General features: G+C 47.5%; 1 protein-coding gene across 9 annotated transcripts; it reads left to right on the top strand.

Annotated features, from left to right (window-relative positions):
• Positions 1 to 57,732: 57,732 nt before the first annotated feature.
• Positions 57,733 to 239,930, top strand: LOC149124832 (rho GTPase-activating protein 20-like). 9 transcript variants are annotated; one of them, XM_089301897.1, is made up of 23 exons: positions 57,733 to 57,899; positions 58,104 to 58,268; positions 159,213 to 159,383; positions 168,613 to 170,563; positions 188,189 to 188,377; positions 189,564 to 189,716; positions 191,463 to 191,657; positions 193,659 to 193,751; positions 195,083 to 195,202; positions 195,966 to 196,014; positions 201,724 to 201,888; positions 205,604 to 205,747; positions 208,208 to 208,249; positions 209,441 to 209,525; positions 215,940 to 216,017; positions 218,172 to 218,238; positions 223,456 to 223,635; positions 227,439 to 227,575; positions 228,802 to 228,963; positions 232,714 to 232,820; positions 233,611 to 233,806; positions 234,147 to 234,297; positions 235,199 to 239,930. In XM_089301897.1, exons 9-23 carry the CDS (start codon positions 195,097 to 195,099, stop codon positions 235,222 to 235,224), a joined length of 1,695 nt encoding a protein of 564 aa, XP_089158023.1. In that variant the 5' UTR covers positions 57,733 to 57,899; positions 58,104 to 58,268; positions 159,213 to 159,383; positions 168,613 to 170,563; positions 188,189 to 188,377; positions 189,564 to 189,716; positions 191,463 to 191,657; positions 193,659 to 193,751; positions 195,083 to 195,096; the 3' UTR covers positions 235,225 to 239,930. The 9 variants fall into 9 exon arrangements, with proteins under 9 accessions (XP_089158023.1, XP_089158024.1, XP_089158019.1 ...); XM_089301893.1 differs by lacking the exons at positions 57,733 to 57,899; positions 58,104 to 58,268; positions 235,199 to 239,930 and adding an exon at positions 153,553 to 153,840 and having other exon boundaries at positions 234,147 to 235,157; XM_089301898.1 differs by lacking the exons at positions 57,733 to 57,899; positions 58,104 to 58,268; positions 168,613 to 170,563; ... (1 more) ...; positions 195,966 to 196,014; positions 235,199 to 239,930 and adding exons at positions 143,408 to 143,691; positions 144,171 to 144,264 and having other exon boundaries at positions 159,213 to 159,364; positions 188,266 to 188,377; positions 234,147 to 235,153.
• The last annotated feature ends 47,301 nt before the right edge of the window (positions 239,931 to 287,231 follow it).

The raw sequence follows: 287,231 nt of genomic DNA, 5'->3' as shown, positions 1-287,231 counted from the left end.
TCTAAAATCAGCTATAAAAATTCAATGAAGAAGTTTTACTTGAACCTATTAAGTCCTTTTTTCTGGAATGTTTATCAGCAATACTATCAGGTATTTGAAATTTCTTGTTTTCTCCACAATGTTGACCCAAAAGATCATCTTTGAGATGGAAAAGGCAATGTCATTTCTATGTCTATACACAAATTCATAATTAAAAATTCAAAGAAATTAGTTACTTAAGATTAGTAATGTGAAACGCATTGTTTTTACTATCCCAGGAGAAGCTGCCTATGAACACCTTTAGATGCAAAAGAAAAATAAGATGAACTTTGACTTATTTAAGAAAATCTCAAGTGATCAGTTTTAATATATGTATATATATTAGCTAAGATAGAGATTGTTTTAATAATAGTTTCATAACTTGAAATCTTTCTGTAGCTATTAGCCATCCAGAAAGACCAAGCATTATTCTTTTAAAAGTACTATAATAGCTACTGTCTACTTCAAATGCTTATCAGAATGCTTATGGTATCAGAATATTTGTTTCTAGTTATTTTAGGTAATTCTCTCAGCAGATTCTGCTGTCTTTAATTAATATTCTTATCGAGCAAAATAAGACAAAATGTAAAGATAGACTTATCTAAGGGGTGAAGAATAAGCAGAGCTAAATGAGCTGCCACTGGAAGGGGAGAAGGCAGCACGAATGGACCCGGTTCATACACAGTGATTCCGGCTCGGGTCTCAGCTGATTCCGACATTAGCATATTTGGTTGTGAGTTGTGTTTCAGAGCCATTTCCATGAAGAGTTCATTGCACAGCTTGGGAAGGTTTGTGGGCAGCATCAGGCTCCTTAAGGTGGAAGGTTCTCCAGGTTGCTGAAGGTGGCTGTGCGGAAAAGGATTTGATTCATCCTGCAAAGCTCCAGAGGACAAAACCAGCATCAGGAACTGGAAGGTCCAGAGAGCGAGCATGCAGGAGAGCCGAAGCACAGACTCTTTCAGTCAGAGCTATTGAAAGACAGAGAGGCGGTGAGGGGGGCCGGCGCTGTGGCCTAGCAGCTAAAGCTGCCACATGCAGCAACGGCATCCCATATGGGCCCTGGTTCAAGTCCCGGCTGCTCCACTTCCAATCCAGCTCACAGCTATGGCCTGGGAAAGCAGTAAAAGATGGCCCTAGTCCTTGGGCCCCTGCACCCATGTGGGAGACCCAGAAGAAGCTCCTGGCTCCTGGCTTTGGATCAGCCCAAGTCCAGCCATTGCAGCCATCTGGGGAGTGAACCAGCGGATGGAAGATCTCTCTTTCTCTCTCTCTCTGCTTCTGTCTCTCTGTAACTCTGCCTTTCAAATAAATAAATAAATCCTTTAAAAAAAAAAAAAAGAAGGAAAGAAAGACGGCTGCTGGGAAGCCTTTAGTTCCCCCACAAGCAGAAAGCTAAGAGGCACGCCCTAAAGTTGACAGGACAACCTCTGAAACATCTCGTTAACTCTATCAGAGAAGGGCCTACAACTCCTGTTTGACTGACTGTTGGGACTGAAGTGTCTAAGGTGGTCCTATATGTAACAGTTCTCAATAAAGGTCAGCTGACATTTTTTTCTTTTCTCTGAAACAGTGAGAAAACAGTTCACCAGACACCTAAGACGTGATTACAAAAGTAGTGGAAAAACACTCGTCTATTGCTACCAACCAACTCTGTGCCCACGAATGAACAGCTCATCCATGCAAAACTAAGTACATAAGAGGATGAGTAAAAGTGATGTCATCAGAACCTGTGTGGGTGGAAAACGTCAGTTAGAGCGTGGACAGATGCATTATAACAAGCAGATAAAGAGGTCACAGTGTTAACCACCTGCGACAAAACCAACAATGTAAACACTGTGAACCATCTCTTCCCAGAAGATCCTTGGAGCATTGTGTTTAAAGGGTTATTTGTTGGTTTGAAAGGTAGAGTTACAGAGAAGCAGAGAGAGAGAGAGAGAGAGAGAGAGAGAGAGAGAGAATATTACTCTTAAATAGATAGTAAAAAAAAAAAAAAAAACACAAAGCCTTGAGTTCTTCTCCTATGGTTGGTTATTCCAACCAATTTAAGCACTCAGTGACACGGGATCATTTTCAGGGCAGTTAAATGGCCTCAGATGTGAGACTCATTCTGTGTGCCAAACTGCATGACCAAAACCAGTATCTGCTAACGCATATAAAATCCGAGGCAGGGAGAATATTATAGAGTTTCCTGAAATATAACCCTAAAATGCTCCAGACTATTCAGAATGCAGTGTTTTGCTCATCTCATTTCTAAATTCTATATTTAAATTTTAAATATACATTAAATAATTATGCATGGCTTTATATTTTTAATGCACTTATGAATAAATTCTGAGTAATCATGGATCCTCATAGAGTATGAGTATCATATTTTGTTTGTGGCTTCCTCATTAAAGTACTTTCAAGATTTTTTACTGACTGCAATTATTCTAATTTTATCTGCCACTCAGTCTCATCCATTTTCTGCTTTTCTTATTTATTTCTCTGGAGACTAAGATGAGACCTTTAGAGAAATTTGTTTCTATGAAGAGAATAAAGTAGTAACGTGAAAGGCAAAATCTACCATAAGTTCAAGTAGATAACTAAACAGATAAACTTAGGCCCTAACAGAGACCTGAGATTTCTGAACATACAATACTTTTTATTAGTTTCTACTGTGTTCCAACTGTCCCTCCCCTTAGGGGTCCACTAATGGATCTCTATTACTTAAACATTCTACAGCCATTCAAAATTTAAAATATTGAAATATTTTGCTAAATAAAATATAAGGCACCTGACTTCAATGAAGAAATAGAGAATTACTATATTCCTAAATATTAACTAATATTTAATTTCATGTGCCTCCAAAGTAAACATTAACACCAACATAAAATTTTATGCTGAACATTGTCATTGTTTTTGCTAATAAGTTTGTGATTATTTTTTAGAAAACTTTTATTTATTTATTTATTTTTGAAAGGCAGAGTTAGACAGTGAGAGAGAGAGAGAGAGAGAGAGAGAAAGAAAGGTCTTCCTTTTTCCGTTGGTTCACCCCCCCAAATGGCTGCCATGGCCGGCACACTGCGCTGATCGGAAGCCAAGAGCCAGGTGTTTCTCCTGGTCTCCCATGTGGGTGCAGGGCCCAAGCACTTGGGCCATCCTCCACTGCACTCCAGGGCAACAACAGAGAGCTAGACTGGAAGAGGAGCAACTGGGACAGAATCCGGCGCCCCAACCGGGACTAGAACCTGGGGTGCTGGCGCCGCAGGCAGAGGATTAGCCTAGTGAGCCTCGGCGCCAGCCTAGAAAACTTTTATTTAATGAATATAAATTTCATAGGTGCAGCTTTTGGATTATGGCGGTTGAGATTCTTTTAAAACCATATAAGATTCCAACCTGGATGGCTTAAGATACCTTGTCAAAAAGATCCTTACTGAAGCATTTCTTTGTGAAAAACAAAAACAAAAACAAAAACAAAACAAAACAAAACAAAAACAAACAAACAAACAAACAAACAAAAAAAAAACAAAGAACTGTCTGCTTTCAAACTTGATGATAAAAATCATTGAAAATATCAGTCTTGGCTGGCGCCGCGGCTCACTAGGCTAATCCTCCGCCTAGCGGCGCCGGCACACCGGGTTCTAGTCCCGGTCGGGGCGCCAGATTCTGTCCCGGTTGTCCCTCTTCCAAGCCAGCCCTCTGCTGTGGCCAGGGAGTGCAGTGGAGGATGGCCCAGGTGCTTGGGCCCTGCACCCCATAGGAGACCAGGAAAAGCACCTGGCTCCTGGCTCCTGCCATCGGATCAGCGCGGTGCGCCAGCCGCAGCGCGCCGGCCGCGGCGGCCATTGGAGGGTGAACCAACGGCAAAGGAAGACCTTTCTCTCTGTCTCTCTCTCTCACTGTCCACTCTGCCTGTCAAAAAAAAAAAAAAAATCAGTCTTATTTTAAAAGATTTTCTAATGGCTTAACAACTCAGAAAAAGATAAATGACCATACCCAAAGCTTAGCAAGAGAAAAGAATTTATTTTCTGGGCAGGCCATTTGGTGCAGCAGTTAAGTCATCTCTTGGGACAGTCACAACTCATATCAGAGTACCAGGTTCACATCCCACCCCTCTGCTGTCAATCTAACTTACAGTTAATGTGAACTCTAGGAGGCAGTAGATGATGATTTCGTTGGGTCCCTACTACCAACATAGGAAACCTAGATTGAGTTTTTGGCTCCTGGTTTCAGCCTGGCCCAGGCTGTTGCAGGCATTTGAGGAATGAACCAGCAGATGGAAGATCTCTCTCTCTCTCTGTTTATCTCTTTCTTTCAAATAAAATGGAGATAAATAAAACCTTTAAAAACAATGTATTTAAAATGATCAGAAAAATTCCATGTGAACTTGCATAAAGCCAAGCCAAACAAACATAAACAAAAGCCTATATAGTTCTATCCATATAGATACTTTCACCATGTATTTCAATTTCAAGATTAAGAAATGCTGTTATTTTCTTCCAACAATGTCTCTTCAAGAATTTCATGGAAAATGCATGTTATGAAAAAATTATACAAGGATTTCAAAAATTTTTGCACCAAAATAATCTTTTTATTTTTTTGACAGGCAGAGTTAGACAGTGAGAGAGAGACAGAGAGAAAGGTCTTCCTTCCATTGGTTCACCCCCCAAATGGCTGCCACGGCCGGCGCTGCACCGATCCAAAGCCAGGAGCCAGGTGCTTCTCCTGGTCTCCCATGGGGTGCAGGGCCCAAGCACTTGGGCCATCCTCCACTGCCTTCCCGAGCCACAGCAGAGAGCTGGCCTGGAAGAGGGGCAACCGGGACAGAATCCGGAGCCCCAACCGGGACTAGAACCCGGGGTGCTGGTGCCACAAGGCGGAGGATTAGCCTAGTGAGCCGCAGCGCCAGCCTGACCCCCATCTCTTTCTATGTATAGTATATCCCATACTATAATCAACTCAAAATGAATCAAAGACTTAAATATCAGACCTGAAACTATGGAAATACTAGAAGAAAACAAGAGAAACACTTCAAAATGCCAAGCAATTTATTGAATGAGACCCCTAAAAGCAAAGGCAACAAAAGCGAAAAGTAGACAAACGTGATTATATAAAACTAAGAAGTTTCACAGCAAAGTAAAAACAGACTGGGAGCCAGAGATGTGGCATAGCCAATAAAGCCTTTGCCTGCAATGCCGGCATCACATATGGGTACCAGTTCATATCCCGGCTGCCTCCCTTCCAGTCCAGTTCCCTGCTAATGGCCTGGGAAAAGTAACAGAAGATGGCCCAAGTATTTGTGTTCTTGCCACCCAGGTGGGAGACCCTAAAGAAACTCCTGGCTCCTGAATTTGGTCTGGCTCAGTCCTGGCTGTTGCAGCTACCTGGGGAGTAAACCAGTGGACGGAAGATTTCTCTCTCTCTCTCTCTGTTCTCCCTTTCTATAATTCTTTCAAATAAATAAATAAATCTTTTTTTAAAATCAACAAAGAGACAACTGACAGAAAGGAAACAGTTGCATATTAGTCATCTGACAAAGTATTGATATCCAGAATATATAATAAACTCAAATAACAACAAAAATAAAAAATCCAGTTCAGAAATGAGCAAAAGGAGACGGGCATTGAGAGCAGCAGGTTAAGCCATGGCTTGGGCCCTCTGAATCCCATATTGAGTGCCTGGGATGAAGTCGCACCTCTGCTTCCAATCCAGCTGCCTGACAATACTGTGCGCCGTGGGAGGCAGCAGGTAATGGTTCAAGTCCCTGCCACCCATGTGGGAGACCTGGATGGAGTTCCTGGGTCCTGGCTGTACCCTGCCCAGCCCTGGCTGTTGAAGATGATTGGGGAGGAGATTGAAGATCTATTTCCCTTCCTCTCTGTCTACCATTCTGCCTTTCAAATAAATTTTAAAATAAGTAAATAAAATAAAAGAAGAAATGGGCAAAAGATATAAATATTTCCCAAAAGAAGAAAGATCAGTGGCCCATAAATAGATGCAAAAATGCTTAATACCACTAGCCACAAGGAAATGCAAAACAAAGCTAGGTGTAATCTCGTTCCTGCTGGAATAGCTAATATCAGAAAAAGACAAAAACTAACAAGTGCTGGTGAGTGTGTGAGAAAAGTGGGCCTTTGTACACTGTGGGTAGGAATGTAAATTAGTAAATCATTATAGAAAACAGCATGGAGTTCCCTAAAACAGCTTTACCTCTTCTGGTTGTATATATGAAGGAAATGAAATTCGTGTAAGAAACAGGTACCAGCTGCAATCTGATGAAATCTTTGCTTAATATATACTGAATCGGTTTTCTGTATATAAAGATAATTGAAAATGAATCTTGATGTGAATGGAATGGGAGAGGGAGCAGGAGATGGGAGGGGTGCGAGTGGGAGGGAAATTATGGGGGGGGGAAGCCAATGTAATCCATAAACTGTACTTTGGAAATTTATATTTACTAAATAAAAAATAAATAAATCCTTTTTTAAATAAATAAATAAATAGCGAAGAAAGGAGAAGGAGAAGGAGGAGAAGGAGAAGGAGGAGGAGGAGGAGGAGAAGAAAGAGGAAGAGAAGGAAAAGGAGGAGGAAGAGGAGGAGAAGGAGGAGGAGGAAGAGGAGGAGAAGGAGGAGGAAAAGGAGGAGGAGGAGGAGGAAGAGGAGGAGGAGGAGGAGGAAAAGGAGGAGGAGGAGGAAGAGGAGGAGGAGGAGGAGGAGAAGGAGGAGGAGGAAGAGAAGGAGGAGGAGGAGGAGGAAAAGGAGGAGGAGGAAGAGGAGGAGGAGTAGGAGGAAAAGGAGGAGGAGGAGGAGGAAGAGGAGGAGGAGGAGGAGGAGGAAAAGGAGGAGGAGGAAGAGGAGGAGGAGTAGGAGGAAAAGGAGGAGGAGGAGGAGGAAGAGGAGGAGGAGGAGGAGGAAAAGGAGGAGGAGGAGGAGGAAGAGGAGGAGGAGGAGGAGGAGGAGGAGGAGGAGGAGGAAGAGGAGGAGGAGGAGGAGGAAAAGGAGGAGGAGGAGGAGGAAGAGGAGGAGGAGGAGGAGGAGGAGGAAAAGGAGGAGGAGGAGGAGGAAGAGGAGGAGAAGGAGGAGGAGAAGGAGGAGGAGGAAGAGAAGGAGGAGGAGGAGGAGGAGGAAAAGGAGGAGGAGGAAGAGGAGGAGGAGGAGGAGGAAAAGTAGGAGGAGGAGGAAGAAGAGGAGGAGGAGGAGGAGGAAAAGGAGGAGGAGGAGGAGGAAGAGGAGGAGAAGGAGGAGGAGAAGGAGGAGGAGGAGGAGGAGGAGGAGGAGGAGGAGGAGGAGGAGGAGGAGAAGGAGAAGGAGAAGGAGAAGGAGAAGGAGAAGGAGAAGGAGAAGGAGAAGGAGAAGGAGAAGGAGAAGGAGAAGGAGAAGGCGAAGGCGAAGGCGAAGGCGAAGGCGAAGGCGAAGGCGAAGGCGAAGGCGAAGGCGAAGGCGAAGGCGAAGGCGGGAACCAGTACCAGCACAAGCACGTCCCCTGCAGTATGACTCACCACAGCCAAGATAAGGAGTCGACCTGGGTGTCTACCAGGGATGGGTGGGTAATGACAACGTGACAGACGCACACAGTAGAATATTGCTGAGCTATCAAAAAGAATGGAATTCTGACATCTGCAACGAAGTAGATGGAACTGGAGCTCACTGCATTAAGTGAAATAATACAGACACAGAAAGACAAGTACTGCATATTCGCCCTCCTATGCAGAAATCAAAACGTCAATCTGCACTTATTCTTTTAAGAAAGAGATATATTTATTTATTTGAAAGGCAGAAATACACAGGGCGGGGCCGGGGCGGGGGGGGGGGGAGAATGAGTCTTCCATCTGCTGGTTTACTTCCCAAATGGCTACAATTGCAGGAGCTGGGCCAGTCCAAAGCCAGGAGCCAGGAGCTTCTTTGGGGTCTCCTACATGGGTGCAGGGGCCCAAGCACTGGGGCCATCTTCCACTACTTTCCCAGGCACATTAGCAGGCAGCTGGATTAGAAGTGGAGCTGCTGGGACTTGAACCGACGCCTATATGGGATGCCAACAAGGCAGGTGGCAGCTTATTAACCTTCTACATCACAGCACCAGCCCTGAAATTAGATTTTCATAGCTGGTGGGACTAGTAATTCAATGTAGGAAATTTTTCTGTTATCTTCTCCATAATTCCTATACATTCGTTATTTCAAACAAAGATGAAATAATCTTTTTCATTTCAAAAACACATAAGCCTGTGGGATCTCATTAAATGAAAATATCAATTTTTGTAGAATTTCTGTTTTCACAAATTTTAAGTCTTCTTCTGAATTCAATTTCCATTTATTCAAGTTCTGTCAATAACATACATCCTTCTTCACATAGGAGTTGCACCTTTTTTGTTAACTCTGTTTCTAGTTATACAATTGTGAAAGAACATTTTTCCACTTCTATATATAATTTATTGTTAGTACTATTTTTAAAAGCTGTTAACTTTTCTGTTGTGTCTTTTATTTTTTTCAAGTTCAAGGAAAATTCCAAAATCAGCCAAAAGAAGATAGGAGCAAAGATTTAAAAAGCTAAAAGAAAAAAATTAATATTATTAAGAATTATGAAAAACAGTATAAAAGATAAATAACACAATAATACAAAACAATAGAATAACTCTGTCATGCCTAAGAAAAAAAGAGAGAAATAAAATAAATTTATATACTATTAAAAAAGGAAACAGGACCATAGATATGGAAGTCAGGATACATTTTTCTTATCATTATTAAACAAGAACCCAAAGTATGGAAAGCATTCAACTTCCAATTTTGAGGAATTCAGTTCTGCTACAAGAGAACCTCGCCACAGCACAGGATGCAGCCCCCCCTTGTGAGAAGTCTCCCTCTGCAGAGAAAACTGGGGGGCAAAGAGGCCAAGGAGAGAGGCTAAGCCTGGGGTAGCAGGAACTCTGGGGCTTAGGAGGGTCAAGTCCAATGAAGGACAGTGGAACCAGGGGCAACAATGGCTGTCTCCATGCCCCATCTTGGCCATTGCCACCCCCAGTTTGCCACCTCAGTGTGGCTGTATCTGCTCCTAATTAGCTACAGAAAGTCCAGTACCTCTCCTGGTGGTTAAAAATCCAAGTTCTGACATCAGGCAGGTCAGATTTCTAACTGCCTCCCAACACTTGCTTGCTGTGAGACTCTGGGCAAGCCATGCATCCTCAGCTTCTTCAACTCTAATGTGACTCAGGGTCATAGCTTCTTTACAGGTGTTATGAGTGGAGAGCCCACAGAATGTCCCAGCTGAAGACTCTCTGTGTCCAGCCAGGCTGCTATCACCATATACCATTTTTGGGGTAGCTTATAAACAGCACACATTCACTGCTCACGGCCCAGATCAAGGCACTAGCAGATTCGGTGTTGGCTGAGGGTCCCCCTTCTGGTTTACAATTGGTGCTCTCTAGCCATGTCACCACATCATGGTAGAGGCAAGGAAGCTCTCTGGGGTCTCCTTTGTAAGACCACTAACCCCACTCAAAAGGGCTCCACCCTCATGATCCAATCACTGCCCAAAGGCCCCTATGTTAGCAAGCCAGGTAATTAGGTTTTCAACACATTTTGTGTTGGGAGAAGACAAATGAGTATGATAGCAAAACCCTAACCCATAGTTCCTCAAAACGTGACTATATCCGGTGAGAAGGCTGTTAAAGATGTAATCAACATACAGTGATGCCGTCCAGAGGGGTGTTAAACCAATCTGACTGGAGCTTTTAAAGGAGGAGGAAATTGGAACACAGAAAGTGATGCCCAGGCACAGAGAAAAGATGTAGGGACGCAGACAGAGGGCAGCTGTCCACAAACCAAAAAGAGAGTCCCCAGGAGAAACCAGACCTGCCAACACCTTGACCTTAAACTCCAGAACTGTAAGAAAACAAACTCCTGTTGTTTAAGCCACCCAGTCTACGGTATTTGTTATGGTAGCCTTAAGAAATTAATAAAATAGAGTTTGGGGAAGATTTTTTTAAACCTACTAAAAGAACTTAGACTAGTGGCTGGCATTTAATCAATCTTAAATTTATTTATTAAAGATTGAATTTTATTTACTAAATATTTATTGAAGTCATGTATTAAATAATAGATTTACTTAATAAATAAATGCCCAATAAAATTAGCTATTTGAAACGGCATTGGGATTGGAGGAGGGGAAGGGAGAGAAGAAGAGAGGAGCCACTGAGAATGGAATTTACTGTGTTCCTTGTGCTGGCTTTTCTGTTGACAACACCACTAATTTCTATTGCTTGCTCCTTCTTATGATCCCCAAGGAGCCCCCAAAATGATCTAAACCCCAGGGATGCTCATGTTTTTCTAGCCAGGCCCTTTTAATTGGCCTTGAGTATCTTTGGTGGGCCAGGCCCCAGGGTTACAACAGGGCCAACCATGTCAACATAGACCTGGATCTTACTTTCTTGAAACAAAGCCTTCCAGTTCTTGGGCTCTGCATTCTGGGTTGGCCGCACAACTTCAAGGTTTCACTGTTCCTCCTCATGGTGACCCAAAGGACTCTCCCAGAGCTGTGATGACGATGACACAGCATCACAATTGGGGCACACTGAAGGTTGCCTCACTTGCATTTTCACCAGAATGATACAAGAATATTTTTACAAAGTCTGCCTGTTCCTCAACACCATCACTGCCCACTAGAGCTTTGTTCAAGGGTGTCCATTTTCTGTATCTTTGACATTTGAGTACTTGCGATGCTGTCAGTGTGACCAAGGGACTGGATTTTTAGTTACATTTAATTTCAAGTAATTTAAACAGATGCATGTGGCTGCCACAGTTCTAACCCTTTATGTTTATGCATTTTTTGGTTATAATCTGGAAATTTGGAATTTAGCACTTTTATACAAATTGTCTGTGTGAGAGTCAAGTTTGAGGAATTCCAGTAGGAAATTTGGAAGTAGCACTGTGGGCACACCAGCATGAGCTGCAATTACATTTTGGAAAGAAAACTCATTGTTTTGCTGTAAGAAACAACTTTCCTTAGGGGAAAAATCAGAAGAGACTGCCAAACTATAAATGCTATTTAATCAACAGGAATTACAAAATGAATGGTGTCTTTTATAGAAAATATGGAATGCCTTCCTTACTCCCCATTATCAGTGGAAGAGATGACCAATCATGATGAGAAGCATTGACAGGGGTTACCTGAAATGCATCTGCATTCACAATCTAGGGCCGCAACATTAAAACTGGAGCAACAGTGGTCATTTTGGTCTGGTCAAAATGCCCACACATCCTCAAACGATGGCCCAAAATTGTCAACGGCCTCAGAGAAAACGCAAAATAAGAGGAGTTATAAAGGAAAGCCCAAATATGATGGAATAAGTAATTGGAAGAAACTCAAACTGAGATGGCATGGGAAAATGCCCCACTGTGAGAGTCATCATTATTGGTTCTAGAACACTACTAGGAAAATGGGGTTACCTGGCCTACAGGCTGGCTTGAGAGAGTTCCAAAAACTCAAGGACTGCACCTGCTCCAGAGGCAGCTGCAGCAGAACATTCGATTCATGGCCCCCTCCTGTAGCAAAATGGAGCTACATCACAGGAGTGCCAAGGCCGCCAAGTGCTGCCAAGCTGGCCTCTGCGTTAAGGAGATACATACGAGCCACCTCTTCTACATCCACAATCCCCAAAGTTTCTTTATGCTGAGTCATTGAAAACAACTTTACTATTCACCAGATTACCAAGCAAAGCAGGACTCGTGAGAGCATGAAGGGTCTCGGTGTTCTGAGATGCAGGAAATAGGTATAGCCTGGACCATCCTCTGCACAGAAGGACATGTGGTTACCTAGCAACACGGGGCATCTGGCAGCAAGGTTCAGGGGCACAGTCAGAGATGTCTCAGTCCCTTGTCCCCCTCTTTGTTACCCTTTGGATGTGTGTTTGCACTGATGAGTTCACCACCCAGTGACATCCTGCTGTAGCATTTTATTCTTTTATTATTGGGATGAGGTTGTCAGAGCTGAATGCATAAGATTTATGTCCTAATGAGATTTGCTGATGTCGTACATGAAAGAAGGAGCACACCCGTGTGTCCAGCCAACAGAGAAGGCCCAAGTCTTGGAGGGAACCTTCCAGTGCTCATCAGCCAGTGCCTGGCTGATGCCTCCCATCAGTGCCTCATATATCACGGAGGGAGACTCTGCAAGGAAAATATTTCCAGATCACAGAGACAGCAGCAGCAGTCGCATTTTCCAGCTGACTCCTTAGAGTTCTTGCAGCCTGGACGCTCACATGTGGCTCAGCGGGGAGTGTATAGGGAGGAAGTCTTATAAAGTGGACACGGCTTAAAGACACAAATTATTACAGGAGTTTACTCTTGTGTATTCCCACGATGCTCACAAGAATCATGACATCAAGTGGCATTTCTCCAAATCCTGAAAATCAGGACACTGCTCTAGAAATCATAGCTTAAAAGTACGGAGTGAATCACTGGGGGGATTCTGAAGCTTTTTTGGGGTTAATTTCTGCTGCAAATGAATACCTCGTATACATTTCTATGTTGTGAACACCTATACTGATCTAACTTCTAGATTATTAAATAGACACAGTTATTTTCTGTGAAGATGAAGACAAACTTCAAAACCACCATTCTCCCTGCCTCCCAGTGATTCCCCACTGGCAGAACACTGGGAGCCTTTTGATTAAAGGCTTCACAGTATGTTGAAAACTTGGAGGAGATTCGTAGAGAGTGGAAACAGAAAACACACACACGTCCGTGAGCAAGAACGGCTGGTATAGAAGTCTTACATGAAGCTGTGCAAGTATAACTGAATAACTGCATTATACAAATGACAGGCCTTGAGCAAGGTGTTAAAATTTTAAAAATCTGAAAATCAGAGAAGTAAACCCTATAAGCAAGTGACTTGCATTTTGCTCACTCGTTGGGTTAATGAGTTAACCTGGGGAGTGCTTTAGTTCCCCTCATATTTCCATAGGTTCCCCCATCACCTTCAACAATCTTTTATCTAGAAGATTTTCTTATTCTTTTTAAAAATGTTTGTTATTTGTTTTCATTTTATTTGAAAGGAAGAGAGACAGAGAGATCTTCCATCCTCTAGATCATTCCTCAAATGCAACAGTCAGGGCTCAGCCAGGCTGAAGACAGGAACCCAGAAGTCAGTTCAGCTCTCCCATGTGGATAGCAGAGACCCAAATACCCTGCTGCCTCCAAGGGCACACATTAGCAAGAAGCTGGAACCAAGCAGAGGAGCCAAGACCCAAACCAGGAACTTAGCTATGGGTTGTTGGTGTCCCAAGCAGCATATTAGTCACTGCACACAAAACAGCTACCCCCTCTTACTCTTTCTTCTATTGATACTACCTAGATTTGATGTCAGCCGCTCCTCTTTTCTGATCAAACTGCTGCCCCAACCTCAATCTTTTCAAATATAGAAATTTCTAGCAGCAATTGAAAACACACAACATCTCCTTAGTAATGGTATCCTGCTTTTATCACTAGTCTTTCTGATATCTGATGTGTAAGAAACACAGAAAGAATCTCTTGTCACAGAGATGAAAGTTTGAAACTGCAGGAAATCTTTAAAGTGATATGAGTCACATTTTACAAAAATTGCTCCAACAGACTTCTGCCACAACATATTGTTTCTTTTATGTGGATAAATTAGCAGTAGAAAGCACAGATGGCTGTTCTATGAATAATTTATATCTAGCAATTTAACTAGGAAGTGAATTTCTGTTGATTTATAAGTCAAAATGATAAACAACCAAGACATGGTCTATTATCCATCCCTCAGTTAATTCTACCCTTTGCCCCTCCTCTTCTACCTCCCATCTCCTTTCACATGATCTTTTTGCTGCCTTACCAAATTTTACACTTGGTTCAACCTAAGGTCATTTTCTGGCAACTACCAAAAAATGTGGGGTTTGTTTGTTTGTACTATTGTTGTTGTTAATATTGGGTGGGTTGGTGGGTTGCTGGTTGTTTTTTCCGAATAGGATGCTAGACCATTTATCCAAAAGCAACTTCAACGAGCAAAATCAAATATTTCCCATTATTCCCCTTTTTCTAAGTCAGAATTCTACGAGGCAGATTGTCTGAAGGCTTGAGCCTCTTCGTGACTACAAATCAGACACCTCTCAAAACAACACTTGTTTTTTTTTTTTTTTTTTAAGATTTATTTATGTGAAGGCAGAGTTAGAGAGAAAGAGAGAGAGAGCGCGCGTGCACTTCCATCCACTGCTTCACTCCCCAAATGACCTGCAACAGCCAGGTCTGGACCATGCTGAAGCCAGGAGTCAGGAGCTTCTTCTGGGTCTCCCACGTGGGTGCAGGGGCCCAAGCACTTGGGCCATTTCTGCTGCCTTCCCAGGCACATTAACAGGGAGCTGAATGGGAAGTGGAGCAGCCGGGACTCAAGCCAATGCCCATATGGGATGCCAGTACTGCAAAAAACAGCTTAACCCACTGCACCACAGTGTCTGTCCTAACACTCAGGCTTTTAAAATACTGGGGCTGGTGCTGTGACGCTGCATGTTAACGCCCTGGCCTGAAGCGCCGGCATCCCATATGAGTGCCAGTTCTAGTCCTGGCTGATCCTCTTCCGATCCAGCTCTCTGCTATGGTCTGGGATAGCAGTAGAAGATGGCCCAAGTCCTTGGGCACCTGCATCCATGTGAGAGACCTAGAAGAAGCTCCTGGCTTCAGATTGGCATAGCACCAGCTATTGCAGCCAACTGGGGAGTGAACCAGTGGATGGAAGACCTCGTTCTCTGTCTCTACTTCTCTCTCTGTAACTCTGTCTTTCAAATAAATAAATAAATCTTTAAAAAAAATACAAGGACTGGGAGATTGGATTAAGGTGGAAGAGTAAGGAGGGAGCCTACTGCTACAGTCTAGAAGGTAGTTTTTAAAAACATGGCATGCAGTGTCAGGGAAAAGTTAGGGAGAAAACAGGAGAGGAAATGACACAAATTGGAGTAACACAGTGGACCTACGTGGAGGGCGTAGATACCCACAGCTCAGGAGCCCAGCAGCCAAGAGCTTCCACACCAGCATTGGAAAGTGAGGTGAGACCAGACTGTAGCAGCCCAAACCACTGGCAATAAAGCTGCAGGAAGAGCATGGAGGGAATCCAGCTTGGAGCCCTGTGGGAGATAATGTAACTGCCAAATTAGAGGAGAAAAGGGGGGACATGTTTCTCTCCACCTGATCACCCTGCAATGCTGTCCCCATAACAAGCTGATAGACAGTGGGTGCCATTTTGGACATACGTAACAGCTGTGCCAGCTTCTGTCTGTGCCCAGCAGCCAGACAAGTGGAAAACTCCTGAGTCTGGTGGGGTGAACTAACAAGGGACTGGGTGCTTGTGACTGTGGGAGGCTTGCGTGCCAGGACTGTGAAAACACTGAGGCTGGGTGGGAGGGCTCAGGGTGTGGCTGGGACTTTGGGCAGTCACTGTGGGAGGCTCCACATGCTCAGAGCTCCCTGGTTTCCTGGTGAGGGACATTGCTGCAGAATCTGTGCTCCCACCAAGGATTGCACAGATCCTTTGTGTGGTCCTTGTGGCAGTGCAGATGAATATTCTACCCACTGGGGGTAGCATCCAGGCACTGGTCTCCTTTGAGGAGAGGGGGTGAGCAGAGTTTATGCCAACAGAGCAGAACAAACCTCCCCTCTGATAAAAGTTAGAAAAAAAAGAGATTTACCAGGCCCCACTTGGGTGTATCACCTTAGACACTGCCTTCACCCTGGAACCCCAAACGGAGCTCCCTGGCCACACCCACCTCAAACCTCTAGGTATTCACTGTAAAAATAAATAAATAAAAACCACTCCACTGATTCACAGAGGCATAATCCAAAGATAAAACCTGCCACAGTGAAAAAACAAAGAAGAAACCAACGAGTATCTCCACAAATGCCAAATAATAAATGCACCAATTCAAGAAACAAGAATATGGAAAACAACATGATGCCCCCAAAACAATACAACACTTCAATATCAGATTGTGAAGATGAAGATTGAAGAAATGGCAGCAATGGAATTCAAAAAATTGATCATAGGATTACTTAGAAGTAATCAGAAGCAAATGCACAGACTAATGGAATCCTTACATGATGCGAAAGAAAATTTCTCCCACAAAATTATGATTTTTTTTTTGACAGGCAGAGTTAGACAGTGAGAGAGAGAGACAGAGAGAAAGGTCTTCCTTCCGTTGGTTCACCCCCCCCAATGGCTGCTATGGCTGGCGCGCTGCTGCCGGAGTGCTGCGCCAATCCGAAGCCAGGAGCCAGGTGCTTCTCCTGGTCTCCCATGCAGGTGCACGGCCCAAGGACCTGGGCCATCCTCCACTGCCTTCCCGGGCCACAGCAGAGAGCTGGCCTGGAAGAGGAGCAACTGGGACAGAATCTGATGCCCCAACCAGGACTAGAACCTTGGGTGCTGGTGCCACAGGCAGAGGATTAGCCCAGTGAGCCATGGCGTCAGCCCCAAAATTCAGATCTTTAAGAGAAATCAAGGGGCCGGCGCCATGGCTCACTTGGTTAATCTTCTGCCTGCAGTGTTGGCATCCCATATGGGCACCAGGTTCTAGTCAAGGTTGCTCCTCTTCCAGTCCAGCTCTCTGCTGTGGCACCGGGAGGGCAGGGGAGGATGGAGGGCAGTGGAGGATGGCCCAAGTGCTTGGGCCCTGCACCAGCATGGGAGATGAGGAGGAAGCACCTGGCTCCTGGCTCCACAGCGACCACTTGGGGAGTGAACCAACGGAAGGAAGACCTTTCTCTCTGTCTCTCTCTTTCACTGTCTATAACTCTACCTGTCAAAAAAAAGTTTAAAAAAAAAGAGAAATCAAAATGAAATACTAGAAATGAAAAATTCAATAGAACCAATACAAAATGAAGTGGAAAGCCTTAACAACAGAATCAATGAAGCAGAAGAAAGAATTATCCAACACAGAAGACACACACAGGAAATTATACAGTTAGATGAAAAACATGAAAAAGAAACTAGAAAATAAACAACACTGTAGGAATCTAGAGGATACTATCAAATGACCCAATATATTGGTCCTAGGAGTTCCTGAAGGTGTAGAAAGTGAGAAATGATTAGAAGGCTGTTTTAGTGAAATAATAACAGAAAACTTCCCTAATTTGGAGAAATGAAGGGCATCCAAGTAAAGGAAGCACATAGAACTCCTAATAGATATGACCAGAAAAGATCTTCACCATGACACACTGTAATCAAACTCCCCACAGTAAAACAAATAAAAGATTCTAAAATGTGCACAAGAGAAATGCCATTCACCATGGATTAAAGATCTGACTCTATGACCCAATACCATCAAATTATTAGAGAACATCAGAGAAACCCTGCAAGATACTGGCACAGGCAAAACACTTCTTGGAAAAGACCCCAGAAGCACAAGCAATCAAAGCCAAAATTAACAAATGGGATCACATCAATTTGAAAAGCTTCTGTATGCAAAAGAAACACTCAGGAGAGTGAAGAGGCAACCAAAAGATCGAGAGAAATTATTTGGAAACTATGCAGCTGATAAAGAACTGAAATTAACTTCAAGATACAATGACTTTGAACAGCCATTGTCTGGACTGTTGAGCAACAGTTTTTTGTGTGTGTGTACTAATTGTTGAACTCTTTACTTAGTGTAGAGTTGGTCTTCTGTGTACAAAGTTATACAAAAATGGATCTTAGTGGAGAATGGGACTGCAAATGGAAGAGGAAGGGGAAGGAGGAGGAGGGATGGGAGTGGGAGTGGGAGCGACTCTGGTGGGAAGAATCACTGTATTCCTGAAGTTGTACTCATGAAATGCATTAAGCTTGTATTCCTTAAATAAAAAGTTTATTGGAGGGGAAAACACACACAAGGACTCATCAGTCAGGATTGCTTTGCCTCACTCTGCATTTGTACCAGGCTGCTGGACTTCAACGACCAGCATTTACTAAGGATCTTTACCTCTGTTTTTGGCCACTGGTACCCATCCTTTGAGAAAGCACTTCCTGAAAATCTCTCATAAACTCCACCATTCACGAATCCCAAGAAATCCAAAATCAATTCCATGTACTCTCCCAGTCACACATACTGGCATACACCCTAACAATTTTAATACATGTTACCCTTAAAGCCAGGATGAACCCACCGACCTCAATAGAATATTGCATCTTTTTAAAACCAATTCCACAAGAGTACTTCCTGAGAAATCATGAGAAAATTGAATTAGAAAATAAATTTATTTGGTGCAAAAAATTTGAAATCCCCAGATAGTTTTTTCATACTATGCATTTCCATGAACTTTTTGAAGATCCCTTTTATGTCTGGAGGTCAAAATTGTTGCACCAAAATCAGTATCTTTTAATTCAATTTTCTACAAATTTTTTGAAATACCTTTTTATTTTAGCAATTTTGTGACACTTGCCATGTTTTAAATTACCCGTTTAACTTCCTCACCAATTTGCAGGCTCCATTGGCACAGGGGCTATAATTGCACTGTTCATTATTAGTCTTATTAGTCTCCTCAAAGTGACAACCACACAGAAGACACTCAGTAAAAACCTACTGATGAACTGAATCGGTGGATGGGGACATGATTCAGCACCATGGTGTCCCCAATGATGAACTGAATCAGTGGAAGGGGACATGATTCAGCACCATGTTCTCTCCAATGATGAACTGAATCAGTGGGAGGGGACATGATTCAGCATCATGGTGTCCCCAGTGATGAACCGAATCAGTAGAAGGGGACATGATTCAGCACCATGGTGTCTCCAATGATGAACCGAATCAGGGGAAGGGGACATGATTCAGCACCATGGTGTCCCCAAGGAAGGACAAGTGTACAGTTGTTTCCATGACTCCTGCCTCAGAGGCTTCTTTGAACTCCCAATTAAACCTGTGCTTTTTCTAGGCCAAAACATGTGGGGTGGGGTATGGGAAGGGGTGAACAGGTATTTGTCACAGAGAGTAAGCCACCACTCAGGGACACCCACACTCCATTTCAGAGTGCCTGGGTTCGAGATCTGGTTCCACTCTCCATCCCAGCTTCCCACCAACGTGCACCCTGGGAGGCTTAAGTACGTAGGTCCCTGCCACCCACATGAGAGCCCTGGATTAAGTTCCTGGCCTCTGGATTTGGCTTTCCCTAGTAAACCAACAGGTGGGACACTTTCTCTCTCTCTCTCTCTTTCTCTCCTTCCCTCCCTCCCACTTTATCTCCCACCCCCAAACTGCAATAAGTATCTTAGAGTGATTCACAGCCCCCCAGCCTCTCCCTGGTTCACACTTCGCCCTCAAGCTGTAGCAAACCATTTGTCCCTTGTCATCCACACCTTGCTCTGTCTCACTTCCACTGCGCTGCATCATGTTCCTTCCCCGAGAGAGGCCCTGTTCCCCTTCTTCCCCCAGAAAAGGTTACCCGTCTTCCGGAGCTCAGCTCAGACATCAGCTCCTCCAGGAAACCTTCCCAGAATTCTCTCCATATTCCACTCTTTGCTCCCGGATGGTCCCATGGCTTTCCTCCACGATACCCAAGGCATGATGCTAACTATCATGGCAGATATTGGGTCGCTGTGAATCTGTATGTTGGCCTGTCCTTTTTCAGACAGAATGGCCTCATGAGTCAGAGCCATGCTCTCCCCTTTCATCTTTGTATCTCCAGGGTCCAACAGACAGCCTGAAATACTAACAAGTGCCTGGCCCAAAGGGTTTCTATTTAATGTTTTCCCTACCCCCAGGCCCTTAGAAAATTATAAACTCAGGTGAGATTCAGGACCTAGGTGCCAGCAGAATAGAGCTGACTCATCCAGGAGCCAGGTCCTAAATAAAGATGCCTGAAAATGGTACTTCAATGACATCTGAAGCAGACATGTGAAGCTTTTGCTGGACTGGAATCAATTTCCCCTTGTTGAGTGACTACATTGTGACTTCCTCACCCTTGGTCCATATGACCCAGGACTACCCGACCAATATTCTCCTCATCTCTGACCATAACAGCTGTTTCAGAACCAAGCATGTGATGCACACCACACCAATAAAACTCAACTAAGGATGTTCATGGGAACATATTCTTCTAGGAGAAATGCTTGCGTGAGAAAGGAGTTGGTAACACAGAGAACCGGAGTCCTCAAGGCCAAGGCCTTCAAGAACTCCACTCTGGATCTAGCCATGCCTTCAGCTAGTTCTTTCCCGGCAGTTTTCATTTCTGTAGAATGTCTGTCACTTGCTATAAGAATTCCAACACAATGTCCAACTTACATTATCACTTGAGCTATGAAACTCCATCACTAGTCCCACTTTGAACTCCAAAAGTAGTAGAGAGAGGCTGGCATTGTGGGCTAAGCCACCACTTGGATGCCCACATCCTGTATCAGAGTGCTGGTTCAAATCCTGTCTACCCACTCTGGAAAAAAAAAAAAATCTAAATGAAAGATCTCTGTGAGTGACATCCCAGTGGAAAGAACAGGTCTTCAAAGAAGGAGGTACCTTTCTCTGAAGGGAGAGAACTGCCACTTTGAATATGACCTTGTATAAATAAGATAAGAGTCAGTGAACTCAAAAGGCTTCCATAGCCTTGGAAACTCATGACTGGAGCATAGGGAGATTACTGATGCCATAAACAGGAGTGTCAATTTGTAAAGTCAACAACAGGAGTCACTGTGCACTTACTCCTCATGTAGGATCTCTGTCCTTAATGTGCTGTACATTGAGATTGAATGCTATAATGAGTACTCAAACAGTATTTTTCACTTTGTGTTTCTATGTGGGTGCAAACTGTTGAAATCTTTACTTAATGTATACTAAACTGATCTTCTGTATATAAAAAGAATTGAAAATGAATCTTGATAAGAATGGAAGGGGAGAGAGAGCGGGAAAGGGGAGGGTTGCAGGTGGGAGGGAAGTCATTGGTGGGGGGAGCCAATGTAATCCATAAGCTGTACTTTGGAAATCTATATTCATTAAATAAAAGTTAAAAAAAACCTATATGTATGAGATACATGATTTTGTTCCATTTATATAAATAAAAATTTGAATAAAAAAGTATGTATATTACAGTAAATAAATTTAAAAAGAAAAAAAAATCCTGTCTACTGATCTTCCAATACAGCTTCCTGCTAATGAACCTAGGAAAGCAGCAGAATATGGCCCAAGTACTTAGACCCCTGCCACCCACATGGGAGACCTGAATGAATTCTTGGTTCTTGGTTTCAGCCCAGCCCAGCCCTGGCTGTTGTAGCCATCTGTGGAGTGAACCAGCAGATGGAAGATCCCACTCTATCTCTCTCTATCACTCTGTCTTTCAAATAAATAAATGAATCTTATTTTTAAAAAGTAGTACTGAATAATAACTAGTGAAGGTTTCAATTTTTCCTGAAGTCTAAACAAACTGTATTTTTAATCCCTGAATTTCTCTAGAGAACTACTTCACTTGAAGTACAAAACAGGACCATTCTATAAATTTTTAAAATTATTTTACATTGGCAGTCTCTAAAACAGACTAAATAGGAAACTGGCCAGGCCCTGCACAAGTCTGGTCCAATACTACGTAATGTTATTCTCTAAACGTGTTATGATAAGAAACAGACGAAATGTCTGGGACATTTCAAGCAAAATAAAAGCATCAGACACTACCCTGAGGGATGAAGTTACAAAACTCCCAGATACAAGGTGGGGCCTTTTGTGATGTGTGTAACTATAGGCACCTGTACCACAAAGTCTTCAGAACCCACTGGCTTAATATCTTTCCTCTTTGACATCCCTGTACAGAGGGATGGGGGCCTAGACTAGGGGCAGAGCAGGGTCTCTCATCTCAGGTTAGGAAAGCAGTCAGTAGTTGAATTGGTTTACTCAGAAAACAAGCTGGTAATGCTTAGGCTACTGGTAAACTGTAGAGAAATAAAGATAGTAATTCTGGTACACCACGCCTATAGCACACACAGGTTAAGGAAATCAAGTAGAAAAAATAACATATTTATATCGTGCTTTTCAAGTGTTTTCAATATGTTATTTTCTTATTTGATCATCACCGTCCTTCCACAGGCCTGTGATGGTACAGACCTGGAATTAATAATCGGACCAGAGAGACAAGAAAGGTAAAACCAAGGGGCATGACTTGTTCAAGATCACTTTGCTGGCAAGCTGCAGTACCAGAATCCAGATTTTGATCTTCCTGTCCCCAAAATAGATACTCTTGCTGTACCAGGTTGTTGTTCTGAAAATGCCAAGTGTCCACACAACTGGAAAGCAATTACTTTGGCTCTACACAAAGTGTCCTGTTTACTTGTGAGATACAAATACTAACTTCTACCATATGTTGCACTACATAACCAAGGCTACAAAACCAAAGAACACAGTGGAAACTTAGGTTTCAGAAAAAGTCACAGAGCTCATTTCACTTTGGAAGAAAGAATATCACATGAGAGAACACAACTGTTTTCTTTCGAGGACAAAAGCCAGGTGGCCAGCTTAATTCTTACGACAATTGGGGAAAAAAAAAAAAAAAAACACGAAGTAGGTGATAAATAGATCTCTTCTGGACACACTGAAAGGGACAAAAAGAAGTGGGACATTTTGTACCTGTGGATATAGGTTAGCAGTGTAGATAACCATAGGGCTTGCAAAATTAGGACAGATGGTCTGAAGCAGATTATTAAAGCTTTCTCTTTAGTCCAAAGATTTATTTGAAAACAGAGTTTTCTGTGTCTAAAATGATTCTGCAAACCACGGTCCATGGTTCAACCATCTGCTTTTCTGAATAAAGTTTTATTGGGTCACAACTACACCAGTACATAAGTTCTTAAGGTTTGAACAAAAAATTTAACAATCATAACTTTTCCCATTGATTATTAAGGTTACTCTGCACAGTTCCTATGTGACAAAGTTGTTTCTACGGTCGCACATTGTCATGCAGAGCAGAATTTGCTTATATAAATATATATAAGCATAAATCTGGCTTCTAAACCACTTACAAAAATGTTTTTTCAATTGCAATTGTGACCCACTAAGTGGATGAGGAAATCAATTTAGTGATGCAAAGAGGAATTTTTTAAAATAAATTAGGAAAAATAAGGAAAGGGGAGGGAAGGAGGAGAAGTAGAAGAAAAAAGAGACAAAGGGAAAGATCAAAGTGCAGCTTTGTGAGGACTTGTACCCAGTGTGTGTGTGTGTGTGTGTGTGTGTTGGGGAATGCTGTGAAATAAAATGTATTTTTTGCACAAAGGCACCAAAGTAAGTTTGAAAGTCACTGAGCTAAGAATTGTGTACACACAAAGAGGCTCAAGGACTGAGCCCTAGAGTCCCTAAAATCTTGAGTTTGGGTGGTGAGGAGAAACTATCAGAGAAAGCAGAGAACCAGCCAAGAGGTAGGAAGAGAACCTGGAAACCAAGTGAACCCCTGTTTCAAGAAGGAAGAATGACCAACAGGGTCCATTAGAACCCAGGTACTGTAGTGAGAACTGTAAGCACTCTCTTAGAATGACGATGATGCTAGTGATAAAAAAAGAAACCTGTAATATCCTAAATTCAATTATAACAGCAGGAGGACAGAGGAAGAAGAGTTAAGAGAGCACCTCTGGGCAATCCGGAAGGATGTATGAGTAAGCTGAAACCTTGATTTAAGTCCATCTGGGCCAACCAATGTCAATCTCAAGAGTTCTGGTTTAACAACACTCTTTAATGGAATAGTAAGAGCAAAAGCCCTGTTGGGATTGATTCAAGTCAGGAAGGAAAGTGCAAACTCAGAAACAAAGGATGCAGTAGTATAATGACACATCAGTACTTCACATGTATAAGATATATAACAAATTAAATAAATGTCAGAACACTTAGTGTAATTGGGCAGAAAACCTGAGGGTTCTTGTCTAGCAAAATATGTTACTATTACAAAATATGTTACTATTAAGGTGTAAATTATGTTCTGCTTCCTTTCTATACCTTTTTATGGAATCCCAGAACTAAAATGGTGCATAAGAGGTCACACAATTTATATCTAAGAATCACACTCAGTTACTATATGGAAACTTTTTCTATTTTCCAGAATTTTAGTACTGTTTTAAATCGTGTTTATAATGATTTTCCAATGTTTAAGTAACCTAGAACATGCTCCATTAATAAATTAATTTCACATCTGCTCTTATAAACCCCATTTCAAGCTTTCATTCTTTCCCCTGCTGCTTCTCTACACTCTTGTCCAAGATCTGCTTTCTTTTGCAGCCTGAGAGACATTAGTATTTCAACTCTCTCAAAAAAGCCACCATGTGCAAAATCATGATTCCCTTTCATTTCATTGAAGCTATAAAATTTACTGAAACTATTGCTTTTCTGCCTTTTTCCTATAGTTTTGGCGACCACCTGTGAAGATCCTTTGTTATCACACACTCAGCTACCAGGTGCTAATGCAGCTCCTGTTTCTGCTGATGGCCTGGCTCCTGGCTGATTCTCTCTTCCTTGCTTCCAGGATCTCACCTCCATTAAGAGTTTATTGAATGCAGTGTTGCACACAACATGTCCCAGGTGTCTGCTGTGTCCCATATTAGTGTTCAGCATTCCATCGAGCTGTTTGGATGCTAGAAGTCAGACAGCAAAAGGAAGAGATAACCTGACATTTGGTATTAGAATGAGGCACATGAAATGTGTAGGTCATGACGCATGGTCAAACACAAGGTGGTTTTCAAAAGACTCATGGAAAATGCATATTATGAAAAAAACTATACAAGGATCTCATTTTTTTTTCAGCATCAAAATAAACATATATTTAAATTCCATTTTCCACGAACTTTTTGGAGTCCCTCATACAGGCAGTTTCATGTGGTTCAGCCATAAGTTCTTGAAAAATCTGCATGTCCTCCATGGCTGTTCATTGAACACTTTCTGTAATTCACCTCGATTTGCGAACTTCCAACAAACTGTTTCTTTAATACTGCCTTTCACATCACACATAAAATTTATAGCTTAAATGTGTGCTAAATGCTTACTATACAAGGCACTGGATTCAATATTGAAAATTCACAGTTGGAAACTCGGATGTGACCTTGGATCTTTACTACCTGGCAAGGGACTAAATGTTAGAACAATCCCAAAAATATTTATTGAATTAAAATTGAAATAAAAGTTATGAAAAACCATATGGAAGTACTGCAAAGAGTTTATGGAAAATGAAATTAGAAGAAATGCTTATTTTGATTCAAAATAATTTTGAGGGGCTGGCGCTGTGGCATAATAGCTTAAGCCTCCTATTATGCCAGTATCCCATATTGGCGCCAGTTCAAGTCCTGGCTTCTCCATTTCCAATCCAGTTCCCTGTTGATGGCCTAGGAAAGCAGTGGAATATGGCCCAAGTGCTTGGGCCCTGTACCCATGTGGGAGACCTGGAAGAAGCTCCTGGCTCCTGGCTTCGAATCAGCCCAGCTCCTGTGTTACAGCCATTTGGGCAGTGAACCATCGGATGGAAGACCTCTCTCTCTGTCTCTGCCCCCTCCCCATAACTCTGCCTCACAAATAAAAAAATAAACCTTTAAAAAATAGTTTTTAAATCCACACATAGCTCTATCATAATTCATATTTTCCATGAACTTTTTGAAAACTTCTCATAAGCACGGATTTCAAAAAAATTTTGCACCCAAATAAGCTTATCTTTTAATACCATTTCTATGAACTTTTAAAAGTACCCTCACAACAGAAAGAACCTAAGTCAGTCTAAAAGGGTGGGGAAGGTTTCCCTAAGAAAGTGACTTTTAAGTTGAGAACAGAAGGTTGAGTGGGAGTTCAGAAAAGGAAATTTTCAGGAAGAAGAAAAAACAGCCCTAAGTCAGGTAGGAACTCTCGAAGAACTGAAGCACACAAGGCCACCAGGACAAGCGCAAAGTGGACAAGAAAGGAGGGCTCAAGAGAAGCAGGATGAGGGAGGCAGCCCTTACCAGTGTATGCCCTGCAGCCGTGAGAAGGAGCCACACAATTCGGCTTGAAGTAACAGCCTGATGGACTCACTGGCGTTTCGGAAGGTTCACTACCTACAATGCAGAGCAAGGACCCCCAGCAAACTATGGCCAGGGCAACAAACGCCTCTTTGGAAAATCAAGTTTCTCTGAAACCGCACCACACCTGTTTGTGAGACATTGGCCATGGCTGCTGTCTCCAGGTGGCAGGACTGTGTAGTTGATACTTACACAGCTAGAAGGATGGGGAGCCTTTAAAAAAAAATCAAGGGAATGCATATTATGAGAAAAGCACACATGGATTTCACACATTTTTGCACCACAGTGAGCTTGGCTTTTAATTCTATTTTCCATGAATGTGTTGAAGTCCCCTCGTGTCTGTGATTTGTTCCTTCACAGAAAATGTTTGGTGACCGCTGGTGAGGATAATGACTCAGAGAGCCCAACAAGGTGAGGAGGGGAAGTAGAGACATCGCGGGAGTCCAAGCAGGAAACACTGTCAGGAGAAGCAGCAGGCAGATGTGAGAAAATGCATGACATACAAGAGGACTTTTTAAAGTCCATAAGAAAAGAATGGAATGAAAGGGTGCAAAAACAATGAAAACCCATGCATGGTTTTTTTCATAACAACCGTTTTTCCATAAACATTTTAAAGAACCCTGTGGACTTGCCAGGCCTTGGTGATGGCTGGTGTGAGAAAGATGCGCCCAGAATAATGATCTGATGTTTTGGGAGAAGCATCTGGAGTTTTGGGGGGGACTTCTTAGGCAGTACAGAACCAAAGAATGAACAGGTTTAGGAGGACAGAGCAGGAACTGGTAATGAACTTTAGAAAAAGCCACCTGGAACATATTTATTACAAGGAGGCATAACTCGAATTCACATTCCATTCTCCAAAATTTGCCTATTGAAATTATTTTATTAAAAGGTTTTCCAAAATTTCTGCAGTTCATTTCAGCTCCTCCTGCTGTGTTTTCTTGCCCACACATCTGTTATCTAAGCCCAGCACAAATGGCCGGGCACATAGCTATGCTCACAAAACATTCCAAGGGTCAGAAGAGACCACACAAATCTTCCTCCACCACTCAGCTTTTTGGGTTTTCAGTACTTAAAGTATGTTTCGGGGGCAGACATGTGACCTAACAGGATGCCAGTTAGGGTGCCTGAACCTCATATAAAAGTGCCTGAGTTTGGAGCCAGCGATGTGGCACAGTGAGTTAGGCTGCCTCCTGCCACACCAACACCCTGCATGGGCCCCAGTTCGAGTCTCTGCTGTTCCATTTCCAGGTCAGCTGCCCGCTAACATGCCTGGGAAAGAAGCAGAGGATGGCCCAAGTGCTTGGGGCCCTACACTCACTCGGGTGACCTGGATGAAGCTCCTGGGACCTGGCTTCTGCTGGCACAGCCCTAACAACTGCAGACATTTAAGGAGTGAACCACGGGATGCTAGACCCCCCCATAACTCTCATTTTTAAATAAATTAAGTAAGTCTTTAAAAAAGTAAAAGTTCTTGAGTTTGAGTCCTGGTTCTAATCCCTGATTCCAGCCAGTGCAGGCCCTAGGAGGCAGGCTCATGAGGTACACAGAATCCTGGATAAGATGATCATAGATTTATCATCAAAAACTTTGGAGGACATAGGGGATGATGCATTTAAAGCAGGAGAAGAAAAAACTGTTAATCAAGAATCCTATAGACAGCAAAAAATACAACTTCCTCACCCTAAATTTCCCTCATAGTATGTACAGGTTAAGCATCCCTCAAAAATCTGAAAAATCCAAAATCCAGAATGCTCCAAAATCTAAAACATTCTGAGGCTAACATGACATCATAAGTGGAAAATTCCACACCGGACCGCATGTGACGGGTCACAGTTAAAAATGCAAGCCCAGGGCCCTGCATTGTGGTGCGGTGGGGTCAGGTGTTGTCTGTGATGCCAGTTCCCATCCTGGAGCGCCAGTTCAAGTGCCAGGTGTTCTGCTTCCAGTCCAGGTCCCTGCTAAGGCACCGTGGAAGGCAGCAGAAAATGGCCCAAGTGTTGGGCGCCTGCCACCCACATGGGAGACCCAGATGGGGCTCCTGGCTCCTGGCTTCAGCCTAGCCCAGCTCCGACCTTTGCAAGCAGTTAGGGTTGAACTAGAAGAAGGAAGATCTCTCTCTCTCTCTCCCCCTCTCTCTGTCACTCTGCTTTTCAAATAAATAAATAAATAAATATTTCTTAAATGCAAGTGCACCAAAAATATTATATCAAATTACCATTAGGCTATTTGTATAAGATGTAAATGAAGAATAAATGGATTTAGTGTTTAGATTTGGGTCCCATCCCTAAGATATCTCATTAGGTATACGCAAATATTCCAAAAGCAAAATTCCAAAATATTCTGGTCCTCAATATTTTTAAAAAGTGATACTCAACTTGTATCCTTAAATAACTTTTTTTACATTTCTTTTAAAGCATATTTCATAATAAATAAAAATCACATTCATATAGATTTACATTTTTTTTTAAATTCCAACACAGGATGAAAACTGTGTATTTTACTACCACACAGTTCCAACCATCAATCATATAATAAATTCCAGAAAGCCCTTCTCATCTTCCTTTTGGGATTTGTGCCAGAAACAGTGAGGCTTAAATTTTAGCTGACAACACTTTGAGTGTGTTACCTTCAAAGTGTCACAGGACCCTGTGGAGTACATCCATGAACATCATTCTGAAATCCCACACAAGCACTTACATTTGGAAAATCAAGCCAAAACCACATTTTTATGTTACTTTGTCACATGTTGTTTGGCACAACTTTAAAAAAAAATGTGTGCGTACTCCCCAAAGTGACATTTTCCTCAGGGAACAAGAAGGTCTTGTAGTAAGTATGACTAACATTACTTCTTCCAAAAACAGTCGACACATGCTATCCATTTGGCCACATATGGTTACTTGCAAGAAGTGATTTAAAAAAAAAAAAAATGAAAACTGCCTTCAGGCTACGTGATTTCTATAGCCATTAAAATTGGCCAAAAATAAACAAGATTACAATCAATCCACTTCACAGCACAGTAACAATAATGGCATTATTTTTATGTTTCTCAATATTTCCGTTCAGTTTTCAAACAATCAGACATTCTCTAGGTACATGGACATTACCTGCAAAAAAGACTCCCAACACCTTCATGGCTAGGCTCATGCCAACAGAGGACATGACACACCTGAGGATTACGCATTCATCATAAAGTTCTTCTTACCTAACAGTTAGTCATGTATACAGCATGGAAAAGTAGTCCAAACACACAGGAAAAACAAGCAGGACTTAAGATGTCTCCTGGCTAGGTGTGCTTGCTTGATATTCTGTATAGGTGCATTTAATCTTTCCTATAAATTTGAAGTATTTGCAACATGAAAGAAGCTTAATAATTCTGAGAACACTAGAGGTCTTCAAAAAGTTCATGAAAAATGCATTTGATAAAAAGAAAAAAAAAACTAAGCACAGATTTCAAAATGGGTTGTAACAAAATAAAGTGATCTTTTACTCCCACTTTCCTAGAACTCTTTGGACGCCCTTTCATATATTTAAAGAACGTGGGGAGAGTGCTGGTCTCGCAGGTAAGCTGCCAGCTGGCATCCCCACACCCTATGTCACCGTACCTAGGTTCAATACCCAGCCCGACTCCTGCCTCCAGCTTCCTGCTCATGCACACCCTGGGAGGCAGCCATGATGGCTCAAGTACTTGGGTCTCTGATGCACATGTTCGAGACCTGGATTGAGTTCTGGGCTCCTGGCTTTGGCATGGCCTAGCCTTGGCTGTTGAAGGCATTTGGAGAATGAACCAGCAGATGGGAGTTCCATCCCCCCATCCCAATAAATACATTAAAAATGTTAAAAGTATCTTCCTAATATACTTTCTCTGAAAATACTGTTGTATAAACTTGGATTTCCAAAAATATTACAATAAGCGATTCTAGAAGTTATTAAACTAATTGCTCCCAAGGAACCATAACTCCCTGAGTGCACATCCTTGTGTAGTCCCCTCTGGCCCACTGGTAAGGCCACTAGCATCAACAGTGAAGCCCCCAAATCAGCCAGCTTCCAAATGAACTCAGGCAAGATTAGCAGAACTGGCCAGCTGAGCCAAGCCCAAATTGCTGACCAATGAATTATGACAAAAAAAATCAAAGTATTGTTCTTTTAAGCCACTGAGTATTTGGGGTTAATTTATTATGTAGCAATAGACAACTAATGCCTGATACAGGACAGAAGAGGTACAGGATTGGCTAGAAGAAAGAGTAAAGATTGATGTGATAGGCTGAGAAATGGCTCCTCGGCAGGTATCCACAGCCTCATCCTGAATACAGTGAACATTACACAGCAAAAACAAAAGGGTCTTCACAGATGTAATGAAGTTAAAGACCTTGAGATGAGGGGCTCTCCTGGGTTATCTGAGTGTGCCCTAACTAAACACATGTATCTGTTAAGAGGGAGATCACACAGGCAGAGAAGGCAACAGGACACAAAGACAAGAAATGACAGCAGCCACCAGCAGCTGGAAGAGCCGAGGGAGGAGCAGCCTTGACAACATCTGTAGAAGAGGACTTCAGGAAGTTTTGGAAAGTGGGATTAAGCCAGCGCCATGGCTCACTAGGCTAATCCTCCACCTGCAACGCCGCCACACCGGGTTCTAGTCCCGGTTGGGGCACTGGATTCTGTCCCGGTTGCCCCTCTTCCAGGCCAGCTCTCTGCTGTGGCCCGGGAGTGCAGTGGAGGATGGCCCAAGTCCTTGGGCCCTGCACCCCATGGAGACCAGGAGAAGCACCTGGCTCCTGCCATTGGATCAGCGCGGTGTGCCGGCCGCGGCAGCCATTGGAGCGTGAACCAACGGCAAAAGGAAGACCTTTCTCTCTGTCTCTCTCTCTCTCCCTGTCCACTCCGCCTGTCAAAAAAAAAAAAAAAAAAAAAGAATAAGAAAAAAGACAAGTTAGAAACTCTCATTCTTAGTCGTGCCTACGTGGAGTAAGTGTTTATCATAAAATTCATTGGTATTTAATGATTCTGTGAATTTCATTAAATGCTGTTACTTGAAGTAAATATTACTTTATATTTTCAAAAATTACAACTTAAATCTGGAGGTGAACTAAGAAAAGAAGAAACTGTCAATAATAATCCTACTAAAGAGAAGGAGGCTTTATTACAGGCAAAATGTAAGAGTTTAAATGAAGATGGCGGCAGTGATAATGTGTAAGAGAGTGAATGTCATTAAAATTTCAGAAGAGATGATGGTGTTCATAATAAGGTGATGACAAAGATGGAGGTAAAAGAAGAAAGGGAATGATGGCAGTATTTTGATGTCATTAATAAAAATCACATTGAAAGAGAGAAGTCCAAAAACAGCCAATGATATTGAAGGAGAAGAACAAAGTCAGAGGACTGACTTTAAGGTTTACTGTAAGGATACAGTTGTAATTATAGCACGGTGTGAATGAACAAATAAGAAATAAATGAGTGGAAAAGAATGGACAACTCAGAAATACACACATGAAAACAATCAACTCATTTTCGGCCAAAGAGCAAAGGAATAGAGTGCAGGAAGCATAATATTTTCGATAAATTTGCTGCAACAACTGGAAATCTACATGTGAAAAAGTTAGTCTAGATACAGACCTTATAGCTTCCACAAAAATGGATCATAGATTAAAACATGAAATGCAAAACCCATTAATTTCTTCAGGATAATATGGGAAAAATTTATGCAATCTTGGGTTTGGCAATGACTATATAGATACAATACCAAATGCATGGCCCATGAGAAAAGAATCCGTAAGTTGAAATTCATTAGTTTTGCTCTGCATAAAGACACAGTTGAGAGAAAGAAAAGACAAACTAGCTACTGGAAGAAAATAATTGCAAAATATATATCTGATAAAAAAAACTACTATACAAAATACACAAAGAGTTCTTAACACCTAATAATAAAAAAGCAAAAAATATAATTTTAAAAATATGAAGATATGAACAGACAACTCCCAAGATATATATATATATATATATATATATATATATATATAGCACATAAGCATGTGAAAAGATGTTTAATGTGCTATTTCATTAGGGAATTACAAATTAAAAAACAAAATACCACCACACACCTATTAGAATTACAAAACTAGAAAACAAAGACATCACCCAGTGCTATTAAGGATGTGGAGCAATAGTGACTCTCATTCATTGTTGGTGGGAATGTCAAATGGTTACAGTATGATGATTTCTTACAAAATAAATATAGTATACTATCCAGCAATCACTGCCATGGTATTACCAAAGTGGGCACCCAAAAACCTGCACACACATGTTTGTAGACGTGTTATACATAATTACAAAAACCTGAAACCAGCCAAAAAAGGCATTGAATAGGTGAATGGAAAAACAAACTATGGAACATGCAAATGACAGAGTCTTACTGTGTAGTAAAGAGAAATGAACCATCTACAAAAGACATGGATGAGATATTTATATATGTGTGTGTGTGTGTATACATATATATATATAGTAAGATTCTCTCTCCCTCCAAATGAAAGAAATGATGTAAAAAGTCTACAGACTGTATGATTCCAACTATATGACATTCTGAAAAGGCAAAACTATGAAGACGGCAAAAAGATCAGTGATTGCTAGGGATTAATAGAAAGAGCACAGAGCATTTTGGGGGTGTGAAATTCTTTCATAATTCTCTAATGGTGTGTGTGTGCTGCTGTATACTTGTCCAGTCCATAAAAGGCACAACATAAAGAATTCTAATGTAAACCACAGACCCCAGTCAGTAGTATATCAATATTGTCTCATCAATTTTAACAAATGTAGTACATGAAGGCAAGATGTTAGTTGTAGGGGAAATCAGGGAGAGTTGAGAGGGAATATATAACTTTCTGCTCAACTTTTCTGTAAATGTAAAACTCCTAAAAAATAAAGTCATTAATTTCAGAGAAAAATTTTCAAGTATAACATAATGATCTTAGTGTGACATAAGTTGTGTAGGTACATGTGTTTTACTTGGAGGAAATATAGGATTGGTAGATATGTCTAAGAAACACAAGAAATGGATGTACCTGTAGAAGAAGAAAAATAGCAGTCTTTGTCAGGAGTCTAAGAAGCATCAGCAGTTAGGAACAGGTGGAGGAGCCAGCAAAGAAGCAAGGGGTGGGGATGAAGTTTAGTGGAAGTCAAGAAGAAACAGAACAGGTTGCTTTATAAAGCAACTTTCAATTCTGTTCTGTTCAAATGCTGCATAAATATAAATTAGTTTGTGACTATTGGGAAACAATGTGAAACACAGGCTATTTTTAGGAAAGCAGAAAGGATGTAAGCCAATTTTTAATTAGTTGAATAAAGCAAAGGGTTTGAGAAATAAAATTGCAAGTGCGGGATCATAATTGGAAATTATGATTAAGAGACAGAGGAAGGCCAATCACTGTTCTGTTGACTCATTCTGAAAATTGCAAGGCAACTTTTGCTTTGCAGGACCTAAAAGAGGGGATTCAGATTTTGAGATGAGCTTTGCTGTTTTTGTTGCTTTTGTTGACATACCATATATCTAGCTGATGGTATTCTGGGGAATGTTGAGATGGCCAATGTAATACTCCCCTTGCCGTGGAGATTTATCAGAAAGCAAACAGCGACAAAGGATATACTCTTTAAGAGGTAAGATGACCTGCTTACAATGTACCCATCCCCTCATATACTGAGATTTTCCTGCGGTGAGAACATTTGAAATTTACTCTTGAAGCAATTTTGAATTTATAATACTGTTATTAGTTCTATTCACCACATTGTACTATAGTCTCAAAAAATCTTCCCCTTGTCTAAGCCTTGGTTTTTCAGTCACAGTTGGAGACTTTATCAATACAAGAAAGCACACAATGTTTGGGTTAACAAATATTCAAACATGGACATATAGAATACAACTACATACATTTACATATATCTAGTAATTACTATTAAGGAAATATGTATTATATTCAAATACATATTGAACACCCACAAAATTTGATCTTATAGTAGGCCATAAAAAATCACCCCCAGTCATAATCTATGTAATATGAACCAAAGCTTTTTAAAAAGGGAAACTAAATATAAAAATAAATTCTCCATTTGCATGTTAAAAAGCAAATATTCAAATAACTCATTAAGTTAATAGAGAACTAATACAGAACTTAACATGACTGAGGGACAGGTAATTGGGGCAGTGGTGAAGACGCTCTGTGGGACACCAGCACCCCGTATCTGAGGGCCTGGGTTTAAGTTCCAGCTTCACCTCCAGTTCCAGCTTCCTGAATGCACACTCAGGGAAGCAGGGGGACAGGGCTCCAGTACGTGGGTCCCTGCTACATGAGAGAGCTGTGTGAGTTCTTTGCTGGGCTTTGGCCCAGCCTAGCTTCAGCTGTTGCGGGTATCTGTGGAGTGAACCAGCATACGGGCAATATCTATGTCTCTCACTCTTCGCTCTATCTCTTTTACTTTATCTCTCCCACTTCCTATATTTTAAATGAATAAGAATAACTAAATAAAATATGTGTATATTTATGGAGCACATTGTGATTTTTATATATGTATGAATTAAGAAAAGAGTCATTCAGACTAATTAGCATATCCATTCATTGCATTTTGTGGTGAGAAGGTTAAAAACCTATTTTAGGAATTTTGGAACCTGCATCAGGTTATTATTAGCTGTGGTCACCAGACAGTGCAATAGATCACTAAAACTTCCTCCTCTAGGCTACCCTTTGGTCAGTATCTTCCCTTTTCTCACTCCCATTCCCAGCACCAGGAAACCATCAGCCTCCTTTCCACTCTCCGCTTCTAGGTATTTAGCTTTTCTAGATTCTATGTGTAAGTGAAATCATACAGTAATTTTTCAATTCAGATCATGTAAACATTTTATCCTTTTTGGTCAAATACTTATTTTCATTCCCTATAGTTGAGATAAACATATTTGTATTATTAACATGATTCTTTCAACAGGTCTTCAAAGAAGGAGGTATCTTTCTCTGAAGGGAGGAAAGAACTTCCACTTTGACTATGACCTCATCTAAATAAGATAAGAGTCAGTGAACTCAAAAGGCTTCCATAGCCTTGGAAACTCATGACTGGAGCATAGGGAGATTACTGATGCCATAAACAGGAGTGTCAATTTGTAAAGTCAACAACAGGAGTCACTGTGCACTTACTCCTCATGTAGGATCTCTGTCCTTAATGTGCTGTACATTGAGATTTACTGCTATAATGAGTACTCAAACAGTATTTTTCACTTTGTGTTTCTATGTGGGTGCAAACTGTTGAAATCTTTACTTAATGTATACTAAACTGATCTTCTGTATATAAAAAGAATTGAAAATGAATCTTGATAAGAATGGAAGGGGAGAGAGAGTGGGAAAGGGGAGGGTTGTGGGTGGGAGGGAAGTCATCAGGGGTGGGGGGAAGCCAATGTAGTCCATAAGCTGTACTTTGGAAATCTATATTCATTAAATAAAAGTTAAAAAAATGGTTCTTTCAAAATATGCAGTTATTTGTCTGATCATGGTCAAATTCGGGACATTCTTCTTTTTTTGTTTGTTTTTCTTAATTAGTTTACCTTGTAGTTCTTCATTTTATCTAAGCATATGTTAAAGCTACTTATCAGTTCCTTTCTTTCAAAATTAATATTTTTGGATTTTTCTGAATTGTTTCGGTGGGTTTTTGTTTCATTTTATTTTTAAATAATTTTTTCAAGATAAATCTTCAATGATTATAAACCATGTTTCACAAAGATATCTATTAAGATCAAGTGCCTCTCTCTCTTTCTTCTTTTTAAATATGTATTGAACAACTGCCCATTCTCTCCTCCCCAGCCCTCTAGAAACCATTAAGAAAGTCTCCACCTCCATGAATGTGACATGATAGATAACTCACATATAGTGGAGTCAAAGTAATTTATTCTGTTATTGGCTTATTTTGTTTTTCCTAATATCCTCCAGGTTCATGCACCATGTCATGAATGGTCAGATAACTTTTCTGTTTAAAAGCTGAATACCATTCTACTGTATATACACTATATGCATTTTTCAAAATTCACTTATCTGTCAATGGACATTTGCTTTTTTCCATATCTTGGCTCTCATGAATAATGCTATCAGGAGCAGAGGAGTCCAGATCTCTCTGTGAGATCCTGATTTCAATTCTTTTGGATGTGTGTCCAGTGAAAATATATTTCAACTTTGAATTTTCTTGAGGTATGTTCCATACCTGATGAATCATTTTGCATCTCTTTCAAGATTTATTTTTTATCTATCTCTCTATCTATGTATTTATGTATTTAAAAGGCAGAGTTACAGAGAGAAAGGGAGAGACAGAAATTTTCCATCCACTGGTTCTTACCCCAAAGAGCAACAATATCCGCAGCTGGGTTTGGCCAAAGCCAAGACCCAGGGACACCATCCGGACCTTCCCTATCAGTGGAAGGGCCTCAAGTACTTTAGTCACAGGTAACTTAGCAGGAAACTGCATTGGAAAGAGAGTAGCCAAGAAATGAATCAGTGCACTGATATGGGATGCCGGCACTGCAAGCTGCAGCTTAATCCACCAAGCCACAAGACTGGCTGCCCCTCCACCCCCCACCCATTGTACATCCACACCAACAATGTATAATGGTAAGGATTCCAATTTCTCCACATCCTTGTTAATACTTACTATTATTTTTCTTTTATAGTAGCCATAATAGATAGTGAACTATTAATTCATAGATGTTAATAGATGTGAGGTACTATCCCACTTTTTTTTTAATTTGAATTTCTCTGGTAATTAATAGTGTTGCGCACTTTTTCATATAACTGTTGGCCATTTATGTGTTCCAATCTTTCGTCCATTGTTAAAAGGGTTAGTTGTTTGGCTATTGAGTTGTGGGAGAAACAATATTTTAGAAATTAACTCTTTATCAGATAAATGATTTGCGAACATTCCAAGTTACCTTTTCATTTTGTTGATTGTTTTGTTTGTTGTACAATTTTGAATATGGGAAAACATAGATAGCCCAGAAATAAGCCTATGCATGTACAACCAACTGATCTTTGACAAGAGTTCCAAGAATATGCAACAGAGAAAGGATAGTTTCTTCAATAATGGTTTAGGAAAACTGTTAAACATGTTTTTAAAAAAGTAAATTGGGGCCCCAGCATCACACCAGGCACAGAAATCAACTCAAGATGGATCAAGGACTTAACTAAGAATTTAAAAGCCTGAAACTATAAAACTCTTAAAGGAAAACATTGGGGAAAACTTCTTGACATTGGTCTTGGAAATGATTTCTTGGATATGACATTAAAAGCACAGGTGATAAAAGCGAAAATTGACATGTGGGACTACCTCAAACTAAAAAGCTTTAGCACTGTGATAGATCTCTTCCTTTGACATACATTTTTACTTAGCTCTAAACATTTTGCAGATAGTTTAACAGCTTTGTGGACTTTGTTTGACAATCTAATTTTACTGAGATTCTAGTAATAGGGGAACCTCACAGATTTAAAAAGCTGGGAACCTCTAGTCCACAAAATGAAGTAATTACAAACTGCAATGCAGCTTCAGCCTTAGCAAAACTATGAACCATAACTCCATATGTTTATAAACTTTCTGGTAACAGTTCTCTGTCTATTTTTTTAAGATTTATTTATTTATTTGACAGGTAGAGTTACAGACAGTGAGAGAGAGAGAGACAGAGAGAAAGATCTTCCTTCCATTAGTTCACTCCCCAAATAGCCACTATGGCTGGCGCTGCACCGATCCGAAGCCAGGAGCCAGGAGCTTCTTTCTGGTCTCCCATGTGGGTGCAGGGGCCCAAGGACTTGGCCCATCCTCCACTGCCATCCTGGGTCACAGCAGAGAGCTGGACTGGAAGAGGAGCAACCAGGACTAGAACCCAGCGCCCATATGGGATGCCATGCCACAGGCGGAGGATTAACCAAGTGAGCCACGGCGCCGGCCCTCTCTGTCAATTGTAGGATCAAGCTGTTCTTGGAAGTTGTTGTGGCAGATGGTCTCAAGGTGCTGACCAATACTTGAAATAATAGGTAATAGGATACAAAAAAAAGCAATAAGTAATCAGAATTTTTAGGTTTCAGAGGAGGGGGATGGACAATAAACTGCTTGGCAGAGGAAAGCAACTTGGAGGATAATAAACAAGCCATTTTCTCCAAGGGAGAAGACAGTACTAGTCATCCTGACTAATGCAACCCTTCAGTCCTCTGGGGAAGAACTGGAGTGCTGGAATTCCTGATGGATGGATGCTGTTAAGCAGTAACCACTGTGTTTCCCTTTTGCAACTGGGAATTTGTATATATTCTGTTCCTCATTCATGACTGTAGACTGGATGTATTGAAGGCGGGCACAACATTTGCTAATTGATAGGCTATGAGCAACTATAAATAAGCTTGATGGAAATGATAGTGCATCACCCATAAAATGCAACTTAAAGTTGATGGAGCAAAAGGTGGGCTCATTTTTGAAGGGTTGTGTATTTTCTAAGCATGGAGAAACACACAACCAAGCGGGTACCCAGGGAATAATGGGTCATCAATCATACATACTGGTCAATATCCATTCTCACTATCTTCCTTCGTCAAAAATTATTAAGGACATGGTTAAAATTAAAGGAACACAATCCTGAGTTCTCCATACAGCTGAATGTGAGCACATGTCTAAATGTTGCCCAGTGACAGCTAACAAGAAATTTGAAGTGCAACTCCTAGGAAGGCGGGGTTTTGTGTTTGTTGTTTCAGAGTGAGAGGGAACGCCTGTCTTTGTTCTTCCCTCATTTCTATTGTTTGTCTATGGTGTCTGCAACTCCAACAGTCATCTTAGATATCACAAGAACCACTTCCTTGGAATGACTGAGAGAGCAGAAGGAAATTCAAGTTTCTGATTTATAAGGACCTCCTTAACAGACATGAGTATATCTGGTATCTATTATGTACTATTAAACCAGTTAGAAAAAGATGCTGTTACATTGATGTATATTGATATATGCTAACATTGATGTATGCTTAGTCAATTGTTTTAACTTTTGTTTTTGAACTGTTTCAGATTCTTTATTTGACCTCCTTGATTCACCATCAGCCAAGAAATATGAGCTAATACTTGAATATTATTAAAATAGTACTAATCTCCTATATACCGACTTTACTATTTAGTTTACAAGCTATTTCAATATTATATGATTTGATAAGATCATGCATATATTTATGGAAATAATTTTGATAATATTAAATATTGCCATCATCTTGATATGTGAACACTTTTAGCTTTATGTAAATGTTAAAAGCAAACACCCCATTGAATTTAATCTTATTTGATATTCGTATTTCATGCTTTCTTCTCTTTGGGTTTACCCAGTCTTAGTTCACATTTTAATTTCAACCTTTTTGAATCTCTTTCTTTTTGAAAGAGTTGATAATTTGGTCTAATTTATTGCTCAAATCTGAAGATATGTTCAAAGATGAGTTGATTCAATTTACAAGTATTTTATTTTGTATCCAATTTACTTGACATGTTATATAATTTCAGTAATATATTGTTTTATTTTCAAAACTTACTGGATTCTTCATTCCGTTTCTAAGTAATGATATAAAGAAAATCCCATTTTGAATTTTGCAGTCAGCAGGTTCAGTTGTCCTCCTACAGTTCAGATGAGACAGTCACAGTCAGGACAGGTGTGTCAGGATCCAGACACACCCTGATGCAACTGACGTCACTACTGAGGTAGGAATGAGGGATAGGGGCTTAAAACTATGCGTGACTCTCTCAGTCTTGATGTTATGCAGGGAATGACTGGGAGTAAGGGAGTAAGGGAAGGGGAGAGAGAGAGAAAGAGAGAGAGAGGTCTCCCAAATACTGGTTTGCTCCCCTACATGCCCACAAAAGCCAGAGCTGTGCCAACCCAAATCCAGGAGCCTGGAATTCAATTCAGGTCTTCCACATGGGTGGCAGGGGCCAAGTACTTGAGCATTCACTTGCTGCTTTTGAAAGAAATTAAATAAATAAAATTCTGAAATGTTTACATATGTGATATGTGGGTTCATCTGCCTCTGACCCCACAATTAGGGTCAAGTCTAAATTTTAAAAACCACCACAGAAAAATACAATTATGATGAAATATTTGGAGAGATGTTGAATATGTTCCAAAGCTTCCTCCACTCATAAATATTGAGATTATGTCAGCATATTCACTGTAACTGTGATCACTAATAAAATGACCATGAAAGTCACATGGTCTCTCTGTATCAGAAGCACAAAATCCCAAACCCCTACCATCATAGAGGCCTTCCATCTGAATCTACTAATTGGTTAAGTAATATTCACTTCACCATTTGAATATGTAAAATATTTTACATTTTCTTCACTTATTATAAATTCTTATGTAACTTGTATGTGTTGTTCTGGCTTTGGAAATATAATTGTGTATATACAGCTGCCAAAGTCATTGCTGATTGTTCTTCTACTCCTTTTATTCCAAGCAACAAATGTAATTTGCCCTCTTCTTCCATGAGTCCAGCATATGCTGATGCAGCCAACTGCACATAAAAAATATTCTTCTCCAAATTCCAGAAATTTCTGAAAAGCAGCAATTGAATGTGTCTCCCGCTGAGTGGTACACAGAATCTACATCAATGAAGTGCTGGGTAGGCACACCAGAGTGCAATCGTGCCCCTGTGCAGGCCCTTATTCTGTCTCCAGCACTTGCCACTTCAGCACTGTCTGCTTTGCATCTCATTTGTGTATTCTGGTTATACTGAGGATGGCTTGGTCTGTACTGAGCAGGTACAGAAGGTACAGAGTTTGTTTTTTTTTCTTCACATTATCCTTGAACAATACCATACAACAACTGTTCACATAGAATTCATATTGTATTAGATTTTGTAAGCAATCTGGAGATGAGTCAAAAAATACAGGAGTATATGCATGAGTTATATGAAAATACTATTTTATGTAAGCAACCTCAGGAATAAGTCTGGTGTCCATGGGAGGTCCTAGAACCAACCCCTGTGGATACTGAGACTTTCTTTTGTTTTGTTTTGATGTTTAGGGAAGAGAGACACAGAGTGAGAGAGACAGAGACAGACAAAAATGGATCTTCCATTTTCTGGTTCACTCTTCAAAAGACCATAACATCCAGGGCTGGGCAGGCCAGAAGCCAGAAGCCAAGAAGTCGATTCAGGTCTCCCATGTTGGTGACAGTGATTCAACTAACTGACCCATAAGTTGCTGCCTCCCAGGGTGCTTGTTAACAGGAAGTTGGTGTACCCTGTTTGAGACAGGACCCAAACCCTAGCACTTGGATGTGAGATGTGAGCATTCAAGAGGTATTTTAATCACTGCCCCAAATGCCCACTCCTTGTTTTAATTTAATGAACTATTTTGTTTTCTTGACCAACATGTGTGAACTCAAAGGACTCCCTGGATTTAATTGCTTTCTAGACCATTGTAGGAAAGAATCACAATGCCACAATGACAAAGAGCAGAAGAGTTATTTGTGAGAATGACAAAAATATTACAGAGCTCACCAGACAGTATCAGTAGGAAACAATATCTGCCCTGAGGTCTCACAAAGGGAACTTTTCTATTTCCTTACCTTATAGTTATAATGCTATTCAATGTTAATTGATCATTCATCTTTTCAACATGTCATAGTAAGGTATAAGGAGTTGTACAACGAATTTCAAAGGAGATGATTCTCCTTAATAGGAACAGATTTTTCCATTACATGTTTTGGGAAGACTTGTTTTACCACTGAAATAGTAATAAAAAGAGTTTGTCTTGCTCAATTGGCCCTGATGGACTATGGTGGTCTTGCCTTCCTCCCACATTGTGGTGGAAGTGCATTGACCCTAATTTTTTTTTTTTTTTGACAGGCAGAGTGGACAGTGAGAGAGAGAGAGAGACAGGGAGAAAGGTCTTCCTTTACCATTGGCCGCTCCCATGGCCGCTGTGGCCGGTGCACCATGCTGATCCGAAGGCAGGAGCCAGGTGCTTCCTCCTGGTCTCCCATGTGGGTGCAGGGTCCAAGGACCTGGGCCATCCTCCACTGCACTCTCGGGCCACAGCAGAGAGCTGGCCTGGAAGAGGGGCAACCGGGACAGAATCTGGCACCCCAACCAGGACTAGAACCCCGTGTGCCGGTGCCACAGGCAGAGGATTAAGCCTACTGAGCTGCAGCACTGCCAGACTCTAATTTTTAAACGCAAACTTGAGATTACATTTTCAGTGTTGACAATTTGAAATACCAATCATATGAGAAGTATTTGTAAAGAATTGATACATCTTCTTCTCATAAGCAAATGCATGTTTGGAAACTAACCTAAAAATAGAGATGAGGTCCAAACCCAAAACTCTCCTACTGATTTATCTTATTAGATAAAGAGAAAATTTTATATTAAGAGAAAATTTCAGAAAAGATTATACATGGGATACACAAAGGAATTTTCACCTTATCTTGAAACCACGATAAAGATAAAGGGATTTTTAATGATACATCAACCAGCACAGGAAGACCAGGATGGATGACCTCAGCTACAAATACTAATGATGAAAGACTGTTAGGGAAAGGAATATGACTCTCAAGAATATAGAAACCAAAGAAGGTAAATAGGAAAGAGAAATTAACCATAATCACATTTTTAAAAGTCTCCAGAAGACTCTGAAATGATTGGTACCAGTTATGACTTCATGTGTAGGTCAAGAGAAGAAAATTAAAACAGAACTGGCTGAAAATCTACTAAGAATCAGCAAACTGGATACAGTCTTTCCTCTATTACAATTACTCACCTCTCACTCCTGCAAGAGGCAGTGTTCTGTTTTCTGGAGAGGATAAAACAGGTGCTCTCTGGAGGAGACATCACCCATCATAGATGAGGACAAGGTTGCCTTGCACATCCACGGTCCCACAGAAATGTGTGCCTACAGAGCTAACACCTTGCCTGCCACCACAGTCCCTCTCCCAGTGCGGCAAATAAGGCTTTCACTTTCCGTGCTTCCTGGGCAAACACCCTCATCAGAGTCTGAGCATTTGCAGAGGAAGTCCCAAAGACGATCACACAGTAAATGTCCAAGTCAAATGTGATCCCTCTGGACAGAGGAGGGGATAGGTAAGCCCAGGATACACACTCAGAATGCTCAGCTAGCATGTGAACAAAAAGTGTCACCTGACACATGACAAAGCATCCAATGTGAAAGGTCAAGAGTAAGAAAAATAGACAGAAGAAAGCTAACAGGGGCTAACAAAGTCTGTGCAAATACACAAAAAATTCCAAAACTATAACTAGCATCCTTGGATATATAGGGGAAAATATTGCAAAAGCATCAGTCCAGAACAGGGTATAATACAGTTTGGGACTGTAAGAAGAAACAGAGAGTTCTTGAAAACTATGTGAGTATAGCCAAAAGGAAAATGTCAACATAATGCTTGAACATCGACTTCTCAGAAAGAAAAGGAATTGCTTCCTCTGGGAATAGCGTAAAGATGCAGAGACCAATACAAACTGTCCAAAGACTTTAAAAAGGCTCAGGATGTTACAGACACAAATGAGCAGTTCTAGAAAGAATGAAGGAAGAGCGAGAAGTCGCTCAGGAAATACTGAAGATTGTTTACTTCCTTTGCACACTCATCAGGAAAGCTACAGGATGGTGTATTCCACCAAACACGGTAAGAAAAAGGAAGCCATGAGGTTTGCAACTTAAGCTGCATACTTAAGATACTTAAGCTGGCATAATGGGAGTGTGGTAAGAGAAGACGGAGAGTGGAGGCAGGACACACACAAAAAAAGAGCAGAAAGCAAAGGGAATCTATAAGAAATACCCACTGCTGGGAGATAAAAAGTAGTGACAGACATATAATGTAGAGACATGGAAGTGAGAAGCAAAATTTTAAAAAGGCAGAAAGAGACAAAATGAAAAACAGGTGCATTAGCAGGGAGCTGGATTAGAACTGGAGCAGCAGGGACTTGAACTGGCACCCACATGGGATACTGGCATTGCAGGCGGCAGCTTTACCTGCCGAGCCACAGCACTGGCCCCCTGTGGCATCTTTTGAACAAACTTCTGTTGGAGGGACTTTCTTGGGAGCCCTGTCTATCCAAAACAGAAGCCAGAGGCACACTTTCTAGCCTCCTTGAACTTGACTTTCCCTGTCAGACAGGTCTACTTCCACAATGTCACGCACCATGAAAGACTCCGAGTGTGTTTTTCGGATAAGGAAAATAAATGTGACAAGAGTGATCAAACCTCACAGGGCAGTCCTGGGTGGATCTATGTTTTGGGAAGCTGAGCATTTAAGGTAGATTTTCTGGCTCTTCTGGATACTTGCTCATTCTCTAAAATGTTTAAATAAAGTTCTGTCCTTTTCAATCTCACTTTTGTCGGAACCTGTTGTTTGCTACCCGCATGGGAGACCAGGAGAAGCACCTGGCTCCTGGCTTCGGATCAGCACAGTGCACCAGCCACAGCGGCCATTGGAGGGTGAACCAACGGTAAAGGAAGACCTTTCTCCCTGTCTCTCTCTCTCACTGTCCACTCTGCCTGTCAAAAAAAAAAAAAAAAAATACTGGGAAAAGAGCCTCTGTAAAGGACAAAAGCGGGACTGCTGTTCTTTTCTATGTATGTTTCCCAAGTGTTCTTATGACACCATGACAAGCGGTCTGGAGCAAGACATCTGACAAGAAGGAAAGGGAAAGTCGACAGGAGCCAGAGCGCCAGGTGGGAGCACTGCTTTTTATTCTCCAGCCTCGGAAGTCACGTAGCTTTATTCCCGCCATATTCTATTTATAAGACATGAGTCACTCAATCCAAAGCATTTGCAGGTATATTTTAAAACCATCCCTCTTATATAAGTTTATTTCTTTCTAAGGGAAACAAGTGTACAATGTCATCAGGGACTCAGGTTGCTGTCTCGCTGTGCAGATCACAGGGGCTGCTGGAGCTCGAGCCTTGGAGGCCTTTATCCCCACAGCAGAGAGGAAGATACTTGGCGGAATTGTATGCCCCTTGGCTTTTAGACAAATTTCAAGGAAGTCTCAGTGAATGCTTCTATTTAAACTTCACTGGTTAGACCCATGTTGTCCCCTTAGCTACACAGGAGGCTGAGAAATAATGTCTTGTATTACTTGTGAAAATATACCCAGCTTAAACTTGGTAGTTCTATTTCAGATGGGGATGGCAAAAGAGGATTTTAGGTTAGGCACTCAGCATCCTCTTCCAAGACATAATTAGTTAATTCTTAAAATCAGTCAAGGTTCTTTCGGTTTTGGTAAACTTGGAGTAGGCCCATTCCTTCTTATTTCTCCCTCTTAAGACTGAAAAAACTCTAAATCTAATTTTAAAAATAAGCATATGAAGACTCAGAAACACAGAGAGAAGGAGCTAAACCCTCTTGGACCCTTAACCCTTGAAAATCAACATGAAGGTGAGTTTCCTGGGCTCCCAAGCATTGCTTATATATCTCAGAAAGGGCATTGCAGAAGAGTCCAACCAGCAGTGTTATCAGGAACAGGTAAAAGTCCCTAAACTGCATCTTGTTCTTTCCATCCAGAAGATCTAGAAAAACGGTCTAGGAAAAAAAAAAAAAAAAAAAAAAACATGCCTTAACAACGGAACATGTTTTAGCCAAAAACACCATACTCCAGTCCAGCAGTGGATAATGTGCAACCAATTGTCTCTTCCAATGTAAATCTGAGCCTCCGCTCCACCAGACATCAGGAGATTGAACAAGGGGTGTGAGTCTGGATGAATCAGCACTCCAGTTTCTCTCCATCCCTGGTAAAAGTGGAGTCCAGTGACCGGGCATTAACAAAGATGACTGGGATACTGCGGGGAGAAGCTAGGTACCACTGCTGTCTCCACCTCCTCCCTTGTTTCAGAGATCTTTAGGGTATCTAAACTTTCTCCATAGGATTCAGCAACAAAGGATTGTAATCAGCCTTCCATTTCTCCCTTCCCCTAGATGCCACAGAAGAGCTTAGCTGCTGTGTTTGCAAGATAGTTGTTAGCAGTAGCTGAACTTAGATCTCTACAGTCTTCGTTAAGGTAGTGCAGATAATTTTCAAATTATGATGGCTTGATTTACTGTGACAGGTTTAGGATGACATAAAAGTCAGAGGCATTCAGTAAAAGCCATACTTTAAATTTTACTCTTTTCTCAGGCTAGTGATTTGCCATATAATACTCTCCTTTAGTACTGGGCAGCAGCAGTGAACTATGGCTCCAGTCAGCCAGGTAAGCACACAGATAAATAACTAATAAATGTTTGGTTGGTTAAGTGTATTATTAGGTGAATTTTTGAATTACAATATTCTCAGTTTATTATGATATACCTAGAAGTAATACCATCATAAACGAAGGAGCATAAGTATATGCATAAATAAATGCTCCACTTTTGCCAGCAAGGGGTTGGCAATACCAACTTGGGAAGTTGAACTCATACACTTGGCATTATAGATAATTCAATGAGGGGCCTACTTAAGAAAAGAAGAAAAAGAAGACTAAATAGGAACCAGTCAAATACAGAATGAGAAATGCAACCCACATCAATACCAAAATAAAGTGGTTGTTTTAATGAGCTGACAGAAATAATTAAAAGCATTAAAATATTTCAACAAGCAGTTACAAATTCTCTTGAAATAAAAGGAAAAATATAACATCTTAGCAAAGAAATAGGGGTTGTCAAAAGAATTAGATGAAAATGTGAATATTATAAATCCAAAAAACATAAGAACTTAAATAATAATTATTTAAAATTCACTGGATGGGTCCAGGAGTAAAGTGAAGATGGCAGAGGGTAGGTTCAGTGAAACTAAGAATTACAGAGAGAAGATAAATTGAAGAGTTTATGTTCATATTATTGGAATCAAAAGAAGAACTAAAAAGAACATGCTGACAGCTGAAGAGAATAAGGGATGAAAACTTCCCAAATAAGGTGAAAAGAAAACACTCCCCCAGAAGTCAGAGACTGAACTGACATCAGACAGACTGTATCCAAAGAAATCCACCCTATACACATTCTAAACTTCAGAAAAGTACAAAGAACAACAACAACAAAAAAATCTTCAACTTAACCAGGTAGAAGCCACATCCATGGCAATGGATTTCATATCTGAAGCCATGCAGGACACAAAGAAAGAGTACATCAGTTTTCAGCTACTAAATTGGCTGTCAACAACAAATTATACATCTGCTAAATGGCCCTTTAGAATGAAAAAGAAATAAAGGCATTCTAAGGGAAGCTAAAAAAGCAAAGATCACTGGCCAACTTGCCTTTGAAATCTGACTAAGGGAAGGTTTTCTAAAGATAAAGCAAATGATAGAAAAAGAAATCTTGGAACTTCAGAAATGAAATAAGAACATCAGAATGTGAAAGGAGAAGGATATAAAAAATAAAATATTCTCATGAATTTCTTAAATCACATTCAACAATTGAAACAAAAATTATAGCATCATTTAACTTGGTGCCACATTAGACAGAGGAAATATTTAAGACATTATTTTTATAATGAACCTAAGTGGAAGTAACATAACCACATGTTGCTCAAAGAGAGAGCTTCAGCATTAATAGACTAAGTGTGTTTATTTTGGTATCTAAAGCAAGAAAAATAGATCATATCTTTGGTCATAAGATAAAGCTCAAAAAACTAAAAGGATCTGAAATCATCAAGAGTATATGCCCTGGCCATATGGAATAAGATCAAAATTAGTAACAGAAAAATGTAGGAAAATGTCCAAACATTTGGACTGACAAACATGCAGAGAAGATACAAATCAGCAGCATCAGGAATAAAACAGGAGCTGTTACTGTGGATCCTGCAGCCACTCAGAGGATAATAAGGGAGTATAACAATTAACTCCACACTCAGGAGTAAAAACTTAGAATACATGAATCAATTCCTTGAAAACCACCAACTGCCAATACTCAACCAAGATGAAATATACTTCCTGAGTAGTCCTATATCAAGTAAAGAAATTAAATTTGTTCTTACAAACCTCAACCCTCTCAAAAAAATGTTTAAAAAGAATCTGAATTCAGAGTAGAATCTGAGTTAAATTGAGCTTTCAATGTTGATTGCAACTAGCACTTGATTAGTACAGTAAATCTTTTAAATTACTGTGGCTCATTTAAAAAGAGCAAAAGTAGTCTCTATACCAAAAAAAAAAAAGTTTTCATTATTAATCTGTGTTACCCTTTATGTCTTTACGTTCTAAAAGTTGAGAAAGAGTCTGCTTGATTTACAGGGGAAAGCGAGCCCTGGAAAACATTTTACAGAGAAGAGTGAGGCATGTTAGGTTGAACTATGCTAAAAATAGATTTTAAGGGGCCAGTGTCTTGGCATAACAGGTTAAGCCCGTGCCTATGATGTTGGCAACACATATGGGTGCCGGTTGGAATCCCAACTGCTCCACTTCCAATCCAGCTCCTTGCTCAAACACCTGGGAAAGCAGTAGAAGTTGGCCTAATGTGAGAGACCCTGAAGAAGCTCCTGGCTCCTCCCTTTGGATGGGCCCAACTCCTGCCATTATGACCATCTGGGGAGTGAACCAGTGGATGGAAGATCTCTCTGTCTCTCTTTCTCCCCTTTCTCTCTGTAACTCTACCTTTCAAATAATTAAAATAAATCTTTTTAAAAAGAAGAGTATGTTTTAAGAGAAATGTGTCTTATTTTTCCCCCTGATACCATTGTTCACTTTATTTATGTCTCCATATTGGTGAAGTCTGGATGACAGAAAATAGCTACATTATGTGTAGGAAGGGCAATGTGGTGTAGTGGTGAAAATATCTTTTGGGATCTCTGCATCCCAGATCAGCTCCTAGTTCCTGCTGCCTGCTAATGCATACTCTGGGAGACAGCAGGTGATAGCTCAACAACTTGGATCCCTGCCAACCGTGTGGGAGCCCCAGATAGAATGCTGGGCTCCTGGCTTCAGTCTGACCCAACCCTTGCTACTGCAAGCATCTGGGGAGCAAAACAACAGATGAAAGGTCTATCTGTTGCTCTGCCTTTAACAAATTAATATAATAAAGCCATTTAAAAATATTTGAACAACACTTTATTTCACAGCTTTCACATCACATCTATGCTCTTCCCTCTACAAGACATGCTACCCCTACCACATTCTTTATACTTCCCTGGTTAATAATTCTTCAAGGGCCACAGGCCATGTCTCTTTAATGACCTGTTCCTTTGTTCATACAGATTCTGCTGCCTGTGTTTGGTGGGAATCTCTTTCATTTGCCAAGGGTAAAACAAGGCTCTGAGCTTCTGTCCTTCGGGAAGCAAGTTCCTCCCCCATATCAAATCCAAAGATTTGATCGGGGCTGCTGCCATCAGAGCTGCAGTGTTGGGTTATCACTGTCTGCTTATTTATGAAAGACTGGGGCTACAACCACATTAAAACCAGTGCGCTTCAGCAACAGAACAGCTGGAGCTTCTAGGGCAGAGGAAATCCCCTTTTTCTTGGGGGTGTGTGATAAGAAAAGAATCCCTGTCTGTTCCTGGATGTGAGATCTGTGAGTGCCGGGGCATTGTTTCAGGCACAACAGCTCATGGACTTCCTGGGGTGGAGCTTCATGTTGTAAAACTCTTTGAGTTGGCCAAGTGTTTGGCCCAGTGGTTAGGACACAGATGGAGACAGCTGTGTCCCATATAAGAGCTCCTGGGTTCAAAGCCCACCTCTTATTCCCGATTCCAGCTTCCCCTTGGAGCAGACCCTGGAAGGCAATACTGATGATTCAACTAGTTGGGTTGCCACCCCAACATGGGAGACCAGAATTCAGTTCCTGGCTCCTGCCTTAGGACAGGATTCATGGGTGTTTGGGGAGTAGGTTGGCACAAGGGTTCTCTCTTTGTATCTTAAATGTTTTTAAAATTGTGGTAAAAATGGATTAAAAATACATTTATTTTAATGAAATAAAAAACTGACTAAATGGGCTCATGATGGAGACATCCCTCAGCTTTGTTTGAGGTTTTTGTCTGAGGTCAACTTTTAGTTTACATATGTCAACTTACATTTTAATGTTCTTGCATTGGTTCATGAAGAAGCTTGCTCCATATGATTTCACCTTCATTCATTGTATTTCAATTATTAATTTATAGAATTGACAGAAACAAATGTCAGTTACTCTGATTTGATCAGTGCACGTTATATACATTTGTATTGAAATGTCACACAGTGCCCCATAATATAATCAATTAAAGGACAGATAAGTAAAATAGTTTAAATGTTTAAAATAATAAGAAATGCAAGAATGCTTCTTTCTGACTGCAACTGCCTCATGTGTAAGAAGCTCCACATTACCCAGGAGTATAGAAGTCAGAGAAAAAATTTCAGTGTCACTTGGGATAGCTTTTGCCCACTGAAAAACAACATTTCATAATTTCATAGAGAACCTCACATGAAGTCTGGGGACTCAGACAAAAATAAGCAAATAACAATTTTCAGAGATAAACAAAAATTTCTCTGTAGATCTTGATTTGGAAACTCTATTGCCATTTTAGAACATAACCATGCCAACCAGCATTCTGAGTAGAAGAATAAACTCATTCCACACACATTCTTAACAGAAGGAGGAGTGAGGAGTAAACTTTATGAGATTATGGAAAACCCCTCTGGTATTTAAAAAGCCATTTTAATATGCAGATTTTTTCAATAGTTTTTTGATATCAACTCTTCCAATCCATGAACATGGAAGGTGTTTTCATTTTTTGTGTCTTCTCTTTCTTTAATGTTTTATAAATTTCATTGTAGAGATCATTCACCTCCTTCATTAAATTTATTCCAGGGAATTTCAATTTTGTAGTTATTGTGAATGGTATTGATCTTAGAAGTTATTTCTCCACCATGGTATTGTCTGTCTACACAAAGTCTAGTGATTTTTGTGTGTTAATTTTATATCCTGCCACTTTATCAAACTCTTTTATGAGTTTCAGTAGTCTCTTAGTGGAGTGTTTTGGTTTCCCAATTTATAGAATCTTGTCACATGCATATAGGAATATTTTGATTTTTTTCCTTTCTAATCTGTACCCCTTTGATTTCTTTTTCTTGCCTAATGTTCTGGTAAAACTTCCAGGTCTATATTAAATAGCAATGGTGAAAAAGGGCATCCTTGTCTAGTTCCAGATACTAGTGAGAATGCTTCCAACTTTTCCCCACTCAATAAAATGTTGGTTGTAGATTTGTCATAAATTGCTTTGATTGTGTTGAGGAATGTTCCTTCTATATTCAATTTGCTTAAAGTTTTCATCATGGAAGGATGCATTTTATCAAATGCTTTCTGTGCATCTATTGAGATAATCATATGATTTTTATTCTTTAGTTTGTTAATGTGATGTATCACATGGACTGACTGGCGAATGTTGAAACATACATATATACCAGGGATAATCTCTACTTTGTTGCAGGTAAATTATCTTTCTGATGTGTTGTCTGATTGGATTAGCTAGTATTTCATTGAGGGTTTTTGCATCTATGTTCATCAAGGACATTGATCTATAGTTGTCTTTCTCTGTTGTATCTTTTTCTGGTTTAGGAATTAAGGTAATACTGTCCTCATAGAAAGAGTTTGTGAGGATTCCTGCCATTTTAATTGTCTTCAATAGCTTGAGAACTAACCCTAACCCTAACCTTAACCCTAACCCTGACCCTAACTGCGTAGGCAACAGTTGCTATAAACTTCCTTCTTAATACTGCCTTTGCTGTGTCCCATAATTTTTTTTTGTATTGTCATCCTCATTCACTTCCAGAAATTTTTTTATTTCTCTTTTGGTTTCTTCAATGACCCACTGTTCATTCAGGAGCTTGTTGTTCAGTCTCTATGTGTTTGCACGTGTTCTAGAGATTCTTGACTTGTTGATTATATCATAAAAGACGTGTAGTGTGATTTTGATTTTTTTTAATTTGATGAGATTTGCTTTATGGCCTAGCATATGGTCTATCTTAGAGAAAGTTCCATGCACTGATGGAAATAGTGTGTATTCTGCAACTGTGAGGTGAAAAGTTCTGTAGATATCAGTTGGGTCCATTTGGCCCATAGCGTTGACTAGCTCTGTTGTTTCTTTGTTGATTTTCTTTCTGGTTGATCTGTCCATTGATAAAAGTGGTTGATGAAGTCCCCCATTACTATATTGGAATCTATGTCTTATTTTAGGTCCATTAACATTTCTTTTAAATAGCCAGGCACCCTCACAGTAGGTGCATATATATTTACTATAATCACATTTTCCTGTTTAATTGTTCCCTTAATAATTACATAGTGCCCTTCTTTGTCTCTTTTAACACTTTTACATTAAATAACCTTAGTAAAAGTTTGTATATCTCTGAATAAAATTATTTTTAAAATATTCTTCATTTTTTTTGCCTTTTTCTAATCAGTACTTTTCACTCCTCAAGAAAATCTGCATAGTTATAATTGATGCTCATTATATTAAAAAGATTTTCTTTAAAAATATCTCAATTTAAAAAAATTAATTTGCTTATTGGCCACTGTCCACTATTTCTTAGTAACAATTAATTAGCCCTCTGGTTTAAATGTTAAGAATTACAGTAATTGAACTCATTGATGAAATTCTCATATTTCCTACAGCTTTTAGAGTCTGTTTACCAACTGGATGCTTTTGATGAAGCTAAATCACAGGAAGGCTAAATCAAATTAGGTATTTAACATCTTTTGAGTTTAAGTGGGGTCATTTGTAAAAATCAAAGATACATTAACACCACAAACAAAAGCATGTTAACATCCTATTCCAGTGATTCCTGTACGGTTTTTCGTTTGTATGTTTTTAAATTCTCCCAACATAAGTCTTAGTGATTACTGCTGCTTTCTACTAAGTTAAGAACAGATGACCTGTAAAACTTAAATGGGGGACAGCATTGTTACATAGCGTTAAAGCCGCCACCTGCAGTGCCAGCATCCATTATGCTCTCTCTGTGTAACCTTGCCTTTCAAATAAGTAAATAAATAAATATTTTATTTGAAAGGCAGGGTTACACAGAGAGAGAGGAGAGGCAGAGAGAGAGAGAAAGAGGGAGAGCGAGAGAGAGGGCTTTCATCTGCTGGTTCACTCCCCAGTTGGCTGCAAAGGCCAGAGCTGCATAGCTGTGGGTGTAGGAGCCCAAGAACTTGGGTCATTTTCTACTGCTTTCCCAGGCCATAGCAGAGAGGTGGATTAAAGTAGAGCAGCCAGGACTCAAGCGGGTGCCCATATGAGATGCTGGCACTGCAGGCGGCAGCTTTACCCGCTACACCACAGCACCGGCCCTTAAATAAATAAATCTTTAAAAAAAAAAAAAACTTAAATTATTTCAGCAAATTAAATTTCCAAATGAGGACACAGAATGTTCCTTCTTGATAGGTTTTTATGATGGGACTAGCAAATCTTTAATTTGATCCTGGATTTTTAATACTTGGTATTTTGCTTTATTTTTCCCTTTGTTTCATATGCTTAATTTAAGCTCATAGATGGAGTCTGTGTAAGACAACACTCTGGATAATTGACTTTTACAGATCAGATAATGTAAGTCTAGCCTTATAACAAAATGTTTCAAGTAGTGTTATTAATAAAGCTTATTTATCAAGTAGTGATGTTAGGACCCCTTATTTAGTATTAAACCACAGCTTGTGGTGATGTCAGACTCTCTGGAAGCCCCTTACTGTCCACCTCCCTTTACCTTCCAGGAGCTGGATGAAATGGGAAGATGGACATTTGCTTAACTAGCAAACATTTTTGCATGAGAATGAGGCAGCTTTAGTCAATTCCCTTCTCACAGGGCTCCTGGCTTGCTTCTGCTGACCTGGAAGGGCCTAGGGGACAGGGTCATCAGTTGAGACAGGGACTAAACTGCTCAGCGTGGAAGTGGAGTGACTTCTGTTGTAGCTTAGGAAGCTCCCTGAATTGCCCACTTGCTCTTTTCCTGATTTTAATCATAGAATGGTTCTAGCCTTTACTGAAATAAAGACAAATAAACATGCAACAGGTGAGGAAAGAAAGATACAAGAACAGCAGAACTGAAGAATGTAAGCAGGGATTGATCCACAGCTTACAGGGTGAGAGAGAGGGAAAATCAAGAAGCAGTGTGGTATGGTCATTCTCAAGAACCCTACAGAGACTCAAAGCCACCCCTGTACTCTTACCAGCCATGGGATCATGGTGGAGACTAAAATAGGCCCTGTGTGCAAAGATCCCAGCTCTGCGCTGGTCCATAGGAGCTGCAGAACCACCTGGGTTTTTCCTACATATCCTCCTGGGAGCCGGGAAACACAAGACTAGTATGCTTTTACACTGGTGGAGAAGGTAATCTGGGAAAAACAGCTAAGTGTGTGTATGTGTGTGTGCATGTGCACATATGAATTTAAAGAAATGAAATTCTATTAAAATCTTCATAAATCCAATCTCAAGGGAATTATAAATGGACCCCATGCCATTATATGCTTAGTATTTCTCTTTTTAGAATTGTGGCAAGTCTGGGCCCGGCGCCAAGGCTCGCTTGGTTGATCCTCGGCCTGCGGCACCGGCATCCCATTTGTGCGCAGGTTCTAGTCCCAGTTGCTCCTCTTCCAGTCCAGCTCTCTGCTGTGGCCCGGGAAGGCAGTGGAGGATGGCCCAAGTCCTTGGGCCTCTGCACCCATATGAGAGACCAGGAAGAGTCTCCTGGCTCCTGACTTCGGATCAGTGCAACACCGGCCATGGCGGCCATTTGACGAGTGAACCAACGGAAGTAAGACCTTTCTCTTTGTCTCTCTCACTGTCTATAATTCTACCTGTCAAAAAAAAAAAAAAAAAAAAAAGAATTGTGGCAAATCTGAAAATGAAGAGATGAAGAGCAAAAAATCTAGAGAAGAAATGGACTTAATTAAAAAGTTCCTACCAAAAGTGACTTGCACATATTCAAGAATAGATAGTTATGGACTGCCTAAATGTTTACCAGATTAAGAGTTAAAAGGATAAAGAAATAAATACAGAGGTAGAGTTCAAGCTCACAGTGGCCCCAGTATCCACTAGTTAAAATGTATACAAACCATGATTTCTGCATAAGATGATAGAAGTGACAGAGACGGGGCTGGGAACCTGAAGACTTGTGTCCTGCGGTGAGTTCTAATTTTGCTAAGCATGACAGGTACACAAGATCAAGGTCTAGACCCGCCACTTACTTTTATGGTGTCAGGATCTTAATCTACCCCCTTCCCCTGACATACCACATTCTACTTTCTGGGACTTTTTTTCTTACTATTTCTTTTCTTTTTACATTTTTTACATCTCCAGTTTCCTATAGGCTGCAAGTACAACTGGGAAGCACCTACAGAGATAACATTTCTAACCCTGCCAAGTTTTACCTCTCATGTTATTCCTCTCCTCCTATTGTGCCTTGCTGTGTTTTGCTGCTAGTAAGCTTTCAATCGATTCCCACAGAAGTGTTAACTCATAACCAAGGTGTTAACTATCCCAAGTGTCCATTATCTGAGCACCATTTAAATGTTCAAGACGGGGTCTTTGAAGACCCATTAGGTCACACAGAGAAACATGCAGAGAAGATTTCCCCATGATCAGTAGCATCCCAACACTACACTTCAGACTTTCACTCTCTACCCACATTCCCAGTCACTTTGCCTAGACAGCGGCAATGGCTTTGGTAGGAGAGGCCTGAGGATCAGTGGAGGATGACCTGGACCATCCCAGAGCCACAAAACCTCGAAGGAAATAGGCCCAGCCTACCTCTTATTGCTTCAGAATTTCATATTTGTGATTTGCTTGTACATCTTATCTACTACCAGATCTGGAGTTTAATGCTCTATGAGATGCTTCCCCACCCCCACAAGATTCAGAAAATAATTGTTATTTGTTCTTCAAAAACAAGTTTTTACACTTATCAGCAGTCCTCATGGAGCTGCCTTGTTGGAAGTTGTTAGCGAAAGTCAGATGTGAAAAGATTCAGAGAAAGCAATGAAATAAGAAGGGTCTTCTAAAAGCTTATGGAAAGTGCATAATGGAAAAACTATGCATCCTTCCAAAAAATTCTGCCTCCAAATAATTTGCATTTTCCATAAATTTTGGAAGTAAGCACATCAACGATTTGGTGGAGGAGAATATAAACATAAATATATGTGCTTCCATAATTCTCAAAGTGAATGTTAGTCTTAGATGGCATCATATATTTATGCTAAAATACATAATGGATGCTGAAGAGGGTGTGTGTGAAAGCATCGTTCCTCATCAAATATTTCATGGCAAATAGCATACCTCTTCTCGAAAGGTAGGTTATACAAGGTAGAGGCTTATTTTTAATTGAAGAAGTACTGACTTCCTCCATGCAGTAGGGCTTCACCTAAGGAACAATGTCTACGTTTTCCATGTTGGCTTCAAATGATAAAATAATAAGATTTTAAAATACAACGAACTATTCTTATTGAATTGAGAACAAAGGACTTTGTCAAATATTGGGGTGGAGAGGCAAGAGTGGGCTAAACAGGTAGGGCCAGGGCAGCAGTAGCAGTGATGGTGGAGGATGAACCTATTATTATCTTAATGAGGCACAAAGCAAGATCTCAAAGATGCTAACATACACAGCACAGCTCTGTGACCAAGCTAATATAAATGTCCTTGGAGAATTTACACATTAGTGTCCTGACAGTTATCTTGTGTGTATTTCTATCAACCAGGGATTCTGTGGGTTTCTGCTATAGATTGTGTGTGTGTGTGTGTGTGTGTGTGTGTGTTTTTCTTTCTCTAATTCATCAGAAGAGAAATAGGAAAGTTGAGGAAAACACTTCTTTTCTGAGTTGAATAGCCATTTCTTTCCTATCATGTATGCTACATTTTTAAACATCCTGGATGCGAAACTTGAAATTACTATTACTCATTGTGTTTGCTATTTTAACATATTTTGACAAATGTCACCTCACAGAACACGGGAGTAGATGGTATTGGTGCCATCCAAGTAGCTCCTGAAGTTGGGAAGCTACAGGAAACCTGTGCGGTTCTTAGCTTTGGGAGATGTAGTTTTGCCTGAAAAACCTATTAAGTCCACTCGAGATTCATAACATTATTGCAGTGTTTCAGCTTCCAGAAACCTCTGGATTTACATGGGCTATTCACTTTGCCCTAAAACTCTAAGTACCGGGAGAGTCTTGGTCGCGCTCCCCTTGCAGGGAACTGATGACTGGTTTCCTTCTGGCTTACTGGGAGATGTAGAGAAGGCAGGGAAAACTAATATGTTGTCAAAGATGGTGGGGGGGGGGGTCGTGTCGTGTCAAATGCGCGTTCAAGGGCTGCAAATGGTCTGCTTACCTCTCCCAGGGGGGACACGGGAGGCTTGTTCAGCCTTGAGTCAGGTTCTAGAACGTCCAACGCACTCGCCAAGGAACAAGAAAAAACAGCCAAACCCTAAAATCCCTCCAACCGTCTAGGCTCGTGCTCAGCCAGCTAGAAGTTCACGGCCAACTTTGTATTTCCTGAAATGAAGCAGGGCTCCCAAGCGCCTACATGTGGCCTAGCTTTCAGGGGCAGAGTCTGCCCAGGCTGGCAGGAGAGCGAGTCGCGGGGATCCTGGCTCGGCGATGCCAAGTTCGCCTCCGCTTTCCCACTCCCTGCCTTTTCTCGCTCGCACCTGCACGGTAGGGGCAACCACGGGGCGACGGGGCGCGCTCGGGGCGCCGCCGAGGACTCCGGAGCGGGAGCTCCCGCACCCGCGCGCGCCCGGCGCCGCTCGCCCGGAGGCCGGGGCTGCTGCGGGCGGGCGGGGAGGCGGGGGAGGGCGCGGGGGAAGCGCGGGGAGTCGGCGCGCGCGAGCGCGGCGCGCGGGGGGAGGCGGCTGCGGAGCGCGCGGGGCGCAGGGCGCGGAGTGGCCGGCAGGAGACGGCGGCGCGTGAGGCGGCTCCGGCAGCAGCGCCCGCCTGCATTTCCAGCGGGAGGCTGCGAGCGCAGTCCCGGCTCTCCGCAAGGTGAGGTGCGGGGAGGCGGCCGCCTGCCGGCGCGGGGCTGCTGCCCCCCGACCCCTGCGTGCTCGCGCGTGGGCGTGCGGTCTGCGGGGAGGGAGCCCCCCATGCCCCCCGCTCACCCCCAGACCCCGCTCGTCTCCTCCGCCGCGGCGCCCGCACCCCTCCGCTGACCCCGGCCCCCGCCCCCGGTTGTGTCTCCTCTCCCAGATGCTCAAGGTGTCCGCCGTGCTGTGCGTGTGTGCAGCGGCTTGGTGCAGTCAGGCTGCGGCCGGGGGGCGTTCGGACGGCGGTAATTTTCTGGATGATAAACAATGGCTCACCACCATCTCTCAGTATGACAAGGAAGTCGGACAGTGGAACAAATTCCGAGACGTGAGTGCTGCGCGCCCCCCTCACCCCACCGCCACGACCCCCGTCCCCGGGCACGGCTGGGGTGGGGGAGTGGGCTCGGGCGGAGCGGGGCCGCTCTCCGCCGCCCCGCCGGGGAGAACTTGGCGGCGCCGGGCCGGGCCGGCTGGGAGGGTGGGTGGGCGCCCAGCGCCCCCGCAGCCCCCCGAGGCTTGCAAAGTGCGGGCTGCACCTTCCCAACTTTTGAGTGCGATTCCGGGGCCCGGCAAATGCAGCGGATGCGCCGAAAGTCACCGGGGTCCATCCCCGCCGTGCGCAGAGTGGTCCAGTGAGGGATCCGCTGGGAGAGGGACAGATGTAGGGGTTGACGGACGCCCGGCTCCCCGGGGGTGGGAAGGTGGTCAGTCCGCACCGGTCGGTCGGCAGAAGTTGAACTGCCCCCTCACGCCGTAAAAATCGCCGATCCGGTCCGAGTGTCATCCAGAACCCGTTCGCCAGGCTCTGGAACCCGGGCTCATTCCGAAGGGGAAGCTGGCAGGTGGGGCGGGGGTCGGCCAGGAAAGGGTTAAACGGTGGGCTCCCCCCCCCAGCCCCAGCACCGCGGCGCTCCGTCCGTCCGGGGTTGTGCGGACCCCGCCGGGAGGCCCGCGGTGCGAACCCGGGACCGCGACGTCGCAGCCCCTCGGTCCCGCCACAGCCTGCCCCTCAGCTTGGAGCCTGGCGGCCAGGGCTGGCGGCGCGGGTCCCCTGGACGCGCCCGGCTCCGAGGTCCCAGCCCCTCCGAGGGACACCCGCAGGCCCGACCCGGAGCCGGCCCGCGCCGCGGCACTGGGCACTGGCGGGGGGTCTCCCGCGGGGTCCCGCTGCGGAGCCCCGCGCGCCTTAACTTCTCGCCTCCGCCCCGGCTCCCCCGCGACTTGGGGTCCCCCGGCCCCCCAGCCCTGCACTGGGCCAGGAAGTAGCCGACGAGCCCAGCCTGGGAGAGGGAATCCGCAGAAAATGGTCATTTTGACTTTAAGTGTAGGTGCAGCTGGTTGGTGCGTGGGCACCCAGGAGGAACAATGATGAAATACTGAATGAGGGCTCTGTCTTAGAAACAAAGCAGAGCCTAGTTTTATTGCTAACTGGATGCTCTTATAAAGAAAAAAACTCTTAGGCGTTTGTTTTGAATGTATATTAATATATATATATTAAATATATGTATATATTTACAAAAAAGCTGGAGAGTGAGATATGTATGAACCTGGAGAGAATGTGTTCAGCATGCTCTCGGGCGGGGGGAACATTGAAAATTTTTTCAGTATTAGAACAATATTTCAAATTTCAAGTTTTTTTTTTTTTTTAATTTCTTGGCTGTTTAAATTTTTTTAAAAGGGAACTTTGGGCTTTCATCTTGAAACATACTTTAAGATTTTAATGTGTTAGTGTTCTCTTACGTTGCTTCAGTTACTTTGTTGAATTATTAAGGGTGACCGGTCCACACTTGGGCAGTTTGTGAATTTGTTTGGTTTAAAGTATTGAGAAAAGTTGAGTTGTTTACTGCAGAACTTAGTACTCTACAGTTTGTGCAGCCAAACTGTATAGAGACAGACTAGTGGGTTGTTACAGCACTCATATTTTCAGATCTTCTTAAGTGATCTCTGGGGAAAATGGTATGCAAATGTAAATAAAGGACTTAGGAGATACTTGAAGCAAATACGTTTTGAAATATCTGCAATATATGTGACTATAAAAATGATTTATCTGAAACGCTTATCTCGGTTCTCAGCGTTGCCGTTTCAGTAAGACAATTTCATTTTTATGAAGATGACTTTGGAGGTGGTGGAGAAATGAAGTGCTATCATTTTCCCCCTTGAGCCACCTGTTGCTTATTATTAATATGATAGAAGGCATGCTGAGAGCCTGGCGTCTCAAATCCCACTACCGAGTAATTGATACAGAATCCATCCCAGAGTCATTAGCTTCATAATTTTTTGTGTACCTTCCAGGATGTTGTTTATCTTTTAGTTCCTTTTTAGATCAAACCAAATGATTGAAAATAGACTGCATTGCCTGTGAAACTGCCTTGAAATGTTAAACCTGAGCATTTACCTAAAATAATGGATTTATGTACTCCGTCTGTATGAAGGCAAAGAAACAAGGAAATCTGAACCTCTCTGAGAAACAGTTTAGCTGAAGTACTTTTGCTTGGTCTTGTTCCATTAAAAAAGAATAGCTACTTTCATTTAGCAATAAAAGCTTCGGAAGATGCTTCAGCATAATTAATTCTGAAATTAGTACTTACCTTTTGTTTTTTGATTACATGCAAGTTTGAGTTGTCCCTTCTTTTGAATTCTATTTGAAAAGTCTCTTGAATGTTACTTGTTAATGCAACTCATTCTTATTTTGATAGAATGATTTTTAAAAATATGGTATAATTTATATGTGATATAGATATATAAATCTGTTTATTTATAAGAAATCTTTGGGAACAAAGATAGGAAGTGTTAGGTGAGACATGGTGGATTTAGAAATTACTGCTGCTAATGTCTTATTTCTTCAGTTTCCTCAGAACAAATCACAGAGAAATAGTAAAATCAAACACAAGTCTACAATAAGTGTTGACATAGAAGAAACTTCAAACAATTTTCACCACTCCATACTAGAACCGTTCCTTGAATAAAAAGTTAACTTTAGTTTTTCTTCAAAATGCACAGTGTATAACTATATATATTACATAGACATAGTTTTTATCCTTAGGAAAATTACTAATATTCTTGGTTATTTGTGTAAAGATTGTAGTAAAGCTTTTCATCTCCCAAATTCTAGTTGAGATTTTAATCTCCATGTTTTAATAGAATTTGACTTAATCTAAAAATATAGAGAAATCAGCACATTGAAAAAGAAGTGCAGGAGGTAGAACCAGCATGGTATTTTCAAGCTATAAAGATATGATTTTTAAGATAAATCCAAAAAAGCCTTGTCAACAATTGGGATCTGTTGAGCAGATAACACTCGTTGTGTGCTACTTTCAATGATTCTAGCTCTTGTTAAGTTGTCTTAAAACCAAGAACTTGTGATTCCTCAGTGGGAGAAGTATGAGAGTACTACCGCCTTCTCCAAGGATAGGAGTGAAGGACTGTCTCGTCACATTCCTGCATACGTCTTAGAATTGAAACCATCATCATTTTGAGGAACCTGATCATTACCTCAGACGGCTCATATATTACATATTTCCAACATTTATATTTTATAAAATCTATTAAACCATGTCCTTTATCATGTAATAAATGAGTAGAAAATTTGGAAGTCAGTGAATTAATTGGCACTGTCTGATGTAATGCTGTCATCAGTCTTATTCTTATATATTTTTTACTTTCCTGAGGTACAAGTAGTAATTAAGAGTAGCAGAATAAGTAGAACAGGAGACACCCTTAAACACTGTGTGTTGGAAGCAATACTGTCACATAAAATGCTAGCAAAAGGAGCGATGATGGTCAGGCTAATTTTTAATAAATCATGTAATAAAATCAGGATTGTGGCAGTAAGTTGAAATTCAAGTAGTTCTGCATTAGATTTTTTTTTTTCAATTAAAGTACCTGGCGCTCATTTGAACTTGGTTTTAAAAAATGGTTGCCATTATTGTTGCAAAACCCTCAATCAGCTTCAATTTACATTTATTCCCTAAGTGATTTTTAGTGCTCTTTAGATATATTGAAAGCACTAATAAAGCCCTACAATTTAACTTGCAAAATTTAACCTTAATGTAAGCTAAAGAATGTGTATAACATTGTAAAACTGAAAAAATACTGGTTGGTGTGTCTCAGAGAAAGTCAAGTCACTAGAGGCCTTTTCAAAAATGCTTGATTTGAGCAGTAGTGAGTAAACCTTTTTTAAACTGAATTGAATAGAAGTAAACCTTTCTTAACTTCCTTTTTTCGTTCTCTGTGCTGTTTTCATCTGAATTCAGGTTCCTGAGGGTACAGGTCATTTAAGGGATAATAATGGCTGATAGAGAGGGACATTACCCGTCACTCCACAGAGGGCTGAAGGCTGCTGAGAGTCTATTAACTTTTACTGTTGTTGGAAAGTAAATAAAACAATTGGTTTCCATGCCTACTGCAAGGACAGCACTCTACTGCTTCCTAAGACATTAAAATTCAAACCAGGAGAATCTTCAAAGAATGTCCTCAGTATTGTTTAAGGTTGATGATGCAGCCTGATCCTGTTTCTTGAGTAGTAGCATACCCTGAGCACTGTAGAATTCTCCCTTACGCTACCTCAACAGGTGGCAGCACAGTTCACTCTTACTTTTCAAAGAATATGTGCCAAACATAAAATTAGAGGATTATTAATAATTTGGATAAGTTTAACAAAGTAACTGCTATTTTCTATAGCAGTTTCTATTTTCTAATCCTAATAATGGATACTCGATTCTTAAGAAAATGCACACTATCAGCGTTTCTTGTCATGGAACTTTGCTAACCGTGGTAATTATGTTTTATCATAGTTGAGATCATAGGCTTTTCTTGTAAATTCTTAATATTTAGTTCACTGCCTTAACATCAGTGTTTTTCTTTCTTTCTGTTGCTTTATTTATTTGTGAAACAGGGAGCTCCCATCTGCTGGTTCACTTTTCAGATACCCACAAGGGCTGGGGCTGAGCTGAGGTTGAAGGTAGTAGCCACCAACTGAATCCAGGTGTCCTCTGTGGTTGACAGGAAGCCAGTTATTTGAGCTGTCATCTGCCTGCCAGGATCCGAAATGACAGGAAGCTGGAGTTGGGAGCCAGAGCCTGGAATTAAACCCAGACACTCTGATGTGGGCTGCCTGTGTCTAGGTGCTAGGGCAAATGCCTATTCCTCTTTTGCTTCGTTGATGATAATATACCATGTGCCTAGTACTTAACAAGCTGTTGACTATCCCAAGGTGCTTCAAAAAATTCATGGAAAAAAGAATTAGAAGATACATTGATTTTTGTGCAAAAATTGAAATCCATGCATACCATTTTCTTAATATTCATTTTACCTGAATAATTTGAAAGTCCTTGATACTGTTTGTATTTGCAGGTCACAGCAAGTGAGAATATAGAATGAAATAGCATTTATATGGGACTGCTATTCATATTGTTTAAATCAGGACATTTAATCAAGTGAGAGACAGTTGACTTCTGAAGTCAAGTAATAGTCTGACAGTTGTGGGACCAGTGAGTACCCACAGTGCCAAGGGCTAGCCATTTGCAGCAACCTGAAGCATACCTTGTTGTCTGGGTCCTACTTTAGCTCTGATTGCCATATAACTTCTGCATTCCTATTTCTTTACGCTGCCATTGTCACCACTGCCATGCTCACTTGTCAGAGTGAAGATTGGCTTTGTCACGTCAGGTATCACATCACGAAGGAAGCCAGGTCAGAGGATGTACCCTTATTTGATAGTTTCTGGAGAGGGAACCTTGAAAGTGGTGGTATCACATTATGAGACTCCACTAGGGTGTTTGAACTGAATACAAAGTGTAGGAAATTTGCTGTGGGCTCAGTATCACTGAAATGATAGGGAAGTAGACAATCTTTTTAACTCCCCAGCTCTCATAACTTCTAGTGAATTAGTAGAAAAGTGCAGTGAAGTATGTTATATATTAATGTTAGCCGTCGCAAAACACACCAGACACCGGAGTAAGGGAAAGGGTTTATTGGGGAATACCCTACAGACCAGAGTGAAGGGGCAGCAAAGGAAAAAGAGAGAAAGAGAATATAAGAGAGAAACAGAGAGGAGAGGAGCTAGCAAGGAGAGAAGATAGAGCAGAGAAGAGGAGAGAGGAGAGCAGAGCCAAGAGAGAAGAACCAAGAGCCAAGAGACCAGAGGAGGAGGCTAGAGAGAGGAACCCAGAGAGAAGAGTCAAGAGATCCCGTGTGCAGGAACAGACCCTTTTAAACTTTGCCTGAGAGCGGGCAGGGAAGCAGGAGCAGCAAATCCCATTAGGATGGGGGTGGAGCCTGGCTCAGGTAGCTGGGCCATGCGGCACCTGGCTACAACTGCGCCAGTTTCCTAACAAAGTATATTGAGAAATAAATTATTCTCTGCATGTTTATGTCATATATATGTACATTTCTGTATTTGTAGGTGTATGCATAAATGTATTTGCATGGGGGTATTTTGAAATTCAGGAAAGATAAGTTTATTTTGGTAGAAAGACATTGAGATCAACATATAGGTTTTTCATAGTAGGCAATTTCCATGAACTTCTTGAAGATCCCATAGATGCCTGTGTTTTAGAAGTTTTTGCACCAAAATAAACTTTTCGATTCATTTTCCATGAACATTCTGAAGTATGCTTGTATACATGTGTGTGTCTTCCAATAGCTAACAGGTGAAATAATCTGAATATCAAGACATGCATATGTTATACTAAAGATACTATATACCAGGGGCTTCAAAAGGGGTGTGAAAAATCTGACCAAAAATGATAAAGATTTTGCATCAACTTTCGAAAGTACCGCCCTTGTAATATGCTCCTATGTGTATTATAGTTATTAAACTTAATATACTAAGTAGAAAGCAAGTGCCGCACCATCACCTAGAACGTTATGATGTGTTAGGGTTCCCTCCCGCATCCCTCGTTGGGTTTTCTGCATCCTACTTTCTGTGAGTGTGGCCTGTGTGCTTTCCTGCTTCTTACAGGAAATCAGCTTGTCTGGGATTGGATTATATCCTTCAACTTTGCAGTTGGATGTTCAAAAGGAACACTGTGTACTGTGGTAAAGCATTTATGTTCCTACTCTGACTGCTGGGTAAGACTACTGGGTTGGAAGCTTTTAGATCTCATGGTTCTGACTCGGAGTGACATTTTACCTCTTATTTTTTCATGATTGCATACTCTGGGTCAGAACTGTATTGTGTGTACTTATTTTTATAGGCTCATCATTGAATCTTCAACACATACCATCTGACCCTTCTGAGTTCCTATAGTATTTACATGTCTTTTCCTGTTTATGAAATTCCTTTCATCTTTCTGTCTGCCGGTTTTTAGAGTTGGAGACCCCCATGCAACTGTGAGCTCGCTACAGCTATAGGTTGGCTATAGGTTGGCTATAGGTTGTGGTCTCCCTTTGCTCCATACGACAGTTTAGCTAGCATTAGCACAATAACTAGCTGGGAACTTGTATTAGAAAATAGGGGCCGGTGCTGTGGCGCAGCAGATTAAAACACTGACCTGAAGTGCTGGCATCCCATATGAGTGCCGGTTCGAGACCTGGCTGCTCCTCTTCTGACCCAGCTCTCTGCTATGACCTGGGAAAGCAGTAGAAGTCCTTGGGCCCCTGCATCCGCATGGGAGACCTGGAAGAAGCTTCTGGCTCCTGGCTTCGGATTGATGCAACTCTGGCTGTTGTGGCCATTTGGCGAGTGATCCAGTGGATGGAAGACCTCTCTGTCTCTATCTCTCTCTGTAACTCTTTCAAATAAATAAAATAAATCATTTTAAAAAATGAAAATATATGTATTAAATGAAGGAACGTGATATTCAGTGCTGCCTCTCCTGTTGTCAATATATTAGAGATAGAGGAAGATCCTGCAAAAGGGAGGCCTTGAACCAGAGTGCCTTCGTTAAGATAGAGGTCATTTCCCAACCATGCAACCAACAAGAGATGGCTGACCAGGCCTGGGCTTTGAATGACTCCCTCAGCAGGGTTGTGCCTATATGGCCTTTCTATGAACAAGAAACATTTAAGAGAAAGTCCGGAGCAGGCAGCTCACCCTACAAGTGCCCTTGAACTGGTCACACAGGACTTCTACTTGTATCCCCCAGTCCTCAATTTAGTTCCATGTCTACACTTAACCACAAGGGGAAATAACAAAATTTAATCCCTGGTGGAGAAGGATTAATTTCTAAAGAAAGAAGTCAATACCTGGTACTGGGAAAGAAATATAAAGAATATATTATATTGTATATTATATATAGAGAGAGAGAATATAGAGAACTATAATGTAGTAGACAACTACTACTTTACAGGGGAACTTTAAAACATTTGCAGAAAAATGGAATTAAAAGAAAATTTTTGTGCAAATTGTTTTTGACATCCATGAAAAATTTTTTTTGATAATACCTATTTCCCAAAGACTTTCTGAAGACCACCTTGTACATATAGATTTCAAAATTTTGTATCAAAATGAATTTATCCTTTAATTCAGTTTTCCACACACATTTTGAAGTTCTGTCATATTTGATCATGCTCTATCAGTCATCTAAATATCTCTTGAAGATGTTCTCAACCTCCATCCTGTGCCTACTGATAAAATTTTTTGTAGTCAGCAAATTGCCTTGCCTTCAGTTTTTTCCTCTTAATTTCATGTGAGCCCTCTGTCCTCAGCCCATGAGAGAGGCTGAACAGGCAGGCAGCCTGCATAAAATTGGAGTGCCTGGTACCTAAGGGGGTGAGTCTAGGGGTTCAGTATGGTTGCAGGTGGTGGTGTGCTGGTTTCTAAGAGGAAGTGTTGGTCAGAACCCAGGGGTATCCGACAGGTTATCACAGGAGAGAGCCTGCCTCTGCTGACCAGCCCTGTTTTCCTCCAGGGAAAGCATTTAGCGTATCTTCTGTGAAAGTTTTTTCAGCTTTCAATGTGGGGGTCAGAGTTTCCGAATGCCCTTGTATGTCAGTAGTGTTGAGTGGGGGGAAGTAGAATTTACTTTTCACTTCCCTGAGGTGAAGGGACAGGATGCTGTCTTGCAGCCCAGGTTGTACTTCCTCTGAGAAAAGGAAAAGGGACAAATGTGCCAATTCCCATTCACTGAAATATTGCTAGAGATCATGCCATTGCCAGGTTCATGCAGCTCCTGGTATGGAAGCAAAGCAAACAGTCTGTTTAGCAGTCCCATCTCTGGGGCAGTTAGACTTGCTGAGTGGCCCTTGTGCTTTCTGTTTGTTTCTTGACATCAGAGACGGATGGCAGCTTGAATGCCGAGTCTCTGGCCTGGATCCCAGGCAGCGCTGGGGGATGACACTGGTTGACTCTTGTTGTTTTGGAGAGATCCTTGATTCCTTCCTCCTTCATACGTGTCAAAACTTTACTAATGAGCCGAGGTGCCGGCCCATTTGTGTTTTCTTACTCATTAACAGCTGTTAGGTTAGTCATTAACAGCTGTTAGGTTAGTCATTACTGGCCACTCAGAACGGTTTTCTATCTTTTGAAATGTGACATTTGGTCTTTCAAAATCATCACTTTGACTGTCTTTGTTATTTTTGAGACCAAGAGGTGGATAATGCTTTGGGATGTTTATTAGGATTTATTGTCTTTAATACAGAATCCCAGTAATTTGATGAGTTTATCTTGAAGTCAGAATAAAAGGCCTCCAGTTGACTGTCCTGGTTGACTGCCTTACTGGCCAGTAGTCACGAGGCACACTCTGCTCAAAGGGTAATGTTTGTTGTTGTAGGGACACCACTACTGGTAATAGCATGTTACTGCTATTTATACTAGTGAGCTTTCTGTGACATCTCAGCACAGTGCTAAATATCTTAGTTGGACAGGAATGGCTGTTAGAAGGAATGTTAAAATATCCTTACACTAGCTATTGTTTGGTCAGGTGTCAGTGTGCCCATCTACAGTTGTGGTTGATTTCTTTTTTTTTTTTTTTTTTTTTTCTTGATAGATTAAGCCCCTTCCACCCCCGCCCCAACTCACATGTGCACACATATTTTCAAAGCATGTAAAACCTGGAAATGGAAAAGAAATTATTTGCTTCAAATAAACATTAGGAATTCATAAATTATTATTGTATAGAATCACATGCACCTGTAATGTAAGTGAAATCCATGTGGAATGGGTTCTGAGAGTCTTCCAGTCTGTATCTAGCAGATCACTTACTCTTTCATGTTGAATATCAAAGCATGATATAATGCTATTGACTTAGAAAAATGAAGCCCTGTCATATATAAAGTAGGTTGGAATATAGCTAATGTTTTATATTTGGAAGGCCTTTCTATTCAGAATTTCATTTAAGAGATTAAATAGCATAATCATTGAACATGGATTCACTGCTTTGGAGTTTTGTAGCAAAAGAGCAAAACTAATTAGCTGCCAGACTAAGGAAAACAGAATAAATTAAAATTCAATGATTTCTATATTTTATTCTTAGTGAAGCTAAATCATTTTGAACTTTTTAATGCTAAATTTTAAACTAAGTGCGATATGAAATAAGTGGGTATATGAAATATTCTCTGACAAAAATGAAAACCAGCATTTGTAATGAGCGTTCCAGATGAATTTTGTGAGTTGATTCTCAGCAGAAGGACAAACTCATTTAGCTGGACTGAAAGAAGAGGGAGCAAAAATGTAACAAATTAATCTCATTTTCTGCAAATACATAAAACGTTACTGGGCATGTCTTCCTGAATATGGTGATATACTTACTATAGAGAGCTCCTAAAAATAGTAATTTGATGGCGCCTTAATCATAGCTCATTTTTATTTTCCTATCACCAAGCTACTTTGTGACTTTCAAAATATTTACACAGGGTGCTCTAGGCAGGGTATTCTGAAATATGAGCTCGCTAATTGCCTTGGCACATGGTATTAGCATCTGCTGAAGGATCCGTTTTGGAATATCAGGAGAATATTTATAGTCCTTTCATGGCATAGAGTAGGGAATTATAGGAAACCTTCTAGTCTTTAGCAAGGCTGTCTGAGGTGCCCTTGGCAACATCTGATATTCTCCTCAAATGTCCCTCAGGCAGCCAGAGTCATCTAAAGTGAACATTCCCTGAGGCAAAGCTTTCTAGAACATTGTTTCAACAGCATTCACCTAGTGTTACCTGAGAAACCTTTCTTGGACATAAAAATATAGGGCTGAGATCTTATACTCTTTATTGTTTTGAAGAACTACTGTATTTACTGAAATTGAGTGAATTAAAAGCCCACTCCATGCTGATAACTTGGGAAGGTTCATTTGGAAGATGTAAAATTTGAAAGCAGTCCTAGGCAAAGGTACACATTTGTTTGTAGATCAATACATTGGGCATTTTGTCCCCAGAACTCCATGTTGATGAAAATGCTAACCCAGAATTGGAGTTTGGTGTAGCAGTGAAGTCACCTCTTGGGACGCCTACATCCCATTGTGGAGTGTCGGGTTTGTGTCCCAGCTACTCTGCTTCCCATCCAGTTTCCAGCTAATGTGTGCCCTTGGAGGCAGCAGATGATGTCTCAAAGTATTTGGATCTCTGTCATCCATATGTTAGCCCCAGATGGAGGTCCTGGTTCCTGGCTCAGCCCTGGCTGAGCCCAGACTGCAGACATTTGGGGACTGAACCAGGGAAATCTGTTTCTTTGCATTTTTTTTAAAGATTGATTTATTTGAAAGTCAGAGTTACACAGAGAGAGGAAAGGCAGATAAAGAGAGGTCTTCCATCCACTGTTCACATCACAATTGGCCACAACGGCCTGAGCTGCACCGATCCGAGGCCAGGAGCCAGGAGCTTCCTCCAGGTCTCCCACACAGGTGCAGGGGCCCAAGGACTTGGGCCATTTTCCACTGCCTTTCCAGGCCACAGTAGAGAGCTAGGTCGGAAGTGGAGCAGCTGGGTCTTGAACTGGTGCTGATATGGGATGCAGGCACTACAGGTGGTGTCTTTACCTTCTATGCCACAGTGCCAGGCCCTCTGCATTTCAAATAAGATGAAAATGAATAAGCAAAAATGCTAATCCTACTTGTTAGTGTTATTGTTATTTATAATCAGAATCAAAAGAGTTCTCTTTTTAATCTACGCATTTCCTATGTAAAAGTTTTGAAAACATGTGAAAAATGCCAATAGAGAATGACATATTTAACTTACACAGCATATCAATATTGTAGGAGAAGACATCCCACCTAGTCTTTGGAGATTAAAATGTATTTGAGAAAAAGAAGTTATTGGATGCATACAGTGCTTCAAATCTTTAAAGTGACTGACAACCACAAGTAGTTTATAGGGCAATGAATGAGATCTGGAAATCTAATTGAGAACTGTTTTGTTTGCTCTGAGTATCTGGAAGCCGCCTGGCTTTTGCTGCTGGAAGTCTTGCATTTGTTCTTGGAAGGAGGCCCGTTTATTTACATGCACTGTGTGCACTGATGTTTGGCTCAGGAAAAAGATTTGCATCAGCCTCAGTGGTGACAAAAGCACCCATGGCCCAGGTGTCTTGTGTGGCTACTGCTCTGGTCCTGCAAGGAAAGTAGCATAAAGTGTCAGAACTGCACTGAAGGTTGCGTGTATTTGGCCTTGAACACAGGATCATTTTTGAGCTAACAGCGGTCCCTTGATCTCAGCTTCCTCTGCTCTGGGCTCCTGAATGACTTTCGAGTGTCCTTTGAACTCTAGTCTTGAATTCTCACAATAGGTTTTTTGTGTACAGTGCTCTTAATACGTGGTAAGTAGTTTATGATTTCTAAATGTACTTAAAATTGCTTTTAATTATTGGTCTTGGATGAAATCATTTCATTTTAACTTCTGTGCTGCTGAGGTAGACTGTGATGTTTCTTATTTGTATTTGTGCTTGAATAAAACCCTGGTGTATTGAAGTTTGTGAGTGTAACTTTTTATTTTACTTAAACAAAGTTGTATAAATACCTTTCTCCTAGATAGTGCAATAAAAATCTCAGCATCTCACTTTTCCAGAAATACAGCAATATTTGTATCACATTATAGGTCTGGAGTATGTGAAAATACCTATTTAGGACAGGCTTCTGAACTGGGCTTAAATTATCTTCATTCCCACATCCTTTCTTAAATAAACATAGGCTAAGCACTTAGAAGTCAAAATAAACTGTGTAAAGAACATATGCTAATAGAATGTGTATTATGCAAATTTGAAATAGCATGTTTTCCAAATTTTGTAATATTTTAATATATTACAATTTTTCTGAAATAGCTTTGTAAATTAAAGGAATGGCTAGTTTAGAAGTTTCAAATAGTCTCTCTCTCTCTTTTTTTTTTTTTTTTGACAGGCAGAGTGAACAGAGAGAGAAAGAGACAGAGAGAAAGGTCTTCCTTTACCGTTGGTTCACCCTCCAATGGCTGCCACGGCTGGCGCATCGTGCTGATCCAAAGCCAGGAGCCAGGTGCTTTTCCTGGTCTTCCATGGGGTGCAGAGCCCAAGCACTTGGGCCATCCTCCACTGCACTCCCAGGCCATAGCAGAGAGCTGGCCTGGAATAGGGGCAACTGGGACAGAATCTGGTGCCCGACTGGGACTAGGACCCGGTGTGCCAGCGCCGCAGGTGGAGGATTAGCCTAGTGAGCCGCGGCGCCGGCCTCAAATAGTCTCTTTAAAAAATTTTATTTTCTTTTTGGAATTCAAATGCATTAATACAGTGCAAATAAAAACCAACATTAATTTCATCTTACATTGTTTAGTCAAGTTTTAAAAATACCGACACTGGAGTAAGGCAATTTGTATGTGTATGTTTAGTTTGACAAAATGTTTATTTCTACTCTCTGATCCTATTTAAATTTACTTTTAAGTTACCCCTAATGTTGTCATTCAATCAGGAGTATTAACTTCTGCAATATAATTAATAAAAAAGTTTCTATATTTATAAAACTGACTCTTTTCCAAAGCTAATCTTCTGAGCCAAAAGTCTTTAACATTGTGGGGTACAGAAACTCAGAACTCAAGGACAGCTACGATCACTTTATCCAGAAAATGTTTAGATACACAAAACATGTTTTAAAATTCAGGTGACTCAAGGCCGGCGCTGTGGCAAAGCGGGAAAAGCCGTCACCTGCAATGCCTGCATCTTCACTTCCCATCCAGCTTTCTGCTATGGCGTGGGAAAGCAGTGGAAGATGGTCCAGCTTCTTGGGTCCCTGCTCCCCTGTGGGAGACCTGGAGGACACTCTAGGCTACTGGCAGCCATTTGGGGGAGTGAACTAGTGGAAGGAAGACCTCTCTCTCTCTCTCTGCCTCTGTAACTCTGCCTTTCAAATAAAATAAATAAATCTTAAAAAAAAAAAAACACATTCAGATGACTCATTGCTTCGCTGTGATAATCTGAAACATGGATATAGGTGCCTCTGCAAGGCAGCGATCACTGTGGAACAGAGGCTGTAGCTTGGAGCTGTGGGGATTTTTTGATGCTCTTGGGATTTTAGGAAATTTCTAATGGAAGTTGTCTTAGAGCCTTGCGTGCCTCCATTGTTCCCACTCCAGGCCCTTGCCATTCTTGTCAGGATCTCCTCTGCAGTATGTTTCAAAGCAAGACCCTTTGCTCTTCCGAGCCGCTCACTTAGACTGTGAGAAGTTACCCTCATGCTCCTGGTGACCTTCATGTTTCTAGACGATCTTCCCGTTTTTCTGTGAGCGTCGTGCTTTCAGACTTTTACCTGCCAGTGAGATCTATAGTGCTTATTGATCAAGTACGTTCTCCTACAGTGTAGCTCTCCTGTGTTGCTCCTCTGTTCAAGGCTTCCCATTCAGCATTTAATTTATTACGGAGTAGTACTGATCCCATTGCTACTGTAAGCTGCCATCCAAAAATTCCAGAGTAGAATTGCCTTGAGTGGGATAAATTGTAACCTGCACATAGTGGGACTGTTCTTATATTTTGTATAGGCATACTGGAGGGAGATTATATTCTCCTAAATATGTTAGAGTTAGTGTAAGCCCCAAGGATATTGTAACACCTACTGGGAGGAGGGCTGTCAGAGGAGTCTGAAATGAGTCAGAGAAAATAGTTCTCAGAAAACTCTGATGGTGCCCCGGAAGGAGAATAATTCCTTCCAAGTTTGGTCTAGTGCTCTGTAACATGTAGAAGAAAAAAAATCCCTGTCTCCGAGTCTGTGTTCATGCAGCAAACATCTGATTTCCATGTAGCTCAGACTCGGGGAGATCATGCACCGGGCTTTCTGACATGCTGTTTCTGCTGTCAGAACCAGGTTTTTTCCTGAGGCTTCGGGGCCGGAGGCCAGGTCCTAGGTGGTGGTAAATTTATCAAGGTAACGCCACGGTGTGAGCTCCTTGGTTGGTAGCCAGGATCTTTCTGGTGCAGACAGAGATCTCCAGGAGATTTCTGTTCAAATGTCAGCACCAAATAGCATTCGGTTTTCCTGTCCTCAAATCCAAAACCCCTTATCTACCTCCTCCAAACCATATTTACTTCCCTCTGTCCTGCATTCTTTGCCAATCAAATTGAATTCTTACCTGTATTTTTGCTACATTTTCTGCTTTCTGTGTGGCTTACTCACTATGAGCCCTTCATCCAGAAGGGAAGAGACCAAGGCCCTACTATTTATAACTTCCCTAATATTTCTCATTTTTGATGGCCCATTTCATATTCTTTTTTTCCCAAGACTCCTGCCATGATTTCCATGGTCAAATGCAACATTTCTTTTCCTTGAACCCCTGAAGCTTTTTTGAAACATTTGTGTTTGCTCAGAGGATTATGCTCCTTTTTTTCTTCATCTTCTTTCTTTTCCCCAAGAAATCTTTTATCTACAGAATACACTTCATGCTTTTCATAATGTAACATTAGGAATTGAATGGATGTTACCACCATACCTGCCCTTCCACCCATACTCCCAGCCCTCTTCCTCTTCCCTCTGCTATTCCCATTCTTATTTTTTAATAAAACCTATTTTCAATTAACTTTATACACATATGATTAACTCTATACTAAGTAAAGAGTTCAACAAATTTTATGGAAAAAAAGCTATTCCTCAATTGTCAAGACATTTGCATCTTGAAGTGTTAATTTCACTTCTATAGATTATCTTTAAGGTGCATTATTAGTTATCACAGATGAGGGGGAGCATATGGTATTTGTGGTGTCTTTTGGATCCCCTATATATAGAATCATGTTACCAGCAAATAGGGATAGTTTGGCTTCCTCCTTTCCAATTTGTATCCCTTTGATTTCTTTTCTTGCCTAACGGCTCTGGCTAAAATTTCCAGGACTATATTGAGTAGCAGTGGTAAGAGTGGGCATCTTTGTCTGATTCCAGAAGTCAGTGGGGATGCTCCAACTTTTCCCCATTCAATAGGACTCTGGCTGTGGGTTTATCATAAATTGCCTTGATTCTATTTAGGATTGTTCCTTCTATACCCAATTTGCTTAGAGTTTTCATCATGAAAGGGTATTGTATTTTGTCAAATGCTTTCTCTGCATCTATTGGGATGATAATACATTTTTTTGTTCCTTAGTTAGTTCATGTGATGTATCATATTGATTGAGTTTTGAATGCTGAACCATCTCTTGCATACCAGAGATAAATCCAACTTGGTCCAGGTAAATGATCTTTCTGATATGTTGCTGGATTCGATTGGCTAGTATTTTGTTAAGGGCTTTTGCATCTATGTATTGCATCTAAGTATTCCCTCCCTTTCAATTGTTTTGAATAACTTGAGAAGAATTGGGATGGTGAGGCCATCTGGTCCTGGACTTTTCTTTGCTAGGAGGGTCTTTATTACTGATTCAATTTCTGTCTTTGTTATTGATCTGTTTTGGTTTTCTTTGTCTTCATGACTCAATTTAGGTGCGTTGTATGTGTCTGGGAATCTATCTATTTCTTCTAGGTTTCCTGATTTGTAGCATGCAGCTCTTTGTAGTAATTTCTAATGATTCTTTTTATTTCTGTGGTGTCTGTTGTTACATTTCCTTTTTCATCTTTAATTTTATTGATTTGGGTCTTTACCCTCTTTTTTTGGTTAGTTGGGACAATGGTGTGTCAATTTGTTTATTTTTTCAAAAAAATAGCTATTCATTTGGCTGATGTTTTGTATTTTTTTGTTTCAATTTTGTTTATTTCTTCTCTAATTTAATTATTTATTTTCTCCTACTAGTTATAGGTTTGGTTTTCTGTTGTTTTTCTAGGTCCTTGAGATGCATTGATAGCTTATTTATTTGGGTACCTTTCCGATTTCTTGATGTAGGCACCAGTTTCTATAAACTTCCCTCTTATTACTGCTTTTGCTGTATCCTGTAAGTTTTGATATGTTATATTGTCATCTTCATTTGTTTCCAGTAATTTTTTGTTTTCTCTTTTGATTTCTTCTATAATGCACTGTTCATTCAGGAGCATGTAGTTCAGTCTCCATGTGTTTGCATATGTTCTGGGGTTACTGAGTTGTTTCTAGCGTCTGAGTGCAGCAGGAACACCTACCAAGCAAGTTCATGTACAGATGAGTGAACAGGGATGTGACTGGTTCTTTTCTGATTACATGTGGCATAATTTTCCTGTTGCTTATTTTCATTTTATTTGAATGCTGGAGGAGGGAGGAAGAGACAGACTCACACACACACACACACACACTGCTTGACTCCCCAAATGCCCACATCAGCTAGGGTTGTGTCAGGTGGAAGGCAGGAGCCTAGAACTCAGTCTGAGTTTTTCAGGTGGGTACAGGGATCCCAGTACTTGAGCCATCACCTGTTGTCTCCCAAAGTGCACATGAGCAGGGAACTGGAATTGGGAAACAGAGGCCCTCCAGTGTGGGATGAAGGCTACGCAAGCAGCATCTAAACCACCAAGCCAAATGTCTATCCCTGGTGTTGACAGAGATATCAAAACTCTGGTTAACACTATTAGCTGATTGCACAACATTTAATCTTATTTTCCCTTAGGGTTTTCATTGAGCCTGTCAGTTAAGGAACATATGTTCATTTCCAATTTCAGACCATCTTTCTGAGATACCTGATTTTGCAATTAAATGCTCAGCTAATATACAAGAACATTGTTTCTTTTGCCACCAAGTTTGAACTGTACTGTGGGGTTAATATAAAAGAAAAAATATTAACAAAAATTTGCCATGTCATATGTGACACATTTTTGCTCTTCCAAGCAGCCAACTCCTGATCTATAATTACTATAAAAATGTCAACGGTAGGCTGCTGGATTTCTGCCACAAGTCATCACAGACATTAGCCACCCCCAGGCAATCTTTCACAGGCAGAGAAAGGGTTGTCACTGCCTGTCTTCTTCTACCTTCAAACTTTCTAAAAATGAGAGTCTTAAGTAAGAAGCACCATTGATGACCTACTGTTAAAACTCAAAAATGATTTATTTATTCTCTGATAATATTAGAGAAAAATGAAATTTATAGACTTTCTGAAAGATGATCTGCTGAAAGGTAACTCTTTAACTTGATTTCATAATAAAACATATTTAATGTCAAGAATAATCATTTGGGAAACACCTATTAAAAAGACACAGTTTGGGGCCAGCGTAGTGGCGCAGTAGGTTAATCCTCCGTCTGGAGTGCAGGCATCCCATATGGGTGCCGGTTCTAATCCCAGCTGCTCCACTTCAAATCCAGCTCCCTGTTGTGGCCTGGGAAAGCAGCAGAATATGGTCCAAGTCCTTGGGTCCCTGCGCCCATGTGGGAGACTGGAAAGAAGCACCTGGCTCCTGGCTTTCGGTTGGCACAGCTCCAGCCATTGCAGCCATTTGGGGAGTGAACCAAAGGAAGGAAGACCTTTCTCTCTGTCCTTCCCTCTCACTGTAACTCTACCTCTCAAATAAAATAAATAAAATCTTTCAATAAAGACACAGTTTATCCGAGATATATTACATAGCTTGAAGTTTTACCATATGAATTAAGCAAAATACAGGTTTTGATTACTACAAATGCCATTGAATTCATAATTCGCCACAAAACCTTTTTCTTCTTTTTTCCTTGTAATCTTATATTGTTATACACTCAGTTTGGAGAACTTGGAGTACTAGAGTCAGACAGATGGACTTATAATCCATGATATGGACTGAACTTATTTTTAAAGGGTAATGACAACTACTATTTGTTGACATTTTATTCAACTGTATAATGCAGTAGGAACAACAAATACAATACCAGAAATCTGCTATATATTGGATGATTTCATCCTGTTATACTTTCTATTTCTTAAGACATTTTCTAAAGTTACTTCTTGGAAGGGAGCCTTAGCCAATTTAATGGACGGTACATCTATACTCATAAAATCAAAAGCAGAAATGAGGCCTTTGAGAACATAATTTGAGATCAAATCATATACTCCAATTGCTTGAATTTTACCATAGCATTTTACAAGTGTAAGATTAGAGTGTTTCAATTTTCATCATAGTGAAAAATTAAGATATTTAAATCATACCATCTTGTTACAATGCAGAAGATGACCAAATCTACCATGGAATGCTACCTTGAAGTTTACCAATTTTTACAGTGACTGCTTATGAACATTGTCATATGACATTTTATACTTACTGCTCTTTTGTAGTACTTCAAAGATTCAAGAATTAAATGCATCATTTCTTATGATTTACGAATCTGACCTTAATAATGTAAGGTAGCTGAATTTAGTTATATGAAAGCAGTTATGTTTTGATTGTTACTGAAATTGATCATGAGGAAAACGAGATTTCTGTTCTTTCATTATGATTAAATAAATATTTCTGGCAATAGTGTTTGCATTTCAAACTACAGCTCCGTTTTTTTGTTCAACACTTAGTATCAACTGATACTATAAAAAAGTCACAATAAAATAGAGATGTTCTGCTTAATATTTAATGTTTCTATGTTTTTGAGAGAGTTATTTAATAGTGTAACTTAGAATTTTTTTTCACAGCCTACCTTTAATGAACATGAATGAAACAGAATAAATATTTAATATCCTCATATAAATGACAGAAATTTTATTAACATAATTACAATGCTTGAATAAATTATGGTAGGTCTTTATGACAATGACTCCGTATAACACAGAACTGCATTTAATTAATTTCACAAATGCAGTAATAAATCTAAGTTGTAAACTGATTTTTTTAAAAAAGATTTATTATTTATTTGAAAGTCAGAATTATAGAGAGAAATGGAGAGACAGACAGAGAAACCATCCATCCACTGGTTCACTCCCCAGATGCCCACAATGGCCAGGGTTGAGCCAGGGAAAAGCCAGGGGCCTCGGGTTTCTTCCAGGTATTCCATGTGGGCGGAAGACCCAAACACTGGCCCATCTTCTGCTGCTTTTTCAGGCACATTAGCAGGGAGCTAGATCGGAAGTGGAGCATCTGGACGTGAACCAGTGTCCCCATGGGATGCCAGAGTCCCAGGTGGCATCTTTACCTACTACTATGCCACAACATTTGCCCCCAAACAGTGAATTTTATGTCAAGGGTAAACTAAAGTATTGTCATGTTTTAGTGGCTGAGTATATTTTAAACCACTATAGGAGGACAGCACTATTTCCCGAGCAAGGAGCTGAGACCTGTGGGAGCAGCATCACTACTTACTTTGCCATCAGTGAGCACAGACTGACGCCAGGCCATCTATGCAAACACCTGAGTGACTGAAGTGCGTGCCGCTGAGAGCACTGAAGTGGTTGTTCTAGAACAGCTGAAAATGCTCAGGTATAGATTAGGCTGCGGCATCATTGCTTGTAGGCAGTGGTGATAGCCAAACCAAGCATTTTAAGATGGTTCTTGGATTTATCTGGGCTAATGCTCTGTGTTTTAATTTGTGTTGCATGTTGTCACATGTCTTAAAAATAAGTTACTCATGTCATTAAATATCTTGAGTTTCTCAAGATTTCTATTACTCTAAAGATTTCTAATGAGTTTATGTAAACAAATGGGAAAAAGGTGTTTTATCAGTTTTGAAATGACTCTAGATGGATTTTGACTTGAGAGAGTTTGCTATTTTATACTGTGATCTGTTGCGTGAAGAAAGGAGTCCTTTGGTTGTTGACTGATTTACATCAAATAGTTTTCTAGGCAATGGTTGCTCTTTGTGGAAGCAATTGGGAGAGAAGAATGATTAGTTTAAGTTGAGATGGTTAAAGCTGCTTTAATACAGTTATATATCCATAGTTAAGAGGTAGTAGACTGTCTAGCTTTATTTTAAGTTAGATAAACAAAATAACAGCTTTAGTAAAAACTGGAAATAAGGATTACTCAGATTATAGTGCCTAGAAAAGGAGCAGAAAACACTTTGAACTTGCTTTTGTTGTGCATCACCAGTTTTTAAAAATGCTGTAATGTAGTATCATTGTCATTGCTTAACAAAGAAGGCAGAGTAACAGAAAATGGTGGTTGTAGATTAGTCTGATACTAGAGTAAGTGTGTTTATATTGGCTATTGTGTGGCAGCTTTAAGAACCTGTAAATAGTAATGAAACTATATGTTGAAGTCTCTGTGTTACAGAATGATCTGCATAGCCTAGCATGAGAAAGTTGTTTAATTAAACCACTGAGTCCAAGTATGCTATTGCCTGTTGTCAAAATGAAAAGGATTATATTTATTACATTTTAATGTGCGTATTTCATAATTTTATAAAGGTCATTTTTAAAATGAAATATGTTTTTTAAATGTTAGATAGACAATATGGTTTTTTGTTTGTTTTGTTTTCTGCAAACTGTCAATAAATAATTATAAAGATAAGAACAATCCTAATACGCTTTACAGAAGACAGAGCATTTAATCTATCTTAACTGTATGAAAAGCTGATTTGATTGACTGTACTAAGTTGCTTGTTAAGACTTAGTGTTAAACCTCTATTCATTAGTGGTCCATTAAAAATCCATTCAAAGCAGTCTCAAAATGCAGAGCGTATACTTGGTCTTTGACAAAAATCTAAGACAATATTAGTGGTTGGCTCATTAGATTAGATGAACAAATATTTACATTTATTTAGAGAAACATGATTTAAAATTAATTTAATTAAAAATTAAAGATAGAATTGGTCTCATTTCCTAAGATCATTATCCACATCAGACGAAGAGATGCTAAGCATCAAAGTATGGTGTCTTCATTATTGGAGGGGTTATATGTGAGGCCTGGCATGGCTCTTTAGCTCCTGAGCTACAAATAATGCTTACGTAAGAAAAACCTTCTTTTCATATAGTTTTAGAAAGAGAAACATAATAATTTCTAAGAAGCAGCAGTTTTACAGTTTGTACTATTTTCTGAGATACTGATCAAACATGAATGAATCTGGTTTTTTTTGGAGATTCTTAGAATCCGTTATTCCTGAAGAGATAGGTGCCTGGTTTTGAAAGTTCTTTTTTAAGTTCTGCATCATTAGCATCTTAAGAAAGTCAAAGCCTGAAGTTATTGATCTGATTGACTGCTGCGCTGGATTCCGTCAGCCCAAGTAAAACCAGAAAACGCTTCAACACACAGTAACAGCAAGGAACCCTATTACAGTTCATAAACATAGTGAGATGTCATTTATTTGGTTCAATACACTGTAATCTTCTGTTGAATATTGGGAGCTTAGATCTGGATGCTATAAAGAATGGCTTTTATGGTGTTATATTATCTTGGTGTAAGACCTCCTGAGTTTGAACACTGAAGAGATACTGCTGAATGAACCTGGGTGAGTTATAGTCTGTCCTAATTGTCTGACTTTGTAAAAGGGAGATGATGTTAACACCCCCGTCCTAGTATGCAGGAGTGTGATGTCTTAGTACATATGACGTTCCTAGTTCATGTTGTCATATATTAAGTGTATAATATATGTTAATAATATTTTGTTCAGATCATTACCCATAACTTATTATTTTGATTTATAATCTGTTGACCTTTTACAAAAATAATTGTTTTTTTGACAACTAAACCAAACTTAGATTAAGCATGTTGTCTGAAATTTGAAGATCTGGAATTTTTTTTAATACATTAGAAGTATATATTCAATGACTGAGAAGTATGATCAGATGTTAAGTTAAAGTAAATATATCTAAAAAAAACATTCTTTTTTATTTTTATTTTTTTTTGACAGGCAGAGTGGACAGTGAGAGAGAGAGACAGAGAGAAAGGTCTTCCTTTGCTGTTGGTTCACCCTCCAATGGCCGGCATGGCCGGCGCGCTGCAGCCAGTGCCCTGCACTGATCCGAAGCCAGGAGCCAGGGGCTTCCTCCTGGTCTCCCATGGAGGTGCCTGGAACCCGGTGTGCTGGTGCCGCTAGGCGGAGGATTAGCCTAGTGAGCCGCGCCGCCGACTAAAAGAAGCATTCTTTACTAACCTATTTGCTTGGGAGATAATTACATAACTATAATACTCAGTTATTTAGCCATTAAAAGAGAACAATACTTGTTCTTTCTAAAAATGAGAGGCCATTTGGGGGGTGAACCAATGGAAGGAAGACCTTTCTCTCTGACTCTCTCTCACTGTCTAACTCTGCTTGTCAAAAATAAAATAAAATAAAAATGAGAGAATTATTATAAACTTCAGATGATTAGATGTACCTGAAAACTGGAAGATAAATTGTTAAAATATTGTATCTTTTCAAAAACAGATGTTCATTTGTTTATAAATCTGATCTCTTTGCTAAATACAAACATTTCTATTTATAAAATCTATAGTAATCATTTTCACTAAAATACATATCAAAATGAAGGATAAATGATGTTTTATCTTAATCACATGCACTATTTATTACCTTTGCCCAAGACATACCATCTTCTCTCTGAAGAATCCTTGGAATAGTTGTAAAGGTTGACATGATGACGAATGATGAGACTGCAATGTGACAAGGGAAGCAGATAAGTACATGCAAATTACATCTGCAGGGGAGGTGATTCAGGGAAGGCCTGGCAGAGTCCATGACACTTAATCTGAGTTTTGATGGATGAGTAGAGTGTGCTGTTTGGACAACTGGAAGAAAGCAAACCTGAGAGGGATTTCCATGTGTGAAGGTAAGAGAAGTGTGCAAGGACACGGCGTGTTGAATAGCTGTACAGAAATTAAGTGTGGCATAAATGAAGATTAGATGATAGGGACTCATGGGAGATGGGACTGTAAAGTATAAGGTCTGGAATGGGAGGGCATCCTGATGCTCTCATTTGAAGGCTACAACCTGCTAAGCAGATTGTCCTTTGTAAACAGTGAAAGGTTCTTAGGATTACCGCTCATGACAGCTGCCCGAATAATTTTGATGGATGTCCATGAAATCAGAGGAGGCTCTCCCGTTCAGAACAGCTTGTGATTCCTGCTCCACTGCTCCATATGCAATATGAAATAAAAATAAGAGTGTGAAACTCCTATGAGGGATTTCAGCAAAGTTCTGTCTCCCTCCACCATGATGTCTGCTTTGCTTTGATTCTTCCAAAGTATAGAAAGTCTAAAAATCTCTATAATTTTTGTTTTCTTCTTTTAAAAAAAGATCCACTTACAAAGGGAGAAGCAGAGAAAGCTATCTTCCATCCACTGCTTCACTTCCTAGTTGGCAGATCAGATCAAAGTCAGCAGCTTCATCCAAGTCTCCCACATGGGCGGCAGGGGCCCAAGCACTTGGGCCATCTTCCACTGCTCTCCCAGGCCATTAGCAGGCAGCTGGATCAGAAGAGGAACAGCTGGGACATGAACTGGTGCCTCTGTGGGATATTGGCATCATAGGTGGTGACTTTATCCAGTGTGCCACAACACCACCTCCCTGTTTTCTTTTTTAAAAACTGTTTGGGGGTTTTTAGTTTGCTAGACTTCTCAGTTAATGTGCCATCTCAGGCCATTTGTTTCTAAATGATTGGTTTCCCAAGTAATGACTTGGGAACACATTCACATTTTGTACTCTGTCTACTTAAGGGAGAGAATGAGGACTGGAATGATGTCTTAATCCAGATAGCATTAACAGGAAATCTGCAAGAACACTGGGGTATTTTGAACATAAGGACTTGTAAAGACGTGAGAGTGTTCCTGCTAGCATCCAAAAAGAGAAAACAAGATTAATTTCTATACTTAAGATTGCAAAACTTTTCAGTGTGTACACTGTGCAGTATCTTGGAAATATCATTTTTCTTTAAAATTCATAAGCCTTTTGTACAAATGCAAAGTCTACTCATCCATCAGACCCAGATTAAGCATAATAAAACTGTCTGCTTCTATGTAAAAGTTATATTTTCAAACAGTACATGGAGAACTGATGAGTTGGAAGTTTAGAAGATACTGCTACTTTTCCGGGGACATGAACTTTCCATGACTTGTCATCTGATGTGTGTTCCCCAGTCTGAGAGGCATGCTGTCAACACTAGCTGCTTCACCTTCCTCTTCGGTTATTGAAACTAAAGTGCTGACCTTCTTCTGGCTTCAGCTGTGACTGTGCTGTTTTATGGGAAGTGAGACAGTGATTAGGACACCTGTATAGCGCTTTCACTCATCCAGTTTCATCTGTATATTAAAATGTTAAAGGAGAAAGTTAACTTCTAGTAGTCTATATGCAGAATACAAATAAATAGTTAACTAGCATATTTAATTTTTGAAAGGAATTATTGCAAACTAATATAATGTGCAGACTATTGTGTTTGACAATAAGATTGTGATGTTTTCCTTGCTAGAATACTTTGAATCTTTTTAGTTATAGCCTCTCTGGGAAAGGAGAATTTTCTGTCAATATATAAATAAAAAATAATCACTTAATTTTAATAGATAGAAGTGTGTTAAATTTAGAAGAAATTTTTCTTGTATTTTCAGAAAGACCTACTTGTATAAACAGAATGTTAAATTGGAGGCAGGCAGGCATTTGGCACAGCCGTTGTTAAGTTGCCGATTTTGCTGTCCACATCCCTTATTGGGGTGCCTGGCTACAGTCCTGGCTGCTCTGCTTCCAACCCAGCTTCCTGCCAATGCACATGCTAGGAGGCAGTGGGTGATGATTCAAGTAATTGGATCCTTGCCATCTGCATGGGAGACCTTAACTGAGTTCCAGGCTCCTTGTTCCGGCCTGGCCAAGCTCTGGCTGTTGTGTGCATTTGGAGAATGAAACAGTGGATGGACGATCTTTCTCCATCTGTTTCTTTGCCTTTCAAATAAAATGAAAATAAATTTTAAAAAACTAAGAAAATATTGAATCTCACTCAGTTGCTACTGCTACGTGTAAATACATGCTTGCATTGCCAAAAATGTACTTGATTAAAAAATGTATAAGATTTAAAAAAAAGAAAAAATATATAAATACCAGTAAGTATGAGAATTTATTTGCCCAAGATGACTTAACCAGTAGTTCTGAGAGATGTCCTGTTTCACTCTGAAGCCCAACTTCTTACTCATGTTCTTCACTGATAACTCAAATCAGGATGGATTTTCAAGTCTACAGATCCTAAAAGTAAATGACCAGAGTCTAGTACCATTTGGAGTGAAATGATAGCTCTAAAAGACAACACCTACATTTCTTGTTGTACCTCATAGAGACAAAGAACTATAAATAACAAACTGCAAGAATTGAAAAAAAAAATGTTTCCTTAGTTTTGGTTGGTTGGACATTTTCATTCCACTTATGAATCAACCGATCTCTTTGAAACTGCCCCTTCATTGTTCTCCCTCACTGTGCCAGGCAGTGGTTATTCAAAGACAAATACCTCAAGAATCCTACCTTTTTTTTTTTTACCCTGGGTCAGGAAATTTCTCATAGAAGAGGATTCCTTGAAGCGAGTATTGAGGAATAAGTATTTGCCAAAGCTTAGCAACTGGGGAGTAGAGAAGTGTTGAGTCCTAGGGAGCCCTGAATAAGAGCTTGGAAGTAGGAAAGCTTGGGAGGCCATTCACAAATCAGGCTTCCTTCCTGAATGGGTTTTCAATTCTTGGGCACACACAGAATGAAAGCAGCATGACCCAATTTTGCTAGAGGCAATTTGGAATTTAATTTTTGTTGGATAATTAAAATATGAATAATCTAAAATTTACAATTAACTGTAGGAATACATTTACTTTTATGTTAACCATTACTCAGAACATGTGTAGTATGCTTCACAACATTTAAAATAACATGTTAAAATAAATATTTTAGACAGCACTCCAGTGGGTTTGTATAGAATAATAGAGTACTCAATAAGGTTTTACATTATGCTCATCATTGATTAAAATACTTAACTTTGACATTTAAAAATTATGTATAGCTGCGTGATTTTACATACTATATGGTATAGTAGTTAGAAAATATTATTTTAAAGGTATTTCCTACATTAATTTTATAGTCTTTATTAGAAGGTCAGTGTTCTGTTAACATACATTTCTACAACCCTTTCACAATGCTATGAATTTGATGATATCAGTATTTAAATGTTTACAGTTCTTAACTTCTTTTGAGAGAGTAGAAGTTGATTGTTTGAAGTTGTAAATAAATTACTATACAAGTATAAATAGTAAATCAACAAATCTGCTGAGCCTTATTACCCATGCATTCTTGTGTAGTTTTATATCAGACAAATAAAACAGCTTGAACACGAAATCCATGAAATATTTGCACAATGACAGCTGGCCTCCCAGTTATTTAAATTTGATAATTTTTAGTCATACAGCTTGCTTGTTAGACTAAAAAACCCACCAAGAAATCAAACACAAGGACAAAACAAAAGAAATTGTGACTCAAAAGAGAAAGTTGGTATTTGTTCATAAAAATGTTTGAATTTTAAGCTTCTTACTATGTTCAGTTTATATAATATTTTATGTATGTATATGCTTATTTACTTGAAAGGAAGAGAAAGAGAGTGAGAGAAGGAGAGACAGAATATGAATGAATATGAGATAGAGATCTATCCTCTGGCTTATTCCCCAAATGGCCACAGCAGCCAGGGCCTGGCTGAAGGTAGAAAGCCATAACTCCATCCTGGTGTCCCACACAGGTGGCAAGGGCCCTAGTACTTGGAGGCCACCTTCTGTTGCTTCCCAGGTGCATAGCAGGGAGGTGGATTGTAAGTAGAGCAGCTAGGACTCAATGCAACACTCATCCATTGTGTCACTGCCAGCACTCCATGCATGTCTATTTGTTGAAGAATAGCTACATCTCCTTCTCATTGATGAACGCTTTAAACAACATAGTAATTTATTATTTTATGTTATTATGTATTGTGATAAAAATAATACATTAAATTGTTTGCAGATACTTTTATCTATTAATGATTTATACATTCAATCTGCATATGTGACACATGTAAACATACTTCTAAAAAGTCTTTCCATAATAAGTGTGCTAATTACTCTGGCTTAGTCTAATCCAGATATACATACATGAATCAAAACATCACCTTCTACTTCATGGTATGTACAATTACAGGGTGTCAATCAAAAATATAAATTTCATAAAAAGCTTTCTAGAATCATATGTAATTAATGTAAATTTTTGATGGGTAATTACCTTGAACAAATTGAAAAATCAAGAAGTTCTTCTACAGCATTTAAACTCATCTAAACTGAAATAAATCATTTTCCCTATTGGGGAACATTTTTCTTTCAAGATTTGTTTATTTGAATAGCATATTCACAGAGAGGGAGAAAAAGAGACACAGAAAGAGATAGAGAGATCATGGGTAAATTTTTTCATTAGGGTAAAGGCTAAGCTAATATTAAAATAAAAAAACTCTCAAAAATAACAGTGACAAAATTTTTCAAAGATGAATTCTCTATCATATAACAGTTCAAGCATAGTCAACCAAGGACAGTTGCAGCACAGAACGCAGGAGTCATGCCTTTCTTTCTTGCTCTGTTCTACTTCGTGGCTCCAGATGGTTGTTGTAACTCTACCAGCACATCTGGATTCCAGCTCCTGGGAAGGGGAGGGAGGGACAGTGGAGGGCAGGATTTCTCTCTAGGCCTGGTTCCATTGGGGAAATCCTACACACCAATCTCACTGGTACCTGTTTGGCAAGGATTTCTTGGCATGCATTCACTCAGAGGGGCAGGGAGATGTATGTGTCTCTACAGCTAAAATCAGAAGTTCTGTTGCTAACACAAATGAAAAATGGATATTAGTTGAAAACAAGTAGTTTCTGCTAGAGGAATGTCAGAATGTAGTTTAGAAGTCTTAGACAAAGATGTTTGCCTAAAATGTTAGTGCATCATTTAGAATAGTTTCTTTGAAAAAAAAAAAGATTTATTTATTTGAAAGTCAGAGTTACAGAGAGAGAAAGGAGAAAAGGAGATACAGAGATCCTCCATCCAGTGGTTTGCTCTCCAGATGGCTACAACAGCTGGAGCTGGGCCAGGCTGAGGCCAGGAGCAAAAACTCTGTCCAGGTCTCCCCTATAGGTTCAGGTGCCAAAGCACTTGAACCATCTGTGGCTGCTTTCCCAGGTGCATTTGCAGGTAGCTGGATGGGAAGTAGGAAGCAGAGCAGCTGGAACTCCAAACCATGTGGGATGCCCACAGTGCAGATGGCGGCTTTACCCGCTATGCCACAGTGCCAGCCCCAATTTAGAATTTTTTATACTGAAAACACCAAGTGATGTAATTGAAAGTGGTGTATACTGTAAGAACCTTTTTTTAGCTGAAACAAGGAGAGCTATGACATGATCAGTTATTAAAAATATTTATTTGTTTATTTGATAGGCAAAATGACAGAAAGGAAGATGGTAGGAGAAAGAGGGAGAGAGAAGAGAGAGGCAGGCGGTAGGGAGAGATCCATCTTCTCTATCTTCTATCTGTTGGTTCACTCCCCAAATAGTCACAACAGCCAGGGTTTGTCAAGGCCAAAGCCAGCAGCCAGAACTTCAACCAGGTCCCCCATGTGGGTGGAGGGTCTCAAGCACTTGGGCCACCATCTGCTGCCTTCCGAGGCGTAGTAAGAAGTTGGGTGGGAAGTGGAGCAAACTGGCTCTCCAGTGTGGGATGATGGAATTGAAAGTGGTGGCTTAACCCACTGCACCACTATGTCAACCCCCAAGATTGGCTACTTTGACTCAGGAATTTTATCAAGGATATACAGTTTTCCTTGATCTCCACTTGACATCCTCAGCAAGATTGTCACTTATAATTTTGTCTTCATGGTTACAAATGGCTACTGTAGCTCCAGGCAACACCTTTTCAGAAAGCCATGCCCAAATGTAGGAAGCCCATTCTTTATTTATTTACCTTTCTTTGCTCCCTTATTTTAAAATCAGATAGAAAAAATTGTTTCTGTTGTCTCCCAGATTCCTTATAGGACTGAATGAAAAACTATGAGTCACACATTTTTTGTCTTGGTTGCAGAAAGTGTTAATATATTCTAGAAAAGAAAATATTTAGGAAATTATGCTTGAATAACATTAAAAATCTCAACCACAATTAGGTTATGTAATTCATAAGCATATATATAGAAATGCATTTGATGTTTACTTACATTTCAAAAACAGTTCTAATGTGGAAGCTATTATTAAAAAGAGAAATATTTTATTTCTTTTTTTTAAAGATTTGTTTATTTGAAAGGCAGAATTACAGAGAGAGAGAGAGAGAGAGAGATCTTCCACGTACTGATTCACTCCCTAAATGGTCACAACAGGCAAGGCTGGGCCAAGCTGAAGCCAGGAGTTAGGAGCCAGGAGCTTCACCCCGCTTTCCCAGGTGGATGCAAGGGTCCAAACAGCTGGGCCATCTTCTGTTGCTTTTTCCAGACCATTGGCAGAGAGCTATATTGAAAATAGAGCAACCAACAATTGAACTGGCACCTAGATGAGATTTTGATACTGCAGGTTAATGTCTTAACTCGCTGTGAGAGTCAAACATATATTTATTAATTACCACAAATCAGGGAGAACATTGCATTTTGGGGACTGGCTTATTTCACTAAGTATAATGTTTTCAGTTGGATCCATGTTGTTGTAAATGACAGGATTTCATTTTTTTAAGCACTGTGTATAATTCCATGGCTTACATATACCATAATTTCTTTATCCAGTCTTAAGTTGACAGGTATCTGGGTTGATTCTGTACCTTAGCTATTGTGAATTGAGCTGCAGTAAATGGCCCCCAATTTGCTGCTTTAACATTGAATTCATTTTTTCAAAAACATTTTTATCTTTATTTCTATAGGGAACAAATTTCATGTTTTTCATAAAATTTTAAAATTTTCAGTTTTAATTTTCATTTTTAAGAGTGTAATGACTATTCCCACCCTAAACTCCCTCTCTCACTCTTTCCTTTCTTGTTTTTCATTTAAGTTTTACAATGACCTACTTTCTTTCCTTTTTTTTGAATAAAATAATGAATCTTATTTTGGTGCAGAAAAACTTTTGGAATCTATATAGCTTTTTTTTTTTTTTTTTTTTTTTTTTTACCTAGAAACCTTTTATTTAAAGTATATAAACTTCATGCATTTCAGATATACAAATTTAGGAACATAGTGATTCTTCCCACCCTACCCTCTCTCCCACCCCACTGCCACCCTTCTTCCTCCTCCCTCTCCTATTCCCATTCTTACTATCTGCTACAATTCACTTTCGATTAACTTTATCCACTAAGATAAACCCTATACTAAGTAAAGAGTTCAATGAATAGTATGAAAAAAAAAAAAACTGTTCCTCAACAGTTGAGACTAGGGCTGTTCAAAGTCATTGCATCTCAACGTGTCAATTTCACTTCTCTAAATTGCCTTTTAGGTTGTTTATTAATTACCACAAATCAGGGAGAACATAATAAACATATATTTATTAATTACCACAAATCAGGGAGAACATTGCATTTTGGGGACTGGCTTATTTCACTAAGTATAATGTTTTCAGTTGGATCCATGTTGTTGTAAATGACAGGATTTCATTTTTTTAAGCACTGTGTATAATTCCATGGCTTACATATACCATAATTTCTTTATCCAGTCTTAAGTTGACAGGTATCTGGGTTGATTCTGTACCTTAGCTATTGTGAATTGAGCTGCAGTAAACATGGATGTACAGAGATCTCCTTCATATGCTGGTTTCATTTCCTTTGGGCATATTCCCAGGAGAGGGATGTCTGGGTCATATGGTAGGTCTGTATTCAGATTTCTAAGGTATCTCCATACTGACAATGACTTACTTTCAATTTACTTCATAATTAGAAGTTTACTACTACATTAAATAAAAAATTCAACAAAGAGTAAATAGAGAAACCACTGTTATTCAAATAGTATAGACAGGCACTATAAACAATAATCAAATCTCAAAATGTCACTTTTGCTATATACATCACTTCTTTTGTATTCTGTGTATTAGTAACCATAAGTCAGGGAAAATATATATTTGTCTTTTGGGGACAGGCTTCCAGTTGCAACCATTTTGTTACAAAAGGCAGGATTTCATTCTTTTTTATGACTGAGTAGAATTCCATCATGTATATATACCACATTTTTGTTATTCAGTAATCAGCTGCTGCTATAAACATAGGGGTATAGACAGCTCTTTCATATGCTGATTTCATCTCCTTTGATTCCCTCCAACAGTGTATTAGGGTACCTTTTTCATATATCCTCACCAGTATTTGTTATTTTTTGATTTTGTATGATAGTCATTCCAGCTGGGGTGAGGTGAAACCTCATTGTGGTTTTGATTTGCGTTTCCCTGATGGCTAGTGATCCTGAGCATATTTGTGTGTTTGTTGGACTCAGGCCCCTGAACCCAGAGTGGAGCACCGGATACAGTCCCCGGCTTCTGCTTGGGCCCGGCCTGGCCCCGGCCTTAGTAGCCACCTGGGGGTTGAACCCCCAGAGGGACGATCCGTGAGAGAGAGCAAGAGGCAAGAGGGCTCGCGATGCCCGGTGCTCTGCTTCTCTCCCCAAGCGGCTCCAACGGCCAGCGCCGGGCCAGGCAGAAGCCAGGAGGCTTGACCTCCATTCAGGGCGCCCAGGAGGCCGGGAGGCGTGGTCCCTGGGTCACAGCCTGGAGAGGCCGCCCCGCCTGCAGCCCTGGGGCTTCGGACGCTGGACGCGGCAGGCAGCGCGGAGGTGCGTCCCGCGGTGCCATGGCGGCCGCCCATGGGGAGTGCGCCTGCGCCCGGCGCTGTGACCCGGAAGTGGCCCCTTGTGCCCCGGAAGTGGCCCCTCGTGGCCCGCGGCGCTCAGGTAGGAGTCCTCGCGGGTCCCGTCCGCTGCTGCCGGAGAGCCCGCGCGAGCCGTCGGGAGCCGGGAGCCGTCCTGGACGCTGCCGGCGGAGCCTGCGGGAGACCCAGCGCCCCCGGGGTCAGGCCGGGCTCAGAGAGGCTGCGGCCCGAGGCTGCCGCGCCGTTTCCCGGGCGCGGTTCTCTTCTTCGGCCCTTCGTGGAAGCAGCGGCCTTCGCGGGCCCCTGTGCCGCCAGCAGACCGGGCCCCCTTGGCGGTGAGTGATGCGGGGGCTGTTGGGGTTTCCCGCTGCGAGTCTTCGCTGCCGGCGTGCCTGTTGCTCTCGGGTCCCGAAGGCGCGGGTGGAGTCGTGGTCTTGCTGTGCGGACGGTCGGTCTGCAACTTTCCCCAGTGTGCGAGCAGCTGTGCCAGAGCAGAGGGGCTCCGTCTCCTCCTGGAGCGGCCCCGCGTTCCCGTCTGTTTGCGTTTTGATGGCCCAGCCGCCCTGCTCGAGACCCCCGAGACTGCTGACGGGGAGGAATAAGAGCGAAAACGCTCGTCTGTTTCCTGGTCTAGGAGGACAGTTTCCGGTTAACTGGCATTTGGTGTGATGTTAGCGCTCGGTGGGTTTTCAGTGAGAGGCCATTGTCAAGCCGAGGTTTACCTTCTGTTCCTGATTTGATGATTCCTTTTTTTTTTTTTTTTTTTAATATCGCCAAAGCGGTGGGAGTTTTTGTGAAATAGGTTTTCTGTGTCTATAGGGATACTTTGTGGGCTTTCCCCATGTTTATTCTGTTCTGTGATATATTGATTGTGTATGGTAGCCATCCTTGCATTCCTGGAGTTGCACCCAGCGTGCTAAGCTTTGGTTGTGCTTCAGGAGCGCGTTTGGTAATATTTTGTTAAGGAATGTGACAGCGCAGTCATGACAGATACGTATGTGCCGTGTTCTTTATGATGCATTTGTTTTGGATGTTGGGAAAATGTTGGTCCGAAGGGATGAGATGGAAGATTTTTCCCCTTCATCTCCTTTTTGGAAGGGTTTGCAAATCACGGGTTTTAACTATCCTTCCCACAGGAGTTCTGTGTTAATAGGCTAGGTGATGCATATAGTATCAAGTTCGATATAAACTCTAGTAGTTGGCCGTGATGTAGTATTTTATTTATAGCTATGTCTCCCCCCCCTTTTTTTTTTTATAAAGTTCTTATTTGTTTATTTGAAATTCGGAGTTACATGCAGAGAGAGAGGAAGAGAAAGTAAGTCTTTCATCTGCTGGTCCTCTCCAAATTAGCGCAATGATGGGAGCTGAGCAGATCCGGAGCCAGTATTCAGGAGCCAGGGGCCCGGTGGCAGGTTCTCAGAATGGAGCACCAGATAAAGTCCCTGGCTTCTGTTTCAGCCTGGCCCAGCCCTGGCCTTTGTAGCCACCTGGGAGGAGGGCGAACCACCAGATGGGCAATCACTGAGAGAGAGCAAGAGTGCTTGCGATGCCCCATGCACTGCTTCTCTCCCCAAGTGGCTTCAAAGGCCAGCGCCGGGCCAGGCAGAAGCCAGGAGGCAAGGACTCCATTCAGGACTCCCAGGAGGGAAGGAGGCAGGATCCAAGTACCTGGGCCATCAGCGGCTGCCTCCCTGGTTCCCAACCTGGAGTAGCGGGATTGGAATCGGCTCTTGGGCACCCCACACTGGACGTAGCAGCATGCAGATGTGTCCCATGGCGCCATGGCAGCTGCCTGTGGGGAGTGAATTTGCGCCCTGCGCTGTGACCAGGAATTGTACCCGTAGGTACATCTCCTGCTCAGCCATCCTCAGATGGAAGTCTGCTCCTCATCTGTTCCTGCCCAAAAGCCTGTTCAAGTCTTGAGGAGCCGTCCTCGATGCTGCTGGCGGAGCCTGAGTGAGACCCAGTGCCTCCGGGGTCAGGCCTGAATCAGAGACACTGCAGCCCGGGACAGCCGCATCAGTTACCTTGCCCTTCTGGAAATGTGTAGGCGCGGTCCTCTTCTTCGGCAGCTTCCGGAAGTCTACCCCTCGGGCCTCGGCTCCTGTTCCAGAGGAGCAGAAACGCTCTTTGGTGAGTTGGGCGCGATGGCCTTGCTGTCGTCACGGGGTAGGTGGGGCCTGGGGTGCAGATAGCAGGCAAGGGGTGTGCATGTGAGGGGTGGAGGGGAGAGGAGGAGGAGAGAGGCGGCCAAGGGAGATTCGGGAGGAGAGAGGAAGGGGGGAGAAGGAAAAGGTGGCGTGAAGGTGGGGTGGCGTGGAAGGAAGGGGAAGGAAGGCATGTGGGGCAGCGTCGAGGGAGGGCGAGTGTGACAGGAGTGCTGGTGGGCGGGTGGAGGCGGGGGTTGGGAGAGGAAGAACTTTTCCCACGGCCCGGGTTCCATTTTGGAGGTTTCCTGGCCCTGGCTGGAATCAGTCTTGGCCACGTCCGTGAGAAGCGGCCTTGACTCCCGGCCTCTCTTCTCTGGGTGGTTCTGAACTGTAATGTGTGTGCGGGAAAACTGGCCTGGGGCACTCGAATTAACTTGCACGTAATCCGGTGAATTTTCACAGACTGCACACAAGGACTAGACAGCAGAAGCTTAGAGAAACCCCAGGAATCCCTTTGTGCTCTGTTCCAGCCTGTCCAAGGTTCTGACACCTCATGGTAAGTACTGGATTGTTTTTTCTTTTTAAAGACTGGTGTGAAAGGCAGAGTTACTGATGAGGCAGTGGTGGAGAGAGAGTCAGTGTATGGGTTCACACCCCAGGTGGCTACCATGTCCTGGGGCTGCGCCAGGCTGAAGCAGAAGCCAGGTACTTTATCCAGGACTCCAGTGTGGGTTCGGGTGCCCAAGTCCTTGGGCCTCTTGCTCTGCTTTCCTGGGCTTGTTAGCAGCCAGCTGGATCACGAGTGCAACAACCTGGGCATTTGGGGGTGGGGGCGGGCCGAGCCGTGGCAGAGTGGATGAAGCTGCTGCCTGAAGTAGCAGCATCCCATATGGGTGGTGGTTCAAGTCCCAGCACCTCCACTTCCGTCCCAGCTTCCATTCCAGCTCTGCTGTGGCCCGGCCCAGCAGTAGAAGAGTACCCAAGTCCTTGGTCTCCTGCAACTGTTTGGGAATCCTGGAGGAAGCTGCAGGCTCCTGCTTCAAATCTGCTCAGGCTGAAAATGGAGAGAAGTGGAGAAAGTTTACAGGTGGCACTGATGGCTTGATGGAAATGAAGGCGTGAGAATGATGCTAGGGTTTGACTTGAGCTGCTGGTGAAATGGTGGGTCAGTTATTGCAGGGGAAGATAGGGGGCCAGAGCAAGAGGTTTCATGGGGAAATCAGCAGTTTGGTTTTGATACATTGAGTTTCCTGTGTGTGTGGTTGTGGTTGTGTAAGGACAGATGTTGATGGAATGGTATGACTTTTTATTTTAGACGATTGGGATAGATTTAAATCCAGAGTGAATTTCTGGGAGCAGCTATTGCAGTTATGTAGGTGACACGATGAGACTCTGAACTGGGACAGTGGCTGTGCAGGGGGAGGATGTGCAAGGTCTGTGTGAAATAGGACCAGTTGGCCTTAGTGACAGTTCAGTTGTAGCTACTGGTACAACTTAACCAATTGAACTTAGGTAACATTGGTGGTTCAGGATAACTCTTAGTTCTAATGCTTGGTGATTAGTGGTGCCGGCCTGTCAGGAGAAGGAAGAAGGGAGTGAGTGAGCTCAGCCCAGGAGGTGTGGAGTTTTCCGCCTGTGGGCTCTCGCAGGGAAGACACCTGGCAGCCTGCCTGGGCTGTGAGCATGGAAAGGGAGACTCACTGCTCCTAGGATGTCAGATGTGTGTATGATTGCTTTGGAACCTTAAGAGTTGCTGCTTTAGCTTCAGACTTAGTAATCTGGGGTTGCATTGAGAAAAACAGCATTGAAAGAAATGCTCCCAAAGGAAATTAGATATTGCATTCTAGGATCACAAAACAGTTAGTGCTTTATGATCCACTTGTTCTGCAATCTTCTACTCTAAAGAAATAAAAATGCAAACAAACATTCACGTGCAAAGATGTTTAAAGTCACCTTAGTTGTAATGAAGAATGGGATAAATGCACAGAAGGTAATCCTCCATGTTAGCATGGTCATTCTAGTGAAGGGGTTGTGGTGGCTTTTATCCTCTCCTTTTTGAATGATTGTGATTTACAGTTTTTCAAAACTGAGCATGTCTTCCTTTCTGATGAGGGAGGAAAAATGAAGTTAGGAATAATATATACATGGAAAAGAATAATATATAAGTAAGTAGCAAATTCTGCTGCATCCATAGAGTAAAATGTTAGAAAGCTATTTAGTTTTTTAAGATTGTATGGATGTAAGTAGGTATGTATGTATTTGAGAGGCAGAGTTACAGACAGTGAGAGGGAGAGACAGGGAGAAAGGCCTTCCGTCTGGTGGTTCACTCCCCAAATGGCCACAACGGCTGGAGCTGTGCCGATCCGAAGCCAGGAGCCAGGAGCTTCTTCCTGTCTCCGGCATGACTGCAGGGGCCCAAGGACTTGAGCCATCTTCCCCTGCTTTCCCAGGCCATAGCAGAGAGCTGGATTGGAAGAGGAGCAGCTGGGACTAGAACCGGCGCCCACATGGGATGCAGGCGCTGCAGGCAGAGGATTAACCCACCCACCCACAACGGCAGCCCCGAAAGCTATTTCTTTTGTTATGAAAAGTTTTTAAGTAGGTGGGTAAATGCTTATAAAGTGTTAAGGATCACCTCTTAGTTGAGCCTGTGATTATATGAGCATATACGTCTTCTGTTGGCAAGCTGGCATCAAAAGGGGTTTTCGTGGGATTGATTTTGAATACTTGTTTTCTTATTTTCCAAAATAGTTTTAAATACATTTATTTTCCTTTTTCTTTTTTAATAGATTTTTTGACCTCTCTTTTAACTTGAAAAATTTTGTTCTATTCCTGTTGATGCTACCATTTGAGAAACTACACATATGCTCTACTGTACCAACATACACACATACTTTAGTTTTTCAACTTCTATTTAATAACTATAAATTTCCAAAGCACAATGTTTGGATTATAGCGGCTTTTCCCCCAGTAACATCCATCCCACCCGCAACCATCCCATCCCCCACTCCTTCTCCCATCCCATTCTTCATCAAAATTCATTTGCAATTCTCTTCATGTATAGAAGATCAAATTAGTATATACTAAGTAAAGATTCCAACAGACTGCACCCACACAGACACACAAAGTATAGAGTACTGTTTGAGTAGTAGTTTTAGCATTCATTCACAGAGTACAACACATTAAGGACAGAGATGTTACATGGGGAGTAAGTGCACAGTGACTCCTGTTGTTGATTTAACAATGGACACTCTTATTGATGACGTCAGTAATCACCAGAGGTTCTTGTCATGAGCTGCCAAGGCTATGGAAGTTCCTCTGGAGTTCACCAACTCTGATCTTATTTAGACAAGGCCAGAGTCAAAGTGGAAGTTCTCTCCTCCCTTCAGAGAAAAGTACCTCCTTCTTTGCTGGCCTGTTCTTTCCTCTGGGATCTCACTCACAGCGTTCTTAAATTTAGGTCATTTTTTTCTTTTGCCAGAGTGTCTTGACTTCCCATGCCTGAAATACTCTCATGGGCTTTTTAGCCAGATCCGAATGCCTTAGGGGCTGATTCGGAGGCCAGAGTGCTGTTTAGGGCTTTGGCCATTCTATGAGTCTGCTGTGTATCCTGCTTCCCATGTTGGATTGTTTTCTCCTTTTTAATTCTATCAGTTAGTAGAAGCAGACAGTAGACTTGTTTATGTGATCCCTATGACATTTAATCCTCTCATTATGATCAATTATGAACTGAAACTGATCACTTTAGACTAGTAAGATGGCATTGGTACATGCCACATTGATGGGATTGAATTGGAATCCCCTGGCACGTTTCTAGCTCTACCATTAAGGGTAAGTCTGAGTGAGCATGTGCCGAACTGTACATCTCCTCCCTCTCTTATTCCCACTCTTATATTTAACAGGGATCACTTTTCAGTTGAATTTAAACACCTAAGAATAATTGTGTGTAAATTAAAGAGTTCAGCCAATGGTAATAAGTAGAACAAACAAATACTAAAAGGAATAAAGTAGTAAGGTGTTCCTGGACAGTCAGGACAAGGGCTGATCAAGTCATTGTTTCTCATCTGAGATATTTCTATCACCAAACATTTTCTACCAGTGATATTCAACCTTTTTTTTTTTTAAGATGTATTTATTTATTCATGTGAAAGGCAGAATTACAGAGAGGCAGAGGCAGAGGCAGACAGAGAGGTCTTCCATCTGCTGGTTCACTCCCCAGATGGCCACAATGGTCAGAGCTATGCCGATTCAAAGGCGGGAGCCAGGACCTTCTGGGTCTCCCATGTGGGTGCAGGGGACCAAGGACTTGAGCCATCTTTTGCTGCTTTCCCAGGCCACAGTAGAGAGCTGGATCGGAAGTGGGGCATATGGGATTCGAACCGGCACCCATATGGGATGCCGATGCTGCAGGTGGCAGCTGTATCTGCTACGCCACAGCTCCAGCCCCTCAACCTCTATCGTTTTTACCTTCAGCTTTTGGAACGTTTTCGGCCGTCATTACTTCCAATATTGCCCCTGTTCCTTCCTTTCTTCTAGTATTCCTGCTTTGTGTGTGTCATACCTTTGTAATTGTCCCATAATCTTAGGCATTCCATTAGCGTTTTCCCCATTTCTTTCTTTGGCTTTTAGTTGAGGAAGTTTTTATTGATACACACCCGCTCACAGATTGTCTTCTCTCTAGTGTCTAGTCTGATAATGAGCCCCTCCAAGACATTCTTCGTTTCTGTCTCAGTGGTTGTTTTGATCTGGCGGCCCCTTTTGATTCTTTGAGAGTTTCCATCTATCTGTTTGCATTATTCATGTGGTCTTGTATATCGTCCAATTTTTCTATTACAGTTGTTTTAATAACCCAGTCAGACAGCTCCAGAATCTTTGCCATGGTAGGGCCTGGTTTTGATGCTTGCTTTGTCTCTTCAGACTGCATTTTTCTTGCTTTAACTTTTTTTTTTTTTCTGAAAGCTGGACACAATGTATCAGGTAATAGAAAGCAAAGTAAGCAGGTCACTTAGTGTGAGGTTTATGTTCCTCTGGGTGGGAGTTAGGCTATTTAATGTTTGCTTTGCTGTAGGTATCAGAGGTTTCATTTTCCTTTGGGGCCTTTATTTTGGTGTCTCACACTCTTTTTTGGGGTTTCCCTAGAAATTCCTTCTTAAATAGAACCTGTGTCTGGTATAGATCTGGAGCCCGGGTGATGTGCTAAAGTATTGAAGGAAGAAAGCATGTATAATCTTAGGATTGAATATTTGGTTTCATTGGCCTACACCCCTAGCCTGTAGCTTTCACAATACTTTTCTAGCCTTTTTCTTTGCTCTTTTATCCCCTGTGTAAGACAGCAAGTCTTCCAGGGGCAGGAGTTGGTTAATTGCCCTTCCCCAAGGTCGATTAGGCTCTAAGGTAGAGTGGTCTCCTTGTTCTCAAGTGGAGAACATATAGGCAGGGCTATTTCAAAATGATGGCCTTTCCTCTCCCCTGCGGTCTGTATATGTATGTGTGGTGTACATGGCCCGTAATTTCTTTCTTCAGTCTTCAGGAGAGCGGCATTTTGGTTGATTGCCTATCTTTGCTGTTGTGAAATGAGCTGCAGTAAATATGACTCTTCCATATGCTGATTTCCTTTCCCTTGCGTATATTCCCCGGGGTGGAACGGCTGGTTTGTCTATATTCAGGTTTCTGAGGTTTCTCATACTGTCTCCCACAGTGGCTATACCAGTTTACATTCCCACCAACAGCGGAGCAGGCCGCCTTTCCCCCCCTGACATCCTCAAGGCTGTTGTAGTATTGCTGTGCATTTCCATGATGGCTAGTGACCCTGAGCATTTTTGCATGTGTTTGTTGGCCATTTGGATTTCCTTTCTTGAACCATGCCTGCGGAAGTCCTTGGCCCGTTTCTTGAGTGGGTGGTTTGTTTTGCTGCTGTTGAGTTTCTTGAAAACCTCTGGTAGTGAATCCTTTACCAGCTGCATACTTTGCAGATAATTTCTCCCATTCTGTTAGTTGCCTCTGCGCTTTGCCGAGTGTTTTGCTTGCAGTGCAGAAGCTTCTCAATTTGGTTTTTTGCTTTTTGTCCTCTTCTATTCCTTTCTTTAATCTGTTGTGATTCTCAGATAGTGGACATCCTTGGTTGAAATGGTCCCCAGAGCCTGTATTTTCTTTGTAGCTATGTGGACGGGATTGGTCCTAGACGTTCTTTCTGAGCCACGGCACTGTCTGCGTATACAAAGGCTGTTGATTTTCTATCCTGCCACTTTACCAAACTCTACTCTGAGTTTCGATAGTCTCTCAGTGGAGTCGTGTGGATCTCCTCTGTATGGAATCATGTCCTCTGCCAATAGTGATAGTTTGACTTCCTCCCTCCCAATTTGTATCTAACGTTGAGAAAGGAGAGAAAAAGTACCAACGTGATAACGTGCACGTAGAAAATGCCAAGAGGGACCTCAGACGCTACATTTACGTATTCTATGGTGCTTTGTGGAAGACACGGTTTGTCCTAGTTCAAGCATGCTCCATCCATTAAATGCAGGCCTAGACTGTGGAGGGCGGAGGTTGGGGAGCAGACCTGTGTTCAGTGGAGAACTCTGTAGATCACAGGTGTCTCAAGTCCCTGTGCGAGTGGGTACCCAAGTGTCTGAATAAATAAACTACATTGATTTCCTCATGCGTAAGTCATAGATAATACCACACGGAACGTTTCTAAGGTAGAAGAGAAAGAATGGGTACCAACACCTTTTTTTTTTTTTTTTTTTTTGACAGGCAGAGTGGACAGTGAGAGAGAGAGACAGAGAGAAAGGTCTTCCTTTGCCATTGGTTCACCCTCCAGTGGCCGCCGCTGATCCAAAGGCAGGAGCCAGGTACTTATCCTGGTCTCCCATGCGGGTACAGGGCCCAAGGACTCGGGCCATCCTCTACTGCACTCCTGGGCCATAGCAGAGAGCTGGCCTGGAAGAGGGAGCAACCGGGACAGAATCCGGCACCCCGACCGGGACTAGAACCTGGTGTGCTGGCGCCACTAGGTGGAGGATTAGCCTAGTGAGCTGCGTTGCCTGCCACCAACACCTTTTCTAAGAGTGAGTTAAATTCCTTTTCAAATTCTATGTTAATAGGGTAGGTAATGTATATAATATCAAATTGTAATGAACTGTAATAGTTGGCCTTGATGTAGTATTTTATTTAAAGCTATGTCTTCCTTTTCTTAATTTTTTTATTTTTTTTGAAGATCTTATTTATATGAAATTCAGGGAGGGCTGGAGGGAGGGAGAGAGAGGGGGAGAGAGAGAGAGAGAGAGAGAATCGCTATCGAGAGGTCTTCCATCTGCTGGTCTGCTACCCAATTGGCTGCAATGGGCAGGCCTGAGCGGATCTGAAGCCAGGAGCCAGGAGCCTCCCCGGGGTGTACTGCATGGGTGCAGGGGCCCAAGGATTTGGGCCCTCTTCTGCAGAGAGCTGCACCGGAAGTGGAGCAGCCGGGACTCGAACCGGCGCCCATGTGGATGCAGGCGCTGCGGGCGGTGGCTTTACCCGCTCCCCCACAGCGCCGGCCCCTCCTGGGAGCCTTTCCCCGTGGGATCCAGCTGTCTGCTGCCATGCCTGGGAAAGCAGAGGGAGACGGCCCAAGGACTCAGGCCCCTGAACCCAGAGTGGAGCACCGGATACAGTCCCGGGCTTCTGCTTCGGCCTGGCCCGGTCCCGGCCTTAGTAGCCACCTGGGGGTTGAACCCCCAGAGGGACGATCCGTCAGAGAGAGCAAGAGGCAAGAGGGCTCGCGATGCCCGGTGCTCTGCTTCTCTCCCCAAGCGGCTCCAACGGCCAGCGCCGGGCCAGGCAGAAGCCAGGAGGCTTGACCTCCATTCAGGGCGCCCAGGAGGCCGGGAGGCGTGGTCCCTGGGTCACAGCCTGGAGAGGCCGCCCCGCCTGCAGCCCTGGGGCTTCGGACGCTGGACGCGGCAGGCAGCGCGGAGGTGCGTCCCGCGGTGCCATGGCGGCCGCCCATGGGGAGTGCGCCTGCGCCCGGCGCTGTGACCCGGAAGTGGCCCCTTGTGCCCCGGAAGTGGCCCCTCGTGGCCCGCGGCGCTCAGGTAGGAGTCCTCGCGGGTCCCGTCCGCTGCTGCCGGAGAGCCCGCGCGAGCCGTCGGGAGCCGGGAGCCGTCCTGGACGCTGCCGGCGGAGCCTGCGGGAGACCCAGCGCCCCCGGGGTCAGGCCGGGCTCAGAGAGGCTGCGGCCCGAGGCTGCCGCGCCGTTTCCCGGGCGCGGTTCTCTTCTTCGGCCCTTCGTGGAAGCAGCGGCCTTCGCGGGCCCCTGTGCCGCCAGCAGACCGGGCCCCCTTGGCGGTGAGTGATGCGGGGGCTGTTGGGGTTTCCCGCTGCGAGTCTTCGCTGCCGGCGTGCCTGTTGCTCTCGGGTCCCGAAGGCGCGGGTGGAGTCGTGGTCTTGCTGTGCGGACGGTCGGTCTGCAACTTTCCCCAGTGTGCGAGCAGCTGTGCCAGAGCAGAGGGGCTCCGTCTCCTCCTGGAGCGGCCCCGCGTTCCCGTCTGTTTGCGTTTTGATGGCCCAGCCGCCCTGCTCGAGACCCCCGAGACTGCTGACGGGGAGGAATAAGAGCGAAAACGCTCGTCTGTTTCCTGGTCTAGGAGGACAGTTTCCGGTTAACTGGCATTTGGTGTGATGTTAGCGCTCGGTGGGTTTTCAGTGAGAGGCCATTGTCAAGCCGAGGTTTACCTTCTGTTCCTGATTTGATGATTCCTTTTTTTTTTTTTTTTTTAATATCGCCAAAGCGGTGGGAGTTTTTGTGAAATAGGTTTTCTGTGTCTATAGGGATACTTTGTGGGCTTTCCCCATGTTTATTCTGTTCTGTGATATATTGATTGTGTATGGTAGCCATCCTTGCATTCCTGGAGTTGCACCCAGCGTGCTAAGCTTTGGTTGTGCTTCAGGAGCGCGTTTGGTAATATTTTGTTAAGGAATGTGACAGCGCAGTCATGACAGATACGTATGTGCCGTGTTCTTTATGATGCATTTGTTTTGGATGTTGGGAAAATGTTGGTCCGAAGGGATGAGATGGAAGATTTTTCCCCTTCATCTCCTTTTTGGAAGGGTTTGCAAATCACGGGTTTTAACTATCCTTCCCACAGGAGTTCTGTGTTAATAGGCTAGGTGATGCATATAGTATCAAGTTCGATATAAACTCTAGTAGTTGGCCGTGATGTAGTATTTTATTTATAGCTATGTCTCCCCCCCCTTTTTTTTTTTTTTATAAAGTTCTTATTTGTTTATTTGAAATTCGGAGTTACATGCAGAGAGAGAGGAAGAGAAAGTAAGTCTTTCATCTGCTGGTCCTCTCCAAATTAGCGCAATGATGGGAGCTGAGCAGATCCGGAGCCAGTATTCAGGAGCCAGGGGCCCGGTGGCAGGTTCTCAGAATGGAGCACCAGATAAAGTCCCTGGCTTCTGTTTCAGCCTGGCCCAGCCCTGGCCTTTGTAGCCACCTGGGAGGAGGGCGAACCACCAGATGGGCAATCACTGAGAGAGAGCAAGAGTGCTTGCGATGCCCCATGCACTGCTTCTCTCCCCAAGTGGCTTCAAAGGCCAGCGCCGGGCCAGGCAGAAGCCAGGAGGCAAGGACTCCATTCAGGACTCCCAGGAGGGAAGGAGGCAGGATCCAAGTACCTGGGCCATCAGCGGCTGCCTCCCTGGTTCCCAACCTGGAGTAGCGGGATTGGAATCGGCTCTTGGGCACCCCACACTGGACGTAGCAGCATGCAGATGTGTCCCATGGCGCCATGGCAGCTGCCTGTGGGGAGTGAATTTGCGCCCTGCGCTGTGACCAGGAATTGTACCCGTAGGTACATCTCCTGCTCAGCCATCCTCAGATGGAAGTCTGCTCCTCATCTGTTCCTGCCCAAAAGCCTGTTCAAGTCTTGAGGAGCCGTCCTCGATGCTGCTGGCGGAGCCTGAGTGAGACCCAGTGCCTCCGGGGTCAGGCCTGAATCAGAGACACTGCAGCCCGGGACAGCCGCATCAGTTACCTTGCCCTTCTGGAAATGTGTAGGCGCGGTCCTCTTCTTCGGCAGCTTCCGGAAGTCTACCCCTCGGGCCTCGGCTCCTGTTCCAGAGGAGCAGAAACGCTCTTTGGTGAGTTGGGCGCGATGGCCTTGCTGTCGTCACGGGGTAGGTGGGGCCTGGGGTGCAGATAGCAGGCAAGGGGTGTGCATGTGAGGGGTGGAGGGGAGAGGAGGAGGAGAGAGGCGGCCAAGGGAGATTCGGGAGGAGAGAGGAAGGGGGGAGAAGGAAAAGGTGGCGTGAAGGTGGGGTGGCGTGGAAGGAAGGGGAAGGAAGGCGTGTGGGGCAGCGTCGAGGGAGGGCGAGTGTGACAGGAGTGCTGGTGGGCGGGTGGAGGCGGGGGTTGGGAGAGGAAGAACTTTTCCCACGGCCCGGGTTCCATTTTGGAGGTTTCCTGGCCCTGGCTGGAATCAGTCTTGGCCACGTCCGTGAGAAGCGGCCTTGACTCCCGGCCTCTCTTCTCTGGGTGGTTCTGAACTGTAATGTGTGTGCGGGAAAACTGGCCTGGGGCACTCGAATTAACTTGCACGTAATCCGGTGAATTTTCACAGACTGCACACAAGGACTAGACAGCAGAAGCTTAGAGAAACCCCAGGAATCCCTTTGTGCTCTGTTCCAGCCTGTCCAAGGTTCTGACACCTCATGGTAAGTACTGGATTGTTTTTTCTTTTTAAAGACTGGTGTGAAAGGCAGAGTTACTGATGAGGCAGTGGTGGAGAGAGAGTCAGTGTATGGGTTCACACCCCAGGTGGCTACCATGTCCTGGGGCTGCGCCAGGCTGAAGCAGAAGCCAGGTACTTTATCCAGGACTCCAGTGTGGGTTCGGGTGCCCAAGTCCTTGGGCCTCTTGCTCTGCTTTCCTGGGCTTGTTAGCAGCCAGCTGGATCACGAGTGCAACAACCTGGGCATTTGGGGGTGGGGGCGGGCCGAGCCGTGGCAGAGTGGATGAAGCTGCTGCCTGAAGTAGCAGCATCCCATATGGGTGGTGGTTCAAGTCCCAGCACCTCCACTTCCGTCCCAGCTTCCATTCCAGCTCTGCTGTGGCCCGGCCCAGCAGTAGAAGAGTACCCAAGTCCTTGGTCTCCTGCAACTGTTTGGGAATCCTGGAGGAAGCTGCAGGCTCCTGCTTCAAATCTGCTCAGGCTGAAAATGGAGAGAAGTGGAGAAAGTTTACAGGTGGCACTGATGGCTTGATGGAAATGAAGGCGTGAGAATGATGCTAGGGTTTGACTTGAGCTGCTGGTGAAATGGTGGGTCAGTTATTGCAGGGGAAGATAGGGGGCCAGAGCAAGAGGTTTCATGGGGAAATCAGCAGTTTGGTTTTGATACATTGAGTTTCCTGTGTGTGTGGTTGTGGTTGTGTAAGGACAGATGTTGATGGAATGGTATGACTTTTTATTTTAGACGATTGGGATAGATTTAAATCCAGAGTGAATTTCTGGGAGCAGCTATTGCAGTTATGTAGGTGACACGATGAGACTCTGAACTGGGACAGTGGCTGTGCAGGGGGAGGATGTGCAAGGTCTGTGTGAAATAGGACCAGTTGGCCTTAGTGACAGTTCAGTTGTAGCTACTGGTACAACTTAACCAATTGAACTTAGGTAACATTGGTGGTTCAGGATAACTCTTAGTTCTAATGCTTGGTGATTAGTGGTGCCGGCCTGTCAGGAGAAGGAAGAAGGGAGTGAGTGAGCTCAGCCCAGGAGGTGTGGAGTTTTCCGCCTGTGGGCTCTCGCAGGGAAGACACCTGGCAGCCTGCCTGGGCTGTGAGCATGGAAAGGGAGACTCACTGCTCCTAGGATGTCAGATGTGTGTATGATTGCTTTGGAACCTTAAGAGTTGCTGCTTTAGCTTCAGACTTAGTAATCTGGGGTTGCATTGAGAAAAACAGCATTGAAAGAAATGCTCCCAAAGGAAATTAGATATTGCATTCTAGGATCACAAAACAGTTAGTGCTTTATGATCCACTTGTTCTGCAATCTTCTACTCTAAAGAAATAAAAATGCAAACAAACATTCACGTGCAAAGATGTTTAAAGTCACCTTAGTTGTAATGAAGAATGGGATAAATGCACAGAAGGTAATCCTCCATGTTAGCATGGTCATTCTAGTGAAGGGGTTGTGGTGGCTTTTATCCTCTCCTTTTTGAATGATTGTGATTTACAGTTTTTCAAAACTGAGCATGTCTTCCTTTCTGATGAGGGAGGAAAAATGAAGTTAGGAATAATATATACATGGAAAAGAATAATATATAAGTAAGTAGCAAATTCTGCTGCATCCATAGAGTAAAATGTTAGAAAGCTATTTAGTTTTTTAAGATTGTATGGATGTAAGTAGGTATGTATGTATTTGAGAGGCAGAGTTACAGACAGTGAGAGGGAGAGACAGGGAGAAAGGCCTTCCGTCTGGTGGTTCACTCCCCAAATGGCCACAACGGCTGGAGCTGTGCCGATCCGAAGCCAGGAGCCAGGAGCTTCTTCCTGTCTCCGGCATGACTGCAGGGGCCCAAGGACTTGAGCCATCTTCCCCTGCTTTCCCAGGCCATAGCAGAGAGCTGGATTGGAAGAGGAGCAGCTGGGACTAGAACCGGCGCCCACATGGGATGCAGGCGCTGCAGGCAGAGGATTAACCCACCCACCCACAACGGCAGCCCCGAAAGCTATTTCTTTTGTTATGAAAAGTTTTTAAGTAGGTGGGTAAATGCTTATAAAGTGTTAAGGATCACCTCTTAGTTGAGCCTGTGATTATATGAGCATATACGTCTTCTGTTGGCAAGCTGGCATCAAAAGGGGTTTTCGTGGGATTGATTTTGAATACTTGTTTTCTTATTTTCCAAAATAGTTTTAAATACATTTATTTTCCTTTTTCTTTTTTAATAGATTTTTTGACCTCTCTTTTAACTTGAAAAATTTTGTTCTATTCCTGTTGATGCTACCATTTGAGAAACTACACATATGCTCTACTGTACCAACATACACACATACTTTAGTTTTTCAACTTCTATTTAATAACTATAAATTTCCAAAGCACAATGTTTGGATTATAGCGGCTTTTCCCCCAGTAACATCCATCCCACCCGCAACCATCCCATCCCCCACTCCTTCTCCCATCCCATTCTTCATCAAAATTCATTTGCAATTCTCTTCATGTATAGAAGATCAAATTAGTATATACTAAGTAAAGATTCCAACAGACTGCACCCACACAGACACACAAAGTATAGAGTACTGTTTGAGTAGTAGTTTTAGCATTCATTCACAGAGTACAACACATTAAGGACAGAGATGTTACATGGGGAGTAAGTGCACAGTGACTCCTGTTGTTGATTTAACAATGGACACTCTTATTGATGACGTCAGTAATCACCAGAGGTTCTTGTCATGAGCTGCCAAGGCTATGGAAGTTCCTCTGGAGTTCACCAACTCTGATCTTATTTAGACAAGGCCAGAGTCAAAGTGGAAGTTCTCTCCTCCCTTCAGAGAAAAGTACCTCCTTCTTTGCTGGCCTGTTCTTTCCTCTGGGATCTCACTCACAGCGTTCTTAAATTTAGGTCATTTTTTTCTTTTGCCAGAGTGTCTTGACTTCCCATGCCTGAAATACTCTCATGGGCTTTTTAGCCAGATCCGAATGCCTTAGGGGCTGATTCGGAGGCCAGAGTGCTGTTTAGGGCTTTGGCCATTCTATGAGTCTGCTGTGTATCCTGCTTCCCATGTTGGATTGTTTTCTCCTTTTTAATTCTATCAGTTAGTAGAAGCAGACAGTAGACTTGTTTATGTGATCCCTATGACATTTAATCCTCTCATTATGATCAATTATGAACTGAAACTGATCACTTTAGACTAGTAAGATGGCATTGGTACATGCCACATTGATGGGATTGAATTGGAATCCCCTGGCACGTTTCTAGCTCTACCATTAAGGGTAAGTCTGAGTGAGCATGTGCCGAACTGTACATCTCCTCCCTCTCTTATTCCCACTCTTATATTTAACAGGGATCACTTTTCAGTTGAATTTAAACACCTAAGAATAATTGTGTGTAAATTAAAGAGTTCAGCCAATGGTAATAAGTAGAACAAACAAATACTAAAAGGAATAAAGTAGTAAGGTGTTCCTGGACAGTCAGGACAAGGGCTGATCAAGTCATTGTTTCTCATCTGAGATATTTCTATCACCAAACATTTTCTACCAGTGATATTCAACCTTTTTTTTTTTTAAGATGTATTTATTTATTCATGTGAAAGGCAGAATTACAGAGAGGCAGAGGCAGAGGCAGACAGAGAGGTCTTCCATCTGCTGGTTCACTCCCCAGATGGCCACAATGGTCAGAGCTATGCCGATTCAAAGGCGGGAGCCAGGACCTTCTGGGTCTCCCATGTGGGTGCAGGGGACCAAGGACTTGAGCCATCTTTTGCTGCTTTCCCAGGCCACAGTAGAGAGCTGGATCGGAAGTGGGGCATATGGGATTCGAACCGGCACCCATATGGGATGCCGATGCTGCAGGTGGCAGCTGTATCTGCTACGCCACAGCTCCAGCCCCTCAACCTCTATCGTTTTTACCTTCAGCTTTTGGAACGTTTTCGGCCGTCATTACTTCCAATATTGCCCCTGTTCCTTCCTTTCTTCTAGTATTCCTGCTTTGTGTGTGTCATACCTTTGTAATTGTCCCATAATCTTAGGCATTCCATTAGCGTTTTCCCCATTTCTTTCTTTGGCTTTTAGTTGAGGAAGTTTTTATTGATACACACCCGCTCACAGATTGTCTTCTCTCTAGTGTCTAGTCTGATAATGAGCCCCTCCAAGACATTCTTCGTTTCTGTCTCAGTGGTTGTTTTGATCTGGCGGCCCCTTTTGATTCTTTGAGAGTTTCCATCTATCTGTTTGCATTATTCATGTGGTCTTGTATATCGTCCAATTTTTCTATTACAGTTGTTTTAATAACCCAGTCAGACAGCTCCAGAATCTTTGCCATGGTAGGGCCTGGTTTTGATGCTTGCTTTGTCTCTTCAGACTGCATTTTTCTTGCTTTAACTTTTTTTTTTTTTCTGAAAGCTGGACACAATGTATCAGGTAATAGAAAGCAAAGTAAGCAGGTCACTTAGTGTGAGGTTTATGTTCCTCTGGGTGGGAGTTAGGCTATTTAATGTTTGCTTTGCTGTAGGTATCAGAGGTTTCATTTTCCTTTGGGGCCTTTATTTTGGTGTCTCACACTCTTTTTTGGGGTTTCCCTAGAAATTCCTTCTTAAATAGAACCTGTGTCTGGTATAGATCTGGAGCCCGGGTGATGTGCTAAAGTATTGAAGGAAGAAAGCATGTATAATCTTAGGATTGAATATTTGGTTTCATTGGCCTACACCCCTAGCCTGTAGCTTTCACAATACTTTTCTAGCCTTTTTCTTTGCTCTTTTATCCCCTGTGTAAGACAGCAAGTCTTCCAGGGGCAGGAGTTGGTTAATTGCCCTTCCCCAAGGTCGATTAGGCTCTAAGGTAGAGTGGTCTCCTTGTTCTCAAGTGGAGAACATATAGGCAGGGCTATTTCAAAATGATGGCCTTTCCTCTCCCCTGCGGTCTGTATATGTATGTGTGGTGTACATGGCCCGTAATTTCTTTCTTCAGTCTTCAGGAGAGCGGCATTTTGGTTGATTGCCTATCTTTGCTGTTGTGAAATGAGCTGCAGTAAATATGACTCTTCCATATGCTGATTTCCTTTCCCTTGCGTATATTCCCCGGGGTGGAACGGCTGGTTTGTCTATATTCAGGTTTCTGAGGTTTCTCATACTGTCTCCCACAGTGGCTATACCAGTTTACATTCCCACCAACAGCGGAGCAGGCCGCCTTTCCCCCCCTGACATCCTCAAGGCTGTTGTAGTATTGCTGTGCATTTCCATGATGGCTAGTGACCCTGAGCATTTTTGCATGTGTTTGTTGGCCATTTGGATTTCCTTTCTTGAACCATGCCTGCGGAAGTCCTTGGCCCGTTTCTTGAGTGGGTGGTTTGTTTTGCTGCTGTTGAGTTTCTTGAAAACCTCTGGTAGTGAATCCTTTACCAGCTGCATACTTTGCAGATAATTTCTCCCATTCTGTTAGTTGCCTCTGCGCTTTGCCGAGTGTTTTGCTTGCAGTGCAGAAGCTTCTCAATTTGGTTTTTTGCTTTTTGTCCTCTTCTATTCCTTTCTTTAATCTGTTGTGATTCTCAGATAGTGGACATCCTTGGTTGAAATGGTCCCCAGAGCCTGTATTTTCTTTGTAGCTATGTGGACGGGATTGGTCCTAGACGTTCTTTCTGAGCCACGGCACTGTCTGCGTATACAAAGGCTGTTGATTTTCTATCCTGCCACTTTACCAAACTCTACTCTGAGTTTCGATAGTCTCTCAGTGGAGTCGTGTGGATCTCCTCTGTATGGAATCATGTCCTCTGCCAATAGTGATAGTTTGACTTCCTCCCTCCCAATTTGTATCTAACGTTGAGAAAGGAGAGAAAAAGTACCAACGTGATAACGTGCACGTAGAAAATGCCAAGAGGGACCTCAGACGCTACATTTACGTATTCTATGGTGCTTTGTGGAAGACACGGTTTGTCCTAGTTCAAGCATGCTCCATCCATTAAATGCAGGCCTAGACTGTGGAGGGCGGAGGTTGGGGAGCAGACCTGTGTTCAGTGGAGAACTCTGTAGATCACAGGTGTCTCAAGTCCCTGTGCGAGTGGGTACCCAAGTGTCTGAATAAATAAACTACATTGATTTCCTCATGCGTAAGTCATAGATAATACCACACGGAACGTTTCTAAGGTAGAAGAGAAAGAATGGGTACCAACACCTTTTTTTTTTTTTTTTTTTTGACAGGCAGAGTGGACAGTGAGAGAGAGAGACAGAGAGAAAGGTCTTCCTTTGCCATTGGTTCACCCTCCAGTGGCCGCCGCTGATCCAAAGGCAGGAGCCAGGTACTTATCCTGGTCTCCCATGCGGGTACAGGGCCCAAGGACTCGGGCCATCCTCTACTGCACTCCTGGGCCATAGCAGAGAGCTGGCCTGGAAGAGGGAGCAACCGGGACAGAATCCGGCACCCCGACCGGGACTAGAACCTGGTGTGCTGGCGCCACTAGGTGGAGGATTAGCCTAGTGAGCTGCGTTGCCTGCCACCAACACCTTTTCTAAGAGTGAGTTAAATTCCTTTTCAAATTCTATGTTAATAGGGTAGGTAATGTATATAATATCAAATTGTAATGAACTGTAATAGTTGGCCTTGATGTAGTATTTTATTTAAAGCTATGTCTTCCTTTTCTTAATTTTTTTATTTTTTTTGAAGATCTTATTTATATGAAATTCAGGGAGGGCTGGAGGGAGGGAGAGAGAGGGGGAGAGAGAGAGAGAGAGAGAGAATCGCTATCGAGAGGTCTTCCATCTGCTGGTCTGCTACCCAATTGGCTGCAATGGGCAGGCCTGAGCGGATCTGAAGCCAGGAGCCAGGAGCCTCCCCGGGGTGTACTGCATGGGTGCAGGGGCCCAAGGATTTGGGCCCTCTTCTGCAGAGAGCTGCACCGGAAGTGGAGCAGCCGGGACTCGAACCGGCGCCCATGTGGATGCAGGCGCTGCGGGCGGTGGCTTTACCCGCTCCCCCACAGCGCCGGCCCCTCCTGGGAGCCTTTCCCCGTGGGATCCAGCTGTCTGCTGCCATGCCTGGGAAAGCAGAGGGAGACGGCCCAAGGACTCAGGCCCCTGAACCCAGAGTGGAGCACCGGATACAGTCCCGGGCTTCTGCTTCGGCCTGGCCCGGTCCCGGCCTTAGTAGCCACCTGGGGGTTGAACCCCCAGAGGGACGATCCGTCAGAGAGAGCAAGAGGCAAGAGGGCTCGCGATGCCCGGTGCTCTGCTTCTCTCCCCAAGCGGCTCCAACGGCCAGCGCCGGGCCAGGCAGAAGCCAGGAGGCTTGACCTCCATTCAGGGCGCCCAGGAGGCCGGGAGGCGTGGTCCCTGGGTCACAGCCTGGAGAGGCCGCCCCGCCTGCAGCCCTGGGGCTTCGGACGCTGGACGCGGCAGGCAGCGCGGAGGTGCGTCCCGCGGTGCCATGGCGGCCGCCCATGGGGAGTGCGCCTGCGCCCGGCGCTGTGACCCGGAAGTGGCCCCTTGTGCCCCGGAAGTGGCCCCTCGTGGCCCGCGGCGCTCAGGTAGGAGTCCTCGCGGGTCCCGTCCGCTGCTGCCGGAGAGCCCGCGCGAGCCGTCGGGAGCCGGGAGCCGTCCTGGACGCTGCCGGCGGAGCCTGCGGGAGACCCAGCGCCCCCGGGGTCAGGCCGGGCTCAGAGAGGCTGCGGCCCGAGGCTGCCGCGCCGTTTCCCGGGCGCGGTTCTCTTCTTCGGCCCTTCGTGGAAGCAGCGGCCTTCGCGGGCCCCTGTGCCGCCAGCAGACCGGGCCCCCTTGGCGGTGAGTGATGCGGGGGCTGTTGGGGTTTCCCGCTGCGAGTCTTCGCTGCCGGCGTGCCTGTTGCTCTCGGGTCCCGAAGGCGCGGGTGGAGTCGTGGTCTTGCTGTGCGGACGGTCGGTCTGCAACTTTCCCCAGTGTGCGAGCAGCTGTGCCAGAGCAGAGGGGCTCCGTCTCCTCCTGGAGCGGCCCCGCGTTCCCGTCTGTTTGCGTTTTGATGGCCCAGCCGCCCTGCTCGAGACCCCCGAGACTGCTGACGGGGAGGAATAAGAGCGAAAACGCTCGTCTGTTTCCTGGTCTAGGAGGACAGTTTCCGGTTAACTGGCATTTGGTGTGATGTTAGCGCTCGGTGGGTTTTCAGTGAGAGGCCATTGTCAAGCCGAGGTTTACCTTCTGTTCCTGATTTGATGATTCCTTTTTTTTTTTTTTTTTTAATATCGCCAAAGCGGTGGGAGTTTTTGTGAAATAGGTTTTCTGTGTCTATAGGGATACTTTGTGGGCTTTCCCCATGTTTATTCTGTTCTGTGATATATTGATTGTGTATGGTAGCCATCCTTGCATTCCTGGAGTTGCACCCAGCGTGCTAAGCTTTGGTTGTGCTTCAGGAGCGCGTTTGGTAATATTTTGTTAAGGAATGTGACAGCGCAGTCATGACAGATACGTATGTGCCGTGTTCTTTATGATGCATTTGTTTTGGATGTTGGGAAAATGTTGGTCCGAAGGGATGAGATGGAAGATTTTTCCCCTTCATCTCCTTTTTGGAAGGGTTTGCAAATCACGGGTTTTAACTATCCTTCCCACAGGAGTTCTGTGTTAATAGGCTAGGTGATGCATATAGTATCAAGTTCGATATAAACTCTAGTAGTTGGCCGTGATGTAGTATTTTATTTATAGCTATGTCTCCCCCCCCTTTTTTTTTTTTTTATAAAGTTCTTATTTGTTTATTTGAAATTCGGAGTTACATGCAGAGAGAGAGGAAGAGAAAGTAAGTCTTTCATCTGCTGGTCCTCTCCAAATTAGCGCAATGATGGGAGCTGAGCAGATCCGGAGCCAGTATTCAGGAGCCAGGGGCCCGGTGGCAGGTTCTCAGAATGGAGCACCAGATAAAGTCCCTGGCTTCTGTTTCAGCCTGGCCCAGCCCTGGCCTTTGTAGCCACCTGGGAGGAGGGCGAACCACCAGATGGGCAATCACTGAGAGAGAGCAAGAGTGCTTGCGATGCCCCATGCACTGCTTCTCTCCCCAAGTGGCTTCAAAGGCCAGCGCCGGGCCAGGCAGAAGCCAGGAGGCAAGGACTCCATTCAGGACTCCCAGGAGGGAAGGAGGCAGGATCCAAGTACCTGGGCCATCAGCGGCTGCCTCCCTGGTTCCCAACCTGGAGTAGCGGGATTGGAATCGGCTCTTGGGCACCCCACACTGGACGTAGCAGCATGCAGATGTGTCCCATGGCGCCATGGCAGCTGCCTGTGGGGAGTGAATTTGCGCCCTGCGCTGTGACCAGGAATTGTACCCGTAGGTACATCTCCTGCTCAGCCATCCTCAGATGGAAGTCTGCTCCTCATCTGTTCCTGCCCAAAAGCCTGTTCAAGTCTTGAGGAGCCGTCCTCGATGCTGCTGGCGGAGCCTGAGTGAGACCCAGTGCCTCCGGGGTCAGGCCTGAATCAGAGACACTGCAGCCCGGGACAGCCGCATCAGTTACCTTGCCCTTCTGGAAATGTGTAGGCGCGGTCCTCTTCTTCGGCAGCTTCCGGAAGTCTACCCCTCGGGCCTCGGCTCCTGTTCCAGAGGAGCAGAAACGCTCTTTGGTGAGTTGGGCGCGATGGCCTTGCTGTCGTCACGGGGTAGGTGGGGCCTGGGGTGCAGATAGCAGGCAAGGGGTGTGCATGTGAGGGGTGGAGGGGAGAGGAGGAGGAGAGAGGCGGCCAAGGGAGATTCGGGAGGAGAGAGGAAGGGGGGAGAAGGAAAAGGTGGCGTGAAGGTGGGGTGGCGTGGAAGGAAGGGGAAGGAAGGCGTGTGGGGCAGCGTCGAGGGAGGGCGAGTGTGACAGGAGTGCTGGTGGGCGGGTGGAGGCGGGGGTTGGGAGAGGAAGAACTTTTCCCACGGCCCGGGTTCCATTTTGGAGGTTTCCTGGCCCTGGCTGGAATCAGTCTTGGCCACGTCCGTGAGAAGCGGCCTTGACTCCCGGCCTCTCTTCTCTGGGTGGTTCTGAACTGTAATGTGTGTGCGGGAAAACTGGCCTGGGGCACTCGAATTAACTTGCACGTAATCCGGTGAATTTTCACAGACTGCACACAAGGACTAGACAGCAGAAGCTTAGAGAAACCCCAGGAATCCCTTTGTGCTCTGTTCCAGCCTGTCCAAGGTTCTGACACCTCATGGTAAGTACTGGATTGTTTTTTCTTTTTAAAGACTGGTGTGAAAGGCAGAGTTACTGATGAGGCAGTGGTGGAGAGAGAGTCAGTGTATGGGTTCACACCCCAGGTGGCTACCATGTCCTGGGGCTGCGCCAGGCTGAAGCAGAAGCCAGGTACTTTATCCAGGACTCCAGTGTGGGTTCGGGTGCCCAAGTCCTTGGGCCTCTTGCTCTGCTTTCCTGGGCTTGTTAGCAGCCAGCTGGATCACGAGTGCAACAACCTGGGCATTTGGGGGTGGGGGCGGGCCGAGCCGTGGCAGAGTGGATGAAGCTGCTGCCTGAAGTAGCAGCATCCCATATGGGTGGTGGTTCAAGTCCCAGCACCTCCACTTCCGTCCCAGCTTCCATTCCAGCTCTGCTGTGGCCCGGCCCAGCAGTAGAAGAGTACCCAAGTCCTTGGTCTCCTGCAACTGTTTGGGAATCCTGGAGGAAGCTGCAGGCTCCTGCTTCAAATCTGCTCAGGCTGAAAATGGAGAGAAGTGGAGAAAGTTTACAGGTGGCACTGATGGCTTGATGGAAATGAAGGCGTGAGAATGATGCTAGGGTTTGACTTGAGCTGCTGGTGAAATGGTGGGTCAGTTATTGCAGGGGAAGATAGGGGGCCAGAGCAAGAGGTTTCATGGGGAAATCAGCAGTTTGGTTTTGATACATTGAGTTTCCTGTGTGTGTGGTTGTGGTTGTGTAAGGACAGATGTTGATGGAATGGTATGACTTTTTATTTTAGACGATTGGGATAGATTTAAATCCAGAGTGAATTTCTGGGAGCAGCTATTGCAGTTATGTAGGTGACACGATGAGACTCTGAACTGGGACAGTGGCTGTGCAGGGGGAGGATGTGCAAGGTCTGTGTGAAATAGGACCAGTTGGCCTTAGTGACAGTTCAGTTGTAGCTACTGGTACAACTTAACCAATTGAACTTAGGTAACATTGGTGGTTCAGGATAACTCTTAGTTCTAATGCTTGGTGATTAGTGGTGCCGGCCTGTCAGGAGAAGGAAGAAGGGAGTGAGTGAGCTCAGCCCAGGAGGTGTGGAGTTTTCCGCCTGTGGGCTCTCGCAGGGAAGACACCTGGCAGCCTGCCTGGGCTGTGAGCATGGAAAGGGAGACTCACTGCTCCTAGGATGTCAGATGTGTGTATGATTGCTTTGGAACCTTAAGAGTTGCTGCTTTAGCTTCAGACTTAGTAATCTGGGGTTGCATTGAGAAAAACAGCATTGAAAGAAATGCTCCCAAAGGAAATTAGATATTGCATTCTAGGATCACAAAACAGTTAGTGCTTTATGATCCACTTGTTCTGCAATCTTCTACTCTAAAGAAATAAAAATGCAAACAAACATTCACGTGCAAAGATGTTTAAAGTCACCTTAGTTGTAATGAAGAATGGGATAAATGCACAGAAGGTAATCCTCCATGTTAGCATGGTCATTCTAGTGAAGGGGTTGTGGTGGCTTTTATCCTCTCCTTTTTGAATGATTGTGATTTACAGTTTTTCAAAACTGAGCATGTCTTCCTTTCTGATGAGGGAGGAAAAATGAAGTTAGGAATAATATATACATGGAAAAGAATAATATATAAGTAAGTAGCAAATTCTGCTGCATCCATAGAGTAAAATGTTAGAAAGCTATTTAGTTTTTTAAGATTGTATGGATGTAAGTAGGTATGTATGTATTTGAGAGGCAGAGTTACAGACAGTGAGAGGGAGAGACAGGGAGAAAGGCCTTCCGTCTGGTGGTTCACTCCCCAAATGGCCACAACGGCTGGAGCTGTGCCGATCCGAAGCCAGGAGCCAGGAGCTTCTTCCTGTCTCCGGCATGACTGCAGGGGCCCAAGGACTTGAGCCATCTTCCCCTGCTTTCCCAGGCCATAGCAGAGAGCTGGATTGGAAGAGGAGCAGCTGGGACTAGAACCGGCGCCCACATGGGATGCAGGCGCTGCAGGCAGAGGATTAACCCACCCACCCACAACGGCAGCCCCGAAAGCTATTTCTTTTGTTATGAAAAGTTTTTAAGTAGGTGGGTAAATGCTTATAAAGTGTTAAGGATCACCTCTTAGTTGAGCCTGTGATTATATGAGCATATACGTCTTCTGTTGGCAAGCTGGCATCAAAAGGGGTTTTCGTGGGATTGATTTTGAATACTTGTTTTCTTATTTTCCAAAATAGTTTTAAATACATTTATTTTCCTTTTTCTTTTTTAATAGATTTTTTGACCTCTCTTTTAACTTGAAAAATTTTGTTCTATTCCTGTTGATGCTACCATTTGAGAAACTACACATATGCTCTACTGTACCAACATACACACATACTTTAGTTTTTCAACTTCTATTTAATAACTATAAATTTCCAAAGCACAATGTTTGGATTATAGCGGCTTTTCCCCCAGTAACATCCATCCCACCCGCAACCATCCCATCCCCCACTCCTTCTCCCATCCCATTCTTCATCAAAATTCATTTGCAATTCTCTTCATGTATAGAAGATCAAATTAGTATATACTAAGTAAAGATTCCAACAGACTGCACCCACACAGACACACAAAGTATAGAGTACTGTTTGAGTAGTAGTTTTAGCATTCATTCACAGAGTACAACACATTAAGGACAGAGATGTTACATGGGGAGTAAGTGCACAGTGACTCCTGTTGTTGATTTAACAATGGACACTCTTATTGATGACGTCAGTAATCACCAGAGGTTCTTGTCATGAGCTGCCAAGGCTATGGAAGTTCCTCTGGAGTTCACCAACTCTGATCTTATTTAGACAAGGCCAGAGTCAAAGTGGAAGTTCTCTCCTCCCTTCAGAGAAAAGTACCTCCTTCTTTGCTGGCCTGTTCTTTCCTCTGGGATCTCACTCACAGCGTTCTTAAATTTAGGTCATTTTTTTCTTTTGCCAGAGTGTCTTGACTTCCCATGCCTGAAATACTCTCATGGGCTTTTTAGCCAGATCCGAATGCCTTAGGGGCTGATTCGGAGGCCAGAGTGCTGTTTAGGGCTTTGGCCATTCTATGAGTCTGCTGTGTATCCTGCTTCCCATGTTGGATTGTTTTCTCCTTTTTAATTCTATCAGTTAGTAGAAGCAGACAGTAGACTTGTTTATGTGATCCCTATGACATTTAATCCTCTCATTATGATCAATTATGAACTGAAACTGATCACTTTAGACTAGTAAGATGGCATTGGTACATGCCACATTGATGGGATTGAATTGGAATCCCCTGGCACGTTTCTAGCTCTACCATTAAGGGTAAGTCTGAGTGAGCATGTGCCGAACTGTACATCTCCTCCCTCTCTTATTCCCACTCTTATATTTAACAGGGATCACTTTTCAGTTGAATTTAAACACCTAAGAATAATTGTGTGTAAATTAAAGAGTTCAGCCAATGGTAATAAGTAGAACAAACAAATACTAAAAGGAATAAAGTAGTAAGGTGTTCCTGGACAGTCAGGACAAGGGCTGATCAAGTCATTGTTTCTCATCTGAGATATTTCTATCACCAAACATTTTCTACCAGTGATATTCAACCTTTTTTTTTTTTAAGATGTATTTATTTATTCATGTGAAAGGCAGAATTACAGAGAGGCAGAGGCAGAGGCAGACAGAGAGGTCTTCCATCTGCTGGTTCACTCCCCAGATGGCCACAATGGTCAGAGCTATGCCGATTCAAAGGCGGGAGCCAGGACCTTCTGGGTCTCCCATGTGGGTGCAGGGGACCAAGGACTTGAGCCATCTTTTGCTGCTTTCCCAGGCCACAGTAGAGAGCTGGATCGGAAGTGGGGCATATGGGATTCGAACCGGCACCCATATGGGATGCCGATGCTGCAGGTGGCAGCTGTATCTGCTACGCCACAGCTCCAGCCCCTCAACCTCTATCGTTTTTACCTTCAGCTTTTGGAACGTTTTCGGCCGTCATTACTTCCAATATTGCCCCTGTTCCTTCCTTTCTTCTAGTATTCCTGCTTTGTGTGTGTCATACCTTTGTAATTGTCCCATAATCTTAGGCATTCCATTAGCGTTTTCCCCATTTCTTTCTTTGGCTTTTAGTTGAGGAAGTTTTTATTGATACACACCCGCTCACAGATTGTCTTCTCTCTAGTGTCTAGTCTGATAATGAGCCCCTCCAAGACATTCTTCGTTTCTGTCTCAGTGGTTGTTTTGATCTGGCGGCCCCTTTTGATTCTTTGAGAGTTTCCATCTATCTGTTTGCATTATTCATGTGGTCTTGTATATCGTCCAATTTTTCTATTACAGTTGTTTTAATAACCCAGTCAGACAGCTCCAGAATCTTTGCCATGGTAGGGCCTGGTTTTGATGCTTGCTTTGTCTCTTCAGACTGCATTTTTCTTGCTTTAACTTTTTTTTTTTTTCTGAAAGCTGGACACAATGTATCAGGTAATAGAAAGCAAAGTAAGCAGGTCACTTAGTGTGAGGTTTATGTTCCTCTGGGTGGGAGTTAGGCTATTTAATGTTTGCTTTGCTGTAGGTATCAGAGGTTTCATTTTCCTTTGGGGCCTTTATTTTGGTGTCTCACACTCTTTTTTGGGGTTTCCCTAGAAATTCCTTCTTAAATAGAACCTGTGTCTGGTATAGATCTGGAGCCCGGGTGATGTGCTAAAGTATTGAAGGAAGAAAGCATGTATAATCTTAGGATTGAATATTTGGTTTCATTGGCCTACACCCCTAGCCTGTAGCTTTCACAATACTTTTCTAGCCTTTTTCTTTGCTCTTTTATCCCCTGTGTAAGACAGCAAGTCTTCCAGGGGCAGGAGTTGGTTAATTGCCCTTCCCCAAGGTCGATTAGGCTCTAAGGTAGAGTGGTCTCCTTGTTCTCAAGTGGAGAACATATAGGCAGGGCTATTTCAAAATGATGGCCTTTCCTCTCCCCTGCGGTCTGTATATGTATGTGTGGTGTACATGGCCCGTAATTTCTTTCTTCAGTCTTCAGGAGAGCGGCATTTTGGTTGATTGCCTATCTTTGCTGTTGTGAAATGAGCTGCAGTAAATATGACTCTTCCATATGCTGATTTCCTTTCCCTTGCGTATATTCCCCGGGGTGGAACGGCTGGTTTGTCTATATTCAGGTTTCTGAGGTTTCTCATACTGTCTCCCACAGTGGCTATACCAGTTTACATTCCCACCAACAGCGGAGCAGGCCGCCTTTCCCCCCCTGACATCCTCAAGGCTGTTGTAGTATTGCTGTGCATTTCCATGATGGCTAGTGACCCTGAGCATTTTTGCATGTGTTTGTTGGCCATTTGGATTTCCTTTCTTGAACCATGCCTGCGGAAGTCCTTGGCCCGTTTCTTGAGTGGGTGGTTTGTTTTGCTGCTGTTGAGTTTCTTGAAAACCTCTGGTAGTGAATCCTTTACCAGCTGCATACTTTGCAGATAATTTCTCCCATTCTGTTAGTTGCCTCTGCGCTTTGCCGAGTGTTTTGCTTGCAGTGCAGAAGCTTCTCAATTTGGTTTTTTGCTTTTTGTCCTCTTCTATTCCTTTCTTTAATCTGTTGTGATTCTCAGATAGTGGACATCCTTGGTTGAAATGGTCCCCAGAGCCTGTATTTTCTTTGTAGCTATGTGGACGGGATTGGTCCTAGACGTTCTTTCTGAGCCACGGCACTGTCTGCGTATACAAAGGCTGTTGATTTTCTATCCTGCCACTTTACCAAACTCTACTCTGAGTTTCGATAGTCTCTCAGTGGAGTCGTGTGGATCTCCTCTGTATGGAATCATGTCCTCTGCCAATAGTGATAGTTTGACTTCCTCCCTCCCAATTTGTATCTAACGTTGAGAAAGGAGAGAAAAAGTACCAACGTGATAACGTGCACGTAGAAAATGCCAAGAGGGACCTCAGACGCTACATTTACGTATTCTATGGTGCTTTGTGGAAGACACGGTTTGTCCTAGTTCAAGCATGCTCCATCCATTAAATGCAGGCCTAGACTGTGGAGGGCGGAGGTTGGGGAGCAGACCTGTGTTCAGTGGAGAACTCTGTAGATCACAGGTGTCTCAAGTCCCTGTGCGAGTGGGTACCCAAGTGTCTGAATAAATAAACTACATTGATTTCCTCATGCGTAAGTCATAGATAATACCACACGGAACGTTTCTAAGGTAGAAGAGAAAGAATGGGTACCAACACCTTTTTTTTTTTTTTTTTTTTGACAGGCAGAGTGGACAGTGAGAGAGAGAGACAGAGAGAAAGGTCTTCCTTTGCCATTGGTTCACCCTCCAGTGGCCGCCGCTGATCCAAAGGCAGGAGCCAGGTACTTATCCTGGTCTCCCATGCGGGTACAGGGCCCAAGGACTCGGGCCATCCTCTACTGCACTCCTGGGCCATAGCAGAGAGCTGGCCTGGAAGAGGGAGCAACCGGGACAGAATCCGGCACCCCGACCGGGACTAGAACCTGGTGTGCTGGCGCCACTAGGTGGAGGATTAGCCTAGTGAGCTGCGTTGCCTGCCACCAACACCTTTTCTAAGAGTGAGTTAAATTCCTTTTCAAATTCTATGTTAATAGGGTAGGTAATGTATATAATATCAAATTGTAATGAACTGTAATAGTTGGCCTTGATGTAGTATTTTATTTAAAGCTATGTCTTCCTTTTCTTAATTTTTTTATTTTTTTTGAAGATCTTATTTATATGAAATTCAGGGAGGGCTGGAGGGAGGGAGAGAGAGGGGGAGAGAGAGAGAGAGAGAGAGAATCGCTATCGAGAGGTCTTCCATCTGCTGGTCTGCTACCCAATTGGCTGCAATGGGCAGGCCTGAGCGGATCTGAAGCCAGGAGCCAGGAGCCTCCCCGGGGTGTACTGCATGGGTGCAGGGGCCCAAGGATTTGGGCCCTCTTCTGCAGAGAGCTGCACCGGAAGTGGAGCAGCCGGGACTCGAACCGGCGCCCATGTGGATGCAGGCGCTGCGGGCGGTGGCTTTACCCGCTCCCCCACAGCGCCGGCCCCTCCTGGGAGCCTTTCCCCGTGGGATCCAGCTGTCTGCTGCCATGCCTGGGAAAGCAGAGGGAGACGGCCCAAGGACTCAGGCCCCTGAACCCAGAGTGGAGCACCGGATACAGTCCCGGGCTTCTGCTTCGGCCTGGCCCGGTCCCGGCCTTAGTAGCCACCTGGGGGTTGAACCCCCAGAGGGACGATCCGTCAGAGAGAGCAAGAGGCAAGAGGGCTCGCGATGCCCGGTGCTCTGCTTCTCTCCCCAAGCGGCTCCAACGGCCAGCGCCGGGCCAGGCAGAAGCCAGGAGGCTTGACCTCCATTCAGGGCGCCCAGGAGGCCGGGAGGCGTGGTCCCTGGGTCACAGCCTGGAGAGGCCGCCCCGCCTGCAGCCCTGGGGCTTCGGACGCTGGACGCGGCAGGCAGCGCGGAGGTGCGTCCCGCGGTGCCATGGCGGCCGCCCATGGGGAGTGCGCCTGCGCCCGGCGCTGTGACCCGGAAGTGGCCCCTTGTGCCCCGGAAGTGGCCCCTCGTGGCCCGCGGCGCTCAGGTAGGAGTCCTCGCGGGTCCCGTCCGCTGCTGCCGGAGAGCCCGCGCGAGCCGTCGGGAGCCGGGAGCCGTCCTGGACGCTGCCGGCGGAGCCTGCGGGAGACCCAGCGCCCCCGGGGTCAGGCCGGGCTCAGAGAGGCTGCGGCCCGAGGCTGCCGCGCCGTTTCCCGGGCGCGGTTCTCTTCTTCGGCCCTTCGTGGAAGCAGCGGCCTTCGCGGGCCCCTGTGCCGCCAGCAGACCGGGCCCCCTTGGCGGTGAGTGATGCGGGGGCTGTTGGGGTTTCCCGCTGCGAGTCTTCGCTGCCGGCGTGCCTGTTGCTCTCGGGTCCCGAAGGCGCGGGTGGAGTCGTGGTCTTGCTGTGCGGACGGTCGGTCTGCAACTTTCCCCAGTGTGCGAGCAGCTGTGCCAGAGCAGAGGGGCTCCGTCTCCTCCTGGAGCGGCCCCGCGTTCCCGTCTGTTTGCGTTTTGATGGCCCAGCCGCCCTGCTCGAGACCCCCGAGACTGCTGACGGGGAGGAATAAGAGCGAAAACGCTCGTCTGTTTCCTGGTCTAGGAGGACAGTTTCCGGTTAACTGGCATTTGGTGTGATGTTAGCGCTCGGTGGGTTTTCAGTGAGAGGCCATTGTCAAGCCGAGGTTTACCTTCTGTTCCTGATTTGATGATTCCTTTTTTTTTTTTTTTTTTAATATCGCCAAAGCGGTGGGAGTTTTTGTGAAATAGGTTTTCTGTGTCTATAGGGATACTTTGTGGGCTTTCCCCATGTTTATTCTGTTCTGTGATATATTGATTGTGTATGGTAGCCATCCTTGCATTCCTGGAGTTGCACCCAGCGTGCTAAGCTTTGGTTGTGCTTCAGGAGCGCGTTTGGTAATATTTTGTTAAGGAATGTGACAGCGCAGTCATGACAGATACGTATGTGCCGTGTTCTTTATGATGCATTTGTTTTGGATGTTGGGAAAATGTTGGTCCGAAGGGATGAGATGGAAGATTTTTCCCCTTCATCTCCTTTTTGGAAGGGTTTGCAAATCACGGGTTTTAACTATCCTTCCCACAGGAGTTCTGTGTTAATAGGCTAGGTGATGCATATAGTATCAAGTTCGATATAAACTCTAGTAGTTGGCCGTGATGTAGTATTTTATTTATAGCTATGTCTCCCCCCCCTTTTTTTTTTTTTTATAAAGTTCTTATTTGTTTATTTGAAATTCGGAGTTACATGCAGAGAGAGAGGAAGAGAAAGTAAGTCTTTCATCTGCTGGTCCTCTCCAAATTAGCGCAATGATGGGAGCTGAGCAGATCCGGAGCCAGTATTCAGGAGCCAGGGGCCCGGTGGCAGGTTCTCAGAATGGAGCACCAGATAAAGTCCCTGGCTTCTGTTTCAGCCTGGCCCAGCCCTGGCCTTTGTAGCCACCTGGGAGGAGGGCGAACCACCAGATGGGCAATCACTGAGAGAGAGCAAGAGTGCTTGCGATGCCCCATGCACTGCTTCTCTCCCCAAGTGGCTTCAAAGGCCAGCGCCGGGCCAGGCAGAAGCCAGGAGGCAAGGACTCCATTCAGGACTCCCAGGAGGGAAGGAGGCAGGATCCAAGTACCTGGGCCATCAGCGGCTGCCTCCCTGGTTCCCAACCTGGAGTAGCGGGATTGGAATCGGCTCTTGGGCACCCCACACTGGACGTAGCAGCATGCAGATGTGTCCCATGGCGCCATGGCAGCTGCCTGTGGGGAGTGAATTTGCGCCCTGCGCTGTGACCAGGAATTGTACCCGTAGGTACATCTCCTGCTCAGCCATCCTCAGATGGAAGTCTGCTCCTCATCTGTTCCTGCCCAAAAGCCTGTTCAAGTCTTGAGGAGCCGTCCTCGATGCTGCTGGCGGAGCCTGAGTGAGACCCAGTGCCTCCGGGGTCAGGCCTGAATCAGAGACACTGCAGCCCGGGACAGCCGCATCAGTTACCTTGCCCTTCTGGAAATGTGTAGGCGCGGTCCTCTTCTTCGGCAGCTTCCGGAAGTCTACCCCTCGGGCCTCGGCTCCTGTTCCAGAGGAGCAGAAACGCTCTTTGGTGAGTTGGGCGCGATGGCCTTGCTGTCGTCACGGGGTAGGTGGGGCCTGGGGTGCAGATAGCAGGCAAGGGGTGTGCATGTGAGGGGTGGAGGGGAGAGGAGGAGGAGAGAGGCGGCCAAGGGAGATTCGGGAGGAGAGAGGAAGGGGGGAGAAGGAAAAGGTGGCGTGAAGGTGGGGTGGCGTGGAAGGAAGGGGAAGGAAGGCGTGTGGGGCAGCGTCGAGGGAGGGCGAGTGTGACAGGAGTGCTGGTGGGCGGGTGGAGGCGGGGGTTGGGAGAGGAAGAACTTTTCCCACGGCCCGGGTTCCATTTTGGAGGTTTCCTGGCCCTGGCTGGAATCAGTCTTGGCCACGTCCGTGAGAAGCGGCCTTGACTCCCGGCCTCTCTTCTCTGGGTGGTTCTGAACTGTAATGTGTGTGCGGGAAAACTGGCCTGGGGCACTCGAATTAACTTGCACGTAATCCGGTGAATTTTCACAGACTGCACACAAGGACTAGACAGCAGAAGCTTAGAGAAACCCCAGGAATCCCTTTGTGCTCTGTTCCAGCCTGTCCAAGGTTCTGACACCTCATGGTAAGTACTGGATTGTTTTTTCTTTTTAAAGACTGGTGTGAAAGGCAGAGTTACTGATGAGGCAGTGGTGGAGAGAGAGTCAGTGTATGGGTTCACACCCCAGGTGGCTACCATGTCCTGGGGCTGCGCCAGGCTGAAGCAGAAGCCAGGTACTTTATCCAGGACTCCAGTGTGGGTTCGGGTGCCCAAGTCCTTGGGCCTCTTGCTCTGCTTTCCTGGGCTTGTTAGCAGCCAGCTGGATCACGAGTGCAACAACCTGGGCATTTGGGGGTGGGGGCGGGCCGAGCCGTGGCAGAGTGGATGAAGCTGCTGCCTGAAGTAGCAGCATCCCATATGGGTGGTGGTTCAAGTCCCAGCACCTCCACTTCCGTCCCAGCTTCCATTCCAGCTCTGCTGTGGCCCGGCCCAGCAGTAGAAGAGTACCCAAGTCCTTGGTCTCCTGCAACTGTTTGGGAATCCTGGAGGAAGCTGCAGGCTCCTGCTTCAAATCTGCTCAGGCTGAAAATGGAGAGAAGTGGAGAAAGTTTACAGGTGGCACTGATGGCTTGATGGAAATGAAGGCGTGAGAATGATGCTAGGGTTTGACTTGAGCTGCTGGTGAAATGGTGGGTCAGTTATTGCAGGGGAAGATAGGGGGCCAGAGCAAGAGGTTTCATGGGGAAATCAGCAGTTTGGTTTTGATACATTGAGTTTCCTGTGTGTGTGGTTGTGGTTGTGTAAGGACAGATGTTGATGGAATGGTATGACTTTTTATTTTAGACGATTGGGATAGATTTAAATCCAGAGTGAATTTCTGGGAGCAGCTATTGCAGTTATGTAGGTGACACGATGAGACTCTGAACTGGGACAGTGGCTGTGCAGGGGGAGGATGTGCAAGGTCTGTGTGAAATAGGACCAGTTGGCCTTAGTGACAGTTCAGTTGTAGCTACTGGTACAACTTAACCAATTGAACTTAGGTAACATTGGTGGTTCAGGATAACTCTTAGTTCTAATGCTTGGTGATTAGTGGTGCCGGCCTGTCAGGAGAAGGAAGAAGGGAGTGAGTGAGCTCAGCCCAGGAGGTGTGGAGTTTTCCGCCTGTGGGCTCTCGCAGGGAAGACACCTGGCAGCCTGCCTGGGCTGTGAGCATGGAAAGGGAGACTCACTGCTCCTAGGATGTCAGATGTGTGTATGATTGCTTTGGAACCTTAAGAGTTGCTGCTTTAGCTTCAGACTTAGTAATCTGGGGTTGCATTGAGAAAAACAGCATTGAAAGAAATGCTCCCAAAGGAAATTAGATATTGCATTCTAGGATCACAAAACAGTTAGTGCTTTATGATCCACTTGTTCTGCAATCTTCTACTCTAAAGAAATAAAAATGCAAACAAACATTCACGTGCAAAGATGTTTAAAGTCACCTTAGTTGTAATGAAGAATGGGATAAATGCACAGAAGGTAATCCTCCATGTTAGCATGGTCATTCTAGTGAAGGGGTTGTGGTGGCTTTTATCCTCTCCTTTTTGAATGATTGTGATTTACAGTTTTTCAAAACTGAGCATGTCTTCCTTTCTGATGAGGGAGGAAAAATGAAGTTAGGAATAATATATACATGGAAAAGAATAATATATAAGTAAGTAGCAAATTCTGCTGCATCCATAGAGTAAAATGTTAGAAAGCTATTTAGTTTTTTAAGATTGTATGGATGTAAGTAGGTATGTATGTATTTGAGAGGCAGAGTTACAGACAGTGAGAGGGAGAGACAGGGAGAAAGGCCTTCCGTCTGGTGGTTCACTCCCCAAATGGCCACAACGGCTGGAGCTGTGCCGATCCGAAGCCAGGAGCCAGGAGCTTCTTCCTGTCTCCGGCATGACTGCAGGGGCCCAAGGACTTGAGCCATCTTCCCCTGCTTTCCCAGGCCATAGCAGAGAGCTGGATTGGAAGAGGAGCAGCTGGGACTAGAACCGGCGCCCACATGGGATGCAGGCGCTGCAGGCAGAGGATTAACCCACCCACCCACAACGGCAGCCCCGAAAGCTATTTCTTTTGTTATGAAAAGTTTTTAAGTAGGTGGGTAAATGCTTATAAAGTGTTAAGGATCACCTCTTAGTTGAGCCTGTGATTATATGAGCATATACGTCTTCTGTTGGCAAGCTGGCATCAAAAGGGGTTTTCGTGGGATTGATTTTGAATACTTGTTTTCTTATTTTCCAAAATAGTTTTAAATACATTTATTTTCCTTTTTCTTTTTTAATAGATTTTTTGACCTCTCTTTTAACTTGAAAAATTTTGTTCTATTCCTGTTGATGCTACCATTTGAGAAACTACACATATGCTCTACTGTACCAACATACACACATACTTTAGTTTTTCAACTTCTATTTAATAACTATAAATTTCCAAAGCACAATGTTTGGATTATAGCGGCTTTTCCCCCAGTAACATCCATCCCACCCGCAACCATCCCATCCCCCACTCCTTCTCCCATCCCATTCTTCATCAAAATTCATTTGCAATTCTCTTCATGTATAGAAGATCAAATTAGTATATACTAAGTAAAGATTCCAACAGACTGCACCCACACAGACACACAAAGTATAGAGTACTGTTTGAGTAGTAGTTTTAGCATTCATTCACAGAGTACAACACATTAAGGACAGAGATGTTACATGGGGAGTAAGTGCACAGTGACTCCTGTTGTTGATTTAACAATGGACACTCTTATTGATGACGTCAGTAATCACCAGAGGTTCTTGTCATGAGCTGCCAAGGCTATGGAAGTTCCTCTGGAGTTCACCAACTCTGATCTTATTTAGACAAGGCCAGAGTCAAAGTGGAAGTTCTCTCCTCCCTTCAGAGAAAAGTACCTCCTTCTTTGCTGGCCTGTTCTTTCCTCTGGGATCTCACTCACAGCGTTCTTAAATTTAGGTCATTTTTTTCTTTTGCCAGAGTGTCTTGACTTCCCATGCCTGAAATACTCTCATGGGCTTTTTAGCCAGATCCGAATGCCTTAGGGGCTGATTCGGAGGCCAGAGTGCTGTTTAGGGCTTTGGCCATTCTATGAGTCTGCTGTGTATCCTGCTTCCCATGTTGGATTGTTTTCTCCTTTTTAATTCTATCAGTTAGTAGAAGCAGACAGTAGACTTGTTTATGTGATCCCTATGACATTTAATCCTCTCATTATGATCAATTATGAACTGAAACTGATCACTTTAGACTAGTAAGATGGCATTGGTACATGCCACATTGATGGGATTGAATTGGAATCCCCTGGCACGTTTCTAGCTCTACCATTAAGGGTAAGTCTGAGTGAGCATGTGCCGAACTGTACATCTCCTCCCTCTCTTATTCCCACTCTTATATTTAACAGGGATCACTTTTCAGTTGAATTTAAACACCTAAGAATAATTGTGTGTAAATTAAAGAGTTCAGCCAATGGTAATAAGTAGAACAAACAAATACTAAAAGGAATAAAGTAGTAAGGTGTTCCTGGACAGTCAGGACAAGGGCTGATCAAGTCATTGTTTCTCATCTGAGATATTTCTATCACCAAACATTTTCTACCAGTGATATTCAACCTTTTTTTTTTTTAAGATGTATTTATTTATTCATGTGAAAGGCAGAATTACAGAGAGGCAGAGGCAGAGGCAGACAGAGAGGTCTTCCATCTGCTGGTTCACTCCCCAGATGGCCACAATGGTCAGAGCTATGCCGATTCAAAGGCGGGAGCCAGGACCTTCTGGGTCTCCCATGTGGGTGCAGGGGACCAAGGACTTGAGCCATCTTTTGCTGCTTTCCCAGGCCACAGTAGAGAGCTGGATCGGAAGTGGGGCATATGGGATTCGAACCGGCACCCATATGGGATGCCGATGCTGCAGGTGGCAGCTGTATCTGCTACGCCACAGCTCCAGCCCCTCAACCTCTATCGTTTTTACCTTCAGCTTTTGGAACGTTTTCGGCCGTCATTACTTCCAATATTGCCCCTGTTCCTTCCTTTCTTCTAGTATTCCTGCTTTGTGTGTGTCATACCTTTGTAATTGTCCCATAATCTTAGGCATTCCATTAGCGTTTTCCCCATTTCTTTCTTTGGCTTTTAGTTGAGGAAGTTTTTATTGATACACACCCGCTCACAGATTGTCTTCTCTCTAGTGTCTAGTCTGATAATGAGCCCCTCCAAGACATTCTTCGTTTCTGTCTCAGTGGTTGTTTTGATCTGGCGGCCCCTTTTGATTCTTTGAGAGTTTCCATCTATCTGTTTGCATTATTCATGTGGTCTTGTATATCGTCCAATTTTTCTATTACAGTTGTTTTAATAACCCAGTCAGACAGCTCCAGAATCTTTGCCATGGTAGGGCCTGGTTTTGATGCTTGCTTTGTCTCTTCAGACTGCATTTTTCTTGCTTTAACTTTTTTTTTTTTTCTGAAAGCTGGACACAATGTATCAGGTAATAGAAAGCAAAGTAAGCAGGTCACTTAGTGTGAGGTTTATGTTCCTCTGGGTGGGAGTTAGGCTATTTAATGTTTGCTTTGCTGTAGGTATCAGAGGTTTCATTTTCCTTTGGGGCCTTTATTTTGGTGTCTCACACTCTTTTTTGGGGTTTCCCTAGAAATTCCTTCTTAAATAGAACCTGTGTCTGGTATAGATCTGGAGCCCGGGTGATGTGCTAAAGTATTGAAGGAAGAAAGCATGTATAATCTTAGGATTGAATATTTGGTTTCATTGGCCTACACCCCTAGCCTGTAGCTTTCACAATACTTTTCTAGCCTTTTTCTTTGCTCTTTTATCCCCTGTGTAAGACAGCAAGTCTTCCAGGGGCAGGAGTTGGTTAATTGCCCTTCCCCAAGGTCGATTAGGCTCTAAGGTAGAGTGGTCTCCTTGTTCTCAAGTGGAGAACATATAGGCAGGGCTATTTCAAAATGATGGCCTTTCCTCTCCCCTGCGGTCTGTATATGTATGTGTGGTGTACATGGCCCGTAATTTCTTTCTTCAGTCTTCAGGAGAGCGGCATTTTGGTTGATTGCCTATCTTTGCTGTTGTGAAATGAGCTGCAGTAAATATGACTCTTCCATATGCTGATTTCCTTTCCCTTGCGTATATTCCCCGGGGTGGAACGGCTGGTTTGTCTATATTCAGGTTTCTGAGGTTTCTCATACTGTCTCCCACAGTGGCTATACCAGTTTACATTCCCACCAACAGCGGAGCAGGCCGCCTTTCCCCCCCTGACATCCTCAAGGCTGTTGTAGTATTGCTGTGCATTTCCATGATGGCTAGTGACCCTGAGCATTTTTGCATGTGTTTGTTGGCCATTTGGATTTCCTTTCTTGAACCATGCCTGCGGAAGTCCTTGGCCCGTTTCTTGAGTGGGTGGTTTGTTTTGCTGCTGTTGAGTTTCTTGAAAACCTCTGGTAGTGAATCCTTTACCAGCTGCATACTTTGCAGATAATTTCTCCCATTCTGTTAGTTGCCTCTGCGCTTTGCCGAGTGTTTTGCTTGCAGTGCAGAAGCTTCTCAATTTGGTTTTTTGCTTTTTGTCCTCTTCTATTCCTTTCTTTAATCTGTTGTGATTCTCAGATAGTGGACATCCTTGGTTGAAATGGTCCCCAGAGCCTGTATTTTCTTTGTAGCTATGTGGACGGGATTGGTCCTAGACGTTCTTTCTGAGCCACGGCACTGTCTGCGTATACAAAGGCTGTTGATTTTCTATCCTGCCACTTTACCAAACTCTACTCTGAGTTTCGATAGTCTCTCAGTGGAGTCGTGTGGATCTCCTCTGTATGGAATCATGTCCTCTGCCAATAGTGATAGTTTGACTTCCTCCCTCCCAATTTGTATCTAACGTTGAGAAAGGAGAGAAAAAGTACCAACGTGATAACGTGCACGTAGAAAATGCCAAGAGGGACCTCAGACGCTACATTTACGTATTCTATGGTGCTTTGTGGAAGACACGGTTTGTCCTAGTTCAAGCATGCTCCATCCATTAAATGCAGGCCTAGACTGTGGAGGGCGGAGGTTGGGGAGCAGACCTGTGTTCAGTGGAGAACTCTGTAGATCACAGGTGTCTCAAGTCCCTGTGCGAGTGGGTACCCAAGTGTCTGAATAAATAAACTACATTGATTTCCTCATGCGTAAGTCATAGATAATACCACACGGAACGTTTCTAAGGTAGAAGAGAAAGAATGGGTACCAACACCTTTTTTTTTTTTTTTTTTTTGACAGGCAGAGTGGACAGTGAGAGAGAGAGACAGAGAGAAAGGTCTTCCTTTGCCATTGGTTCACCCTCCAGTGGCCGCCGCTGATCCAAAGGCAGGAGCCAGGTACTTATCCTGGTCTCCCATGCGGGTACAGGGCCCAAGGACTCGGGCCATCCTCTACTGCACTCCTGGGCCATAGCAGAGAGCTGGCCTGGAAGAGGGAGCAACCGGGACAGAATCCGGCACCCCGACCGGGACTAGAACCTGGTGTGCTGGCGCCACTAGGTGGAGGATTAGCCTAGTGAGCTGCGTTGCCTGCCACCAACACCTTTTCTAAGAGTGAGTTAAATTCCTTTTCAAATTCTATGTTAATAGGGTAGGTAATGTATATAATATCAAATTGTAATGAACTGTAATAGTTGGCCTTGATGTAGTATTTTATTTAAAGCTATGTCTTCCTTTTCTTAATTTTTTTATTTTTTTTGAAGATCTTATTTATATGAAATTCAGGGAGGGCTGGAGGGAGGGAGAGAGAGGGGGAGAGAGAGAGAGAGAGAGAGAATCGCTATCGAGAGGTCTTCCATCTGCTGGTCTGCTACCCAATTGGCTGCAATGGGCAGGCCTGAGCGGATCTGAAGCCAGGAGCCAGGAGCCTCCCCGGGGTGTACTGCATGGGTGCAGGGGCCCAAGGATTTGGGCCCTCTTCTGCAGAGAGCTGCACCGGAAGTGGAGCAGCCGGGACTCGAACCGGCGCCCATGTGGATGCAGGCGCTGCGGGCGGTGGCTTTACCCGCTCCCCCACAGCGCCGGCCCCTCCTGGGAGCCTTTCCCCGTGGGATCCAGCTGTCTGCTGCCATGCCTGGGAAAGCAGAGGGAGACGGCCCAAGGACTCAGGCCCCTGAACCCAGAGTGGAGCACCGGATACAGTCCCGGGCTTCTGCTTCGGCCTGGCCCGGTCCCGGCCTTAGTAGCCACCTGGGGGTTGAACCCCCAGAGGGACGATCCGTCAGAGAGAGCAAGAGGCAAGAGGGCTCGCGATGCCCGGTGCTCTGCTTCTCTCCCCAAGCGGCTCCAACGGCCAGCGCCGGGCCAGGCAGAAGCCAGGAGGCTTGACCTCCATTCAGGGCGCCCAGGAGGCCGGGAGGCGTGGTCCCTGGGTCACAGCCTGGAGAGGCCGCCCCGCCTGCAGCCCTGGGGCTTCGGACGCTGGACGCGGCAGGCAGCGCGGAGGTGCGTCCCGCGGTGCCATGGCGGCCGCCCATGGGGAGTGCGCCTGCGCCCGGCGCTGTGACCCGGAAGTGGCCCCTTGTGCCCCGGAAGTGGCCCCTCGTGGCCCGCGGCGCTCAGGTAGGAGTCCTCGCGGGTCCCGTCCGCTGCTGCCGGAGAGCCCGCGCGAGCCGTCGGGAGCCGGGAGCCGTCCTGGACGCTGCCGGCGGAGCCTGCGGGAGACCCAGCGCCCCCGGGGTCAGGCCGGGCTCAGAGAGGCTGCGGCCCGAGGCTGCCGCGCCGTTTCCCGGGCGCGGTTCTCTTCTTCGGCCCTTCGTGGAAGCAGCGGCCTTCGCGGGCCCCTGTGCCGCCAGCAGACCGGGCCCCCTTGGCGGTGAGTGATGCGGGGGCTGTTGGGGTTTCCCGCTGCGAGTCTTCGCTGCCGGCGTGCCTGTTGCTCTCGGGTCCCGAAGGCGCGGGTGGAGTCGTGGTCTTGCTGTGCGGACGGTCGGTCTGCAACTTTCCCCAGTGTGCGAGCAGCTGTGCCAGAGCAGAGGGGCTCCGTCTCCTCCTGGAGCGGCCCCGCGTTCCCGTCTGTTTGCGTTTTGATGGCCCAGCCGCCCTGCTCGAGACCCCCGAGACTGCTGACGGGGAGGAATAAGAGCGAAAACGCTCGTCTGTTTCCTGGTCTAGGAGGACAGTTTCCGGTTAACTGGCATTTGGTGTGATGTTAGCGCTCGGTGGGTTTTCAGTGAGAGGCCATTGTCAAGCCGAGGTTTACCTTCTGTTCCTGATTTGATGATTCCTTTTTTTTTTTTTTTTTTAATATCGCCAAAGCGGTGGGAGTTTTTGTGAAATAGGTTTTCTGTGTCTATAGGGATACTTTGTGGGCTTTCCCCATGTTTATTCTGTTCTGTGATATATTGATTGTGTATGGTAGCCATCCTTGCATTCCTGGAGTTGCACCCAGCGTGCTAAGCTTTGGTTGTGCTTCAGGAGCGCGTTTGGTAATATTTTGTTAAGGAATGTGACAGCGCAGTCATGACAGATACGTATGTGCCGTGTTCTTTATGATGCATTTGTTTTGGATGTTGGGAAAATGTTGGTCCGAAGGGATGAGATGGAAGATTTTTCCCCTTCATCTCCTTTTTGGAAGGGTTTGCAAATCACGGGTTTTAACTATCCTTCCCACAGGAGTTCTGTGTTAATAGGCTAGGTGATGCATATAGTATCAAGTTCGATATAAACTCTAGTAGTTGGCCGTGATGTAGTATTTTATTTATAGCTATGTCTCCCCCCCCTTTTTTTTTTTTTTATAAAGTTCTTATTTGTTTATTTGAAATTCGGAGTTACATGCAGAGAGAGAGGAAGAGAAAGTAAGTCTTTCATCTGCTGGTCCTCTCCAAATTAGCGCAATGATGGGAGCTGAGCAGATCCGGAGCCAGTATTCAGGAGCCAGGGGCCCGGTGGCAGGTTCTCAGAATGGAGCACCAGATAAAGTCCCTGGCTTCTGTTTCAGCCTGGCCCAGCCCTGGCCTTTGTAGCCACCTGGGAGGAGGGCGAACCACCAGATGGGCAATCACTGAGAGAGAGCAAGAGTGCTTGCGATGCCCCATGCACTGCTTCTCTCCCCAAGTGGCTTCAAAGGCCAGCGCCGGGCCAGGCAGAAGCCAGGAGGCAAGGACTCCATTCAGGACTCCCAGGAGGGAAGGAGGCAGGATCCAAGTACCTGGGCCATCAGCGGCTGCCTCCCTGGTTCCCAACCTGGAGTAGCGGGATTGGAATCGGCTCTTGGGCACCCCACACTGGACGTAGCAGCATGCAGATGTGTCCCATGGCGCCATGGCAGCTGCCTGTGGGGAGTGAATTTGCGCCCTGCGCTGTGACCAGGAATTGTACCCGTAGGTACATCTCCTGCTCAGCCATCCTCAGATGGAAGTCTGCTCCTCATCTGTTCCTGCCCAAAAGCCTGTTCAAGTCTTGAGGAGCCGTCCTCGATGCTGCTGGCGGAGCCTGAGTGAGACCCAGTGCCTCCGGGGTCAGGCCTGAATCAGAGACACTGCAGCCCGGGACAGCCGCATCAGTTACCTTGCCCTTCTGGAAATGTGTAGGCGCGGTCCTCTTCTTCGGCAGCTTCCGGAAGTCTACCCCTCGGGCCTCGGCTCCTGTTCCAGAGGAGCAGAAACGCTCTTTGGTGAGTTGGGCGCGATGGCCTTGCTGTCGTCACGGGGTAGGTGGGGCCTGGGGTGCAGATAGCAGGCAAGGGGTGTGCATGTGAGGGGTGGAGGGGAGAGGAGGAGGAGAGAGGCGGCCAAGGGAGATTCGGGAGGAGAGAGGAAGGGGGGAGAAGGAAAAGGTGGCGTGAAGGTGGGGTGGCGTGGAAGGAAGGGGAAGGAAGGCGTGTGGGGCAGCGTCGAGGGAGGGCGAGTGTGACAGGAGTGCTGGTGGGCGGGTGGAGGCGGGGGTTGGGAGAGGAAGAACTTTTCCCACGGCCCGGGTTCCATTTTGGAGGTTTCCTGGCCCTGGCTGGAATCAGTCTTGGCCACGTCCGTGAGAAGCGGCCTTGACTCCCGGCCTCTCTTCTCTGGGTGGTTCTGAACTGTAATGTGTGTGCGGGAAAACTGGCCTGGGGCACTCGAATTAACTTGCACGTAATCCGGTGAATTTTCACAGACTGCACACAAGGACTAGACAGCAGAAGCTTAGAGAAACCCCAGGAATCCCTTTGTGCTCTGTTCCAGCCTGTCCAAGGTTCTGACACCTCATGGTAAGTACTGGATTGTTTTTTCTTTTTAAAGACTGGTGTGAAAGGCAGAGTTACTGATGAGGCAGTGGTGGAGAGAGAGTCAGTGTATGGGTTCACACCCCAGGTGGCTACCATGTCCTGGGGCTGCGCCAGGCTGAAGCAGAAGCCAGGTACTTTATCCAGGACTCCAGTGTGGGTTCGGGTGCCCAAGTCCTTGGGCCTCTTGCTCTGCTTTCCTGGGCTTGTTAGCAGCCAGCTGGATCACGAGTGCAACAACCTGGGCATTTGGGGGTGGGGGCGGGCCGAGCCGTGGCAGAGTGGATGAAGCTGCTGCCTGAAGTAGCAGCATCCCATATGGGTGGTGGTTCAAGTCCCAGCACCTCCACTTCCGTCCCAGCTTCCATTCCAGCTCTGCTGTGGCCCGGCCCAGCAGTAGAAGAGTACCCAAGTCCTTGGTCTCCTGCAACTGTTTGGGAATCCTGGAGGAAGCTGCAGGCTCCTGCTTCAAATCTGCTCAGGCTGAAAATGGAGAGAAGTGGAGAAAGTTTACAGGTGGCACTGATGGCTTGATGGAAATGAAGGCGTGAGAATGATGCTAGGGTTTGACTTGAGCTGCTGGTGAAATGGTGGGTCAGTTATTGCAGGGGAAGATAGGGGGCCAGAGCAAGAGGTTTCATGGGGAAATCAGCAGTTTGGTTTTGATACATTGAGTTTCCTGTGTGTGTGGTTGTGGTTGTGTAAGGACAGATGTTGATGGAATGGTATGACTTTTTATTTTAGACGATTGGGATAGATTTAAATCCAGAGTGAATTTCTGGGAGCAGCTATTGCAGTTATGTAGGTGACACGATGAGACTCTGAACTGGGACAGTGGCTGTGCAGGGGGAGGATGTGCAAGGTCTGTGTGAAATAGGACCAGTTGGCCTTAGTGACAGTTCAGTTGTAGCTACTGGTACAACTTAACCAATTGAACTTAGGTAACATTGGTGGTTCAGGATAACTCTTAGTTCTAATGCTTGGTGATTAGTGGTGCCGGCCTGTCAGGAGAAGGAAGAAGGGAGTGAGTGAGCTCAGCCCAGGAGGTGTGGAGTTTTCCGCCTGTGGGCTCTCGCAGGGAAGACACCTGGCAGCCTGCCTGGGCTGTGAGCATGGAAAGGGAGACTCACTGCTCCTAGGATGTCAGATGTGTGTATGATTGCTTTGGAACCTTAAGAGTTGCTGCTTTAGCTTCAGACTTAGTAATCTGGGGTTGCATTGAGAAAAACAGCATTGAAAGAAATGCTCCCAAAGGAAATTAGATATTGCATTCTAGGATCACAAAACAGTTAGTGCTTTATGATCCACTTGTTCTGCAATCTTCTACTCTAAAGAAATAAAAATGCAAACAAACATTCACGTGCAAAGATGTTTAAAGTCACCTTAGTTGTAATGAAGAATGGGATAAATGCACAGAAGGTAATCCTCCATGTTAGCATGGTCATTCTAGTGAAGGGGTTGTGGTGGCTTTTATCCTCTCCTTTTTGAATGATTGTGATTTACAGTTTTTCAAAACTGAGCATGTCTTCCTTTCTGATGAGGGAGGAAAAATGAAGTTAGGAATAATATATACATGGAAAAGAATAATATATAAGTAAGTAGCAAATTCTGCTGCATCCATAGAGTAAAATGTTAGAAAGCTATTTAGTTTTTTAAGATTGTATGGATGTAAGTAGGTATGTATGTATTTGAGAGGCAGAGTTACAGACAGTGAGAGGGAGAGACAGGGAGAAAGGCCTTCCGTCTGGTGGTTCACTCCCCAAATGGCCACAACGGCTGGAGCTGTGCCGATCCGAAGCCAGGAGCCAGGAGCTTCTTCCTGTCTCCGGCATGACTGCAGGGGCCCAAGGACTTGAGCCATCTTCCCCTGCTTTCCCAGGCCATAGCAGAGAGCTGGATTGGAAGAGGAGCAGCTGGGACTAGAACCGGCGCCCACATGGGATGCAGGCGCTGCAGGCAGAGGATTAACCCACCCACCCACAACGGCAGCCCCGAAAGCTATTTCTTTTGTTATGAAAAGTTTTTAAGTAGGTGGGTAAATGCTTATAAAGTGTTAAGGATCACCTCTTAGTTGAGCCTGTGATTATATGAGCATATACGTCTTCTGTTGGCAAGCTGGCATCAAAAGGGGTTTTCGTGGGATTGATTTTGAATACTTGTTTTCTTATTTTCCAAAATAGTTTTAAATACATTTATTTTCCTTTTTCTTTTTTAATAGATTTTTTGACCTCTCTTTTAACTTGAAAAATTTTGTTCTATTCCTGTTGATGCTACCATTTGAGAAACTACACATATGCTCTACTGTACCAACATACACACATACTTTAGTTTTTCAACTTCTATTTAATAACTATAAATTTCCAAAGCACAATGTTTGGATTATAGCGGCTTTTCCCCCAGTAACATCCATCCCACCCGCAACCATCCCATCCCCCACTCCTTCTCCCATCCCATTCTTCATCAAAATTCATTTGCAATTCTCTTCATGTATAGAAGATCAAATTAGTATATACTAAGTAAAGATTCCAACAGACTGCACCCACACAGACACACAAAGTATAGAGTACTGTTTGAGTAGTAGTTTTAGCATTCATTCACAGAGTACAACACATTAAGGACAGAGATGTTACATGGGGAGTAAGTGCACAGTGACTCCTGTTGTTGATTTAACAATGGACACTCTTATTGATGACGTCAGTAATCACCAGAGGTTCTTGTCATGAGCTGCCAAGGCTATGGAAGTTCCTCTGGAGTTCACCAACTCTGATCTTATTTAGACAAGGCCAGAGTCAAAGTGGAAGTTCTCTCCTCCCTTCAGAGAAAAGTACCTCCTTCTTTGCTGGCCTGTTCTTTCCTCTGGGATCTCACTCACAGCGTTCTTAAATTTAGGTCATTTTTTTCTTTTGCCAGAGTGTCTTGACTTCCCATGCCTGAAATACTCTCATGGGCTTTTTAGCCAGATCCGAATGCCTTAGGGGCTGATTCGGAGGCCAGAGTGCTGTTTAGGGCTTTGGCCATTCTATGAGTCTGCTGTGTATCCTGCTTCCCATGTTGGATTGTTTTCTCCTTTTTAATTCTATCAGTTAGTAGAAGCAGACAGTAGACTTGTTTATGTGATCCCTATGACATTTAATCCTCTCATTATGATCAATTATGAACTGAAACTGATCACTTTAGACTAGTAAGATGGCATTGGTACATGCCACATTGATGGGATTGAATTGGAATCCCCTGGCACGTTTCTAGCTCTACCATTAAGGGTAAGTCTGAGTGAGCATGTGCCGAACTGTACATCTCCTCCCTCTCTTATTCCCACTCTTATATTTAACAGGGATCACTTTTCAGTTGAATTTAAACACCTAAGAATAATTGTGTGTAAATTAAAGAGTTCAGCCAATGGTAATAAGTAGAACAAACAAATACTAAAAGGAATAAAGTAGTAAGGTGTTCCTGGACAGTCAGGACAAGGGCTGATCAAGTCATTGTTTCTCATCTGAGATATTTCTATCACCAAACATTTTCTACCAGTGATATTCAACCTTTTTTTTTTTTAAGATGTATTTATTTATTCATGTGAAAGGCAGAATTACAGAGAGGCAGAGGCAGAGGCAGACAGAGAGGTCTTCCATCTGCTGGTTCACTCCCCAGATGGCCACAATGGTCAGAGCTATGCCGATTCAAAGGCGGGAGCCAGGACCTTCTGGGTCTCCCATGTGGGTGCAGGGGACCAAGGACTTGAGCCATCTTTTGCTGCTTTCCCAGGCCACAGTAGAGAGCTGGATCGGAAGTGGGGCATATGGGATTCGAACCGGCACCCATATGGGATGCCGATGCTGCAGGTGGCAGCTGTATCTGCTACGCCACAGCTCCAGCCCCTCAACCTCTATCGTTTTTACCTTCAGCTTTTGGAACGTTTTCGGCCGTCATTACTTCCAATATTGCCCCTGTTCCTTCCTTTCTTCTAGTATTCCTGCTTTGTGTGTGTCATACCTTTGTAATTGTCCCATAATCTTAGGCATTCCATTAGCGTTTTCCCCATTTCTTTCTTTGGCTTTTAGTTGAGGAAGTTTTTATTGATACACACCCGCTCACAGATTGTCTTCTCTCTAGTGTCTAGTCTGATAATGAGCCCCTCCAAGACATTCTTCGTTTCTGTCTCAGTGGTTGTTTTGATCTGGCGGCCCCTTTTGATTCTTTGAGAGTTTCCATCTATCTGTTTGCATTATTCATGTGGTCTTGTATATCGTCCAATTTTTCTATTACAGTTGTTTTAATAACCCAGTCAGACAGCTCCAGAATCTTTGCCATGGTAGGGCCTGGTTTTGATGCTTGCTTTGTCTCTTCAGACTGCATTTTTCTTGCTTTAACTTTTTTTTTTTTTCTGAAAGCTGGACACAATGTATCAGGTAATAGAAAGCAAAGTAAGCAGGTCACTTAGTGTGAGGTTTATGTTCCTCTGGGTGGGAGTTAGGCTATTTAATGTTTGCTTTGCTGTAGGTATCAGAGGTTTCATTTTCCTTTGGGGCCTTTATTTTGGTGTCTCACACTCTTTTTTGGGGTTTCCCTAGAAATTCCTTCTTAAATAGAACCTGTGTCTGGTATAGATCTGGAGCCCGGGTGATGTGCTAAAGTATTGAAGGAAGAAAGCATGTATAATCTTAGGATTGAATATTTGGTTTCATTGGCCTACACCCCTAGCCTGTAGCTTTCACAATACTTTTCTAGCCTTTTTCTTTGCTCTTTTATCCCCTGTGTAAGACAGCAAGTCTTCCAGGGGCAGGAGTTGGTTAATTGCCCTTCCCCAAGGTCGATTAGGCTCTAAGGTAGAGTGGTCTCCTTGTTCTCAAGTGGAGAACATATAGGCAGGGCTATTTCAAAATGATGGCCTTTCCTCTCCCCTGCGGTCTGTATATGTATGTGTGGTGTACATGGCCCGTAATTTCTTTCTTCAGTCTTCAGGAGAGCGGCATTTTGGTTGATTGCCTATCTTTGCTGTTGTGAAATGAGCTGCAGTAAATATGACTCTTCCATATGCTGATTTCCTTTCCCTTGCGTATATTCCCCGGGGTGGAACGGCTGGTTTGTCTATATTCAGGTTTCTGAGGTTTCTCATACTGTCTCCCACAGTGGCTATACCAGTTTACATTCCCACCAACAGCGGAGCAGGCCGCCTTTCCCCCCCTGACATCCTCAAGGCTGTTGTAGTATTGCTGTGCATTTCCATGATGGCTAGTGACCCTGAGCATTTTTGCATGTGTTTGTTGGCCATTTGGATTTCCTTTCTTGAACCATGCCTGCGGAAGTCCTTGGCCCGTTTCTTGAGTGGGTGGTTTGTTTTGCTGCTGTTGAGTTTCTTGAAAACCTCTGGTAGTGAATCCTTTACCAGCTGCATACTTTGCAGATAATTTCTCCCATTCTGTTAGTTGCCTCTGCGCTTTGCCGAGTGTTTTGCTTGCAGTGCAGAAGCTTCTCAATTTGGTTTTTTGCTTTTTGTCCTCTTCTATTCCTTTCTTTAATCTGTTGTGATTCTCAGATAGTGGACATCCTTGGTTGAAATGGTCCCCAGAGCCTGTATTTTCTTTGTAGCTATGTGGACGGGATTGGTCCTAGACGTTCTTTCTGAGCCACGGCACTGTCTGCGTATACAAAGGCTGTTGATTTTCTATCCTGCCACTTTACCAAACTCTACTCTGAGTTTCGATAGTCTCTCAGTGGAGTCGTGTGGATCTCCTCTGTATGGAATCATGTCCTCTGCCAATAGTGATAGTTTGACTTCCTCCCTCCCAATTTGTATCTAACGTTGAGAAAGGAGAGAAAAAGTACCAACGTGATAACGTGCACGTAGAAAATGCCAAGAGGGACCTCAGACGCTACATTTACGTATTCTATGGTGCTTTGTGGAAGACACGGTTTGTCCTAGTTCAAGCATGCTCCATCCATTAAATGCAGGCCTAGACTGTGGAGGGCGGAGGTTGGGGAGCAGACCTGTGTTCAGTGGAGAACTCTGTAGATCACAGGTGTCTCAAGTCCCTGTGCGAGTGGGTACCCAAGTGTCTGAATAAATAAACTACATTGATTTCCTCATGCGTAAGTCATAGATAATACCACACGGAACGTTTCTAAGGTAGAAGAGAAAGAATGGGTACCAACACCTTTTTTTTTTTTTTTTTTTTGACAGGCAGAGTGGACAGTGAGAGAGAGAGACAGAGAGAAAGGTCTTCCTTTGCCATTGGTTCACCCTCCAGTGGCCGCCGCTGATCCAAAGGCAGGAGCCAGGTACTTATCCTGGTCTCCCATGCGGGTACAGGGCCCAAGGACTCGGGCCATCCTCTACTGCACTCCTGGGCCATAGCAGAGAGCTGGCCTGGAAGAGGGAGCAACCGGGACAGAATCCGGCACCCCGACCGGGACTAGAACCTGGTGTGCTGGCGCCACTAGGTGGAGGATTAGCCTAGTGAGCTGCGTTGCCTGCCACCAACACCTTTTCTAAGAGTGAGTTAAATTCCTTTTCAAATTCTATGTTAATAGGGTAGGTAATGTATATAATATCAAATTGTAATGAACTGTAATAGTTGGCCTTGATGTAGTATTTTATTTAAAGCTATGTCTTCCTTTTCTTAATTTTTTTATTTTTTTTGAAGATCTTATTTATATGAAATTCAGGGAGGGCTGGAGGGAGGGAGAGAGAGGGGGAGAGAGAGAGAGAGAGAGAGAATCGCTATCGAGAGGTCTTCCATCTGCTGGTCTGCTACCCAATTGGCTGCAATGGGCAGGCCTGAGCGGATCTGAAGCCAGGAGCCAGGAGCCTCCCCGGGGTGTACTGCATGGGTGCAGGGGCCCAAGGATTTGGGCCCTCTTCTGCAGAGAGCTGCACCGGAAGTGGAGCAGCCGGGACTCGAACCGGCGCCCATGTGGATGCAGGCGCTGCGGGCGGTGGCTTTACCCGCTCCCCCACAGCGCCGGCCCCTCCTGGGAGCCTTTCCCCGTGGGATCCAGCTGTCTGCTGCCATGCCTGGGAAAGCAGAGGGAGACGGCCCAAGGACTCAGGCCCCTGAACCCAGAGTGGAGCACCGGATACAGTCCCGGGCTTCTGCTTCGGCCTGGCCCGGTCCCGGCCTTAGTAGCCACCTGGGGGTTGAACCCCCAGAGGGACGATCCGTCAGAGAGAGCAAGAGGCAAGAGGGCTCGCGATGCCCGGTGCTCTGCTTCTCTCCCCAAGCGGCTCCAACGGCCAGCGCCGGGCCAGGCAGAAGCCAGGAGGCTTGACCTCCATTCAGGGCGCCCAGGAGGCCGGGAGGCGTGGTCCCTGGGTCACAGCCTGGAGAGGCCGCCCCGCCTGCAGCCCTGGGGCTTCGGACGCTGGACGCGGCAGGCAGCGCGGAGGTGCGTCCCGCGGTGCCATGGCGGCCGCCCATGGGGAGTGCGCCTGCGCCCGGCGCTGTGACCCGGAAGTGGCCCCTTGTGCCCCGGAAGTGGCCCCTCGTGGCCCGCGGCGCTCAGGTAGGAGTCCTCGCGGGTCCCGTCCGCTGCTGCCGGAGAGCCCGCGCGAGCCGTCGGGAGCCGGGAGCCGTCCTGGACGCTGCCGGCGGAGCCTGCGGGAGACCCAGCGCCCCCGGGGTCAGGCCGGGCTCAGAGAGGCTGCGGCCCGAGGCTGCCGCGCCGTTTCCCGGGCGCGGTTCTCTTCTTCGGCCCTTCGTGGAAGCAGCGGCCTTCGCGGGCCCCTGTGCCGCCAGCAGACCGGGCCCCCTTGGCGGTGAGTGATGCGGGGGCTGTTGGGGTTTCCCGCTGCGAGTCTTCGCTGCCGGCGTGCCTGTTGCTCTCGGGTCCCGAAGGCGCGGGTGGAGTCGTGGTCTTGCTGTGCGGACGGTCGGTCTGCAACTTTCCCCAGTGTGCGAGCAGCTGTGCCAGAGCAGAGGGGCTCCGTCTCCTCCTGGAGCGGCCCCGCGTTCCCGTCTGTTTGCGTTTTGATGGCCCAGCCGCCCTGCTCGAGACCCCCGAGACTGCTGACGGGGAGGAATAAGAGCGAAAACGCTCGTCTGTTTCCTGGTCTAGGAGGACAGTTTCCGGTTAACTGGCATTTGGTGTGATGTTAGCGCTCGGTGGGTTTTCAGTGAGAGGCCATTGTCAAGCCGAGGTTTACCTTCTGTTCCTGATTTGATGATTCCTTTTTTTTTTTTTTTTTTAATATCGCCAAAGCGGTGGGAGTTTTTGTGAAATAGGTTTTCTGTGTCTATAGGGATACTTTGTGGGCTTTCCCCATGTTTATTCTGTTCTGTGATATATTGATTGTGTATGGTAGCCATCCTTGCATTCCTGGAGTTGCACCCAGCGTGCTAAGCTTTGGTTGTGCTTCAGGAGCGCGTTTGGTAATATTTTGTTAAGGAATGTGACAGCGCAGTCATGACAGATACGTATGTGCCGTGTTCTTTATGATGCATTTGTTTTGGATGTTGGGAAAATGTTGGTCCGAAGGGATGAGATGGAAGATTTTTCCCCTTCATCTCCTTTTTGGAAGGGTTTGCAAATCACGGGTTTTAACTATCCTTCCCACAGGAGTTCTGTGTTAATAGGCTAGGTGATGCATATAGTATCAAGTTCGATATAAACTCTAGTAGTTGGCCGTGATGTAGTATTTTATTTATAGCTATGTCTCCCCCCCCTTTTTTTTTTTTTTATAAAGTTCTTATTTGTTTATTTGAAATTCGGAGTTACATGCAGAGAGAGAGGAAGAGAAAGTAAGTCTTTCATCTGCTGGTCCTCTCCAAATTAGCGCAATGATGGGAGCTGAGCAGATCCGGAGCCAGTATTCAGGAGCCAGGGGCCCGGTGGCAGGTTCTCAGAATGGAGCACCAGATAAAGTCCCTGGCTTCTGTTTCAGCCTGGCCCAGCCCTGGCCTTTGTAGCCACCTGGGAGGAGGGCGAACCACCAGATGGGCAATCACTGAGAGAGAGCAAGAGTGCTTGCGATGCCCCATGCACTGCTTCTCTCCCCAAGTGGCTTCAAAGGCCAGCGCCGGGCCAGGCAGAAGCCAGGAGGCAAGGACTCCATTCAGGACTCCCAGGAGGGAAGGAGGCAGGATCCAAGTACCTGGGCCATCAGCGGCTGCCTCCCTGGTTCCCAACCTGGAGTAGCGGGATTGGAATCGGCTCTTGGGCACCCCACACTGGACGTAGCAGCATGCAGATGTGTCCCATGGCGCCATGGCAGCTGCCTGTGGGGAGTGAATTTGCGCCCTGCGCTGTGACCAGGAATTGTACCCGTAGGTACATCTCCTGCTCAGCCATCCTCAGATGGAAGTCTGCTCCTCATCTGTTCCTGCCCAAAAGCCTGTTCAAGTCTTGAGGAGCCGTCCTCGATGCTGCTGGCGGAGCCTGAGTGAGACCCAGTGCCTCCGGGGTCAGGCCTGAATCAGAGACACTGCAGCCCGGGACAGCCGCATCAGTTACCTTGCCCTTCTGGAAATGTGTAGGCGCGGTCCTCTTCTTCGGCAGCTTCCGGAAGTCTACCCCTCGGGCCTCGGCTCCTGTTCCAGAGGAGCAGAAACGCTCTTTGGTGAGTTGGGCGCGATGGCCTTGCTGTCGTCACGGGGTAGGTGGGGCCTGGGGTGCAGATAGCAGGCAAGGGGTGTGCATGTGAGGGGTGGAGGGGAGAGGAGGAGGAGAGAGGCGGCCAAGGGAGATTCGGGAGGAGAGAGGAAGGGGGGAGAAGGAAAAGGTGGCGTGAAGGTGGGGTGGCGTGGAAGGAAGGGGAAGGAAGGCGTGTGGGGCAGCGTCGAGGGAGGGCGAGTGTGACAGGAGTGCTGGTGGGCGGGTGGAGGCGGGGGTTGGGAGAGGAAGAACTTTTCCCACGGCCCGGGTTCCATTTTGGAGGTTTCCTGGCCCTGGCTGGAATCAGTCTTGGCCACGTCCGTGAGAAGCGGCCTTGACTCCCGGCCTCTCTTCTCTGGGTGGTTCTGAACTGTAATGTGTGTGCGGGAAAACTGGCCTGGGGCACTCGAATTAACTTGCACGTAATCCGGTGAATTTTCACAGACTGCACACAAGGACTAGACAGCAGAAGCTTAGAGAAACCCCAGGAATCCCTTTGTGCTCTGTTCCAGCCTGTCCAAGGTTCTGACACCTCATGGTAAGTACTGGATTGTTTTTTCTTTTTAAAGACTGGTGTGAAAGGCAGAGTTACTGATGAGGCAGTGGTGGAGAGAGAGTCAGTGTATGGGTTCACACCCCAGGTGGCTACCATGTCCTGGGGCTGCGCCAGGCTGAAGCAGAAGCCAGGTACTTTATCCAGGACTCCAGTGTGGGTTCGGGTGCCCAAGTCCTTGGGCCTCTTGCTCTGCTTTCCTGGGCTTGTTAGCAGCCAGCTGGATCACGAGTGCAACAACCTGGGCATTTGGGGGTGGGGGCGGGCCGAGCCGTGGCAGAGTGGATGAAGCTGCTGCCTGAAGTAGCAGCATCCCATATGGGTGGTGGTTCAAGTCCCAGCACCTCCACTTCCGTCCCAGCTTCCATTCCAGCTCTGCTGTGGCCCGGCCCAGCAGTAGAAGAGTACCCAAGTCCTTGGTCTCCTGCAACTGTTTGGGAATCCTGGAGGAAGCTGCAGGCTCCTGCTTCAAATCTGCTCAGGCTGAAAATGGAGAGAAGTGGAGAAAGTTTACAGGTGGCACTGATGGCTTGATGGAAATGAAGGCGTGAGAATGATGCTAGGGTTTGACTTGAGCTGCTGGTGAAATGGTGGGTCAGTTATTGCAGGGGAAGATAGGGGGCCAGAGCAAGAGGTTTCATGGGGAAATCAGCAGTTTGGTTTTGATACATTGAGTTTCCTGTGTGTGTGGTTGTGGTTGTGTAAGGACAGATGTTGATGGAATGGTATGACTTTTTATTTTAGACGATTGGGATAGATTTAAATCCAGAGTGAATTTCTGGGAGCAGCTATTGCAGTTATGTAGGTGACACGATGAGACTCTGAACTGGGACAGTGGCTGTGCAGGGGGAGGATGTGCAAGGTCTGTGTGAAATAGGACCAGTTGGCCTTAGTGACAGTTCAGTTGTAGCTACTGGTACAACTTAACCAATTGAACTTAGGTAACATTGGTGGTTCAGGATAACTCTTAGTTCTAATGCTTGGTGATTAGTGGTGCCGGCCTGTCAGGAGAAGGAAGAAGGGAGTGAGTGAGCTCAGCCCAGGAGGTGTGGAGTTTTCCGCCTGTGGGCTCTCGCAGGGAAGACACCTGGCAGCCTGCCTGGGCTGTGAGCATGGAAAGGGAGACTCACTGCTCCTAGGATGTCAGATGTGTGTATGATTGCTTTGGAACCTTAAGAGTTGCTGCTTTAGCTTCAGACTTAGTAATCTGGGGTTGCATTGAGAAAAACAGCATTGAAAGAAATGCTCCCAAAGGAAATTAGATATTGCATTCTAGGATCACAAAACAGTTAGTGCTTTATGATCCACTTGTTCTGCAATCTTCTACTCTAAAGAAATAAAAATGCAAACAAACATTCACGTGCAAAGATGTTTAAAGTCACCTTAGTTGTAATGAAGAATGGGATAAATGCACAGAAGGTAATCCTCCATGTTAGCATGGTCATTCTAGTGAAGGGGTTGTGGTGGCTTTTATCCTCTCCTTTTTGAATGATTGTGATTTACAGTTTTTCAAAACTGAGCATGTCTTCCTTTCTGATGAGGGAGGAAAAATGAAGTTAGGAATAATATATACATGGAAAAGAATAATATATAAGTAAGTAGCAAATTCTGCTGCATCCATAGAGTAAAATGTTAGAAAGCTATTTAGTTTTTTAAGATTGTATGGATGTAAGTAGGTATGTATGTATTTGAGAGGCAGAGTTACAGACAGTGAGAGGGAGAGACAGGGAGAAAGGCCTTCCGTCTGGTGGTTCACTCCCCAAATGGCCACAACGGCTGGAGCTGTGCCGATCCGAAGCCAGGAGCCAGGAGCTTCTTCCTGTCTCCGGCATGACTGCAGGGGCCCAAGGACTTGAGCCATCTTCCCCTGCTTTCCCAGGCCATAGCAGAGAGCTGGATTGGAAGAGGAGCAGCTGGGACTAGAACCGGCGCCCACATGGGATGCAGGCGCTGCAGGCAGAGGATTAACCCACCCACCCACAACGGCAGCCCCGAAAGCTATTTCTTTTGTTATGAAAAGTTTTTAAGTAGGTGGGTAAATGCTTATAAAGTGTTAAGGATCACCTCTTAGTTGAGCCTGTGATTATATGAGCATATACGTCTTCTGTTGGCAAGCTGGCATCAAAAGGGGTTTTCGTGGGATTGATTTTGAATACTTGTTTTCTTATTTTCCAAAATAGTTTTAAATACATTTATTTTCCTTTTTCTTTTTTAATAGATTTTTTGACCTCTCTTTTAACTTGAAAAATTTTGTTCTATTCCTGTTGATGCTACCATTTGAGAAACTACACATATGCTCTACTGTACCAACATACACACATACTTTAGTTTTTCAACTTCTATTTAATAACTATAAATTTCCAAAGCACAATGTTTGGATTATAGCGGCTTTTCCCCCAGTAACATCCATCCCACCCGCAACCATCCCATCCCCCACTCCTTCTCCCATCCCATTCTTCATCAAAATTCATTTGCAATTCTCTTCATGTATAGAAGATCAAATTAGTATATACTAAGTAAAGATTCCAACAGACTGCACCCACACAGACACACAAAGTATAGAGTACTGTTTGAGTAGTAGTTTTAGCATTCATTCACAGAGTACAACACATTAAGGACAGAGATGTTACATGGGGAGTAAGTGCACAGTGACTCCTGTTGTTGATTTAACAATGGACACTCTTATTGATGACGTCAGTAATCACCAGAGGTTCTTGTCATGAGCTGCCAAGGCTATGGAAGTTCCTCTGGAGTTCACCAACTCTGATCTTATTTAGACAAGGCCAGAGTCAAAGTGGAAGTTCTCTCCTCCCTTCAGAGAAAAGTACCTCCTTCTTTGCTGGCCTGTTCTTTCCTCTGGGATCTCACTCACAGCGTTCTTAAATTTAGGTCATTTTTTTCTTTTGCCAGAGTGTCTTGACTTCCCATGCCTGAAATACTCTCATGGGCTTTTTAGCCAGATCCGAATGCCTTAGGGGCTGATTCGGAGGCCAGAGTGCTGTTTAGGGCTTTGGCCATTCTATGAGTCTGCTGTGTATCCTGCTTCCCATGTTGGATTGTTTTCTCCTTTTTAATTCTATCAGTTAGTAGAAGCAGACAGTAGACTTGTTTATGTGATCCCTATGACATTTAATCCTCTCATTATGATCAATTATGAACTGAAACTGATCACTTTAGACTAGTAAGATGGCATTGGTACATGCCACATTGATGGGATTGAATTGGAATCCCCTGGCACGTTTCTAGCTCTACCATTAAGGGTAAGTCTGAGTGAGCATGTGCCGAACTGTACATCTCCTCCCTCTCTTATTCCCACTCTTATATTTAACAGGGATCACTTTTCAGTTGAATTTAAACACCTAAGAATAATTGTGTGTAAATTAAAGAGTTCAGCCAATGGTAATAAGTAGAACAAACAAATACTAAAAGGAATAAAGTAGTAAGGTGTTCCTGGACAGTCAGGACAAGGGCTGATCAAGTCATTGTTTCTCATCTGAGATATTTCTATCACCAAACATTTTCTACCAGTGATATTCAACCTTTTTTTTTTTTAAGATGTATTTATTTATTCATGTGAAAGGCAGAATTACAGAGAGGCAGAGGCAGAGGCAGACAGAGAGGTCTTCCATCTGCTGGTTCACTCCCCAGATGGCCACAATGGTCAGAGCTATGCCGATTCAAAGGCGGGAGCCAGGACCTTCTGGGTCTCCCATGTGGGTGCAGGGGACCAAGGACTTGAGCCATCTTTTGCTGCTTTCCCAGGCCACAGTAGAGAGCTGGATCGGAAGTGGGGCATATGGGATTCGAACCGGCACCCATATGGGATGCCGATGCTGCAGGTGGCAGCTGTATCTGCTACGCCACAGCTCCAGCCCCTCAACCTCTATCGTTTTTACCTTCAGCTTTTGGAACGTTTTCGGCCGTCATTACTTCCAATATTGCCCCTGTTCCTTCCTTTCTTCTAGTATTCCTGCTTTGTGTGTGTCATACCTTTGTAATTGTCCCATAATCTTAGGCATTCCATTAGCGTTTTCCCCATTTCTTTCTTTGGCTTTTAGTTGAGGAAGTTTTTATTGATACACACCCGCTCACAGATTGTCTTCTCTCTAGTGTCTAGTCTGATAATGAGCCCCTCCAAGACATTCTTCGTTTCTGTCTCAGTGGTTGTTTTGATCTGGCGGCCCCTTTTGATTCTTTGAGAGTTTCCATCTATCTGTTTGCATTATTCATGTGGTCTTGTATATCGTCCAATTTTTCTATTACAGTTGTTTTAATAACCCAGTCAGACAGCTCCAGAATCTTTGCCATGGTAGGGCCTGGTTTTGATGCTTGCTTTGTCTCTTCAGACTGCATTTTTCTTGCTTTAACTTTTTTTTTTTTTCTGAAAGCTGGACACAATGTATCAGGTAATAGAAAGCAAAGTAAGCAGGTCACTTAGTGTGAGGTTTATGTTCCTCTGGGTGGGAGTTAGGCTATTTAATGTTTGCTTTGCTGTAGGTATCAGAGGTTTCATTTTCCTTTGGGGCCTTTATTTTGGTGTCTCACACTCTTTTTTGGGGTTTCCCTAGAAATTCCTTCTTAAATAGAACCTGTGTCTGGTATAGATCTGGAGCCCGGGTGATGTGCTAAAGTATTGAAGGAAGAAAGCATGTATAATCTTAGGATTGAATATTTGGTTTCATTGGCCTACACCCCTAGCCTGTAGCTTTCACAATACTTTTCTAGCCTTTTTCTTTGCTCTTTTATCCCCTGTGTAAGACAGCAAGTCTTCCAGGGGCAGGAGTTGGTTAATTGCCCTTCCCCAAGGTCGATTAGGCTCTAAGGTAGAGTGGTCTCCTTGTTCTCAAGTGGAGAACATATAGGCAGGGCTATTTCAAAATGATGGCCTTTCCTCTCCCCTGCGGTCTGTATATGTATGTGTGGTGTACATGGCCCGTAATTTCTTTCTTCAGTCTTCAGGAGAGCGGCATTTTGGTTGATTGCCTATCTTTGCTGTTGTGAAATGAGCTGCAGTAAATATGACTCTTCCATATGCTGATTTCCTTTCCCTTGCGTATATTCCCCGGGGTGGAACGGCTGGTTTGTCTATATTCAGGTTTCTGAGGTTTCTCATACTGTCTCCCACAGTGGCTATACCAGTTTACATTCCCACCAACAGCGGAGCAGGCCGCCTTTCCCCCCCTGACATCCTCAAGGCTGTTGTAGTATCGCTGTGCATTTCCATGATGGCTAGTGACCCTGAGCATTTTTGCATGTGTTTGTTGGCCATTTGGATTTCCTTTCTTGAACCATGCCTGCGGAAGTCCTTGGCCCGTTTCTTGAGTGGGTGGTTTGTTTTGCTGCTGTTGAGTTTCTTGAAAACCTCTGGTAGTGAATCCTTTACCAGCTGCATACTTTGCAGATAATTTCTCCCATTCTGTTAGTTGCCTCTGCGCTTTGCCGAGTGTTTTGCTTGCAGTGCAGAAGCTTCTCAATTTGGTTTTTTGCTTTTTGTCCTCTTCTATTCCTTTCTTTAATCTGTTGTGATTCTCAGATAGTGGACATCCTTGGTTGAAATGGTCCCCAGAGCCTGTATTTTCTTTGTAGCTATGTGGACGGGATTGGTCCTAGACGTTCTTTCTGAGCCACGGCACTGTCTGCGTATACAAAGGCTGTTGATTTTCTATCCTGCCACTTTACCAAACTCTACTCTGAGTTTCGATAGTCTCTCAGTGGAGTCGTGTGGATCTCCTCTGTATGGAATCATGTCCTCTGCCAATAGTGATAGTTTGACTTCCTCCCTCCCAATTTGTATCTAACGTTGAGAAAGGAGAGAAAAAGTACCAACGTGATAACGTGCACGTAGAAAATGCCAAGAGGGACCTCAGACGCTACATTTACGTATTCTATGGTGCTTTGTGGAAGACACGGTTTGTCCTAGTTCAAGCATGCTCCATCCATTAAATGCAGGCCTAGACTGTGGAGGGCGGAGGTTGGGGAGCAGACCTGTGTTCAGTGGAGAACTCTGTAGATCACAGGTGTCTCAAGTCCCTGTGCGAGTGGGTACCCAAGTGTCTGAATAAATAAACTACATTGATTTCCTCATGCGTAAGTCATAGATAATACCACACGGAACGTTTCTAAGGTAGAAGAGAAAGAATGGGTACCAACACCTTTTTTTTTTTTTTTTTTTGACAGGCAGAGTGGACAGTGAGAGAGAGAGACAGAGAGAAAGGTCTTCCTTTGCCATTGGTTCACCCTCCAGTGGCCGCCGCTGATCCAAAGGCAGGAGCCAGGTACTTATCCTGGTCTCCCATGCGGGTACAGGGCCCAAGGACTCGGGCCATCCTCTACTGCACTCCTGGGCCATAGCAGAGAGCTGGCCTGGAAGAGGGAGCAACCGGGACAGAATCCGGCACCCCGACCGGGACTAGAACCTGGTGTGCTGGCGCCACTAGGTGGAGGATTAGCCTAGTGAGCTGCGTTGCCTGCCACCAACACCTTTTCTAAGAGTGAGTTAAATTCCTTTTCAAATTCTATGTTAATAGGGTAGGTAATGTATATAATATCAAATTGTAATGAACTGTAATAGTTGGCCTTGATGTAGTATTTTATTTAAAGCTATGTCTTCCTTTTCTTAATTTTTTTATTTTTTTTGAAGATCTTATTTATATGAAATTCAGGGAGGGCTGGAGGGAGGGAGAGAGAGGGGGAGAGAGAGAGAGAGAGAGAGAATCGCTATCGAGAGGTCTTCCATCTGCTGGTCTGCTACCCAATTGGCTGCAATGGGCAGGCCTGAGCGGATCTGAAGCCAGGAGCCAGGAGCCTCCCCGGGGTGTACTGCATGGGTGCAGGGGCCCAAGGATTTGGGCCCTCTTCTGCAGAGAGCTGCACCGGAAGTGGAGCAGCCGGGACTCGAACCGGCGCCCATGTGGATGCAGGCGCTGCGGGCGGTGGCTTTACCCGCTCCCCCACAGCGCCGGCCCCTCCTGGGAGCCTTTCCCCGTGGGATCCAGCTGTCTGCTGCCATGCCTGGGAAAGCAGAGGGAGACGGCCCAAGGACTCAGGCCCCTGAACCCAGAGTGGAGCACCGGATACAGTCCCGGGCTTCTGCTTCGGCCTGGCCCGGTCCCGGCCTTAGTAGCCACCTGGGGGTTGAACCCCCAGAGGGACGATCCGTCAGAGAGAGCAAGAGGCAAGAGGGCTCGCGATGCCCGGTGCTCTGCTTCTCTCCCCAAGCGGCTCCAACGGCCAGCGCCGGGCCAGGCAGAAGCCAGGAGGCTTGACCTCCATTCAGGGCGCCCAGGAGGCCGGGAGGCGTGGTCCCTGGGTCACAGCCTGGAGAGGCCGCCCCGCCTGCAGCCCTGGGGCTTCGGACGCTGGACGCGGCAGGCAGCGCGGAGGTGCGTCCCGCGGTGCCATGGCGGCCGCCCATGGGGAGTGCGCCTGCGCCCGGCGCTGTGACCCGGAAGTGGCCCCTTGTGCCCCGGAAGTGGCCCCTCGTGGCCCGCGGCGCTCAGGTAGGAGTCCTCGCGGGTCCCGTCCGCTGCTGCCGGAGAGCCCGCGCGAGCCGTCGGGAGCCGGGAGCCGTCCTGGACGCTGCCGGCGGAGCCTGCGGGAGACCCAGCGCCCCCGGGGTCAGGCCGGGCTCAGAGAGGCTGCGGCCCGAGGCTGCCGCGCCGTTTCCCGGGCGCGGTTCTCTTCTTCGGCCCTTCGTGGAAGCAGCGGCCTTCGCGGGCCCCTGTGCCGCCAGCAGACCGGGCCCCCTTGGCGGTGAGTGATGCGGGGGCTGTTGGGGTTTCCCGCTGCGAGTCTTCGCTGCCGGCGTGCCTGTTGCTCTCGGGTCCCGAAGGCGCGGGTGGAGTCGTGGTCTTGCTGTGCGGACGGTCGGTCTGCAACTTTCCCCAGTGTGCGAGCAGCTGTGCCAGAGCAGAGGGGCTCCGTCTCCTCCTGGAGCGGCCCCGCGTTCCCGTCTGTTTGCGTTTTGATGGCCCAGCCGCCCTGCTCGAGACCCCCGAGACTGCTGACGGGGAGGAATAAGAGCGAAAACGCTCGTCTGTTTCCTGGTCTAGGAGGACAGTTTCCGGTTAACTGGCATTTGGTGTGATGTTAGCGCTCTGTGGGTTTTCAGTGAGAGGCCATTGTCAAGCCGAGGTTTACCTTCTGTTCCTGATTTGATGATTCCTTTTTTTTTTTTTTTTTTTTTAATATCGCCAAAGCGGTGGGAGTTTTTGTGAAATAGGTTTTCTGTGTCTATAGGGATACTTTGTGGGCTTTCCCCATGTTTATTCTGTTCTGTGATATATTGATTGTGTATGGTAGCCATCCTTGCATTCCTGGAGTTGCACCCAGCGTGCTAAGCTTTGGTTGTGCTTCAGGAGCGCGTTTGGTAATATTTTGTTAAGGAATGTGACAGCGCAGTCATGACAGATACGTATGTGCCGTGTTCTTTATGATGCATTTGTTTTGGATGTTGGGAAAATGTTGGTCCGAAGGGATGAGATGGAAGATTTTTCCCCTTCGTCTCCTTTTTGGAAGGGTTTGCAAATCACGGGTTTTAACTATCCTTCCCACAGGAGTTCTGTGTTAATAGGCCAGGTGATGCATATAGTATCAAGTTCGATATAAACTCTAGTAGTTGGCCGTGATGTAGTATTTTATTTATAGCTATGTCTCCCCCCCCTTTTTTTTTTTTATATAAAGTTCTTATTTGTTTATTTGAAATTCAGAGTTATATGCAGAGTGAGAGAGAGAGAAAGAGAAAGTAAGTCTTCCATCTGCTGGTCCTCTGCAAATTGGCTCAATGATTGGGGCTGAGCAGATCCGGAGCCAGTATTCAGGAGCCAGGGGCCTGGTGGCAGGTTCTCAGAATGGGGCACCAGATAAAGTCCCTGGCTTCTGTTTCAGCCTGGCCCAGCCCTGGCCTTTGTAGCCACCTGGGAGGGGGGCGAACCACCAGATGGGCAATCACTGAGAGAGAGCAAGAGTGCTTGCGATGCCCCATGCACTGCTTCTCTCCCCAGGCGGCTTCAAAGGCCAGCGCCGGGCCAGGCAGAAGCCAGGAGGCAAGGACTCCATTCAGGACTCCCAGGAGGGAAGGAGGCAGGATCCAAGTACCTGGGCCATCAGCGGCTGCCTCCCTGGTTCCCAACCTGGAGTAGCGGGATTGGAATCGGCTCTTGGGCACCCCACACTGGACGTAGCAGCATGCAGATGTGTCCCATGGCGCCATGGCAGCTGCCTGTGGGGAGTGAATTTGCGCCCTGCGCTGTGACCAGGAATTGTACCCGTAGGTACATCTCCTGCTCAGCCATCCTCAGATGGAAGTCTGCTCCTCATCTGTTCCTGCCCAAAAGCCTGTTCAAGTCTTGAGGAGCCGTCCTCGATGCTGCTGGCGGAGCCTGAGTGAGACCCAGTGCCTCCGGGGTCAGGCCTGAATCAGAGACACTGCAGCCCGGGACAGCCGCATCAGTTACCTTGCCCTTCTGGAAATGTGTAGGCGCGGTCCTCTTCTTCGGCAGCTTCCGGAAGTCTACCCCTCGGGCCTCGGCTCCTGTTCCAGAGGAGCAGAAACGCTCTTTGGTGAGTTGGGCGCGATGGCCTTGCTGTCGTCACGGGGTAGGTGGGGCCTGGGGTGCAGATAGCAGGCAAGGGGTGTGCATGTGAGGGGTGGAGGGGAGAGGAGGAGGAGAGAGGCGGCCAAGGGAGATTCGGGAGGAGAGAGGAAGGGGGGAGAAGGAAAAGGTGGCGTGAAGGTGGGGTGGCGTGGAAGGAAGGGGAAGGAAGGCGTGTGGGGCAGCGTTGAGGGAGGGCGAGTGTGACAGGAGTGCTGGTGGGCGGGTGGAGGCGGGGGTTGGGAGAGGAAGAACTTTTCCCACGGCCCGGGTTCCGTTTTGGGGGTTTCCTGGCCCTGGCCGGAATCAGTCTTGGCCGCGTCCGTGAGAAGCGGCCTTGACTCCCGGCCTCTCTTCTCTGGGTGGTTCTGAACTGTAATGTGTGTGCGGGAACACTGGCCTGGGGCACTCGAATCAACTCGAGGTGATCATACTGCTGTGGCTTGAACCGACGTCTCTATGAGACTACCTGCCAAAGCAGTGTCTCCATCCTCAGCCTCTACCGTGGGATCTACATCTCCGTTTGCATTGCCTCTTAGACACACACTTGAGTGTCCTGCAGGTACCGCAGACTTCCTGTTCCATTCAAACCTGCTCCACACATTGCACTGATCTCTGTATTGGCGGCTCTATCTGACTTGCCTTCCAAGTTGGCAAGCTTGGCAGCACCCTCTTTACCAGCATCTGTCTCCTAGTAGTCACCGAATCTATGTCAGTGGTGGCTCAGGTCCTACACAAGCCCTCAGGCCGAGGCTGCCTGCTGCCAAGTCTCATTGCTCTCCGGATTCTTTCTTCCAGGCTTTTCTGCTTCAGGCCTGCATACCACCTGCATTTCCCTAGAAAGCACAGGGGACTGTCTGATCTTTTCTCATCTCCTCTTGCATACTTTCAAAAGCCCTAATCCCTTAGGGGGGGATTCCAAGGCCTTGTTCTCAGGTCTGTTCACAGCTTCCTTTTCCAAGCTGCACAGCCCCTGCTTCTGTCATGCCAGACTTGCCACTGCTCTGCAGATAGGCAGCCACTACTTGATGTTCCTCAGTGTTTTCAGCTTGAGAAAGTCGTAGCCATGTTTCAAAATATCCAACTCAAGGGTCTTCCTTCTCTGTGATACTTTTCTCTCATCCTCCCAGGCAGGGATACGTTTCCAGAACTTGCATAACACACTGCTTATCTTCGTAAAGCGCTTAACCCATTTTATCAGCATGTATTTGCTAAATACCTGTATCTCATAGAAGACTGTGAGCTTGTCCAGGGCAGGCCTTTTCTCTCTGCTTTCATTCCTGTAGTCCCTGGTACACAGTTGGTATTCAGCCTATGCAGGACTAACAATACACTCACTGGTGGGTGTTGGGACAGGAACTGATGGTTTATGAAGGGTCTGGTCTCAAGAACAAGGGCACGAGGGCCAAGGAAGGAGACAGCAACAGAATCAGCATTCTTGAAGCACTTTCACTTGTCAGGGTTCTTAGTGTACCATCGTCTCATTTCTAAATAACAGCACAAGGAGGGAAAGCAAGAGTTTTATTTAATTATACCACATTGTACTGTTTAATCCTCTTCAAAGCTCTGTGAGGAAGGCACTGCTGATCCCCTTTGAAATAGGAGGCTAAAGGAGGTGGGGACCTGCCCTAGGCCATATATCAAAAACAGTAAAGCCCCAGTTTAAAACCTGCTCTGCTGTGTCCCTCCTGGTGTTGGAACCCCAGGTTCCAGTAGTTCTAGAGGTGGCGTATCAGAGAGGTGTAGCTCATAAAAACCAGTGGTACTTTTCTTTTGGGCTTGTCTTTGTATGGAGCAGAACCACAGGGACTTGTCCTATGTTACTAAGGACCCTTCTTAATAACTCTGTGGCCTCATGCTGTGATTTGTTAATATAGGTCCTGTGTCCTGGTTCCCACCAGTGGTCATCTTTCTTTGAGCTATCGGAGGAGTCTGAGGTGGGCATCTTGCCACCCGGGGACTGGAACTGACTTTTGAGAGGGACCCTTAGGTATGAAAGGAGATTTGCTGGTAGGGTTAAGACCAGAGGGTTTGAGGGGTCCACAAGGTCCCTGGCGATTAGTCTTTGTTTCTTATTTCTTTATTTCAAAGGAAGAGAGAAATATTTCATCCCTTAGTTTCCTTCCCTAGTGCCCACAACAGCTGGAACTGTATCTGAAGCCAGGGCCTGGGAACTCAATCCAAGTCTCCTATGTGAGTGGCAGGGATGTAAGTACTTGAGCCTTCACCTGCTGCCTCCCAGGGTGGATTAGCAGGAAGCTGGAATCAGGACTTCAGCCAGGACTTGATCCTGGGCACTCTAACATGGGCTGTGGGGATTCCAGCAGTGGCTTAGCCACTATACCAGAAGCCATTCCTTGATTAGTCTTCCGTTCCCTCCTTCACAGGGTGGCTGGCTGCTTGGGAGGGGTTTGCATCACCACTGCTAACAGGACCTGCTGCATAATTTTGTGAGCGCCTTGTTCCTAAGGCAGGGATAAAGTGCCACTAAAGGTACTAAGTCATAAAGCTCTTTCCTTTCTCCCGCATACCTCCTTGGCTCAGCCTCATGTTCTTTGGACTCGCTTACAAACCGCAAATTCAAAGATAAAATTTTGAGGATTTTGAGTCACCACCAGCAGAGGTTTACACCCAGTGAAGGCCCTTCTGAGTACCAGCGCTGTGTGATGGCTCCTTTGTGACCATGTAGGCTGCGCCCGTGAGGTTGGCCTTGGCTGCTGAGTATAACCCATTGGCTGTGACTGTATAAGATTACATTGTATTCCAACATAAGCGGTTGCTATTTTGTATGATAATTCTGATATTTCACCATTAAAGCAATGCTGCAGGGAGCAACGTGGATTATCCATACCAGAGCATTCCTGGAACTGTTTTGATGACTTGTGTTAGTTCAGAATCACTAGGTCTTTGCTAGCATTCTGCAGTAGGCAATGGCATTGCAGGCCAGCTCTCTCCCTAGCACAAGGCTGACCGCGTTGAAATTTACACAGGTGTTGAACAGATCTCCGCACCTGCAGTGTGGAAAAGACTAGAGCAGTGCCCTCTTGTGCCTGACTGCCCTTCTTTCTGCCTCTTTGCTTTGTACATTATTAAATGTGCTCTCAAACCTCTAGGACTCACAGCTGAAAATAAAGTAGGTTGGTGGACAGTCACAGACAGCACTGTCCACTCACCAGGCCCAGGTTGTTTCTCCTTAAGCACTGTACCAGATGCCCTACTCCACCCATTAATAACTCTTGTCCTTTCCGAGTTGTTAGCTGTGTCATAAAATTTCTAGATTTCTGAGGGGTTTTGTAAATCTTAAAGTAGAAGATAAGAACTTTTGCTGCCAGTGTTTTGGCTTAGCTGGTAAAGCCGCCCCCCATGATACCAGCGTCCCATATGGACGCTGATTCAGATTCCCAGATCCACTTCCAATCCAGCTCTCTGCTAATGCACTTGGGAGGGCAGCACAAGATAGCCCCAGTGCTTGGGCTCCTGCACCCACGTGGGAAAGCCAGAAGAGGCTCCTGGCCATTGTGGCCATCTGGGGAGTGAACTAGTGTATGGAAGACCTCTCTCTTTCTCTTTTCTCTTTCTCTTTCTCTCCCTCTCTTTCTGTAACTGTGCCTTTAAAATAAATAAAATGTTTTTTTTTTTTTTTAAAAAAGAACCTTTAACCATTCAAAGAAAGCCTCAAGTAGAAAGAAGAAGAATCTTGCAGACCCACAGTACTCACTGACCTAAAATCTTGCCTGAAATTCTTGTTGAAGTTTGCTGATATTTATAATTTCTGATGATTATAATTTCTGATGATCATCAGAAATGACACATACTGACTTGTGTGAAGTGAGCTAGTAGATATTCTTGGCCTGTGTAAAAGTCACGTCTGCTAGTTTTACAAGATGTAACTGCTACGCTCCTGAGCTACTCGAGAGCTGTTGGGTAGAGATGTTATTACTGGCAGAGTCGTCACACTGCACAGCCCCCGTGGGCATCGTTACGCCCTGTGACTGGCATTTCCAGGGCTAGTGCTGTGCACACTGGGGAGGCCTTACCCACAGGTGGTGTGGTGTCTGCACAATGTCTGCATGATGGTTCTCCCTTCATTTGGATGGCTGGTAGGGTTCTGTTAGTACACAGCCCCTCAACTTGTGACTTTTCAAAATTGCTCAAGCACGCGTTTTTGAGTCACCTCGGAGGGGAACAGTTGGGGCCCTGGGGGATTGATTGCCCACTGTTCTGGAGACTAGAACAGACCTACCCTTGCCTCCTGGAACTTTCTCTGAGTTAGAAACCTCTTAGAGTTATTATAAATCCTTGAAATATTTTATTTCATGGTGTATCTTTAAGCAGAGGTATCTTACAATTAGTGCAGCAATCATAGACTTATTTTTATTATATTTTTATTAAGTAGGAGGGAGGAAAGCATTGTTGGTCAGCGCACATGGTGCTTAACGTGGAATCTGGAGGTGGAGATGGTGTTTTCTTACTTCAGAGTTTGTGATTTCCAACTCTTGCCAAGGGTAAACACTAGAATTAGGTCTAGGCTGTGGTTCTAGCTGGTATGCCTCTGTTTCAAATTTCATCTCGCTTCTGCTTGGCATCAAGATTTCCAGCTTTCCAAGGCTGGCCACAAATTCAAATCAAGTGTTTAAACCAGTAGTTAGAGGAAAAGATCCCGCAGTGGTAATGGTACTGCTAAATGAATTATTTGTTGTATATCAGACTCCTCATCACCTAGTTGAAATATCTTTGTGTTTTCTTGTTTTCTGCAATAAAAGTCATTCAGACTTACCGAAACTATACATTTGCATTCCTTCCACATGTGAGACAGTCTTTTTCTAAATCATTGGGCTTCTAAATTCCTGTGGGTAGGGGCTAGTGTTGTGCAGTGGGTCAAGCCACCACCCGTAATGCCAGCATCCCATACTTGTTTTCTTTCTGTAATCCAGTCGTTGAAAAACAAAACCACTCCCAATGCATGAGTCCTATAAAAGCAGTTTCACTTTATTTGAACACTCTAGGGAGAAAATCAGAGGAGTATGTACTGTACCTAAAGAGAAAAACTGTCAAATTTTAAATCGAATGGTGGAATAAATTCCATGGCAAAAGTGAAGCAAACAGCTGACCCGCGGCCCCACCGCACTGGAGCCTGGCCTCGCTGTCTACTTGGTACAGACAGCAGGAGCTCCGGAGAAGCCTGGAGCCACATCCCGTGTGCAAGCCTGTGTGGGCTTGGTCTTTGTTTTCTGATTGGTTGGTGCCTGAAGGGAATCCAATCAGAATTGACGCATGCTGTCGAATACCGAGTTTATAAAAAGGGTGCTCAGTGTTGCTGTTTCCCTTTTCTCTTCTTAGCATCCAGCGTCGTGGAGTTCTTTGTTGGAACATGTGCTGAGCACTGGCGCCAAGCCTTCGAACAAGGAGGTGAGCAGCCAAGAGCAACACCTGCAGGAAGGGCCGGGCTGCTGGTGTCGGAGGAGTGGCAGTAGGTTCAACAGGACCCTCAGGTTTGTCCCTCCTCGCCTGGTGAGTCTTCTTGAAATGTTTGTGCGTATCATATGCCGGCCCTGGCCACAGGCAGGGGACACTCGGGCCTTCAGGAGCCAGGGGAAAGGAAGGATAAATTGTGTATTATATTGTATGTTATAAATTGAATGCTGTATATTCAATTTGTATTATATATTATAAATTTCATGTCACATGTTCTAAATAGGCTTTACATTGTATATCGTAAAATGTGTATGTGCTCGGAGGTATCACATACGGTTCCAGAAGGAATGGGCCTACCTGGCTGAATTGTCATGCCAGGATGGGTGAACCAGCAGGTGAGTCATCTTCTGTCGGGTGGGCACTTACGATGCCCAGCGACTGCGTTAATTTCCAGGTTTCTTGTGTTATTTTCTGGATTTATAGTTCTGCTTGGTGGATAGGAGCTGAGAAAACGGATCTAGTCATCCAGAAAGGAAGTTCCTGCTCACAGGCTTTGACTCCTGTTTTTCCTAATTTGCTAAGCTAGTTTATCTCAGTTTACATGGAAGGTTCTGCAACACAGCAGTGATAGCATTGACTGGGAAACCCCCCAAAATGGTTGTATATCGATGTCATTGCCCCACTGAATTCTAATTCTGCCTCTGTGATATCCAGTGTTGCCCTAATTTTATGAAAAAGTTCTTTAGCAAGATATTGTTAGATTGTCTTAACGAATGCGGCTATATGGGGAGACATACGATGTAAACTTCACATATCCCAGTCATATTATTACATTAGCTAGGACTGTGGGGACTCTGTTTATCATCAGAGGCAAGTAGATCAGAGGATGGAACCGAAAGTTTGAGAAGGAAGCATTATTCCCTAAGTATATTTGTTGCAGGTATAAAACTATAAGGTTCTGAATAACTCAATACTGGTTCTTTTTATTTCTAAGTTAGATTTTGAAATATTGAAATCACTTGGATTATGATATTTTTCGGTCGGAGAGGAGAGGGGTATTGTTTCTGCACAGTATCCACAATGGTTGCCATGCCATTGGTTGTGAAACTTTGGTTGACGAAATGAAATCCCTGTTAGTCCGTGTGTTTAAACAACACAGAATTTCAGAATCCCTAGGTATTGTGTTTTGTGGTTTGGTTCTTATAGTATGTGGAGAATCGAGTCTTCCTTCCTGCTGGTTAGCATTCACTAGTGTTGACATCCAAGGATCATTCCTTGATTTTCATTTTAGGAGATGCTGAGCAGGGACTAATCGGTAACAACCCCTTGAGGCGAGTCATCATGGATGTTCCAGTTTCCTCATTATCCACTCTTGGTGTTCCTCTTAGTCCTGATTATTCAAATCCAGATGTTGAAATGACCCCATGTTCAGTCTAAGTGTTTGTTCTCACTGGTCTTCTCATCCTAGACAGCCTCATCTCTGTACCGTGTTTCAGGAGGGTCTTGGCTTTTTCTCCCATCATTAGCTAGACCTGTTTATGTTGCCCACGGTTTTCTCATTTTGGCTATTTTCAAACTTGATTCCTTGATTCCATAATTCTTTTCCCTCACACACAACAAACCAGGAAAAATCTGTTCTCTTGTTTTCTCATGCTCCCAGTCCACACATGTTCTCTGATAACATTCACCAGGCATCTCAAAGGCTGGCTGGTCCCCACACCCTTCTGGAAGCCACATGAATATGTGATTCTTTGGCTTTTCGCTTTTGTGTCTCAATTCCGTCACCTTTTCCACACCTCTGCTCCTGTGACCACCATAAAACTTTATCATCTCCCATAAGCCTAGCCTCTCCCTAGGCTAGCAACTACTAGTGTACTACTAACAGGAAGTTAAAATTTAGAAACTTTCTGGGGAAGTTCCAAAATTAAAGTGGTTTACGCCAAACGTCTTAAGATGCTTTCCCTGTGTTTGACTAGAATCGTATCTATGGGGGGGGGGAAACTAGATGGAGTGTTCACCTCACACAATGCCTTTGTTTTGTTGGTGAGTTATGTACACCTCAGTAATTATGAATGGGAAAACTAAAACTGACTTGCAGTTCAATGTTGCAAATATTTGGGAGTTCTGTAGTGAGAGAACAGGCATGGAGTCCAGGAAATCCTTCAATGAATTGGTATATCTGTGGTTTTCAGAGTGCTACTTTAAAGACATTTAAATTATGTTAACATTTTCTTGCAGTGTCACTGGTCGCCTACTGATGAAGCAGGCCCTGCATTTTCCATTCCATAGTTTAATTGGGCTAATTCACAACCTGCCTATAATAGTAGCTATGTTAAATGCACATAGGAATGTGCACACATTGGTGGGAGAATAGCACATAGTAATTTAGGATTCTCGTTTCACTTTTCACTTTCCTGGTTTCCTTCAGATACATTTCCTTTCATGTTGTATTTCTGAGTTTTCAGTTTGAGGGAGGTGGGGTGGGGCGACAATGCATTATGTTACTTGGATATTGTCTTAAATATTCTCTTGATGGAATTCCCGAATCTTTATTTTCAAGATATAAATCTCCTGAAATTTAGTTTAGTCAAGTTGTGAATGTTCTTTTTAAGGATTTATGTATTTGAAAGTCAGACTTCCACAGAGATAGAAGGAGAGGCAGAGAGAGAGAGAGGTCTTCCACCTGCTGGTTCACTCCCCAGTTGGCTGCAAGGGCCGGAACTGTGCCAGTGTGAAGCCAGGAGCCAGGAACCTCTTCTGGGTCTCCCACGTGGGTTCAGGGGCCCAAGGACTTGGGCCGTCTTTCACTGCTTTCCCAGGCCATAGCAGAGAGCTGGATTGGAAGTGGAGCAGCCGGGACTTGAACTGGTGCCCGTGTAGGATGCCAGCACTGCATTTGGTGGCCTCACCCGCTATGCCACAGTGCCAGCCCCAATCATGAATGTTTTAGCATCATTTCTGTCCCATGAAGCCTACCAAAACCCCACAATATTAACCTAAGTTCCTTAACTTTTATGATGCATTTTAAGTATAGGAACCTATTTTTGAATGCTTTATTTTTTCCAGCCTTTTCACAGTGTAACTGAGAAACAAAAATTCTATCTGTTCAAGGCACGTTCTCTGTGTTTCGATGTGAGTCTGATCTGCATATTGCATTTTCACACAAACCGTTCGACTCTCCTGGTACTTACAGTACACTATGAAAGGATTAGTACAATGAGGCCACTTAACAAATTTATCACTTTTACCGTGTTTTGTAACTTTTTCAAATTTTATTTCTTTATGTATTTTCCCAGACAACTTTTATTTAAGGTATACATACTTTATGCATTCAATAATTGCAGCTTTAGCAGCTGTATTTATTGGTAGCAGTAATTCTTCTACCGTACCTGCCCTCTCATTGACACTCCTATGCTTTTTTTTTTTTTGACAGGCAGAGTGGACAGTGACAGAGAGAGAGAGAGAGAGAGAAAGGTCTTCCTTTTGCCGTTGGTTCACCCTCCAATGGCCGCCGCGGCTGGCGTGCTGCGCTGATCCAATGGCAGGAGCCAGGTACTTCTCCTGGTCTCCCGTGGGGTGCAGGGCCCAAGCACTTGGGCCATCCTCCACTGCACTCCCTGGCCACAGCAGAGAGCTGGACTGGAAGAGGGGCAACCGGGACTAGAACCGGTGCCCATATGGGATGCCGGGCGTCGCAGGTGGAGGATTAACCTAGTGAGCCACGGTGCCGACCCCTGTACATTTCTTTTGAAAGGCAGGAAACAGAGAAAAGGGGAGAGAGGGATAAAGAGAGTAAGGCAGAGACAGACAGGGTGAGCGAGAGGATGAGGGATATCTCATCTCATGCATTATTTCCCTCCTCAGATGTCCTCAGTGGCAGGGCTCTGCCCCAGGTCTCCCACTTTGGCACTGGGGCCCACGTCCTTGGGTCATCTTCTAGTGCTTTCCCAGGCACGTTAGCGGGGAGGGGAATGGTAAGTGGAGCACTTGGGACCTGGTCTGGTGCTTACACGCGATGCTGGCAGTGCCGGTGGAGGCTCAGGCTTTTTTTTACACCCCAGCTCCAGCCCCATCACCATATGTTTGTATCGTTTGACTGCCCTCTCTTCAGTTTCATGCTCCCAGTTCATCACAGACACCATCCTGCTCTCTGACTGTGTTAGTTGGACTTTGTATATTCCACATGGAAGTGTGATCGTGTCGTAGTGCTTATTTCTGTGTGTCTTGTTTCCCTCATGGTCATGTCCTATAGTTCCATACTTTTAGATCCATCTGTGACAAGTAGTAATATTTCCTTTCTTTTTAAGGTTTGGCGAGGATGCCACTGTGTGTGTATCCCATTTTTCCTTATGGGTCCATCAGCAAACATTTGGATTATTTCCATATCGTGGAATTGTGAATGATGCTGAAGTGATGTGGGGATGCGGACAGTTCATTGAGATGGTGATTTTCTTTTGGATTCATGGTCAATAAAGGTTGTTCCTTTTTAAATTGTATTTGAGGAACTTCCATATTGTTTTTCATAATGGACGGTACAGTGTACATTCCCTCCAATAATGTGTGTTCGTTTTCTCTATGTTGTGCCCAATACTTGTTATCTTTTAGCTTTTTAACAGTAGCCATTTAACAGATAGGAGATAATAACCATTGTCATCTTGGTTTGCATTTTGCTGATGTTAGCAATGTTCAGAACTTTTTCACATACCCACTGGGTACATTGTATGTCTTTGCTGGAAAACATTGATTCAGTCCTTTGTCCCTTTTTAATTGTATTCTTTGCTTCTTAGTGGTGCACATTCCTTGTATTACTCCCTTGATCGCACATCTGGTTTGCTAACATTCTCTCCTATTCATTGGTTTGCCTTTTCATTTCATTGATCCTTGCTTTACTAGTTTGTTGTAGTTTCATTTCCTTATATTTGCTCATGTGCTTAATTGTTAACACATGAGCAACCACTCTTGAGGCTAATGTCAAGGATTTTTCTATTTTATAAGTTGTAAGGGTTCAGATCTTCTGTGTGGACTCTCAGTTCATTTTGAGTTGATTTTAATATGTGGTGTGACAGTGCCGTGCCACAGTTTCAGTTTTGTACATGTGGATAGCTAGGTTGCTTCTGCCTCAGATGTGGGCCCTTACGTCCAGTGACTGCATGTTTGGCAGCCCTGGTGGGCCAGGGTTCCCAGTGTCTTCCGTTGGATCCGTTTAACCAGATGCTGTGGCTGGAGTTGAGCAGGAGCTTGGCAGAAGCTGGCAGAAGCCAGGTTGGCCCTTACTGCTGGCTCGTGGTCCGAGTCCCGTGCCTCCATCCTAGCTTCAGTGCTCTGATGTTCTGTTCTATCTGTGGTACTAGGTCCCCAGGTGACACTGGGCCTCATTGCACACTGGGGTTGTTAAGTGTACACTCAGCAGACCCAGGTACCCATATCTCAGGCAGAACCAAACTGAATATCCACATACAGATATCTGAAGCTGTATTATGATGTGGCCCTTATGCCAGAGAAGACAGTGGGCTGGTTGAAGTTAGGGAGGTTGTGGGAGGCACACATGGGGGCATGTGTGGTGATTGGGGAGTAGGAGACCATGCAGTGATGGGGTCAAGACAGGGGACTGTGGCCTCCTCCTCTGGAAGCCAGGGCTATATGAGGCTATGTCAGAGTTTTTTGAAGGATGGATGTTTGGCCTAGTGGGAAAGACAATGCTCAGGATACCAGTGGCAGCAGTGATCGTTTAAGTAGTGGGATTCTTGCTACCACCTTGGAGACCATCTCCCAGCTCAGCCTGGGTCACATCAGCCCTTGTGGGCATTTGGGTAATGAACTGCTAGACGGGTGGGTATCTTTCTCTCTTTGTCTCTCCCCCTCTCCCCTTTATTGTTTCTCTGTGTTTTGCTTTTGAAACCAGTTGCGATATTAAAACGAGGTGGAAAAAATGGTTTATGGATGATGCTGTATCCTAGTGGCAGTAGATCATTGAGTCATTTCCTAAAGTCACACAGTGGGCTGTGTGTAGCTCACAGTAATCTCTGTTAGATCTTTTATTAGCAAACCAAGTACACGAGCTCAAGGCTCTAAGCGTAAAATAATGTCCAAAAAGAAATGTAGATTTGATCAGTACAAATTTTATATAAGTATTGAAATGTCACACTAGCCCATACATATGTACAACTCTTGTGGATTAAATGTAAGTAAAAATACCAACATGTTACTTGGTGTATAAGGTTAAGGGGTTTTAAATGATTAATGTCACAACTAATATTATGGTATTTGAAAATGGTTAATTAATACAAAAACATAGCCTGTAAATGACTGAATGGTTCTTTCTTGACGTGCTCAGTCAAAAGGCTATTATGCTGCATTTTAAGTTGGTGATGCATATTTATTTTAGATTGTTTCCTTTAATTAAGAAAATGGTAGTATGTTTTCACGTGTATGTGAAATTGGATAGCATCAGAGCAATACAATGAATACGAGATAAGCTTTTTTTCATAATTGAGATTTTATTGGATTTTGAGAATCACTACAGAGACATTTCAGTTTGTATACTATTCTTAACAAACCAAAAATTTAGAAAGTAAGGGCTTGTCATTCTCTTTAAATCTTTTATTATTTTTGAAATAGTGTATTTTTTTTAACTTGCCTCCTAAGAGCTTTATATTTCACTCATAAAGAGTTCAGCTAGTAAGGAAGAATATAGGCAAGGGCCATAAAAATTATCAAACAGACGAAGTCCCATCTTTAGGATCAGTTGTATACTCGAATTGATCACTTTAACTAGTAAGATGGCATTAAGTGTCAAAGGGATCACATAAATAAGACCAAGTGTCTGCTACTAGTAATAGAATTAAAAAGGAGAGAATGATCCAACATGGGAAGCAGGCCACACAGCAGACTCATAGAATGACAAATACCCTGAACAGCACTCTAGCTCAGAGTCAGCCGTTAAGGCATTCGGATCTGGCTAAAAAGCCCATGAGAGCATTCCAGGCATGGAAAGCTGAGACACTGTGGCAAAAAGTCACCCACATGAAAGATCTCTGGGAGTAAGATCCCAGGGGAAAGGAAGGGCTGTCAGAGAGGTCAGTACCTATCTCTGAAGGAAGGAGAGAACTTGCACTTTGATTATGGCCTTGTCTAAATCATGTTGGAGTTTGTGGACTCAAGAGGCTTCCATAGCCTTGGCAGCTCATGATCAAGAGCCTAGGGTGCTCACTGATGTCAAATATAAGAGTGTCAGTTGTTACATCAACAACAGGTGTCGCTGTGTACGTGCTCCCCATGTAGGACCTGTGTCCTTAAAGTGTTGTACTATGAGAATTAACGGTAAAACTAGTCCTCAAACAGTACTTTCAACTTTGTGTGTCTGTGTGGGTGCAGTCTGTTGAAATCTTTACTTTGTATAGAGTTGATCTTCTGTATGTAAAGATAATTAAAAATGAATCTCAATGAAGAATGGGATGGAAGAGGGAGTAGGAGTTGGGATGGTTTGTGGGTGGGAGGGAGGGTATGGGGGGAAGAATGACTATAATCCAAAAGGTGTCCTTACGAGATTTATATTTATTAAATCAGAGGTTTGTATAAAAATGTCAACTACACTCATACACAGTAAATTTTAAAATGATCATGAATTATTAAAATTATAGTAGCATATCATTCTTTTCTGTCTCTCTCTCTCTCTTTTTTTTTTTTTTTTTTTTGACAGGCAGAGTGGATAGAGAGAGAGGAGAGAGAAAGGTCTTCCTTTTTGCTGTTGGTTCACCCTCCAATGGCCGCCACTGCCGGCGCGCTGTGGCCGGTGCATCACGCTGATCCAAAGCCAGGAGCCAGGTGCTTCTCCTGGTCTCCCATGCAGGTGCAGGGCCCAAGCACCCGGGCCATCCTCCACTGCACTCCTGGGCCATAGCAGAGAGCTGGCCTGGAAGAGGGGCAACCGGGACAGAATCCGGCGCCTGGACCGGGACTAGAACCCATGGTGTGCTGGCGCCTCAGGTGGAGGATTAGCCTATTGAGCCACGGCACCGGCCAGCATATCATTCTTAAGAATTTGTTTGACAAAGATATGAAAGAAAGTGTGACAAAACTGTATTTGCAGCAATACTGATACACACAGGCATTATTTTCTTTTTTGTATTTTTTGTTGTTTTCTCATTTTTTAAAAGAAAATTTTAGCTCCCATATATAAAGGAGAACATCTAATATTTGTCTTTCTGTGTCTGGATAATTTCACTGAGCGTGAAGTCCTTCAGTTGCAATGATTTTGATAGAAATAACAGCGTTTTAATTTTTTTATGGTTCTGCAATATTCAGTTCTACATATATGCATCCAGTTTTGCCAGCACCATTTACTGAATAGATTGTACTTTTTTCCAATGTATAGTCTGGGCACTTTCATGAAAAATCAGTTGGCTCTCCCTGTGTGGATTAATTAATTAATTAATTTTCCATGATCATGCTGCTTTGATTGCTATAGCTTTGTAGTAAGCTTTGAAGTCTGGTATTCTGACGTGTCCAAGTTGATTTTTTTATTTTGCTAAGGATCATTTTGGCTGTTATTGATATTTTGTGATTTCTTATGGAATTTAGGATTATTTTCTCATTCTGTAAAAAAAATGTCATTGGTGTTTGATAGGAATTTCATTTAACTTGTAGGTTGCTTTATAGGTATTTTAATTATACTAATTCTTGCAATCCATGAGCAAGTTCTATTTTTTTCCATTTTGGGAGTCCTTGATGATTTATTTCTTCAATGTTTTAGAATTTTCATTGTAGATATCTTTTTACTTATTTGGGTACATTTATTCCTAAATGTTTTATTTTTGTCCCTATTATGTATGGGATTAATGTTTAAATTTCATTTTTGGCAAGTTGGTTATTAGAATATAAAGAAGCTACTGTATTTTGTATGTTGATTATGTAACCTGTGACTTTACTGAATTGGTTTTTCATCTTGAAGCATTTTTTGGTGGAGTGTTTAGATTTTTCCATGCATAACATCATGTATTCTACAATGTTGTTGAATTCAGTTATTGTTAATAGTTGTGTTGAGGAATATTTCATGTTATGAATATAAGAGCATGTCATAGAGGCTTAAAAGTTTACCTGTGGAAAATTTCTCTGTTGTTTGCCATGGGGGAATTAGAGTAGTACCTGGCAGACTTGTGGACTGACATTGCTGATGAAGTGCATGGGTTCACCCATTGGTTTATCACTGCTTTCTGTGCCCCCCCCCCCCGACTCCCAGTGAGACAGTGAGGCTTCTTACAAGGTTGTGTGCTGAGTGTTGCTGTCCGCAGCATATAAGTAACATGATCTCATGGGATCATTTCAGACATTTGTACCTGCACCTGGGTGATGCAGAGTCTTGTGTGCTGTGAGATGGTGAGTCTGGATGCACCAGATGACTGCCGGCTGCCCCTCACATGCTGCCAGGCACCACCCAGGACATGTAAGAAAGTAGTTGCCTCCTCTGCAACTGTCTCAGATGGTGAAGTGCCGTATCTCAGACACCAAGGAAGTCCACATAGAGGTACACACCTTGCTGTGGATGGAGACACAAAGCCTGCTCAAAGACTGGACAGGGACGCATTGAGAAGGGCAACCTTGCCGTGTTCCTGACAGGAAGTAGTCTATAAATCACCGGGCAACAGAGTTGGCAGCTGGCAGCTCTCACGGAACTACATCAAGATCCTGTACGACTTGTCTGGAAAGCACAAACAGATGGCGTCATGTTTGCACAGAGGGTGACCATAAACTGTCCCTTTTTCTACTGCAGTGGGTGTCCAGAGCATGTTAAACACCACACTACAGAAGGAGCCTCTATATTTCCGTGTATGGCGTATAATTAAGAAAAAAAGAGAGCTACTGAGGCTGTTAGACATTCTTCAGCGACTATGTGCAGCCCCCACTCCTGAATGGCAAAGCTGCCCGTAGGACAGTCCCATACAAGGTACCTTGGACCCAGTGGAATTATTCATTCACTTGCTTAAGCGTTATTCATTGTTTCATTGAAAGACAAGAAGACAAATTTCCCATTGGCTGGATCACTCCACTTGAGTGGCAAGGGCCCAAATATCTGAGCCATCCTCTGTTGTTTCCCAGGGTATGCATAAGCAGGAACCTGGATTTGAATGCACGACCAGGTGTTGATCCTCTGTAATTACTCTGTAATGGGATGCTGGCACCAAAGATGATGTCTTTAATTGCCATGCCAAATACAATGTATTGATGCGTTTATATTCTAATTTATTAGAATGGCAGTGTGAGATAGAGAAAAATGTTTCCATCTGTTGGCCTCAACCCCGGAGCCTGCAAACATTATGGAAGGGCTAGGCCAAAGTCGGAAGCCAAGAACTCCATCCACTTCTCTCACGGGGGTGGAAGAGACCTAAGTATCTGACCCAATGCCTGCTACCCATCAGAGTGTATATTAGCAGGAAACTGGACTGCAAGAAGATTGTACGGAAATCCAGGCACTCTGATATGGGGCGTTGATAACCCAAATGGCATCTTAACAACTCTGTCTCAGTTCCTTGGCTATTGTTATATTGTAATGATTTTTTATTTGGAAAAAAAAAAAACATTACGGAGGGAGAGATATCGGGATATTGTCCAATCCACTACCTCGCTCTCCAAATGGCTGCGTCAGCTACAGATTAGCCAAGGTGAAGCCAGGAGCAGGAACTCCATCTTCTTCTCCTACATGGGTTGCAGAGGCCTGAGATCTTCAGACAGGATCCACTGTCTTTCCTTGCACCTTAGGAGGAAGCTGGAGTGGAAGCATAGCAGCTGGGGCATGACCCAGCACTACAATATGAAATGGAAGCTTTGTTAGCTGACGCCTTACCTGCAGTTCCACAACGTCAGCATTCCCGTCGGTATTTGTAAGAGCGGTCCCACCACAGGACCAAGCAAAATTTCTGGCCCTGTTGGCGTCCACTTCAGAAGTTAATCAAGCTATGCAAACGCTACGCACCCTGGGAAATAGCAAGGTGGACACGTAGAGTGTTCACAGCCAGAGTTTCGTTCAACATCTCCCTGCAGTCCAGTGCTATGTAATCGAATGTGGTGCTCTCTGACTTGCTCTGATCCATTGTGTACATGATGGGACCTATTCTGAGCATCAACAACAAAGCCAATGGCTTTGCAGGCTGCACTGCTGCCTACTGGCTCACTTCAGGCAAGTCTCATGAGTTTCTCCAGACCCTCTGGACACCACGGATGCCTTCTAGACAGAAGACCACCAGAGATTCAACAATGGTAGGCTTCTTCTGCACACGAAGGTAAGCTGTCATCACCAGGCAACTTTATGGATGGCAACCACCGTGTAGTAGGGTCACATTATAGAGCCTTGTGGATCATTGGGCACTAACTCCTACGGCATTGTGATCTTTCCCAGTAGAGTGCATCTGCCCAGCAATATTCATTGACAGACTATGGAGAGGACATGCCCTTGGGTCGACTGCCATGGCCATCATTAAGACAGGACCCAACCTCTTCCCATGAGTCCTTGTGTTGCTTCTGCCCACTGCTCGGCTGTCATTTCTGTTCCTTGGTATGGACAGCCTAACACTTCTGTTCTTCACCTAGATCAAGCCCAAGTCTTTTGTACTGATGTGGCATGCTTGCCTAGAGCCTGGACATTTACCACACACCTCCCTATATTGTCAGCACCCTAAAATAGCCACTCAGGCAAGACAAGTGGGGAATTAGCATAGCTGTCCCTGATGTAGTAGAAGTATTGTCTGAAATACGCTGAGTCATCTATTAACCCACTCATCAAGCACCTTCTCAAAGCTGGAGGATAGGATTGGAGGCATCCTGCAGATTACCACGACCTCAAGAAGGTCATGCCTCGCTTTGAATTCGCCTTACTTGACATTACCAGGCTGCCCCTGAGAATTTTGCCATTATTGGTGTGGCAAGCATTTTATTGTGTCCGGTGGAGATTTGGGGCCATTTACTTTTTAACTTGAAGGCCAACACTGCACCTTTCTGAGACTTCTGTGGGCTGCCTCTGGTCCCCCAGGGCTCGTGGTCTGTGTTAACAGGCTCTGGCTGGCCTTCAGTTGTCATCTAGCATCCATGTTGAGGACATTGTTTCAACTGATAATCAAGAGGAGGAGGAAAAATGGGCCTCAAACATCAGCATCTGACGACTTGTGCCAGTCGGTGTGGACCTTAGTCCCATAGGAGGTGAGAGCTTGCAACCTCAAATTTTTGGTGTACGTTTTGAAAAAGGAATTCAGAAAAATTCCTCAGCAAATCCCCATATAACTCCTTCTCCTCAGTGACTCCGTTTCAACCAAGGAAGCCCAGCACATTTTCACTTTGTGATAACACCAACATCCTCACCTCTGGTGAACCCTAAGACCCACCTATCTCACCAGTCACCCACAAGGCTGCACCTTGGCGGATAGTTTGTGGTTCTGAGGCTCACATGGGTAAAGGACTTGAACTTAGCTGTGAGCTTTTAGTGACACTACTGTTTGACTCACAGAGAGTTTGGACTACCTCACTCAGCATTATGAGCTGTGTCCTGGCCTCCAGCCACTGGGAATCTCAAGTTAGATGGAAGTGGGCAGAACGTGTGATCATCCTACTGGTCCTTGAGCAGCCCACCCTTACTCAAGGCCATCTTGAAATTCACATGTCCACCAATTCTTGGGACATCACCAATTGCTAGTGGCCTTTGTGTGGCCTCAAACTGGATAGTCCATACCCTTACATTGGAGTACCCCCTTTGGTGGGACACTGTTGATATCTGTGCTACGGGCCTAACCTCACTGACCAACTCTCAGCTATTTTGATTGCCAAAATTCTACTGCCTTTTAATGTAGCAAAACCGCACTATGTATTATCTGCATCCTTGCTTTCATAGTGGAGTCTCCCTGGCTTATATTATTTGGGACATCATAGGCCTGTCGACTTGGATTTCAGCTTGTAGCTTTCCTATTGTATCCAAGTCAGTTGTGGAAGTCCCCAAGGAATGCCTGCTGTGTAGACAAAACTGTCATTCCTCTTTGTTGCACGGTTGCACTTGGAGTGGTGATTATTCACATGCTACCTGGCCAGTGGATTTTATTGACCTGCTGTAGCAAATGGCACGTGCTTCCTGTTATGTAAGCCAACACCAGACTTCTCCTTGCTTCTTTCTTCATGGCTGAAAATGTCATCAGAGTCTAAGTACGTCATCCCTGGTGCATTACACATGGGACCAAAAGTATCTGAAATACTTAGTTCCTGTCCATTTGGTGTATACACAGCGATGGAGTTTCTAGTTCATGTGAAGGTTATGTTTTTTTTTTTTTTTTTAATTTTGAAGTTAACAATAATTGTACCTACTTAAGGGCTGCTGTATGATGTTTTGGTACATGTCTGTAATGTGTCCTGATTAAAAATGGGGTGATCAGTATTTCCCTTTGTTTGTCAGTACTTATGATTGAAGTCTTGGGATTTCTTCTGTATGTTCATACAACACATACTCCGTTATCGTGAGCTATCCTCTCCATTATTCTGTGTAACATTAGGAAGTTATTTCTTTGATCTTACTCTGACTTGGTACCCATCATCCAAACTCCTTGCATTTTCCCTCCAACCTCTTACATCCTTTATTAATTATTATATATTCAGATTGGTGTATTTTAAAGATTTATTTATTTTTATTTGAAAGGCAGAGCTGCAGAGAGAGGGAGAGACAGAGAGATGTTTTCCTTCTGCTCCTTCACTACCCAAATGGCTGCAACAGCTGCAGCAGAGCAAATTCAAAGCCAGGAGCCAGGAGCTTTTTGTGGGTCTCCCAAAGTGGATGTAGGGGCCCAAGCACTAGGGCCACCTTCCATTGCTTTCTCAACCCATAACCAGAGAGCTGGTTCAGAAGAGGAGCAGCAGGGGTAAGAACCAGTGCCCACATGGGATTCTGGCACCACAGGCAGAGCCTTAACCTACCATGCCACAGCACTGGCCCCCGATTGTTTTTAGCTTGTGTTTGTGAGGGAGTGGGTACAGTATTTGTCTTTCTGTGTCTGGATTGTTTTCACTTACTTCCAGTTCCATACTTCTTGCTTCAAGTGACAGGACTTCATTCTTTTCAAATGGGCTGGATAGTATTCCATTTTGCATATATACAACAAACTCCTGACCACTTAGTCTGATGAACTCTCCGCTCATTTTGTTTGCCAAGATACTATTCCCTTTTAGTGAGACAGAAATGCAGTCTACTTTATCTGCATCCTTGCCCTCCTAGTGGGGACTGTGGTATGAGAATGAGTTTCTGCTCCCGAGCATATCTGATTTGGGGACATCTTCTGCCTGTCAATTTGGATTTCTGATTGTGGTTTTCCTATTCCATCCAACCCAGTTGGAAAAGTCCCCCAGGAATGTCTGCTTTGCAGACAAAACTTAAATCATTCCTTTTTCTCCCACGGTGGCATTTGGAGAAGTGGTTACTCTCACATGCCGTTTGGCAGGTGGGTTTTATTGGTCTGCTGTTTCAAGAGGCAAGTGATTATCGTTGTTGATGGGCACACCAGATGCTCCTTGCTTTTTCCTTCATGGCTGAAAATGTGCTTCAGACATGGGACTGTAGATGTATGAACTGCTCCCTGGTGCTTCAGACACGGAGCTATAGATACACAGAACTACTTACACTTAGTTCCTTTCTGTGGGACATGTACCCAGTGGTGGTGTTGCTGGTGCACGGTATGGTTCTGTTTTCTGAAAATTTTGACATTAGCAATAATTTCACATACCTAGGGTCTACAGGATGATGTCTCGGTGCATGTCTGCACTGTGTCCTGTTGAAAAATGGGATAATCAGCATTTCCCTTTCTTTGTCACTATTTTATGACAGAAGGCCTGGAATTTCTTTTGTGTGTTCATGTAACATATACTAGGTTATTGTGAGCTAGTCTCCTCACTGTGCTGTGTAACGATAGGAACTTATTCCATTGATCCGACTCTGATATTGTGCCCCTCATCGAAACTCCCTTCATCCGCCGCAGTGCCTGCCATCCTTTATTCATCATTATGCAGTCAGGTTCTTAGCTTGCGTATGTGAAGCGTGCACGTGTTACTTGTCTTTCTGTGTCTGGCCTTTTTCACTTAACATGATATCCTCCAGTTGCATACATTTTGCTGCAAAGGACAGGATTTCATTTTTAAATGGCTGAATAGTATTCCATTTGGTAGATACACAACAAATTCTTGATCTCTTTATCAGATGATGGATTCGTTGGTTGATTCCATAATTTGGCCGTTGTTAACAGTGCTGCAGTAATCATGGTGGAGCAGGTGTCTCTTAGATCCAGTGATTTCATGTCTTTTGGATGTATACAGAGTATTGAGATTGTCGAGTCATATGGCAGTGCTATTCTTAGTTTTTAAGAGATCTCCACGGTGTTTTCCTCAGTGCTTGTACTCATTTGGATTCCCACACTCAGTATAGGAGAGTTCTCCTTTCTCCATATCCTTGCTAGAATTTTTTACTTTTTCTTTTTGATAGGCATTCTAGCGTTATGAGGTGATATCTTTTTGGGGTTTTGATTTGCATTTCTTCTTTAAAAAAAAAAAAAGATTTACTTGAGAGGCAGAGTTACAGACAGAGAGGTAGGCACACAAAGGTCTTCCATACACTGGTTCAGTCCCCAGATGGCCACATTGGTGAGAGCTGAGCCCATCCAAAACCAGGAGCCAGGAGCTTCTTCCCAGGTGGTTGCAGGGACCCAAGCACTTTGGCCATCTTCCACTGCTTTCCCAGGCCATATGCAGAGAGCTGGATCAGAAGAACAGCCAGGACATGAACCAGTGCCCACATGGAACGCCAGCCCTGTGGGCGTAGGCTTAGCCTAGAATGCTGCAGTGTGGGCCCCTATTTTCATTTCTCTGATGGCTCGTAATAGTTTTTTTCATATATTTGTTGGTCATTTCCTTTTTTTTTTTTTCTTTTGAGAATTGTCTTTTTAGGCCCCTTGTGCCCATTTCTTAACTGTATTGGATGCTTGATTTTGAATTTGTCGAGTTCCTGATATTCTGGCTATTAATCCTTTGTTGGATAAGTAAGTAGTTTGCAAGTATTTTATCCCTTTCCATTGGTGGTTTATTCACTCTGTTACTGTTTTCTTTGCTGTACAGAAGCTTCAGAGTTTGATCTAGTTTTACTTTTGCTACCTGAACTTCTGGGGTTTTAAACAAAAAGTCATTGCCTCTGCCTCTTTTAAGAGGTGTCTCCCTATGTTGTATTCCAGCAATTTCGTATTTTCGGGTCTTTGATCCATCTGAGTTGATTTTTATATGTTGTGAAAGACAGGCATTTAATTTCATTCTTCTATATATGTCTATCTAGTATTGTCAGCACCACTTATTGAAAAGACTTCGGGATTTTCATCAAAAAATCAGGTAGCTGTTATGTATGTATGTTTGTATTTATATATTTTTTTCTCTTTTCATTGATCTTTGTATCTATTTTCATGCCAGTTTCATCCTATTTTAGTTACTATAACTTTGTGAAATCAGGTATTGTTATGCCCCCAGGTGTGTATAGGATCACTTTGACTTCTCTGGGCCTTCTCTGGTTCCATATGAATGTTAGAAGCTTTTTTTCTGACGGTTTAAAGAATGTCATTGGTATTTGGATAGGACTTGCATTGAATCTGTAGATTTCCTAGGGAATATGAAGATTTAAATGTTAATTCTTCTAATTCATGAACAGGGGATGTCTTTACATTTTCATGTGTCTGACGATTTATTTCAGCAGTGCTTTATAATTTTATTGTGATCTTTCACTTATTTGGTTGTATTTATTACTAAATATTTAATTTTTGTAGCTATTATAAATTTAGGTTTCTTTTTTCCTGTTTCCTATTTTTTATTTAAAATATACAAATTTCATATACTTCATATATAGAGGTTCAGGAAGATGGTGATACTTTCCATTCAACTCTCCATCCCACCTCCACCCTCCTTCCTTTTCCCTCTCCTCTTCCCATGCTTACTTTTTACAAAGATCTTAAACTAACCTTTTCAGAGGATCATTATTGGTGTGTAAGAATGCAACTTTTTTTTTTTTTTAACATTGATTTGGTATCCTGTGACTTATTGGTTTATCACTTCCAACATATTTTGACTGCGGTGTTTTAAGTTTTTCCGTCTAAAATCAGGTCTTCTGAAAAAACAGGTATTTTGATTTCCTCCTTCCCAATTTTCATCCTTTATTTCTTTACTTTACCTGAGTACTCTGGTGAGTACTTGAGATACTGTATTGACTAAGAATGGTCTATGTGGAGTTCTTATCTTGCTCCAAAACTCTGATGAAATATTTTCAGCTTTTTCCCATTCAGTATGATATTGGCTATTGTTTATCATTTAGCTTTGATAATTTTGAGCTATATTTCTCCTGTACCTTGTTAGTAGAATTTTTTTTTATCATTAAGGGATTTTGAATCTTGTGACGGGAGCATTCCCTGAATCTGTTGAGATGTTCATTTATTTTTTGTTGTTCGTTCTGCTGATGTGATTTCATTGATTTTTTTTTTATAGATGCTAAACCACACTTGCATTCCTGTGATAAAACATACTTCTTCATATTACATGTTGTGTGTGTGTTTGTATATATGCATATATCATACATATGTGTATATATGTATATATCATACATATGTGTATATATATATCATACGTGTGTGTGTGTGTGTGTGTATATATATATATGGTATCTTTTTGATGCATTGTTGCATTCATCACGTTTGCAAAGCCTCACAGCCTAGAAAGTGGTTGAAATAAGAAAGCTTGAAATCACTACCCATGCTTTTTCAATCCCAGAAAATCCAAAACATTTTCCCTAGGCCACAGAGTGACAGACTATACTAAAGAAAATATTCAAAACCTAATTCCAGGGACTGGCACCGTGGTGTAGTAGGCTAAACCTCCACGTGCAGCATTGACATCCCATATGGGTACCAGTGCATGTCCTTCCTACTCCTATTCCAATCGAGCTCTCTGCTATGGCCTGGGAAAGCAGTAGAAGATGGCCCAAGTGCTTGAGCCCCTGCACCCATGTGGGAGACCTGGAGGAAGCTCCTGGATCCTGGATTCAATTCGGCCCACCTTTGGCAGTTGTGGCCATTTGGGGAGGGAAGCAGTGGATTTAAAACCTTTCTCTCTGTCTTTCCCACTCTTTGTCTATAACTCTCTCAATTAACTAAATAAATCTCCCCCCCCCCAAAAAAAAATTGCTTCCAATGACAGTAAACCTTTCTGTATAGATAGAACAATGTGAAATTCCTTCTGTATGGATAAGAATAAGTTGCATGGTCTAGTTTTGTATTCATTCAATAAATGTTTCTTCATATATTTCAAACTGAACCATTAAAAATTCATAAATTGGGAATTTAAGTCAAATGAATACAGTCTCATATAAATTTCAGCCTGTCAATGGACTTCCTTGGATGCTGGAGACTGCCCCTCTGCACCTGGATTCTGGAATCCTTCGGGCGGGCACCCGTCCTTCTCTTCTCTGACTTCTCTTTCTATTTACACTCCCCAGATCATTGAGATGATAAATAGCATAGGACTCAGGGGAGATTCTCTATCTCCCTGAATTTCAGATGTCTCATCTGTAGAATTATTTTTAAGTTTTTTTTTTTTAAGGTGGAAGTAATTTAAAGTATAATGCCATGATGTACACACTAGGTGCTCCAGAAATTAAAAAAAGTATGTTTACCTCAGGAAAATAAAATTAGGTTTAACTAGGAAACTGAACGTCAAAGAAGGAAAACAAATCATCACTGAACAACAGAACAGCCATTGTAGTTTTTTTGTTTATAAGCTGGGTCCCCTTTTTGTTTTTGAAATCCTTCTTGTGATTCAGCTGACCTTTCCTTTTTTTATTTTAAGGGTTTTATTTTATTTTCAGTTAGTCTTAACAGATTCAATATAGTTCATAGATACAGTTCTTGGGAATAATAGAGGAAGGAGGAGAATGGGTGGGAGAGTGGATGGGAAGAAGGGTAGGGTGGGAGGTATCACTATGTTCCTAAATTTGTATGTGTGAAATACATGAATTTTATTTACCTTAAATGAAATCTAATGAAAATGTTAAGTGAACAAATGTCATGTATTTAATATATATGCAGACTTAGGAGCATAGTAATGTTTCTTCCTGGTCTCCCACATGGTGGGCATAGGGGCCAAAAAACCTGGGCCATTCTTTTCTGCTTTCCAAGGCACATTAGGAAGGAGCTGGATCAGAAGTGGAACAACTGCTACTCGAACCAGCACTCATATGGGGTGCCAGTGCTGCAAGTGGCAGCTTAACTCCCTACACCACAAAGCCAGGCCCAGTTCCCCTTTCATAGCAGCTGTCACAGTTACAGTTTTACATTTTTAGTGGGGTGATTGCATGAATAACCATCTCCGGTGCTCTTCTCTAGCATCAGGGTGTTCATAATGCACCCGTCATCCAGTATTTTGTGTGGTATGAACACTGTGAGTTTTTTAAGAAAGATTTTGTTTAATGAATACAAATTTCATAGGTACATCTTTAGGAATATAGCAGTTCTTGCCCCCATACCCACCCTCCCACCCCCCAGTCTCATCCCACCTCCTGCTCCTTCGCCCATGCCATTCTTCATTAATACTTTTACTTATCTTTATATACAGAAGCCCAACTCTATATTAAGTAAAGATTTCAACAGTTTACCCTAATGCACACACACGAAGTATAAAGTACTGTTTGAAGACAAGTTTTACAGTTAATTCTCATAGTACAACTCATTAAGGACAGAGGTCCTACATGGGGAGTAAGTGCACAGTGACTCCTGTAATGTTGATTTAACAGTTGACACTCGTATTGATGACATCAGTAATCACCCGAGGCTCTTGACATGAGCTGCCAAGGCTATGGAGGCATTTTGAGTCCACAAACTCTGGCAGTATTTAGACAAGGCCATAAGCAAAGTGGAAGTTCTCTCCTCCCTTCAAAGAAAAGCTCATCCTTCTTTGATGGCCTCTTCTTTACCCTGGAACCTCATTCACAGACATCCTTCATGGTGATCATTTTTTTTTTTTTTGCCACAGTATCTTGGTTTTCCATGCCTGAAATGCTCTCATGGGCCTTTCAGTCAGATCCAAATGCCTTAAGGGCTGATTCTGAGGTCAGAGTGCTGTTTAGGGCATTTGTCATTATGTGAGTCTGCTGTGTGGACTACTTTCCATGTTGGATCATTCTCTCCTTTTTAATTCTCTCTATTGTCATTAGCAGACACTTGGTCTTGTTTATGTGATTCCTTTGACACTTCATCCTATCTATATGATCAGTTACACACCTAATATGATCACTTTGATTAGTAAGGTGGCATTAGTACCACCCAGCTTCATGTGATTTGGAGTCCCATGGCAAGTTTTTAGCTTTACCCTTAGGGGTAAGTCCATGGGAACTTTTTGCTGAACTGTACATCTCTTCTCTTTCTTATTCCATTTCTTATTTTTTTTAACTGGGATCTATTTTCAAATGGATTTAAACATCTATGATTAATTCTATGTTAAGTAAAGAGCTCAACCAGTGGCATTAAGTAGAAAAAAGAGCATAGTGAAAACAATAAAAGCATAAACTATTTCTCGACAGTCAAGACAAGGGCTGTTCAAGTCATTGCTTCTCTTAGTGTCAATTTCACTTCTAGAGGTTTCCTTTTAGGTGTCCTGTTAGTTGTCACAGATCAGGGAGAAAGTGATATTTGTCCCTTTGGGACTGGCTTATTTCACTAAGTATGGTGTTTTCAAGATTCCTCCATTTTGTTTCAAATGATGGGATTTTTTTTTTTACTGCAATGTAGTATTCCATAGAGTACATATCCGTTAATTTCTCTATGCAGTTTTCCATTGATTGGCATTTAGGTTAATTCCATGTCTTAGCTATTGTGAATTGAGCTGCAATAAACATGGAGATACAGATAGCTCTTTTGTGTGATGATTTCATTTCTCTTTGGTAACTTACAAGGAGTGGGATGGCTGGGTCATATGGTAGGAATATATTCAGACTTCTGAGGTTTCTCCAAAGTGTCTTCTATAGTGGTTTTCACCAGTTTGCATTCCCACCAACAGTGGATTAGGGTACCTTTTCCCCTACATCCTCACCAGCATTTCTTGTTTGCTGATTTCTGTATGTGAGCCATTCTAACCGGGGTGAGGCAAAACCTCATTGTGGTTTTGATTTGCAGTTCCCTGATGGTTAGTGATTCTAAACATTTTTTCATGTGTCTGTTAGCCATTTGGATTTCCTCTTTTGCAAAATGTTTGTTTAAGTCCTTGGCCCATCTCTTAACTGGGTTGTTTTTTGTTGTTATGGAGTTTCTTGATCTCTTTGTAGATTCTGGTTATTAATCCTTCTTAAGTCATATAGTTTGCAAATAATTTCTCCCATTCCTTTGGTTGCCTCTACACTTTCCTGACTGTTTCTTTCGCCATACAGAAAGTTCTCAATTTGAAGTAATCTCATGTTTAATTTTGGCTTTGACTGCATGCACCTCTGGGGTATTTTCCAAGTACTCTTTGCTTGTGCCAATGTCTTGCAGGGTTTTTCCACTGTTCTCTAATAATTTGATGGTGTTGCGTCATAGATTTACATCTCCAATCCATGTTGAGTGGATTTTTGAGTAAGGGGATAAGGTAGGGGCCTTGCTTCATACTTCTGTGTATGGAAGTCGAGTTTTTCCAGCACCATTTCAGGAAGAGACTGTCCTTGCTCCTGGGATCGGTTTTTTGGCTCCTTAATCAAATATAAATTGGGTGTAGATGTGTAGATTGATTTCTGGTGTGTCTAGTCTGTGTGTTTCATTGTTCTATCCATCTGTTTTTGTACCAGTACCAGACTATTTTGATTATAACTGCCTTGGAGTATGTCTGGAAAACTGGTATTGTGATGCCTCTGGCTTTATTTTTGTTGTATAAGCTGACTTGAGCTATTTGAGGTCTCCTGTGTCTTCATATGCATTTCAGCATCATTTTTCTAGATCTGAGAAGATTGTCTTTGGTGTTTTGATCAGTATTGCATTGAATTTTTAAATTGATTTCAGAAGAATGGACATTTTGATGATATTGCCTCTACCAAACCATGAACATGGAAGGTTTTTCCATTTTTTGGTATCTTCTTCTATTTCTTTCTGTAATGTTTTGTTATTCTCATTGGAGAGATCTGTGACATCCTTGCTTATATTTATTCCAAAGTATTTGACTTTTTGTAGCTATTATGAATGGGTTCGATCTTAGAAGTTCTTTCTCAGCTGGAATTGTTTGTGTATACAAAGGCTGTTGATTTTTGTGTGTTGAATTTATATCCTGCTACTTTACCAAACTCTCCTATAAGTTCCGGTAGAGTCTTGGTGGCATTTTTTTGAATCCCCTACGTATAGAATGATGTCATCTGTAGCTAGGAAATTTTGATTTCCTCTTTTCTAATTGGTATCCGTTTGATTTCTTTTTCTTGCCTTAAGGCTCTGGCTGAAACTTCCAGGACTATATTGAGTAGCAGTGGTGAGAGTGGCCATCCCTGTCTGGTACTGCATCTCAGTGGGAATGCTTCCAAGTTTTGCCCAATTTGCTTAGAGTTTTCGTCATGAATGGCTGTTGTATTTTATCAGATGCTTTCTCTGCATCTATTGAGATAGTCATATGGTTTTTGTCAGCATTTTTCTAATGTGATGTATCACATGGATTGATTTGTGAATGTTAAGCCATCCCTGCATACCAGGGATGAATCCCAGTTGGTCTGGGTGAGTGATCTTTCTGATGTTGGATTCAATTGGCTAGAAGTTGTTGAGGATTTTTGCATGTATGTTTTTCAGGGAAATTGGCCTGTAATTCTCTTTCTCTGTTGCATCTTTTTCAGGTTTAGGAATTAAGGTGGTGCTGGTTTTGTAGAATGAATTTGGGAGGATTCCCTCTCAACTGTTTTGAATAGCTTCAGAAGAATTGCAGTTAATTCTTCTTTAAATGTGTGGTAGAATTCAGCAGTGCAGCCATCCAGTCCTGGGCTTTTCTTTGTGGGGAGGGCCTTTATTAATGATTCAACTTCTGTCTTGGTTACGAGTCTGTTTAAGTTTCCTATGTCTTCATGCCTCAATTTAGGTAGCTTATATGTGTCTAGGAATTTCTTCTACATTTCCCAGTTTGTTGGTATACAGCTCTTTGTAGTCATTTCTGATGATTTTGTTTTATTTCTGTGGTGTGTGTTGTCCATTTCCTTTTTCATCTCTAATTTTATTGAATTGGGTCTTTTTTTTTTGGTTAGTTGGGCAATGGTGTGTCAGTTTTGTTTATTTTTTTAAAAAAATTAGCTCTTCGTTTTGCTGATCTTTTAAATTTTTTAATTCAATTTTGTTGATTTCTCCTCTAATTTTTTTCTTGTTTCCTACTAGTTTTGGGTTTGGTTTACTGTTGTTTTTTCCAGATCCTTGAGATGCACGTAGCTCATTTATTTGGTGCTTTTCCAGTTTTGTGATTTCGGCAGCTATTGCTATAAACTTTGTTTTTAACACTGCTTTGCTATATCCCATAAGTTTTGATATGGTATGTTGTTGTCTTCCTTTGTTTCCAGAAATTTTTTGATTTCTCTGTTGACTTGTTGTTTGACCCACTGTTCATTCGGGAGCATGTTGTTCAGTCTCCATGTTTGTATATGCTCTAGAGATTCCTGAGTTGCTGATTTCCAGCTTCATTCCATTGTGGTCTTAGAAGACGCATGGTATGATTTTGATTTTTTTGGAATTTGCTAAAACTTCCTTTATGGCCTCATATGTGGTCAGTCCTAGAGAAAGTTTCATGCACTGCTGATAAGAATGTGTATTCTGCGACTGTAGGGCGAAAAGTTTTCTAGATCTCTGTTAGGTCCATTTGGTGTATAGCGTCGATTAAATCTGCTCTTCTCCTGTTGATGTTCTTTCTGGTTGATCTGTCCATTGCTTAAAGTGGAGTAGTGAAGTTCCCCATTACTATTGCACTGGAGTCTAAGTCTCCCTTTAAATCCTTTAACATTTCTTTTAAATAGCCAGTTGCCCTGTGATTAGGTGCATATATATTTATAGTAGTTACATGTTCCTGTTGAATTGATCCCCTAATCATTACATAGTGCCCCCCCTCTTAAAGATTTATTTATTTGATAAAAGATCTGTCTGCACTTCAGTGTTTATTGCAGCTCAATTCACAATAGCTAAAACATGGAATCATCCTAAATGCCCATCAACAGTAGACTGGCTAAAGAAATATGGAATATGTACTCTATAGAATACTATACAGCAGTAAAAAATGAAATTTGGTCATTTGAAACAGAATGGAGGAATCTAGAAAACACCATACATAGTGAAATAAGCCAGTCCCAAAGGGACAAATATCATATGTTCTCCCTGATCAGTGACAACTAACTTAGCATCTAAAAGGAAATCTGTAGAAGTGAAATGGACACTATGAGAAACAATGACTCGATCAGTGCTTGTCCTGACTGTCAAGGAAAAACTTACTGTTTTATTCCCTTTAGTATTTTTTTTTCTACTTAATACTATTGGTTGAACTCTTTCATTTACACACAAATATTCTTAGGTGTTTAAATTTAACTGAAAAGTGATCCCTGTTAAATATAAGAGTGGGAATAAGAGAGGGAAGAGATGTATAGTTTGGCACATGTTCTCTCGGACTTACCCCAATGGTAGAGCTAGAAATGTTCCATGGGATTCCCAATCAGTGCCATCAAGGTGGCATGTACCAATGCCATCTTACTAGCCAAAGTGATCAGTTTCAGTTCATAATTGATCAAAAAGATAGGATTAAATGTCAAAGGGACCACATAAACAAGACTAGTGTCATAAATAAGAGTGTCAATTGTTATATCAACAACAGGAGTCACTGTACACTTGCTCCCCATGTAGGATCTCTGTCCCTAATATGTTGTACTATGCAAATTAATGGTAAAACTAATCTTCAAACAGTACTATATACATTGTGTATCTGTGTAGGTGCAAACTGTTGAAATCTTAGTATATACCAAGTTGACCTTCTGTACATAAAAATAATTGAAAATGAATCTTGATGAAGAATGGGATAGGAGAGGGAGTGGGAGATGGGAGGAAGGTTATGGGGGGGAAAGCCGCTATAATCCAAAAGTTGTGCTTTCAGAATTTATATTTATATTTAAAAATAAAAGTTTTTAAAAAAGAAAAAAGAAGATTGATTTATTTGAAAGAGTTACATAGAGATGGCAGAGGCAGAGAGAGAGAGATCGGGAGAGAGAGAGAGATCGGGAGAGAGTGGTCAGTCAGTCTTCCATCTGCTGGTTCACTCCCCAATTGGCTACAATGACTGGAGCTGTGCTGATGGACTTGGGCCACCTTTCTCCTGCTTTCCCAGGCCATAGCAGAGAGCTGGATTGGAAGTGGAGCAGCGAGGTTTCAAACCGGTGTCCATATGGGATGCTGGCGCTTCAGACCAGGGCGTTAACCCACTGTGCCACAGCACCAAGGCTATCCTTTGTCTCTTTCAACAGTTTTTGTGTTAAAGTCTATTTTGTCTAATATTAGGATGGCTACACTACCTCCTTTTGGATTCTGTTGGCATGGCATATCTTTTTCCACCCTTACACTTTCAGTCTGCATGCATCTTTCTTGATGAGATGTGAATCTTGTAGGCAGCAAATAGATGTTTTTTTAAATCCATTCAGCCAGTCTGTGCCTTTTAATGGGGGAGTTGAGGCCATTTATATTCAAAGTGACTATTGATATGTAATCACTTTTTCCTGCCGTTTTTCCAAAAATATTCCCATTTTTTAGTTTGAATTTTCTTTGAGCTTTCACTGATTGATTTTCTTCCTTCACCTTCTTCCATAGTGATGACAGTGTTTCTGTGTGTGACTCATCCTTAAGCATTTTTTGTTGGGCTGGACAGGTGGCAACAGATTGTTTTAATTTCTCTTTGTTAGGGAAGGTCTTTATTTCATTTTCATTCATAAATGAGATCTTTTTGCAGGGTATAATATTCTGGGATGACAGTTTTTTTCTCTTAAGACTTGGACTAAGTTTCACCATTCTCTCCTAGCTTGTAGGGTTTCTGATGAGATGTCTGCTGTGAGTCTAACTGGAGATTCTCTGAAAGTAATCTGGCGTTTCTCTCATGCATGTTTTAGAATCTTCTCTTTAGGTTTTACTGTGGTGAGTTTGATTACAGTGTGTTGTGGTGAGGGTATTTTTTGGCCATGTCTATTAGATTTCCTGTATGTTCCCTGTACTTGGATGTCTTTTTATCTCTCCAGACTGGGGAGGTTTCTGTTAATATTTCCCTAAAAAGGCTTTCTAATCCTTTCTCTCTCTCCATGCCTTCAGGAACTCCTAGAACCCAAATGTGTGTGTGTGTGTGTGTGTGTGTGTGTGTTTATAGTATCCTGTATATTCCCAACCGTGTTTTTTAGGTTTCTAATTTCCTCTTCTTGTCTTTGGTTTGACTGTATTCTTTCCTGTGCTTTGTCTTCTAAGTCTTATAGTCTTTCTTCTGCTTCACCAATTCTATTGTTAAGGCTCTCAGTTGCATTTTTGTATTTGTTCTGTTGAATTCTTCGTTTCGTTTGGATTTCTCCTTCTGATCTCAATTTCATGGGAGAAATTTCCTTTCATATGCTGTATGGATTTCAGTAGTTTGTGCGTTTGCTTCTGATTATTTCTGTGTAATCTTATGATCAATTTTTTGAGCTCCGTTTCTTGCATTTCTTCCATCTCATCATCTTCACAATCTAGCATGGAAGCATTGTGTTTTTTTGGGGACTTCATGTTGTCTTCCTCCTTCTTGTTTCTTGAATTGCTGCATTTGTTGTTTGGCATTTGTGGAGATACTCATTGTTCTTTTTTTTTTTTTTTCCTTTTTTGCTCTGGTGTGTTTTATATTTGTACTGTGACTGTGTAGATAAGTGGAATGTCTGCTTTTGAATCTCTATAGAGGCTTGTAGTGGATGTGGCCTGAGAGCTCTGTTCAGTTCTCCAGGGTTAAGGGCATGCCTATGTTGACACACCCAGGTTGGGCATGATAAATCTCACTCTCTCTTTTTTATCAGAAGGGAAAGTTTTTCTGCTCAGCTGAGCTCCTCTCCTTAATGGAGTCCAGTACCTCAGCGCTAGCCCCAGTGGCTATAATATTCATCCACTCTGTCCCAAGGAGCACACAAAGGATCTGTGCAGTCCTCAGTGTAAGTTCAGATTCTCCAGCGATGTCTCTCTCCAGGTAACCAGGAAGCCCTGAGCGTGTGGAGTCTCCCAGTGTGAGTGCCCAGAGTCCCAGCCATGCTCCCTCCCACACTCCCTCAGTTTTTTTCACAGTCCCAGTACAGAAGCCTCACATAGTCACAGGCTCCTATCCCCCTGTTAGTTCTCCCCACCAGTCAGGGTCTGCACTCAACTAGTTGCTGGGCATGGACACGAGCTGGCACAGCTGTTACATATGTCCAAAATGACACCTGCTCTATCGGCTTGTTACAGGATGCCATTGTAAAGTGATTGTCCTTTTTCATTTCCCTCCTCTAGTTTAGCTGGTACACTATCCCCCATGGGGTTCCAAGCTGGGTTCCCTCTAGGTTCTTCTTGCAGCTATTTTTGCCACTGGCTTGGGCTGCTGTAGTCTGGTCTCACCCCCCCCCCCCTTTCCAATGCTGGTGTGTAGGCTCTGCTGCTGGAGACCTGAGCCTGGGCACCCACACCATCTATGTATGTCCACCATGTCCCTTTAATTTTGGTAGTGTTTCCTTTGCTGTTTTCTCCCTAACTCTTCTCTGAGACTATACTCTGTCCACTTTTTTTAAAGCTATCTTCTCCTGGGCTAGAGCAGTAGGCTCCCTCCCTACTCTGCCATCTTGGAACCCAAGACCAAGTACTGTGAATGTGAAAACCAGAGCTTGACCATGTATGGGGCAAGTTTTCTTGCTTTTGAAAGGAGATACAAAATAACAGTGGTGGAAATGTGCTGATGGTGGAATGTGGGGCATGAGAAGAGTGAACACAGAGTACCTGTGTTCAGTCCTGCCTCTGCCTCTGCTTCTAATGCAGTTTGCTGCTAATGCGCATTCTGAGAGGCATCCATTGTTGATTCAAATACTTGGACTCTGCCACCCTCCCAGGAGACTTGGCTGGAGATCCAGGCTTCTGAACTTGGCCAAGTGTAGCCACAGCTGCTGTGGGCATTTGGAGAGTGATCCTGCAGATGGAAAACCACTTTCTTTCCCTATAGATTTCAAAAATTAGAGATAATTGAACAATGTAAAGGAATATGTTGCTGTGTGTTATGGATTGGTTATCAAAGTATTCGGCTCAGGAACTGGTGGGAGTCACCTCATATATTAAAAGTGGTTGGGGTCAGGCTGGTGCCATGGCTCACTATCTAATCCTCTGCCTGCAGCACCAGCACCCGGGTTCTAGTCCTGGTTGGGGCGCCAGTCCAGTCCAGCTCTCTGCTGTGGCCCGGGAAGGCAGTGGAGGATGGCCCAAGTGCTTGGGCCCTGCACCCACGTGGGAGACCAGGAGGAAGCACCTGATCCTGGCTTCGGATCGACGCGGCGCACCAGCCGTAGCAGCCATTTGGGGGGTGAACCAACAGTAAAGGAAGACCTTTCTCTGTGTCTCTTTGACTGTTTAACTCTGCCTGTCCAAAAAAAAAGTGGTTGGGGTCCTTGAAAGATGGCACTTTGATATTGAGTGTGATCAGACTGTGATGATGAACGGTTTGGCAGGAATAAGAGTATCCTACTTTGGTAATTTCCTCCTAAATTTCCTTTTATTACCACACGAGTCCTAATTATTTGGAATTAGATTCATATGAAGTACCATTTGTTTCTCAGGTATGTTTTATGAGATATGAATTTTCTTCTGTAAACATTGCTTTGTCTCCTTTAGACTGGCAGAGGACAGTGCAGCAGCCAACACACAAAACTACAATTTGCACATGGCTAAAGTCCGTGGTTATCTTACAGCATCCTGGGCACTTGACATCCGTGAAGTGGGAATTGGGTCTCTGCAGCAGGTGCTGCTTCTTGCATTTCCTGTTCATTTCTGTAGAGAGATGGAGGAGCTCCTTTGCTTGAGGTGAGTTCACCTGGAGAGTCATCATGGCTAGAAAGGCTAGTGAGTCTGTCATTTATTTATCTAGGTAGGATACTTTTAACATAATTGCTTTTAGTCTATAGCATTGGATTTTGAACTTAACTATTCATATACGCGTGGTATACTAGATGGCCCATTTAATCAATTGTTCAGACACATTTTTACCTATAAAGGATGATTGCAGATGCTTTCCTAGATTGACATGTATCGTTATGATACTCATACTTCATTTAAATGTATGAAATTCCCAATATATTGTGTAAACTTCTGAAGGTCTCAGTCACCCTGGGTGGAGAATGCTCATGCTTCTATGAACATTATACTGTTGAGCATCATTCTAGACATACTTTGCTATGAAATCAGAGCATTCCTCTTAGTTACTTCGGGAGTCTTTGAATAACTCCGAAGATACTTTCAGTTGATTAGATAAGTGTTAATTTACATCCCCCTTCCTCTCCTAACAACAGTTTTAAAGTATGCATTATTTTGAAATAAAAAATGTTATTTGGGTTTTGCTTAACAAATGTTGGATTGCAGTGCTATTATACACCTTTAGTCTTTATGTATTTAAACACCATGCTTAATACATTGCCTTCATCAATAGTGTCATAAGGTGTATTCTTTCTGTTATCACCTATTTTTTCCAAGGTCACTTTAAAATAAATTTTAGAATGTCTATTCTAATCTCTATTCTAAATCTTATCCATTTGATAATATTTTACTATAATTTTTTTTATATTTTATTTTTTCAATTTTTTTTTAACAGGCAGAGTGGACAGTGAGAGGGAGAGAGAGAGAGAGAGAGAAGGGTTTTCCTTTACTGTTGGTTCACCCTCCAGTGGCTGCTGCGGCCGCTGCACTGCGCTGATCCGAAGCCAGGAGCCAGGTGCTTCTCCTGGTCTCCCATGCGGGTGCAGGGCCCAAGCACCCGGGCCATCCTCCACTGCCTTCCTGGGCCACAGCAGAGAGCTGGCCTGGAAGAGGAGCAACCGGGACAGAATCCAGCGCCCAGACTGGGACTAGAACCTGGTGTGCCGGCGCCGCAGGCGGAGGATTAGCCTTTTGAGCCACAGCGCCGGCCAATATTTTACTATATTAATGTCTTAATAATAGATGTTGTCCTAAGGTCTTCATGTATGTAACTCATTTAATCTTCACCTTTATTAAGCAAATGCACATCCATTCATCAAAAATGACTTATTGAGCATCTGTGAGTGTGCAGAATACTGTGTGCCAAGTGCCAGGACGAATTCAGCAAGGTCCTGGCCTCTCTGGAACTTGAGATCTGAAAAGAGGAAAATACGTGACTGAGGATCATGCAGTAAGCAAACTGGTTCATTTAATTATGCATCTTTTTCTGTTTGTAATTATGCAAGATTGTGGTTTAACCGTAATTATAGCCAAATAATTATGGTATTAACCAAGATTACGGTTCTAATCCAATTGTGTGCTTTTTAAGAATAGAGGGGAATCTCTTGCATTCCTTCATCTCATAGTGCTAAACAAATAGATATCAATATGTAATGATGGTTACAGGAATGCTTTTATGAAACACCATAACCTGAGAGTTGTTGGAATTACCTAGTGGGATTTCAGGGGGCTAGAACAGATCACCCAACAAATGGAGTTTGCTGATAAGGGAATTACTCATACACAAATGGAAGTAGCGTTGATTAGGAGCAGTCAGACATCTAGGTTTCCAAATAGCCTCAGTGAGCTCTGTTAAGACTGAAACATTCAGTTGAACTCTAGGGCTGTTCAGTACCTCTAACACTTGAAACGTGGATTCAGAAGGAAAGCAGGCATGGTGTTTTAGTAAAACATGGAGATAAAAATTCTGGTAGTCTTTTTATGAAATATGTTAAAAAATTCTTCTAGAAAGCAGAGACTGCCTGAAACATTATATGTCAATTTGGTAAACAATGGCAATAATGAGATCTTCCCCAAAACACTCCATGACACTTTAAATGTCAGTCTTTCCTGTCTATATTTGGCAAAGCAATGATCTTATTATTACTACATATATGATTAATTATAGTAGTGCATCTAGAAGTGAAGTCCAGAAAGTAATGCCCTAGAATGAAATGTTGGTCTCAGTAGTAGGAGATGGCAACCAGTCTGTTGTTTCCAGCTCCTTCTGTAGCACCGGTTTTGCTTTAGCTGAGCCATTCACCTTTAAAACAGCCCAAACTGGGTTCAGAAAGGTAGCAAAAGGAATGACAGGAAAGGCTGAAAACCTGAGAGCAAGGGCAGCTTCTGGGTTCTCATTGCAAATGTGTGGACCCTGAAAATCGTTATGAAGTAAGGGAGCTATTGACGTTAGTGAGCTTGATCATTTCAGGAAAAGTGGCAATGAAAGCTCTGTATGCCTTTTCACATCATGAGGTGTTTCACTAGGCATTCTGTGAAATGACATTTTTAAAGGTTGACATGCATTTTGTTCATTCCCTGTCAGCTAGCATCTTTAGCACAAATTCTTAGAGCTTTATATCATCTATGTGTTGCTGTACACTCTTGTGGGGTTTTCAATGTCCTATTTTATTTATTTAGTTGAAATTTAGAATGACTAAGGACAGAGGGAGAGAGAGGGATGGAGAGAGAGAGAGAGAGAGAGAGAGAGAGAGAGAGATATGTATACCTCAAAACCAGTGGTTCACTACCCAAATATCTACAATAGACAGCACTGGACCAAGTCAGATCAAGATCCTAGAACTACGGCAGGGCTTCCCACGTAAGTAGCTAGGGGCCCAAGTCCTTGGACCATAGTCCATTGCTTTTCTAGGTTCTCTAGTAAGGGGCTAGATAGAAGGGCAGCTGGATCTCAAATCAGCATTCCAATATGGAGTGTGGCATCACAAGTGGTGGTGGACTAATCCACTGCAACATCAAGCAAACTTGTCTCAACCTCCTGTGCTGGGAGGCTTCCCTTATGTAGAAGACATTTAAACCAAACGCTGAGGAGTCACGGCTGACATCCACACATTGCTCTACACAGAAAATGCAGCATTCTAAGAGTGTGGTGGGCCGCTGGTCTGGATTAGCTATCACTCAGTTTTTCTTATCATAGGTAGAGGAATGAACACCTGTTGCAGTTGAGCCCATCAACATCAGAAGTTGAGACTTAAACCACACCTGAACTTTGAGTGAGATGCTTTTCCTAGTGTTGTCAATCTGAGAAGCCAGCCTCTATGGGAAAGCTTAAGCAGAGTATACTCACCCATGAAATTTGGATTTTGCTACATTCAAACAGAGAATATCAACAGTAAGTATTTTTTGTTCTGTCTGTTTACTTTTTGAAAGTCCGAGTGATGCACATATGCATACATATACACATATATGCACACACGGAGGGGATAGAGAAAGAGAGGTAGGTAGATAGGTAGATAGATAGAGATATCAAAAATCTGTTCCCTCCTCCAAATGCCTGCAACAGCTAGGTCTGGGCCAGGCTGAAAAAAAGGATCATGGATCTACCCCCGGGTCTCCCACATGGGTAGCAATGAGCCCAAGAGCTTGGGGCATGATCCATCAGTCTCACAGGTACGTTTGCAGGGAGCTGGATTGGAAGCAGAGCAGCTGGGACTTGTACCACCATTTTGACTTGGGCATCACAAATGGTGGCTTAACCCACTGTGACACCAGGCTGACTCAATGAGTGTTTTGTTTCTCATGCAAATTTGTAGATAGCTAGAGTGGGTCTCTTTCACAGTTCTCATTCTGCCATTGGAGGGCTAGTGGCTACCCTGGACTCTTAAGATTAACTCAGAATCATTCACACTACCTTTCGCCAACGTTTCCATATTTGCCATGTCTCATGGCCAAGCCAGAGAGTACAGTTGTCTCTCTGGTCCTTGAGGATCGGTTGCACTCACCTGTGGATAATAAATTCCAAAGATACTCACATTCCTTATGTATAATGGTATATTACTTCCATTTCATCTGGTCATATATTCCTGCATACTCTAGACCAACTCTGGATGACATTATAATATCTAGTACAGTGTAAATCGTTAACTATTTTGGGGGGAGGACTGACAAGAAAAAGAATCTTTACATGTTGTTATCTTTCACTTTACTTGGGTAGCCCGAAACTTTACCTTGTAGCCTGAAACTGTCAGAGACAATATTGTGTGAGTGAATGACCATGGGTAACGTTAAGTATTTGACCTGTTTTTGACCCAGTAGTTGTCATTTGCCAGCCTTGTAACAGATCACAATTTACTCTTGGGCACCACTATTGAAGACTCCCCTAGCTCAGAGAGTTGTTGATTTCTTTCAAGTTTAAGCTCTCTTGAAAAATATCATGATTTGTTTTCATCCATACCATCTCACGTTGGAGATTTCTCCAAATTTATGTCAATTCCATATTTTTCTAAACCACAGCTTGCCATTTCTTTGAGGTATTATCTGGGAGAATTTTGATCTGAAAACTTGGGCAGGAAGGTTTTTAAAAATGTAGTATTTTGCTTAGAGTGTATAAAAAGGCTCATAGTAGAACAAGGGTTCTACACCTGTCTTGTTAATCATTTTCTCACTATATAAACATACGTGCTGAACGGAAGCTGCCTTTATAATTAGAATGCAGTGAAGCTTCTTCTGATCATTATCACGACCCTGTTTTAAAATATAGGCTCAGAGACCATTAGCATCATAGGGTACATATTCCCACAGAGACATTTTTCCCTTCTGCTTCCATTTGCAATTTCATTTCAATTGTAGTGTTTAATATTTTCCCCATGTCTTGTATGTGAAAGAACAGAATGGTGGTAGAATGCTACGCTGTAACGCCTAAATTCCCAACCAGGTGTGACTAATGCTGTCAGGTTTAAATTAAGATGAATTTCTTCAAGCTCACTAAGACTGTGATATTCAGCTTTTCGAGTAGGAAGTTCACATGGGGGATTTCTCAATTCAAGAATATTAACACACTGAGTAACACACTGCTTTGTTGTTTCTAGGTTCTTTATTTGAGTAATTTCATTTAATGTCATGCATTACTGAGGAAGCTGAACTGTGGGCTCGATGGGTGTCCCAGTTGTGCTGTAGTTTGACATTTCCATGGTCCCTCCCTTCATTCCCCAGCCAAGGAAGTTCATCTTGTGGCTTCCCAACAGCACATCCAATAAAGTGTTTCTGAACCATTTTCTTTTCACCTTTTGCATCCTTTGAGCAATTGAGTGTCCAGGACACAGGAGATTCCCTTCACATGCTTTCAAAATTTACCCATGTCTGATTGTGTGATTTCTATTTACACTTTCCTCAGGTGTTCCACTATTAGATGATTGACTAAAGAATGGAAGGAAACAGAAGACAGAAGCCTTTATCTTAATCTTTCTTTGCTTAAAGAATCCATCAGGTAAGATCTGTGACTGGTGTGAAACTGAATTTTCTATCTACTCAGAAAAGTATTCAAATGAGCATCAGATCCAGAGAGTCCTTGAGGAATTTGAGGAATTCTGTTTTGATTACTTGTAAATAATCTGTGAAATATCTGAAATTGTATTTCAAGTAATTTTGTTCACTATCACCATAATAAGCATTTATGTTGGAATAACTGTAGAATGGATACTCTCCTCTCTCTTTCAGATTTTTTATTTATATTTTGTAAAATTGGAACAGTAGGGATCCTTCCATTCTGCATCATTGAAAGCCAGCAGTATTTGCTGGTGCCTGTTTTTAAAGTGTACATAGAAAAGCTACCTTGTGTCTATGAGTGTTGACAATTGTGTTCCAGTCTGGCCAAAACCTTGTGACCCAGCAATAAGATCATAATAAACCATCTAGGTAGGAAAATGAGTTGACCTTCTGATAACCCAAGTCAACTTTTGTTACCATGTTACCTATTTTTGTCCTCTATCATTGGATCTATTTTTAAATAAGAGAAACATGGTGTATTTTCAGTTATTTGTATGAAATACATTTTCATCTATGTTTATTTGTGCCCTTTGCTATGCAACTTGTCTCCACAAAGGGACTTAACCAGATCAAAATCTTTTTTTTCAGTTGTCATTCATGTTCTGTGTTTGAAAGACAGAGAGGGTAACAAGTAGAGTTCTTCCATTTGCTGGTTCTTTGCTCAAGTTCCTGGAGTAGTGAGGGGGTAGATCAGGCTGATGCCAGGTTTAAAGAACTCAGCTCAGGTGTCCCACATTGGTGGCAGGGATCCAGGCACTTGAGCCAGCAGTCCTGCCTCCTAGAAGGAGTATATGTAGTAAGGTGGAATGGGCAGTTGATCTGGGACTTGATACTGGCACTGTGGTAGAAGATGCTGGCATCTTAACTGCTGAGCCAAACACCCGTTCTGAATCTGTGTTGTCTTAGAATATTATCTGTGTACCCAAAACCCTGCAAGTATAAACTGGACAACCCCTAATCTAAGTCCATGCAAGAATACTATCTCAAACACCCTTGAAAACTGTCTGCATATGGATATACTTGCTGGAAGCCAAGAGGTAGGTGTGTATTTCTTTGTGATAAAGCAGCTCTTCTGATACCCAGCGAGCCCCAGAGGGGGAACCATCCAGCAGAGCGGCAGAGAAACCCTATCTAGACACTGAGAGAATACTTCCAGGGTTTCTGGAGTGCTGTTTGTGGGTCAGGCAGGCATCAGGGATTGAATTATCTTATTCCATGCTTTATCTCACACTTCATCACAACACTTTGAAAGTCATTATCTTCTTTTTACAGATATAAGAACTGAGATGCGGAAATATGAAGTAGTTTGCCAAAACTCAAACATCCATAATCTATCTCCAGTCCCAATTCCAAAGACCCTACTATTTTACCATCTGCCCTTGCCTCCCAGAGGTGAGGTGACAGGAGAGGGTCCCCTGCATCAGCACACAAGCTTAGCTGCAAGAAGAATAGAATGCTATGTACATCTCATTCCAAGTTGGAGAAGTGAAGACCAGGCAGTTACAATATTTGTGTATCCAATTGCCAGTCTACTCTATGAAGACATAAGGAATGGAGTAACTAACACCCTGCTCCCTCAGCACTGTTTCAATAGGCAGTATTGTGAGAAAATCTTTTTCGTGAGACGTTGCCTTGAGTAGTTTATGAGCCCAGGGTATTATAGTCATAGCATCACTACATTTCTTCCATCATGATTTTCTTCTCTCATTCCTTTATGCATTTTTGTAGCCAAATTGTGTGTTTAATTTGTGTTTACCGTATTATCCTATCCCCCTCTACTCTGTTTCAATCAACTTGAGAAACAGACATGGGAACTAGGAGATCTGATTTAATGTGTATATTATCATCACCATTAATCGTTTCTTTAGGAAGGCTGAGTAGGATATGCTTTATCGCTTTATCCTCCATTTTGTGATTTCTTTTGCTCATTTCTATAAACTATGGGAATGATGATTAATATTGGGAGCCTGATTTTCCACTGTGATGTTGGAACTCTGCCTTGAATGAAAAGATAGAGGACAGATGCAGCTAGAAGCAGCATTTCAGGGTGCACTTAGATATTTTACAATGGTTTTGATTTGTTCAAAAATGTTCTCAAATAGTATTCATTTTATGGACTTAGTTTTGTGACAGCACTTCCAATTTGGTGTTCCAGAATTGACTCATCTCAATGAAGTACCTGCCCTGTGCCATGGTCCTGAGAGGTAAAATATGACTTCCTATTCTTGCCAGCAGAGGGCAGCAAGGAACACTGGAGCAGGTGCTTGATATCAGCTACTGAGGATGTTTCCCTTGGTGGAGGCAAAGATGAGGGTGTTCAGAGGACCAACATGAGAAAGGATAATTACAGGGATTCAGGAGGGAGACCAGAACATATGGGGAGTGTAAGGGTTCTCCCAAGGGCTCATAACTGCCAGCACAAGTAGACATCTGGAGAGTCATTGATTATAACCTTTTCTTGGTATTGACTGCTATTCCCAGCCTGTCTGATGCCAAGGTGTGGCTGGCTGCCTAAGGTAACAGGCAACTAAAAGCATATCTGGGCACTAATACAGACTGGCTGCCTGTGAGTTATCAACAAGCTGCCCACAGAGGCCGAGGGGTCCAGAAGCAGCCCTGTGAGGGTGAAGGATGAATGGGTGTGAGGGCTCACCAAATCCAGCTGCAGAAGATACTGAGGCCCCGGGTACATGCCAGGAAGATGATTCTGCAAAATATATATACATGCATATGTATATAATACCAAGGATATTTTCCCCTTGTCTTGGGGGTGGGGGGCACTGCTTAGCTATGGAAACACTGTGTGATTTAGGACTTAGAGAGTTCTCACTTTACCAACTGTTAGGTATCTGGCCCCCAGTCACACAACTTCACTGAGCTTCAGTTTCTCCACCTGTCAAATGGAATTACTAATTTTTACCCCAGAAGCTGATGTTGAGGCAAGGGGAGGCTATATATAAACTACCTTGCAAGAAGCTTGACGTTTTGTCGTTGCTCAGTGGATTTGATTGCGTGACATATTCTCCCTCCTTTCTCTTTGGCCATGGACAAACATCCATGATAGTGTTCACTATTTTGGAAAATAATGTCTCCCTGTCTTTTCTAAGCAGCCTTGGTATTAAGCAAGAATTATTCTGTGAGTTAGCTTGCTAAATTTTCTATACTGTTATCCCATTTTATAGTTGCAGCAATCCTTTGAGGTGCACTATCATCTCTGTTGTGCAGGTGGAGACACTGAGACTCTTCTAGAATAACTCCTTTTACCAGCACCCTCTACATGGCGAATGCTGAAGGAGGGGGGGTTCAAAAACTACTTAGTTTGGTTGCAGCCCTCCTGCCAGTGTTGCTACAAAACCTTCTTTCCTGTGTAGATAGTTCATCACCATTTACTTTTTTAGAGGTTTAATTTATATATGTATGTATGTATGTATATATATTTGAGAAAAGCAACTTTGAAGAACCCAAGCATAGTGCATCCTTTGTGAGCACTTAGACATTACTATAGCTTATGAGACATAGATAACATCCTCCACTTAATACATTAAAATGAAGTAAATCTTTGCAAACAAGTTTTACTATTAACTCTCATAATCCAACAATTTGAGGACAGAGGTCCTGCATGGGAAGTTAATGCACAGTGACTCCTGTTGTTAATTTCACAATTAACACCCTTATGTGTGATGTGAGAGATCACCCATTTAAACACTTAAGGGGGGAAATTGAATAAAAGAATTTTGTGTTTGTGATATGTTAAAATAACCTTATAATTGACACAGCATCACATTGATACTATCTCTCCATTTGGTATGTAGGGCCGAAAGGTCAGTGTTCAATGACAGAAGTGAAAATAGACTGCTATGGTCAGAGTTCTTCCCCCACCCACCCAGTTCTCCTGTTGAAGCCCTTACCTCCTTCTCTTTGTGTGCCATGCAAGGACACAGTGTGAAGATGGTTGTCTATAAGCCAGGAAAAGAGGCTGAGTCAGTGGGGCCCCATGCTCTTGGACTTTTCAACCTCCAAAACCGTCAGACAAGTAAACTTCTTTCTTTGACACATTACCTAGCCTAAGGGGTTTTGCTACAAGAACAGAAAATGGGTGAATCATGTATTCATTTTAATGTTGTACATATTATTTTTGTATAAAGTATTATATAATTATACTAAAATATGCAAAGAAATAATATTGCACTATAGCTTTGAAATATATTGCCGCTTGGGCAAACTGGAGGGAAGGTTGCTGAAATCTCTCTGTGTTTCTTACAACTGCATGCAAATGAACCATCATCTCAGTTTAATTTTGAAGAATTGAATGATGGTGCCAAAATCTAGAAAACCACTATATCAGTTTGAGAGTTTGTCAGTTATGGCATGAGCCTTAGAACCTTGACATCACAATGATGGGTGATCTTGACTACTGCGGAACCCACAGTCTTCAGGGACTTGTTCATGGTCTCTGTTGAATAGTGTCGACAGAGTCTAGAGTTGTAACACATGGAAAGTAATGTTGTCAGAGCTTCTGGAAGTCATCCGCCAGTCCCCAGCGCAAGGTAGCCTTTTCCTGTACTACTTGTGATCATTTAAGCAGACTGGTCACCCCAGGAGGAGTTCTGTCCTGTTTTCCTTAAAACAGAGGAAGTAATTCCTGACTTTGGTGCTGGTTTCATGAGAAGCTACTTTTGTTCTTTGGTTTAGTGCTACTGAGCTCAAAAGAGCAGGCTTTGTACTGTCAGGGGAGACACTTCCTTGGCTTCATGGCAAAGAGTTTTCTCTGAAAAGATCTCGAAAGAGGCTGTCCTGTTTATGAAAGAGTTTTGTGTTCTGCTCAGTCTAACTGGTTTTACCTATTATGGCCACAGAGCCCCATTGGTACATGGTCCCAACTCAACCAGTTATATCTAAGCCTGGGTGATGTTAAGAAATGTTTGTGGATGTGTCCAGCATTATTTCATGTTGTCTAGCACTTCTCTCCCCTCGCCTCCCAATTTGAACACTAATTTAGATAAGATAGGAAGCATTTTACTAAGTGGGAATCAATGTATCCCTATTATGTAAATTGTCATGCTAACAGGGGACCACGTTACAATGACTTCTTTACCAATCGCTGTGTCATTTTGTTTTACATGTGATAGGCTGAAAATTGCCTTGTGTTCCCTCTTCTGAAACCATGTTTTAGGAGCTTGGTGAGTGACAGCTGTGGTGTCCATCTTAGTGTTCTTTACAGAGGGCAGTGTGGTAGTTGAATGGAAATACTCTTTAGAGATGTAAACTGCTTTAGAATATCAGGGGTATGTGATTTAATTTTCCTTTGAAAAGGCAGAAGACATGCCTGTTGCTTTTACTTAGAATGAATTAGCAGCAGATATGTATGGAGAACTTCACAGTTGAAGATTGCTTTCGATATTTTACTTTAAGTTGCACTAAAACCAGGCAGATTGATACTATTGTTCCAGATTACATGTTCTCTTTTATGATACATGCTCCCTTTCATACACAGCCAGTTAGAAACAGTCAGACTCTGAAATTTTCAATAATCTTCAGTACTTTCTTTTTTTATTCTTAAAATCTATCTATTAAGGGATACAAATTTTCATAAGTGCAACTTTAGGAGTATAGTTATTCTCACTATATCAGTCCTCCCACCCACACTCCCATGCCTCATCCCCCTCACTCTCCCCTTCCCAGTTCTATTCTCCATTAAGATTCATTTTCAATTAACTTTGTACATAGAAGACCAACTCTATATTAAGGAAAGATGTCAACAATTTTCACACATACACGCACACATATGCACATACACAAACTGTTTGAAAACTGGTTTTACAGTTAACTCTCAATACAACTCATTGAGGACAGAGGTCCTGCATGGGGAGTCAGTGCACAGTGACTTCTGCTGTTAATTTTTTTTTTAACTTTTATTTAATGAATATAAATTTCCAAAGTACGATTTATGGATTACAATGGCTTCCCCCACATACCGTCCCTCCCACCCACTACCCTCCCCTTTCCCACTCCCTCTCCCCTTCCATTCACATCAAGATTCATTTTCGATTATCTTAATATACAGAAGATCAGCTTAGTATACATTAAGTAAGGATTTCAACAGTTTGCTCTCACACAGAAACATAAAGTGAAAAATAATAGATGATATTTTTTAAATGATGATGAAATCAGATCAGACCTATTGTCATGTTTAATCCCAGTGAGAGTCAAGTTGGGAGTTGATAATTTTTTTTTTTTTTTTTTACAGAGGATCAGTTTAGTATACATTAAGTAAAGATTTCAACAGTTTGCACCCCCATAAAAACACAAAGTGAAATATATTGTTTGAGTACTCGTACCAGGGGATTCCAATTCTGCTGTTAATTTAACAATGAACACTCTCATGGATGACGTCAGTGACCACCCGAGGCTCTTGAAATGAGCTGTCTAGGCTATGGAAGCCTTTTTTAATAGAAAACGTTTATTTCATAAATACAGATTTCAAAAGGAAAACTTTTGGATTATAGCGGTTTTTTCCCCTATGGACAAGGTCATAAGCAAAGTGGAAGTTCTCTCTTCCCTTTAGAGATAAGTGCACTCTTCTTTGATTGCCACTTTTTTTCCACTGGGGTCTACAGAGATCGTTCGTGTAGACTATGTTTTTGCCACAGTGTCTTGGCTTTCCATGCCTGAAATGCTCTCACAGACTTTTGATCCTCAATACTGCCAAGTGCACACCAGCAGAATCTTTCATATGCACATTTCTGCTAACTGTGTATTCCACAGAATTTCAGCTTTTTCTTTCTCATGCTCCTCAGACGTGTTGCAGCCTTCGCTTATTGCTGATTGCAAATCCGCATTCCAATTTTTAGATGCTTATGGCAATGGCACCTAGTCTCAGGAAGCAACATTCTTTTTGTTAAAATAATAGAGGTACAACAATGACCAGAAACGGAGAGATTGAAAACCACAGGAATTCCTTGTTACGGACCTGTAGGGCACAGGTTTATTTGGGATTCTCTGGGTCCACTTCATAGGGTCCTCTAAGCTTGGTCCACATGTTGGGAGATTGCTCTGGGCTAGGATCTGCTTCTGAGCTAATTCAGAACATTGTTTGAATCCCCTTACTTGTAGTTGAGGTACCTTCCTCCTCCAGCTGTCACCTGGGGGCTGACTATATCTAGTCTCATGTTTCTGTGTAGCTCCTGCCCATATGACAGATTCATTCTCCCTTGCCCTTCAACTCTTTCTGGCTTCCCCTTCTGTGCCATGTCCTGAGTCAGTGTAGATGATAATCTCTGATTTGGGGACCTCTTGGGGGTTAGTTTAGGCCTCCTAAACTAGGGAATGTACTCTCCCTATTTGAAGGTTCATCACATTCATTCTGTCTTCACAGTCTCTTTTTGCAGATAGCACAGTCATAGGCTGCAATCATTAGGGTGTGTGGCTTTTGGATGGGTTGTTTTAGAACCCTCTGTGTACCACAGACTTTGTGGAAAACATCCCTTCCATCATTCCACCAGCAGTTGTCCATGGTTACCAAGACCTCCGTGTTAGTAAGTCCAATGATGAGTCCTCAGTAACCACCTGCCTTACCTTCCATAGCGTTTGATGGGAGCGATGGCTCCCTTCTTGTTATCCTCTCAGTTCTCCACTTACCTGACACCTCTTGGTCTGAGCGGCTGTCTTCTTTGGCACTCCTGTAAGACGATACTTGCCCTAGGTTCTCCCTTGGATGTGTTCCCTGTCCAACTCTCTCAGTGCCACCTGCTCTTTGAGACCTGTAAAACCTGAAACCCCATTGGCATCTGTAGTTGGAGAGCCTTGTCTGAGGAATTGAGATGACAGTTTTATCATGTGTCACTCCTAATGACCGGCATCAAACTAGTCTGTGACCATTGACTAGCTACTCTTTGGTGTTTGCTGTTGAGCAGGGACGATGATTTTCAAGAGGCTGGGACTTCAGAGGATGCAAGTGCTTCAAAGGGACGTGAACGAAGACTACTGGTGCACGGTCCGATAAAGTTAAGAACGGGTAATAAGAAAACAAAGCATCAGGCTTTTTTGTACAAGGATGTACTGAAAATCTCGAACATTCGGTAGGTGCATATGCTGCATGCTGTCCTGATCATCGTGAAATATATTGTCTCTAACAAAATTCATTTTCATGCACTCTTTCTCAGCAAGTAGCATGTTTTTACTTTGTTTTTGCCAGTGATTTCATTCTTCACTTATTAAACAAGTAGTCATGGAAGTTTTATTCTGTATTGTGCCCCTGTAGACAGTGGAATCAAGAATGGGAGAGACAGGGTTCCCCTCTCTCTCTCTCTCTCTCTCTCTCTCTCTCTCTCTTTGAACATTTATTTATTTATTTTAAAGGAAGAGTTAGAGAGAGGTAGAGGCAGTGAGAGAAAGAGAAGGGCGGGGGAGAAAGAGACACAGAGAGAGACAGAGACAGTCTTCCATCCGCTGGTTCACTCTCCAGATGGCAGCAAATGCCGAAGCTGCACCAGTTTGAAGCCAGGATCCAGGATCCAGGATGCAGGATCCAGGAGCTTCTTCCAGATCTTCCACATGGGTACAGGCGCCCAAGGACTTGGGCCATCTTCTAATGCTTTCCCAGGCCATAGCAGAGAGCTGTATTGGATGTTGAGCAGCCGGGACTGGAACTGGCACCCACATGGCATGCTGGCACTGCAGGCAGTGGCTCTACCTGCTACGCCACAGTGCTGGTCCCAGGATTCTTCTTTCTTGAGTCTTGCCTAGAGATGATCAAACTAAGAAAGAGACAATTGAAGATTGTAGTAATGTGCATCTGATAGTAGGAAATAAACAGTGCCATGTGGAGAGTGTCAGAGAAGAGTCCCACTAGGGTGCCTCTGTGAGATGCAACATTGAAACCATTCCTCTGGTGTGAGAAGCAGCCACCTGTTCTATAGACTGGGTGTCCCGATTTGCCTGGCTGAGGGGACTGCAGGCCATCGTGTATGCAGCTTGACCCTTTGGGAGCAGGGCTTCAGCAAGGCTGATGTTTCTGGAGCTCATTGTAATTGACCAGGTCAGAGGTGAGACTGAATAAGTGCTCAGGGTTCTGGTCACAGAGGATCTTGACAGATCCCAGTAAGGGGTTGAGAAATGCCTTTGAAGGGGTTTCCTTATGGAAATGGCCATATCAGGTAAATATTGTAGTATATCATTGTGGCTGCTGGGAGATAATGGATTGGAGAGCTGGCAGCAATATAGGAGGGAGACTATGTCCTGGAGATGATAACCCAGATCACTGATACCAAGGGCCCCAACTTGGGAGGGACAGTGAAAGCAAAAGGTACAGGAGGCAGATTTGGTGTGCCGGTTGGAGATAGACACAAGTGGTCACTCCCACTGTCAGCCTTGAACACAAATGCAACCAGTACACAGCCTGGAATAAGGCAACTGCTTAATACACGTGTGCAGGGAAGGAGTAGGCAGGAATAGACTGATCTGGACATCTGCTTATCTGCTCCACCTGTGTTTTCATAATTTATGAAATATTATATAAGACAAAGACTAGTTCCACAAACAAAATCTCACCAGGAAGTGAGTAAAGAAAAATAAAAGTTGCCAGTGCTGCCCTCCCCTTGGCTTCCAGTTCTGCCCTGTCCTAGAGCAGAGAAGCAAGACTCAGGCCCAGTTTTATAAAATGCAGTCTCATCTTAGTGACAATCATATGAGGTATGTTGGATCAGGGGTGTGTTAAGCGCAATCTGTGTGTTCAGGATATCTTGTACCTCCTCTTGCCTAATCCTTGCTTTCACTATCTGAGATGGGTCTGTATTCTTGTTTTCCAACAGGCTCTGATGCTAAGAGAGCCCCAGTGGCTGCCTCAAGGTCACCACAGTAGTCGTGGGTCCATGATTTTTTTTTTTTTTTTAAGATTTATTTTATTTATTTGAAAGTCAGTTAGAGAGAGATGTAGAGACAGAGAGAGAGGTCTTCCCTCCATTGGTTCACTCCGTAGATGGCCGCAACAGCCAGAGTTGTGCCGATCTGAAGCCAGGAGCCAGGAGCTTCTTCCGGGTCTCCCACATGGGTGCAGGGGCCCAAGGACTTGGGCCATCTTCTACTGCTATCTCAGGCCATAGCAGAGAGCTGGATTGGAAGAGTAGCAGCCGGAAGTAGAACTGGCGTCCATATGGGATTCCGGTGCTTCAGCAGGCCAGGGCTTTACCCACTGTGCCACAGCGCTGGTCCTGTGAGCCCATGTTTAAAACTAGATCTCTTTATTATAGTACCGGCTCTCACCCAGCTGCCTCAACACTTTGTATTCTTTTGGATCCCATGGCAGATTTTATGACAGTTTCATTTCAATCGCTTTAAATCATAGGGAGCCCTGTGGCCAAATCCCTGAACATCCTCCTTAAGGCTTAGAGCTCTTCACGTCTACCACTCACCTGAGAGTTAGATTTGTAAATGAACAAGGCAGCATGCCAGAGGGCGAAAGTGGGGTGGACCAAACCAGTACTGAGCAATATCACTGCTGAAGCTGCGATATTGTCACCTTGTGCTCTCTGCAGAAAAAAATGGGAGGTGTTTTCTTCCCTTATGGATAAGACGTTGAGCACTTGGACTAAGGTACATTTTGTTTTGTGCTTTTATTTTGGCTGCAGTCTGTAGGACACAGTATTTTTTTAAGCCAGAATCTGTGGGGCAGATGATCTGAACCAAATCTTAAGAAGGAAATTTGAGCTGGTGTCATGGCTCATCTGGCTAATCCTCCGCCGGCGGCGCCGGCACCCCGGGTTCTAGTCCCGGTTGGGGCACCCAATTCTGTCCTGGTTGCTCCTCTTCCAGTCCAGCTCTCTGCTGTGGCCCGGGAAGGCAGTGGAGGACGGCCCGGGTGCTTGGGCCCTGCACCCGCATGGGAGACCAGGAAGAAGCACCTGCTCCTGGCTTCAGATTGGCAGAGCACCGGCCATAGCAGCCATTTTGGGGATGAACCAACGGAAGGAAGACCTTTTTCTCTCTCTCACTGTCTAACTCTGCCTTTAAAAAAAAAAAAAAAAAAAAAAAAGGAAATTTGAAAGAAGCTGTCTTTAGAGAAGGAGTGGAGAGGGTCCCCCCACCCCGCCAGGATCATTTTGAATATTTATAGCACCTTTCACGGGCTGGAGAAAATCATCAACTTAAAAATTTAGCCTGTTACGGATTTATTGAATTTTGAATCCAGCTTGCAGTTAGTTGCCTTGGCAGTGCCAGCCTCAGTGACTTCACAGGCTTTGTACAGCCCAGGGACCAGACATTCACCATCCCAGCTTTCAAGATGCAAAATTTGTATAAGAATTAAGATTCAAAGGTATTTGTAATATCTGAAACTAAGGTTATTCCGAGATTATGTATGTATAGTCTATCTCTGTGAAGAAGAAAATTTTATAAATAATTCATCCATGATTTAATCTTTGTTCAACCCCTCAGCCACTCTGTTGAAGTCAATCAGATGTGCATGACCAGAGAGTGAGTGATTCTCTTAAGATGTAACACCTTTAAAATACAGAGTATGGCCTCAAGTCCATAGTCAGCATTCAGAAACAGACCAGTCCACCTGTTGCCACTGGCTGCCGTTAATCTTGTGTGTGTGGGCCCCTTGTGGGCCAGCCTTCACTGAGCACATGATTTTGTCCAGGTCCACCTGACTCTTGCCTGTGCTGTGCACTGAGAGGGAATAGATGGATGTGAGCTTTTCTTGGTTATGGAACATGGAGGATTGGGGTTTGCTCAGGAGAGGATGTGCTCTCAGTACATTTAAGAAAAAAACATCTTGCTTGATGATCTTTTTAGGTACAGCAAAAATATTTACTACAAATATGTCATCCCTGTCAATGAAATATGGATTTCCAAATGCATTGTTGAGGAAGGTGATACCAGTGCCTCCAGGTGCCTGAATATTGGCTGGCCCATGGCGAATTATAGGGCCAAGTTCTTGTAAGTATCACTGCTGAGTCTTGTAATTTTACTTTGATATAGAAGGATATAACCCTTATTGCCTTTTCTAGCAAAGATAGAGAAATGCACCTAAATTTTCTTCCAAACTTGTTTTTTTTTGGGGGGGGGGGGATTGGTAAGCATTTTAATTTGACCCTATAATAATCTGCTGCCTCATGCTTTGACTTCCAGCCATGGCACTTGTATGACACATATTTTCCCCAAGAGGTTTTTATGTGCCAATATGTGTGGAGAGAATGAAATGGGAACTGTTGGAATGATTTGCTTTGGTCTGAAGCAATGGTTTTCCAAGGGCTCCATGAGCTACTTGGGGAGTGGGTATTTTGGATTAATAAAAATAGATTTGAGAGAGCAAGGCTCTGGGGCCCCTCTCCAATATCCTCCAGCCTCTAGGTCTAGGCTTTTGTGTGTTTCAACTAGTAGAGTAGATCAATTCAGCTTGAAAAAGTCCTTTTATTCTCCCAAAGTAATGACCTAAAGAAATAATACTTGATATACAAATTAAATTATATCCTGGGTTGCTAGAATTGCTATTTGGTGTCTTCAGTGATACGGCCACCTGAAACAAAGATTTGATTCATGCGATGTGGGTGAGTTTTCCAAGGCCCACTTTGAGGCTGGTATGAGGAAAGGAAACGGGGCTCCATTTCCTAGACATCTTGTGTGTCTGTTTTTGTGTACGCAGGTACCTTGCAACCTTTGCCTGCTGCTCTGAACAGGCACAAACCGAATGTCCTGTGTGTTTTTCACATAGACAGTTCATCCCAGGTGCTTGGTGCTCTTTTTTGCTCTCCTCCTCTCCTCACTCCCTCCAGGTCTGTCAGGTCATATTGAAGTTGATACAATGGAGATATATCCAAACTGTTAATCAACTCAGTTCTGTGATGGAACTGCTTGCAAATATTACTGAGAACAAAGCCATGCTTGTACCACTGTCTGCATGTCTTCTTTGCCATGACAAATTTTCTCCCTAGGTTCTCAGATTCTATTGCTTAATGTCTTCTTAATCTTGCAGGTGATAGGAAGCTGCCTATTTGTGGTGCCTTTGATGAGGAGTTCCACTAGACAGTTTTTTGAATGAGGGAGAAGCGTGGGCACGAGGTGGACATAGGCTATATTGGCTGTGAAGCTATGTAAACACATACAACACATTTACAACAATGCCCAGCACCGAGTACATTTGCTGTTGGCTGTTATCACTCTTATGCAAATTGGCATAAGTAACCCGTGGTGTTCAAGTCCATATGAAGGTGGAAAGCCAAGGAAATGTCCACTTTGCTGTGGAAGCATGTCCTGAGAAGGCATAGAAATGCCGCGTGGGTGAGCTCTCGCTGGTAGAAATAGGAAATGTGGCAGCCCCTGCAGAAAAACCTGTTGCTTCCGTGAGTTCAATGTAGGACGACTGAGCAGGACTGAGCAATTCCACTGTGGAATATAGGTCCAAGAAAAGTGTAAACATACATACACTCTGTTTGTTCCTAACTCTGACTTTTGGGCACAAATGTTCCTAGCAGTGTTGTTCATTAGAGCCAGAAGTTAGCAACAAATTACATGTTCATGACTGATGAATGGATAGTTATGACATGGTGTAGGATCTGGGGGTGGTGGAGAATAGCGTGTGGCTGCTTACTAGAGATTAGGGTTTACTCTCGGGATAATGAAAATATTCATGAGCAAGGTATTACAGGTGCTGCCGGCACAGGACCCAGTCATATAAATGGTCAGTTTTATTTTCCATGTAGTCAATCACTCCCCAGCTGTTTTGAATGCTAGTAAATTATAAGCCCATGTATGTTTGCGACTGCAGATCTTTTTCACTTTGGATTTCAAATACATTAATGATGTAGCAGAAAGGATATAAAACATTAGTCACCAAACACTAGGTGCTTTGACATCCTTCAGCACATCATAGCACTAAAATAATTTTCTAGGTATTTATTTGACATCTGACAATTCTGCAGCCTCTGTGAAGTACAGTGGTATGGATTTCCCCCCTAAAGTGAGCCCAGAGCATTCCATTCACATGCCCAGTCTCTTCAGTGTGACATAATCTGATCATAATGCTTTTTCCATTTGAATAGCACTTCAAGCTACAGGAGCACTCTGAGGTTTAATGACCTCCACTTTCGATGGTGGATACTGAGACTCCTGTCAGTTCAGTGACTCCTGTGATCACTGAGCTAGCATCCCATAGTTGCAATCCAGGGTTTCATTTCAAGTCAGCTTCTCCTTCCCTTGAAGAACTCTTTCCCATCGCTGTAATGTTGCTGTACAAGAGCAGACTCCACCCAGAGCCCTTGTGTGAGAGGGCACTACTTACGCCTGAGTCCCCGTCACCCACACTTGCCTGCTGGTGTGTTTGTCTGCAATGGTAGTCTTAATCAGATGGAATTAGTCTTTTATGTAGCTTACTATTTTCTCTGACTTCTCTGCTTGCAGTTCGAAGACATTTATGGAAAAATGGGAACGTCTGCTGGACAGGTATTTCTCTAGCATACACATTTTGAATCTTTCGTTTGTGATAGCAGGCATAAATCTCTGCAAGCAGTGCCCCTACATGATTCCCACTTAAAAATGCTCTTCCCACTTGAAAATACTCTTAGATGATCTTGCAATCCTTGGTTTCTCTACATGTGCTGTAAGTCATGTTCCCTCATTCACATGAATGTTCTATTCACTGTTGAAGAAGTTCAAGATGTATCTTTCATCTTTCCCTCCATACAGCCTATGGATCAGAGCTAACAATATTCCCAATATGTATTAAATGTCTATAAATGTAGCTAGTACTGAGCTACTCAGTAGCTGAGTGGATCTACTCAGTGCTCTACTGAGTGAGTCTGAAAGCACCTGTTGCTTCCTACACTTGAAGCCATGAAGGCGGTCCAGATAGGAAAACGTTGAGGGGTGGATCTGCTGCCCAAACCACACATCAAGACACTCCCTGTTATTTTCCAGGCCATGCCGTCTTTCCCAGAATTATTTTCCTACTCATCTGGTTTTGTTGTTGTTCTTGTTTTGGCTTTTTAAAGATTTATTTATTTATCTGTTTGAGAGGTAGAGTTACAGAAAGAAGGAAAGGTGGAGGGTAAGCTCTTCCATCCACTGGTTCACTCCCCAAGTGGCCGCAATGGCTAGAGCTGGGCTGATCTGAAGCTAGGAGCCAGGAGCTTTTTCCTGGTCTACTGTGGAGCTACAGGGGCCCAGGCCTTGGGCCATCTTCTACTGCTTTCGCAGGCCATAGCCAGGAGCTGGATTGGAAGAGGAGCAGCCGGGCCTGGAACCGGTGCCCATATGGGCTGCCGGTGCCACAGGCGGTGATGTTACCTCGTATGCCACAGCGATGCCACTCCTCATCTTTTGACCTTGCTGAGAAGTTCTACAAATCTAAATCTAAATAATATAAAAGTTATTTATAGATGAATATAAATATTTATATCCTGTAAGTATGCTATAGATATCTGTGCACAGAAATGCATATGTATGTCTCTGTATCAGTATATGTATTAGCTACCTCAAACAAGAGTTTCGTGTGTGTGTGTGTGTGTGTGTATATGTGTATATATAGGTACATATCAATGATGAGAAATATATAGAACATTTTGCCACATGAATTGATTTGAAGAGAAACATTAGCTAATTCATTAATTTTTGTTTCTTAATGATTTTGATTAGGTGTATAACTGAGTCGAAAGAGAAAGATCAAAAGCAGACGACAGTTCTACAGATAGAGTCAGATACCGTTAGCAACGTTCCTTATGTAAGTGTGTTTTGGACTCAACATTTTAAATTCCAATTTCCTGACTTTGACTGAAAGAGAGGTAGAGACAATGGGGATAGAGGTTTTAGGTAGAGAAACAGATAGAGATCAAGAAGTATGGGAAGAGGAACAATATAATGGAACAGAGGAGAGGAGAGAGGAGGGGATGAGAAGAAGAGGGAGGAGAGAGTGAGATTGGAGTGACAGAGAGAGATGGGAGAGTGAGAGTATTCCGAAGGGAACATGGAGAAATATATCTTCACCTACACATGCAATTTTTTTGTGTACATAAAAAAGTAAATGTTAGGTTATATGAAGCATTGGGAATCCACGATAACTCAGTGCTTATGCTTAGAAAGACTATTTCGTGTTAAATATCCACAGAGTTTCACATTTTCATAAAGTGTTTTTCCCAAGCCAGTATTCTGGGAATTAAATATTTCTCTTCATTTGTCACTACTTTCAAACAGTGTTTTTGTTTGTTCCCAGTTTTTCAATATTTATTTCATGTTAAAATATTTTTATTTATTTGGAAGGAATTTTAAAACCCTGAAATGTGTGAAAGAGTGATAGGACTATCACATCCAAATGTGCTGATTTGATGACATCTTGTCCTATTTTTGTTCCATAATTTATTTTCTCTGTCTGTCTCTTGATATGTGTCTGGATATGCTTCTTTCTGAAGGCAGTTACATATGCTGCATGCCTTTATCTTTGAATACCTGTGTATTGCCAAGATCAAGATATAGTTTAGATAAACACCATACAGTCCTCACCTGGAAATGGAACATTGGTATAAATACTATTGCCACCTGTTGTTCATTTCATGTTCCAATTGATTGTTTGCTCTAGTAATGCTCCCTTTGTGGAACAGAATCCACTCTCTGAGTTAGGTGTTGCATTGAGCTGGTTACGTCCCACACCAAAGTCTGTCAGGATTGAATTAAACTTGGAGGGGTGAACCTTTGGAGAGATCGGTGTGTGTCTTCCTCATTTTTGTATGTTGTAGGGAAGAATATCTTCAGTTGGATCACATTTGATTTCTAAAATCATGACACACTAGCGCAGATCTTCATAACGGTGACCACGATAACACTGATACGCTATTTGACTTTTTTCTTTACAGCAGCTTCAGATCACAAAACATGGTATTCACAGTGGAAAAAGCCTAGTCCAGCACAGCCATTTCCCAGCAGCTAATCAGAGCCAGGCATCTTTTATGAGCTGTTTTCCATAACCAGAGGAATTGCTTGAAGAAGTTGAAATGGAGTTCTCCTGTAGGGAGGAGCACCCTTGTCTCAAGCTGCTTTGGTTTTAGTTATGGCAAATGGTTGCTCATCCTGGAATTTTTCAAAATCAATTTCATTTATGTATGGTTTTCATAAAATAATCATACCTAATGCTATTCATTCACACTTGAAAATCAGTTTTCTCTAATTTTCTCTTGATTTTATCTTACGGAAACTTGCCATTTCCTGTAGTAAAGTTCTGGTGCCAACCAATTTTCTAATTTGCTTTCATCCAAAAATGTGTAGATTTCAGCTTCACTTTAAAAAAAAAAAAGATTTATTTATTTTATTTATTTGAAAATCAGACTTACACAGAGAGAGGAAATGCAGAGAGAGAGAGAGAGAGAGAGAGAGAGAGAGAGAGAGGTCTTACATCCGATGGTTCACCCCCCAATTGGCTGCAATGGCCAGAGCTGCACGGATCCGAAGCCAGGAGCCAGGAACTTTTTCCAGGTCTCCCACACAGGTGCAGGGGCCTAGGGACTTGGGCCATCCCACTGCTTTCCCAGGCCACAGAGGAGAGCTGGACTGGAAGCGGAGCAGCCAAGTCTTGAACCAGCGCCCATATGGGATGCCAGTACTTCAGGCCAGGGCATTCACCCACTGCACCACAGCGCCAGCCCCTCAGCTTCACTCTTGAAAGGCACTTTTGCTGAACCTGGAAAGAATATCCTAGCTAATATTTCTCTCTCTACGCCTTGCAGATATTCCACTGTGTTCTGGTCACGATGCTTTCTGATAGCTTGAGTGATCCATGGTGACTGTCTTATTTGCCTATTTTTGTGTCCCTGCTTTCAGGATCTGTGCTCCTTCTCTGACTTACAGTAATATGACCACAATGTGCCAAAACATGGCTTTCTTTGAATCTATTTTGTTTGATATTTTCTGAGTTCCTTTAATTTGTAACTTTTTAAAAAAGATTTATTTATTTACTTGAAAGTCAAATTACACAGAGGGAGAAGGAGAGGCGCGGAGAGAGAGAGAGAGGTCTTCCATCCACTGGTTCACTCCCCAGATGGCCGCAACGCCTGGAGGCACTGCAATCCGAAGCCAGGAGCCAGGAGCTTCCTCCGGGTCTCCCACGTGGGTACAGGGGCCCAAGGACTTGGGCCATCTTCTACTGCTTTCCCAGGCCACAGCAGAGAGCTGGATGGGAAGTGGAGCAGCCAGGACTTGAACTGGCACCCATATGGGATGCCGGCATACAGGCAGCGACCTTACCCGCTATGCCACAGCACCAGCCGCTAATTTGTAACTTTTTATTTTTGTCAAATTTGGGGAAATTTCACAGTGACTGCAAACATTTTTTCCTTCCTGTAGGCAGCAAATAGATGGGTTTTGTTTGTTAATCCATTCAGCCAGTCTGTGTCTTTTAACAGGGGATTTGAAGGCATTTAGATTGAAGATGACTATTAATAAGTAACTACTTTTCCCTGCCATTTTCCCAAAAATATTCCTGTTTTTTACGTTGAATTTCCTTTGAACTTTTACTGAGGGATTTTCTTCCTTTACCTTCTTTTGTAGTGATGACCATGTTTCTGTGTGCAACAAATCCTTAAGCATCTTTTGTGGGGCTGGACGGGTGGTGATAAATTCTTTGAATTTCTGTTTGTTATGGAAGGTCTTTATTTCACCTTCGTTCATAAATGAGATCTTTGCAGGTATAATATTGTTGGATGACATTTTTTTTCTTTTAAGCCTTGGAGTATATCTGGACATTCTCTCCTAGCTTGTAGGGTTTCTGATGAGATGTCTGCTGTGAGTCTAACTGGAGATCCTCTAAAAGTACCATGACATTTCTCACATGCACATTTTAGAATCTTCTCCTTCTGTTTTACTGTGGTGAGTTTGATTACAATGTGGCATGATGAGGATATTTTCTGGTTATGTCTATTAGGAGTTTCATGTGCTTCCTTACTTGGATGTCCCTTTCTTTCTCCAAATTAGGAAAGTTTTCCGTTACTATTTCATTCAAAAGACCTTCTAATCTTTTCTCTCTTTCCATGCCTTCAGGAACTTCTAGAACCTGTATGTTGGGTCACTTTATAGTATCTTGTAGATTTCCAACAGTGTTTTTTAGGTTTCTAATTTCCTCTTCTTGTGTTTGGTTTGACTGTATTCTTTCCTGTGCTTTGTCTCCTAAGTCTTATATTCTTTCTTCTTTTTTTTTTTTATACAGGCAGAGTGGGCAGTGAGACAGACAGAGAGAAAGGTCTTCCTTTGCCATTGGTTCACCCTCCAATGGCCGTTGCGGCCGGCACGCTGCAGCCAGCGCACCGCGCCGATCCGAAGGCTGGAGCCAGGTGCTTCTCCTGGTCTCCCTTGGGGTGCAGGGCCCAAGAACTTGGGCCATCCTCTACTGCACTCCCAGGCCACAGCAGAGAGCTGGCCTGGAAGAGGGGCAACCGGGACAGAATCCGGTGCCCCGACCAGGACTAGAACCTGGTGTGCTGGTGCCGCTAGGTGGAGGATTATCCTATTGAGCCGTGGTGCCGGCCCGTATTCTTTCTTCTTCACTGATTATGTTGTTAAGGCTCCCCACTGCATTTTTAATTCATTTTATTGAATTCTTCATTTCATTTTGATTTCTCTTTAAGGTCTCAATTTCATGGAGGAAATTTTATTTCATGTCCTGTACAGATTTCAGTAGTTTGTGCATTTGTGTCCGATAACTTCTGTGTAATCTTACGATCAATTTTTAAACTTCCATTTCCTACATTTCTTCTGCCTCAATGTATTCACAATCTACTATTGAAGGGTTTTACTCTTTTCAGGGTGTCATGTCGTGTTCCTTATTCTTGTTTCTTGAATTGGTGGGTTTGTTGTTTGGCATGTGTGGAGATACTTGTTGGTTTCTTCCTTTTCTTCTTCTTCTTCTTCCTTTTTTTTTTTTTTTTTTTTTTTTTGGTCTAGTGGATTTTATCTGTGTACTGTGGCTCTGTAGATAAGTGGAATGTCTACTTTAAGTGAATATCTAGCTTGTAGTGGGTGTGATCAGGGAGCTCTGTTCAGTTCTCCAGGGTTAAGGGCATGTCTGAGGTGATACACCCAGGTTTGGCACAGTAAATCTCTCTCTCTGTTTTTTATCAGAAGGGAAATTTTTTCTGCTCAGCTGAGCTCCTCTCCTTAATGGAGACCAGTGCCTTAGCGCTAGCCCCAGTGGCTATAATATTCATCCACTCTGTCCCAGGGAGCACACAAAGGATCTGTGCAGTCCTCAGTGTAAGTTCAGATTCTCCAGCGATGTCTCTCACCAGGTAACCAGGAAGCCCTGAGCATGTGGAGTCTCCCAGTGTGAGTGCCCAAAGTCCCAGCCTCACAGTGGATCCTGCCTCACACCCTCAGTTTTTTTCACAGTCCCAGTAGAGAAGCCTCACATAGTCACAGGCTCCTATCCCCCTGTTAGTTCTTCCCACTAGTCAGGGGACTCCACTCAACTAGTTGCTGGGCATGGACACGAGCTGGCACAGCTGTTACATATGTCCAAAATGGCACCTGCTCTATTGGCTTGTTACAGAATGGCATTGTAAAGTGATTGGGGAAAGAGAAATTGTGTCCATACTTTTTTTTCTCTTCTAGTTTGGAAAGTACACTTTCCTCGTTGGGGCTGCAAGCCAAGTTTTCTCTAGGCTCTCTTTGCAGCTTAATCACCAGTGCCTTGGACTACTACTAGTACTGTCTGGTCTCACCTCACTTTCCAATGCCAGTGCGTAGGCTCTCGGCTGCTGGGCAGGCTCTCGGCTATTGGAGTCCCAAGTTGTGGGCATCCGTGCCATCCACAGGAGGTCCACCATGTCCCTCTAATTTTGGTAGAGTTTCCTCTGGCATTTTCTCCCCAACTCTTCCCTGAGACTACACTCTTTCCACTTTTTAAATACTATCTTCTCCTGGACTAGGGCAGTAAGCTCTAATTTTTTCAATCATACCTTTCTTCCTTTTTCAGACTGACTGTTTCCAATTGATGTATTTTCAAATTCATTGTCTTCCATTTGCCATCTCACTTGTGCTTTTTAGTCCACCCACTGCATTGTTCTTTCAGATATTTTTCACAGCTAAAGTTCCCATTTTGAAATATCTTCTGTTTTTGTGCTGGGACAGTCTCTACTTTTTTTAATTTTTTTTTTTCATTTTCAGCACATTTGTTTTAATGTCTTGGAGCACATAGCTGCTTTTGTTGCATAATTTTCATATGAAACTCTTAGAGATCTGGTCACATTTCCCTGGCCGTTATATATGGAGTAACATCTCATATGGAAAAGAAATGAAACTCATTTCCATATTTTCTAATTATTGAATAGTTTAAGTTCCATGCTTATAAGCAGCTCCATCTATGTGTTCATAGAGAGAACAGGATCAGAAAAGAAGGCCCATACCCTTGTACTGCTTATTTTGAATTTAATGATTTCCATATACCATGAAAATCCATTATGTTACAAACCAGATAAATTGGAAAAAGATGAGTAATCCTTCAAAAGAGTTTTTTTCCTTAAAAAATTCTGTGAAAGTGTTCATGTACAGTTTTAAAATTCTATGGGTATCTCAAAAAAGAACTCAGATGTCTAGAATTTTCAGCCTTGAATTCTGGGTTCATGGTCTCAATACATTTTGACAATGAAAATCTAAAAAGGGTGATCTGACTAGGAGAAGGTATTCCCTACATAGTGGTTTATGGAGCAAGAATGCCTGTGAGAGCCAGTTCTTACTCTCATTTGACGAGGACTGAATATATGGTATGCAAAGAAATCAATCTAAACATAAAAACACAACTCATCAAGAGAAGGAGAGAGACTGACTCCTTGTTGAACTATTCCCTGCATGATGGAAATAGTCTTTGGGTGTTGGGCTCTTTCTGAATTGAGGTTCTTTCTGTTTGGGCCTAAGCAGTTATATTTTTAGTATCATAACTCCTCTATTAGAAACATGTTAATTAATTGAAATTCTTTCTTCTGGCTTTGTGTTACGTAAAGTAATAAAAATCAGTTATCATTAAGGTTTGGTGCTTCATATGTATTTTGCTTTGTCATTACTCAAACTTTACCCTGAAACCAAGAGTTTCATAATTATGTAACCATATACTTTAACATTCTCCTGTATCAGCAGTTTTTTCTTCTTTTCCCTTTTACAGTCTGGAATTATAACAGTTACCAATTTAGACACAGTGAGTGACGTTATCCATATGGCACTACCAGTGCTAGGATTAAGTGTAAGTAATCTGAAAGATACTTTGAGTTAAATAACAACTTTGGTTTTTGAGATGAATATATTTTCCCTTTGATCCAGATACATGCACACATGCTTACAGTGTATATTTGTAAAATACAGTTCCGGGCAAAGAGACCAATTGTAGGCAGCAATATATTTTGTCCCCAGAACCATGTGCACATGTGGGAATGGAAAACGTCGGAGATGTATTTGTCTATGTATGGGTATTGCTCTTCTGTTCTGATTTTAAATTTCATGTGAACTGAAAGCCATAATTTAATGAAATTGGAGTATAATTTCAGATTGCTATTGTCATGTATTTTATTTTTTGTGTGTATATATATAAGTGTATATATATATATACACACAAAAATATCTTACATGCTTCCTAATACGAAGGTTATAACCTTGTCTGTTGGATTGCTATTTCTGTATATTCTGGTTTCTCCAATCCCACACCTATCATCTCAGTGTACACAAACCTAATAGACATATCTAGTTGAATTTTTTTTTTTTAATTTTTGAGGGTCGGAGAGGACAGAGATAGCAAGAGGGATGAAGACAGACACAGAGAGAGGAAGACACAGAAATACATAGAGAGGGTGCTCGCCTCTGTTGGTTCAATCTCTGGATGCCCACAGCACCTAAGGGTGGTCTGAAGCTAAGGTCTGGATCCAGGAGTACGATTCAGGTACCCCACGTGGGTGGCAGGAACCCAGTTACTTGAGAATTCATAGCTGCTTCCCAGAATGCACATTAGCAGGGAGCTGGAATCAGGACCTAGAACTTGGATTGGAACCAAGCTATTGTGGCGTGAGTCTCAGGCATCTTCAAACCACCATGCTAAAATCTCACTCCTTATAAATTTGGACATGAAGAACACCTGCATAAAAGCTGTATGCCTTAGATGCTGATTCAGGGAATGATATATCTGGTGCCTCTAATAAATTATTAAAGAGCAAGATAAGAGTTGAATGAAAGCTTGCTCTTTGGGGAATGTGTGTGCACACCACATACATGTCTTTTTTAAAAACTTGTTTTATTTGAGAGACATAGACAGACAGAAGAGTTTATGTCTATGGTTTCACTCGACAAGTGCCTACAGCAGCAGTAGAGCTGATGCCTGGAGCTGAGAACTTAATCCAGGTCTCTTGTGTAGATGATAGAAAGCCAGCTAAGTCCAGTAAAACACAGCATTCTTCAAAGAGACTGGAGATAGCTGAGAGTGGAATGATCAGGATTAGACTTACCTTTACTAGTGAAGTGGCATAAATATGATTCTTTATTCCTTAGGTCACTTGGGATAATAGCATTGTGATCCTTGTCAAAAGTCATATGGCATGAATCTGGGGTGTAGTCTTGGAGGCTCAGAAAGGGACCGAAGTTATTTCGGTCAGTCCTGTTAACTCGAATAGCATTGGCACTGGTCCCAATTATTTTCTTGTTTGGAAATGTAGAAATGCTAAAGAAATACATCCTTGATCTGGCTAAAAAGCCCATGAGAGTTTCTCAGGCATGGAAAGCCAAGACACTGTGGCAAAAAAATGACCTAAATGGAAGATCTCTGTGAGTGCGATCCCAGTGGAAAGAACAGGCCATCAAAGAAGGAGGCACCTTTCTCTGAAGGGAGGAGAGAACTTTCACTTTGACTCTGGCCTTGTCTAATAAGGCCGGAGTTTGTGAACCCGAGAGGTTTCCATAGCCTTGGCAGCTCATGACAAGAGCCTCGGGTGATTACTGACGTCATAAATAAGAGTGTCAATTGTTAAATCAATAATAGGAGTCACTGTGCACTTGCTGCCCATGTAGGATCTGTGTTTTTAATGTGTCGTACTATGTGAATGAATGGTAAGACTTATCTTCAAACAGTACTTTATGCTTTGTATGTCTGTGTGGGTACAAAGTGTTGAAATCTTTACTTAGTATATACTAAGTTGATCTTCTGTATATAAAGAGAATTAAAAATGAATCTTACTGAAGAGTTGGTTGGGAGAGGGAGTAGGAGATGGGATGGTTTGCGAGTGGGAGGGTGGTTATGGGGGGAAAATGCTTTCAAAATTTATATTTATTAAAGTTTTCTAAAAAACAAAAGAAATACATCCTTGAAGTATGCCCTGACAAAGACTTGTGATACTTAGTTCTTTTTGTCTCTAAGGGCTCAGAAATGGACTACCAATTGTGGGTCTATTCAAACCAGAGAAAGACCTCTTACCCGCTCATCGGTAAGTGTCCAGCAAAATAAAAAATGAAATGTATTGCTTCAAAATGGTAACTATTAATTTCCAGACTATGCATTGTTTGTTCTTAAGCTTAAATATCTTTACAAGGGAGAAAACAACCTCATGTAGTCAGTACTCATTTATAAAAGGAATTGCCAAGTGTATACTCTACCCTGGGTGCCTGACAACATATCTTCATACAGCAATTTAAGTTGTAGTTGGAAAAGAAACTGAAGTTTTATTCTCTGCTTTTCCATGTGGATAGCACAACTGTCTTGGAATAGTCCTTTTTTTTTTCTTTTTTTGTAATGAAATGAAAATGGGGTCGAATTTCATCTCTCCAAACATTTGATTGATGCCCATATACTGGTTTGTATTCCCCTTTCCATTTCTAGTCTCATAGGTAATCTCTATTTTTAAGTCTTGCAAAATCTGTCAGGTCTATGTCCAAGTATACCACTCTCCCTCCTCCTTCCTTTCTTATTCTTTCTTTTAAGTTTTATAATAACATACTTTCAGTTTACTTTAAAATCATATGCTTAACCCTCCACTAAGTAAAAAATTTACCAGTAGTAAGAAAGAACAACAACACTGTTCTAAATAGTAGAGGAATAGGTTATTATTTACAGACAAGGGCTTTAAACAATAATCACATCTCAAAATGTGAATTTTACTCATATACATTAAATTTTTGTACTCTATTTGGTACCACAGATCAAGGAAAGCATATGATATTTGTCTTTTTGGGACTGGCTTATTTAACTAAATATAATGGTTTTCCGATGCATCCATTTTCTTGCAAAAGACAGAATGTTGTTCTTTTTTGTGGTTGAATAGTATGTATATAGCACATTTTCTTTATCCAGTCATTGGTTGATGGACAGTTGGGTTGATTTTATATCCTAGCTATTGTGCAATTGAGCGACAATAAACATGGGGGTACAGATAACTCTTTCATGCACTGATTTCCTTTCCCTTGGTAAATTCCCAGGTGTGGGATGGCTGGGTCACATGATAGGTGTATTTTCCTGTTTTTGAGGAATCTTCATACTGTGTTCCATAATGGCTGTATTAATCTACATTTCCACAGATGTGTATTAGGGTACCTTTTTCCTACGTCCTCACCAACATTTATTGTTTGTTGATTTCTGCATGAAAGCCAATTTAATTAAGGTAAGGTGAAACCTCATGGTGGTTTTGTTTGCATGTCTCTGGTAGCTAGTGATCCTGAGGATTTTTCTTGTGTCTCTTGGCCACGTGAATGTCCTCTTTTGAAAAATGCCTGTTCAAGTCCTTTGAGCATTTTGTAGCTGGGTTGCTTGTTTTGTTGTTGTTGAGTTTCTTGAGCTCTTTATAGATTCTGGATCTTAATCCTTTATCTGTTGTATAGTTTGCCAGTGTTTTATTCCATTCTGTCGGTTGCTTCTTCACTTTGTTGAGTGTTTCCTTTGTAGAAGCTTCTTACTTTGATGTAATCCCATTTGTGTATTTTTGCTTTGATCTCCTTGCTTCCAGGGTCTTTTTCAAGAGGTGTTTGCCTATGCCAGTGTCTTGCAGAGGTTCTCCAATGTTCTCTAGCAGTTTGATGGTATTATGTCATAGATTGAGATTCTTGATCCATTTTGAGTGGACTTTTGTATAGGGTATATAGGTATATAGGTAGGGTTCTTACCTCATACTTCTGCACATGTATATACAACTTTCCAGCACCATTTGTTGAAGATACTGACCATTCTGTAGGTATTGATTTTAGCTCATTTGTCCAAAGATTAGTTGGTTGTACATGTTGGATTGGTTCATGAAGATTCTATTCTGTTTCATTGATCTATGTATTTATTTTAGTGTCAGATCCAAGCTGTTTTGATTATAGTAGTATGCTTTTTTAAAAAAAGATTTATTTATTTATTTACTTATTTGAAAGTCAGAGTTTCACAGAGAGAGGAGGGGCAGAGAAAGAGAGAGATCTTCCATCCGATGGTTCACTCCCCAGTTGGCCACAATGGCCGGCGCTGTGCTGATCCAAAGCCAGGAGCCAGTAGCTTCTTCCAGGTCTCCTACGTGGGTGCAGGAGCCCAAGGACTTGGGCCATCTTCTGCTGCTTCTCCAGGCCATAGCAGAGAGCTGGATTGGAAGTGCAGCAGCGGGGTCTTGAACCGGCATCCATATGGGATTCCGGCACTTTAGGCCAGGGTGTTAACCCACTGCACCACAGTGCTGGCCCCTGTAGTATGCTTTTAAATCTAGTATTGTAATGCTCCCAGTTTTGCTTTTGTTGTTTAGTATTGTTTGAGCTTGTTGGGCTCTCTTGTTTTTCTGTATGAATTTTAGCATCATAGTCTCTAGATCTGAGGAGAATGCCTTTGGTATTTTCATTGGATCACATTGAATCTGTAAATTTCTTTCTTTCATATGGACATTATGATGATAAGTCTTCTGATCCATGAACATGGAAGATTTTTCCATTTTTGTCTGTTTTCTATTTCTTTAATGCTCAATAATTTTCATTGTAGAGATCTTTCACCTTCTTGGTTCAGTTTATTTCAAGGTGTTGACATTTTTGTAGCTATTGTGAATGGGACTGATCTTACCAGTTCTTTGTCAGGCTTGGCATTGTCTGGGAACACAAAGTCTATTACTTTTTTGCATTGATTTTATATCCTGCAACTTTACAAAGCTCTCTTATGAGTTCCAGTAGTCTTTTAGTGGAGTTTCTGGTTCCCCTGTGTTTATGAATGTGTGTGTGTGTGTGTGTGTGTGTGTATACATGCATGCATGTCATCTGCAAACACATATATATTTATTGTGAAATTATGTCAAGAAGTTATTTGAGCATGATTAAAAATTAAGATAATCACATTCAAACTCCTAAAAGGTTTTTTGATTAACAAACATGTACAGTTCAGCCATTCTTTTTGTTGAATTTTCTAGCACTTGATCTTGAGGTTGTTGATAAAAACATTATACTTCTCCTAAAATAGTTGTTGAATTAACCTATATAAAGAAGAGACCATTCATGAATCATCATGTGTTTCAGTGTCTCTCACAGAAACAAGCCCTGGAAAGGAAGGGAGGCATACTATTTGTCATAGACTTTGTAATATAATGCTGGTGATTTCTATGAAAATCAAACAGTATTACTTACCTGGGCAATCTTCCTATTCTTCTTTCAACAGTCATGTAAAGGAACTAATGTGTAATTTATAATGTTTTCAAGTCACTTACAAAATTTGAAAATAAAGTTTCTGTTCTTTCTGAATGTACTTTGTCAGTCTCAAAATTCAGGAATTGCTAAATACATCTGAGGACAAAAGCCAACCACCTATTTTATGATGTTTCTCCTTAATTTTGACATCTTTGTAACAAGATAGCAATAGAGGCCGGCGCCATGGCTCACTAGGCTAATCCTCCGCCTTGCGGCGCCGGCACAGCGGGTTCTAGTCCTGGTCAGGGCGCCGGATTCTGTCCCGGTTGCCCCTCTTCCAGGCCAGCTCTCTGCTGTGGCCAGGGAGTGCAGTGGAGGATGGCCCAAGTTCTTGGGCCCCGCACCCCATGGGAGACCAGGATAAGTACCTGGCTCCTGCCATCGGATCAGTGCGGTGCGCCAGCCGCAGCGCGCTGGCCACGGCGGCCATTGGAGGGTGAACCAATGGCAAAAAGGAAGACCTTCCTCTCTGTCTCTCTCTCTCTCTCTCACTGTCCACTCCGTCTGTCAAAAAATAAAAAAAAATTAAAATAAAGATAGCAGTAGAGTTAGTGTGCAAATCAAATACTGTAAATGAATTTATTGAGTAGATGGCATTTGTTTATGTAAAATGTTTTTTCTGGAGGATGATTTGGACCCGAACAATGGCATGCACTGTGACTGGCTCCAAGAAATCCTAAGAGTGTATCTGTCGTTGGTGACTCCTAGCGGTCCTTATGGATGTGTGTTTAATATGCTCTCAGTTCCTGATCATCTTTTTCTGTCCTGGTTATGCCGATGGTTTGGTTTTGTTAATATTGCAGTTGTAGAAGCTTCTTTTACCATGAAAGAGACAAGTTGCTATAATTCTTGCTCTGAACAGGGTATTAATGTCCCATGAAATGGAAAATTTAACTAATATGTCAGAAATTGAATAAAGGGAGCTTTCACTTTGTTGTTGAAAAGAAAATCCCTTTGACAGCACAGAATCGTGAAAACATGTTCGAAGTTTAGTTTTTGAGAGGCAAAAATAGACACAGAATGTTAAATTGCTAGTTCTATCCTTAAAGGTCCACGAAGATTGGAGGTGTCCTAGGGCAAGGGCCAGGAGCCAGAAGGCAGGTCATCAGTCCAGTCTTGCACGTGAGTGGCAGGAACATCAGTGTTCAAGACAACAGCTCTGCATCTTAGGGTCTGATCTGCATTTGCAGAGAGCTTCAGTCAGGATCCATGATCAAGGACCAAACCAGGTGGTCCAATGTGGGACAGGGGTGTCTTCATGGACATCCCAATTGCTAATACCCACCAGTAGCAGAGGATCTTGAGAATTTCTTGGGTTGCCAGCAATTTAAAAATGAGAGAGGAAAGCAATGACATTACATGTACTCCGTGAACATCAGTTGGTAGGATGGCTCTGGGTCTCTAACACTCTGCAGCACTCCCTCAGCTAGTGAGCTGTGAGGGGCTCCCGAGAGGGCCAAAGTAGGAGGGAAGTGTAACAGCAGACCATGGCCCCAGTGCTCTTGAGAATCACAGGCTATAAAACTGACAGAGAAATGAAGTCTCTTTTCATGATCTAACATCGTGGGAGAGAGATTCTAGATTACAGCAACTCATGACATATATGGCCCAATCATTTAAAAAATGCAGACCACTGATGTTTACTCATGTTTACTCATATGAGGACGTTAAAAATCTAGTTGGAGTCAAGGCAGATTTTAGCAGGCCTTCTACTTTACAACGGAAATAACAAGTCATCAGTGTGCAGTGCACTGAGGGATCTTGGTCTTCTAAGCTAGGCAATGGGCTACTACTTCTGTTTGCGTTGGAAAGGTCCTCTGCCTGGGTGCCTGCTTTATGCAGTGCCTCCCCAGAGAGAGCACACCTGATGCTCACTCCCAAGACACAGCTCTCTTCCTTGCAGAAGCCCCAGGAGAACTTGAGCTGTCCCCGGTGCTGTACCCACACTGACAACAAGGCATGTTTGATCATACCTGTCACCATCAGCCTGATGTGTATTGAGATTTTTCTCTGCCTAGGGCATGAGTGTCCATATGCTATCCAAGCAAGCTACCATCGAGCTGCCTTTCATAATCAGGAACCGGGGAAGTCCACCTCCGCCCTGAGCATGGAGGATCCCGTTCTGGAGATCTTGTCTGATGGAGGGATCCAGTTCGTGTTGAAGCCCAGGCACACGGCTAAAAGGCAGCGCCGGTGCGGTAAGTCTAATTTCCAGCAGGGTTCTGCTCTCTGCTCATCCATGCATTCCTGAGAAAAAAATTCATGACAGAGAGCTGTTCTCCATGAGGGAGGAGGTGTGCATAAGTACAGGGACCCAGTACTCACCAAGAACCAGGCTTAGAGAAACTGTTCAAAGTCAGAACCCATCTCACTTCCAGGAGGATTGTGGTGGTTCTTCTACATTAGAACTTTTGTCTCCTCTGGATACCCTGAGCATTTGCTCCATAAAATAATGCATGCACAAACTTATGTGTCTGTAGAGAGAAGTTTCTTGTGGCCTGGCATCATGGTACAGTGGGTTAAGCTGCATCCTGCAATCCACATCAGAGCATTGGCTTGAGTCCTGGCTCTCCCAGTTCGGATGAAGCTCGCTGGCTTTATCAGAATGTGCCCGGGAAGGAAGCAGAAAATGACCCAAATACCTGGGTCCTTTGTCTCGCATGTGGGAGACCCAGGTGGAGTTCTAATCTCCAGCCCTGTCCCTGGTTGTTGTGGCCATTTGGGAAAAAAACAAAGTGATGAAAGATGTCTTTCTCTGTGTGTTATTCTGTATTACAAATAAATCTTTACAATGAAGAGCATCATGTGTGAAGGCCTGGAAATGAAGACTAAGCATTCCAGAGGGTAACCCTGAACCTGGAGTGAGAGCAGGAAGTAATCAATGTACTGCATGCCTTAGACTTACCTTATATGGAAGATCTCCAGGATGGTGAGAAACTGTGGCATTGAATTTGGATCTCTTCTGGCTTGGGCTGAAGTGGCTAGGGGGTTGCTTCCTGAATTGATCTCTTCATTATGCCCACGGCATGCTGACTTCCTCCTGGCTTCAGATGCATATCTAGACCAGACATGGACTGAACAGTTACGATCAGGGATGTTTCAGCTTTTTGCTTTCCAGTCTCTCCCTACTTGTCAATATTCTTTTGAGAGACCTTTCTCTGAAGAACAGTTTTTAGTAAGGTGGGAAATATTGTGGCAAGAATATAATGATTTCCACTGTGAATGGTGTTCGTACTTTTCTTGTGAGGATATTCTGTGATTTATATAGCTTATAAATGTGTTTTTGGTCGTAATTTTGAGCATATAGCAATATTCTATAAATGTTGCTCCTATGCAAGATTGTGAATCTGAACTTTGTAAACATCCACAACCCCCATTTGGGCAAGAGAATGCCACCACCAGAAGTATCGCCAGGAGTGTCAGAAAGGCTCAGTGTTTTTGAAGTGAGCTTGTTGAATTATGCAACGTGTCTCATGGAAAATGGCTGCTGTTTCCATTGGTCACAGAAGCAGCATGCGCTCTCAGTAAATAATGTACCTTATGAAAGCCTCAGCTAAGCACCGAAAGTATTTTTGTTTGAGAAAGATTGTAATGGCACTCATCTCTCTCTGTTCCCATATGTTCTGGATGTATAGATTCATATCAAGGTATGGAGCATGATGCTTCATTGCTTAGCTGTGTGACAACTAAGTAGTGGATTATGTCCCAATAGATTTTTAAATAATGAAATCAGGTGAGTCCTAGGTGTACCAGGTTGCGCACGAGTTAAACCATGTATTCTTGCCTGTTTTAAAGAAAGAGTTGGATATGGTAGTATGTATGAGCAGCCTCCTGCATTTGAGATGGCATTTGCTTTTTTCTTGTCTCCTTTTAAAAGGTGGAATTTTGAATGCTTGGTGTTGGATTACTTTGTGACTGCATGCTATCTGGAGAGTACTAACTAACCAGAAAGAGAATGGAGATAAAGTTTACTTTAGGGTGAGGAAACTGATGTGTGGGATCCCTTACACCATTTGATTGTAAATGATTACAGAAGAAAGTAATTCTCTTCACGGTTGTGATGAGTTGTGTGCCATGCTGAGTAATACATTATATTAGTGCAATGAGGTGTAGATAGCATCATTCTTAAACAAGTTGAGTCAAAGGAAAGTCCAAAGAATTGAGTAACTGGACTGGCTGATGAAGTGGCACATCTTGGAGCCTATCCTGGCTTCCTCAGTGATATAGCACCATGAGGATTGCCCTCCCTTGTTTGTCTGATGGTGATGCATTCAGGGGCCCAGAAATGCCAAGAAGATGGCTGATGAATGATATTTGGGGAGGGGGCCGGTGCTGTGGCACAGCGGGTTAAAGCCCTGGCCTGAAGCGCAGCTGTCCCATATGGGCACCAGTTCTTGTCCCGGCTGCTCCTCTTCCGATCCAGCTCTGTGCTATGGCCTGGGAAAGCAGAAGAAGATGACCCAAGTCCTTGGGCCCCTGCACCCATGTGGGAGACCCAGAAAAAGCTCCTGGCTCCTGGCTTCGGGTCAGCATAGCTCTAGCCGTTGTGGCCATCTGGGGAGTGAACCAGTGGATGGAAGTCCTTTCTCTGTCTCTACCTCTCTCTGTAATTCTGTCAAAATTAATCTTAAAAAAAAAAAAAAACAAAAAAAAACAAAAAAACAAAAACAGATTGTTTTTGGCAACTTCACCCATCTGTCTATCACACTGCACCTTGACTCCTCTGGTGCCTTTTATGATATTCAGCATAAATCGGTCATTTAAGAAGAAAAGTTTAGGTGCCTTCTTAAGAAAACGTGCACAGCTGAGCAGTAGATACTCCAAACTCATGTTTTCCTTGGTGATCCTCTTTTCTGTGGAAAATTCCTCTTCAGCGTTCAGTTGGCAGAGCTTGATGGGTAGCTAAAATATAGGCTGTATAGCTTGGCAGGGTGGCACAAGGAACAAGGCCCCACGGGATCCTGCCACTCATTTGGGAACCAAGTGAAGAAGGTGAAATCAAATCACCTGGGGAACAGGTTAAGCTTTGTAACCCTGAAGAGTGAGGGAGGTAGAGGCTGGTTGAGTGATATCAGGGAGCTTGTGTCATGAAGTGCAGATCTCTTTGATGGGAGTGAGTTGCTGGTGGTTGGGCATTCAGACTACCAAACAGGAAATCTCATAGGGAAAGGTGACTTAGCATGAAGTAGATTATGAGACTCCACTTAGTTTGAATGTCAACTGTATTTTTTTGCTTTTCAAATGAGTTCTGACACCTGACTCCACTGGGTAAACTTAAGAGGATGTGTATAACTCAATGTGAGGTGTCTCATTATGCAAAAAAATAAAAAGCAAAAACTGTAGGTAGCACTGCCAGAATTGAACCTGAGCAGCTTCCTCAAGTCTTTATATTTCATTTCTGGTTGATGAATTGATTGATTTGAGAGACCATCACACACATGCACAAGAGAAGGAGAGAGAGAGAGAGAAAAGAAGAGAAGAGTTGAGTTGAGTTTCCTATCCTCTGATTCACTCCCTAAATGTCAGCCGTGGCCATGGGCCAGGGACAGAACCGGAATCTGGTATTTACATCATGTCTCCTTTGTGACAGGCAGGACTAGAGCTGGAATTTGGGAACTTATTCCATGTTGTGCTTGTGAGAGGTAGGAACCCAAATTTGTTAGCCATGCATACTGCCTCAGAGGGCCTGCATTTGCAAGAAGCTGGAATTGGGAGCCAAAGATGGACATCAGGTCCAGATGCTCTGATATGAGCCTAGGGCATCTTAACAATTAGGCTAAACACCTGATTCTAACTGCCAGCTTATAGGAAATTGGGAAGAAAAGTTCATGAACGTCACGTGGATGGTACTAGCCAATTTCAGATCGTAAGCTCTTGTACACCACAAATGGATCAGTTTCTGTCTTTTCTAAGGCTGGAAACAGTCACCTGTCAAATGGAAAGGGTGGAAACAGAATCTGTCAATGATCCTCTACAGCTAATGGTCTCACTTTCTCCTCAGGCTTTCCCACAAACTGTCTGTCTTGCTGGGGCATTACCAGAAGCCATAATGACCTGCCCCAGGACTCCCCTCCTGCTATTTCGGTGCCAACACTCCTGAGAGTGTCTGGTGTTGAGGACCTGACCCTCACACTCTGGGTAGGTATCATTTTGATCTTCTGAAGCCCTCCTCAGGAGTGAGCGTTCTGAGGGCTTGGTGTCATCATCCAAAAGTGTTTCAAATGAGGCCATCATTTGTCAGTCCCTGGCTTTGGCTGACATGCCTTCTTAATGTGACCTCAAAGAAGAACAGTCAGCTCAGTTATCGTGGTCTTACTTCAAAGGCAACAGGAGAAAGAACCGTTCCGTTTATTCTGCTGGTTTCAGCGATGTTACCCAGTCACCTGCTCACACACAGCAAAAGGAATGTTTCTGAATCTCTTGGAGTCGACATCCCCCCATGTTCCCCTTTTAGCCTCTTCCTTGAAGTGTTCCTTCATTTCCTTTTTGTCTAGATGACTCAAACTTAGAACTCAACGTCCCTCACTGTGGGCGTGGTTTGTATTTCAGATGATTAGATGGATCACCTGCCATTTATGTATCCTTCTATCATAAGAGAATGTGTCAGAGGAAAGCCACAGAACGTGGCCTATGTTATTTCCCAGGAGGGCATTTAAGAGTTGGCACATTGATTGTCCAGCACATCTACATACACTATGCTAGATGTAGGGCATTTTTTGCGAGGTGGGGAGGAATGTATCAAGTTAGTTCCATGCTAGATGGTGCCCCAGCCCTTGCAGCATTCACAAGTTGAAGGAGTTGCTAGGATCCTCATCACTGTGACATCATTCATGGATAAAAGGAAAGCATGAGTAAGGTGATGTCCTATGCCCAAGGTCTCATGAAAAGTAAGGGACCTAATAGATGACAGATTCCTGGAGATACCTGACTGTGACACTCCTGTTCCCCTCTTGGCATGAAGATGAGGCAGAAGGACATGAAAGTCAACAAGTTTGGCAACAAGTGTGGCAACGAGATTTTCCTAGTTGGGAAAGGCCATCAGTACTAGGAAATAATGAGAACAGCATGGTAAAACAGGAGAGAGTGATTCACTAAAAGCTTGAAGCAGAGAAGTTTGGTGTACAAGTTTCATTCCTTGAAAAGGAAACTAGGTTAAAGCCAGCATTCAAAACAATTTAGTGGGTGGACACAGATCAGATGGATGGGTTGAACATATATTTAGAGACACTGAACAAAATTTTCTTCCCTCACTTCAGCTGCTGCTGTGTCAGTTCCCATACTCTTCTCTACAGGGGGCTAGCTTTTGTTCTGGGCTTGTGGATATGAAATGTCCTTTAATTAGTTTTCCTTTTTCTTTTCCACAGGAAGTGATTCGTATTATCAAGCAGAAAGGGCCAAAGACAGAGAATATTTTTCAAAAAGTTGGTGACATAAAGTCATTTATAGCCCTAAAGGAAAGATTTAACACAGGAGATAGAGGCGACTGGGGCAATGAATCGCCACTTGTGTTAGCAACACTGTTAAAGGTAGGGGGATTCTGGCATCATCTATGCACAATATGGAAGCTGTGTGATGGGTTTCATTCCTCGTGACATCTCAAGAAGAGCAGTAGGCCTAATCAGTTAAGCGTCTGAGAAACTGAAAAACACATCAGAAACTCCAGGTTGTAGGCAGCTACTCCCTTCATTGGACAGACTCTGCTTGTTAGATAGCTTTCCCAGTCTTCAGACTCCATGCTTGCTGTCCTCATCTGAATGCTCCATGTAGAATTATGCTAGCATAGTTATAATTGCCCAAGCATCTTCCAAATAAACCCTGGTTATTCATATAGAATTTTGGCCAGTACAAATCTCCTGCATTTGCCAGATTTGACAGTGTCTTCCTAATGACATCAGAGTTTCCCAAAGAAACTTTATTTGAAATTTTGAAAACCATTCTAGGTGTTTTCCACAATAAGCAAACATTGCTCTTAAAGTGAATTAAAAATACATACAAATGCCAAGAAAATTCCATTCTTTTCATTGCCATTCTTTCCCCTGTCTCTTATGCCTTTGCTTCACACGTGGTGTCAGGACTCTGCTATTTGGAGCTGCCTTCATTTTGACTACTGTTGGCATCTTATGTTCATTTCCATTGTACTTAAGCCAATACTCCTAGTTATAGTTACATAGTAACGAGCCCCAGCACAAAGCTCAGCTTGTGAATCTGACTTTGAAAGTGTTGCAGCAGGCAAAGCTAGGTTAGAAGTTTTAAAATGTTGGGCCTGTGTTTGGCATAGCAGGGTATGCTGGGGGTTGGAATGCTGGCGTCGTATATCAGAGCCCCAATTCAAGTCCTGGCTGCTGTGCTGCTGATCCAGCATCCTGTTAATGCATCTGGGAAGGCAGTGGAAGATGGCCAAGGTACTGAGGTTCTTGCCTCCCATGTGAGAGGCAAGGATGATGCTCTTGGCTTCAACCAGGGTCTGAACTGGATATTGCAGCCATTCATTTATGTAGGATCTCTCTCTGTCTCTCTTCCTCATTCATGAACAGTGTGCGTGTATGTGCATGTGTGTCTCGCTCTCTGTGCCTCTGCCCATTGAGCACAGAATTCTCTTTTTTTATTTATTTGAAAGTCAGAATTATAGAGAGAGGAGAGGCAGAGAGAGAGAGAGAGAGAAGTCCTCCATGCGATGGTTCACTCCCCAATTGGCCGCAATGGCCAGAGCTGCAGCGATCTGAAGCCAGGAGCCAGGAGCCTCCTCTGGGTCTCCCACGTGGGTGCAGGGGCCCAAGGACTTGGGCCATCTTCCACTGCTTTCCCAGGCCATAGCAGAGAACCTGGCCGGAAGAGGAGCAGCCGGGCCTTGAACCGGCACCCATACCATATGGGATTCTGGCACTTCAGGCCAAGGCGTTAACCTGCTGCGAAACAGTGCCATCCCTGAGCAAAGAATTCTAAAATCCAAGGTGATGCAAAATACACATGTATTTCAAAATTGTATGGTAAAATCACAAGTATCCAGGTACATTTCTGTAAGGGAAAATTGAATTGTTGGTCATTTCAGCAGCTGTGAAACAAAAATCTGGCAATGCCGTAATCACTACAAAAAATATCCTTACATTCTTTGAAACGCTCAGTACACTTGCTCTTTCCTTACCCTCCATCAATGCTTGGCCACATGTTAAATGGTTACACTTCTGTAATGACTTCCGGGCCCACACGTACATCACTCAGATCATAAAAATATACACTAGGTTAGACAGTCACATGTTTGTGTTGTTTCTGTTGTACATGAAGTTGATGTCATTTTTCAACAAGATATAGTGGTTACCCCTCTGAGGACTTTGGAGTCTGATTTTTGATAAATACCATGGGAATCACCTGGAGAGTTGGTCCAGGCTAAACATAAATACAGTCATGGAGTTGGATTTGCCATTGAGCTCCCTAGAAGCAGAGGTGCAACAGCAAATCGTCTTCACATGATCTCCTTGGCTCACAGTGTGACTTCCACAACATGCCCCGTCTAGTCATCCTGCAGCACAGGGAAAGCCAAGAGAGGACACATACCCCACGTGCATGGAAGTAAGTACCCAGCAGACAAAGCTGCTCCTGAGCCATCCCAGACTTCCCCATCATTCAGAGCTCCACACATACTGGACATACTCCTTGGGAAACAGTCAAAGGCTGTAACTACAGTGGGAGAGTATTGGACGCCAGTGACATAGTCAGGGTATAAGAGGGCTTGGATTTTGTCCGTTTTCTTCACTGTTCTATCCCCAGTAGTCCAAACTGGATATGACATAAATGACTACTCAAGAACTACTAGAATGAGTGAGCAATGTCTGGATTATGAACACAACACTTACTGAGAGGCATTTCCTACACTCACTGCTATTGAAAAGTGTCATGGGCCATATAGTGAGACCAGTGGAAAGAAAGCTAGCAAGGGGATATGAACTGGAAATATAAATCCCACCATCTTCTGGTTATATTTGTAAAGAGTTGATCAATGAGCTAGTGAAAAGGAAAGTAGAATGAGGCTATTAGGAGAGTATTTTGCCCCAGGGAACAGACATAGTCAAAATGTCCAGTCCTTACTTCCTATTTTCTGTGAGTACATGTGTGTATATTTAGTTCATTTGGTTCGGAACCTTTGCTGCTAAGACTTAAAAGGATTAGTCTGAAATCAAAATGTGAAGTATGTATGTTTACATGTCCACAGTGCATAATATGATTTAGGATGACCCATAAGCAGATTTGTCAGTTTGTACTATTTTGCTAAAATATAGGCAAAGAAGACTATATAGATTTGTTTTATATATTTGAATGGCAGAGTGAAAGAGAGAGACACGTATGGGTCTGGCAATGTAGCGCAGTGCATTTACCTACTACCTGCAACACAGACAACCTGTATGTGCACTGATTTGAGTCCCAGCTGCTTGGTTCTGGTTGAACTTACCACGAATGGACATGGGAAGGCAGCCAAAGATGGCCCAAATTCTGTGGTCCCTGCCACTCACATAGCAGAGCTGGGTGGAGTTCCTGGCTTCCGGATTCAATGTGGACATTTGCAGAGTAAATTCGTGTATGGAAGATTCCTCTCTGTCTCTGTTTCCCTCACTGTCTCTCTGTTTCTTTCTCTCTCTCCTCTCTCCCTCTCTCCCTCTCTCCCTCTGTGTGTGTGTGTTTCAACTCCATCTTTTACATAAATAAATAAGCTTACAATGACACAAACACACACACATGCTCATACAGAGATGTCAATCTTCCACATGTTTTCTGAGTGGCCCAGGTTGGGCTGGGCCAACCTGAAGCCAGAACCGAAAACTTGTTTCAGGTCTCTGAAGTAGGGCAGAGCCCCAAGTACTTGGGCAGTTACCCACTGCTTTCTTGGGCACTTTAGCAATGTGCTGGATCAGAAGTAGAGCAGCCAGGAATTGAAGTGACCCTCTGATAAGAGTTGATGGCATCCCTGGCAGCAGATTAATCCACTATGCCATAATAACTACCCTCCAAAAGATGATTGAGACAATAAGATGAGGTTTTTCTTCCCTTCCAAAACTTCTCAGACTGTGTACACCTCTAGAGTAAGTCAGAAGAAATGGAAGCACCCGTTTCTGCATGTACACAATGGTGGGAATTAGAGGCCAAACTCTATGGAGGTCACAGTTTGAACGTCTAGAGAAAAAGCGGAGATTAAATGAAATATTGCAATTAAATGTTTTCTTTGTAATTTCTCAAGTCTATATTTGCCAACAAATTGATATAACTTCTTTTTTAATCTCTATAAGGAGTGTCTTCGAGCCTTTCCTGGCACTCTCTTTTCAACCGACCTCTATGATCAGTGGCTGGATGTTCTTGATAAAGGGAATGACGAGGAGGCCAGAGACATCCAGAGGTGATTCTATATAATTGGTACTGCATTCCAGACATGCCTCAGAAGGCAACCGACATAGTCTGAGAAAAAGATTTTCTGCTCTCGAGCATGAACCACTAGAAGAGTGCACATTGTGAAGAGGGTTCTTGTAGTCCCACACACCACAGCCAGAATCAGAAGACATGTAGACTCTACCATTGTCATTGAGTTCTTATTTCTCCCCAAATGTTATTATGGAGTTGTTGATATTGTACACATTCTGAATGTATGACATCGGTGGGGAGGAAGTCCGCTGGTGTCAGAGACATGCTACAAGAACAGTTGACCACTGGTCTGACCGTCATATTGTCAGAAGCAACTAAGTGCAGATCTCTGTGTGTGCTTATAGAATTGAAGTCAGTCAAGCGCTTTTGTATGTATTCATGCCCGGGATGTGTTTGTTCCATCACTGCTTTAGACTCTTGTCTTGAGGCAGCATTCTTGTACTATTACCTTTCAAAGAAGGGCAATGCTTTCAATTAATTGCTGTTGAATTTCCTCAGTAAGCTCTCACCTGAGAACATTCTGTAACACAACATCTGTTTTTAATATACCTGTGTTCAATTAGATATTTACAAAGTTATCCCAAATGAAAACACATTGTGATTTCAGCAAAAAAATCATAGGAATTTTTTTTAAGACTTACAGCTCCTTTTGTCTGTATTTTCATTGGATTATGTCAATGGCATTAAAACTACTGTATTTCCTTTTTTTTATCTACAAATTCCTGAGGAAAATGACTTGCTATAAGACTGCATTTTTTTGTGTTTAGGCTTTTAGCCCATCTGCCCAGAACTAACACAGCTCTCATAAGACACTTGTTTTCATCATTATATGCAATCTCATGTAATGCATCATACAATCAGATGACTACATCAAAGTTAGCTTTGTGCATCACCCCGAGCCTTCTGTGTGTCTGGCGATCTACTTCAAGAAGCCCAGCCCTCGAAGATGAAATAAGGAGAAAGGTAATGAGTACCCTGTTTGTTTGTGTTGGAAAAGTGAAAGTCAGGATTTGCATTCTTGCCAAAGAAGCGAGTGATATCAAAATATTAGCCATTCAACTAGGCCACAAAATATGTTGGTCTTCTAATGAGAAATGTTTTTGGACAAGTTACATAGTATTCTTGGAAGTGTAACTGTCATTTATGAGATAAAACTGGTTCGTATGTGTTACCGTCAAGTGCAAATTTTTGTTAGAATCCAGAATTTCACATTTTTGTGATGTTCACGGTTCACATAGGACTTGTGACTCCTAAATAGGCCAAGTGGAAAAGAGCACCCCATGTTCATCCTTTTGTGTCACAGCTTTCCCTCGTGGAGTTTCTGATTGCAAGTTATCCCAGAATATTTGCAGTTGACCAGAAGTCTAAGAAGAGCTGTATGAAATCCAAAAGAAACATTGGAGAGAGTACCCGGCAAGTCATCGCCACTGCGGGGCAGAGTGCTGCCAGCCCAGGTGAGAGTTCCCTGAGGTGGGATCTTAGGGCCAGCGTGCCAGGTTCTCTGGGAGAATTTCACTCCTTTGCTAAGAACCAGACCGCAAGCCTGCCAGGTGTCACAGGAGAAGCTTGAGTGATGTCCTGTAGCTCAGGGCTAACCCCAAGAGTAATGCCACCCCTCCCATGACTCCACCTGCTCTGTCTTCACAAGGGTAGCACAGATCAGGAGGTTTTATGGTGTCCTGAGACCAAAGCACAGATAAGATGATGTACTTGACTTACCACGCCACTCTTGCAAATGATGTGTGCATCAGAGAGATCGTGTGTTGATCTAGTCTATGGAACCATTTTCTAACCAAATGTAAGTGTAGCCCTTACAAATGAGAGTGCCTCATGTGCTGAGGAAACGTGGACTTAAAGTAGTATGTGACTTCGCTGCTAAACATATTCAGATGAATGCACACTTTTTCATTATAGGTATTTATGATACAACTAGAAACAGTGTGTGCATAGACAAGTTCATTCTTTGAAATGCATTTCCACATACACTTCTGAATTACTCTCTCCCATATAATCAGTGTGTTCCTGTTGAAGCATCGGCGAGGCTTGGTACTCTGTGGTAGCTGACACATCCCAAGTCCCAGTGCTCTTTGAAACCCTTTGAAAGGGAATAGTGTTAGGGATGAACAGAAAAGACCTCATGTCATAGAGGCTTCTTGCCAGTGTTCCAAATTTGGTGCCTTCATGTACCAACGTGTCACCTTTGTATGTTGTGTACATAAATAGTACTCAAAGTTAAAAATAAAAACCTTAGAATAAATGAAAGATAGGGATTTGTTTTGCTCAAGAAAGTAGTACATCTATAAATCATTTTTTCATTAATTGTTCTTTCATAAACTTGTCTTCATGATGTCTCAGAAACTGCAAGACAATCTCCAATATGAGTCAATGATGTTATTCTATCCTTGGCTCCCTGTGGAAAACTAATGGGTACTTTTCCAAAGTACAAGATTCTTCATTTAAATGATTTCAAGGATTAAACCTCAAACTTTCAATTCAAAACAAGAATTGGTTTGATTCACAATGAGTATTCAACTTGGGCATCATTTTCTCAGAGACATACTTTGATATACTTAGTTTGATGATGTCTCAGAACTTAAAGAAACCCACATTGGGAGCAAATGATATTTACATTCCAAACAAATTCTTCTCCTGCAATCAGATACTGAAAAGTGACTGAAAATAGACTAACACTACTTTTGTTTTCTCGTCAATGGAAAAGATGACACTGTCACCGGAGTCTGAACCCATTAAAGGTATGGTGTCTGGCCAGAACTTTCCAAAGGAAAAAGAAGTCAAGCTTGAGCTTGTAAAGGGACCACCTGCGTCTTCTGTCCTCGCAATCTGAGTTACTGAAGAGTACCAAGAGCGTGCTTCCTTTAAATGTCCCTAAAATTCCTTTCACCTAACGCCAAAGGATAGTTTATAAAAGGTTTGCGCCTTGTTATCGATGTGCTTGAAATCTTCAGTTTCTTTCCTGGAAGGATAGAATTCCTTGGTAGAAAATTGCCCACGAGGCACCTACCCTAAGACAAACGTTTTGAATCCAGTTATTCTGTAACTGTCTCACAGTTGCAAAATTCAATCATTGATTTTCAAGATAGATTTTCAGTATTTCTGTCCTTATCCTTTTTGCGCCTCTTAAAGTAATTCTCATGTTTTGTATATAAGTGGAATTTAAATAAAAATAAAACACCTGAAATGAATTTAGAAAGGAATTTTCCTGCTCAAAATATTGAAATGGCCAATAGACAGGTGAACAGATGCTCAGGATCACTAGTCTGCAGGGAGATGCAAATCAAAGCCACAATGATTTTTCACTTCAGCCCAGTTAGATGGCTATCATCCAAAACTCAAAAAGCAATCAATGCTGGTGATGATGTGGGGAAAAGGTACCCTAACCCACTGCTTGTGGGAATGTAAACTAGTAGAACCATTATGGAAGACAGTATGGAGATTCCTCAGAAATCTGAAAATAGATCTACCATATGACTGATCCATTCCACTCCTGGGAATGAACCCAAAGAAAATGAAATCAGCATGTGAAGTGTCATCTGTACCCCCATGTTTATTGCAGCTGAATTCACAACAGCTAAGATGTGGAGTCAACCCAGATATCCATCAACTGATAATGGAATTAAGAAAATGTGGTATATACACACTGTGGAATACTCCTCAGCCATAAAAAGAAAAGAATGAAATCCTGTCTTTTGTATAGAAATGGATACAAGTGGGGACCATTAAGCCTAATGATACAAGCCAGTCCCTAAAAGACAAATATATTTATTTTCTCTGCTGTGTGGCAGGTGATGTAGAATACAAAAAATACTTAGGAATAAAATGGATACTTTGTGATATGATTGCTCTTCTTAGGCCTTGTGTATACTTGTGTGGAACTGTAGTCTTCCGACTTTGTTACTTGTTGAATATATGGTTAGTGATAAATTAAGCCTGTGACTATAGAGTGGACTGAAAGCTTTTCTTTGTAAAACTTAAAGGAAAAGTAGGGAAGAAAAGAGGGGGTTGAGAGAGTGAGAGGGGGAGGGGGGAATTATGATTCTCTTCTTAGAACTGTAGCTGTGAAATACACGAAATCTGTTCTCTTTATATTAGTAACAATTCTAAAAAATGATTCAATTTGTGCAGTGGGTTCTCATCGTATCTATTTTCCTTTTCTTCAGTCTAACACTCTCCCAACTGAGCTATTTTGGCTGCCCCCAGTACGTTTTCTTTTTCTTTTCTTCATGAGGTCTCTGAAACCTCAGGAAAATCCCCTTTATGAGTACATGAAGTTGAGATTTCAGAGTTGATTTTACTTGTATCTTACACTGAGATGAGTCTGTTTTCTGAACATATTCTAAGACAGCTTTAGATTTTTCCACAGTGGAATCAATAAAACCAACACGAGAATCGGATCCAATGTCAAAGAATGTGACTGACCCAAACCCTCCACTTGGCAAAAAGGCTAGGCCCGAGTTTCAGATTGGCCTGTGCGTGCCTTCTGAACCTTGTCTTCTGAGTTACTGAAGAGAACAATTGGTGTGGTTCCTAAGCATGTACTTGAATCTTCCTTGCACTGCCTTGAACGCCTGCTACAAACCAACTTGCCAAAATGTATAATTTTCCTAACTGGAATTGAACTCCTCCATTAATAACTCTCTTGCTAGAGAATGACCAGTGTGACTACCAAACTAAGGCAATGGTTTTGACTTCATATTTTTCTTGACTTGGCTTCCACGGGAACACTGACTATGCCGTTTGCCTTTATTTTTCTTGTGCTTATATTTTCTGGAAGGAAAATTACAGTTCAAAATGATATCCAAGGACAAACAGGAAACATGTAAGAGAATTTAGAATAGGAATCTTTTTTTCTTGAGCAAAAGGAAGTTCACACAGCATTTTCCCATAATGCATGTTTGCATGTATCTCCTTTCATGTGCTTGTATCGTATTTGGATTCAGAATAACTTCATTACCAGTTATCTGATGTTGAGAAGGGTCTGCTGTTGGAAAATGTACTATGATAGGTTTTGTTTTTCCTTCAACATGAAAGTTCACACTTCACTTGGAGTGTGGCACAGTGTAAGATGTGGTGACTGAACAAAATCGTCTACTGGCAAATAATGCCAAGCCCGAGCTGGCCAGGGCCCACATCTGTCTTTTGACCTCTGCATTCTGAACACTGGATGTGTTCAGTTAGCAGAATTACTTAGGATTTCATTTTATGTTCTCTGCCCATCTTTTAATGTGACATTAAGAGCTTCTTTTTCACAAATGTTTGAATGTGTGTTTCCTAACTAGCTTGACATCTTCAGTTTCTGCCTTGGAAGGGCAGATTCCCTTGAAAGAAAATTGCTGATGAGGCACAAACACTGAGACAACCATTTGCTTCTGCTGGAATCATGACTGCTTCACAATCGTACACCAAATCAGCACTCAATTTGCCGAGACTTTCATTTTCTGTATCCTCACACGTTTGCTACCTCAAATCGTAACTCCAAAGTTTGGTAGACTAGTGCTACTCAAATAAAAATAATATATCTGCAATGAATTTAGAAAATCTTTTGTTTAGCTCCAAAAGAATTCCGTCTTTGCATCTTGTACTCATGATATGTATTTCCCTCTCCTTTCCTTCACGAGGTCTCAGAAACCTCAAGGAAATCTCCATGATGATTGCCTGATGCTGGGGTGTTAAATCGTTGCCTTGACCTCTCATAGGGTCTGTTTTCCAAAGTTATCCCAAGACAACTGTAGATTTTTCTTCAATGGATTAAATAAAATCTACCTGAGAATTGGACCCAGTGTCTGGGAGTGTGACTGGCATAAACACTTCCTTCACTGGGCAAGGAGACCAAGACTAAGCATGGAATGAGCCCACCTATGTCATTTGTCCTCTGTCTTCTGAGTTACTGAAAATAACAGTTGTCAGGGTTTTTGAGGATTTTATCCCATCTTTCCTAAAATTCCTTGAAACCTCCTCAAGAACTAACTTGCCGAAATGGTTGAGCAACTTTCCTAACTTGGATTGAAGTCGTCTTTTGCTGTGCAGGAGGGATAAAATGCCTAGAGAGTGAGTCACCCTTGTTGTCTCTATGCCAAGACAGTGGGTTAGCAAAGTGGCACATTTTCCTTGGCTCTCACCGGGATACTGGCCATTTCCCTAATTACTGGATCTTTTCATTTCATCTATGCCTATCCTCTTATTTTTCTGAAAGGGGAAGGGCAATTCTTAGCACAGAAATGACCTGAGGAAGGGCCCATCTGTATAGAGTCACAGGAATTGGTTCCATAATCACTGGAATCATCAAGGCTTGCCAGTAGGACAAGGGGGAGGTCAACTTTGTCTCTCTCAGCACCAAGAACAAGGTCCTGGCTGTCACACTCTCTGGCAAGACTGAAATTGAACTCTCGGTGCACCAAAGATATACAGATAAAGAAACCCATATTCAGCTCAAGCCCAACTTCTATCCTTATGAACTGCAGCAGACTATACCACTGCAACACTCATAGACACAGTTACCATTGATGAACGTTGATGAACGCTGAGAGCCTAGACTCCTAGAGCAGCTTCACTCCAACACAAAGCAAAAATCCAAGTGCTAACCCTGCATTTGGCTAAACCATGAACTCTTTTCAATAAAAACTAATTCATAAAGAGGAGAAATGAAGAAACATTTCTATGCCCAGACATGCTGCTTTTCTCTGACAACTGAGATACTGAATTAGAGAGATGGCATGGTGGTTTTGCATTTTCACCTTTCATCCCTAAATGCTTGGAGCCATCCACCAAATACTGAATTTACCAATTATATGAGGGCAAGGCTAATGGCACTTGAGGTTTTCAGTTGCAGTGAAGGAGGGAAAAGATTAATTCACAGAGACTGTCACCAGGATCCCTACTAAGAAAGTGAACTGGGCATCATATTGTACTTTGTTGGCTCCCTAGCACAACAAATAGACTAATGATAGTTAAAAGAAATTTCATTACATCTGTGACTTACAGTGTTACCGCCTGAAAAGAGATGCACTAATTGAAACATGGAACGAGTGGGTTCCCCAATCCTGCCTAAGACATTTATATTTGTTTTCTATGGAGTTTGAAACCCAACATGACAATCATTTTTTTTTTTTGCTTCGGCTGGTCTCAGAACCCCGGGAAACGTGTCCACGAAGCATGGCTGTTGCCTGACGTGAAGTCATGGATTTGATCTCTGCTGCTGGAATGAGTGTGTTCTTAAAGCATGCCTAAACACTCTGAGATTTGTCTGACATGGAGTACATGAACCCAACATGAGCCTCAAAGAGTGCCCTGAATGGGACAGGCCCCAATCCTCCACTAGGGAAAAAGACCGGACCAAACAGAGGTGCGGCCACGCTTGCCTTCTGCCCTGTGAGTGAACACAGAGGAGATTGTGCAGCTGCATAAGAATTTCTCCCACATGGCGGGAGCGTCAACGAGGGAGTGACATGACTAAGCATGTGCTGAACATGGTTCATGAGAACTGGGGTTGGCAGTAGTGTCCTGCAGGGACCAGAGAATTCCTAGAGGTATACTCACGTAGCCCCTCAGAGGGGACTGTGGTCTGGGTGAAATAAGGTTCTTTGCTCCCACTGGAACACCAAGGTGGCACTTGCAAGTTCCTGCATCCTTTCACTTCACATGCTCTTTAACGTTCCGATTTGTTGCAAAGTGATTCCTTCTCAAGAAATAAGTGCCTCTGCACTCAAGCTGTGAAGGAACCTTGGATATGTGCCCAGGAAGGACGTGTCTTCTGGGAAAAGAGTGCCAGAATGCTAGTCAGGTTAACTGAGATTACAAATTGTACTTCCCATTACACACAGAGCGTACATACACCACTGGTGCATGAGGGTCTCCACATGGCTTGAGCCCTTTAGACACTGTACAGGTGGCCAAACAAAATGGAGAGTAGGGTGAAATCAAACCATCAGCGAACCAACTACTCGACCCTGACACAGGCCCAAACCCACCCCCAATCCCGCTAGTTTCCCTGGGAAGAGAACCGTCCAGCAGGCCATGGCTGGACTGAGCCCGTGCAGGACATGGTGCTCAGTTGCCATCCTGGAGGGCCCAGAGGATTGCTCTGCCTGGTTTCCTAGGCAGAGGCAGGTGTGTTGTCGGCAAAGACCCTCACTCAGGCCAAGTGTGTGATGTCTCTTCTTCTTCCGCAGACGCCGAGCCCGGCACCCGGGAACCTGTTCCGGACGTGCCGCTCCCAACCATGACTCCCAGCACCGAGGCTGACCACGACCACGGTAGGGGCCCGTGTGCCTTGTGTCCTCTGCCCCTGGGAGCCCGCTGGGCTGCCGGGGCTCCTTGAGCGAGAACGGGCTTTCCTATTGCCTCCGGGACCGGGAAGGTGTCGCCATGCGATTCCTTGTCCCGAAACGCTGGCCTGTGCTCTGGAGCTGCGGGGACGTCCTCGGGGCTCTGCCCGGGAAGGATGTGCTCCCTGGGGAGAGAGGGGCCGCGGTGCGAGTCAGGCGCTCCGAGACGGGGCCGTGTGTCCTCCCGGGTGCTCTGGTTGGCTGCACGCTGCCTGGGCCTGTCCGCAGGTTGTCCGTTTCTCTGCGTGGTGGTCTGCTAAGCCGTGCGGGAGGGGCGTAGGCTTCCCCGCCCCCCACGTCTGCTCCCGCCATGACCCCGGGGGTCTGGTGCAGCACGCCCAGCCCGCATGCCTGGCGTCGCCACGGAGGCTGCGAGTGCAGAAGCCTCATGGGACCCGGCGTGGAGTGCCCCACTGCCCCTGGTGGCCCAGTGTGCGCAGCGGACTTAGGCGCGGGCACGCTGGGCTCCGCGAGGATGGTGCTCTGTGCCTCTGCCTCTCCTGAGACGTCCTTGCCTTCCTCTTGGCGTTGGCTGGTCTCCGAGCTCCCGGGACAGCGTCCAGGAGGCGTGGCCGCTGCCTGAGGACAAGTCCTCGATGTGCCCTCTGACGCTGGCACGAGCGTGTTCTGGACCCGTGCCGTGCCCCCAGGCAGCTGGGGAGTTGTCTGCCGTGTAGTCCGGCGGGCCACCAGGAGAATCTGACCCAGTGTCCTGGATGGGCCAGTTCCCAGTCGTGCGCTCGTGGCCCAGACCGGACCCGGGCTGGTGTGTGGAGCCAGCCACGCGGGCCCGTCTGTCCTCCGTGCCCTGAGTGGGCGCAGATGAGAGAGGGCGCGGTTGCTCCGTCCGCTTTTCTCCCCTCTCGCCCCCGTGCGGGGAGCCGTCCAGCGGGGCCTGGCTGGACTGAGCCCGTGCCGGACACGGTGCTCAGTTGCCGTCCTGGAGGGCCCAGAGGATTGCTCGAGGTGTGCCCACCAGGCCCCTCCCCTGAGACAGGGGGCTGGCTGGGTGCCGTCAGGCTCTTTCTTGGCTGCCCCTGGAACCCGGAGGTGGCCCTTGCCTGGTTCCTGGATCCTTTCACTTCCCCTTCCTCGTCGCCTTGCCGTGTGGAAGGGAAGGGCCGCTCTTAGCCCGCCAGCCCTGGCCAAGGAGGGGAACCCACTTGGAGGGTGGGGTGGCACCAAGGCCTTGCGCGGCCCAACGCACAAGGGGGGACGGCGGGCCCTCGCCCTGGCCCCGGTGCCACCCGTTTCCCTTGGTCGGGATTCTTTGTGGCCTAGGCAGGCAGGCGCCCATGCTGTCTCCGCACTGACCTAGGCACCCACCCACATGAGGCGTCGGGAGGTGTGGGGCCGGGAGAACATTTCTCTGCCTGGTTTCCTAGGCGGAGGCAGGTGTGTTGTCGGCAAAGACCCTCACTCAGGCCAAGTGTGTGATGTCTCTTCTTCTTCCGCAGACGCCGAGCCCGGCACCCGGGAACCTGTTCCGGACGTGCCGCTCCCAACCATGACTCCCAGCACCGAGGCTGACCACGACCACGACCACGACCACGGTAGGGGCCCGTGTGCCTTGTGTCCTCTGCCCCTGGGAGCCCGCTGGGCTGCCGGGGCTCCTTGAGCGAGAACGGGCTTTCCTATTGCCTCCGGGACCGGGAAGGTGTCGCCATGCGATTCCTTGTCCCGAAACGCTGGCCTGTGCTCTGGAGCTGCGGGGACGTCCTCGGGGCTCTGCCCGGGAAGGATGTGCTCCCTGGGGAGAGAGGGGCCGCGGTGCGAGTCAGGCGCTCCGAGACGGGGCCGTGTGTCCTCCCGGGTGCTCTGGTTGGCTGCACGCTGCCTGGGCCTGTCCGCAGGTTGTCCGTTTCTCTGCGTGGTGGTCTGCTAAGCCGTGCGGGAGGGGCGTAGGCTTCCCCGCCCCCCACGTCTGCTCCCGCCATGACCCCGGGGGTCTGGTGCAGCACGCCCAGCCCGCATGCCTGGCGTCGCCACGGAGGCTGCGAGTGCAGAAGCCTCATGGGACCCGGCGTGGAGTGCCCCACTGCCCCTGGTGGCCCAGTGTGCGCAGCGGACTTAGGCGCGGGCACGCTGGGCTCCGCGAGGATGGTGCTCTGTGCCTCTGCCTCTCCTGAGACGTCCTTGCCTTCCTCTTGGCGTTGGCTGGTCTCCGAGCTCCCGGGACAGCGTCCAGGAGGCGTGGCCGCTGCCTGAGGACAAGTCCTCGATGTGCCCTCTGACGCTGGCACGAGCGTGTTCTGGACCCGTGCCGTGCCCCCAGGCAGCTGGGGAGTTGTCTGCCGTGTAGTCCGGCGGGCCACCAGGAGAATCTGACCCAGTGTCCTGGATGGGCCAGTTCCCAGTCGTGCGCTCGTGGCCCAGACCGGACCCGGGCTGGTGTGTGGAGCCAGCCACGCGGGCCCGTCTGTCCTCCGTGCCCTGAGTGGGCGCAGATGAGAGAGGGCGCGGTTGCTCCGTCCGCTTTTCTCCCCTCTCGCCCCCGTGCGGGGAGCCGTCCAGCGGGGCCTGGCTGGACTGAGCCCGTGCCGGACACGGTGCTCAGTTGCCGTCCTGGAGGGCCCAGAGGATTGCTCGAGGTGTGCCCACCAGGCCCCTCCCCTGAGACAGGGGGCTGGCTGGGTGCCGTCAGGCTCTTTCTTGGCTGCCCCTGGAACCCGGAGGTGGCCCTTGCCTGGTTCCTGGATCCTTTCACTTCCCCTTCCTCGTCGCCTTGCCGTGTGGAAGGGAAGGGCCGCTCTTAGCCCGCCAGCCCTGGCCAAGGAGGGGAACCCACTTGGAGGGTGGGGTGGCACCAAGGCCTTGCGCGGCCCAACGCACAAGGGGGGACGGCGGGCCCTCGCCCTGGCCCCGGTGCCACCCGTTTCCCTTGGTCGGGATTCTTTGTGGCCTAGGCAGGCAGGCGCCCATGCTGTCTCCGCACTGACCTAGGCACCCACCCACATGAGGCGTCGGGAGGTGTGGGGCCGGGAGAACATTTCTCTGCCTGGTTTCCTAGGCGGAGGCAGGTGTGTTGTCGGCAAAGACCCTCACTCAGGCCAAGTGTGTGATGTCTCTTCTTCTTCCGCAGACGCCGAGCCCGGCACCCGGGAACCTGTTCCGGACGTGCCGCTCCCAACCATGACTCCCAGCACCGAGGCTGACCACGACCACGACCACGACCACGACCACGACCACGACCACGGTAGGGGCCCGTGTGCCTTGTGTCCTCTGCCCCTGGGAGCCCGCTGGGCTGCCGGGGCTCCTTGAGCGAGAACGGGCTTTCCTATTGCCTCCGGGACCGGGAAGGTGTCGCCATGCGATTCCTTGTCCCGAAACGCTGGCCTGTGCTCTGGAGCTGCGGGGACGTCCTCGGGGCTCTGCCCGGGAAGGATGTGCTCCCTGGGGAGAGAGGGGCCGCGGTGCGAGTCAGGCGCTCCGAGACGGGGCCGTGTGTCCTCCCGGGTGCTCTGGTTGGCTGCACGCTGCCTGGGCCTGTCCGCAGGTTGTCCGTTTCTCTGCGTGGTGGTCTGCTAAGCCGTGCGGGAGGGGCGTAGGCTTCCCCGCCCCCCACGTCTGCTCCCGCCATGACCCCGGGGGTCTGGTGCAGCACGCCCAGCCCGCATGCCTGGCGTCGCCACGGAGGCTGCGAGTGCAGAAGCCTCATGGGACCCGGCGTGGAGTGCCCCACTGCCCCTGGTGGCCCAGTGTGCGCAGCGGACTTAGGCGCGGGCACGCTGGGCTCCGCGAGGATGGTGCTCTGTGCCTCTGCCTCTCCTGAGACGTCCTTGCCTTCCTCTTGGCGTTGGCTGGTCTCCGAGCTCCCGGGACAGCGTCCAGGAGGCGTGGCCGCTGCCTGAGGACAAGTCCTCGATGTGCCCTCTGACGCTGGCACGAGCGTGTTCTGGACCCGTGCCGTGCCCCCAGGCAGCTGGGGAGTTGTCTGCCGTGTAGTCCGGCGGGCCACCAGGAGAATCTGACCCAGTGTCCTGGATGGGCCAGTTCCCAGTCGTGCGCTCGTGGCCCAGACCAGACCCGGGCTGGTGTGTGGAGCCAGCCACGCGGGCCCGTCTGTCCTCCGTGCCCTGAGTGGGCGCAGATGAGAGAGGGCGCGGTTGCTCCGTCCGCTTTTCTCCCCTCTCGCCCCCGTGCGGGGAGCCGTCCAGCGGGGCCTGGCTGGACTGAGCCCGTGCCGGACACGGTGCTCAGTTGCCGTCCTGGAGGGCCCAGAGGATTGCTCGAGGTGTGCCCACCAGGCCCCTCCCCTGAGACAGGGGGCTGGCTGGGTGCCGTCAGGCTCTTTCTTGGCTGCCCCTGGAACCCGGAGGTGGCCCTTGCCTGGTTCCTGGATCCTTTCACTTCCCCTTCCTCGTCGCCTTGCCGTGTGGAAGGGAAGGGCCGCTCTTAGCCCGCCAGCCCTGGCCAAGGAGGGGAACCCACTTGGAGGGTGGGGTGGCACCAAGGCCTTGCGCGGCCCAACGCACAAGGGGGGACGGCGGGCCCTCGCCCTGGCCCCGGTGCCACCCGTTTCCCTTGGTCGGGATTCTTTGTGGCCTAGGCAGGCAGGCGCCCATGCTGTCTCCGCACTGACCTAGGCACCCACCCACATGAGGCGTCGGGAGGTGTGGGGCCGGGAGAACATTTCTCTGCCTGGTTTCCTAGGCGGAGGCAGGTGTGTTGTCGGCAAAGACCCTCACTCAGGCCAAGTGTGTGATGTCTCTTCTTCTTCCGCAGACGCCGAGCCCGGCACCCGGGAACCTGTTCCGGACGTGCCGCTCCCAACCATGACTCCCAGCACCGAGGCTGACCACGACCACGACCACGACCACGACCACGACCACGACCACGGTAGGGGCCCGTGTGCCTTGTGTCCTCTGCCCCTGGGAGCCCGCTGGGCTGCCGGGGCTCCTTGAGCGAGAACGGGCTTTCCTATTGCCTCCGGGACCGGGAAGGTGTCGCCATGCGATTCCTTGTCCCGAAACGCTGGCCTGTGCTCTGGAGCTGCGGGGACGTCCTCGGGGCTCTGCCCGGGAAGGATGTGCTCCCTGGGGAGAGAGGGGCCGCGGTGCGAGTCAGGCGCTCCGAGACGGGGCCGTGTGTCCTCCCGGGTGCTCTGGTTGGCTGCACGCTGCCTGGGCCTGTCCGCAGGTTGTCCGTTTCTCTGCGTGGTGGTCTGCTAAGCCGTGCGGGAGGGGCGTAGGCTTCCCCGCCCCCCACGTCTGCTCCCGCCATGACCCCGGGGGTCTGGTGCAGCACGCCCAGCCCGCATGCCTGGCGTCGCCACGGAGGCTGCGAGTGCAGAAGCCTCATGGGACCCGGCGTGGAGTGCCCCACTGCCCCTGGTGGCCCAGTGTGCGCAGCGGACTTAGGCGCGGGCACGCTGGGCTCCGCGAGGATGGTGCTCTGTGCCTCTGCCTCTCCTGAGACGTCCTTGCCTTCCTCTTGGCGTTGGCTGGTCTCCGAGCTCCCGGGACAGCGTCCAGGAGGCGTGGCCGCTGCCTGAGGACAAGTCCTCGATGTGCCCTCTGACGCTGGCACGAGCGTGTTCTGGACCCGTGCCGTGCCCCCAGGCAGCTGGGGAGTTGTCTGCCGTGTAGTCCGGCGGGCCACCAGGAGAATCTGACCCAGTGTCCTGGATGGGCCAGTTCCCAGTCGTGCGCTCGTGGCCCAGACCGGACCCGGGCTGGTGTGTGGAGCCAGCCACGCGGGCCCGTCTGTCCTCCGTGCCCTGAGTGGGCGCAGATGAGAGAGGGCGCGGTTGCTCCGTCCGCTTTTCTCCCCTCTCGCCCCCGTGCGGGGAGCCGTCCAGCGGGGCCTGGCTGGACTGAGCCCGTGCCGGACACGGTGCTCAGTTGCCGTCCTGGAGGGCCCAGAGGATTGCTCGAGGTGTGCCCACCAGGCCCCTCCCCTGAGACAGGGGGCTGGCTGGGTGCCGTCAGGCTCTTTCTTGGCTGCCCCTGGAACCCGGAGGTGGCCCTTGCCTGGTTCCTGGATCCTTTCACTTCCCCTTCCTCGTCGCCTTGCCGTGTGGAAGGGAAGGGCCGCTCTTAGCCCGCCAGCCCTGGCCAAGGAGGGGAACCCACTTGGAGGGTGGGGTGGCACCAAGGCCTTGCGCGGCCCAACGCACAAGGGGGGACGGCGGGCCCTCGCCCTGGCCCCGGTGCCACCCGTTTCCCTTGGTCGGGATTCTTTGTGGCCTAGGCAGGCAGGCGCCCATGCTGTCTCCGCACTGACCTAGGCACCCACCCACATGAGGCGTCGGGAGGTGTGGGGCCGGGAGAACATTTCTCTGCCTGGTTTCCTAGGCGGAGGCAGGTGTGTTGTCGGCAAAGACCCTCACTCAGGCCAAGTGTGTGATGTCTCTTCTTCTTCCGCAGACGCCGAGCCCGGCACCCGGGAACCTGTTCCGGACGTGCCGCTCCCAACCATGACTCCCAGCACCGAGGCTGACCACGACCACGACCACGACCACGACCACGACCACGACCACGGTAGGGGCCCGTGTGCCTTGTGTCCTCTGCCCCTGGGAGCCCGCTGGGCTGCCGGGGCTCCTTGAGCGAGAACGGGCTTTCCTATTGCCTCCGGGACCGGGAAGGTGTCGCCATGCGATTCCTTGTCCCGAAACGCTGGCCTGTGCTCTGGAGCTGCGGGGACGTCCTCGGGGCTCTGCCCGGGAAGGATGTGCTCCCTGGGGAGAGAGGGGCCGCGGTGCGAGTCAGGCGCTCCGAGACGGGGCCGTGTGTCCTCCCGGGTGCTCTGGTTGGCTGCACGCTGCCTGGGCCTGTCCGCAGGTTGTCCGTTTCTCTGCGTGGTGGTCTGCTAAGCCGTGCGGGAGGGGCGTAGGCTTCCCCGCCCCCCACGTCTGCTCCCGCCATGACCCCGGGGGTCTGGTGCAGCACGCCCAGCCCGCATGCCTGGCGTCGCCACGGAGGCTGCGAGTGCAGAAGCCTCATGGGACCCGGCGTGGAGTGCCCCACTGCCCCTGGTGGCCCAGTGTGCGCAGCGGACTTAGGCGCGGGCACGCTGGGCTCCGCGAGGATGGTGCTCTGTGCCTCTGCCTCTCCTGAGATGTCCTTGCCTTCCTCTTGGCGTTGGCTGGTCTCCGAGCTCCCGGGACAGCGTCCAGGAGGCGTGGCCGCTGCCTGAGGACAAGTCCTCGATGTGCCCTCTGACGCTGGCACGAGCGTGTTCTGGACCCGTGCCGTGCCCCCAGGCAGCTGGGGAGTTGTCTGCCGTGTAGTCCGGCGGGCCACCAGGAGAATCTGACCCAGTGTCCTGGATGGGCCAGTTCCCAGTCGTGCGCTCGTGGCCCAGACCGGACCCGGGCTGGTGTGTGGAGCCAGCCACGCGGGCCCGTCTGTCCTCCGTGCCCTGAGTGGGCGCAGATGAGAGAGGGCGCGGTTGCTCCGTCCGCTTTTCTCCCCTCTCGCCCCCGTGCGGGGAGCCGTCCAGCGGGGCCTGGCTGGACTGAGCCCGTGCCGGACACGGTGCTCAGTTGCCGTCCTGGAGGGCCCAGAGGATTGCTCGAGGTGTGCCCACCAGGCCCCTCCCCTGAGACAGGGGCCTGGCTGGGTGCCGTCAGGCTCTTTCTTGGCTGCCCCTGGAACCCGGAGGTGGCCCTTGCCTGGTTCCTGGATCCTTTCACTTCCCCTTCCTCGTCGCCTTGCCGTGTGGAAGGGAAGGGCCGCTCTTAGCCCGCCAGCCCTGGCCAAGGAGGGGAACCCACTTGGAGGGTGGGGTGGCACCAAGGCCTTGCGCGGCCCAACGCACAAGGGGGGACGGCGGGCCCTCGCCCTGGCCCCGGTGCCACCCGTTTCCCTTGGTCGGGATTCTTTGTGGCCTAGGCAGGCAGGCGCCCATGCTGTCTCCGCACTGACCTAGGCACCCACCCACATGAGGCGTCGGGAGGTGTGGGGCCGGGAGAACATTTCTCTGCCTGGTTTCCTAGGCGGAGGCAGGTGTGTTGTCGGCAAAGACCCTCACTCAGGCCAAGTGTGTGATGTCTCTTCTTCTTCCGCAGACGCCGAGCCCGGCACCCGGGAACCTGTTCCGGACGTGCCGCTCCCAACCATGACTCCCAGCACCGAGGCTGACCACGACCACGACCACGACCACGACCACGACCACGGTAGGGGCCCGTGTGCCTTGTGTCCTCTGCCCCTGGGAGCCCGCTGGGCTGCCGGGGCTCCTTGAGCGAGAACGGGCTTTCCTATTGCCTCCGGGACCGGGAAGGTGTCGCCATGCGATTCCTTGTCCCGAAACGCTGGCCTGTGCTCTGGAGCTGCGGGGACGTCCTCGGGGCTCTGCCCGGGAAGGATGTGCTCCCTGGGGAGAGAGGGGCCGCGGTGCGAGTCAGGCGCTCCGAGACGGGGCCGTGTGTCCTCCCGGGTGCTCTGGTTGGCTGCACGCTGCCTGGGCCTGTCCGCAGGTTGTCCGTTTCTCTGCGTGGTGGTCTGCTAAGCCGTGCGGGAAGGGCGTAGGCTTCCCCGCCCCCCACGTCTGCTCCCGCCATGACCCCGGGGGTCTGGTGCAGCACGCCCAGCCCGCATGCCTGGCGTTGCCACGGAGGCTGCGAGTGCAGAAGCCTCATGGGACCCGGCGTGGAGTGCCCCACTGCCCCTGGTGGCCCAGTGTGCGCAGCGGACTTAGGCGCGGGCACGCTGGGCTCCACGAGGATGGTGCTCTGTGCCTCTGCCTCTCCTGAGACGTCCTTGCCTTCCTCTTGGCGTTGGCTGGTCTCCGAGCTCCCGGGACAGCGTCCAGGAGGCGTGGCCGCTGCCTGAGGACAAGTCCTCGATGTGCCCTCTGACGCTGGCACGAGCGTGTTCTGGACCCGTGCCGTGTCCCCAGGCAGCTGGGGAGTTGTCTGCCGTGTAGTCCGGCGGGCCACCAGGAGAATCTGACCCAGTGTCCTGGATGGGCCAGTTCCCAGTCGTGCGCTCGTGGCCCAGACCAGACCCGGGCTGGTGTGTGGAGCCAGCCACGCGGGCCCGTCTGTCCTCCGTGCCCTGAGTGGGCGCAGATGAGAGAGGGCGCGGTTGCTCCGTCCGCTTTTCTCCCCTCTCGCCCCCGTGCGGGGAGCCGTCCAGCGGGGCCTGGCTGGACTGAGCCCGTGCCGGACACGGTGCTCAGTTGCCGTCCTGGAGGGCCCAGAGGATTGCTCGAGGTGTGCCCACCAGGCCCCTCCCCTGAGACAGGGGCCTGGCTGGGTGCCGTCAGGCTCTTTCTTGGCTGCCCCTGGAACCCGGAGGTGGCCCTTGCCTGGTTCCTGGATCCTTTCACTTCCCCTTCCTCGTCGCCTTGCTGTGTGGAAGGGAAGGGCCGCTCTTAGCCCGCCAGCCCTGGCCAAGGAGGGGAACCCACTTGGAGGGTGGGGTGGCACCAAGGCCTTGCGCAGCCCAACGCACAAGGGGGGACGGCGGGCCCTCACCCTGGCCCCGGTGCCACCAGTTTCCCTTGGTCGGGATTCTTTGTGGCCTAGGCAGGCAGGCGCCCATGCTGTCTCCGCACTGACCTAGGCACCCACCCACATGAGGCGTCGGGAGGTGTGGGGCCGGGAGAACATTGCTCTGCCTGGTTTCCTAGGCGGAGGCAGGTGTGTTGTCGGCAAAGACCCTCACTCAGGCCAAGTGTGTGATGTCTCTTCTTCTTCCGCAGACGCCGAGCCCGGCACCCGGGAACCTGTTCCGGACGTGCCGCTCCCAACCATGACTCCCAGCACCGAGGCTGACCACGACCACGACCACGACCACGACCACGACCACGGTAGGGGCCCGTGTGCCTTGTGTCCTCTGCCCCTGGGAGCCCGCTGGGCTGCCGGGGCTCCTTGAGCGAGAACGGGCTTTCCTATTGCCTCCGGGACCGGGAAGGTGTCGCCATGCGATTCCTTGTCCCGAAACGCTGGCCTGTGCTCTGGAGCTGCGGGGACGTCCTCGGGGCTCTGCCCGGGAAGGATGTGCTCCCTGGGGAGAGAGGGGCCGCGGTGCGAGTCAGGCGCTCCGAGACGGGGCCGTGTGTCCTCCCGGGTGCTCTGGTTGGCTGCACGCTGCCTGGGCCTGTCCGCAGGTTGTCCGTTTCTCTGCGTGGTGGTCTGCTAAGCCGTGCGGGAGGGGCGTAGGCTTCCCCGCCCCCCACGTCTGCTCCCGCCATGACCCCGGGGGTCTGGTGCAGCACGCCCAGCCCGCATGCCTGGCGTCGCCACGGAGGCTGCGAGTGCAGAAGCCTCATGGGACCCGGCGTGGAGTGCCCCACTGCCCCTGGTGGCCCAGTGTGCGCAGCGGACTTAGGCGCGGGCACGCTGGGCTCCGCGAGGATGGTGCTCTGTGCCTCTGCCTCTCCTGAGACGTCCTTGCCTTCCTCTTGGCGTTGGCTGGTCTCCGAGCTCCCGGGACAGCGTCCAGGAGGCGTGGCCGCTGCCTGAGGACAAGTCCTCGATGTGCCCTCTGACGCTGGCACGAGCGTGTTCTGGACCCGTGCCGTGCCCCCAGGCAGCTGGGGAGTTGTCTGCCGTGTAGTCCGGCGGGCCACCAGGAGAATCTGACCCAGTGTCCTGGATGGGCCAGTTCCCAGTCGTGCGCTCGTGGCCCAGACCGGACCCGGGCTGGTGTGTGGAGCCAGCCACGCGGGCCCGTCTGTCCTCCGTGCCCTGAGTGGGCGCAGATGAGAGAGGGCGCGGTTGCTCCGTCCGCTTTTCTCCCCTCTCGCCCCCGTGCGGGGAGCCGTCCAGCGGGGCCTGGCTGGACTGAGCCCGTGCCGGACACGGTGCTCAGTTGCCGTCCTGGAGGGCCCAGAGGATTGCTCGAGGTGTGCCCACCAGGCCCCTCCCCTGAGACAGGGGCCTGGCTGGGTGCCGTCAGGCTCTTTCTTGGCTGCCCCTGGAACCCGGAGGTGGCCCTTGCCTGGTTCCTGGATCCTTTCACTTCCCCTTCCTCGTCGCCTTGCCGTGTGGAAGGGAAGGGCCGCTCTTAGCCCGCCAGCCCTGGCCAAGGAGGGGAACCCACTTGGAGGGTGGGGTGGCACCAAGGCCTTGCGCGGCCCAACGCACAAGGGGGGACGGCGCGCCCTCGCCCTGGCCCCGGTGCCACCCGTTTCCCTTGGTCGGGATTCTTTGTGGCCTAGGCAGGCGCCCATGCTGTCTCCGCACTGACCTAGGCACCCACCCACATGAGGCGTCGGGAGGTGTGGGGCCGGGAGAACATTTCTCTGCCTGGTTTCCTAGGCGGAGGCAGGTGTGTTGTCGGCAAAGACCCTCACTCAGGCCAAGTGTGTGATGTCTCTTCTTCTTCCGCAGACGCCGAGCCCGGCACCCGGGAACCTGTTCCGGACGTGCCGCTCCCAACCATGACTCCCAGCACCGAGGCTGACCACGACCACGACCACAACCACGACCACGGTAGGGGCCCGTGTGCCTTGTGTCCTCTGCCCCTGGGAGCCCGCTGGGCTGCCGGGGCTCCTTGAGCGAGAACGGGCTTTCCTATTGCCTCCGGGACCGGGAAGGTGTCGCCATGCGATTCCTTGTCCCGAAACGCTGGCCTGTGCTCTGGAGCTGCGGGGACGTCCTCGGGGCTCTGCCCGGGAAGGATGTGCTCCCTGGGGAGAGAGGGGCCGCGGTGCGAGTCAGGCGCTCCGAGACGGGGCCGTGTGTCCTCCCGGGTGCTCTGGTTGGCTGCACGCTGCCTGGGCCTGTCCGCAGGTTGTCCGTTTCTCTGCGTGGTGGTCTGCTAAGCCGTGCGGGAGGGGCGTAGGCTTCCCCGCCCCCCACGTCTGCTCCCGCCATGACCCCGGGGGTCTGGTGCAGCACGCCCAGCCCGCATGCCTGGCGTCGCCACGGAGGCTGCGAGTGCAGAAGCCTCATGGGACCCGGCGTGGAGTGCCCCACTGCCCCTGGTGGCCCAGTGTGCGCAGCGGACTTAGGCGCGGGCACGCTGGGCTCCGCGAGGATGGTGCTCTGTGCCTCTGCCTCTCCTGAGACGTCCTTGCCTTCCTCTTGGCGTTGGCTGGTCTCCGAGCTCCCGGGACAGCGTCCAGGAGGCGTGGCCGCTGCCTGAGGACAAGTCCTCGATGTGCCCTCTGACGCTGGCACGAGCGTGTTCTGGACCCGTGCCGTGCCCCCAGGCAGCTGGGGAGTTGTCTGCCGTGTAGTCCGGCGGGCCACCAGGAGAATCTGACCCAGTGTCCTGGATGGGCCAGTTCCCAGTCGTGCGCTCGTGGCCCAGACCGGACCCGGGCTGGTGTGTGGAGCCAGCCACGCGGGCCCGTCTGTCCTCCGTGCCCTGAGTGGGCGCAGATGAGAGAGGGCGCGGTTGCTCCGTCCGCTTTTCTCCCCTCTCGCCCCCGTGCGGGGAGCCGTCCAGCGGGGCCTGGCTGGACTGAGCCCGTGCCGGACACGGTGCTCAGTTGCCGTCCTGGAGGGCCCAGAGGATTGCTCGAGGTGTGCCCACCAGGCCCCTCCCCTGAGACAGGGGGCTGGCTGGGTGCCGTCAGGCTCTTTCTTGGCTGCCCCTGGAACCCGGAGGTGGCCCTTGCCTGGTTCCTGGATCCTTTCACTTCCCCTTCCTCGTCGCCTTGCCGTGTGGAAGGGAAGGGCCGCTCTTAGCCCGCCAGCCCTGGCCAAGGAGGGGAACCCACTTGGAGGGTGGGGTGGCACCAAGGCCTTGCGCGGCCCAACGCACAAGGGGGGACGGCGGGCCCTCGCCCTGGCCCCGGTGCCACCAGTTTCCCTTGGTCGGGATTCTTTGTGGCCTAGGCAGGCAGGCGCCCATGCTGTCTCCGCACTGACCTAGGCACCCACCCACATGAGGCGTCGGGAGGTGTGGGGCCGGGAGAACATTTCTCTGCCTGGTTTCCTAGGCGGAGGCAGGTGTGTTGTCGGCAAAGACCCTCACTCAGGCCAAGTGTGTGATGTCTCTTCTTCTTCCGCAGACGCCGAGCCCGGCACCCGGGAACCTGTTCCGGACGTGCCGCTCCCAACCATGACTCCCAGCACCGAGGCTGACCACGACCACGACCACGACCACGACCACGACCACGACCACGGTAGGGGCCCGTGTGCCTTGTGTCCTCTGCCCCTGGGAGCCCGCTGGGCTGCCGGGGCTCCTTGAGCGAGAACGGGCTTTCCTATTGCCTCCGGGACCGGGAAGGTGTCGCCATGCGATTCCTTGTCCCGAAACGCTGGCCTGTGCTCTGGAGCTGCGGGGACGTCCTCGGGGCTCTGCCCGGGAAGGATGTGCTCCCTGGGGAGAGAGGGGCCGCGGTGCGAGTCAGGCGCTCCGAGACGGGGCCGTGTGTCCTCCCGGGTGCTCTGGTTGGCTGCACGCTGCCTGGGCCTGTCCGCAGGTTGTCCGTTTCTCTGCGTGGTGGTCTGCTAAGCCGTGCGGGAGGGGCGTAGGCTTCCCCGCCCCCCACGTCTGCTCCCGCCATGACCCCGGGGGTCTGGTGCAGCACGCCCAGCCCGCATGCCTGGCGTCGCCACGGAGGCTGCGAGTGCAGAAGCCTCATGGGACCCGGCGTGGAGTGCCCCACTGCCCCTGGTGGCCCAGTGTGCGCAGCGGACTTAGGCGCGGGCACGCTGGGCTCCGCGAGGATGGTGCTCTGTGCCTCTGCCTCTCCTGAGACGTCCTTGCCTTCCTCTTGGCGTTGGCTGGTCTCCGAGCTCCCGGGACAGCGTCCAGGAGGCGTGGCCGCTGCCTGAGGACAAGTCCTCGATGTGCCCTCTGACGCTGGCACGAGCGTGTTCTGGACCCGTGCCGTGCCCCCAGGCAGCTGGGGAGTTGTCTGCCGTGTAGTCCGGCGGGCCACCAGGAGAATCTGACCCAGTGTCCTGGATGGGCCAGTTCCCAGTCGTGCGCTCGTGGCCCAGACCGGACCCGGGCTGGTGTGTGGAGCCAGCCACGCGGGCCCGTCTGTCCTCCGTGCCCTGAGTGGGCGCAGATGAGAGAGGGCGCGGTTGCTCCGTCCGCTTTTCTCCCCTCTCGCCCCCGTGCGGGGAGCCGTCCAGCGGGGCCTGGCTGGACTGAGCCCGTGCCGGACACGGTGCTCAGTTGCCGTCCTGGAGGGCCCAGAGGATTGCTCGAGGTGTGCCCACCAGGCCCCTCCCCTGAGACAGGGGGCTGGCTGGGTGCCGTCAGGCTCTTTCTTGGCTGCCCCTGGAACCCGGAGGTGGCCCTTGCCTGGTTCCTGGATCCTTTCACTTCCCCTTCCTCGTCGCCTTGCCGTGTGGAAGGGAAGGGCCGCTCTTAGCCCGCCAGCCCTGGCCAAGGAGGGGAACCCACTTGGAGGGTGGGGTGGCACCAAGGCCTTGCGCGGCCCAACGCACAAGGGGGGACGGCGGGCCCTCGCCCTGGCCCCGGTGCCACCAGTTTCCCTTGGTCGGGATTCTTTGTGGCCTAGGGAGGCAGGCGCCCATGCTGTCTCCGCACTGACCTAGGCACCCACCCACATGAGGCGTCGGGAGGTGTGGGGCCGGGAGAACATTTCTCTGCCTGGTTTCCTAGGCGGAGGCAGGTGTGTTGTCGGCAAAGACCCTCACTCAGGCCAAGTGTGTGATGTCTCTTCTTCTTCCGCAGACGCCGAGCCCGGCACCCGGGAACCTGTTCCGGACGTGCCGCTCCCAACCATGACTCCCAGCACCGAGGCTGACCACGACCACGACCACGACCACGACCACGACCACGACCACGGTAGGGGCCCGTGTGCCTTGTGTCCTCTGCCCCTGGGAGCCCGCTGGGCTGCCGGGGCTCCTTGAGCGAGAACGGGCTTTCCTATTGCCTCCGGGACCGGGAAGGTGTCGCCATGCGATTCCTTGTCCCGAAACGCTGGCCTGTGCTCTGGAGCTGCGGGGACGTCCTCGGGGCTCTGCCCGGGAAGGATGTGCTCCCTGGGGAGAGAGGGGCCGCGGTGCGAGTCAGGCGCTCCGAGACGGGGCCGTGTGTCCTCCCGGGTGCTCTGGTTGGCTGCACGCTGCCTGGGCCTGTCCGCAGGTTGTCCGTTTCTCTGCGTGGTGGTCTGCTAAGCCGTGCGGGAGGGGCGTAGGCTTCCCCGCCCCCCACGTCTGCTCCCGCCATGACCCCGGGGGTCTGGTGCAGCACGCCCAGCCCGCATGCCTGGCGTCGCCACGGAGGCTGCGAGTGCAGAAGCCTCATGGGACCCGGCGTGGAGTGCCCCACTGCCCCTGGTGGCCCAGTGTGCGCAGCGGACTTAGGCGCGGGCACGCTGGGCTCCGCGAGGATGGTGCTCTGTGCCTCTGCCTCTCCTGAGACGTCCTTGCCTTCCTCTTGGCGTTGGCTGGTCTCCGAGCTCCCGGGACAGCGTCCAGGAGGCGTGGCCGCTGCCTGAGGACAAGTCCTCGATGTGCCCTCTGACGCTGGCACGAGCGTGTTCTGGACCCGTGCCGTGCCCCCAGGCAGCTGGGGAGTTGTCTGCCGTGTAGTCCGGCGGGCCACCAGGAGAATCTGACCCAGTGTCCTGGATGGGCCAGTTCCCAGTCGTGCGCTCGTGGCCCAGACCGGACCCGGGCTGGTGTGTGGAGCCAGCCACGCGGGCCCGTCTGTCCTCCGTGCCCTGAGTGGGCGCAGATGAGAGAGGGCGCGGTTGCTCCGTCCGCTTTTCTCCCCTCTCGCCCCCGTGCGGGGAGCCGTCCAGCGGGGCCTGGCTGGACTGAGCCCGTGCCGGACACGGTGCTCAGTTGCCGTCCTGGAGGGCCCAGAGGATTGCTCGAGGTGTGCCCACCAGGCCCCTCCCCTGAGACAGGGGGCTGGCTGGGTGCCGTCAGGCTCTTTCTTGGCTGCCCCTGGAACCCGGAGGTGGCCCTTGCCTGGTTCCTGGATCCTTTCACTTCCCCTTCCTCGTCGCCTTGCCGTGTGGAAGGGAAGGGCCGCTCTTAGCCCGCCAGCCCTGGCCAAGGAGGGGAACCCACTTGGAGGGTGGGGTGGCACCAAGGCCTTGCGCGGCCCAACGCACAAGGGGGGACGGCGGGCCCTCGCCCTGGCCCCGGTGCCACCAGTTTCCCTTGGTCGGGATTCTTTGTGGCCTAGGCAGGCAGGCGCCCATGCTGTCTCCGCACTGACCTAGGCACCCACCCACATGAGGCGTCGGGAGGTGTGGGGCCGGGAGAACATTTCTCTGCCTGGTTTCCTAGGCGGAGGCAGGTGTGTTGTCGGCAAAGACCCTCACTCAGGCCAAGTGTGTGATGTCTCTTCTTCTTCCGCAGACGCCGAGCCCGGCACCCGGGAACCTGTTCCGGACGTGCCGCTCCCAACCATGACTCCCAGCACCGAGGCTGACCACGACCACGACCACGACCACGACCACGACCACGACCACGGTAGGGGCCCGTGTGCCTTGTGTCCTCTGCCCCTGGGAGCCCGCTGGGCTGCCGGGGCTCCTTGAGCGAGAACGGGCTTTCCTATTGCCTCCGGGACCGGGAAGGTGTCGCCATGCGATTCCTTGTCCCGAAACGCTGGCCTGTGCTCTGGAGCTGCGGGGACGTCCTCGGGGCTCTGCCCGGGAAGGATGTGCTCCCTGGGGAGAGAGGGGCCGCGGTGCGAGTCAGGCGCTCCGAGACGGGGCCGTGTGTCCTCCCGGGTGCTCTGGTTGGCTGCACGCTGCCTGGGCCTGTCCGCAGGTTGTCCGTTTCTCTGCGTGGTGGTCTGCTAAGCCGTGCGGGAGGGGCGTAGGCTTCCCCGCCCCCCACGTCTGCTCCCGCCATGACCCCGGGGGTCTGGTGCAGCACGCCCAGCCCGCATGCCTGGCGTCGCCACGGAGGCTGCGAGTGCAGAAGCCTCATGGGACCCGGCGTGGAGTGCCCCACTGCCCCTGGTGGCCCAGTGTGCGCAGCGGACTTAGGCGCGGGCACGCTGGGCTCCGCGAGGATGGTGCTCTGTGCCTCTGCCTCTCCTGAGACGTCCTTGCCTTCCTCTTGGCGTTGGCTGGTCTCCGAGCTCCCGGGACAGCGTCCAGGAGGCGTGGCCGCTGCCTGAGGACAAGTCCTCGATGTGCCCTCTGACGCTGGCACGAGCGTGTTCTGGACCCGTGCCGTGCCCCCAGGCAGCTGGGGAGTTGTCTGCCGTGTAGTCCGGCGGGCCACCAGGAGAATCTGACCCAGTGTCCTGGATGGGCCAGTTCCCAGTCGTGCGCTCGTGGCCCAGACCGGACCCGGGCTGGTGTGTGGAGCCAGCCACGCGGGCCCGTCTGTCCTCCGTGCCCTGAGTGGGCGCAGATGAGAGAGGGCGCGGTTGCTCCGTCCGCTTTTCTCCCCTCTCGCCCCCGTGCGGGGAGCCGTCCAGCGGGGCCTGGCTGGACTGAGCCCGTGCCGGACACGGTGCTCAGTTGCCGTCCTGGAGGGCCCAGAGGATTGCTCGAGGTGTGCCCACCAGGCCCCTCCCCTGAGACAGGGGGCTGGCTGGGTGCCGTCAGGCTCTTTCTTGGCTGCCCCTGGAACCCGGAGGTGGCCCTTGCCTGGTTCCTGGATCCTTTCACTTCCCCTTCCTCGTCGCCTTGCCGTGTGGAAGGGAAGGGCCGCTCTTAGCCCGCCAGCCCTGGCCAAGGAGGGGAACCCACTTGGAGGGTGGGGTGGCACCAAGGCCTTGCGCGGCCCAACGCACAAGGGGGGACGGCGGGCCCTCGCCCTGGCCCCGGTGCCACCAGTTTCCCTTGGTCGGGATTCTTTGTGGCCTAGGCAGGCAGGCGCCCATGCTGTCTCCGCACTGACCTAGGCACCCACCCACATGAGGCGTCGGGAGGTGTGGGGCCGGGAGAACATTTCTCTGCCTGGTTTCCTAGGCGGAGGCAGGTGTGTTGTCGGCAAAGACCCTCACTCAGGCCAAGTGTGTGATGTCTCTTCTTCTTCCGCAGACGCCGAGCCCGGCACCCGGGAACCTGTTCCGGACGTGCCGCTCCCAACCATGACTCCCAGCACCGAGGCTGACCACGACCACGACCACGACCACGACCACGACCACGACCACGGTAGGGGCCCGTGTGCCTTGTGTCCTCTGCCCCTGGGAGCCCGCTGGGCTGCCGGGGCTCCTTGAGCGAGAACGGGCTTTCCTATTGCCTCCGGGACCGGGAAGGTGTCGCCATGCGATTCCTTGTCCCGAAACGCTGGCCTGTGCTCTGGAGCTGCGGGGACGTCCTCGGGGCTCTGCCCGGGAAGGATGTGCTCCCTGGGGAGAGAGGGGCCGCGGTGCGAGTCAGGCGCTCCGAGACGGGGCCGTGTGTCCTCCCGGGTGCTCTGGTTGGCTGCACGCTGCCTGGGCCTGTCCGCAGGTTGTCCGTTTCTCTGCGTGGTGGTCTGCTAAGCCGTGCGGGAGGGGCGTAGGCTTCCCCGCCCCCCACGTCTGCTCCCGCCATGACCCCGGGGGTCTGGTGCAGCACGCCCAGCCCGCATGCCTGGCGTCGCCACGGAGGCTGCGAGTGCAGAAGCCTCATGGGACCCGGCGTGGAGTGCCCCACTGCCCCTGGTGGCCCAGTGTGCGCAGCGGACTTAGGCGCGGGCACGCTGGGCTCCGCGAGGATGGTGCTCTGTGCCTCTGCCTCTCCTGAGACGTCCTTGCCTTCCTCTTGGCGTTGGCTGGTCTCCGAGCTCCCGGGACAGCGTCCAGGAGGCGTGGCCGCTGCCTGAGGACAAGTCCTCGATGTGCCCTCTGACGCTGGCACGAGCGTGTTCTGGACCCGTGCCGTGCCCCCAGGCAGCTGGGGAGTTGTCTGCCGTGTAGTCCGGCGGGCCACCAGGAGAATCTGACCCAGTGTCCTGGATGGGCCAGTTCCCAGTCGTGCGCTCGTGGCCCAGACCGGACCCGGGCTGGTGTGTGGAGCCAGCCACGCGGGCCCGTCTGTCCTCCGTGCCCTGAGTGGGCGCAGATGAGAGAGGGCGCGGTTGCTCCGTCCGCTTTTCTCCCCTCTCGCCCCCGTGCGGGGAGCCGTCCAGCGGGGCCTGGCTGGACTGAGCCCGTGCCGGACACGGTGCTCAGTTGCCGTCCTGGAGGGCCCAGAGGATTGCTCGAGGTGTGCCCACCAGGCCCCTCCCCTGAGACAGGGGGCTGGCTGGGTGCCGTCAGGCTCTTTCTTGGCTGCCCCTGGAACCCGGAGGTGGCCCTTGCCTGGTTCCTGGATCCTTTCACTTCCCCTTCCTCGTCGCCTTGCCGTGTGGAAGGGAAGGGCCGCTCTTAGCCCGCCAGCCCTGGCCAAGGAGGGGAACCCACTTGGAGGGTGGGGTGGCACCAAGGCCTTGCGCGGCCCAACGCACAAGGGGGGACGGCGGGCCCTCGCCCTGGCCCCGGTGCCACCCGTTTCCCTTGGTCGGGATTCTTTGTGGCCTAGGCAGGCAGGCGCCCATGCTGTCTCCGCACTGACCTAGGCACCCACCCACATGAGGCGTCGGGAGGTGTGGGGCCGGGAGAACATTTCTCTGCCTGGTTTCCTAGGCGGAGGCAGGTGTGTTGTCGGCAAAGACCCTCACTCAGGCCAAGTGTGTGATGTCTCTTCTTCTTCCGCAGACGCCGAGCCCGGCACCCGGGAACCTGTTCCGGACGTGCCACTCCCAACCATGACTCCCAGCACCGAGGCTGACCACGACCACGACCACGACCACGACCACGACCACGGTAGGGGCCCGTGTGCCTTGTGTCCTCTGCCCCTGGGAGCCCGCTGGGCTGCCGGGGCTCCTTGAGCGAGAACGGGCTTTCCTATTGCCTCCGGGACCGGGAAGGTGTCGCCATGCGATTCCTTGTCCCGAAACGCTGGCCTGTGCTCTGGAGCTGCGGGGACGTCCTCGGGGCTCTGCCCGGGAAGGATGTGCTCCCTGGGGAGAGAGGGGCCGCGGTGCGAGTCAGGCGCTCCGAGACGGGGCCGTGTGTCCTCCCGGGTGCTCTGGTTGGCTGCACGCTGCCTGGGCCTGTCCGCAGGTTGTCCGTTTCTCTGCGTGGTGGTCTGCTAAGCCGTGCGGGAGGGGCGTAGGCTTCCCCGCCCCCCACGTCTGCTCCCGCCATGACCCCGGGGGTCTGGTGCAGCACGCCCAGCCCGCATGCCTGGCGTCGCCACGGAGGCTGCGAGTGCAGAAGCCTCATGGGACCCGGCGTGGAGTGCCCCACTGCCCCTGGTGGCCCAGTGTGCGCAGCGGACTTAGGCGCGGGCACGCTGGGCTCCGCGAGGATGGTGCTCTGTGCCTCTGCCTCTCCTGAGACGTCCTTGCCTTCCTCTTGGCGTTGGCTGGTCTCCGAGCTCCCGGGACAGCGTCCAGGAGGCGTGGCCGCTGCCTGAGGACAAGTCCTCGATGTGCCCTCTGACGCTGGCACGAGCGTGTTCTGGACCCGTGCCGTGCCCCCAGGCAGCTGGGGAGTTGTCTGCCGTGTAGTCCGGCGGGCCACCAGGAGAATCTGACCCAGTGTCCTGGATGGGCCAGTTCCCAGTCGTGCGCTCGTGGCCCAGACCGGACCCGGGCTGGTGTGTGGAGCCAGCCACGCGGGCCTGTCTGTCCTCCGTGCCCTGAGTGGGCGCAGATGAGAGAGGGCGCGGTTGCTCCGTCCGCTTTTCTCCCCTCTCGCCCCCGTGCGGGGAGCCGTCCAGCGGGGCCTGGCTGGACTGAGCCCGTGCCGGACACGGTGCTCAGTTGCCGTCCTGGAGGGCCCAGAGGATTGCTCGAGGTGTGCCCACCAGGCCCCTCCCCTGAGACAGGGGCCTGGCTGGGTGCCGTCAGGCTCTTTCTTGGCTCCCCCTGGAACCCGGAGGTGGCCCTTGCCTGGTTCCTGGATCCTTTCACTTCCCCTTCCTCGTCGCCTTGCCGTGTGGAAGGGAAGGGCCGCTCTTAGCCCGCCAGCCCTGGCCAAGGAGGGGAACCCACTTGGAGGGTGGGGTGGCACCAAGGCCTTGCGCGGCCCAACGCACAAGGGGGGACGGCGGGCCCTCGCCCTGGCCCCGGTGCCACCAGTTTCCCTTGGTCGGGATTCTTTGTGGCCTAGGCAGGCAGGCGCCCATGCTGTCTCCGCACTGACCTAGGCACCCACCCACATGAGGCGTCGGGAGGTGTGGGGCCGGGAGAACATTTCTCTGCCTGGTTTCCTAGGCGGAGGCAGGTGTGTTGTCGGCAAAGACCCTCACTCAGGCCAAGTGTGTGATGTCTCTTCTTCTTCCGCAGACGCCGAGCCCGGCACCCGGGAACCTGTTCCGGACGTGCCGCTCCCAACCATGACTCCCAGCACCGAGGCTGACCACGACCACGACCACGACCACGACCACGACCACGGTAGGGGCCCGTGTGCCTTGTGTCCTCTGCCCCTGGGAGCCCGCTGGGCTGCCGGGGCTCCTTGAGCGAGAACGGGCTTTCCTATTGCCTCCGGGACCGGGAAGGTGTCGCCATGCGATTCCTTGTCCCGAAACGCTGGCCTGTGCTCTGGAGCTGCGGGGACGTCCTCGGGGCTCTGCCCGGGAAGGATGTGCTCCCTGGGGAGAGAGGGGCCGCGGTGCGAGTCAGGCGCTCCGAGACGGGGCCGTGTGTCCTCCCGGGTGCTCTGGTTGGCTGCACGCTGCCTGGGCCTGTGCGCAGGTTGTCCGTTTCTCTGCGTGGTGGTCTGCTAAGCCGTGCGGGAGGGGCGTAGGCTTCCCCGCCCCCCACGTCTGCTCCCGCCATGACCCCGGGGGTCTGGTGCAGCACGCCCAGCCCGCATGCCTGGCGTCGCCACGGAGGCTGCGAGTGCAGAAGCCTCATGGGACCCGGCGTGGAGTGCCCCACTGCCCCTGGTGGCCCAGTGTGCGCAGCGGACTTAGGCGCGGGCACGCTGGGCTCCGCGAGGATGGTGCTCTGTGCCTCTGCCTCTCCTGAGACGTCCTTGCCTTCCTCTTGGCGTTGGCTGGTCTCCGAGCTCCCGGGACAGCGTCCAGGAGGCGTGGCCGCTGCCTGAGGACAAGTCCTCGATGTGCCCTCTGACGCTGGCACGAGCGTGTTCTGGACCCGTGCCGTGCCCCCAGGCAGCTGGGGAGTTGTCTGCCGTGTAGTCCGGCGGGCCACCAGGAGAATCTGACCCAGTGTCCTGGATGGGCCAGTTCCCAGTCGTGCGCTCGTGGCCCAGACCGGACCCGGGCTGGTGTGTGGAGCCAGCCACGCGGGCCCGTCTGTCCTCCGTGCCCTGAGTGGGCGCAGATGAGAGAGGGCGCGGTTGCTCCGTCCGCTTTTCTCCCCTCTCGCCCCCGTGCGGGGAGCCGTCCAGCGGGGCCTGGCTGGACTGAGCCCGTGCCGGACACGGTGCTCAGTTGCCATCCTGGAGGGCCCAGAGGATTGCTCGAGGTGTGCCCACCAGGCCCCTCCCCTGAGACAGGGGGCTGGCTGGGTGCCGTCAGGCTCTTTCTTGGCTGCCCCTGGAACCCGGAGGTGGCCCTTGCCTGGTTCCTGGATCCTTTCACTTCCCCTTCCTCGTCGCCTTGCCGTGTGGAAGGGAAGGGCCGCTCTTAGCCCGCCAGCCCTGGCCAAGGAGGGGAACCCACTTGGAGGGTGGGGTGGCACCAAGGCCTTGCGCGGCCCAACGCACAAGGGGGGACGGCGGGCCCTCGCCCTGGCCCCGGTGCCACCAGTTTCCCTTGGTCGGGATTCTTTGTGGCCTAGGCAGGCAGGCGCCCATGCTGTCTCCGCACTGACCTAGGCACCCACCCACATGAGGCGTCGGGAGGTGTGGGGCCGGGAGAACATTTCTCTGCCTGGTTTCCTAGGCGGAGGCAGGTGTGTTGTCGGCAAAGACCCTCACTCAGGCCAAGTGTGTGATGTCTCTTCTTCTTCCGCAGACGCCGAGCCCGGCACCCGGGAACCTGTTCCGGACGTGCCGCTCCCAACCATGACTCCCAGCACCGAGGCTGACCACGACCACGACCACGACCACGACCACGACCACGGTAGGGGCCCGTGTGCCTTGTGTCCTCTGCCCCTGGGAGCCCGCTGGGCTGCCGGGGCTCCTTGAGCGAGAACGGGCTTTCCTATTGCCTCCGGGACCGGGAAGGTGTCGCCATGCGATTCCTTGTCCCGAAACGCTGGCCTGTGCTCTGGAGCTGCGGGGACGTCCTCGGGGCTCTGCCCGGGAAGGATGTGCTCCCTGGGGAGAGAGGGGCCGCGGTGCGAGTCAGGCGCTCCGAGACGGGGCCGTGTGTCCTCCCGGGTGCTCTGGTTGGCTGCACGCTGCCTGGGCCTGTCCGCAGGTTGTCCGTTTCTCTGCGTGGTGGTCTGCTAAGCCGTGCGGGAGGGGCGTAGGCTTCCCCGCCCCCCACGTCTGCTCCCGCCATGACCCCGGGGGTCTGGTGCAGCACGCCCAGCCCGCATGCCTGGCGTTGCCACGGAGGCTGCGAGTGCAGAAGCCTCATGGGACCCGGCGTGGAGTGCCCCACTGCCCCTGGTGGCCCAGTGTGCGCAGCGGACTTAGGCGCGGGCACGCTGGGCTCCGCGAGGATGGTGCTCTGTGCCTCTGCCTCTCCTGAGACGTCCTTGCCTTCCTCTTGGCGTTGGCTGGTCTCCGAGCTCCCGGGACAGCGTCCAGGAGGCGTGGCCGCTGCCTGAGGACAAGTCCTCGATGTGCCCTCTGACGCTGGCACGAGCGTGTTCTGGACCCGTGCCGTGCCCCCAGGCAGCTGGGGAGTTGTCTGCCGTGTAGTCCGGCGGGCCACCAGGAGAATCTGACCCAGTGTCCTGGATGGGCCAGTTCCCAGTCGTGCGCTCGTGGCCCAGACCAGACCCGGGCTGGTGTGTGGAGCCAGCCACGCGGGCCCGTCTGTCCTCCGTGCCCTGAGTGGGCGCAGATGAGAGAGGGCGCGGTTGCTCCGTCCGCTTTTCTCCCCTCTCGCCCCCGTGCGGGGAGCCGTCCAGCGGGGCCTGGCTGGACTGAGCCCGTGCCGGACACGGTGCTCAGTTGCCGTCCTGGAGGGCCCAGAGGATTGCTCGAGGTGTGCCCACCAGGCCCCTCCCCTGAGACAGGGGGCTGGCTGGGTGCCGTCAGGCTCTTTCTTGGCTGCCCCTGGAACCCGGAGGTGGCCCTTGCCTGGTTCCTGGATCCTTTCACTTCCCCTTCCTCGTCGCCTTGCCGTGTGGAAGGGAAGGGCCGCTCTTAGCCCGCCAGCCCTGGCCAAGGAGGGGAACCCACTTGGAGGGTGGGGTGGCACCAAGGCCTTGCGCGGCCCAACGCACAAGGGGGGACGGCGGGCCCTCGCCCTGGCCCCGGTGCCACCCGTTTCCCTTGGTCGGGATTCTTTGTGGCCTAGGCAGGCAGGCGCCCATGCTGTCTCCGCACTGACCTAGGCACCCACCCACATGAGGCGTCGGGAGGTGTGGGGCCGGGAGAACATTTCTCTGCCTGGTTTCCTAGGCGGAGGCAGGTGTGTTGTCGGCAAAGACCCTCACTCAGGCCAAGTGTGTGATGTCTCTTCTTCTTCCGCAGACGCCGAGCCCGGCACCCGGGAACCTGTTCCGGACGTGCCGCTCCCAACCATGACTCCCAGCACCGAGGCTGACCACGACCACGACCACGACCACGACCACGACCACGGTAGGGGCCCGTGTGCCTTGTGTCCTCTGCCCCTGGGAGCCCGCTGCGCTGCCGGGGCTCCTTGAGCGAGAACGGGCTTTCCTATTGCCTCCGGGACCGGGAAGGTGTCGCCATGCGATTCCTTGTCCCGAAACGCTGGCCTGTGCTCTGGAGCTGCGGGGACGTCCTCGGGGCTCTGCCCGGGAAGGATGTGCTCCCTGGGGAGAGAGGGGCCGCGGTGCGAGTCAGGCGCTCCGAGACGGGGCCGTGTGTCCTCCCGGGTTCTCTGGTTGGCTGCACGCTGCCTGGGCCTGTCCGCAGGTTGTCCGTTTCTCTGCGTGGTGGTCTGCTAAGCCGTGCGGGAGGGGCGTAGGCTTCCCCGCCCCCCACGTCTGCTCCCGCCATGACCCCGGGGGTCTGGTGCAGCACGCCCAGCCCGCATGCCTGGCGTCGCCACGGAGGCTGCGAGTGCAGAAGCCTCATGGGACCCGGCGTGGAGTGCCCCACTGCCCCTGGTGGCCCAGTGTGCGCAGCGGACTTAGGCGCGGGCACGCTGGGCTCCGCGAGGATGGTGCTCTGTGCCTCTGCCTCTCCTGAGACGTCCTTGCCTTCCTCTTGGCGTTGGCTGGTCTCCGAGCTCCCGGGACAGCGTCCAGGAGGCGTGGCCGCTGCCTGAGGACAAGTCCTCGATGTGCCCTCTGACGCTGGCACGAGCGTGTTCTGGACCCGTGCCGTGCCCCCAGGCAGCTGGGGAGTTGTCTGCCGTGTAGTCCGGCGGGCCACCAGGAGAATCTGACCCAGTGTCCTGGATGGGCCAGTTCCCAGTCGTGCGCTCGTGGCCCAGACCGGACCCGGGCTGGTGTGTGGAGCCAGCCACGCGGGCCCGTCTGTCCTCCGTGCCCTGAGTGGGCGCAGATGAGAGAGGGCGCGGTTGCTCCGTCCGCTTTTCTCCCCTCTCGCCCCCGTGCGGGGAGCCGTCCAGCGGGGCCTGGCTGGACTGAGCCCGTGCCGGACACGGTGCTCAGTTGCCGTCCTGGAGGGCCCAGAGGATTGCTCGAGGTGTGCCCACCAGGCCCCTCCCCTGAGACAGGGGGCTGGCTGGGTGCCGTCAGGCTCTTTCTTGGCTGCCCCTGGAACCCGGAGGTGGCCCTTGCCTGGTTCCTGGATCCTTTCACTTCCCCTTCCTCGTCGCCTTGCCGTGTGGAAGGGAAGGGCCGCTCTTAGCCCGCCAGCCCTGGCCAAGGAGGGGAACCCACTTGGAGGGTGGGGTGGCACCAAGGCCTTGCGCGGCCCAACGCACAAGGGGGGACGGCGGGCCCTCGCCCTGGCCCCGGTGCCACCAGTTTCCCTTGGTCGGGATTCTTTGTGGCCTAGGCAGGCAGGCGCCCATGCTGTCTCCGCACTGACCTAGGCACCCACCCACATGAGGCGTCGGGAGGTGTGGGGCCGGGAGAACATTTCTCTGCCTGGTTTCCTAGGCGGAGGCAGGTGTGTTGTCGGCAAAGACCCTCACTCAGGCCAAGTGTGTGATGTCTCTTCTTCTTCCGCAGACGCCGAGCCCGGCACCCGGGAACCTGTTCCGGACGTGCCGCTCCCAACCATGACTCCCAGCACCGAGGCTGACCACGACCACGACCACGACCACGACCACGACCACGGTAGGGGCCCGTGTGCCTTGTGTCCTCTGCCCCTGGGAGCCCGCTGGGCTGCCGGGGCTCCTTGAGCGAGAACGGGCTTTCCTATTGCCTCCGGGACCGGGAAGGTGTCGCCATGCGATTCCTTGTCCCGAAACGCTGGCCTGTGCTCTGGAGCTGCGGGGACGTCCTCGGGGCTCTGCCCGGGAAGGATGTGCTCCCTGGGGAGAGAGGGGCCGCGGTGCGAGTCAGGCGCTCCGAGACGGGGCCGTGTGTCCTCCCGGGTTCTCTGGTTGGCTGCACGCTGCCTGGGCCTGTCCGCAGGTTGTCCGTTTCTCTGCGTGGTGGTCTGCTAAGCCGTGCGGGAGGGGCGTAGGCTTCCCCGCCCCCCACGTCTGCTCCCGCCATGACCCCGGGGGTCTGGTGCAGCACGCCCAGCCCGCATGCCTGGCGTCGCCACGGAGGCTGCGAGTGCAGAAGCCTCATGGGACCCGGCGTGGAGTGCCCCACTGCCCCTGGTGGCCCAGTGTGCGCAGCGGACTTAGGCGCGGGCACGCTGGGCTCCGCGAGGATGGTGCTCTGTGCCTCTGCCTCTCCTGAGACGTCCTTGCCTTCCTCTTGGCGTTGGCTGGTCTCCGAGCTCCCGGGACAGCGTCCAGGAGGCGTGGCCGCTGCCTGAGGACAAGTCCTCGATGTGCCCTCTGACGCTGGCACGAGCGTGTTCTGGACCCGTGCCGTGCCCCCAGGCAGCTGGGGAGTTGTCTGCCGTGTAGTCCGGCGGGCCACCAGGAGAATCTGACCCAGTGTCCTGGATGGGCCAGTTCCCAGTCGTGCGCTCGTGGCCCAGACCAGACCCGGGCTGGTGTGTGGAGCCAGCCACGCGGGCCCGTCTGTCCTCCGTGCCCTGAGTGGGCGCAGATGAGAGAGGGCGCGGTTGCTCCGTCCGCTTTTCTCCCCTCTCGCCCCCGTGCGGGGAGCCATCCAGCGGGGCCTGGCTGGACTGAGCCCGTGCCGGACACGGTGCTCAGTTGCCGTCCTGGAGGGCCCAGAGGATTGCTCGAGGTGTGCCCACCAGGCCCCTCCCCTGAGACAGGGGGCTGGCTGGGTGCCGTCAGGCTCTTTCTTGGCTGCCCCTGGAACCCGGAGGTGGCCCTTGCCTGGTTCCTGGATCCTTTCACTTCCCCTTCCTCGTCGCCTTGCCGTGTGGAAGGGAAGGGCCGCTCTTAGCCCGCCAGCCCTGGCCAAGGAGGGGAACCCACTTGGAGGGTGGGGTGGCACCAAGGCCTTGCGCGGCCCAACGCACAAGGGGGGACGGCGGGCCCTCGCCCTGGCCCCGGTGCCACCCGTTTCCCTTGGTCGGGATTCTTTGTGGCCTAGGCAGGCAGGCGCCCATGCTGTCTCCGCACTGACCTAGGCACCCACCCACATGAGGCGTCGGGAGGTGTGGGGCCGGGAGAACATTTCTCTGCCTGGTTTCCTAGGCGGAGGCAGGTGTGTTGTCGGCAAAGACCCTCACTCAGGCCAAGTGTGTGATGTCTCTTCTTCTTCCGCAGACGCCGAGCCCGGCACCCGGGAACCTGTTCCGGACGTGCCGCTCCCAACCATGACTCCCAGCACCGAGGCTGACCACGACCACGACCACGACCACGACCACGACCACGGTAGGGGCCCGTGTGCCTTGTGTCCTCTGCCCCTGGGAGCCCGCTGCGCTGCCGGGGCTCCTTGAGCGAGAACGGGCTTTCCTATTGCCTCCGGGACCGGGAAGGTGTCGCCATGCGATTCCTTGTCCCGAAACGCTGGCCTGTGCTCTGGAGCTGCGGGGACGTCCTCGGGGCTCTGCCCGGGAAGGATGTGCTCCCTGGGGAGAGAGGGGCCGCGGTGCGAGTCAGGCGCTCCGAGACGGGGCCGTGTGTCCTCCCGGGTTCTCTGGTTGGCTGCACGCTGCCTGGGCCTGTCCGCAGGTTGTCCGTTTCTCTGCGTGGTGGTCTGCTAAGCCGTGCGGGAGGGGCGTAGGCTTCCCCGCCCCCCACGTCTGCTCCCGCCATGACCCCGGGGGTCTGGTGCAGCACGCCCAGCCCGCATGCCTGGCGTCGCCACGGAGGCTGCGAGTGCAGAAGCCTCATGGGACCCGGCGTGGAGTGCCCCACTGCCCCTGGTGGCCCAGTGTGCGCAGCGGACTTAGGCGCGGGCACGCTGGGCTCCGCGAGGATGGTGCTCTGTGCCTCTGCCTCTCCTGAGACGTCCTTGCCTTCCTCTTGGCGTTGGCTGGTCTCCGAGCTCCCGGGACAGCGTCCAGGAGGCGTGGCCGCTGCCTGAGGACAAGTCCTCGATGTGCCCTCTGACGCTGGCACGAGCGTGTTCTGGACCCGTGCCGTGCCCCCAGGCAGCTGGGGAGTTGTCTGCCGTGTAGTCCGGCGGGCCACCAGGAGAATCTGACCCAGTGTCCTGGATGGGCCAGTTCCCAGTCGTGCGCTCGTGGCCCAGACCGGACCCGGGCTGGTGTGTGGAGCCAGCCACGCGGGCCCGTCTGTCCTCCGTGCCCTGAGTGGGCGCAGATGAGAGAGGGCGCGGTTGCTCCGTCCGCTTTTCTCCCCTCTCGCCCCCGTGCGGGGAGCCGTCCAGCGGGGCCTGGCTGGACTGAGCCCGTGCCGGACACGGTGCTCAGTTGCCGTCCTGGAGGGCCCAGAGGATTGCTCGAGGTGTGCCCACCAGGCCCCTCCCCTGAGACAGGGGGCTGGCTGGGTGCCGTCAGGCTCTTTCTTGGCTGCCCCTGGAACCCGGAGGTGGCCCTTGCCTGGTTCCTGGATCCTTTCACTTCCCCTTCCTCGTCGCCTTGCCGTGTGGAAGGGAAGGGCCGCTCTTAGCCCGCCAGCCCTGGCCAAGGAGGGGAACCCACTTGGAGGGTGGGGTGGCACCAAGGCCTTGCGCGGCCCAACGCACAAGGGGGGACGGCGGGCCCTCGCCCTGGCCCCGGTGCCACCAGTTTCCCTTGGTCGGGATTCTTTGTGGCCTAGGCAGGCAGGCGCCCATGCTGTCTCCGCACTGACCTAGGCACCCACCCACATGAGGCGTCGGGAGGTGTGGGGCCGGGAGAACATTTCTCTGCCTGGTTTCCTAGGCGGAGGCAGGTGTGTTGTCGGCAAAGACCCTCACTCAGGCCAAGTGTGTGATGTCTCTTCTTCTTCCGCAGACGCCGAGCCCGGCACCCGGGAACCTGTTCCGGACGTGCCGCTCCCAACCATGACTCCCAGCACCGAGGCTGACCACGACCACGACCACGACCACGACCACGACCACGGTAGGGGCCCGTGTGCCTTGTGTCCTCTGCCCCTGGGAGCCCGCTGGGCTGCCGGGGCTCCTTGAGCGAGAACGGGCTTTCCTATTGCCTCCGGGACCGGGAAGGTGTCGCCATGCGATTCCTTGTCCCGAAACGCTGGCCTGTGCTCTGGAGCTGCGGGGACGTCCTCGGGGCTCTGCCCGGGAAGGATGTGCTCCCTGGGGAGAGAGGGGCCGCGGTGCGAGTCAGGCGCTCCGAGACGGGGCCGTGTGTCCTCCCGGGTGCTCTGGTTGGCTGCACGCTGCCTGGGCCTGTGCGCAGGTTGTCCGTTTCTCTGCGTGGTGGTCTGCTAAGCCGTGCGGGAGGGGCGTAGGCTTCCCCGCCCCCCACGTCTGCTCCCGCCATGACCCCGGGGGTCTGGTGCAGCACGCCCAGCCCGCATGCCTGGCGTCGCCACGGAGGCTGCGAGTGCAGAAGCCTCATGGGACCCGGCGTGGAGTGCCCCACTGCCCCTGGTGGCCCAGTGTGCGCAGCGGACTTAGGCGCGGGCACGCTGGGCTCCGCGAGGATGGTGCTCTGTGCCTCTGCCTCTCCTGAGACGTCCTTGCCTTCCTCTTGGCGTTGGCTGGTCTCCGAGCTCCCGGGACAGCGTCCAGGAGGCGTGGCCGCTGCCTGAGGACAAGTCCTCGATGTGCCCTCTGACGCTGGCACGAGCGTGTTCTGGACCCGTGCCGTGCCCCCAGGCAGCTGGGGAGTTGTCTGCCGTGTAGTCCGGCGGGCCACCAGGAGAATCTGACCCAGTGTCCTGGATGGGCCAGTTCCCAGTCGTGCGCTCGTGGCCCAGACCAGACCCGGGCTGGTGTGTGGAGCCAGCCACGCGGGCCCGTCTGTCCTCCGTGCCCTGAGTGGGCGCAGATGAGAGAGGGCGCGGTTGCTCCGTCCGCTTTTCTCCCCTCTCGCCCCCGTGCGGGGAGCCGTCCAGCGGGGCCTGGCTGGACTGAGCCCGTGCCGGACACGGTGCTCAGTTGCCGTCCTGGAGGGCCCAGAGGATTGCTCGAGGTGTGCCCACCAGGCCCCTCCCCTGAGACAGGGGGCTGGCTGGGTGCCGTCAGGCTCTTTCTTGGCTGCCCCTGGAACCCGGAGGTGGCCCTTGCCTGGTTCCTGGATCCTTTCACTTCCCCTTCCTCGTCGCCTTGCCGTGTGGAAGGGAAGGGCCGCTCTTAGCCCGCCAGCCCTGGCCAAGGAGGGGAACCCACTTGGAGGGTGGGGTGGCACCAAGGCCTTGCGCGGCCCAACGCACAAGGGGGGACGGCGGGCCCTCGCCCTGGCCCCGGTGCCACCAGTTTCCCTTGGTCGGGATTCTTTGTGGCCTAGGCAGGCAGGCGCCCATGCTGTCTCCGCACTGACCTAGGCACCCACCCACATGAGGCGTCGGGAGGTGTGGGGCCGGGAGAACATTTCTCTGCCTGGTTTCCTAGGCGGAGGCAGGTGTGTTGTCGGCAAAGACCCTCACTCAGGCCAAGTGTGTGATGTCTCTTCTTCTTCCGCAGACGCCGAGCCCGGCACCCGGGAACCTGTTCCGGACGTGCCGCTCCCAACCATGACTCCCAGCACCGAGGCTGACCACGACCACGACCACGACCACGACCACGACCACGACCACGGTAGGGGCCCGTGTGCCTTGTGTCCTCTGCCCCTGGGAGCCCGCTGGGCTGCCGGGGCTCCTTGAGCGAGAACGGGCTTTCCTATTGCCTCCGGGACCGGGAAGGTGTCGCCATGCGATTCCTTGTCCCGAAACGCTGGCCTGTGCTCTGGAGCTGCGGGGACGTCCTCGGGGCTCTGCCCGGGAAGGATGTGCTCCCTGGGGAGAGAGGGGCCGCGGTGCGAGTCAGGCGCTCCGAGACGGGGCCGTGTGTCCTCCCGGGTGCTCTGGTTGGCTGCACGCTGCCTGGGCCTGTCCGCAGGTTGTCCGTTTCTCTGCGTGGTGGTCTGCTAAGCCGTGCGGGAGGGGCGTAGGCTTCCCCGCCCCCCACGTCTGCTCCCGCCATGACCCCGGGGGTCTGGTGCAGCACGCCCAGCCCGCATGCCTGGCGTCGCCACGGAGGCTGCGAGTGCAGAAGCCTCATGGGACCCGGCGTGGAGTGCCCCACTGCCCCTGGTGGCCCAGTGTGCGCAGCGGACTTAGGCGCGGGCACGCTGGGCTCCGCGAGGATGGTGCTCTGTGCCTCTGCCTCTCCTGAGACGTCCTTGCCTTCCTCTTGGCGTTGGCTGGTCTCCGAGCTCCCGGGACAGCGTCCAGGAGGCGTGGCCGCTGCCTGAGGACAAGTCCTCGATGTGCCCTCTGACGCTGGCACGAGCGTGTTCTGGACCCGTGCCGTGCCCCCAGGCAGCTGGGGAGTTGTCTGCCGTGTAGTCCGGCGGGCCACCAGGAGAATCTGACCCAGTGTCCTGGATGGGCCAGTTCCCAGTCGTGCGCTCGTGGCCCAGACCGGACCCGGGCTGGTGTGTGGAGCCAGCCACGCGGGCCCGTCTGTCCTCCGTGCCCTGAGTGGGCGCAGATGAGAGAGGGCGCGGTTGCTCCGTCCGCTTTTCTCCCCTCTCGCCCCCGTGCGGGGAGCCGTCCAGCGGGGCCTGGCTGGACTGAGCCCGTGCCGGACACGGTGCTCAGTTGCCGTCCTGGAGGGCCCAGAGGATTGCTCGAGGTGTGCCCACCAGGCCCCTCCCCTGAGACAGGGGGCTGGCTGGGTGCCGTCAGGCTCTTTCTTGGCTGCCCCTGGAACCCGGAGGTGGCCCTTGCCTGGTTCCTGGATCCTTTCACTTCCCCTTCCTCGTCGCCTTGCCGTGTGGAAGGGAAGGGCCGCTCTTAGCCCGCCAGCCCTGGCCAAGGAGGGGAACCCACTTGGAGGGTGGGGTGGCACCAAGGCCTTGCGCGGCCCAACGCACAAGGGGGGACGGCGGGCCCTCGCCCTGGCCCCGGTGCCACCAGTTTCCCTTGGTCGGGATTCTTTGTGGCCTAGGCAGGCAGGCGCCCATGCTGTCTCCGCACTGACCTAGGCACCCACCCACATGAGGCGTCGGGAGGTGTGGGGCCGGGAGAACATTTCTCTGCCTGGTTTCCTAGGCGGAGGCAGGTGTGTTGTCGGCAAAGACCCTCACTCAGGCCAAGTGTGTGATGTCTCTTCTTCTTCCGCAGACGCCGAGCCCGGCACCCGGGAACCTGTTCCGGACGTGCCGCTCCCAACCATGACTCCCAGCACCGAGGCTGACCACGACCACGACCACGACCACGACCACGACCACGACCACGGTAGGGGCCCGTGTGCCTTGTGTCCTCTGCCCCTGGGAGCCCGCTGGGCTGCCGGGGCTCCTTGAGCGAGAACGGGCTTTCCTATTGCCTCCGGGACCGGGAAGGTGTCGCCATGCGATTCCTTGTCCCGAAACGCTGGCCTGTGCTCTGGAGCTGCGGGGACGTCCTCGGGGCTCTGCCCGGGAAGGATGTGCTCCCTGGGGAGAGAGGGGCCGCGGTGCGAGTCAGGCGCTCCGAGACGGGGCTGTGTGTCCTCCCGGGTGCTCTGGTTGGCTGCACGCTGCCTGGGCCTGTCCGCAGGTTGTCCGTTTCTCTGCGTGGTGGTCTGCTAAGCCGTGCGGGAGGGGCGTAGGCTTCCCCGCCCCCCACGTCTGCTCCCGCCATGACCCCGGGGGTCTGGTGCAGCACGCCCAGCCCGCATGCCTGGCGTCGCCACGGAGGCTGCGAGTGCAGAAGCCTCATGGGACCCGGCGTGGAGTGCCCCACTGCCCCTGGTGGCCCAGTGTGCGCAGCGGACTTAGGCGCAGGCACGCTGGGCTCCGCGAGGATGGTGCTCTGTGCCTCTGCCTCTCCTGAGACGTCCTTGCCTTCCTCTTGGCGTTGGCTGGTCTCCGAGCTCCCGGGACAGCGTCCAGGAGGCGTGGCCGCTGCCTGAGGACAAGTCCTCGATGTGCCCTCTGACGCTGGCACGAGCGTGTTCTGGACCCGTGCCGTGCCCCCAGGCAGCTGGGGAGTTGTCTGCCGTGTAGTCCGGCGGGCCACCAGGAGAATCTGACCCAGTGTCCTGGATGGGCCAGTTCCCAGTCGTGCGCTCGTGGCCCAGACCGGACCCGGGCTGGTGTGTGGAGCCAGCCACGCGGGCCCGTCTGTCCTCCGTGCCCTGAGTGGGCGCAGATGAGAGAGGGCGCGGTTGCTCCGTCCGCTTTTCTCCCCTCTCGCCCCCGTGCGGGGAGCCGTCCAGCGGGGCCTGGCTGGACTGAGCCCGTGCCGGACACGGTGCTCAGTTGCCGTCCTGGAGGGCCCAGAGGATTGCTCGAGGTGTGCCCACCAGGCCCCTCCCCTGAGACAGGGGGCTGGCTGGGTGCCGTCAGGCTCTTTCTTGGCTGCCCCTGGAACCCGGAGGTGGCCCTTGCCTGGTTCCTGGATCCTTTCACTTCCCCTTCCTCGTCGCCTTGCCGTGTGGAAGGGAAGGGCCGCTCTTAGCCCGCCAGCCCTGGCCAAGGAGGGGAACCCACTTGGAGGGTGGGGTGGCACCAAGGCCTTGCGCGGCCCAACGCACAAGGGGGGACGGCGGGCCCTCGCCCTGGCCCCGGTGCCACCAGTTTCCCTTGGTCGGGATTCTTTGTGGCCTAGGCAGGCAGGCGCCCATGCTGTCTCCGCACTGACCTAGGCACCCACCCACATGAGGCGTCGGGAGGTGTGGGGCCGGGAGAACATTTCTCTGCCTGGTTTCCTAGGCGGAGGCAGGTGTGTTGTCGGCAAAGACCCTCACTCAGGCCAAGTGTGTGATGTCTCTTCTTCTTCCGCAGACGCCGAGCCCGGCACCCGGGAACCTGTTCCGGACGTGCCGCTCCCAACCATGACTCCCAGCACCGAGGCTGACCACGACCACGACCACGACCACGACCACGACCACGACCACGGTAGGGGCCCGTGTGCCTTGTGTCCTCTGCCCCTGGGAGCCCGCTGGGCTGCCGGGGCTCCTTGAGCGAGAACGGGCTTTCCTATTGCCTCCGGGACCGGGAAGGTGTCGCCATGCGATTCCTTGTCCCGAAACGCTGGCCTGTGCTCTGGAGCTGCGGGGACGTCCTCGGGGCTCTGCCCGGGAAGGATGTGCTCCCTGGGGAGAGAGGGGCCGCGGTGCGAGTCAGGCGCTCCGAGACGGGGCCGTGTGTCCTCCCGGGTGCTCTGGTTGGCTGCACGCTGCCTGGGCCTGTGCGCAGGTTGTCCGTTTCTCTGCGTGGTGGTCTGCTAAGCCGTGCGGGAGGGGCGTAGGCTTCCCCGCCCCCCACGTCTGCTCCCGCCATGACCCCGGGGGTCTGGTGCAGCACGCCCAGCCCGCATGCCTGGCGTCGCCACGGAGGCTGCGAGTGCAGAAGCCTCATGGGACCCGGCGTGGAGTGCCCCACTGCCCCTGGTGGCCCAGTGTGCGCAGCGGACTTAGGCGCGGGCACGCTGGGCTCCGCGAGGATGGTGCTCTGTGCCTCTGCCTCTCCTGAGACGTCCTTGCCTTCCTCTTGGCGTTGGCTGGTCTCCGAGCTCCCGGGACAGCGTCCAGGAGGCGTGGCCGCTGCCTGAGGACAAGTCCTCGATGTGCCCTCTGACGCTGGCACGAGCGTGTTCTGGACCCGTGCCGTGCCCCCAGGCAGCTGGGGAGTTGTCTGCCGTGTAGTCCGGCGGGCCACCAGGAGAATCTGACCCAGTGTCCTAGATGGGCCAGTTCCCAGTCGTGCGCTCGTGGCCCAGACCGGACCCGGGCTGGTGTGTGGAGCCAGCCACGCGGGCCCGTCTGTCCTCCGTGCCCTGAGTGGGCGCAGATGAGAGAGGGCGCGGTTGCTCCGTCCGCTTTTCTCCCCTCTCGCCCCCGTGCGGGGAGCCGTCCAGCGGGGCCTGGCTGGACTGAGCCCGTGCCGGACACGGTGCTCAGTTGCCGTCCTGGAGGGCCCAGAGGATTGCTCGAGGTGTGCCCACCAGGCCCCTCCCCTGAGACAGGGGGCTGGCTGGGTGCCGTCAGGCTCTTTCTTGGCTGCCCCTGGAACCCGGAGGTGGCCCTTGCCTGGTTCCTGGATCCTTTCACTTCCCCTTCCTCGTCGCCTTGCCGTGTGGAAGGGAAGGGCCGCTCTTAGCCCGCCAGCCCTGGCCAAGGAGGGGAACCCACTTGGAGGGTGGGGTGGCACCAAGGCCTTGCGCGGCCCAACGCACAAGGGGGGACGGCGGGCCCTCGCCCTGGCCCCGGTGCCACCAGTTTCCCTTGGTCGGGATTCTTTGTGGCCTAGGCAGGCAGGCGCCCATGCTGTCTCCGCACTGACCTAGGCACCCACCCACATGAGGCGTCGGGAGGTGTGGGGCCGGGAGAACATTTCTCTGCCTGGTTTCCTAGGCGGAGGCAGGTGTGTTGTCGGCAAAGACCCTCACTCAGGCCAAGTGTGTGATGTCTCTTCTTCTTCCGCAGACGCCGAGCCCGGCACCCGGGAACCTGTTCCGGACGTGCCGCTCCCAACCATGACTCCCAGCACCGAGGCTGACCACGACCACGACCACGACCACGACCACGACCACGACCACGGTAGGGGCCCGTGTGCCTTGTGTCCTCTGCCCCTGGGAGCCCGCTGGGCTGCCGGGGCTCCTTGAGCGAGAACGGGCTTTCCTATTGCCTCCGGGACCGGGAAGGTGTCGCCATGCGATTCCTTGTCCCGAAACGCTGGCCTGTGCTCTGGAGCTGCGGGGACGTCCTCGGGGCTCTGCCCGGGAAGGATGTGCTCCCTGGGGAGAGAGGGGCCGCGGTGCGAGTCAGGCGCTCCGAGACGGGGCTGTGTGTCCTCCCGGGTGCTCTGGTTGGCTGCACGCTGCCTGGGCCTGTGCGCAGGTTGTCCGTTTCTCTGCGTGGTGGTCTGCTAAGCCGTGCGGGAGGGGCGTAGGCTTCCCCGCCCCCCACGTCTGCTCCCGCCATGACCCCGGGGGTCTGGTGCAGCACGCCCAGCCCGCATGCCTGGCGTCGCCACGGAGGCTGCGAGTGCAGAAGCCTCATGGGACCCGGCGTGGAGTGCCCCACTGCCCCTGGTGGCCCAGTGTGCGCAGCGGACTTAGGCGCGGGCACGCTGGGCTCCGCGAGGATGGTGCTCTGTGCCTCTGCCTCTCCTGAGACGTCCTTGCCTTCCTCTTGGCGTTGGCTGGTCTCCGAGCTCCCGGGACAGCGTCCAGGAGGCGTGGCCGCTGCCTGAGGACAAGTCCTCGATGTGCCCTCTGACGCTGGCACGAGCGTGTTCTGGACCCGTGCCGTGCCCCCAGGCAGCTGGGGAGTTGTCTGCCGTGTAGTCCGGCGGGCCACCAGGAGAATCTGACCCAGTGTCCTGGATGGGCCAGTTCCCAGTCGTGCGCTCGTGGCCCAGACCGGACCCGGGCTGGTGTGTGGAGCCAGCCACGCGGGCCCGTCTGTCCTCCGTGCCCTGAGTGGGCGCAGATGAGAGAGGGCGCGGTTGCTCCGTCCGCTTTTCTCCCCTCTCGCCCCCGTGCGGGGAGCCGTCCAGCGGGGCCTGGCTGGACTGAGCCCGTGCCGGACACGGTGCTCAGTTGCCGTCCTGGAGGGCCCAGAGGATTGCTCGAGGTGTGCCCACCAGGCCCCTCCCCTGAGACAGGGGGCTGGCTGGGTGCCGTCAGGCTCTTTCTTGGCTGCCCCTGGAACCCGGAGGTGGCCCTTGCCTGGTTCCTGGATCCTTTCACTTCCCCTTCCTCGTCGCCTTGCCGTGTGGAAGGGAAGGGCCGCTCTTAGCCCGCCAGCCCTGGCCAAGGAGGGGAACCCACTTGGAGGGTGGGGTGGCACCAAGGCCTTGCGCGGCCCAACGCACAAGGGGGGACGGCGGGCCCTCGCCCTGGCCCCGGTGCCACCAGTTTCCCTTGGTCGGGATTCTTTGTGGCCTAGGCAGGCAGGCGCCCATGCTGTCTCCGCACTGACCTAGGCACCCACCCACATGAGGCGTCGGGAGGTGTGGGGCCGGGAGAACATTTCTCTGCCTGGTTTCCTAGGCGGAGGCAGGTGTGTTGTCGGCAAAGACCCTCACTCAGGCCAAGTGTGTGATGTCTCTTCTTCTTCCGCAGACGCCGAGCCCGGCACCCGGGAACCTGTTCCGGACGTGCCGCTCCCAACCATGACTCCCAGCACCGAGGCTGACCACGACCACGACCACGACCACGACCACGACCACGACCACGGTAGGGGCCCGTGTGCCTTGTGTCCTCTGCCCCTGGGAGCCCGCTGGGCTGCCGGGGCTCCTTGAGCGAGAACGGGCTTTCCTATTGCCTCCGGGACCGGGAAGGTGTCGCCATGCGATTCCTTGTCCCGAAACGCTGGCCTGTGCTCTGGAGCTGCGGGGACGTCCTCGGGGCTCTGCCCGGGAAGGATGTGCTCCCTGGGGAGAGAGGGGCCGCGGTGCGAGTCAGGCGCTCCGAGACGGGGCCGTGTGTCCTCCCGGGTTCTCTGGTTGGCTGCACGCTGCCTGGGCCTGTGCGCAGGTTGTCCGTTTCTCTGCGTGGTGGTCTGCTAAGCCGTGCGGGAGGGGCGTAGGCTTCCCCGCCCCCCACGTCTGCTCCCGCCATGACCCCGGGGGTCTGGTGCAGCACGCCCAGCCCGCATGCCTGGCGTCGCCACGGAGGCTGCGAGTGCAGAAGCCTCATGGGACCCGGCGTGGAGTGCCCCACTGCCCCTGGTGGCCCAGTGTGCGCAGCGGACTTAGGCGCGGGCACGCTGGGCTCCGCGAGGATGGTGCTCTGTGCCTCTGCCTCTCCTGAGACGTCCTTGCCTTCCTCTTGGCGTTGGCTGGTCTCCGAGCTCCCAGGACAGCGTCCAGGAGGCGTGGCCGCTGCCTGAGGACAAGTCCTCGATGTGCCCTCTGACGCTGGCACGAGCGTGTTCTGGACCCGTGCCGTGCCCCCAGGCAGCTGGGGAGTTGTCTGCCGTGTAGTCCGGCGGGCCACCAGGAGAATCTGACCCAGTGTCCTGGATGGGCCAGTTCCCAGTCGTGCGCTCGTGGCCCAGACCAGACCCGGGCTGGTGTGTGGAGCCAGCCACGCGGGCCCGTCTGTCCTCCGTGCCCTGAGTGGGCGCAGATGAGAGAGGGCGCGGTTGCTCCGTCCGCTTTTCTCCCCTCTCGCCCCCGTGCGGGGAGCCGTCCAGCGGGGCCTGGCTGGACTGAGCCCGTGCCGGACACGGTGCTCAGTTGCCGTCCTGGAGGGCCCAGAGGATTGCTCGAGGTGTGCCCACCAGGCCCCTCCCCTGAGACAGGGGGCTGGCTGGGTGCCGTCAGGCTCTTTCTTGGCTGCCCCTGGAACCCGGAGGTGGCCCTTGCCTGGTTCCTGGATCCTTTCACTTCCCCTTCCTCGTCGCCTTGCCGTGTGGAAGGGAAGGGCCGCTCTTAGCCCGCCAGCCCTGGCCAAGGAGGGGAACCCACTTGGAGGGTGGGGTGGCACCAAGGCCTTGCGCGGCCCAACGCACAAGGGGGGACGGCGGGCCCTCGCCCTGGCCCCGGTGCCACCAGTTTCCCTTGGTCGGGATTCTTTGTGGCCTAGGCAGGCAGGCGCCCATGCTGTCTCCGCACTGACCTAGGCACCCACCCACATGAGGCGTCGGGAGGTGTGGGGCCGGGAGAACATTTCTCTGCCTGGTTTCCTAGGCGGAGGCAGGTGTGTTGTCGGCAAAGACCCTCACTCAGGCCAAGTGTGTGATGTCTCTTCTTCTTCCGCAGACGCCGAGCCCGGCACCCGGGAACCTGTTCCGGACGTGCCGCTCCCAACCATGACTCCCAGCACCGAGGCTGACCACGACCACGACCACGACCACGACCACGACCACGACCACGGTAGGGGCCCGTGTGCCTTGTGTCCTCTGCCCCTGGGAGCCCGCTGGGCTGCCGGGGCTCCTTGAGCGAGAACGGGCTTTCCTATTGCCTCCGGGACCGGGAAGGTGTCGCCATGCGATTCCTTGTCCCGAAACGCTGGCCTGTGCTCTGGAGCTGCGGGGACGTCCTCGGGGCTCTGCCCGGGAAGGATGTGCTCCCTGGGGAGAGAGGGGCCGCGGTGCGAGTCAGGCGCTCCGAGACGGGGCCGTGTGTCCTCCCGGGTGCTCTGGTTGGCTGCACGCTGCCTGGGCCTGTCCGCAGGTTGTCCGTTTCTCTGCGTGGTGGTCTGCTAAGCCGTGCGGGAGGGGCGTAGGCTTCCCCGCCCCCCACGTCTGCTCCCGCCATGACCCCGGGGGTCTGGTGCAGCACGCCCAGCCCGCATGCCTGGCGTCGCCACGGAGGCTGCGAGTGCAGAAGCCTCATGGGACCCGGCGTGGAGTGCCCCACTGCCCCTGGTGGCCCAGTGTGCGCAGCGGACTTAGGCGCGGGCACGCTGGGCTCCGCGAGGATGGTGCTCTGTGCCTCTGCCTCTCCTGAGACGTCCTTGCCTTCCTCTTGGCGTTGGCTGGTCTCCGAGCTCCCGGGACAGCGTCCAGGAGGCGTGGCCGCTGCCTGAGGACAAGTCCTCGATGTGCCCTCTGACGCTGGCACGAGCGTGTTCTGGACCCGTGCCGTGCCCCCAGGCAGCTGGGGAGTTGTCTGCCGTGTAGTCCGGCGGGCCACCAGGAGAATCTGACCCAGTGTCCTGGATGGGCCAGTTCCCAGTCGTGCGCTCGTGGCCCAGACCAGACCCGGGCTGGTGTGTGGAGCCAGCCACGCGGGCCCGTCTGTCCTCCGTGCCCTGAGTGGGCGCAGATGAGAGAGGGCGCGGTTGCTCCGTCCGCTTTTCTCCCCTCTCGCCCCCGTGCGGGGAGCCGTCCAGCGGGGCCTGGCTGGACTGAGCCCGTGCCGGACACGGTGCTCAGTTGCCGTCCTGGAGGGCCCAGAGGATTGCTCGAGGTGTGCCCACCAGGCCCCTCCCCTGAGACAGGGGGCTGGCTGGGTGCCGTCAGGCTCTTTCTTGGCTGCCCCTGGAACCCGGAGGTGGCCCTTGCCTGGTTCCTGGATCCTTTCACTTCCCCTTCCTCGTCGCCTTGCCGTGTGGAAGGGAAGGGCCGCTCTTAGCCCGCCAGCCCTGGCCAAGGAGGGGAACCCACTTGGAGGGTGGGGTGGCACCAAGGCCTTGCGCGGCCCAACGCACAAGGGGGGACGGCGGGCCCTCGCCCTGGCCCCGGTGCCACCAGTTTCCCTTGGTCGGGATTCTTTGTGGCCTAGGCAGGCAGGCGCCCATGCTGTCTCCGCACTGACCTAGGCACCCACCCACATGAGGCGTCGGGAGGTGTGGGGCCGGGAGAACATTTCTCTGCCTGGTTTCCTAGGCGGAGGCAGGTGTGTTGTCGGCAAAGACCCTCACTCAGGCCAAGTGTGTGATGTCTCTTCTTCTTCCGCAGACGCCGAGCCCGGCACCCGGGAACCTGTTCCGGACGTGCCGCTCCCAACCATGACTCCCAGCACCGAGGCTGACCACGACCACGACCACGACCACGACCACGACCACGACCACGGTAGGGGCCCGTGTGCCTTGTGTCCTCTGCCCCTGGGAGCCCGCTGGGCTGCCGGGGCTCCTTGAGCGAGAACGGGCTTTCCTATTGCCTCCGGGACCGGGAAGGTGTCGCCATGCGATTCCTTGTCCCGAAACGCTGGCCTGTGCTCTGGAGCTGCGGGGACGTCCTCGGGGCTCTGCCCGGGAAGGATGTGCTCCCTGGGGAGAGAGGGGCCGCGGTGCGAGTCAGGCGCTCCGAGACGGGGCCGTGTGTCCTCCCGGGTGCTCTGGTTGGCTGCACGCTGCCTGGGCCTGTGCGCAGGTTGTCCGTTTCTCTGCGTGGTGGTCTGCTAAGCCGTGCGGGAGGGGCGTAGGCTTCCCCGCCCCCCACGTCTGCTCCCGCCATGACCCCGGGGGTCTGGTGCAGCACGCCCAGCCCGCATGCCTGGCGTCGCCACGGAGGCTGCGAGTGCAGAAGCCTCATGGGACCCGGCGTGGAGTGCCCCACTGCCCCTGGTGGCCCAGTGTGCGCAGCGGACTTAGGCGCGGGCACGCTGGGCTCCGCGAGGATGGTGCTCTGTGCCTCTGCCTCTCCTGAGACGTCCTTGCCTTCCTCTTGGCGTTGGCTGGTCTCCGAGCTCCCGGGACAGCGTCCAGGAGGCGTGGCCGCTGCCTGAGGACAAGTCCTCGATGTGCCCTCTGACGCTGGCACGAGCGTGTTCTGGACCCGTGCCGTGCCCCCAGGCAGCTGGGGAGTTGTCTGCCGTGTAGTCCGGCGGGCCACCAGGAGAATCTGACCCAGTGTCCTGGATGGGCCAGTTCCCAGTCGTGCGCTCGTGGCCCAGACCGGACCCGGGCTGGTGTGTGGAGCCAGCCACGCGGGCCCGTCTGTCCTCCGTGCCCTGAGTGGGCGCAGATGAGAGAGGGCGCGGTTGCTCCGTCCGCTTTTCTCCCCTCTCGCCCCCGTGCGGGGAGCCGTCCAGTGGGGCCTGGCTGGACTGAGCCCGTGCCGGACACGGTGCTCAGTTGCCGTCCTGGAGGGCCCAGAGGATTGCTCGAGGTGTGCCCACCAGGCCCCTCCCCTGAGACAGGGGCCTGGCTGGGTGCCGTCAGGCTCTTTCTTGGCTGCCCCTGGAACCCGGAGGTGGCCCTTGCCTGGTTCCTGGATCCTTTCACTTCCCCTTCCTCGTCGCCTTGCCGTGTGGAAGGGAAGGGCCGCTCTTAGCCCGCCAGCCCTGGCCAAGGAGGGGAACCCACTTGGAGGGTGGGGTGGCACCAAGGCCTTGCGCGGCCCAACGCACAAGGGGGGACGGCGGGCCCTCGCCCTGGCCCCGGTGCCACCCGTTTCCCTTGGTCGGGATTCTTTGTGGCCTAGGCAGGCAGGCGCCCATGCTGTCTCCGCACTGACCTAGGCACCCACCCACATGAGGCGTCGGGAGGTGTGGGGCCGGGAGAACATTTCTCTGCCTGGTTTCCTAGGCGGAGGCAGGTGTGTTGTCGGCAAAGACCCTCACTCAGGCCAAGTGTGTGATGTCTCTTCTTCTTCCGCAGACGCCGAGCCCGGCACCCGGGAACCTGTTCCGGACGTGCCGCTCCCAACCATGACTCCCAGCACCGAGGCTGACCACGACCACGACCACGACCACGACCACGACCACGGTAGGGGCCCGTGTGCCTTGTGTCCTCTGCCCCTGGGAGCCCGCTGGGCTGCCGGGGCTCCTTGAGCGAGAACGGGCTTTCCTATTGCCTCCGGGACCGGGAAGGTGTCGCCATGCGATTCCTTGTCCCGAAACGCTGGCCTGTGCTCTGGAGCTGCGGGGACGTCCTCGGGGCTCTGCCCGGGAAGGATGTGCTCCCTGGGGAGAGAGGGGCCGCGGTGCGAGTCAGGCGCTCCGAGACGGGGCCGTGTGTCCTCCCGGGTTCTCTGGTTGGCTGCACGCTGCCTGGGCCTGTCCGCAGGTTGTCCGTTTCTCTGCGTGGTGGTCTGCTAAGCCGTGCGGGAGGGGCGTAGGCTTCCCCGCCCCCCACGTCTGCTCCCGCCATGACCCCGGGGGTCTGGTGCAGCACGCCCAGCCCGCATGCCTGGCGTCGCCACGGAGGCTGCGAGTGCAGAAGCCTCATGGGACCCGGCGTGGAGTGCCCCACTGCCCCTGGTGGCCCAGTGTGCGCAGCGGACTTAGGCGCGGGCACGCTGGGCTCCGCGAGGATGGTGCTCTGTGCCTCTGCCTCTCCTGAGACGTCCTTGCCTTCCTCTTGGCGTTGGCTGGTCTCCGAGCTCCCGGGACAGCGTCCAGGAGGCGTGGCCGCTGCCTGAGGACAAGTCCTCGATGTGCCCTCTGACGCTGGCACGAGCGTGTTCTGGACCCGTGCCGTGCCCCCAGGCAGCTGGGGAGTTGTCTGCCGTGTAGTCCGGCGGGCCACCAGGAGAATCTGACCCAGTGTCCTGGATGGGCCAGTTCCCAGTCGTGCGCTCGTGGCCCAGACCAGACCCGGGCTGGTGTGTGGAGCCAGCCACGCGGGCCCGTCTGTCCTCCGTGCCCTGAGTGGGCGCAGATGAGAGAGGGCGCGGTTGCTCCGTCCGCTTTTCTCCCCTCTCGCCCCCGTGCGGGGAGCCGTCCAGCGGGGCCTGGCTGGACTGAGCCCGTGCCGGACACGGTGCTCAGTTGCCGTCCTGGAGGGCCCAGAGGATTGCTCGAGGTGTGCCCACCAGGCCCCTCCCCTGAGACAGGGGGCTGGCTGGGTGCCGTCAGGCTCTTTCTTGGCTGCCCCTGGAACCCGGAGGTGGCCCTTGCCTGGTTCCTGGATCCTTTCACTTCCCCTTCCTCGTCGCCTTGCCGTGTGGAAGGGAAGGGCCGCTCTTAGCCCGCCAGCCCTGGCCAAGGAGGGGAACCCACTTGGAGGGTGGGGTGGCACCAAGGCCTTGCGCGGCCCAACGCACAAGGGGGGACGGCGGGCCCTCGCCCTGGCCCCGGTGCCACCAGTTTCCCTTGGTCGGGATTCTTTGTGGCCTAGGCAGGCAGGCGCCCATGCTGTCTCCGCACTGACCTAGGCACCCACCCACATGAGGCGTCGGGAGGTGTGGGGCCGGGAGAACATTTCTCTGCCTGGTTTCCTAGGCGGAGGCAGGTGTGTTGTCGGCAAAGACCCTCACTCAGGCCAAGTGTGTGATGTCTCTTCTTCTTCCGCAGACGCCGAGCCCGGCACCCGGGAACCTGTTCCGGACGTGCCGCTCCCAACCATGACTCCCAGCACCGAGGCTGACCACGACCACGACCACGACCACGACCACGACCACGACCACGGTAGGGGCCCGTGTGCCTTGTGTCCTCTGCCCCTGGGAGCCCGCTGGGCTGCCGGGGCTCCTTGAGCGAGAACGGGCTTTCCTATTGCCTCCGGGACCGGGAAGGTGTCGCCATGCGATTCCTTGTCCCGAAACGCTGGCCTGTGCTCTGGAGCTGCGGGGACGTCCTCGGGGCTCTGCCCGGGAAGGATGTGCTCCCTGGGGAGAGAGGGGCCGCGGTGCGAGTCAGGCGCTCCGAGACGGGGCCGTGTGTCCTCCCGGGTGCTCTGGTTGGCTGCACGCTGCCTGGGCCTGTGCGCAGGTTGTCCGTTTCTCTGCGTGGTGGTCTGCTAAGCCGTGCGGGAGGGGCGTAGGCTTCCCCGCCCCCCACGTCTGCTCCCGCCATGACCCCGGGGGTCTGGTGCAGCACGCCCAGCCCGCATGCCTGGCGTCGCCACGGAGGCTGCGAGTGCAGAAGCCTCATGGGACCCGGCGTGGAGTGCCCCACTGCCCCTGGTGGCCCAGTGTGCGCAGCGGACTTAGGCGCGGGCACGCTGGGCTCCGCGAGGATGGTGCTCTGTGCCTCTGCCTCTCCTGAGACGTCCTTGCCTTCCTCTTGGCGTTGGCTGGTCTCCGAGCTCCCGGGACAGCGTCCAGGAGGCGTGGCCGCTGCCTGAGGACAAGTCCTCGATGTGCCCTCTGACGCTGGCACGAGCGTGTTCTGGACCCGTGCCGTGCCCCCAGGCAGCTGGGGAGTTGTCTGCCGTGTAGTCCGGCGGGCCACCAGGAGAATCTGACCCAGTGTCCTGGATGGGCCAGTTCCCAGTCGTGCGCTCGTGGCCCAGACCAGACCCGGGCTGGTGTGTGGAGCCAGCCACGCGGGCCCGTCTGTCCTCCGTGCCCTGAGTGGGCGCAGATGAGAGAGGGCGCGGTTGCTCCGTCCGCTTTTCTCCCCTCTCGCCCCCGTGCGGGGAGCCGTCCAGCGGGGCCTGGCTGGACTGAGCCCGTGCCGGACACGGTGCTCAGTTGCCGTCCTGGAGGGCCCAGAGGATTGCTCGAGGTGTGCCCACCAGGCCCCTCCCCTGAGACAGGGGGCTGGCTGGGTGCCGTCAGGCTCTTTCTTGGCTGCCCCTGGAACCCGGAGGTGGCCCTTGCCTGGTTCCTGGATCCTTTCACTTCCCCTTCCTCGTCGCCTTGCCGTGTGGAAGGGAAGGGCCGCTCTTAGCCCGCCAGCCCTGGCCAAGGAGGGGAACCCACTTGGAGGGTGGGGTGGCACCAAGGCCTTGCGCGGCCCAACGCACAAGGGGGGACGGCGGGCCCTCGCCCTGGCCCCGGTGCCACCAGTTTCCCTTGGTCGGGATTCTTTGTGGCCTAGGCAGGCAGGCGCCCATGCTGTCTCCGCACTGACCTAGGCACCCACCCACATGAGGCGTCGGGAGGTGTGGGGCCGGGAGAACATTTCTCTGCCTGGTTTCCTAGGCGGAGGCAGGTGTGTTGTCGGCAAAGACCCTCACTCAGGCCAAGTGTGTGATGTCTCTTCTTCTTCCGCAGACGCCGAGCCCGGCACCCGGGAACCTGTTCCGGACGTGCCGCTCCCAACCATGACTCCCAGCACCGAGGCTGACCACGACCACGACCACGACCACGACCACGACCACGACCACGGTAGGGGCCCGTGTGCCTTGTGTCCTCTGCCCCTGGGAGCCCGCTGGGCTGCCGGGGCTCCTTGAGCGAGAACGGGCTTTCCTATTGCCTCCGGGACCGGGAAGGTGTCGCCATGCGATTCCTTGTCCCGAAACGCTGGCCTGTGCTCTGGAGCTGCGGGGACGTCCTCGGGGCTCTGCCCGGGAAGGATGTGCTCCCTGGGGAGAGA

This window comes from Oryctolagus cuniculus, chromosome 8, assembly GCF_051225735.1.
Source record: "Oryctolagus cuniculus isolate XC-2025 breed Fujian yellow rabbit chromosome 8, ASM5122573v1, whole genome shotgun sequence".
In the NCBI taxonomy this organism is placed as follows: domain Eukaryota; kingdom Metazoa; phylum Chordata; class Mammalia; order Lagomorpha; family Leporidae; genus Oryctolagus; species Oryctolagus cuniculus.
Note: the sequence above shows the minus strand (reverse complement) of the source record. Positions and strands in the feature narration are given on the sequence as shown.

What these genes read in the sequence shown, in the direction of transcription:
- LOC149124832 (XM_089301893.1), top strand. Translation starts at nt 195,097, where the DNA reads ATGCGGAAATATGAAGTAGTTTGCCAAAACTCAAACATCCATAATCTA. An exon ending in TGGGAACGTCTGCTGGACAG is followed by an intron (nt 208,250 to 209,440) that starts GTATTTCTCTAG and finishes GATTTTGATTAG; the next exon opens with GTGTATAACTGAGTCGAAAG. An exon ending in TGTTAGCAACACTGTTAAAG is followed by an intron (nt 228,964 to 232,713) that starts GTAGGGGGATTC and finishes AATCTCTATAAG; the next exon opens with GAGTGTCTTCGAGCCTTTCC.